This window comes from Emys orbicularis, chromosome 7 (genome assembly GCF_028017835.1).
Source record: "Emys orbicularis isolate rEmyOrb1 chromosome 7, rEmyOrb1.hap1, whole genome shotgun sequence".
In the NCBI taxonomy this organism is placed as follows: Eukaryota; Metazoa; Chordata; order Testudines; family Emydidae; genus Emys; species Emys orbicularis.
In genome coordinates, this window is record NC_088689.1 from 14,243,208 (window position 1) to 14,531,565 (window position 288,358).

Here is a 288,358-nt window from a genome sequence, read left to right on the forward strand (position 1 = left end):
AACTGTGTTGACTTGCGAAATGGCTTGGTCCTCTTGATGTAGAAGGCTAGGGCTCTTCTGTCATCCAGGGAGTGCAACCTATGTTCCTCCTCAGACTTATCAGGCTTTGGGAAGAAGACTGGCAAAAATATGTCCTGACTCATGTGAAATTACGAAACCACCTTGGGTAGGAAAGCCGGATGGGGCCACAGCTGGACCTAGTCTTTGAAGAACACCATATAGGGTGGTTCCGAGGTAAGTGCCCTAATCTTGAAGACCCTTCGGGCAGAAGTTATCACCACCAGGAATGACACCTTCCAGGAGCACAAAACGAGGGAACAGGATGGCAAAGGCTTGAATGGGGCTTTCATGAGCCGCGCGAGCACCAAATTCAGGTCCCACGGAGGGACCGGGACCCAAACCTGGGGGGTAGAGTCACTCCAGACCTTTCAAGAACTGGACCATCATGTTATGAGCGAAGACCGACCTGCCCTGGAGCGGAGGGTGAAAGGTTGATATGGCAGCCAAGTGGACTGTAATTGATGAAAGGGACAAGTCCTGGTGCTTGAGATGCATAAGGTAGTCCATGATCGACTGCAGTGAGGCCTGCTCAGGCCTAACCTCTTGGGCCGAGGCCCAGAACATGAATCATTTCCATTTGGCCAGGTAGGTTGCTCTAGTGGCGGGCTTTCTACTACCCAGTAGGACCTGCTGGATGTGGGCCGAGCACTCCTGCTCTTTAGCAGTTAACCATGCAGCAACCAAGCTGTTAGGAGCAGCACTGCTAGATTCAGGTGCAGGAGACTTCCGTGATTCTGGGACAGGAGATCAGGCCAGAGGGGCAGCTGCATCGGGGTCATCGCCAACAGGTCTGTCAGCGTGCCAAACCAGTTTTGGTGAGGCCAAGCTGGGCTCTCAGGATAACCTTGTCCTTGTCCTGCTTGATCTTCATGAGGACTCTGTGAAGCAACGGCACCAGTGAGAAAGCATACATCAGAGCCCCTGACCACAGGAGTAGGAAGGCGTCCGGCAAGAAGCCTCTGTCGATCCCCTGAAACGAGCAGAACAGGTGACATTTCCTGTTCTGATGAGTTGTGAACAAGTCCACCTGGGGAGATCCCCACTTTTGGAAGATCCCGCTGACCACCTCGGGATGGACTGACCATTCGTGGTGAGACAAGAAGGCTCTGCTGAGGCAATATGTTTACAGATGCGACACTTCTCTTTAATGTGGGATTCCCCCAGGCACTTCAGACAGCTACCATGTGGGTCACTAATAGGTATATGCCTGTTGCAGTCAGAGCAGGGCTTAAAACCCGGAGACCAGGGCATGCCCCGCCTTGGGCATAGTCCCCGCCGGGACCCTAACTAACTAACTACAGTACTTAACAGCTACTTACTAACTAATCTACAATAAACAAAACTATTTACAGCTGGAACACAAAGTCGAAAGGGAGAGAAACCGCTGACCACTTGCAAGGCAAGAGAGAGAGGCGCTCCGACCAACCACCATGGGCGGTAAGAAGGAACCGAGAGGGCATACAGCCGGCGGCGCCTGATATACCATCACATGAGCACGGCACTCCAGAGGGCGCCACAGCCAACCCTATGGATACCGCTAAGGCAAAAGTCTCCGACAACTGTGAACGTAGGCGCACACACCTAGAATGGAATCGACATGAGCCAGCACTCGAAGAAGTAGTCTATGTATATTAGATTTGCCCTATTACCTTTATTATTCAAATTTGTAATTTCATCCATAAAGATATTGTTAGTTTGGCAAGATCTATTTTCCATAAACTTGTGTTGATTGGCATTAATTACTCACCCGTCTTTAATTTGTTATTAATCCAGTTCTGTGTCAGCCATTCCATTATTTTGCCCAGGATCAGCATCTGGTTGATAGGCCTATAATTACCCAGGTCAACCCATTTATCCTGTTAAAGCCATTGGCACAACATTTGCTTTCTTCCAGTCCTCTGAAACTTCCCAGTGGCCCGAGATATATTGGAAAATCATCATTAATGGGCCAGAGAGCTCCTCGGACAGGTCTTTGAAAACAAACAACATAAAGAGCCTTCATTCCATGTCGTCTCTTTGTTATCAATGCAGAAAGGCACCTAAAAAGATTTACCATTTGTTTTAAGACCTGCAAGCTGTGCAGTAGGTGGGTACCATACAAGTTAACAGTGACTCCATCTGGACTCAGTTTATTCTCTTCCTTCAATTGGGTACTCAAGACCATTTGGCTTCTGTGCAACATGGAGTACTTAATTCTGTAATGGGTCTACTCAGATGTGGTCTCCTCATCAAACATATCGCCTATGTGAGTAAACCAGTGTGGGGGTAAGGGGAGCAGTATACCAAGAAGCTGTTATTACTGCAGGGCTAACTTAGCTTTATTTAACATACCCTCCTGATATTTCTGATGTCCTGATTTACCTACCTATTATTATGCTCCTGTAAATTCTTCTTATATTCTGGTCCTCTTCTTAAGGAGGTCTGGTTGTTGCATGTAAAAAGTCAGTTAACCAATAAAAGCCTTAGCCAAATCTGAGATGAGTGTCTGGCATTGGTTTAGTTGTGTCCATGAATAATAGCAAGCTAAGGAAAATCCAACCCAGAATTCAGACATTACTTTTTGGCAATGTGAATTGCTGTGCGGCTTCTCTTCTACATTAGCTCAAAGAGCCTGGCTCATGCTTTTTAACCTTGCTGGTCCAATGCTATAACAATCAAAATAAGGAAAAACAAAAGCTGTGATATTTTCTTCTACCTCCAGTTTAGTAAGCAGTCTTGATGGGTACCTTTTTAGATGAAGGATTGCAGAAGTCACAAGATCCAGAGATGCAACAAGTCTAGAGATGAGACAAAATGACCTGCTTTGTCTTTGTATTGTTTATAAATATGATGAAAAAGGCTATTTCAAATGCTCATTTGTAACTAGTTAATTATTTTCTGGGGATTTTTTTTAAAGCAACATCAGGCAAAATTTACATTGTGAAACAAGCCATCCATACAGTGTGCGTCATAACTAATGTTTAATTTCATACTAGTGAAAAATTATTAAAACTTCACGACTCATTAATAAGTGATCATAATCGCTTAATAGAAAAGGAAACTGAGCTAATGATAGCAGCTCTGATTAACGTTTTTGACCTTAAGACATGAACTCAAGTGACATTAATATCATTGGGTGTTGAATGTGAGGTTATTTTCAAGTGTAGGTGGCCTCTATAATCACAAAAAAATCCAAGTATACAAGTTTTGGGTTCAACAGCGGAAGAATATTGTTTCGGTTTTACTCTTCTATGCTAGTTTGCACCATGTTTAATGAACTCACTGATGTGTTGCAAATGAGTACATGCATGTCTCATTGATAGTCACTATTGGAAAAAAATTAATTATAATTTCCCTTTGGGAACTAATCTCAAAACAATACTTGATGTGCCAGAAAACAGATGCATTTTAAGGACTATAGTATATGTTTCTTTTTTTCCTCCTCTCTCTTTCTCTTCTTTTTAGTAGCGATGAATATTTTGATGTCAAGGTAAAAGATCATCCAAGAGAATAATACAGCACAGAGAGTCTATCTGTAGCCTAATCACATGTCAGATACATAAGCAGCTCCAAAACTGACAGGACAACTGTTCCTGGTGCCAGATGTATACCTGGAAGAGCATCTTCCCTAGATTAGCATCTGGATGCCTCCAATGCCCACCGGGGTTATACCAACTGGTGGCATTTGAAGACAATGAGGAGGAAGAATGAACTGAGCTGATCTTCTGATTGTATAATTTGAGATCTAAAAAATAGGGCAGTATATGTGCTAATGTTAAAATGTTGTTTCATGAAATCAAAGAATGATAAAATAATATTAGGTCTGTTAGGAAAAAAGTCTTCCTATTCACTGTAGAACTTTTTTTTTTTTTTTACATTTTACATGATTGAAGAGACAAATTAATTCTAAAACTGATGTCTCTGTGATAGGATTCTATAGCCCCATGTGCTAATTCTAAGGTTGTTAAAGGGTGAGGGACAAATTAGTCCATATCTTACACCCATGCAGGCCCACTGATGATGAATAAGTGAGCAAACATGACCCTGTGGCTTTAAGAAGCCAACTTTCTTTTCAAAGCATGTGCTTTGAGGGCCAGTGGGCATCAGTACCCAAATTCTGTTCTCCTCACACCCATAGAGCTCTCACTGGGGCCTTCCTGTAGGTAGGGAGATCAGAATACTGAAGTAACAGTGAGGATCTGAGAGGAGACACCTGCCTTCTTTAGAAGTCAATCAGTGTTCATATCTTCATGATAAAGGGTTATGGCAAAATCAATTCCTAATAACCTACTCTAAATTCTTAAGTCATCTAAATTTTTATTAATACTAAAAGCCTAAGGCATTGTGCATTTTTCAACAGTTAAAACATCCAAAAATCAGAGAGCTTGTATGTGCACAAATAATTTTGGACTCAGATGTAAACTAGGTCCTAGTAGTTGATACCGGATTTCAGCATTCAAAAAAGGGGTGATTAGTATAAATCAATTAGGTTAGTAATAGAGTTACAACCAATGACACTAGGAAAAGCTTGCATTAGCTTGGAGACAATAGTTTCCTTTTTCTCACTCTGTGGCATACTTTTCTATCTCACTCTTTTTAGCATTTTTTTAAATTCCCTTCTGAAAGCAAGAGTAAAGTGCTGCACTTGCAAACCTGGGAATAAATATCTCTTGTTTAGCCAACCCCACTTATGGTGGTTTTTATTTATAATAGCTGTTTGGAAGATTGTATCCCAGTTGCTTCAAAAGCAATTGACTACCGGCCTTTATTTCGTAATGGTACAAAGCATAAATGTGTTTTTATGAAAGGTTTTTGAATTATACTTCCACGTCAAACAGAACCTGTAGCATGCTAACACAAAAGAAGCTTTCTTCAATAACATTGGATTCCTCCCCCACTCCTGCCCTATTTTAGTTTATTCCTGATGGGGGCTGTGTAACTTTCTGTAATTAATATAGTTAAAAATTTATGGCCATGCTGGATGGGGTTTTACTTAATTTTCAGGTCCAACTATGCATGCATATTGCCAAAAAACTGGGTTTATTTTTACCAAAAATTGGTTTTGGAAATAGCACTCTTCTCTCTGAGCATGAAACTGAACCAAATATGAAGCAGCCTGTAATGCAGAAAGGCTTTCCTTGCCAAAACCTATGCAAGAGTCAGGACTGATAGATAGCTTAGATTAGGCATTTTGTGTGTGTGGAGGGCGAGGAGGGACACTTTTATACATCCAAGTCACAGGCCTCTAAGAATCCCCTACTGGTTTTGTAGCACATTGGAGACCAAGTCTCCAAGAAACAGAAGAACTCCCTACATCCAAGTTAGAGCATCCTTCCACTTTTTCCCTCTCCATTCTCATATCCTTAACATTATTCTTAGCTGGCAGTATGCAGGCCTCTGTCTTTGCCCAGAAACGTCTAGACTATCTAGATGCCTTCCAAAAAACATCCTCACCAACAGACTGCAAACTCCGCCCCTGCCCATTTATAACTTTCATTTAAATCCCTTCTTGTTTATGAATGTAGGGACCAAGAGATAACTCTCTTTTGAAGTCCTATCTAAAATACTGCCAATAGAGAGATGTTTTTTTTTTAACCAGTTCAGCCTGTCATAATTGGGTACGATTCTACTAAGTGTTGCAACTGGTCCTATGATTCAATGATTTTTTTAGCCTCCGCTGCAAATTTTTTATTTTATTTTAAGACGTGGCTTGTTTTATTTTATTTTAAGATGTTGACATGATAATTTGTCGACTGGTGTTTAACCCCCACCATCAGGGTCAAAAACCCGAGAAAAGATTTGAGAGGGAGGCTATAAGTGGTTTTTAATCTGATCCAGCTGTTCAGTGATCTAAAATAAGTTTGTTTTCACATACCTTTGGAGAGGATGTTGCTCAGCATGCCAGGCACTGAGATGTGCCACTCTTCATCCTTCATTCTTGTTAAGTCCTCTGTGTCCTCTTCCCCTCCAGTGTCTCTGCATCTTTCTATGAAGAAGCCCATCTCTAACCCCGACTGAAATATTCCCATTCCCTCTTCTTTAAAACAAACGTCTTCCAAGTGATCTCTAGCCTCTACTTTTCAAGGACTGACACAAAACAGAGATTGTTGTTGGGGATAATAGGGGGGAAATTAAAACAAAGGCATTAACAGGACAGGTGCTGTTTATGCATTTTTTGTTGCATCCCATTCCCCAGCCTCTGCATCCACAAATTATATGAATTTAGATTTTAAAAACTCTTTGAGATAGAGACTTTGTCCTCTTTTGGGTGAAGTATCTAAGCATTATATGCTTGACAGCACAGGCGAGCGTCAGTTGAGCATTCCCATCACTGATATGAAAGTTCCAGCTCTTCCAGTGTGATGCTGTAGCAAAAATGGCTACTGCAAGTTTTTGATGAATGAACAAGGGAGAAGTGAGTAGATGTAGGGAGGTGATTTTACCTCTGTATATGCAAGTGGTGAAACCAGTACTAGGAAATTTCATACAGTTCTGGTGTCAACATTGGAGAGGTGAGGAAAAGAGCCACAAAAATTATTCAAGGCATAGAGAAAATGTCTTACAATTAGAGACTTAAGCTAAACAGATTGAGCACTTTATGAACAAGAAGACTAAGAGGGAACTTGATTACAGCGTATAAGTACTTTCATGGGGGGGAAAACCCCAGATACCGAAGGGCTCTTTCATCTAGTGGAAAAAGGCAGAACGAGAACCAATAACTGGAAGCTGAAGCCAGATCAATTCAAATTGGAAATTAGGCACAATTTGTAAACAGTGAAGGTGATTAACTATTGAACAAACTACCAAGAGAAGTGGTGGATTCTCCATCTCTTGAGGTCTTCATATCAAGTCAGGTGCCTTTCTGGAAAATAGGATTTAGTCGAACACAAGTTATTGGACTCAATACAAGGATGACCAGGTAAGATTCCAAGGCCTGTGATATACAGGAGGTCTCCCTCAATGATCTAATGGTCCCTTCTGGCCTTAAACTCTGACATTCTGAAATGACCCTTTTGTTTTAACTTGGATACCGGCATGTGCAGATGCAATATAGTGAGGCCTGCAGCACATTTTAAAATTGGTATGTTAAAGCACAGTTTGAAAATGTATGATCGTGGTGATAACGTTGCCGTTTTCTAATTGGGTCACTGATTGTACCTGGAGCGTGTCCAATGTGATGTCCTACAACTTGTTTTCCTCCTTCCTTCGACCCATTCAGGACAAGTCCCGAGTCTCTGAAGACTATCTCCGGGCTTCTACTCGTCTTGTGTCAAAATATCAAATGTCCTTTTTTCTGGCCTAATCCTATCTGTGTGTTTGTGAAAGAGAGACCTCATGGACAGAGGACCACTGTTGCTCCTATCTCTCAACCATTTGCATTTGATGTGCCCTGCTCATTGCATTTTGGTGGGCCACCATATATCAATATCACAGATGACTTCTGAGCCAGGAAATGCACTGACTTTTAAAGGGTAAATCTTTTATTATATTGTCTCCTAGACCATAGTCAAATGTAGAACAAGAGGAATAAAAAAAAAACCCGTAATGCTTTTCTTTTAGAGAGTCAAAATAGTCCCTCTCTGGAGTCAGCCATGCCAAAACAAATGACCCGTACAAAACCACAAAAACAGGCTTTTTTTTAATAAAAAGTGAGACCAATGTTTATTGGGTGGGATTTTCTTTCGCCTATGTACAATCGTCATGCGTGAGCATTATGCTAACAGAAAAATCCAAACATCACGAAGTTACTTCCAAAGTCCAGACAGTCCAAACAGCAATGTCCTTAGCTCAAGTCAACAGGAACAGTGGGGTTGATTTGGTGTTTTTGTTTTTTACACAACAAATTACCTGGTAGAATGACTGTGAGAGGACCTGACACATAATAACCTACAGTGGGACGTACAGAAATCCATAAGACAACATATAGAGAATTTACACAAGATAACAAGGTAAATATTTGTAGAAGGATCTTCTCCAAAAAGGGAAGTATGGATAAATGGATGGTTTTTTTTTGGGGGGGGGGGGGGGGGAAGGGAATGGAAAAAATAACCTGGGCTGTTCTCAATTTATAGACTATATTCACAGTGAAAATCAATCCTTCTAGCTCCGAATGCTGCCAGTTACCTCAGCTTGCATCCCTCCTCCCATCCCCACTCAATCCCTTTATCAGCCTCAAATAATAAAAATACTTTAAATCCAAACTTCATTCTATTTCCCCTCTGCTGTAGTTCTTGTCAACTTGTATTATACAAAAATAAAACAAACTTAGACATACCCTCAGCTACAAGAAACACTCACTCGGCTTCCCAGCATGAGGATTAATCACAGCTAATTATGTCAATACCAAGTTGATGATACACATAACATTGTATAAACGCCATTAAGCAAACTCAGTGGCGATAACCGTGGGGGGGGGGGGGGGAAACAAAGGCAAATTGGCAAACGTTGTCTTCCATGTCATAGTGCTCTGAAGCCATTTCTTCCACTGTTTGGCTTTAGTCTGCTTCCTTCTTAGCCAGAAACAATGCAGTGTCCATGGGAAAGCTAAGACATGTTGTCTATATATGCCTGATTACGACAGAGAACGGTCAGCCTACCAAGAAATGGCAATGTGCTGTTTAGGACCATGGTTTTCATTACTTTGTTACCCATGAAGCTTTTTATGCAGGGCAGGAAGAATGTGATAAACAGACCATAGATCAGATAAAACAAGATTCTAGATCCCTGAAAGATGCACTCATATTCAACTGCATGACGGAATTCATCTCTAGCACGCGGGGTGTGTGTGTGGGGGGGTGTCTTCTCAGATTAGTTTAGTTAGGGATGAGGTGTATAACCTAATATCGTGTAGAGGGAACATAGCACCCTAGCAATCAGATGTGAAAAAAATAATCCCTTTCCCCTCTTTTCATGCCATTGGAAACTGTTGGCTCCCTAGCCACTAACTCCTGCTTGCCATACTCATGGGAGTAATTCCCAAACTGGTCTCAAGGGGCCAGTTGTCTCACTGGGGCTACAGACAAGAGTCAAACAAGCAGGATTTGGGTCTCTTTTTCTACCAGCCTATGGCTTCGGGGTATTAACATTTTTCTTGGCCCCTTACAGTTTGCAGTATTTGTAGTTAAATTAAACATTGTGGTCATCAGCCATCACTTTTGTGTCTTTCTGAGATCTTGCATCAAGGCTTTGAGACTACTCCTCACTCCTTCTCGCTCACTCAGACACCCAGGATAAAAGCCCAACTCTTTGCTTTTGTTCCGAAAATTGCTTTACGGTTTCAGCAGGCTCCTGTGCTTGAAGAAGTCTACATTTCCCTGTGGCTCAGTACATTTATTTTTTAAGGTTCACAATGAAGGGCAAGCGTGACGGGCAAACTAAACATCAGGTTAATAAGCTTGCTCTGTATCATGAGCATAATGGGTGAGTGCCAATGAGCCTGCAAGCTTGGATGGGCTTATTTGTCAGTTTGAATTTTTGGAAAACAGTATGCGAGCATGTTTGTAAGTTAATTTAGGGCTGGCTTGGTAGCTCTGGAGGTTAAAGTCTTTTGTAAAGGCACAGAACAGGTACAGTACAGCACAGGTTGTGGCAATGCTAGTTATCCCACCCTTAGCCTGTTACTGTACTACTACTGCATCTAGGGATGACATGTTAATTCAGGCTCTGTGGCCCATTCAGGTTATAGCTTCTCAAGTGAGACCTCTGACAACTGCCTGTTTATGTAACATGGCCAGATGTCCACTAGGAACTGAACTGATTGAAACCAGCAGCAGAGGTGAACAGCTCTGTATCCCATTATTAAATCCTTTTAAGCCCTTCTTTACCCTCTAACAGATTAGCCAAAAAATCTCAGGCGTCACCCACTAAAAAGAGGTGAAAATTAAGAGTAAACAAAGGATTCAACCAAAACTAATGTACACAATAGGAGCTGAACTACAAGAATAAAATTGGCTATTTATTGTACTTATAACTGCAGATCTTTGAATGACTTCTTCAGCTGTCTAGCATGTTTGATCACAGAGCCATACAGACCTGTGTATCATTAGTGCTCACATTCAAAACAACTGAACACAAGCCAGCAAACATGGACAGTAGTGTAATGCCAAGATACCATCTCTAATTACCTACATTAATCTACCATGTCAGCTCCAAAATCCACCAGCTTGGAGAGGGCCTGAAGATAAATACGGCCTGATTCTGTCAAGTGCTCAGTCCCTTCAACTCCCATTCACTTGTGTAGGAATTGAAGGAGCTCAGCAGGTTGCAGGAGATGCTCAGGGCTTCCCAGAATGCAGGTCTATAGGGAGAAGGGTGGATTAGTGAGACACCTTGGTGGGAGTGACTTGAAGAAATCCAGTTACAGTTAAATACGTGACTCAGTTTCTTCCTAGTTCTGCAAATTCCATTCTAGGAGATTAGAAGGCAATGTAGAAAAATTCAGGTATTTTGGAGTTATTAAGAAAGGGAAAAACTGGACAAAAGCTGTGCTCAAGTGGGTATCAGGTTTGGCTGCTTTATCTAGTCAGTAATTAACACCAAGTGACTCAATGACAAAATTCAGCTACTGAAACCTGGGCAAAGGAAAACAGCAGAAGTTGCAGCTGCTCTGGTCAAATGGGCACAGAGACCTACACTGCAATAAAAAAAAAAAAAACTGTGGCACTGAGCACAATGCAATTGACTTGGGCTAGTGGGGGTTGCGGGCCTAAAAGGAACAGTGTAGAAGTCTGGGCTCAGGCTGGAGCTGAAACCCTGTCGTGGGGTTTCAGAGCCAGGGCTGCAGCCTGAGCCCGAACGTCTACACTGCAATTTTTAGCCACATAGCCTGAGCCCCAAGAGCCTGAGTCAGCTGACATGGACCAGCTATGGCCAGGCCACAGGTCTTTATTGAAGTGTCGACATACCATTAGGAGCTAAGACATTGGCTGAATGGTATCACATTACGCTAGACACCACAATCTATGTTGATAAATGCCATTGAGAAATTGGTTGACCCCCTGCTCTTTTCCCTTTAAGTTACAAACTCTTTTGGCCAAACCTGAGTAGTTCTTTCTAAGGTTTTCATCAATGACATTTTACCCGGGCAAGCTATTAAAAAACACTGCATAAGGATTTGGCCTGATGGTTACCAAGGTCACCACTTTTAATATATAATCTATGAAGAATAAACTTTCCCTAAAGACAAAATATAGCCAAGTAAAGACAGGGAATTAAGTTGGGTGATGGACAGATACTATACTAAGCTGAAGAATGTAGTTAAAACCCCCCCAACCCTTATCCTCAAAACTAGAGCGATGGTTCAAATTTTTCTGATGCAACTTTTGTCATCAGAAAAGGCTGATTTTACAAAATTGAAACATTTCATGGGAATGTATTGATTTTGTAGAAATTTTCTACTGGAAATTATCATAATGTTTCATTTTGATAAGGTCGAAACATTTAATTATAACTGTCGTTTTGACATTTATAGTTAAATAATAGTCAAAATGTTTTGATGACAATATTAAAGTCAAAATGATAAAGTCAAAAATGAAACATTTTGACTTTATCAAAATGGTGGATGAGAGCAACTTTATTGAAATGAAATATTTCTAGACGGTTAAAACAAACTATTTCACTTCCTAAAAATTCCAAAATTTTGACTATTTTCCTAATTCAGGATGAATCCAAATTTTAAAATCTCAAACTTTCCTGCAGGACAGTTTTTATTTTATCTTTTTATTTTAAGATGTTCTACTCAAAATGAACAGTGCCAAGAGGCTTAGACAAACCACTGACTCTTCTGGTAGAGGTGACTGTCTCCCAGGAAGCTAGGGAGAAAAAGTTGAGTGTTCTTGCATGAAGAGGTTCAATAGAGACATGGAACATCTTGCTCCCAAGTTTACATTTCACAAGGAAAAGGATATACTCAAAGAAAATGCTGAGGCAACTCTTTAGAGGAAATCTTTGGATTAATTTTCCTGCCAATTTCATTGGAAGCAAACACATTTCTCTTTGGGCTCATGTGATGCGAAGTGGAGGGTATGCATAAAGCCATTGGAATCTGGGGCACATCACAGAGGATCCTGCTTCAGTTTTTAATTCAGGGCTCTTGTAAGTAAAAGTGTATTATTCAGTGGGTTAGATCCACTAATGTAGTAAAGCAAAATAGTTGCATTTTATGAACAGCCAAATAAAGCGGAACTGTTTGGCTTGGATAGTTTATAATAAAGAAATAATACATGCTAGATTAGCTCCTCTCACTTTCCCAGCTTTTGCTACCCATCTTAAAAGGAGCTATTCCCCAGAATAACAATCCCTGGCTCAATCCACCTACTTTCTAGTGTTCTGCTCTGTCAGCAATAAAGAATTCCAACGGGCAGCATGAGACAGGCCTATCACATGACTGACTTTCCTCAGCAAGTGTTTTAAGCATCATTATTCTCCCTTACTGATTATATCTACCTTTCCTCCCTGGATATGTCACTTTTAATTCAATCAACTCTAGACCTGGTCTGCTGTTACCCCGAGCATGTACTCAAGGCATACTCTATTTCCTGGTGTTTACACTCCATAATATTGGCCGTGTCCCATACAATTTTATGGGCAGTAGGACACACCACAAGTTTGAGGAAAAATAGCAAAACTTCTAAAGAGAAACAGGGAGGGGCAAAGGCAAAATGAGCATGAACTAATGTAATAGTATTTTCCTATCAGGCATGGTGGTTTTTCATAAGAACGGCCGTACTGGGTCAGACCAAAGGTCCATGTAGCCCAGTATCCTGTCTACTGACAGTGGCCAATGCCAGGTGCCCCAGAGGGAGTGCACCTAACAAGTAATGATCAAGTGATCTCTCTCCTGCCATCCATCTCCACCCTCTGACAAACAGTGGCTAGGGACACCATTCCTTACCCATCCTGGCTAATAGCCATTAATGGACTTAACCTCCATGAATTTATCCAGTTCTCTTTTAAACGCTGTTATAGTCCTAGCCTTCACAACCTCCTCAGGCAAGGAGTTCCACAAGTTGACTGTGCACTGTGTGAAGAACTTCCTTTTATTTGTTTTAAACCTGCTGCCCATTAATTTCATTTGGTGGCCCCTAGTTCTTGTATTATGGGAATAAGTAAATAACTTTTCCTTATCTACTTTCTCCACATCACTCATGATTTTATATACCTCTATCATATCCCCACTTAGTCTCCTCTTTTCCAAGCTGAAAAGTCCTAGCCTCTTTAATCTCTCCTCATATGGGACCCGTTCCAAACCCCTAATCATTTTAGTTGCCCTTCTCTGAACCTTTTCTAGTGCCAGTATATCTTTTTTGAGATGAGGAGACCACATCTGTACACAGTATTCAAGAACTTCAGAAAGATCTCACAAAACTAAGTGATTGGGCAATAATATATTCACCGTTTTATTCTCTATCCCCTTTTTAATGATTCCTAACATCCTGTTTGCTTTTTTGACCGCCTCTGCACACTGCGTGGACGTCTTCAGAGAACTATCCACGATGACTCCAAAATCTTTTTCCTGATTTGTTGTAGCTAAATTAGCCCCCATCATATTGTATGTATAGTTGGGGTTATTTTTTCCAGTGTGCATTACTTTACATTTATCCACATTAAATTTCATTTGCCATTTTGTTGCCCAATCACTTAGTTTTGTGAGATCTTTTTGAAGTTCTTCACAGTCTGCTTTGGTCCTAACTATCTTGAGCAGTTTGGTAGCATCTGCAAACTTTGCCACCTCACTGTTTACCCCTTTCTCCAGATCATTTATGAATAAGTTGAATAGGATTGGTCCTAGGACAGCCCCTTGGGGAACACCACTAGTTACCCCTCTCCATTCTGAAAATGTACCATTTATTCCTACCCTTTGTTCCCTGTCTTTTAACCAGTTCTCAATTCATATTCTTAGTTCATTGATTCAGAATGCAACAGTCCTCAAGTTATGAATGGACTCATTTTCAAAAAGGAGGGGTCTTATCAGGATGTCATTGAATAAAAAATTACTGGAAATAATTCTCCAGATAGAGCCTATAAAATGCTTTACAAATTATTAAGATCTCCTGCCTCTTCCTAATGACACAATATCGGTGAATTTTCCTCAAGGGAAGAGGACCCATGCGCCAATGAAGCCTCATGGACACAGTCTTGCAAGGTGCTGAGTGCCCTCCACAATCACTGACTTTAATGGGACTTAAGGGGACCTTGCAGCAATTTTTTAGACCAGACCCTTAGTGTATGACCAAAGCGGTGCAGAGGGCCTTCTGCGGAACCTCTGTACCTGACAGAGTGAAATTTGCCTCCATATATTTTATGTTTTTTTTTAACTAGTAACTGAAAGTATCTACTGCAGCTCATATCCTTGTATCTTTTGTATATTAATAACTTGGGAAAGTCAGACATATGTTAAATAGTGCAAAATGCTGACCATATATCAACACATTGTGCATTAGCTCTTCAACATGCTGGTTTTTTAAAAAAAGAAACAAAAGACTATTGGATATATTTAACATGAAACGTGGAGATGTGTTTCTAATCGTTCTAATGAAACTACCTGTTTCATTACGTTAAATGAAAAAGGATGGCTTGGGTATCTTTATTTTAACTCATGATTTAATTTAAACATATAGCTTACTTAAAAACAACGGAGTTGATTGCATTTCCAATTTAAAGCCTAGCTGTCATCAATAGGTGCATCCTATATTTGGATGGCTGCTTGCACTGCCGCAGATATACTGGTAATAGAAATGCACTGAATGAATGTATGAAATCCAGTCTTCGCGTGTTTGCCTAGCACTCAGTACATGCAATTACAGTAGCTGTAAGGGGAAAGAAAAAAATGAAACGATTTGCTTACTTTAGTACTGTAGCAAATGACTGTGTTGACAAGGTCACCGTCCTAAATTGACATAGTCAGCGCCACATCCAACTGCTAAAAATCCACCAATATTTGCATGGTGATGTCTGTAAGAACCTCTCTGAAGTGTCAGACTCGTCATTTTTTCCTCTGGTTTGTTTAATAAGCAATTTATTTTAAAATTAAGAATCCAGTGTGCTTTCAATTTATCCAGGAAAAAAACAGAGGGCTATTTCTTGCTTGGGGTAGACATGGCCAGCTTTACAAAATGTAGTCTATTTCTTTGTTATACACATGACTCTTGTTAAGCCAGATAACAATTCCTTTTGTTATCAGATGCTAATGAGAGTTGTTGTTTACAGTGTTAAGTGATCAATTGCTTTTACTCTGAATCACACTGGTTCAGAGCTATAATAATCAGTATAATATAGAGATGTTGTCGTAAAAACAAATGTATAAAATCTTCAAAAAATGTATGCACTGTACTATCAGATTATTAAAGCTCCACATATTATTTAACATCTAATGGGCTGAATATAAATGATATTGTAAAGAAAACTTTGTTGATCAAAGAAGGGTTTAGCCATTTTAATGTTTATGGATTTGTTTTGAAAATATTTTTAACTGGGTAATGTCAAACTTTCCAATTTTAATTCTGTATGCATTAGCATTTCAATACTTCCAACTCTTTTTGACATAAAATAATTAATTTTTAAATCTTGGATCTAGTTATCTTTTTTTCTTGTTGCCACTATTTTTCAATAATTTGATTAGCTTTTAGAAGAAAAGCAACAGCAACCACAGGGGATTTTGTAGTAACGATAGACTATATATTTCTTCTCCAAAAGCAGCTCTGATGCCTTTGAAAATAATTTGAAGTTTTTTTATCAGTGCAGAATTAAGGAGTAATGTTGTCTAATTTGCTATGTTTAGTGGAACACAGTACTCTAGATGTTTGTCAGAGAATGCTTTGAATTGTATGGTATGTGACTATAACCAAGACTACAAAAGTGATTTTTAGAATTTTTTGCACTGCTTTTATTAGCTTGGTAAAAAGAAAAATCCCAAATATGGATCAGCCAATAGTTTAACAATTGGTTAGTGAGATGTATATTTTTCACATTGCTAGCAGCACTGAAGTCAATGATCTCTAGTTTGTATTTTTATTGCAAATATCTGATCTGGACATTTCAACCAAACCTGAACACATCATGTAGGTTTCAGTGTAAAACTATAAATTCAGAGTGATGACCTCTACACCTAGCAAAGTGATCGTTTACTTTCAATAAAAACAAAAACAGATTACAGTTGATCATTTAGACATAACTGCTTGTAACAGTCACCAAGCCACTACAGTCAGGTATATAGACAGCCCTTAGGAGACATGCTGCCTATCTGATGACATTTAAAGCTTTAAAAAATCCCTTCTAGATACTGCAGAAAATCATCATGATTCAGCATAGGATGTTGATGTCCAAATGAAAACAAAAGTGTTTAAATCATGTGCACTGGCAATACTGCCATTAAACCATTTATGGGTCCAATCTTGCAAACCCCAGCAGTCCCATGGGCTGGAGTGGGAGTACTAGTGTGAGTAATAACTACTTACATAGATGAGGTTTGCATGACTGTACCCATAACTGAAGCAATGATCCCTTTATGTGTTGATTTTAGCAGTATAAGAAATGATACACAATTTAAATTTCACATTTCTGTTTTATGTCCTACTTTCAGTCTATAATGGTGTGATCAGAGAGCTAAGGCATAAAGCTCCTTTAACTTCTAGAGTTGATATACTATGTAAATATAAGCAGATAATGCTGTTTTAGTAGATGAAATAAATTGTATGTCATTTTTATTAAACCAACAGTAAAATAACTAGACTGTATTATTACAATAGAAGTATAGAAGACCAACAATTGTACAATTGAAACTCTTTAGCAAAATTTGTTTCTATTATGTATATCCTTGTAAATTTAAATAAATTTAGCATTATGAAGTGTTCACAATGATTGCTTCTTGTTAATTTAAGGAATTTTCACCCCTTGTTAAGGCTAAATGTAATTAAAATTTAGAAGTACTGGTAAAAGTAAAAGTTTATCACACTCTGTTTTTTATGAGATTTTAACTAAAAGATGTACGTTACACCTGTTTGTGACTTATAATGGCTTCTCAGCAAGGAATGCAGAACCACTTACATTACATAAACATTTAAAGAGGAGAATGCTAATACATTGAAAGAGTTAAACATCAGTAGCAATCTATCAAATGAAGACATTTCATGAAGTCCACTCTCTGGGAGAACATTCACCATGTGACAAAAGCCTTGCATCCTCGTTAGTCTGATGTTCATTTAATTTTAAAATCAGAATCATTAAATGAGATAAATAGGATCTTAAGAAAACTGACATCTTCCTTCTCAGGTAAAGGCCAGAACTGAAATAATAATAAAAAATCCAACAGATTGCTTTACAGGCAAATTTACATACTGTCTCTTTAAAACACTGCATGCCCAAAAGCCTTTTGGGTTCGGAATGTACCACTGCATCAAGTATCTCACAAAGCCCCTAAATATCACGAGAAGCTTTAAAAAAAAAAAAAAAGAAAGAAAGAAAAATTCCAGTTGAATGAAACTGTTTTAGCAGAGTGCTTCAACTCAGCTCCTAGAACTGGAATTTCAGATAAACAACAGAGGACGGGGAACAGAATTTTTATTTTTAACGTGTCCTTTTGTAATGCAGCTACAAGGTTTCTGATGAATTTAAGAACAAAGAGATTGAGAGTGCAATTGTCATCAATATCAGCAGTGTGCTTAGACTGAAGCTTGTAGGAAGAGCAGATGAATTCTCTGACGATATGTGACTGGTGGAGACTCTGATTGTGTTGTCCTTCCCAATAGCATTCTGCAAGAGACAACACTTTCCTTGGTCACTGTTAAGCATTTTCATTATACTTTAATATATTTAGATGTAAAATTCATCCTGTCAGTTTCTCCCCCTCCAATTTCATGTATTTCACCATTATGAATTTAAGTATATGAGAAGGATAAAACAGGATGTCAAAATGACAGTGGTATTAAAATACAATTTGATTGTAACTATCAAAACACTTGTAAGGGACACCATCAAAGTAATCAGGTGGGGAAAAAAAAGAATAAATAAAAAATGACATACTTTGAGAGCGAACCCAATTGGAAGATCTAACCTTCTAAAATCAAGCAATATTTTAAAGAGATCCGTGTTCAACATGGAAATTCATTTTTAAAAAGCAGATGCAGGACTTGTGTAGCCAACAGCAAGGATTGTTTGAAAACAAAGTATTGTTGGATTCCTATAGGTAAGACTGGAACCATCATCAGAGTAGGCTTATGGGTTGGCCTAGCAACAGGAGCAATGTCCATTTAGTTTCTTTTCCCAGTTGCTGGATTGTTATATGCCCTGTGTTTTCATGCACTAATGCTACATACAATAAACCAGTATCTTATGCAGCTGTACATTACACACAGTAAAATAACAGGATAATATTAGGGGCAGATTGGCAGGTCATGTGCAGGTACACACGGGACAGTACACAAGGAGTATTCTTTAACCCCTGGGCCAGCAGAAAGGTTACAGATTAGTTTGGTTTCCATGAGAGTCAATCTTCCACCTCTAGGGATGGTCCTTATCGGTCAGGTTTGAAGCAGGCTGGTGGAACAGCATAGGGAAAGGTTCCAAGTCTCCAGGGGCTGTCAATCTAGCTCCTAATGTATTATATGACTGTCATTTCATTTATCCTAAATCAGTATTCTGTCAGCCATAAAATGAAATCTGCTGTATTTCTGGGACTTGGTAAATGCCATATGATTACATGTTCCTGCAGACTACTAGCTAATTACACTTCCTAGGTGCAACACTAATTACTATTTGACCTGCAAAATCAGTTCTTGGGAAGCCGAGTGGAAAGAGGTCTCGGAGGGAATCCCAACAACTATGTGGGAATTAAAATGTAATTATCTCACCAATGCATGGTACCAGGGTAGCAAACACTTTGGGCCCAATCCCGAGCTCCTGACTCAGGCAAAACTCCCTTTATTATGATAACTTGGTACCCAGCCATGATGATATTGATGGGAATTTTGTCTGAGGAAAGAGTCCAGGATTGGGTCCTGGATTATTACATTTCAGATTGATATTTGTATTATGAAAAATAAAGTGCTACTGTAATAGGATCCACATTCTTACCTCATTAAGACAGAGTTCTGCGTCTACAGATTCATTGGATTTCCGCTTCTGTGCCTATAGACAAATGCAAAAGTTACACAGTATAGATGTATATTTATACACATAATATGGATATTTCTGTTTGAATAAGCTCTTCTTGATTGTTCTGTTTCATATTAACATGCCTCTATAATAAATGAGTAGGAATGAAGAGCAAATAGTAAAATAACGGTCTTGAAGTAACAATATAATCTCAGGGCTTGTCTTCATAGAGCCTTAGTGGATGGCAAGCTGGGGTGTGACTCTACAGAACGGTAGCTAGCCATTATATTTCAAATGGTAGTTCATCAAAACACACAAAGGAACTTTTAATGTGCAGTAGCTGGGTCCACATAACCAGTTAGTGCGTGGCAAACTAGTGCACTGCAGATTAAGTCCCCGTGTAGACAAGCCCTTTCAGTTTTAATCCCCACTGTGGATTTAAAATACACATTTTGAAAAAGCCAGTAAGAATAAGGGCATAAGGCACTCAGCTATTACTGTGATGAGTGCCATAGAAATGCCTACATATAAATCAAGTCAGTAATCAAGGGTCTATGTAAAAGACACGTATGGTCCTGGTAGGGAAAAATGGAATACGATCATGCTTTCAGTAAATATTAATTAACACTAGTGCATCTTAACTAGAAAATATGGACTTTGACCAGTGTATTCTTAACAGTTAGGAAAATATACACCATATTTCAAAGTGTTTTACTTCTGCTAATAGTTAGAATTTTATCCAGATGTTAAGATGACCAGTACAAATATTTTAAAATAAAAATGTATTAATTTCTGTGTCATGCTACAGCCACAAAGCCTGTTCTGGAAAGTTACCAGATTATGCAAACAGAACAACATTTACTTCCTTTAACGAATGTACCTATAAATCAAACTGAAGTCAGAGGATCAGGGGGACTAGATACCAGGTGCCCCACCTCACAGCCTCCAACCACCAAATTATATAGTCATTCTCTCTCTCTCTCTCTCGTTTCCCTGCCTCAATTTTTTCCCCATTATTTATCTACAGTGGAAAAGCTTCAAAAAGAGAACCTGAGGGGGCACCTCATCAGAATACCCCATGACCCAGTGGTTAGGGCACTCACTTGTGAGGTTGCAGATCCCTGTTCAAATCCCTTTTTCCCCCTCAGGCAGAGGGGGGACTGGAATCAGAGGTCTCCAACATCTCAGGTGTGTATCCTAACCATCAGGCTAAAAGTTATGAGGGATGTCATCCTGCGTCTCATTTTCTGTTAGCTTGTCTGTAGGGGCCCAATTCAGTAGGTGAGTTCTGAGCATGGTTACTGGGTCGGGTCCCACAGGGGAGTTAGGGAGATGATCCCCAGTCCATGCATTGTTCTGGGGCTTAGGTGTGGGGCTGCAGTGCATATATGCAGAGGCAGAAACACAGGCACCTACTGAACTTTTACCTCAAAAATTTCAGTGCTAAGCAAGTTTTGGCACGTACAGGGTTCAGCAGCAGCAGCTGAGGTGTTTGTGAATCCCAGTGGGGCCTGATTCTGGGATTCAGGCACCAAAAGTGGCAGGTAGGCACCTAAGTCCTTTTGTGAGTCTAGCCTCTAGCTGAAAAAATAAAACTCTGGCAGTGAATTTTGAGTGCTATTTGGCCAGATTAGAAATGACTTTCTCTGGTGACAACAATGCTGATTTCACTCCTCATTGGCTTGCCGCAAGGGGAAACATGAAAAGCAAGGAGAAACCAAAGTGGAGCCTAATCCTGCATTTCTTTTTCACCACATCCTTCCACTGAGTCAAATGGGAAAGTGGAGATCCAAAGAACATAGGATGGGATCTTTGGATTTTACAGTACAAATTATAGAAGGCCTTCGTTGAGATTTTCTACCTCCTTGCTATGTGCTAGATACCCAAGTCCTTATACAAGCTTCTGTCTACTGCCCATGTGTATTTCCTAGTAGCTATGCCTGGCTTGGGTTACAGAATACCATTTAGGACACTACTATTTCTAATTAGCTTCCGCTCTATACCAAGGATTAAATTTTATCTTTTCTTAAGACTTAATATAGCTCTCAAAAATGAAGAGAGAAAACAAGGTCATGTTCCTCTTCCACTACATTCATCTCGAAAAGAAACATAACCAGTGCAGCACAGAAAGTATATTTGCATTTTAGAAAAAAGCTGTTTTTAGGGTGAAATCAACAATTATCAGGTAGAATCCCAAATCAACAACAAAAGCTTTTCAATAATTTTAATCATCATTCACTAGCTTTAAATTGGGAAGAGTTACCTATATATTTAATGAGGAGCATTTTAACAACAATCAATACATTTATTCACCTGCTTCAAGTAGAACAGAAGTTCCTTCTTCCTTTGGATTTTAAAAAAGTAATTTTAATAATAAAGTGGCCTTTTCTCCCATCAAAATGTAAGGGATAATGTCTGTAATTCAAAAATAAAACAACACTACACCTTCTTTATTTTTTGTAGTGAGGGAGGGTGGGTTTGCAAGAAAAAAATTAGCTTCCAGGTTTTATCTGCCAAGTTTCAAATTGGAAGAGTAGATTTTTACTGCTGAGTTATAAACCTGAAAAAATGGTTATAATGGAAATGCTGGCATAGGGCTGCACTACTAAAATACAATAGTGTATCACTAAATCACAAGTAATTTTGGGGGTGGAGGGGGCAGGGAAAGAACCTGTAGGCAGAAGAGTACACGATGGGAAGCTTATATCAATAATTACATCCTAAAGGGAAAATCCTTCCTGCCCCACTCCTAGACACAAAGAGAAGAGAACATAGCAAAACAGATGGTGCTGTGCTTCACAGGAAAGGAGTGCTTTACTTGGGGGGCCAAGTCAGGACTCAGACACTCCTGATGGTCTTGACGCACATGCACTCACACACAAAAATGAGAAATGATGTGGCGCCCCATTATCTGTTCATCTATAAAATATCCCAAAATCTTATACACCTCTACCTTGATATAACGCGACCCGATATAACACGAATTCGGATATAATGCAGTAAAGCAGTGCTCCGGGGGGGCGGGGCTGCGCGCTCCGGCGGATCAAAGCAAGTTTGATATAACGCAGTTTCACCTATAACGCGGTAAGATTTTTTGGCTCCCGAGGACAGCGTTATATCGAGGTAGAGGTGTACAAGATAAAGAGGTTTGCATCCCTTGCATGCTGCAGAGTGCAGTTCTGGCAGGGGAAATTCTGCACCTCAAGCTGCAGGAGGCTTTGGGGGAACACAGCTGTGTCTTACACAGGCTACTGTAAATGCCATCCCCAGCCTCAAAGATCTCCTCAGGACAGTGTAATTCCTTGCCTGGTACACAGGAACAGGGTTTGTCCCTAAGGTATTAAGACTTTTCAGTCAGAGTAAAGATAAAATAAAACACACAACTGACTAATAAGACTACAGTAGAACTTCAGAGTTACAAACACCAGAGTTCCGAACTGATCAGTCATCCACACACCCTATTTGGATCAGAAGTACGCAGTCAGGCAGCAGAGACAAAAAAACAACAACCCCAAAACAAAACAGTACAGTGCTGTGTTAAATGTAAACTATTAAAAAATAAATAAAAGGAATGTTTAAAAAAGGATTTGACAAGGTAGGAAACTGTTTCTGTGCTTGTTTTATTTAAATTAAGATGGTTTAAAAGCAGCATTTTTCTTCTGCATAGTAAAGTTTCAAAGCTGTATTAATTCAATGTTCAGTTTGTCAACTTTTGAAAGAACATTTTATGAGTTATGAACATTTCAGAGTTACGAACAACCTCCATTCCCGAGGGGTTTATAACTCTGAGGTTCTCCTGCATATTTCAAAATTAGACTTATTTTCAGGCTTCACATAGGGCCTGAGCCTGCCATAAGAACGTTCAAGAGAATTTTTTTTACTGACTGAAATGAGAGCAGAATTGGGCTTGTAAAAAATCGATGGAAAAGAAGTTTTAAAATAATTCTAAAGAAAAGAGGTCGGATCTGTGTTACTGGCTAAAATCAAATCTGCTAACAATTCATATACTCAGCTGTAATCTACTGCTGAATGTAGAATGAATAGTTACAGGTAATAGACTGACTGACCTAAAAAACCTCCAAATTACTATACACCTTTTCCTTTTGTTACTATAAAAACAAGCAGTAACTTTGTTTAACTACAGTTCTTAAAGCCCATCCAGCAAGGAATGATTAAGAAGGTTTGAGATGGTTGACTGATAACTGTGGCTTTGCAGGAAACTCCTGTTCGGTTGGACTCAGAAATCTGGCCAGTCTTAAGAAGCTGCCTCAGTTTTGTCTTTTGTCATCAGTCTTGTGCTGAGTTACCCTTTTATGTTTTGTAAAACGTGCCCCTCAATTTTGTAAATAACCTAGTTACTATGGTAGAAAAGCAAAGATTCATATTTAAGAATTTGAACAGTCATGAACTCTGATGAAATTTTCATTACACTGCACATCTATCAGGAGTCTTACTTTAGCTTGGGCAGTCTCAGGGTTTTAAAACACTCCCTCCGCCCCCCATAAGGGACCGTGCCCAAGCCAATGTCCTGAGACCAATGTCCTGGCTGGTACAGAAAGCTTCCCAGCCCATTTCGGAAAAGAACCGGTGCCTCAGGCCCAGCAGAGAGCTGACAGATGCTCTTCCTGGAGAGGAAGGAGAACCAGAGCAAGCAGAGCAAATAACTGTTTCCCTGGAAGGCACGCGGTACTGCTACATAGCCTATGTCCACATTACAGCTGGGAGACCTGCGCTAGCTCAGCTTGAGCTAGCACACTGAAAACAATAGTGTGGATGTTGCGGCTTGGGCTCTCAAGCCCACCCAAGCCCATGGGTCTGAGCTTGGGAGGCCACCGGTTTTATGGTTTGTAGTACAGTGATTTTGCTTCACATACAGTGTAATGTTCATATAGGTTATTCAACGTGCGCTAGAGGTCCACTTGTGGACTGTTCCAAACCAAAGTGAGTTTTAATTTGGGAAAAGAAGGGAGCAATGGAGTACTCAGCCTGACGAGTAAGAGGCACAGAACAAGCAGCTGATCCTGCACACCAGAACTTCTCTGATAGTTTGGTCTTCAGGTATCATGAGAGAATATGTACTTTACAGGCCTCATTGCTTAGATACTATGGTGATAAGCAATATAGCTATACCTAAGACAGATACATATATTTCATGCTTGTTTTCAGGTCATTTTAATGGGTGTGGCTTTGCCATCCTTTCAAATTCTTGGCTAGCTATAAGCATATTAACAAGATTTAAAAAAAAAAAAAGAGAAGAAAAAATCTCCCCAAACACCCTCTGGCTGACCCGACTCCTGAAATATTCATAACAAATGACATTATGTGTTCTTTTTGTTCTTTTCTAGTGTTGATTAGAGATTTACTATGCAACCAACCTGTTTTCCTAACAGCAGGACACAAACAATAAACTGAAAAATGCACAGAGTGTAAAAATGCAATCAGTTTAACTCTTCTGCACTCACTAAGTGCTAGCTGCATCTATCACACTTGTCAATAGTATTTCGTTATTAGTACAGTGCTACAACAGAATGCTGCAATATAAATTACTTTTAGCCGGGAAAATAAGCAAAGTGCATGTCAGAGGCAGAGTATACTAAAATAAGGATCTAACTCAGCATACAATAATTCTGAATTCTGTGCCTCACAGCCTGGTGTAATGCTATTTATGCTTTGTAGATTCTCACCATGAAGAAGCCAGACTTTTTTTTTCTGAATCAGCCCCAAAGATGCTACCTTGGAGCATGAATTTGTGTGTGGTCATTTTGCCTAACAGTATCATCCCATTTGGTACAGTAAGTACATTTTAATGGTAGATATTACCAAAACATTTCTGGTATCAGTCTTCAATGCTAGGAACAAAATACATATCTTACAAAATACGTAGTAAGTCTTCTTATACGTGCGTGCATTCCAATGCCAATAGGCAGCTGAAACCTGGCTCATTTCTCTAACCCTCTCTTATCAGGGCACAGAATATTCATAAAGCCCAGGGAAGGCCGATTACCTGCAAAGTTCCCTTTCCCCCTCTGCACAGGGCATCCTGCTGTTTGTTTTTGAGTGAAATTTGTGTGCTCGAGTTTTAGGAGTAAGGCAACTAAGAGCTATGCGACCACATGATAGATATCTGTCTCAGGATTCTGTGGAAAACAAATCCCTCCTGACTATGCATGGCCAGATACACAGATCTTCAAACACCTTTTCAAGCAGTTAGTTTTTGAATGAGCACAGTACAGAATGCAATACACAGATAGTCCGCCAAAGATGACTGACCTAGGATCTTCTGAATATCTAACCTTACATGGTGGTATAGTAACTAGTTCTGGGTTTGCTTTCCTTTTCACTCACTCATTTATTTGAGTTAAATGACTTCATATAGCCCTAGATTCTTGTTTCCTATTTTTAGGGGATATTTTGCAAGGTTCCTAATATTGTCTTTTTATGGATATGCCTCAAGGAAACATTTTTGCATTACGAAAGGCAGAAAGAAAAGAGAATACTAAAAAGCATAGGCAGAATAACTTTTGCTAGCCTAATAACCTAACAATTTAGGCTCCTTGGATTTTTTTCCCCCTCAGCTATAACACTGAACACCATGTAATCCAAAATCTAGTACTTTGGGATTTTATTATTAAAATCCATCTTCCCAGTGATTCTCTACTGCCACCAACCCAGCGACTTATATACCAGTTATAAGTAGCATCTAGATATTGTGCACTGTAATTCAGTTAAAGAAAACAAAAGTGAATATAAAGCGATTAAAGTCCTGTTTAAAAGCCACAGTCCTATTTTAACTTTAAATAAAGAAACTCCACGGTTGAAATCCTGAACCCATGGACTTTACTGGGGGTCAGGATTTCACCCCACATGTCTAAGCACTAGTGATACTCCTGCTTTCAATAAACCCACAAATCCTGTGAGAGGTTACACGTTAAATGCGCTAATCACAAGCAAGTTCCCATTCACATTTATCACAAAATCTCAGCACAGTTTGCCATGATTGTTCACTATTGGGAGTCTCTGCTTACGAAAAGCCTAGGAGTGGCATAGCAGGTCAGGATTCAGCTGCATTGAGAGCTGGGTGGGGAAGCAAGCCAGTTGCCTGCCAAGGCTGGCTATATGATATGTACACAGCCCCACGCTGCCAATGGAGGGGGAACGCAGAGTGGGAAAATGAGGCCACGAGTTGCCTCCACTCTCCAGAAGCAGGACCAGAGGAAAGGCAACTTGCATTTCTGCAACCAAGCAAACTGGCTTGTTTGAACATCTGTCTGTGGACAGACCTGAGCAGCTGTTGTGGTGCTTGTGCAAGACGCTGTTCTCCAGAATGATGCCTGGCTTAAGCAATGGATATTAGTGCTTCTTTCTTGAGCACTACATTCCATCAGAAATGTTAAGGGGAAAAGAATTGTCATAAACATTTGTCTAGAGAACCTACTGACCGAGTCTTTTTTAACAGACTAAATTGTTGAGGATTTTCGCATTTATTAACCATATAGTAAATCTGTGTATATGTGCATGTGTACGTACTGTGAGCATGTGCGCACACACAGAATATAGTGGTCAACTTTAAAAACCTGACAATTCCCTCGAAGAAAACCTTAGATAATTAAATGGAAGCGTTCACGATATTTCCTATAGTAAGTATAGGGAAGTAAATGGGAAAACTGCAGATACTAAGATAAGATTATCTATATAGTAAAATTGGCAACTATGAATGCGTACACACCTGAATGCAAGTATATTTGTTTTGCTACATCTGTACTTATGTGACTATCCCTGTTGGGAAGTTTTATTAAATCACCAACATGATTTAGGGATTGCTTTATAAAAATAATTCAATCTTGAGCAACTATGATTTAGAACAACTGTTGAATTTTGCATTTATGGTCCCAAACAATCCACTCCCATGAGGTGACATAGAAATACTTTTTTTTATTAAAGCTGTATGGAGAAAAAAGTGTTTTAAAGGCCCTAAGTCTGCAATTAGGCACAGACAATTACAGAGTTGGGGCCTTAGTGTACAAGTCGCACTTGCTAGGTACTTAAACTAATTTTTAGCATTAAAAATACCATTCAGAATAAAATCGCTCATTATATAGGAGGAAGGAACATTAACTTTTTAAAGAATGAAATAAAGCTGATGCAGATAAGACTTTAACAGGAATAACCTGCATTTTCTGACAATGAGAAGGCAATAGACATTAAAAGAAATCAGCCAGAAGCAAAAATCCAGCATAGAAAATTTCAGCCCAAACAGGTAAGATTTTAGCAAAGTTATAAGCCATTGAAAACAGGCTCTTATAAATGGGAAGTGTGAGGCTACCAGCTCTACCTGTAATAATTTATTCTTATTTTCATTAGAATAATGCTACCTTCAGTGAATCTTTCCCCGTCATTTTCCGGTGAGGCATTCATACTTACCATTGGTATTCTGGGTTATTAAATTCCTAGATCACTTTAATTCTTGAAAGTAAAACTAATATCATGCTAATACTCCTTGTGAACATTTTATTTTCTATCATATACTCATGTTCCAAAGGATTTAAGTGAGGACAAAAAAAAAAAGTTAAATCAGTCCAATAAGTCCTATCAACTGCCCTCCATTTGTTAAACTGTCCCTTGAGCTGCCCTGTCAGCTTTGTAACAAACTACAAAATGGATGCCTGCAGTATGGAGCTTGTAATTTAATACTAATGCCAGGCAGTGAAGTGGCCTTATATTCATATATATGCATCATCCTACCCCCACTGGAGTCAATAGGACTTTGATGATTTTACTTGAATGGGAGCAGGACTGAGCCCTGAGACAGGGATGAAAACCTGGCCCCACGGAAGTCAATGGCAACACTTCTAGTCACTTCAGTGGGCCAGGATTTCATCCCAAGGACTTGGTCTGTCTCCAGTATTACATAGGAACAATCCTCTCTCATACAAACAGCCTCACTGAAGTCAATGGAGCCATTTGAGTGAGTGGGAAATATCTGTCAGAGTAGGAGTTGGCACAATCATACCCAAATTTTCTATTTCCCATATTCTTTATGAGTTTGATCTTGCACCATGCAAGTCAATAGGAGTTTTTACATTGACTTATATGGGAGCAGGATAAAACCTGTAACTTTCTAACATCTACTTGTATCTGCTATGAATAATTACTCAAATTTGCCATGGGGAAAAAAGTGCTATACAACATAGTTAACTTTTTGCCACAAATAAAATGCTCACTGCACACACACGTGTGTGCATACAAACAAAATGAATGGGCATTTTAAATTTTTAGCAATTATGCATCACATTTTGGAAAATTATGAGTCCATGATAATCAGATTATGCAAATAATTATCAGATTATGCAAAATTATGTTCACAGGAAATAATTCTGTTTTGTTTCATTGCCCAAATCATCCACAGAAATGATGGAAAGCTTATATTCAAGCAGAATAATGTAATGCAGAAAAATGTAACTATTATAAATAGACAAATCCTAATATTTTGCATAGGTTCCATGTATAAAAATGGCACTAATTGTCACCTCTGGCAATGAGTCTCATCAGAGAGGCCAAAGATTTATGAGCATATGATTATAAAATCCCATAGTGTTTGAAATGTTTCTTTCCAGCTTTCTTTCTCGTTGAGATTCGCTGCTCTGGCAAGACAGGAAAGATCTCATGTGCTCAGAGATTTTGTAATTCCTTGGTGGCCTCCAGGAGGTAAATCTTTGAAGGTGCAATACACACCAAATTTTAACATCTTTTGGGCTGGGGGGCCTGCAGAGAAACTATGAGGTTCTACTAGCACATACATGCTGCAGTGGAGACTCGAGTGGACTACCTGAAGAGGACCTTGTCTAAAGGATTGTTGGGGCAAATGTTTTCCTGAATGTGCAGGAGCTACACGAATATTTCTGTATCTTCCAAAAAATTCACTTTAAGGCATTTATTTATGTTTTTTTTAGGTGAATATGCACATGTGTAAAAAGAACAGGAGTACTTGTGGCACCTTAGAGACTAACAAATTTATTAGAGCATAAGCTTTCGTGGGCTACAGCCCACTTCTTCGGATGCTGTGTATGTGCGTGTAAGTGTTTGACTGACAGCTGTGGAGAAAGGCCTGGCTTGACAAAGACCTGGCTGGGATGATTTAGTTGGGGTTGGTCCTGCCTTGAGCAAGGGGTTGGACTAGATGACTACCTGAGGTCTCTTTCAACCCCAATCTTCTATGACTCTTCAATTTAGTCATGAGTCAAGTACATCACAGTCAGCACAACTATCACGATCCAGAGCTGGAGGGAGCAGCTGGTAGTTCAAATCTTTGTACTCTGCTTAGTCCTTGGCCTTTTTGTTGAGACTACCAAAAAAGCACTACTAAGTGTAGCAGTGGTTTTTGTAGTGTGGACACTTGGGCCTGGATCCACAAAGGTACTCAGGTTACTAAATCTGGGGGTGAGGCACCTAAATCCCAGTTTTAAGTGCCACTGCAATCCAGAGAATTCCTGCCTGGCTGCCGGCTACCTCTTTAGGCACCTACATTTACTCAGTGCCTACATTTTTGCAGTAAAAGTTTCCTAACTGTCTATGTTTCTGCCTCTCAGCATGCAAAATGCTGCCTTCCTTTAGGTGCCCATGCACCTATCTCCTACCTAAGACCCAGAGCAATCCATGGACCAGGGAAAGACAGGCATTCGTCTGCCTAATTCGTGGAAGGGACCCAATCCAGTAGGTGTGCTCAGAGGCTGCCTAACTCACACAAAACAACTGTGGGAAAGGAGGACCCTCTTCCTTATAATGTTTAGCCCAATGGTTAGAGCACTCACCCAGCATGTGGGAGACCACTGGCTCAAATCCCCATTCCTCCCGATAAGGTGACGGGATTTCAGCAGGGATCTGCCACCTTCAGGTGAGTGCCCTAATCACTAGTTTATGAAATATTCTGATGGGGGTCTTCCTCAATCTCTCCTAGTCAGAGTGTTTTAATTATATAATTGAATAATTAAATATGAAATGTGCAAGAGAGATGACTATAGCCCAGTGGTTAGGGCACTCAGCTGAGAGGTGACAGAGGCCAGCTCAAATCTCTTTTTCATATCAGGCACAGTAGGGACTCGACCCAGAGGGCTCTGATATTCCAGGTGAGTGCACTAACCATTGGGCTACCGGTTATAAGGGAGGCACTTCCCCAACCATTTTGTGTAGATCTAGGTGGAATCTGAGCATGCCTACTGGATTGGGCACTGCACACAAATTAGGTGGGGGAGTGCCTATCTTCCCCGGCTTCTCCCATTGGCTAGCGTAGGCGGTTTCCTGCCTATTGTGTTGAGTTCGTGGATCCACATTCTCAGGTGCCTCTCTCTCACCATTTAGCATAGAGGGAGCCTACACGCCTAGCCGAGGCTTTGTGGATCGCGGTGTTGTTCTTGTGATTGTCTAGGTGCCTAAAAGTTAGGCATTGGCATACTTAAGAATCCTGGTCTTGACCACAAATTCAGTTGCCAGGGAGCAAAGTTCATCTCTCACAGACCACCCAGCAAACTGCCTTCAGATGCTAATTACCAGTGTAGACTGGATTTTGACCAGCAACCTAAAGGTGAAAGGACCTTTATCAATCCCTGAGCCGTATACTACCCTCATTAAACTCACATTCTGGGTATAGAGTGGAGCTGATTTTAACTGAACCAGTTCACTTGTGTCTATTTATAAATAATGACCTTCATTCCTCATCTGCAATAATCATGACTATATCCTCACATCTAATCACAAACAAAATCTTCATTACAATTATTTATGGGCCAGATGACTCCTGATAAGAACATGATTCTGCAACAGGGATAAGTATACCACAGGCTGATCAGGGTTCATATCTGTATAAAAAAAACGCTAAATTTTCAAAAATGCCCTCTAAATTTGCATCTACAGTTTTGTGCACACAGCTTCTTCCACACACAAACCCCCTGCAAATGTATGCAAAATTGGACAATTAAGGGTGTACATGATTCGAGTGCACAAATAAGATTTTACATTTATATAGAACATTTAATCCCAAAAGACCCAAAAGAAATTAATGTATACACATTCAACTTTTTCAACTTTTTTTTTTATGCCATCACATTTTGGTGGGAGGCAGCCAATAGTAAAGAGTACAATGAACAATTACATTTGTTTAGCATATGATTATTGTAAATTTTTGCATGTATACACAAATTGAAGACACAAATTTAGGGTTAGGTTTTCAGAGTTAGATGCTTGTAACTGTATTGCATTCATCTGTGCATGCTTAGTTTATAAGCCCAATTACTCAACTTGCTTGCACAAATCAGGTATTTGTCATGGCACATGGTCATCTAGGCATCAAACTCACCATATGGACATACCTGAGTCACACATATACATCAAAGATTGGTGTGCTTCAATTAGGCACACACAAATGTATGTGTGCGTAGCTCTGAACCTCTAACTTGGAATTTCTGGCCATTAGCACCAAGTTGAGCCTTCTGAAAAGGTAACAACTCTCTGACAGAAGAAATACACAGTAAAATACAGCACTTAGTAAATTAGTGCCCTGACTACCTCATTCTGTTTTCAAAAACCTATCGGGAAGGATAATCCTATAATTCTTCAGGATATACATGCTGTGTGAACCTATGAAAAAAAAATCCTGCGTTGTGCACAACAGTCTGTTTATTTGTGGCTCACAGAGCAAGCTAAGCACACAGGAGGGTTTAACATGAGGTAGAATGGTTGAGGCCAGTCCACTGATTAGTACCAGGATCCTGTATGAAATATTTAGGATCTTATTCTCCAAAGTAAAGAATAAAATAAACAACACTTCAAACTCCCATTGATTTTGAAGGTGAGGGACTAAAATGGGTGACAGCTTCGTACGTTCCAGAACTGAATAATAGATTGAAAAAAGTGGTTGAGTAGAATGGTTTAAGGGTAGTGCAGAGATCTATTATTCAAGTGGGGCAGCTTATTAGAAGTCATGGGAGAAAAGGTCAGTAGGGAATAACAGAGATTTGATTTATTTCCAGTATTTGATTGTAAATGTGCACTGAAGACTATAGGTAAAATGAGCAGACAGGTTAAAAGCAGAATAAAAACATATTTATGTTCACATCTTTGTTAGCATTAATGCTTTTTATTAAGAGTGTATCTTAGCCAATTTGGTTAAAAAGCTGTGTTTCATTTTCTCTCCTATAAACCTGGCTCAACTACTATGAAAATATAGGCATGTATGAAAGAAGTATGTATTTCGCTCTTCTACCTATGCTACCTTTACAGCTCGTGATACAATAATTTCAATGTATAGTTTAGAATGACTGTTTTTAAGTTTTTATTATATTTTAGTCATTTATGGATTCCACTCTATTTCTTTCATTTACTGCTGGTTGTGGGAAGGAAACTATTCCCATGTTGTTATTGTGTTTAATGAAAGAATTTTCATCTTATCCTTTGTATAATACCAAGGGCTTTTGTTTTCTAAAGTTTATTTTATAATAAGGTAAGTATAGGTGCAATGACCGATAAAAAAATGCCATGTATATAAACAATAACATTCTGTTATAAAGTACACCTGAAGAGAATTTACATCACTGTAATAATGGAGTTAGTCCAAATCTACACCAGTGTAACAGCGCAGGTTTGGACCTACGGGGATTAGTTCTCCAGGCCAGCCTAGCCAGCGCTGGTGTGGAGACCCTTCCTGTGTTACAGAGGCACAGCACTGCTTCCACTCAGCAAGCGACCTGCCCTTACGCACAGCTCCTATTTTGGGGCATGCGTGCAGAGAGCGTTGTACTCAGCCTCAACACTGGAGTGAATTTCTTAACAGTGTGATCTGGCGGATTTCTTAAGTGGATACGCAAAGGTAAAGTAAGAGAGCTGCAAGAAAGGAGAAGAGAGGAACAGAGGAAGAGATAGAAAGATAGAGGATGGGTAGAAAAGGGACTAGTGATTAAAGGGAGTTACGGAATATCTGGGATCGAGAGGTGACGTACATGTCATTGGAAGGAGAGATTAATGGGTAAGCAATGATATCACGTAGACAGAGACAGAATTCATCCAGGTTATTGTTTCTTGAGAGTGTAATTTTCCCCATGACTATTGTCGAGATTTGTTCTGCTTCCATTTTATTCAAAAGGGAGGATCTTTTCAATAGCATAAGAGAGCACTTTAAAAAGGGACATTACTGTTCAGGGCTGGCATTCTAGTACTTGGCACATTGTGGCTGCCAGTATGATGGAGACATTTAGAGCTCCAGAAGATAGATTACAAACTTCGTGCTGGAGGGGGAAATGTGGTCATGGGACCAGGATGTAATATGATAGAGATGCTAAGCACTGTTGAAACTTCCATCACTTTGCAGAATCTGTCAGTTTAGGTAAGAGGACTGTAATCAAAGCCATTAGGATTTGTTTTAGAGTATGTGGAGAACAGGTGATGAAGATGCATGTTTGATATTTGCTGTATCCTAAACCAATTTTCAGTTGAGAAGGTAAGATTAGGTCATTTGTCCCATTTTTCTAGAAAAAAAATTATGAAATACAAAACATCATATACCTGAATGGAGGAATTTTCAACTCAATAATATTCTTAACATTGATTCAGCCAACAACAGAAATAGCCAAATTTGGGTTCTAAAGTTAGACATCAATGGACAGCTCACAGTGCACAAAATTAAGCATGGGCGTAGGTCTTTGCAGGCTTGAGGTCTCAGACTGTAAGTTCTTTGGCAAAGGGTCTCCCTGCGCTATATTTGTACACTGCCTACCACAATGGGGCTGTGGCTTGGAGAAGCTACTACAATATAAACAATAAATATTAATTATAATAATGCAGGGTTCCAAATAAACACTTAATTTGGTTTACTTACAATTTTTTTTGTGATTAATAAGTCAAAATAATTATCAAAATTCTTAATGAAACTATTCGTTTAATAAACAGTCAGCAAACAAAAAACTTTAATAACCATTCTGATAACCCTTGATTTAAAAATAAATTTAAAAAATCACTTTACTTTTCAATAAAAAATGTAATGAAAAATTAGAAAAAGTCAGTTTTTCACATAAAAATCATTTCTTAAAAAAAGGCAGGGTTTTTTTGGTGGAAAAATACTTTGTAAAATTTCAACCAGCTCTAGTAACTACCAAGCTGGTCATTTTCATACTTAAGTCTTAGAGGCGAATGACTCTATATCCAATTACTGTACCAATCTCCAGAGGAATCCACTTTCCTTACTTTGTGTATATGTGTGTGTGTGTTTCTCTCTCTATTTGATATGCTTGCTGTGGGAGTATATTAAATTAACTTAGTTCATTGTGGTAAAATATTATTTATTATGTATGTGGCACTCAAAGTGTGCAAAGTGGTTTATTGAACAAATAATACATAGGGTGAAATCCTAGCCCCATTGAAGTCAACTGGAGTTTACTTAGCTCTTTTGGTGCAAGGACTATCTTTTTGTTCTGTTGGTTACACTGCCCAGCACAATGGGGCCCTCGCCCATGACTTGGGCTCCTGGGCACTACTGTAATACAAATAATAATGACTTCAATGGGACCAGGATTTTATTCAGGGTCCCCATCCCACTAAAACCTAGCTAGATAGTTGTACTCCTTTTGCCTGAACTAGTTTTACATTGATGTAGTAACTCCACTGAGTTCACTGGAATTAGTTCTGATTTACATTGGTGTAAGTGAGTCCGGAATCATGTCCAACACCTTGTAACCAATGTTAAAATATTTAGCAAATAATGTTCTTTATACTAAGATATTAGAATTGCAGTTCGTAGTATAATGACAATATGTCTTCTATTACAGGGTGATACACTAGAATTTTTATTACTTGTAGTTATGCCCTAAAATTAAATTATAATACTGTGCACCATCTTTAAGGCCATTTTTTGCATGTTATAGTAAGTGATCTATTTTAAAGGGGAAGAATATGATGGATTTGAATGTGGAGACAGAAATGAAGTCACCTATTATTAAGAGTAACCCTAATATGATGAACCACCTTATAAAGCAATAGCACTAATTATGCATAGGCACATTTGGCACGATCGGAAATGTTCTGATTTTCTGATCCACAGTTAGTCTTGTGCTTCGTATTTCTGCAATTATTCCTATAAGAAGAGACTTTGTTGTAAAACAGTGAAACAACTGTGGCTTAAGGGAACGCTGCAAATGTTACATCTGTTTTTAGTAGGAGTAATTTGCTTTCTGAGAATAGAAACTATAATCTGTCCATATCTAGCAGTTGGAATTTCAGTATTCTTTAAAGGTGTGCAGTAGATTTTGGTAAAATGGTATTTTTATAAGTCATTAAATTGGTTTTTAGGAACCTCACATTTGAACAATTATTAAACTATAAAACAAAATTGCCTGATTCTTAAAACTGTAATCTGAAGTTTTACAGTCAGCTATAAAAGGCTGTATTATTATAATATACTAAAGATGCTGAGACTATTACAACTTTTAAAAAAAATGAATTGTAAAATCTTTTATTGCTGATGAAATAACTCTGAACTATTATGCACTCCAATAATATATATGTACCATATTTGGGTACAATGAAAAGCATACTATTCACAAAAACGTAATTTAAATTGTGATTGAACCATGCAAAATCGACCATCTCGATTTCTTTCTATAACAGAAGTTCCTTGAACCTGACTTTCAGTATATAATTTAAAATGTTTCATGCATGTTATAACTAATAATTAAATATAGGGGCCAGATTTTCAAAATAGCTCTGTGTGTCTAGGGCACTGATCCTCAGCTGAGGTAAACCAGTGTAGTTCCATTGAAGTCAATGGAGCTGTGCCAGTTTAAACCAGCAAAGGCTCTAGATATATATCTAAATACTGCTGTAAAAATGGTAATGGTATATGTTCATGGGCCCTCTCTTAAAACACAGCAGATTAGTCTGGAGAGGTGAAACTGGGAACAAATTGTGTTTGTCATGTGAGCCCCACCAACTGCCATTATCTCATGATATATAACTCCCAGATAAGAATATACAGCACCATTATTGGCAAAACCAGCACCCCTTTAAATATCATCCTGACATGGACACACAAACATACGTCTATTACATCAATTCCTATGCAGAGTGATATCAAGCTAGATCCTCAGCTGGTGTAAATTGGTCCACTGAAATCAATAGACCGGGGCAAAGTAAATTGCATACTGAGAAATCAATATTTATCCACCAGCCTCATGAGGCCAAATTCATGCATGGATTGATTATGCTGACTTCGACACAGTTATGCTAAGATGGTCTATTTTGTTTACTTCTGAAACCAATTGTGGCTGCTACAGTTAAGAGCAAGTCTACGCTAAACTACCTTCTTTTTTGGAAATCATGATGCATTATTTAGTCTCAAGTATCAATGTACCTGCTTTCACACCTAGGAACATTGTGTCTGATGCAGTATGACAAGGTCCATCTAGTCTAATTTCCTCTTAGCTAGTGGCAAGCACCAGGCACTTCAGAGGAAGACGTCAGACCACTACAGTAAGCAACTGTAAAACTAAATAGGACCTATTTTAACTATTGGGGAAAACTTCTGAGTTCTGATTCTTCTGTTTACACTGAGGTAAACCAGGAGAAACTTCACTGAGGTCAATGGTGTTGGAAGTAGGAAATCAGCCACTTTATTGGGAAAACACAGAATTCAGATCAATACTGTCCAAATTAGAAGACTGATGATGAAATTTTAGATTATCTTTGGCTGTCAGATACTAATATTAAAATGCAAAGCACACAGGGCTTCTTTAGGTAAAATATAATTGCTGCTGAGCCAAATTAAAAGATGCTCCTTTTGAGAAGAAAAGCTGCCAATACGTATTCTATAAATCATTTGTGCCAGCAGGCTGACCCCATTATGTCGGCTAATCCTGGAAATACAGGAGGTAAATTTAAATCTTCTAGTATGAAACATTTAATCGATATTCTAAATGTTTTTCTTACAATTTATTCTGGCAGAGCAATGGGACCATTACCATCCTGTTAATCTTTTGCCACAGTCTAGAACTTTCTGAATGGTTATAATGTCTGGAAGAAGAGAGCCAAAAAAGTGTTTTCTTGAGGGACGGAGCTGGAAGGGCATTTGAACAGACATCCTCACCCCTTGCTTGTTCTTTGCAGAATGGCAAAGAAGCAGAAAAAATAGGAGACCATGTAGAAGGGCTGGAAGGTGAGGGTAGCAGTCAGACAAAGTAGCAAGTACTTCAGCACAGAGGAATAAAGTTCAGTGTGTCTTTATTCAGAGCACAGCCTCAGCATTTGTACTGTTCCCACATCAACAAAACACCTACATGCTCACTGTGCTTCCTATTTATGTTCACCCACCACCCAATTACCAATCCATGAAGCGGCACACCTGTTGCGGCTTGATATTCAGAGCACTACACTATAGCTTTTAACCCTCTACCAATACCTACTTTACAGAAATATTATTTAACATTTATGTACTTGCAAACATTAAATAATTATAGACAGGATTCTGCCTGCAAGCACTGGACAGAAACTGATTGGGGCTGAGCACCTGCAACACTCCGGCCTCTGAGTAAGGAGTATAGTTAAGTGCTTCATTTGCATGATGTAAATTGTGCATTGGCCTCAGTCTCCTCAAACACCGGTGTTGCCAAATCTTGTGATTTTATCACAAGTCTTGCAATATTTGGTGACTTTCTTAAAGCCTCAGCTCCTGGAGTCATGGGAATACATGAAAATCTCAGCTTTCATTTAAAAAAAAAAGTTGCTTGCAGCCCTCATTTGCTGAGGAGAAAAGCTTGAAAATGTGACTCAAGTGTATTTTAAAGACTCAAAAACCAGAAGGCAAATAAAAAAGCACCTCAAATTATTTTTTTTATTTCATTATTTTAAGCAAATATCAGGATGGTTTGTTTCTGACAATCTTTGAACGCTTGAAGTTGACATTACTGAAATATTCCCATTTCCTTCTGCCTTTTTTTAATATGTGCTTTTGAGAGTACAAGAACAAGTGCACAAGGAGCCCCAGAGTTATTTGCCCTCAGTCTGAAGGGCCATGCTTTGTACTGAATTATATTTGCATCCACTGTCCACATTTGTACAGGAGCAGAAAAAACTTACAATCCCTTCAGCATGCTGTACAAGGGCTTGAAGGATCAAGGCCTTTATAATGAATGCCCAAAGGGAAACTGTGCAACTGACTGGTAAGTAGCTGGCGTTTGTTGTGCAAAATTTTGGTGAAAACACAGCAATTTCGGTTAAATTAACACAATCTTCAGTTACAACATATTTACTAAAACATTCCACCTCTCGCCACAAGAGTCATTAATTCTTCTTGTTCTGTATTTACTGATATCATGATCAAATGTATACAATAATTCATATATCATTTAAATATCATATTACTATGACCATTTATTTCTATGTGGTTGTCCTGCCAAACTTCATTATTGGCCTCACCTTGGCCCTCTATACATCCAAAGACACTGGGGAGCGGGATTTAATACTAAATCTTGAGCAGACGCACAGCCAATGGAGACATGCTGGGCTGGAGTGAGAGGTCCATTTTTGGATGGAGTGCTGCTAGGGTGACCAGATGTCCTGACTTTATAGGGACAGTTCCAATATTCTGGGCTTTGTCTTATGTAGGTGCCTATTATTCTTCTGCTCCTGGCCCGATTTTTCACATTTGCTAACTGATCACACCCAGTGCTGGAAACAGGTTATGCAGAAGAACTAGACTAGGTGCCAAAGATGGCAGTGAAAGAGAACTCGTGGAGAAAAGCCACGAGAAAGCTTTTTAAAGTATTATTTGAAAACAGTTCGTCCACACAAGGCTCAAGCTACTAATACTCACATTTTTCTTTTCTCTCCTTTTCATGTGCGTTTTGTACACAATATTTTATGGCCTGATCCCTTGAGTGCTGAGCAGCAATTATAAAGTGCTGAGCATTTTATATAGATCTAGCCACTGGCCACTTTATTTATTTATTTATTTATTTATTTATTTTTGTGTGTGCAGGCATTGGGGAACTTCCCTAGAAGCAGGGTATATTGAAGTGCTTATAAGTATTGTTGAAGTCAGGCGTCCACCTGATAAACATGAAGTACTGAGATAATTTTGGGGCATAATAGAGTATATTATGCTAATAAAGTAATTCACTTGCAAACTAGCAGAAAACCTAAAGCAAAAGCCTCCATCAGAAGTCAACATTTCAGTATTTCAATTTGAAAAAGAAATTACAAGATTATAATTCAAGAACCTGGAGAGTCTCCATAAGTGGTAATTTTACATGAAGAACAATTTTAAAATGATATCACTATAGCAAAAAATGATTTTAAACCTCCAACAAATATTTGAAGTAAATATTGACTTTAGATAAACAGCAAGTATATATTTTGTTTAAACATCCCCAGCATTTCTAGCACCTCGAAAATGTGTGTACACCAGAAATCATACAAACTGATGAAACCATTAATGTCTTTTCCATATGACATTGAAGAAGTCAGAAAAAATGTACCGACAATAGCTCAGCCAGTGTCATTCTTGTTACTAATATGATTGCCAATTATTTCTGACATGGCAGTTTGGCAGGCTACCTAATGCCCTATATTTTACAACCTCAGGAGGTTAGTACTTAGTCATTTCTATGACATTTTATACTAATCAATTCATTCCTCACCCCACCCCCTTTGTGTTGTATAAAAAAAACCAACCTTGTACCTACCATGATCTGAAGACTTAACATCATCTGAATGATCATTTTCATTTTCTCTTAAAATGTAATTGTCTTGTTGTATTGATACTTTTGCCTTTAATTCTTCTTTTCATAATGTTTATGCTGTATTCTCTTTTTTTAAGAGTCTTCGATCTCCAACACTAAGACTATAACAAAGCCCCTTAGAGTGCTCTCAGTAGTGCTAGTGCAGGTTCTGAAAATATTACAAAGGAACACTTCTCATGGGAGGTGATCATACGAACAATACAGCTTGTCGAAATGTCTCCACTAGCTTGGTTCCTTTAGAATATTTTAGAGTTTAACTTTAAGTCTCATATTCAAAGTAGCACCACATGGTCTGACAAATGTATGTTCAATAAAAAACAACAGGGTAACCTCATTCGATTGGTTTAAACTTTCCATTATTAAACGTTTGGTTTCAGTTATGAGGCAAGGAAGGTGCTGATACGGGAATGTACATCTCATAAAAGATAAAGCTATTTGGCTCAGATAACTTCAGGTACTTCTGAAAATGGATATAGCTATATTCTAAACACTAGCAGATCAGTTCTGTAAGGCTGACTGTTCTCCACAGAGACATTTACGCCTATGTCACTCCTGACCTACCCATATCAGTGGTACTTGTAAAGATATTGCCCCAAACAGTGCTGATTGACTGAGATGATAATGTGATTTTTAAAATGCTAGAGGACTGGGGCAGGGAGGGAGGGAAGACAGTGGAGGCTAATTCAGTTACCTGGAAAAATGGCTTGATTTTCAAAGGTGTTGAGCATTCAGAACTCCAACTGAAATCAATGGGATTTGTGATAGTCTGCCATTTCCAATCCAATATTTATTTTGTGTACTTTGGTAGCACTGAGAGGCCCTGATCTGCTAGGGGCAGTACAAACAGGGAATATAGACATGATCCCTGCTCTAAAGAAGAAATACTCATCAATGCAACTTATTAAATATAATATGAAGTGAATTAATGTTTTCGCCATGAATTTTTTGTTTTTAAACACAAGAATTTTTTAATAGTTGTATTTCTTTTTTAACATGAATATTTTTTTCAAATCAAGTGGCTAATGCCTATGTAAATATGTCCCTTGTTAATTAGCAATAACTTACAGAGTTTGACTAATAATGAAAATACAGATATGCAAAATCACAGTTAAAAAAAGAAGAGAAAAGTAATTCTCACCATCATTAACCCCAATATATCTTCCAAGTAAATGACACCAGTGAAATGTATTAGGTTTATATGAAGTTTGCCCACTTGACATGCCAAGTAAAGGGAGAAACTAAAAGGAGTTGGTGATGGGGAAATGGTATAGGAAAAGTGAGGAAGCAGAATAAAGGCTGGGAAAATCTTGAGATATATAAATTGTCCCTGGAAATAAATGTGGACACTGATATTTTCTGACAGTAAGAATACAACAAACAAACATTTTATAAGTAAGAAAAATATAAAAGCTATCTCATAGGGAAACAATGACTGTTAGTTCGTGGATGGTTTAGACACAAATCCTGCATTTTGGCAGCGGGGAAGGGGGGGTAGACTTGATCCTTGCAGTCCCTTCTAACCCTATGATTCATAGTTTGGATGTCCAGTGTAAAACCAAATTCATGTCAGATAGGAACTTTCATAACAAAGCTGAAAGCAGTTCGTTTGTGTCACATGGCTATTGTCCCACTGTGAAGACAAAACTAAAAGTGGGCCAAGCAGATCTGTCCTTGAGCAAAGTCAGTATCTTTAAACAACCAGAAATCTTTATAATACAGGATTTCTAAAATCCTCTGGCCTAGAGATGTTTTCAGTTTAAATTTTCTTTCACCTCATGTTCTCCCCCGCCAAAATTTTGTGGTTCTTTCCTGCCCAAATTCTGTAATCTTCTGATAGCTGCATTTATGGCCTTGGGCAAGTGATTAGCCTCTTTAAAATTCAGAATCAATGCCACACCATGAATTGGCTAACTGAAGCAGGACATTGGGCCCAATTCAGAGGGGAGTATGTGTAATTTATATCGTTTTCCCCTTTCCCATGTCAGTTATACTAATGTACACGCTTAGTCTAAATGAGTCTAAGTCGGTGTAACTAACGTGATGAAGGGCCAAGAAGATGATGCAAGGTATACTAGTTCACACTCAGTGTAACCTTTGAATTTGAATGATTGAGTGCATCATCTCTATTTGGTCTATATTGGCTGGGTAGCAGGAATGCCAATTCCATATTCAAAGCTGTGGTTCCACTAAATAACTATGTCCTGTTCCTGGGTTACTGTACCAGTACAACCTATTCTTCTTTATGTTTCTTATTTAAAATAAGAGCGTCTAACATATTACAAAACATGGGGTAAATAACCTCAACATTAGAATCAACAGAACAGAATACAGATTAATTCAAGTTTATCTGGATATCTGTATACGTATGCAGCAGGCAGGGGTGACAGATTCTATATCAATAACAATTTCCTTTTTTCCATTTTGCACATTTATATTGCTGTCTCAGTGTAGCACTTATGAAGCAATCTTACCTGCAGATTTGCACATGCTGGTAAATCATTGTGGGTGGGTATTTCATTGTTGGTGCTCTCTGAGCCCATGTTTTTAAATCTGGAAGCTGTCGTAGTTGTTGCTGTGGTGGTTTGTACTGGTAGGATTGGCTGCCACACAGTCACATCTGTACCATTGCCGAAGGCCTGAATTGCATTTTCTGTAGAAAACAAATATAGAGAAAATTCTGCATATATACCAATGCCACAAACAGCAGAATTGGCATTAAAAATACCCTGATGCCATAGAACAGAAATAACTCCAAAAATGCTCTCCCAGGCAAAATCTTGTCCTTATTTGTCCAAACTCACGTTTTTATATTGAAAAACTAGTTTAAATGTATTTTGAATACATGCGAGAAATGTGAATTTTGGGGCCACAGGTTTATCTATTGCTAAATTCTCCCTGAAATATTTTCAGCCATTCTTTATGGAAGCTCAAAACCCTAAATCTTCTGTGAGCAAATTAGCATGCCATTCAAAAGCTTCAAAAAACATAACTGGTGAGACTTAAGGTACAATATGAATATTGTGTCCTAATTCTGATAAATTATATTATGCAACAAGCCAAACATAAATAGCAGGCAATATATTGACTTATTTCCACAGCTTGCTTTTAAAACCAATGTGCCCAGAAACAAGGGACTGTTTAACTAAGATGATCTTTCCCTTCCAGTTTCCAAACAAAATCTTCAAAACAAAGTGAGAGACATGTGCTTAAACTAAAAGTTTAGAATATAAAGGTTAAAAAGCTTATCAATTTCATGGGATTAAAGAGTGTGTTTATGGCAAGGGTAAATTGGTTGTGGGTTTTTTATACAAATGAATAGAAAAACAGTTTTTAATCAGGTCTTTGGGGATTCAGCATGGATTTAGGGATTTCTTATTCCACACTGACTGTATAAGAAAGCAAACAATTTCACATGGGACTTGAATGGGGAAGTTATTAACAATACTCTTCACTGGCACCCATCTCACTAATTTACATTTACCCCTCATCTTAGAAAGATGCAGTTTATTCTAGAATTTGATCTTAACGTTCCAACAAACAGAAATTGATTCATAAAAAAGGCATTACAATTGGTTGGACTGATGGGGGGGCAAAGTGAGAACAGTATGAAAGGATTTTCCTGTCCAGCATTCTTTCTTAAACAAGGTAAGCTGCAGTATTTTTCACAGAGTAAATGCCATAGGAGACCAAATAATTATGTAAATGAAATAGTGTGCTGTAGGAGAAGCTACAGGAGAATATGGAGGCATCCTCTAGTTTTTAAAATAAAATTACTCTTATAATTTAAAATAAAATTACCCTTATAACTCTCTCTTTTCTTTTTTCCTCCTTCTGTGTATCTATATTTTGTAACAATGTGCATGAATTTTACAACTATAACACAGCAGACGAACATAATAAGACTAAGATGTCACAGCAAATGCTGAATTGCTCTAGTAGATGGCCGACCGTTTCAATCATCTGTATTAACTCACTTTTGCCCCTGGCTTGCCAGTGCTTCCCCTCTACTCCACCATCTAGTATGTATGCCCAAATCCTCCAAAACACTTACACCCCTGGGTAACTTAAGTCCCATTGAATTCAGTGGGATTATCCAGTGCACAAGTGTATGCAGGATCAAGGCCATAGTGTGCAGAATAAGCAACACCGTGTGTATTATAAGAATATTTAAAATATTACTAAAAATAAAGTTTAATAAAGGACTTTAGGATTTGAAATAGGACAACCTTTTTTAAAAGGTGCCACAGGGAGTTATAACAGAATTAAAGGAACACTGTTTGGGATTTCAAAACGTACTATCATTTAGGCCTTAGAAATTTGGGCTTCTGGCTTTTTAAAGACTGGCCATTTTCATGTAAGGCCCAGATTCTGCAAACACACATGCACTTTACTTAACACATGTGAGTATTTCTTTTTACTTCAGCAGGACTACTCACATTCATACAGTTATGCATGTGTGTTTGAAGGATTGGGACCTATAATTCTTCATTTTCCAACAGCAGAATACAGGTAAATAACCCTATACTTAAAAATTAAAACTGATTTTTTTTTAGTCTCTGTTCTGAAACAAATGTTTTTTTCCCCCATGTTGAAAGGCCATTTATGAAAAGACACGAGAACACTTTTTCTCCCTCTGTGAAATGCTATTAAACCAGGAACACCTTTAATTTTAATTTTTTAATGAAAAAGAGGTTTCCCTGTGAGGGTAAGTATAATTTTTCTCACAGAGACCTTTAATGTTGCTGCTTTATAGTCATTAAACTTTTTATTCCAGCAGAGACAAAGGGATTGGTGTACACTTAAAGTCTAAAAGGAACTTGTAACATGATAGTAATGACTAATGAACACATTTACAAATTAGCAAAATATGAAATGTTATATGTATGAGAGGTAGTTTGGAGAAAGAATGGATGCTATACAGGTCCCCTGTCTCATTTAGAATCCCACTCAGAACTGATTGCTTAACCAATGATCTACATTAACCTTTCCTGTGTAGCAATCCTTCCAAGGCTTTTAACAAATAGGGCTCAATCCTGTCATCGTTCTGCACACAGAACTCCTGATGCTTAATGGAAGTATTGCATGTTGAGAGATTGCTGGGTAGAGGCAAAAGATAAAAATGGTCTTAGGGCAGTCAACAGCTTCGATGGTGTGGAGAGTACTAACATTGCCTGCCCAGCTAGAACAGGTATAAATAACAGCGTATACAATGAGGCACTGCTTAAGTGAGTAGAGTACAGTGCCCTACACATCTGAACACAAGGGTATATATCCTACACAGCTCTTCACATGTTCAAACAGAGCCTCACCTGTCCACACTGCTATTTTTAGCAGTGTAGTGTTCTGCTGCCTTCCCATCTCCAGAGCCTTTCCCCACTGCACTGAAAGAAGCAAGCAGTGGTGAAAGGCTCTGGCAGGGGTAAGACAGGCAGGGAAAGGTTCTGGCAGTGGGGAGCTTTTGGAGCCTTTCACTGCGGCATGTAGCGACACATACCCTACAAACCACTGCAAGATTCTTAGAAACAACATCTTAGAGAAGTGCTGGGTCTTTGATAGCCCAGTGATGGAATTTCACTATAACTCCCCTATCCCCAACTAGAGAATGCGCTACCTCAGACCCACTGCTAATATAACTTTCTGGGTTGTTTTTTTTAAGTGGTGACCAAGTTTGTGTGATGTATGACTCTTCTGACTACCTTAAATGTTGTATTGCCCTACATCAGCAATAAACACTTTCTCTGAAATTCAAATTCTGGTGTATGCTCCCTGTCATTGAGTTATAAGGCTGCTGGCGAAAGAAAGCCTACCAAAACTGACTTCTCAGAGACCCTCAACTGGAAGTAAGTTGGGCTATTAAAACCATAACGTAACAATCTCAATGAAATTGCTGTATCACGATCTCATTGTGAACAAGATAATTTGAGTGAAGTTTGTGACCAAATTTCAAGAATCTGAGAAACTATTGATAATAAAATCCCAATTCATATATATCTATATGAAACCCTTCATACCTATTTCTCACATTATACACAACCCACTTAGATCTTGCAATTTTCTGGTAGAGACCTTCCCTGATGGCCGCCCAAAATATAATCTGTGGGTAAAAGAATTTTTCCACATTATGTACCACTGTTATTTGGAATTATCTCCCACAGTTTCTCACGTTTACAAGCTTAGCCGTGAATGGCACATCAGGTAGATTTGCTCAGCTACTTTTAGTTCTAGTTTCTATACCTACTACATATCCAATCTATCAAAATGCATAGAAGTGGCCTTGAAGTATCACATTGTACTTAAAAACTAGGTGAAACAACCCAATACAGCACATTGCAACATGAACAAATATATGTTTGAAGACATTTTATAATATTGTACTCACTAAGGCATGTATTGTCCTGGAAGAAATTCAGAAATTTCAAGCATTCTTCTATGTCGTTACCGCTGTTGCTGCAGTCACACCATGGGGCAACGCTGAGACTGTTGGAGTCTATGTAGTTTGGTGTCATAACTGTGCCTATTAACAAAGAGCAACACACTGTACCATCAGTAATCTTTGTAATGTCCTACCCTTATACATACTACCCAAAGAAGTGAAAAACAACATCTAGTGGAAGACAGAAATAGGGATGGATTAAGGCATAAACACTATAGGCCTGGTGCCTAAGACACCAGTTCTCAGAGTCATGTGTTGAGTGCAGAATCTCAGCTTTCATTTTTTTTAAAAAAAAGGGTTCGAGCTGTTATGGTTGTGAAGAAATATGTGAAAACTTAACTGTAGTGTAAATGATGCTGAGATGTCCACATGAGTTTGCAGATAGCCTGAAACAATAGCTATGAAAGTTCTGAACTGCCCCATACATCTCAACGGGGTGCTAACACCAGGACTCCACTGTTCTGAAAGGTTCTGCTCACAGTGTGGCAGGAGAGGAACACAGAAACAATAAAATTAATTTCATAACTAGCTAGAATTTATTTCCTGCAGCTTTCAATTTACTAATAACTTTGCTTTTAGTGTCAATGCCATTAATGACTTGGATAACGTAGTGGAGAGTATGTTTATAAAATCTGAGGATGATACCAAACTGGCCGGGGTAGCTAGTACTTTGGACACAGGATCAGAATTCAAAATGACCTTGACAAATTGGAAAATTGGTCTGAAATCAACAAGAGGAAATTCAATAAAAAGACAATTGCAAAGTACTACACATGCATTACCTGTCCTAAAGGAAACACTGAGAATGCCCTCCATTGATCTAGATTATGCAGCCCTCATTCACTTTAGTGAGCACTTAGTCAAATGAGTAGTCTCATCGAAGTCATTCCTAGTCTAAGTAAGCGTTCACAAACTTGAGTAAGGGTTGACCAATCATCCCCTTAATTATTTTTAAATGGCTCATTCTTCAAGTATTTTTCAAAGTTTATATTCCCCTTCTGCTTTTAGTTAACTTGGTATAAATCTGAAATAACTCCATTGATTCCAGCCCAAGAAGTCAATGGAATTAGTCCAGAATTTCACTAATGAGGGCAGCCGTTGGCTAAGTACGTATTTAGGGACCTACATCTCTCACCCAGTAGCCTGGAGATTCAGGGCAAACTTCTCTCTGCTCCACACTAGAGCAAATGTATTGTCAGTGGTAGCTGGGCATGTGGAATGGATGAAGATTCATATTAGAGACCCACAGTGCAGATTGGAGGGGCCAATTGGGTCCATACAGCCTAGAATTTATAATCCTCACAAAAAAGGGGCTGCCAAATACCACATCAACGTGTAGCAATAGAAAATGCTGCACTACGTGAGCACCTTTCAGGCATTGACGGGAATGTTTAAATTGTTTCACGAATGAAATGGAAGACAAAGAAAAACAAACATTATGAGCTGTCTTAAAGAAATGCCGAAAGTTATGCAGAACTGAAGTTAGCTGCAAATGACAAGAATCTCCAAAATTATATATATATATTTTGTTTTGAGATCTTTTTGAAGTAGAGTGCAATCACTTTATCTACTCTCAATTTTTAACTAAAAGTTGTAGTGATAATTACCCAATGTCTACAGAAGAGCAGCATATGTGTAAGAAGAACAGTTCAAATTGTTTATGAAATGCAGGTGGGGAATATAGCAAAATCAGCAAATATCGCTTGTACTATTTATGAAAATATAACAGTAGATAAATAAGAATAGGAATGTTATTAAATTAAAATAAAGCAATGAAAAATATCTACCCATTATTCCTTTGATGATTTCAGCCCACTGTTTCAACTATGTGATATTTATGATCTGGAAAGAAGAAAGTAATGTAGAGAGAAAATGAAAAACCAGAGCTTTTTAATGGAAAGAAAATAGACGAGTATCAGAAAAACTGATGATAAAAATACTTGATAAAGAATTAGAAAGCAATAGGGTATGAAGGAAGCTGGAAGGCCACTAAGGTAAGACTTTCAAGAAGAAGAGGTAATAAGGCCATAAAAGTGGGTCTAAACAGAGGGTGAAAGTGTAAGAGGTGCCATACTGTGGTCAGGGTCAGTGACTATAGGAAAGACAGGATGAGGAAGGTGTACATACAGCACATAAACTGTATACACAGGAAAAAATTGAGCGGCTGAAAGAGCAGCTAGTAGAAAATAAGTCTGTCATTCAAACCTGGGGGCAGATGTGAACCCAAGTAGATTATATATTTGGTTTCCTGGGTGGCTTTCTTTATCCCCTGTGTGTGGAATTTTTTGTTTGTTTTAAGATGGCCTCTTGAAAATTCTGCTGAAGGACATTAACCGAGCAGGGTAATCATGGCAGTTGGGAGTAAAATAGGTCATAATAGCTCTGTTGTGGTCACTATTTCCAAATGCTGTATCATGTTCTTTGGAGCAGGCATCAAAGGCATGCATTAGGCAGAGGCAAAACTGACCTGAACCTCAACACATCTCCCAGCTAGAATCAGAATATCTTTTAAGAATGAAAAAAAGTTTAACTACCGGTAAGTTCCTCCAACCAAGGTGTGATCCTGAACATGTGAAATTTGCCTACAGGAATTGACCCAGGCCTAGGAGAGACTGTTAAAATTACTAAGTACATATGCTTTACAACAGGACTGTCAGCAAGGTAGAAGAAAGAGAAGAAACACAAAGTCAGCAAGAATGCAGAATGACAGGAGTCATTGGGCCCCAGCTTAAAGATCAGCTAATTATAACAAGATCCAGAATTAAGTGCTTGTGACTCTAGGCACCCCTGTATTCACACTCTACACACTACTGCAATAATATCTGCACAAAATATGCCTTGTGAGGGATCATCTGAAAGCTAACAACATGCTGGTTATTAATATCATTGTAAAATGCATGTGTTAACCTTATGTATGAAGTTATAAATTCCCTCTGTAAGATGTTACTAAAACATGTTTAAGACAAGACAGCCTAGCCTAGGTTAAGGTGATACATAGGTCTGCCTGCCCTAGACAATGGAATATGGGTTTAACCTCTTTTTAAATATTAGCAGTAAACAAAGCTATCCAGGTAAACGAGCCGGGGTTATTTATCCTGTTCCTGAACTTGAGAGACAGAGAATTAACATGGCTCCTGCACCCCAGGGAATCACAGGAGACTGAATTCCCAAAAGGGCTTCCTGACGTGTACAACAAAGAAATCCCTTTTGGGATATAAGAAACAGACAGAGGCCCCTTCCCCACCCCCGCTTTGTCCTTCACCTTAAGGAGACAAAGAAACCAAGCGATTTGATTTCTGTGATGGGTCCTGGCCAACCCAGCAAGTGAAAAGCTGGAAAGGAGACTGTGGGTGAGAGAGGCCATCTTGAACAAAGACTGTATCTTGATAGATTAAGTTTTTGACTTTTAAATGCGTGTTTCCACTTTTATTTGCTTGTAACCATCTCTACGCTTAGCTCTTTTACTTGGTATCACGTAATCAATTCTGTTTTGTTAATAAACTTGTTTTAGTTTTACTATAAACCAATTCTGTGCTGTGTTTGAACAGTAGGGTATATTTACCCCAGTAAATGAATAAGCTGTGATATACTGACTTTTTAACAGAGCATCCATCTTAGTATCTTCTGTGAATACACAGTGATAGGGGCCATACACTGCAGAGAAACATCTCTGAGGAGTTTGGGGGCTGGAGTTTACTGAGTAACCTGCTCGGCAAGGCTGGGGCAAGGAGAGCCTTGAGGAGTTTGCTCGTGAGGAAGACAGATTGGTGTGGCAGGAACTGATACAAAGTGCAACTGCCAACAAAACTCATTCTTGCTGAGACAGAAAGCTAGCACAAGTGGCTCATAAGCAGCATGTTACAGTGGTGTAGTTGGCAGGATTTACACACAGTTTATTGGGTAACTGAGATTCACACTTCTAGCACTGAAACCGGTTTTAAGTGATTCATATGTAAGACAGCTAGGAACATGTTGAGAGAGGTAACGGAGTGGCTCATAGCTCTGGGTATCCCTAGCAGTACAGTGTTTGATCCTGCAATCCTAGTTCACTAACACAAAATCCTATGGAATTTCAGGGAGATATAGGGAAATTAAAAGGACAGGATGTGGAAAACAAATAAGGGAAAAAGCTTCAGAAAATTAATGGAAAACATTATATTGAATTCAATAGAGTTACACTTGTATGAAATCAGTGCGGGAGCAGAGATGGGACCAGTGTGCTTAACTTAGGAATGACCAATGTGCTGGGTGTCACATATTTGTATCGCCAACCTTTTTCTACACCAAATAACCATGTCTTTTTTCTTTACAGGTTATCACTTAAAAAAAAAAAAAAAAAAACAACCAAAACCTGTATTCATTGATTTTCATTAGCTCACACACAAAACCAAAAATCCCTTCCTATAAATATACTTTCAAACTGTGTATATCATACCAATCCAATCCAAAACCACCCCTCCGTGCAACCTATTTTCCATTTAACTGGTATAACATCTCACCTACTGCCAATGGGCATGACTCTACTCTCATTTACACCAGTTTTCTTCTACTTCTAATTCCACTGACTTCAGTGGAGTTGCCTCTAGTTTACATCAGTGTATGTGAGAGCAGAGGCAGATCCACTGTCCATTCCTCAGAGAACCTTCATGTTCCCGAAACAAACAGCGCAGAGGTTACAAAATCTTGCTGCCATCTCTTCAGAATTGTATGCAACCTCTTATGAAGTAACTAAATGAAAGAGCATTCTATTTTAATGAACAGTATTTTCTCTTAGCCACGCCAGCTGGAGATGCCTGGTATTTAGATGAATGAACCTGGAATAGCTTGCTACAAAGAGTTAACCAAAATTTTTCTGCTTCCCATATATTTTATAACAGTCAGTAGGATGACTCTGGCCCTGATTCTGGTCTCATCTAGACTGCTGTAAATTTGGAGTTTCTCTCCTGAAGCTAATGAATTTACTCCAGATCTACACTGGTCTGACTGAGCTCAGAATCAGGATCTTCTTGTTCCACAACAAGGAAGGTTTGTCTTAGTACATTCCTTTGTTTATCTGAACTACAGTTGAGAAGTGTAAACTGCTGTAACACTAGTCAGCTCCTATCTTCATGCATGTGTCTGGAGGCTGTTAGGAGAGAAGAAAAATGTTTATTTCCCCTTTCAGAAGTTAGATCTCCTTTTGATTTCACTTCCTTAGGGACCCGTTCCACGTCCCTGGTGTCAGAAAGTGTTTATGCAGTGTTATACTATTTGTGCAATATCATTGCCTATAGGAACACAAAAGCACCTCTCTACATGAACTGGGTCATCCTTAAGGTTAAATTGCAAAATGGATCCAATAAAATCCTCTACAAAAGTCACTAGGCCCAGTAACAATCTGCCAACAGCTCTTATCCAGAGTTATCCATTAGTACAAGAGTTACTCCTTGCCAGCAGCTACCACCCTTAATTTCATTGACTGGATCTGATTTCTTCGCTACTCAGTTCTTTGTTCACGAGTCAAATGAATTTTTATCAGTCACTGCTCCTGTGTCTTGCTTTCTGTATATTATTTTTTCTGTTAAATCTTGGACTGTGGTCTTTAAAACTACCATGTCTTTTCTTAGTAGTCACCATGTATAATTTACCTTATTCATTTTGAGGACTTGCTTTTAATTTCATTTTCCAGCAAGATCAGACCATTCTGTACATGTTTTGTTCTGGATGATATTTCAGAAGACATTTATTTAACAGCAGGATCTGCTTCAGGGGCTCGGCTGGGGCCTTCACTCCTAACAAAAGGGGCTATGAATGCATCATGGCAGGTGCAGGCTGTGAGCTTGAAAAAAAAACACACCCTTACCTAGTGACCATTTTTGTGATTTGTTTGTTTCACGGTCTTAATGCTCCCCTTTTTCTTTATTGTCCAGCCATGACATTTCTGTGGAAAGTTCCCTTCCCCGAGATGAGTTCTCCCAATCAGGAATCAAACAGCATGGGTGGGATATGAAATTTGACTTGCATATAAGCATCCCCTGGTTGAGAGTCAGGCAGGTGGCAGCGAGCAAAATGAATTATTGGAGGAGGAGAGGATTTCAGGAGATAAGTTCACCTCCATGGACAGGCATCTCAGAAAACAGTTTGAAGGGCCATAGGAAGATCATTAAAACTACAGCTGATGGAAGTGAAATGAGACTGATTTGGTCTATTGCGGTCTCATTTTTCCATTCATGGTAAGCGTTCCCTAAATATGTCAATACCACCTGCTTTTCTGATAACAGCAAACACTAGCAAGTTTTAGTGTCACCTACTCTTTTTACTCTATTCACCTTTTACTCAATGGGCCTGTCCAATATCAATCCCTTTGTTTTCAAGCTTTACTTCTACTTGCTTCCATACCGATTTTCTTCACAGTCAAGCCCATTTATTTCCCTCTGCCCTTCTTCTGCTTGCTACTGTACAGCTCAATTTACTCCAGAAGACTCTTAGAGTCAAAACAAAGGGCCATTGATTTAATTGGGAGAATTCTGCCTACAATCTCATGGCGCAATATGGCCCAGAGCATTAACTTTATTTTTTGTTTTCAGCAGGCCTTCAAGATGTCACTCTTTTGTTCCATTTGCAAGCAACACTCAGAGAGCACCCACTCCCCGCAAAGCTCTTACCAATAAGCCCCGAGTAAGCAAGGAGGCAGTCAGCATAGTTTTCCTTCAGACAGCTACTAATAGACCGTGACTCAGGCTGGCAGTTTGTGAAAAAATCTGCAAGGCGAGATCTGCAACATGGTAAGAAAAAAAATGCATATCTTTAAAAATCAAGCCTCCAGGCAGCCTTACCTTTTGCACTCTTCTTTTTTTTTGTCAATATTTCATCTTCTTAAATACATACATAATACACATTTAAACTGGCAAGACTCTCTTTTTAAATACATCCCTGTCTGCTTTTGGAGTGCATATCTGAGAAGTGTTAAGGTATGCAGTCAGCGAAGGACACTGCACTCAGAAATATACACTTTATATCAAAATGAGTGCTCTGCATTTCCCACCAAACACAGGCAAACAAGAGAAGCCATCATTAAAGAGTTCACGTTTTGTGATTCTGAACTCTGATCACAGAGCAGGAGTATGACATCTGGAAGAAAATCTGTATTAAAAGAACAGAATATCTGCTAGAACAAGTGGTTTATTGATTATGCAGAACTAGACATTTGTGCCCAAGGAGTCGCACAAGGGGTTGTCATGTAATGTGATCCCAAGCACTACCAGCCCGGGCCTGCCCCAGTTCTGTATTAGCCCGCAGAACAGGCTGGCTAAACCAGGGGAAGCAGGCCTTACCAGATAGTATAGCATACATAGTCCCCTGGAGCAACAGTACTGGAGAAAACATTTTGACCTTGTAAAATGTGCACTTAGCAGAAGACTACTGGATTGAGCTGAGGGCTTAAAGTAAGGAAACCCGAGTGCAGTTCCTAGACCTGGTACTGAACTACCATGAGACCCTCACTTTGCCATTACTCCATCTCCAAAATGGGAACATTAGTACCTACCCACCTTTGAAAAGTGCGATGAGATCTACGAATGAAAAAGTGCGATATGTATGCAGCCTATTATTATAACTTATTTTAGAGATTCAAGAAAAAGGCTGAGAGCCAGGAACTCCTGAGTTTAATCTCAGCACTTCAAAGGCCTGATACTGCTCCCACTGAGGTCCAAGGCAAAATTCCCATAGACTTTAATGGAGCAGGATCAAGATCCCACCATGGCCCTAGGCAAGTTACACCTTCCAGTCTCCATGTTGGCATTCCCTTACCTACCTTGGCCTGTCCTCATAGTTGTTGTTTTGGTGATTTACTTGAAATTGTAGGGTAATCAGGGCAGGAATATTTTTATTTGCCTATGAACGGACATGCACACCCAAGATGTTATATAAATGAAAACTATTTAACCTCTTTGCCTCAGTTTTCTCATCTGTGAAATGGGGGTAATAGTCCTTTGCTTATAGTCATTCACAGAAACATTTGAGGATTAGTTAAACTTTGCAAAGCACTTTGCAGATGCAAGGAACAGTAAGGGCTAAATATTATTTTCTATCACATTAGGTAGTTTTACAATGTTAAAGGAAACACAGAAGTTAGTAAGAACCAACTGGCTTGGACCGGTTTTACTTTTCTGTATTTGGCAGAATCCTCCAGAGACTGACTAATTTTGTTTGCTATTATTGTTTCACCGGTCTTACTAATTGGATAGAAAGTAGTGATGTGCAAACTTCAAAAGGTTCCCAGACTTAGTTAAAGAAAGCATCCTGCTTATTCAAACTGTATCTGAACTTTCTTTCAATCTATTCCTTGGTTGCTATATAGTTCTAACCCGTATAAATGTCTCACTGACACCAACTTGTTATTTCCCCCCCTTTCTCTCTTCATTCCTCTCCCTCCCCCCACCAAGCTCTGTGGAATCTCTGCCTTCATATTTTTTTTAAAGATCTCTGTGGAGTAATGTAACTGTCTACAGATTTTCAGGTACATCCTATTTAACGATACATGCTCTCTGAATTTTCATTAATTCTTTACTTACTTCATGTCAGAGAATACAGTGTATGCAAGGGCTCAGCAAGTTGGCAAACTGACCCCACAGAGATCTTTTAAATGTGCAGGTTAAGAAGAGAACAATAGCATCATGAAGAAAATTTGGGCAAGCAGTTAGACACTGTGGTGTTTTCCCAATCAATACCTTAGAGACTGAGGGTATGTCTTCACTACCTGCGGATCGGCGGGCAGCGATCAATCCAGCGGGGATCGATTTATCGCGTCTAGTCTAGACGTGATAGATCGACCCCAGAGCGCTCGCCCGTCAACTCCTGTACTCCAGCGCCGCGAGAGGCGCAAGCAGAGTCAACGGAGGAGTGGCAGCAGTCGACTCACCGCAGTGAAGACACCACAGTAAATCGATCTAAGTACGTCGACTTCAGCTACGTTATTCATGTAGCTGAAGTTGCGTAACTTAGATCGATCCCCCCCCCAGTGTAGACCAGGGCTGAGAGAGCATGTTGGGAGATGTGTGGGAAAATGGAATCTGGGAGGGGAAGGATAGTCCATTGGGAGTTTCTTAGATTATTACATATAAGAAGATTTTTATAAATTATGTTTCAGGACATAGACTAAACTCTTGCGTGTAAAGAAAGCATACTGAGTCTGTGTGGCACAAAATCTTCACAATGTGGGCAGGGAACAAAAATTGTTCCATGTGTAGTATCTGGGTGTTAAAATAGCTCCACAGATTTAAATGTCATTATTTATGTAAGTAGGCAAAACCCGCAAACAAAGGCTTTTTTTTGAGCTGCAGGAGCACAGATTAGTGTCTTGAAAATCCTCAATACATTTTTGGCAGGTGCCACAATGTTTAGAATTGTCCCATTTTCCCTTGGACTACAAGGTGCCTGCCTCCAGAACTCACTTAACATGCTCCCTCATTGCCAAATGCTTTTAAGCTCCCATAACTAACCCCCTGGATGTAACAACACTGGTCATTTACTGTACAGCCTGTTTAAAGAATGTATTTGTTGTAGTAAACCATGGAGGAGGCTCAGAAGTGCTCAACTGATCCCTAGTGCATACAGCTTGAATTCTGTGTTAATTTCTGGAGAATATTTGTGGTAATGAAAGTTAACAATCTAGTAGCATCGCACGTCTAAGTTTTCATAGGCCAATTATAGTTCAGACAGCTGTGGTTCAAGCACCACTGCACTAGATTGCCAATAAATGTTCTCCCTGACCTGCAGGATCTTTCTGTCTCTCTCTAGAGACAAAAAGTAATTGAGTTTCCATGCTACCTTAGTTCTTAAACGCTCTTGAACAGACAACTAATTGTATCGAATACGGATGTGGATTACTTTCCAATGGAAACTAAGCTTAGGCCACCAAACTCGTTTTACTTATGATCTTAGCTTTGACACAGATTTAGAGGCTCTAAATTTACAGATTATTTAAACCTGAGTCTACAGTGGAAAGAAAAGTCCTGTGATGTGTGAAATAAAAACAGAAGGTCAGATCCTCAACTAGGGTAAATTATTGTAGCTCCATTAATTTCAGCTGATCAATGCTGATATACACTAAATTGAGGATCTGGCCCAAAATGTTCTGATCACTGTGACACAGCTGACAGCATGGTCACCAACCAGCCCAAACCAGTGATACAGCTCTTTAAATAAACTGGGATACAAAAATAACCTAGTCGGTGATAACCAAAGCCCTGCCTAAAGCATAGTACATGGTATTAAAACTCCTTTAGGCAGAGATGACAACCCTTTTGGAGATGCTGATAATAAGCAGTGGGATAATACAAAAGACGTTTGACAACGGTTACTCTGAATATTATGTTAATTTCATATTCCTTCAATGTGGCAGTTCTAACCAGTTTTTGAGTAGGGACACTATTTGGTTAAGCATCTTGCTAATTCTCTAGTATCTAACTGAGTATTTTGATAATTTGGATAGCGAGTAGCATTTGTAGTGAGTGTTTGTGTTTTAGTTTACATGATTATATTCACGCAGGATGTGTGTGTATATATGTATAGTGTATATAGACAATCACATGTGTAATATAAAATATATAACACAACTATATTCAAAACAATGAATTCATTTCCAGTGTCCAAATCACAAATTCTCCACGTGCATGGCCATAATAATGATTTTTTCCTCTCCTTTGGCGTAAAAAAGGAATTAAGTGTGCCACCAAAAAAAATCACCTTCCAAGGAAGGAAAATAATCTCTCCTTTTTGTGGAAAAAAAAAAAAAGAAATTAAATGGTCCTATTGTAGCCAAATGAAATCTCCTCAAAGTAAACTGCAGATCTTCTGAAAAGTGTACCTTAAATATTTTGCATATTACTAACCAAATAAAATAAAAATGATCCTATTGATAAATCCTATGCAAATCTGCTCAAAACAGGTACCAGTCATTTGAACAAAAAAAATCCCCCAAACGTGGTATAAGTAATAGCACTAGTAAAACTATTTAGAGCAGCCAAAAATACAGAAAGAACACAAGTTCAATTTTTCTTTTATGATCTTGATCTTTCAAATATTCTGAGGGTTAAATGAATAAGTATATAAATGAATAAGCTTTGAAATATTGTTCAAAAAAAAAAAAAAAAAACCCCAAGGATTTTTTTAAAATCAGTCTTGTACATAAAAACAAATTCTGTGACATGGATTCACCTCATATTAGCATGCCCTGTTGCTTTAGGCAATATTAATTACACCTTTATACATTTCTTTCTGGAGTATTTTTAAAAAGCTCTTTGATGTTTTGAAATTATCTGAGGCAGTTGCCACTTCGCCTCTTTTTAAGGCTGGTTAATTGAACTATGGCATTGTTTGCACAGTTGTGGATATGTATGGCATTTATAAAATGAATACTGTACATTTAAAAGCAGTAAGTTTTTCGCAGTATTCAGTGAGTTATGTAAAACTTCTCTGTGTATTTCATTATTTGGAGGCGAACCTCGGCCTACAGGTGAATAGATCACTGATGAAAGAAGGTCCAAGGCACTTGAAATTTGTGGGTTAGAAATACACTTATGGAAATGAACCATTTGAAAAGTTCTTAAAACTCTGTTGATGTGACTACTTAAAATATTCAAAAGGTGTATAGTTGCAGGAAAACCTGATAATCAGAAGCAATACTCTCTGTAATAAAGCAGGGATAGTCATAAGTGGCAGTAAGAAAGAAGTATGGCAATGGGTAGTGGTGGTTAGAGGCACAGCTATTGTCTAGCAGTTTTTAAACTCGGGGGAAAACTCCCATTGACTTCACTGGGGCCAGGATGTCACCCAAAGAGTTTGGAGGAATGATATAGGGGAAAAAAAACCCAGCCGGAATAAACCTGAGGTGAAATTGTGCCCCACTGAAGTTAATGAAAGCTTTTCTGTTGACTTAAATGGGAGCAGAGTTTCATCCCCAAAAGAAGAGAGATTTGGAGAAGAGACCATGAAGTCTCGTGGAAGTAGGAACTAAAGAAAGACATGGCACTAGCTGGTTGCTCAAAGAGATGCACGGAGAGGTTGTGAAGAAAAAGGGAGAGTCTTCGTGACCAAAATGGACTGTTGAAGGCTCTAACCTTGAGTGTATATACGTTCAGATGTGTTTCACACACCGACTTAGAAGATATTAATGTTTTCTCAGTTTTTCCCTTTAGTGTATTATATGGATGAGGAATAAACTTTTTCAATTCTCCATTAACTAACATGATTTTCTATGCTTTTTTGTGGGGGAGGGACATCCTAAAGGAGACCTTTATCTGATTATTTGTGCTTTGACCAAAACAGACATCTGAATAGGAGGAATTGACCAAAATGGGATACTATTAAGTTTCCAAAGGACTTAATTATTAATTATTATTCAGCATTTAGTAAATGTCCATCATGGTGCTTGGTGCTGTATAGTAAAAGAGAGCAAGGAACACTTCCTGGCACTGTAAATTGATCAATTTAGTTTTAATTCTGGTGAATTATTTTCACTTAGCATAGGAAAATTCTTTGTTGCAGCTGATGTATTTCTCCTACAGTAGCGCCTAGAGACCCTAACCCAGACTATAGTCTAATTATGCTAGGCACTGTACATACACAAAGCAAGAGACTGCCCTTCCTCCACAAAGAATTTACTTTTGAAGTAAACAAAACAAAGAGTGGGGAAAGGAAGTATTATCTCATTGTACAGATGCGGAACTGAGAAATTCACTGCCTTGTCTAAAGCCATACACAGTGTCTGTTGCAGAGCAGAGAATTAAACACAGAGCTCCTGAGTCCCAGTCCAGCTTCCAAAACTACAAAACCTTCCTCTCTCATGCTTTAACGCTTACGTCTGTAAATGATAATGTTAGGCATTATCAGGAGTACGTTCACACAAGAAGAAAGCGCATAAACTGTACCAATTGTGATGCTGTTTTAAGGGAAATACTGAGACTTTAAAATGATATGGGATTAAACAGTACAACCCAGACTCTGGTGGCAAATTAGCAGGTCATATCTCCACGAAGAGAGTAATTTATTTGGTACCTGTGAGTACAAAAGATTAGTGTGTACTTTACTAACACACATATTTAGTTGCTATCATCTATTTTCAGTTTCTTCTGTAACTCACTGTATTAAGAAGCTATAGGATATAGGCCCTGATTCAGGAAAGCATCCCTAATTCAGAAGAACACTTAAGAACAGACTTAAAATTAAGTTTAAAGCTAAATAAGTATTAAATGCTTTCCTGAATAAGAGCCATAGATACCTTTTACCTGGTCCTTTCAAAATCTGGTCCTAGGTGCCTAAAGATGCAGATAGGCACCTATTGGGATTTTCAAAAGTATCTGGGGTGGGATCAGCAAATGGATTTAAATATTGCGAGGCTGAATGCCCTACTTTTAGGTGCTTTGGAAAAATCATAGGAACAATTGTCTGTGCTAGCCAATGGAAGATACCAACCAGAGGTTGTGTGTGCTAAGACCTACCTCTTCTCAGAGTTCAGCACCTAAGTCCGGGCTGAAGGGACATGTCTATCTCTGCTTCCGAACCATGAATTGGGGGAAGAGAGGTGTTTGGCTATCTAAATTGTGTGTGGGGCCTGAAACAAAACAGCGGAGAAGGAAGACCTCCCTTATAACCTTTAGCATAGTAGATAGGGTACTCACTCAAGATGTGAGTGACCCCTGGTACAAGTCCCCTCCTCCTGAGGGAGAGAAGAGATTTGAAACCTCTTGTGTGAGTGCCCTAACCACTGGGCTATAGAGTAATTCTAGCTTTTTCACAGGCCCAACTCATATTTAATTATATTTAACTGAAGTGAAACAACTTCAATAAGAGAGATTGAGGCAGACCTACATCAGAATATTCCATAGCCTAGTGGTTAGAGCACTCACCTAAGAGACGGATGATCCCTGTTCAAATCCCTTCTCTCCCTCAGGAGGGGGACCTTGAACCACAGGTCTCCCACATCCTGGATGAGCAATCTACTAGGCTAAGAGTTATAAGGGATGCTGTCCTCCCTGCCCAGCTGTTGTGGTCCAGTAGGCAGCCTATCTGGTCCAGTAGGCAGCCTCTGAGTATGGCTACCAAATCAAGCCCCCACATGTGACTTAAGTGGCTGAATACCTACCATCCCTGGTTTGTGAATTGCTCTAATCCAGGGGTCGGCAACCTTTCAGAAGTGGTGTGCCGAGTCTTCATTTATTCACTCTGATTTAAGGTTTCGCGTGCCAGTAATACATTTAAACGTTTTTAGAAGGTCTCTTTCTATAAGTCTATAATATATAACTAAACTATTGTTGTATGTAAAGTAAATACGGTTTTTTAAATGTTTAAGAAGCTTCATTTAAAATTAAATTAAAATGCAGAGCCCCCCAGACTAGTGGCCAGGACCCGGGCAGTGTGAGTGCCACTGAAAATCAGCTTGCGTGCCGAAGGCGGCACGCGTGCCATAGGTTGCCTACCCCTGCTCTAATGCTTTGGCAGGAGATAGGCACTCAGAGGGAGGCAGCAGTAGGCATGCAGAGAGGCAGAAATATAGGCACCTAGAAAACTTTTATTGCAAAATACTTAGGCACCTGCACACACAGGGTTAGGTGGCAGCCAAGTAGGACTTTTGTGGATTGCTGAGGTACCTAAAAATGGGGCTTTCGTGAACCACACCACAGATGCCTATCTCCACTGAGCGTCTTTCGTTTTGCAAACTGGGAGTGTACCACTGCCCTCCTTTGGACAGAATTTCAAAACTGCTTAAGTGCATGAGACCATGCAGGAGTCTGTGGTGGATCTGAGTGGACACTGCTAAAAACATGATTTATTCACTTGTTACAGCAAGCAGATAATATTTCCCCAAAGTCCATAAGTTTGGTCAGTAAATGAGGTAAAGAGCAATTTCCAGATGTGACAAGCTTAGCAAGGATACTCGATAGGATGCCATTTGGATTCAGCAGAGATACTGCCAATGGATTACGTTTCCATTTTTGTCTCAGTTGCACAAATGTACAGAGTGCACAGACACCAGTCGAGCCATCTGGGTGACTACACTAATTAGTCAAACCTGCTCTAGTGTCTAGACACCAATGGCAGAGACAACACAGTCACTTTAAGGGATGTGCTGCATTAAAATTCAAACAGCAGAATAGCATACCTCAGATACTGGAAAATTTCAGGCTAAGTACATGAACATGTGGATACAGTGATTTCAGTCAAATCAAACCAGAAAAGCCAAGCTGAAATATACCATTCCTCTCTAGTAGGAAGCAAATAAAGTGGCCTCGTCTGTGGCACTGTGCAACATGTAGCCACTTAGTTTATTTGATCATTGAGGTGAGTTATTGTCATGGTGAACTCATATGTTATGTCGTATATAATCAATGTGCGATGAATAGATAGGTAGGATAGGACTATAGGAGTATAAGATTGACAAGTATTTAGGAGCGATGAGTGTGTATTAGGTATATGAGTAAAGAATGGCTGTAATGCAAGACCTACAGGCTGAGGCCTCTAAGATTTCAGCTTAGCCACACTATGCTTAAGGAAGCTAGACATAAATGGGTGACTAAGAATAACCCTGCGTCAGTAAAGTCACAAAATTATGGGAAAGAATGGGCCAATAGGTGATGTTTCAGTAAGTATGTTGTAATGTACCCATCTAGAAAGTCAAGAATGCAAGACACCTGATTGTAACATAACAGCAAGTTCTGTTCTGAACACAGTTTACCTTGGAAACAGGTTGACATAAATGTTAATAAGATGCTAATAAGGAAAAAGGGAACTAAGAGAACAACCAATGAAAATCAGGGCACCCTAAAGTTTATGGGGTGTGGAAGTACAGATAAGGAAAAGGAGGGTTGGAACCCTCATGCATATGCATAAGGTGTTAGATGTGGGGTCAGAACAATATGATAAAAGAGGTCCCCTGATTGGGCTAGAGTGGGAAGACCTCACTGGGAAGGTCCCAGCAGAAACCCTCTATCGATGACCACCTGTTGAGAGATCCACCCAACTATGAAATGTTTGGGTATGTGAGTATGGATATGGCATTGGCCAGTGCACAGTCTCTCAGGTTTTGTATGTGTGTAACTTATAACTAAGGATATGATTTTGTCATGGGGTCACAGATTCTGTGACTTTAAGAGACCTCCGTGACTTCTTCAGCTTCAGCCGCATGCCGGGAGGTGGCGGGGCCCCAGAGCAGTCAGACCCCTCAGGCTTCAGTGCCCCCCACTCCAGTCCAATTGTTTCAGCATCAACAATATTGAGCACATACCCAATTTCAAATAAGAAAAACGGACCGTTACTGTTGCAGTTAGGCTAACACGGGGTCTTTGTTTCAATGATGTAATACAATTCATGAAGACATTTGGCCCCTAGTCTACGATTCCTCCTTTATCGTGTTTTCCCAGTCTCAGTCCCACTGATAAAATTACAGTCTATGAATTACATACTGAGCGCCAACCCACCGATTCAGTCTGGGTTACCCGGGCAGCTCTAGCTTCTCTCTGCAGGGCTGGGTTGACGCTGACTGGTGCTTTACTTGTCAGGGCACAAGACCATACTTTGTGTCTCAAAAATATAGATATTCACACAAATATCTTACTTAATTCTAAGCAATTCTAATTCTTGTTAGAATAACAAGAGTAAGGCAGCAGTCTTTTAGGCAAGTAGCAAACTTCCCTATCCCCTTAACTATAACCCAATGCTAGGTAAAAAAAAATTACTTATTTTCCTTCTTGGGACTAAGGACTTTACAGATACCTTAACATATAACTGCTTCACACCAGTAAGGTCCAATTAACCTGTAAAATGACAGGAAAGTGTATTGAGATCCAACCCACAGATTCATTCTGGGTTACTGCCGGCAGCCTTATCTTCTCCCTACAGGGCTGAGTTGCATCTTCTGACTGGTGCTCAAAATGCCTGCCAGTTTTACACCCCTAATAGAACTCACTATTGACTGGTCAGGGCTTTCAGCTTCGAATCAGGAGCGGCGCCAGGGTTTTTGCCGCCCTAGGCGGCAGCGCTCCTCCTCTGAGCATTCGGCGGCGGGGGTCCTGTCTTCAGGGCACTTCGGTGGCGGGTCCCGGAGCGAGTGAAGGACCCGCCGCCGAAGACCTGGAGTGGAAGGACCCCCCGTCGCCGAATTTCCGCTGAGGACGGCAAAATGCCACCCCCCAAATCCTGCCGCCCTAGGCGACCGCCTAGGGTCACCTAGTGGAAGCGCCGGCCCTGCTTCGAATTAAGGCTGTGTGCACGTGTGCATGCGTTTACAGGAATGATTGCCCTTAAAGACTTCCAAACTAGCTTCAAAACAGCTACTGAACATGGTTAATATCTTCCTGCACTCCCTCTATTCTGCTGAAATAGCAACTACTTATTTACAGTCACTAAAGCCTCTATACTGCCACCTTATCTGGGAATGTTTGCTCAACTCAGAGCAAGTAGAAACAGCAGCTGTAATTATTGCAATGAGGTTTCTGAACACCAGAAAAAAGTGGGGGAGGGAGAAAGAAGGAAAGACAGAAAAGGGGGTTACACTAGCACCGGGGGTTTCTATTTTGACTTGTCTGTGCTGACTTTTTTCCTTCAGTACCTCTAAACTTGCATGCTTTTAACTAGTATCATATTTACTTATTTAAATACACACACTCCTGGGTAGTTGGGCATAACTATGAATTTCAACAGGTCTTAATTAGTTTTTAAAAACTTATGAAATACCTTTATATACATTAATTAACCAGCAGCTCTATTAACTTCACTGAAAAAAATAGTGTTTGGGGGTTTTTGGGGGGGGAGGGGAAGCGGGGGGAAGGCTTCCCTTCAAACATTTACTTGTGTTTTCTTTTTTTGGTGAGGGGAGAAAAGCCCAAAACAGTGAAGATTAAATGAATTTACATTTTCCCTCCCCGAGCTGAGTACAGAATGCTGTTTCTCCACATTAGCTGATGACAGGCAACTTCTGTATATTACTTGCAAGTAACATACAGAACCTTGGACTTCAGGAGTTGATTTTCAACTATTTTCTTATTATTTATTTAATGTATTAAGTATCACACAGATATTCCATTCCTGATTTAATTTATCTTTAAAAAAAAGTTAGTTCACCTTACGTAAAATAAATATCAGTGAAAATGTCAATTAGAACACAAGTATTTCCATAAACAGACATATACACAAAATACACTTTTAAAACTGACAATATCTACATTCAGTTAAGTGTGTTTTTCTGTTTTTGCATAACTACACTTCTTTTCCTAAGTAACAATTAGTCTAAAACAGTTCTCAAACTGTGGGTTGGGACCCCGAAGTGGGTCGGGACCCCCTTTGAATGGATTCGCCAGGGCTGGCTTAGACTTGCTGGGGCCCGGGGCTGAAGCCCGAGCCCCACTACCCAGGGTCGAAGCCAAAGCCCAAGGGCTCCAGCCCTGGGCAGCAGGACTCAGGTTACAGGCCCCCTGCCTGGGGCTGAAGCCCTGGAGCTTCACAGCTTTGGCCTCCCTGCCCGGAGCCGTGGGGCTCAGGCTTTGCCCTCCCCCCTTTCCTCCTCTCCAGGGCAGTGGGGCTTGGGCGGGATCAGGCTTTGGTCCCCCCCTCCTAGGGTCGTGAAGTAATTTTTGTTGTCAGAAGGGGGTTGCGGTGCAATGAAGTTTGAGAACCCCTGGTCTAAAACAATAAATATACTCCCTGTCTCCTGGTATGTTTTGCTACTGCATTTTAAGCAAAGCAAGATAAGCCAAGTCAGCAGTGTAGGAATTTTTCTTTATTTCCTCTTCTCTTGCATGGGTTAATCACTTGGGACACAACATATCCTTATACTCAGTGTCTGGTACAACGAGACAAAAGAACTCACCAGAACTGTAATCCAATGATTGTCAGTGTTAGTTTAAACCCCTGAGTACCATAAGATCATGTATTAGTGCAATTTTAATTTAAGGTAACTATGTCTCCACTGGGTCTTAAGAGAAACTACCACTCTCAGATGCGAGTCTAAATCAATCTGATTTATTTGCAATAGGGTAATATAAATATTTTATACTACTGACCTTTCTGTGTAATAAAACAATTTTCAAAAATATGATGCAAATTATGGACACAGGATAAAGTAATAAAGCATTAGAACAGTAATTTTCTGATACAGTGACACAAAACAGAATTTTCTTTCTGTTTTCAAAAAGTTACCCCAGACCATATTTTCTAGAGGCCTGTTTGAGAGAACATCTGGAAAGCATTCCACAGGAAATCAAACCTATATTAAATATGTGTTGTGGAGTTCTGTTTCCTTGCATTGACTTTAAACACGTATAATGTGTTTCTGTTTCCCCAACTGCAAATGAAACACTTGCTTGAGAATCTTCTACAAAATTATGAGTTGAACTTTAACTATAGGTTGCAAAGGTTATTTTTCTTTCAACTTTATAGTTAAGGCGACAACATATTCATTTCAAAATTGACTGAAGCAAAAGGGTACAACATCTGAAATGAAAGCACTGAAAATAAGCAGCATTCTCAAGTCTCCCACTGCATTCAGGCTATGTTTCCTGACAAAGGGTGCTTGTAAGTTTTATAGCCTGTCTCTGCAACAAAGCTTTCCAATAACATGAACAAATCCACTAGATACCTTTTAATAAAGCAGCTTTTGTATGTTTTCATTTCATTTCTTTATGCTATTTAATTTGTGACTTGTAATATAAATGACTACATCATGTTTAAGGATGTCTACTTTTCAGAGTGTCTCCTGAAAGAATGTTACTTAATAAAAAACTAGCCCATTATGGATGGAGCTGTTCTCACTTTATTAGATGGGCAGCCAGGAGTGTCTTTGAATTACAGGCTGGGAACCTAGGGAAGCCATTGTCTCTTTCAAAAAGTACCCGGGGATATTGATGCAACTGCAGTACTTTGGGTGTACCACTGGACCTTATGTATTTATCTAAGGCTGCATCACAAGTGAGCACTGAATGGATGCAATATCAAAGCACCTGGGAGAGAAGACTGTGGCAATATCATCTGTAAACACTAGAGTCAATTATAATGCAATGCAGCTGACTCACAGGAAACTATTATATGGTTTGGAGACTGTGCAAACCCTCTTAAAACCTATTTATGGTCTCTGTACTTCTGTCTACCAAGAAATCTATTGGTGAAAACATAGTGGGGTAGATCCTCAGCTCTGTTAAGGCTGTTTTGTGCCACTCTGGCGGTGCACAGGCCTTAAAGCTGGCATAACTAGCCAACTAGGGAGGCACTTGCTATATGGAAATCCCTGGTGTCACTGGACTGCCATACATGGTTCTGTCACCCTCTTTTGGCATAGCAGGTGTGACCGGGGAAAAGGGAGAGTGGCCAGAGTGCTCCTGCACTCCAGCTATCCCTGCGGGACTGTGGGAAACTAGTACACCTTGAACTAGTCCTGAAGCTGCTCCAGGATGTTCTTCAGGACTGATCCAACAACTATCAGTCCAAGGATCACAGGGGCATAAAGGTTGCTTACTGTCACCTTTGTGGGTCCCACTTTCCCAGAAGCCAATGGGTGAGCCAAACAGCCAGAACTAAACATCTGTAACTACTAAACTAGCTAACTCAGAACTGCTCTCACTCAAAATGTTTTACTTGCTTTTAACGGATACACAAGTGTTTAATGTGATAAAAGAAATAATAATTGTATTTTGTACCCATATATTATTACAATATACTTCTCGCACCAATGTCGGCATACAGAGCAGAAACCAGTCTCTTCCACCCCTCTCTGTATTTAGCTGTTGCTTCCATCTGCTTTGGACTTGAGATAGATTGTTCTGTCTTCCTGCCAAGGGTGGTTCTTAAGGTTTCTCTTGGGCTCCCTCATTTCCTCAAACCAGTTGGTTTCCACTTGACAGTGTCATGCAGGAGTCTGTGTGTTGGCATCCAGAGTACATGCCCCATATATGCCCGATGCTTCCTTCTAATTCTAGTGGAGACAAGTTGCTGGTTGGCAATTTCTCTGATTGCTTCGTTGGCAATGAAGTATCTCTGTCTAATGCCCAGAATCTTATTGTGACACTCTGAACCTCAAAGGAGCACCCTGAAACCCCCATACTCACCACTGTGATATGATATGTTTTGTACAAAGTATGTCTTGTGAGGTATCATTTTGTAAGTCATGATCTGTTGAACAACAATAACCTGTTGGATCGCACGTACTATTGCTGTATATGAAGTATTGCTGTATGTGTTACTGAAATATGTTATGAAGTTAGGAACACCCACAACCAGCCTTTCAGTTACAACAAAAGAGTAGCCATCAATAGCCAGATGGTTGTTAATGGCTAATCAACACCGAATCCACTATCCCAGAGACTTCTCGAAGAAGGCATGTACACTATGGAGACTGCTTGACCAATAGGGACTGATTGTCCCCCACACCACAGAAAGAATCTTTCTAGCAGTTGGAAGAGGTATAAAAAGAGAGAAAGTGACATCATTTGGTCTCTCTTTTTCTGCAACTCAACACCTGGATGAATGTCTGGAGGACAAAAACTTCGAATTGTGGAAGTTTGGTCCCAGGCTGGAAGCTAGTCCCACCCGGTGTATTGAAGAACTGTAACATGCTTGTACCATCTGTCAGGCTGAGAAAAGCGGTTTGATTCAACTCTGGCTTAGGCTAAAAGTTTAAGATTTAGAATGAGTGTTTACTTTTTATTTTCTTAAGATAACTATCTCTGACCTTTATGTCTACCACTTATATTTACTTAAAATCTTTCTGTAGTTAATAAGCTTATTTTAATGCTTTATGCTTGCCAGTGAGTTTGTCTAAAATACTCGGGAAATCTCAGCTTAGATTAACAAAGGCTGATGCATGTCCACTTTCCTTTGAAGAAGTGGTGAACTAGGTAACGAATTTACACTGGTCAGACGGTTCAGTTCAGGGGTGAAAGATTGAGGAGAGGGGGGGAATTGGCTGGAGCCTCCCTATTGATTAACGAGTGGCTGGGGGATCATTCATACAACTCAGTTGGGTGTGTCCCTGGCTGTGGATGTCTGTGTGAGTGCAGTGCCTGTCAGAGGCTTGTAGCTTGACATCAGCATCACAACAGTGTGAAAGGCAGCCCAGGTTGATGGGTTTGGTGAGCTTAGTGGTCCCACCATCTGTGTTGCACCCCGGGGACCCGTCACACTTACCCAGGCATTTATTTTGTAGGCACTTATTTTTCTAACATTTTAATAGATCTCCAGCTCTCTCAAATGTATGTTAGCACTGAGATTATGTTTGAGTTGAAAATTCTCCATTTTGTTTTGGTTCTCTAGATCATTGATTTCCATACATTGTTGAGCTTAGTGAATGTTGTGGATGCCTTTCCTAACCTTGATGTCACATCTTTCTTGAGGTCTCCATTAGCTAGTTTGGTGCTGCCCAGGTAAAGGAACTGTTCTACTTTTTTGATGTTTTTGCCTTCTAGTATGATGTTACTGTTCAATGTCCAGGTTTCAAGGAAGTTTTGGGATAACTGATTTTGAGCCATACTTGTCCTGCTGTTTTAGCAAAGGTGTCTATCTTTCTAGCTTTGCACGGGTGTTGCTCAATGTCATCAACAAAGTCTAGGTTTCCAGGCATTTGCCATCTATCCATACTATGCTAGTGTTTGTATTATTTCTACCCATTACTATGAGAAAATACTTAAAAGTAGAGATTTGAAAGTACAGCATTTTTACCAAGATCAAAATGTTGATGTGCAAGACTTGCTAATATTTTGTCTCAGCTGAAAATATCCATAATGGCAACTATGGCCAAGAATATATGAATGTAAGATCATATATTAATCCTAGGTAGGGTCACAGTCAGATGGTACAGTAAATCTATACTGAACAGTGAACATACACCATGAAACTTTCTCCACGTCACTTATTTCAGAGCTAGAAGAAAATCAAAGAATCACACTTTAGCTTAAGTCTAACTATGCCTTGTATTCTCTGTAGATATCAGTACCTTACTTCAAATCTGGATTCTATTCAACAGAAGCAGGAACACAAAGATGGCAATATTTAAAATTAATGAAAGCGAAGTTAAAATATCTAAAATTCACAAATATGCAAGTGCATGTCAAAGTGCTCTGATGAGAAAGAGATAATCATCTACTAGTTTCAGTGCTTACCTTGTCATTGAGCTGTTTTAAAATATGAGCTGCAATTAGAAATATTCTCACTGTGGTCTGATGTAGAGTGATATAAATAACCTTTACTAAGTCCAATATAGTGTAATAGTAGAATCAGTTGACATTCTTTTACTTAACACTGCCTGCAGATTTGCCTACATAATGGCCAAATTCACCTTGGGTATAACTCCACTCAGGGGTGAAAGTAGAAATAGGGACTTACCGGTACGGGGGTCGGTTGGGGCCGGGTCTGGCCCCCGGAAGGGGCGGGGCCTCGGGCAGAAGGGGCAGGGATGGGGGGGGGTCAGAGCCAGCCCCGGCCCGCCCTGTACCAGTAAGTGCCCTCCCCCTCTCCCCTGGGGTAGTAGCGGTAGCCAGGGGCTCCGTCAGCAGTTTAAAGGGCCCAGGGCTCGGCGGCTGCTACCGCTCCGGGCCCTTTAATCCACTGCCAGAGCCCCCGGCTGCCGCTGCTACCCCAGGGCTCCAGCAGCAGGGCTCCGGGGGCTATTTAAAGGGCCCGAGGCGGTAAATAGCCGCCGGAGCGGCGGCGGGGCTCTGGCGGCAATTTAAACGGCTGGGGCGGTAGATGCAGGGGAGCCCCGGGCCCTTTAAATAACCCCTGAAGCCCCGCTGCCGCTACCCCAGGGCTCCAGCAGGGGGCTCTGGCAGCAATTTAAAGGGCCTGGGGCTCCAGCCGCTGCTGGGAGCCCCAGGCCCTTTAAATTGCCACCTGGGGAAGCCAAGCCGCCCCGGTACGGCGCACCGGCTCTTGCCGGTACGGCGTACCGGGGTGTACCGGCTTACTTTCACCTCTGACTCCACTGATTTCGTTGGAGTTGCATCAAATTCATCCTTGCTGTAATAGCTGGTGTTGCTTAAAGTTAAGCTTTACAGGTTTAGGGCAGTCGTCTGGTATTTCTGACTAAGCTTGGATAAGCTGATGTCGCAGTATGTAACGTTAAAAAGCAGTTTAATGTTCCTACTGTGATAAGGAAACAAAATAAAATGGGTCAAATTCAAACTGTTGCAACTCCACTTTCTTTAATTAAGATTCTAACCTACAGTCTACATCCCTATTTTACTCCACGTGGAAGTAATAAAAAGGCAGTATTCTTGCATCACCGATTTAAACAAAAAAGTGACCTTTTCAGACACAGTGACATACTAGGGACACCAAGTATAATCTTTTGTATCCCAAATCATTTGATGATCACTGTATGTTTGTCCACTTAGTTCAGTCTCTCCATTTTGTGGGGAACCTTGTAGACAGGTAACAATGAATACTGAATGCTACTGTTAGCTTTTATACTGAAAAATAATCTAAAAGTAATAGCAGAACTTGAGCAGTATCAGAGACATCACCAAAGCTATATCTTACAAAACAGAAGTTGGCAGAAATCGAATAGTTCTTTGGCCATGCTAAGACATATACCTTTTATCTTTTATAATAACGGGAGAGGAGAACTACACTAATTTCCCTTGGTTACTGAGGGTTTCAGGAACCCCTGAAAAGTTCTACTTGACTGAACAGTATTTTGCTCTGAAATTTTCAGAATTGTTTGACAAAAGACCTCAATGAGACGATACTATCTAGTTGCTGCTTCTTAAAGCATGAAACGAATCTGAGAGAAGATCTCCTGGCTACAAAGCAAGGAGTTATATGAAAGTTTTGCCAGCAAGATAGATCTGAGCTATTTCTCTAATTACTGTATTCTTGCTTGCTCCATCACACTAGACTGTCAATCATCCAACAGGCTTCTAATCTTCAAAACCCTCTTGAGCAGAACATAGAAAGCATAAATGAGGAATGGTTAGCCAGATTTTAGCACCTCAAAAACAGTTCTGTGCACTTAGGGAGGGAGGATGTTTTGTTTTGTTTTGCTGGATGTTTTGTTGTTAAATTCCACAGGGATTTCTGGACATGCTTTAGGAAAGGATTGTTTAGGTCTATGTTGAATTATATAAAAATGAGAGAACAACTGAAAATTGGTCGATTAGTTTTGAGGTTTGCAAGAATGATGTTCAAAAGCAAGAAATGTAAAACACACACTGTTTACTAAAAACAAAGTAATTCTAAGCCTATTTTAGGCTGCTCATGAAAGACCTTGCTGTAATGAATACATGCAAGGGGGTAAAATTGACATTATGGTGGTAACCTTACCTCCGACTGTTTCCTGACTTTTTCACTGTTAAATAGCTCAGTCTTAACTTCACATTAATTTAGTGGGTTTTTGCTTATTTTGCAGAACCTGTATTAGCACTTTTTGCCAGGCTAGCAAAAAAATTTTCTGTTAACCAACCTTATTTCCCCCACAAAACATACTAGCTTCTGCTCCCCCCAAAACAATGTGGTTTTTTTTATTTATTAAGTAGGGTAACTGTGTAGGATAATCAGGAATGTCTCTTTTTTCAGGGCTGGTCCCAGACAGTTTTACAAAATCTACTGTAGGGTCCCGGTTTGCAAAACCCAAAGCAGAATAACCACCTAAAACAGCTGCCAGCCAGCTGGGAGTGAAAAATTGATATATATGCATTGCAGAGACCACCCCGGGTCTGTAATACAATAACTAGTAGCTGAACGCCTCTGCTGTCACCCGGGTGTAGTTTGTAAAGCAGCGTGTGTAAAAAAAGCCAAAAATGGCTGAGAACTTCAAAACTGGATGGTAACAGACCACAAAATCCAGTGATGATTCAACCTGGTGATATTCGAAACAAAAAGACCTCTCTAGCCGTGTTAGTGAGCTGTTTCCATTGCTTCACGCTGACTCTGACTTTCTAGACTTCACAGTGACAATCCTGGAATCTTAGATGCTGCTACCTTGTCCTCCATGAAAACTCCCAATGAGCACCCTCGTAAGCCAGCCCTCCCATGCAGAGTTAGATCCATATGGAGTCTGAGACTGTGGGCACTTGGTCAGCCTAGTGAACCAGCTGCACCCACACCAGCCTGGGATACTAGCCCAAATGGGATGCTGGCATCCATGCTTCTGATCTCCTCCCCTGCACTATAAGTGTGGACTGGACTTGGCAGGGTTCTGGGGGAGGGTGAAAAGAAAATACAGGAAATGGCGTGCAGCTGGGGGAGGACTTGAGAGTGAATATGAGAGAATGAATAAGGTGGCAGAGAGATAGCTATGGTGAGATATGTGGCTGCTTAATAGTTATGGGGAAATCTACAAAGAGAAGAGGAAAGAAAAAGCACAGAAAATATGAGGAAAGAATAAGCACCCCTTTCTCCCTCCCCTGAAGCTGTCAAAATCCACCAGAGCACACGTCCCTGATTCTCATTAAAGCTGTACCCTAAGAACTCTCAAGCTGCTAGACTCCATTACCCTGGCAGCAGGAGAATAAAAGGGGCAGGATGGAAGGACCCCCCGCCGCCGAATTGCAGCCGAAGACCCGGAGGGGAAGAAGGACCCTGAAAACTCTTGTGGGGGCCCCTGCAGGGCCCGGGGCAAATTGCCCCACTTGCCCCCCCCCCCGGGCGGCCCTGGGATGGAACAATAGATTCCCTAATAACTTCTACCCACAACATCTCCACAGTGCTTAAGAAGCCACTAGAAGACAATGCAGGCCATATTCATGAGGGGAAATTTCCTAGTTCGCTAAATGTCTGATCCTGCCTTTCATACGCACTGGGATTGCTCAGATTACTGGAATGGGAGTTCTGAATGCCAAGTAATACAGAAACAGACCCTAAATGTAACTTTACATATTAAAGCCCACATTTTCAAAAAGCGCATGCAAAACGCACTTGCAGTTTTGCATGTCTTGTAGAAGCTGGGGTATAGGTGTAGTAGTTCCTTTATTGGGTAAATAATACTTTTAAAGTCTGGAAAAGACTTACAAATAATCATTACAGTTTGTGTTAACTTTTTCAGACTTCTAAGAAATATAACATCTTATTTTTAGTGATTCCAGACTCCATTTTGTGTGCACCGTTCTTTGCATGCAAACGCGCACACAAACACACACTTGCACATCTGCAGTTAAATTTTGTATACTTGTGTGTACAGATCACAGAGCTGTCACATGCAAAATTTAATTTGCATGAATGGGTTGTTGGAACCAAAATGTTAAGACTTATGCTTGTACACCACAGAATCTGTGACCTGCAACTGCAGACATTGGTACACACGTGCAGGTGTGTTCATCTACAACGGGGAAGAGACGGCTGACATCACGCACCATTAATATATGGTGCACCAAATATATGAAAGCTGTAAGGTATTTACTGTGCATGGACATGGTGTAGATATACTGTACATTTAGGAAATATTTCTCTTCTCTGCATGTTTTGTATTGCATATTCTGAAGCTGTTCCACACAGATGAGTTCAGAGAGAAAAAGATTTTCCTATACTGTATGTGAAGGGACCAATCCATAGATATGCAATGGGACATTTTGTTTATAGTCACTAAAACAGTACCACAATATGCAATGAATATTGGGAAAAAATACTGTTTAAATTAGATGCTGCATGGGCACATAAATTACTTGGCTATTTTATTTTTTATAACACCAAATGGTCCTAATCACCACTGAGGTGCTAATTACAATACTGCAAAACCTGATCTTTAAATATGATGTATAATTCATTTATTTTAGCTAAAGGGGGGGGGGGGAAGCATCTAGATTCTGAAACTAGTCAAGTATTATTTTTTGGCCGCTTCCAATTAAAAATCAACCAAACTGCTTTATTTTACCATTTTGAGTATGGTAGCTGTAGAGGATAAGAAACTTACATTCTTTAATTACATTCTTATTTTAACGAGAATTGACTTATTTTGTTCTACTGTATTCCCCATTCTCTTCTGATCTTTATTGGACAGTATGAATGGATTAATAGTGGGCTCCTTTTCTGTTCTTTTAATAAATTATGTGTCCAATTCACTTGTACTCTGCTTAGAACCTTATTAATGAGTTGGGAGGATTTGGAAGGTGCACCTAATCAAAACCTATATTATTCAAAAGGCCCAAGTAACAGAGACAGTTTCATTATATAAAGAAAACAATGTCTTGAGATACTGTAGATTGTAACTGCAATTGAAATGTGGCATACTGTCCTTCAGCTAGACCTAAATAAATTCATGGAGGATAGGTCCATCAATTAGGCTTGCCAACTTTCTAATCACACAAAACCGAACACCCTAGCCCCACCCCCTCCCCGAGGCCCTGCCCCTGTTCACTACATTCCCCCCTCTCTCAGTGGCTCGCTCTCCCCCACCCTCACTCACTTTCACTGGGCTAGGGCAAGGGGCTGGGGTGTGGGAGTGGGTGAGGTCTCTGGGATGGGGCTGGGGTGCAGGAGGGGGTACGGACTCTGGGCTGGGGGTGCGGGCTCTGGGGTGAGGCCGGGGATGAGGGCCCTGTGACGGGTTGGATCATAGAAACCCCCTTGGGAGCTGCCACCTGATGTACCAAGACTACCCCTGCTCCTGTTTTCCCTGCCAGCTCAGGACTCCAGCACCCTGTCTTGCTGAGCCAGACACTCCCGTCTGCTCCAACAAAGACAGGGTGCTGGAGTCCTGAGCTGGCAGGGAAAACAGGAGCAGGGATAGTCTTGGTACATCGGGTGGCAGCTCCCAAGGGGGTTTCTGTGATCCAATCCGTCACAGGCCCCTCACTGAAGGCTTCAGGGTGTGGGAGGGAGCTCTGGGCTGGGTTTTGGGGTGCCGGGGGGGTGAGGGCTCCAGCTGGGGATGCAGGCTCTGGGGTGGGCCAAGGGATGAGGGATTTGGGATGCAGGAGGGGGCTCTGAGATTGGGGGGAGTCAGGGCTGGAGCAGGGGGTTGGGGCGCAGGCTTACCTCGGGCTGCTCCTGATCAGCGGCGCAGCAGGTCTGGGCACAGTGCAGTGCCAGGAGAGGTAGGGATTAGCCTGCTTTAGACCGCAGCACCGTTGACTGCACTTTTAGCTGCCCGGTCGGCAGTGCTGACCGGAGCCACCAGGGTCCCTTTTCAACTGGGTGTTCCAGTTATAAACCGGACACCTGGTAACCCTACCATCAAAGGCTATTAGCCAGGATGGGCAGGGATGGTGTCCCTAGCCTCTGTTTGCCAGAAGCAGGGAATGGGTAACATGGGATGGATCACTTGCTGGTTACCTGTTCTATTCATTTCCTCTGGGGCACCTGGCATTGGCCACTGTCGGACGACAGGATACTGGGCTGGATGAACCCTTGGTCTGACCCAGTATGGTCATTCTTATCTAAAGCAAAACGATGTCCTAAGACATAATAGTTTCAATTTGTGGCTCAAGCAGTCATAAAATGGGGGTCCTTTGATGTTTTAACTATGCCAGGACCACACACTGTTTTAGAGAGCTTCAGACAACATGATGACTCTCTTTAGAAGATTTATCAACATGAATAAGAAGAAATTGCCAATGCTCATTTTTAGCATTAGCATTTTTAATGCATGCCTGAAAGACTGGGTTTCAAACTTGTACATGAGCTGTAGTGCAAGGAGAGGTAGCAGTTAGGTAGGTGATAACAAAAACAAACTATTCAACATCCTGATTAATTTTTTTTTAAGACATCATGGCCATTTACTGAAAATTAGGACTCTTTACATAAACCAGAACTTATTTGCATTTACTGACATTTCTGGTCCCACTTTCCATGGTTCAAAAGTTTATGTTGTCTAGCTGATTATGTACATTTCTGAACAACAAAGAAGAAAATTAAGTTAATTAACCTATCATCTCAGTAATGGGTTGACAGTATCTGTAGTTTGGCCCAGTTGTTTTCCTGTGCTTACCCTGTTTTTATGACAGAATCAGTGTTCTGCATAGCTAGGGTGACATTTTCAAAGATGTCCAAAACTAAACATGTAAATAGATATTTGTGTATAGTAACTAGATATTGTGTGCATCAGTGTTTGCAGGCCCAAACTTTTGTATTCACAAATGGTGTCCATGTAAACAGTATGAGAGCATTTTAAGAGGCCTTTGAGAAAAGTATGCCCCAGTGTCCTGAATAACACTGAAAGTGCTTAAATATGTTTGATATACATGCAAATAACCAACACTTCGCAAATGACGATTTCTCCGTAGTTAAAATATGTGTTTGTAAGTATTACTTCATTTATTTTTTTCTTCTATCTTCAAAATAAAATAAAACAAAAAAAACCTTGGAGTCAGAAAGAAGTGCCTAAAGGCCACAGGTTTAAATTATTTTAATTTAGGCTCTGGTACCACTAAATGGACAGGTTATTTCTGGATCTCAACATTATAGCAGTGGGGAGCTGTTGCCTTTCTTCCCTGTCTCCTTGGAGAGGAAAAAATAGTGAAGGTATTTGAAAAAGCCTACTACTACCACCATGTAAGTAGACTAGGGGACAGTTATGGCTGGCTCTGTATAGAGGGACCAGAGGAGGAGGGATAGAAGAGTACTCTGTGACGTTGTGCAGTCTATATGGTTTTATAAAAATATGATAATAAGTGAATATAATGTAACTGGGATATGCTTCATGCAAAAGATCTCTTGTAAGGTATCATTACAAAGCTTATAATCTACTGAGGGTGATCATCCTATTTGTATAAATGTACCACTCTTGTATCTAAAACTAGAAATATAAAATATAACTCTGAGGGCCTATTATAATTATGCAAAGTGTGGGCCATTAATGGTGGTTTGGAATCTTGATGACTCCCATTAACCAGGACCATTGTCTGCAGATGGCTGTGTTTTATCTGTGAGTCTTCCTGTATATGTGTGTGCTGGCAAGTGAGTGATTATGTCACTTGAACTGAAATCCATCTTTAACCTGGTGCTTTTCCGGGGGGGGGGGGGGGGGGGGGGGAGGGGTGTGGAAACCCAGAGGGACAAAGGGTTCCCGCCTTATGCAAAAGATATATAAAGGGGTGGACGAGGCTTTCTTCCGGCAATTAACAGAAGTTGCTAGAGCGCAGGCCCTGGTTCTCATGGGAGACTTTAATCACCCTGATATCTGCTGGGAGAGCAATACAACAGTGCACAGACAATCCAGGAAGTTTTTGGAAAGTGTAGGGGACAATTTCCTGGTGCAAGTGCTGGAGGAACCAACTAGGGGCAGAGCTTTTCTTGACCTGCTGCTCACAAACAGGGAAGAATTAGTAGGGGAAGCAAAAGTGGATGGGAACCTGGGAGGCAGTGACCATGAGATGGTTGAGTTCAGGATCCTGACACAAGGAAGAAAGGAGAGCAGCAGAATACGGACCCTGGACTTCAGAAAAGCAGACTTTGACTCCCTCAGGGAACAGATGGGCAGGATCCCCTGGGAGAATAACATGAAGGGCAAAGGGGTCCAGCTGGCTGTATTTTAAGGAATCCTTATTGCAGTTGCAGGAACAAACCATCCCGATGTGTAGAAAGAATAGTAAATATGGCAGGTGACCAGCTTGGCTTAACAGTGAAATCCTTGCTGACCTTAAACGCAAAAAAGAAGCTTACAAGAAGTGGAAGATTGGACAAATGACCAGGGAGGAGTATAAAAATATCGCTCAGGCATGCAAGAGTGAAATCAGGAAGGCCAAATCGCACTTGGAGTTGCAGCTAGCAAGAGATGTTAAGAGTAACAAGAAGGGTTTCTTCAGGTACGTTAGCAACAAGAAGAAAGTCAAGGAAAGTGTGGGCCCCTTACTGGATGAGGGAGGCAACCTAGTGACAGAGGATGTGGAAAAAGCTAATGTACTCAATGCTTTTTTTGCCTCTGTCTTCACAAACAAGGTCAGCTCCCAGACTGCTGGACTGGGCAGCACAGTATGGGGAGGAGGTGACCAGCCCTCCGTGGAGAAAAGTGGTTCGGGACGATTTAGAAAAACTGGATGAGCATAAATCCATGGGGCCGGATGCGCATGCTAAAGGAGTTGGCGGATGTGATTGCGGAGCCATTGGCCATCATCTTTGAAAACTCATGGCGATCGGGGGAGGTCCCGGATGACTGGAAAAAGGCTAATGTAGTGCCCATCTTTAAAAAAGGGAAGAAGGAGGATCCAGGGAACTACAGGCCAGTCAGCCTCACCTCAGTCCCTGGAAAAATCATGGAGCAGGTCCTCAAGGAATCAATTATGAAACACTTAGAGGAGAGGAAAGTGATCAGGAACAGTCAGCATGGATTCACCAAGGGGAAGTCGTGCCTGACTAACCTAATTGCCTTCTATGATGAGATAACTGGCTCTGTGGATGAGGGAAAAGCAGTGGATGTGTTATTCCTTGACTTTAGCAAAGCTTTTGATACGGTCTCCCACAGTATTCTTGCCGCCAAGTTAAAGAAGTATGGGCTGGATGAATGGACTGTAAGGTGGATAGAAAGCTGGCTAGATCGTTGGGCTCAACGGGTAGTGATCAATGGCTCCATGTCTAGTTGGCAGCTGGTTTCAAGCGGAGTGCCCCAAGGGTCGGTCCTGGGGCCGGTTTTGTTTAATATCTTTATTAATGATCTGGAGGATGGTGTGGACTGCACTCTCAGGCTTGGTCTACACTTACCCCCAATTCGAACTAAGGTACGCAACTTCAGCTACGTGAATAACGTAGCTGAAGTTCGAAGTACCTTAGTTCGAACTTACCTCGGTCCACACGCGGCAGGCAGGCTCCCCCATCGACGCCGCGGTACTCCTCTCGTCTAGCTGGAGTACCGCAGTCGACGGCGATCACTTCCTGGTTCGACTTATCGCGTCCAGACAAGACGCGATAAGTCGAACCCAGAACTTCGATTCCCAGCCGCCGAACTAGCGGCTGGGTGTAGACATACCCTCAGTAAGTTTGCAGATGACACTAAACTGGGAGGCGTGGTAGATACACTGGAGGGTAGGGATTGGATACAGAGGGACCTAGACAAATTAGAGGATTGGGCCAAAAAAAACCTGATGAGGTTCAACAAGGACAAGTGCAGAGTCCTGCACTTAGGATGGAAGAATCCTATGCACTGTTACAGACTAGGGACCGAATGGCTAGGTAGCAGTTCTGCAGAAAAGGACCTAGGGGTCGCAGTGGACGAGAAGCTGGATATGAGTCAACAGTGTGCTCTTGTTGCCAAGAAGGCTAACGGCATTTGGGGCTGTATAAGGAGGGGCATTGCCAGCAGATCAAGGAACATGATCGTTCCCCTTTATTCGACATTGGTGAGGCCTCATCTGGAATACTGTGTCCAGTTTTGGGCCCCACACTACAAGAAGGATGTGGAAAAATTGGCAAGAGTCCAGCAGAGGGCAACAAAAATGATTAGGGGTCTGGAGCACATGACTTAGGAGGAGAGGCTGCGGGAACTGGGATTGTTTAGTCTCCAGAAAAGAAGAATGAGGGGGGATTTGATAGCTGCTTTCAACTACCTGAAGGGGGGTTCCAAAGCGGATGGAGCTCGGCTGTTCTCAGTAGTGGCAGATGACAGAACAAGGAGCAGTGGTCTCAAGTTGCAGTGGGGGAGGTCTAGGTTGGATATTAGGAAACACTATTTCACTAGGAGGTTGGTGAAGCACTGGAATGCGTTACCTAGGGAGGTGGTGGAATCTCCTTCCTTGGAGGTTTTTAAGGCCCGGCTTGACAAAGCCCTGGCTGGGATGATTTAGTTGGGAATTGGTCCTGCTTTGAGCAGGGGGTTGGACTAGATGACCTCCTGAGGTCCCTTCCAACCCTGATATTCTATGATTCTATGAACAGAACAAAGGAGAGAGGAAAAGAGCCATCATGAAGAATCCCCTAGCTACCACCTAAGCTGGAACAAGAGCTGTACCAGGGGAAGAATTGTGCCCAGGCCTGGAAGGTGTCCAGTCTGAGGAAAAAAACTTACTGAAGCATCTCTAAGGGTGAGATTATCTGTATTCAGTTTGATTAGACATAGATTTGCGGATTTTATTTTATTTTGCTTGGTGACTTACTTTGTTCTGTTAGTTACTACTTGGAACCACTTAAATCCTACTTTCTGTATTTAATAAAATCACTTTTTACTTATTAATTAACTCAGAATATATATTAATACCTGGGGGAGCAAACAAATGTGCATATCTCTCTATCAGTGTTATAGAGGGCGAACAATTTATGAGTTTACCCTGCATAAGCTTTATACAGGGTAAAACGGATTTATTTGGGTTTAGACCCCATTGGGAGTTGGGCATATGAGTGCTAAAAACAAGCACACTTCTGTGAACTGTTTTCAGGTAAACCTGCATCTTTGGGGCAAGTAATTCAGACCCTGGGTCTTTGTTGGAGCAGACAGAAGTGTCTGGCTCAGCAAGACAGGGTGCTGGAGTCCTAAGCTGGCAGGGAAAACAGGAGCAGAGGTAGTCTTGGCACATCGGGTGGCAGCACTCAAGGGGGTTTCTGTGATCCAACCCGTCACATACTCCACCACTTACATATGGAGCAGCCATAAGATTGGGTGTACTCTCCATGAGTACATGGTCAGGGAATGATGCAATGTCAGTATCAGTCTCCACAACCCTTGGGAGGGTGGGTCAAGCATGACTGTCTTCACCAGTTGGTCATCTGCAACTGGGAAGGGAGGAGACATGTTGTACCTCCAGAAATGACATAGAAGTGCTGCTGCACTTTGGTATGCTCCCACAATGCCACCAGGGCACTCCACACTAGTGCTGTACCTCTGCATACCCACACCCACAAAACAGTGGGTCCCTGAGCCAGAAGAGAGCCCAAACTTTCTGAACTGAAGTTTGTAGGAAAAGGAATGCAATAGGAAACGTGCTAAGAAATCAATTTTCATTCTAGTGCTGGTTGTAGCTTTGGGCAATGGTAATTGCAATTTTACCAAGCTGGATTGTGCAGTGATGTAATAGAAAAGGCATAAAATCAGGGCAGATTAATGAAATCTGATGAAATAAAATGCTATTAAACAACGTAGCTGCTGAGACGACATTTGACCAGAGCTGACAACAAACACAGAAGAAGTAATGGCAGCACTTAGGCTGCAGCAGGGTATATTTAGTGTAAGTTAGGGTTACCATTCGTCCGGATTCTCCCGGACATGTCCGGCTTTTTTGAGTTATAAAATAGCGTCCAGGGGGAATTTGTAAATGTCTGGACTTCCCCCCCATGCACAGCGTGCGCGGCTGACAGGGCAGCCGGCCGGATCCTGCCACTCGCATGGGGTTCTGGCAGCCAGAGCCCCTCCTCCGCTTCCCCCTCCTCTCCCCTGCAGCTTGAAATCACTCCCCTCCTCTCTCTCCCTCCTTCCCCCTTCCTGCATTCGCAAATCGCCGGCCGTTCGCATTGGGCCTCCGGCAGTCTGGAGCTCCTCCCCCTGCTCACCCTCCCCTGCTGCCCAGCGCGCCGCTCCGCAGCACTCTGTTCTGAGCAGCACGGTAAGGGGCCAGGGAGGTTCTGGAGGGGGCAGTCAAGAGACAGGGAGCAGGGCTGGATGGGTCAGGAGTTCGGGGGGGGGGGCTTTCTGGGGGGTGTGGATAAGGTTTTGGGCAGTCAGGGTACAGGTAGGGGGTAGGGTCCTAGGGGGGCAGTTAGGGGACAAGGAACAGGGAGGCTTAGGTAGGGGGTGGGGTTCTGGAGGGCAGTTAGGAGCAAGGGTCCCAGGAGGGGGCAGTCAGGGGACAAGGAGCGGGGAGGCTTAGATAGGGGGTGGGGTCCTAGGGGGCAGTTAGTGGCAGGGGTCCCAGGAGGGGGCAGTCAGGGGACAAGGAGCGGGGGGATTGGAGGTTCTGAGGTGGGCAGTCAGGGAGTGGGAAGTGGGAGGGAGTGGATGGGGGCGGGGGGGTGGGGGCAGGGCTAGAGCGGGGCTCCCCCCCCCAATGTCCTCTTTTTTGATTGTGGAAATATGGTAACCCTAGAGTAAGTATTAAGAAAATCTTTATGGGACAAATCCACCCCACAGACACTGAATGTAGTGGAACCTTGGCTGAAAATACTGTGGAAATACCATTGTTCTGCTGGGAGGTATGGCAGGCAGGATGGAACTCTAGAGAAGCCATACACAAGGAGGAAGGGGCTTGGGATTGAAGTAAAGGACAGGAGGCCAGCTGTTTTAGGACTATTTGCATCCACAGGCCTAAACATACAGGATGCACGGAAACTTGTAAGGTATTGACACTGTGCACTGCTACTAGCCACGGGATTGGAGAGAGAACTCTTCCCTGATCCTTTCTGAGATGTTCAGCTCAGGGACTGAGTGTGGGTAGCATTTGGCCCTATAACTGAGAACAGTTTGGGCAGTGGAAGTAGCTGCCAAGAAAGGCTGTGGAATAAATCCCTGGGGATAGGAATCAGATTAAGCCTTGAATCACATTTATCAGGGATGGCTTATGAATAGTAATAAATAATAATAATAAGAAGAAAATCAATCCTGCCTGGCAATATGGCAGGTAGACTAAGTCACCACATTAATCTCATCGAACCCAAATCAATTTATAAGATTGACATTTCATCCTAACAAAAATAATTGTTCTGCTTATCAAAATAGTAAACGCAAAATTAAAAATTAAGAAGTAAAACAGAACATATACAGGCAGTGGAGCAAATTACAAGTGGATGCCAATAAAGACTCAGACCATTTTGAAAGACATTACCATTTCTAGTTTTAGTCTCCTCTAAATGGGTACTGAATGTCACTGAAAACTGTAGAATCAATCAAAAATGGTGGAACTTTTAAAGTGGTTCACTGTATACTTACTCAAGTATGATACTGTCCATTCAACGGTGACAAGAGCTCTAGAAGAAGTCTGTGGATTTGAGTCTCCCATTAATGGGATATGCTAGAGGCCAGTGAAACTTACATTCCCCCCCCCCCCCCGCACACACAATCTTCCACTCCCCTTGCGTATACTGTATTCTAAGTACATATTCTTAGCAGGAAGCAATGTGTTTGTGTGCTGAGGACTGAAAGCCAAGACTCTTGGATTCTATTCCTGGTTCCAATGGTGATTTACTATGTAACCTGGGGCAAGTCATTTAACTGTTCCTTATTTTATCCATCAGTATAATGAGCATAATATAACCCTATTACCCAGGGTTAAAATCAGGGTAAATAATGTTGGAAAAACATTTTGAGAACCTGGTGAAAATGCAAATAGTGATTATAACTAGAATAGAGAACCCTCTCTACTTCTTAGTCCATTAGTCCCTACAGATCATAATTCTCTGAATCAGTGGCCTTGCCCCATTTTTCAGTAGCGGCCAGAACCTCGGCTCCAGTAGCATGGTAGAGGGGCCAAAAGCTACCTTAACAGGCAGCTGGGGATTTTCCTTGCATAGGAACCCTTGGGTGTTGAAAAGCTAATGTAGCTAGCTCTATGCCACTCACTCCCTGCTCCCGTGATGAAGAGTGTGTGCTGCATTCTGGGGACACTGAGCTGCTGGAATGGCCCTTTCGGGAGCATTACAACATAAGAACAGCCATACTTGGCCAGACCAAAAGTCCATCTAGCCCAGTATCCTGTCTTCCGACAGTGGCCAATGCCAGGTGCCCCAGAAAGAATGAACAGAACAGGTAATCATCAAGTGTTCTATCCCCTGTCACCCATTCCCAGCTTCTGGCAAACAGAGGCTAGGGACACCATCCCTGCCCATCCTGGCTAATAGCCATTGATGGACCTATCCTTCACGAATTTAGCTAGTTCTTTTTTGAACCCTGTTATAGTCTTGGCCTTCACAACATCCTCTGGCAAGGAGTTCCACAGGTTGACTGTGTGTTGTGTGAAAAAATACTTCCTTTTGTTTGTTTTAAACCTGCTGCCTATTAATTTGATTTGGTGACCCCTAGTTCTTGTGTTATGAGGAGGAGTAAATAACACTTCCTTATTTATTTTCTCCAAACCAGTCATGATTTTATAGACTTCTATCATATCCCCCCTTCGTCATCTCTTTTCCAAGTGGAAAAGTTCCAGTCTTATTAATCTCTCCTCATATGGTAGCCGTTCCATACCCCTAATAATTTTTGTTGCCCTTTTCTGAACCTTTTCCAAATCCAATATGTCTTTTTTGAGATGGGGCGACCACATCTACAAGCTGTATTCAGGATGTGGGCGTACCATGGATTTATATAGAGGCAATATGATATTTTCGGTCTTATTATCTATCCCTTTCTTAATGATTTCCAAGATTCTGTTAGCTTTTTTGACTGCCGCTGCAAATTGAGTGGATGTTTTCAGAGAACTATCCACAATGACTCCAACTACAATTGACACAACTTAGAGCAGACCATAGGCTATTCCAATCTGGCCCCTGTGCCTCCCCAAGGACAGCGAGGGAAGAAGGCTATTTATGCCCACTCACCTTCTCAGGTGCACAGAGCAGAGCTCAGGCACACTTTAGGATCCAGCCCAAAGGTTTAATAGTAGAATACTATACTGAGGCCTCATAGTCATATTAGTTATTTCTACAAAATATACTCCAGGGCAGTTAAAATTCATATGTAACACTCTCAAATAATTTACTGCAGTATCCTGGACTTCTTAAAATGTTTGTTTTCATTGCTAATTCACAACATTTGGGTAATACACATTGGGATCTACCCACTGGCAATTAATGAGAATCTAGTGTATAGCTTTTTGAATATGGCATTAGTACAATGGCTTTCTGATATAAACATACAGAATGTAACTGGGAGTATGAGGTTTCCTAGAGGCACAGAAGGCCCTGTGTGCAGCAGAACCAGTGCAGGGAGCTTGCTCAAGGCATGAGGACCCCTTCTGCCCTGCAAAGCGATGTCCTCTGGGGGCACCCACTGCCCAGGTACACAGAGGAGGAAGAGGGCTGGGAGCTGGACCAGTGGATCAACAACTACCAATACATCAGTCAAACACAAATATCTGTGGGGATACCGAGGGGGAACAAAACAGTCCCAAGCCGACTGCAGCAGGAACAGATCCACACCCTGAGAGGAAGGATTCCCACCCTGTGCAGAAAAACCCTATGAGTAACCTGCATGCTAGGGCAGTGAATAAGGTCCTGGCTATGTCTGTTATCCACTAACACAGAGGTGGGCAAACTACGGCCCACGGACCGGATCTGGCCCGTCAGGGCTTTGGATGCGGCCCGCGGGATTGCCACCCCCGTGGCCCCGCGCCGCTCCTGGAAGTGGCCGGCACCACGTCCCTGCAGCCCCTGGGAGGGGGGGCGCAGCGGGCTCCGCGCGCTGCCCTCGCCTGCAGGGACCGTCCCCCGCAGCTCCCATTGGCCGGGAATGTGAAACTGCAGCCAATGGGAGCTTCGGGGGAGGTACCTGCAGGTGAGGGCAGCGCACGGAGTCCTCTGCCCCCCACCTTCCCGCAGGGGCCGCAGGGACGTAGTGCTGGCCGCTTCCGAGAGCGGCGCGGCACAGGGCCAGGGCAGGCAGGGAGCCTGTCTGAGCCCCGCTGTGCGCCGCTGCCACCCCGGAGCTGCTCCAGGGAAGCAGCGCCGGGCTGGAGCCAGGACCCCAAGCCCCTGCCCTGAACCCCTGCCGCACCTTGCACCCCCCCCGTGCCCCAGCCCCTTGCCCTGAGTCCTTCCTGCACACTGCACCCTCTCCCAAACCCCGCACTCCCTCCCACACCCCAACCCCCTGCCCCATTCATGGCCCTGCATGCAATTCCCCCATGCAGATGTGGCCCCTCAGGCCAAAAACTTTGCCCACCCCTGCACTAACAGTTACACTACTATTCATAAGCAATGTTAGAGTGTTCAAATATTATTAAAATTTCCCATCATCTCTTGCAGCTTGTCAGTTATGAAAAAATATTCTAAGTCATCATTTCATGAAGACACGTAAAGGAAAGGTTTCCAACAAAATTTTGTAGGAAAGAGATTTCTGTTTTTATATCTTTCCTAGGGGGGTAAAAGATCATTCCATCATGTAGTGAGAAGTTACAGTTTCTGAGAAAACATATACTGTAACCAGATTCAGACTTCTGTTGTTCAGTTGAAGATGTCAAGTCCCCCCCCCCCCCCCCCCCCCCCGCCCCGACTGTCCTGTTCCCTGGTGGAAATTCTGATTCGGAGTCTTGGCAATTTCAGCAGCTCCAAAGGTTCTCCCTGCTACCTCATTAATCACTTCACTGCCATGTGCTAACTTACCTGCAGATGTAATTCTTCTTGCAGGAATCTTGTAAATTCAAGCAGTTTGGTTTCTCCTTGTCTTCATATGAACACACAGGAACAATAGTCTGCCGTCTCCTTTCTGTACAGGCTATGTCTCGACAGGAGCAGAAGAGCATCCCATAGCTGTGCTTTGGGGGAACTTTGTCAAAAAATAGCCGGAGAGCCTTATGACACTTCCGCTTGTTGCAGATTTCATTAGATGTACTGCTGGTGCAGGGGGTTATATAAGCAGATCTGAACCTCTTGCAGGTATCATTTAGGTTACAGGCTTTTGCTGCATCCAAACAATTGTTCCCCTTTGAAAGTGCTGGCTCCACTGTAAAAAATAAGAAATATATTGGGTTTATATTGTGTTACAATGTTTGTATCTATTTCACAGTTAATGAGACTTTGAGCATATATTTGTCAGCTAAGAAATCTTAGCTGCCAGAAAATGTGTCCACCTCTTATGTTTCTTTGGCTCATAATTTAATGAGAGAGAAAGTGCATGAGCATATGTTAAAATTATAATGGTGGAAAATGAAGGATGACTAAAGTCAGTAGCATTGTACTTTATCTTCCTTGTAAAACAAATACAGTAAAGTCATGTTGGGCTAATTAATCCCTGGTGTAACGCCATTAAAATCAATGGAGTTGCAACATGGAAAAAACTGTCCACTGTGAAAGAACACATTAAAACTCAGGTTACTTTTTAGTCATTTCTCCAAAAACTCTATAACTGCCATTCAATAACCACATCAACAACCATACTGCCCAACCCTTAAAAAGTTTATATGCTCATTCTGTAGAATTTACAGACTACATGCTTACTAATACAGAGTTTACAAGGTACATAGTCCACAGAACTTGAAAGGTTAGCATGTGCAGTCAAACGCTTATGAGCTCTGTAAGCCCATCCTACACACCTTGTAAGCTCCATGCTCACCTCTACAGAGCTAGCAAGATAATCTTAAAAGGACCATAGGTGCGCCCTGAACCTTACAAAGTCTGTGGTGATTACAGTCAGTGTTAAAGACACAGGCTAACACAAGGATACAAAGCTATGGAAATGCACAGACTAAAAACTTCAATAAGGTAACTGTGAAAGTTCTAAGGAATTATACATTATGCAAATTTAGTAAAATTCATCTGAATATTAAAGTTTTCAAAAACCCAACCATTCGACAATGAAGAAAATTGGAGTTAAGGGTAGACAAATAATTTTAACTGCCATAAATAGTCAGGACCCACCCAGCACTGTAGATCCAAGAAACACAGTCACAACTCCCCATTATGCATCATTTCAATTGCAAGCATGAACAGCAAAATAATGTGACAAGTTCTTAAATTGTAAGAGGGTCGCTGCCTCCAGAGCATGGGGTGGCCTGCAGCATCTCTGCCTCAGTGTCAGGGCTCCTCAGTAATTCACAAAGGCTTTCTTGTAGGCAATAGCTTGGACTGGTTTATTACCATACATAGTTCCAGAATAAAATACTCAAAAGTTCATATATTCATCCTTTCCTTCTTCATCAAGCCCCTCACACGACCTACTGCTTGGAGTCTTTCAAGCTACTCCGAGATAGAGCTAGCCAAATTCTGGGATTCTGGAATTTACTTTCATTCTACTTTGGAAGAGGAGCCTTCCTGCTCCTGAAGCCCACAGCAGCCTTCTCCAAGCTGCTGCTGAAATCTCTCTTCTCTCAGAGCCTTTTGTACTCCAAATGCATGATTGGGTCACATGACCCTCTTTATTTCCACCCACCGGGGGAGGAGCGTTGACTGTGGCACAAGTGAGGCTGAGACTCATCAGCCTTTATAGGTCCAGTCACTCAGTAGCAGTATGATACAAATAAACAAGACATTACACTACCATTTCCCATAACTACATCTCTGAAGCCTGAGCCAACACAAAAGTAGCAAACACTAGATCTATTTTCAGTCCAGGTATATGTTCTAGTCACAGTAGAATAATTTTACATTGCACATTCCAAGCCTTTCTTCATCCCACTTTCCTGTGTAGTAAATAGATCATCATTGTTTGTGTGTTATCCTCCTCATAAAATGCAAAACCTATACAGATACAACATTCCACTATAAACCAGAGGGACCAATCAGGTCTTACATTCATCCAATGTCTGAAGTTTAAACACTAGATCTAGATGAGAGATAGTATAGTCAAAACATAACACACGATACAGACCACACAGACCAACTTCAGATCTCCCTTACAGTAGTGTAAATCCAGAACTGCAGTGATTTCATTGGAGTTATTCTGGATTTATACCACTGGACTGGAAATTGGCCTTCAGCATCACTAGCCTGATTCTGATCTGACTTACACTCACTGGAAACACAAGAGTGTTGATCTAGTGCAAGTGAGATTAGAATCAGGCCCTATCACTCAAGTCATATTACACCAGACCACATATACTTAGTTTAGAGAGGAAGGGAGGTTTTTTGTTTGATACTGGACTAGGTCTTAGGAGATCTGAAGCTGATTCCCAACTTTCTGACAGACTTACAGTGAGGCCTTGGGCACGTCACCTAAATCTTTTTGTCTCTCACTTCCTCATCTGTAAAATGGGGATAACATAGCTCCCGATCTGACAGATATGTGAAGACAAACTAATGTTTTTAAGGTGCTCAGATACTATGGGGATGAAGCCATACAAGTATATAAATAGCAAGAGCTCAGTTTTTTGAAAAGCTAATTCCATATGCAGATGAAGCAAGTTGTGACAGGTCCATAGACTATATAATATTTTAATTAAAAGGACATAATTTTAATTATTCCAGAATCCTTGGAAGAGATACTAAACCAAAATATGCCAGTATTGCCATTGAGGAGACAGTAGCCAGCACCACGGAGATCAGGTTGCATGTCAAACTATAACAACGATTTTCATCACTTTCAAACGTTTGTTTTTTGGATAATCTTAACATTATAATAATGTTAAAATGTTGTACTACATCAGCATATAATTATAACCTTTACTCTAAACTCAAAGTTTTTTTTCTGTGATACAGCATATAGAATTATATGCTAAATCCAAGTATAATTACCACATAATCTGTAGGGCATATAATTATGCAATATATGCATAGTACATACTAATTACAATGTGATTACAGAGTAATTACATGCTTATTTGTGCCTGGAAGGCAAATGTTATACTGAACTGTTTAAACAAGGATATCCTAGGATAAGCAGTTGGTATGAATCTGTGGATGAGTTCTGAACTGATATATGCCAACACAAACATATAATTCACTACAGTCTAAAGAATTATTTAAAAATAAGCAAGATAAAGATGTGAACATACTGCTCTATTGATCTGGATGATTGTTTACAATCATGTATATTATTTTATTAAGGGTCCAAAACATGATAAATGCTGTTATGGAATTAAAAAGTGCTTTAAAGATTAGCACCTTGGGGGACAAAAAAAAAATCAAAAGTGATATTTTTAATGATTTTCTTAAAGTACATAAGCCAAACGCAGTGATAATAAAACGGTGGTGAAAGTTATGCTAAGTGAAAGTTGCACTGGGTATAAATTGTTCAGAAAACTACTGTGATATTTACACTCACTCATACGCATTATACATTTTATGTCCAACCTGTAACTTACACTACTCTGTGTGTCACCTCTCAATATAGCACAGAGATTTACTTTTTTACTTTAAGGCTGCAACAGCCTGAATTTTGCCACTTGCCTTTTGTCCTTTCTATTTTGCTACTTGTGAACCCAGCTACAGTATATTTATCACAATATTATACATAGTCAACTTTTTTTAAATTAATACTTACATTAGAGTAAAAGTGGTATGCAATCAGAATCAACAGTGTTTGTATTGAATATGAACATATAAATCAAACATGCTCATGAATGCCAGATTTTCCTGAGCCTTTAAATCATGTATATTTAATTTAAAATTTACAAACTGAGTCTACCTATGTTTTATTTTACATTGTGAAAGTATTATGTAATTATCCTTAACTCCTTTGGCAATTACAAACAGTTAGCACAGTACTTACTGTAAAATTTCTTGCAGTTTATTTGCATGGTAGTAACATTTAAGGCCACAATTTCAGCTAGCCTCTGTTTTGTGAAATGCAAATTATGAAGACAAGCAGTAATCTGACTCTTATCAGATATTAACTATGTGTTACATTTTAGGTTCAAAAGACAAATAGTTTACATCTTACTTTCTTTATCATTATTACAGGTATCACAGACTCGGGCCAGAAAATCCTTCCCTTTTCCTATATTGTCAGTCTTTCATCCTTCTTGCATCTAGTTTTCAGTCTGCACCTAGTGAAGCTTTGTGGTTGTCCAGGAAGGTGTTGACTAAAGTCCATTAATTCAGTGATGTGCTGGCAGAGGCGCGCCGTAGATTCTGGGAGCCCCTATTAAAATTTTTGCCACCAAACTCAAAGGACATTTGAGATCGTTTCCCTGCCTTTGATAGATGTGTTTTGCAAAGAACAGATAACCTAAGTGTCAAAATTAATTTTAGAATAAACAAAATGGACACTTAGATATTAATTTTCTTATAGTACATAAACAGCAATTTACAGTGGTTGCCATTAAAATTACAATTGCTCTTTGCAAGTAATTAGCATTATGAGGCTATTCAGTGTACTTAGCACAGGGAATACTGCAATCTTTGCGGTAAATGTTAATTAGGTGAAAGGGAACATTGTGAAATGTTATTGGTGACTACTCTCGGCTTGTATCTGCATAGTAGAGTGGCACAGTGCTGTATGTAAAAGCCAAAGGTTGAAACTGTCTAGCAGGATAAGTAAAGGAGCAGAATCCGATCCTGCGGCAGTCACCAATTCACTCATATTTTGTAGAAGGAATAAGAACAAAGAAGCAAGTGTGAGGGTACATTTGTCAGTGGCATGCAAAGGTTGCAAATAAACCACCATCTATTCAGACATAATGTACTGCCAATCCCAAGTGTACAGAAGTAATGGGTCAAGTCTCCAAAAATCATGAGACTTGCTTTAAAAATCATGAGATATTATAATTTTGGGATTCTATTTGTCTTCTCCTTTCTCAGCCTTTAGATACACACGCAGGTCACATTTTCATGCTTTTTCTACAGCCTTGAGGGCTAGAAACTTACCTTTAAAAAAATTAAGGCTAAGATTCTCACACACTCACTTGTCTCTAGGAGCTGTGCTTTAAGAAAAGCACCAAATGTCACCAGACTCATGTTAAAACTATAAGACTTGGCAACACCGGATATGCCCATACTCTACATAATGCCCCCTTTGTTTTACCCTGCAATCTGGAGAGTAAGGAAGCAGAGGGAACAAGGGTCTGGAGACTTATTACTGCACAATGAAGTTGAATATAGTTTTTAAGTCTGTTTCATGTCTGTGGCCCTGAATAATGAACAAGGCATGAATTTACAATAGCTTTGTAGCCCTGTAAATATGTAAAAGATGTAGCTAGTAGAAAAAAGGGATATAGGATGGTAAGCAATATGTGATAGCTTGCATCTGTGGCTACAATGTAATGCAACACATGAACAGCTCATGATCTAGAATGGGGCTTGGCTACAAAAACTAATGAGCCAATCACAGAGTGCAGGACATGATGTGCAGTCGAAGGCACAGGCAGCATTTTGTTTTAGAATGTGTATATAAGCTGATTAATGATTTTGTACTTTGGACTGGTACCCTGTACTCACCCCCTACACTTGAACCTGATGAACTCAAGTGTAGTTTGACTGTATGTCAATAAAGAATCTCAGCGACGAGTCCAAAGTGGAACTGATTTTTTGGATTACAGAGAACTGGATAAAGTGTTCTCCCAGAACCGGATGAGGTATTCTGGATATGCCAAGTGGAAAAGGCCTAGGGAGGAATCCCAACATAGTGAACGCTTAAAAGTTACCTGTGCTCACTTAGGTCTTGATTGTACTCCCATTAAAGTCAATGCAAAAATTCCCACTATCCGGAATGATTCGGGATCAAGCCCATAAAGCCTTTGTTCATATTTGCATTAGAGCACGATTACCTTTTAGTCCCTGCTATGAACAGAATGAAACATTATGGAAACATAATTCTCCTTGCACTATTGAAGAATACAGGTTTTCCACCAAATTTTGACTTTAGTCACACCAGAGTAAAGCTTGGTTAAATCCGTTAGATTCACTAGAAATTAGTCTGGATTTACAACAGTCTAACTAAAAGAAGAATTTGGCCCATTATTCCTAGTTTTACCTCAGAGAGGAAGAGATACAATGATAAAGGGCAACTCTACACTTAAAACACTGCATCGGTATAGCTGCAGCGCTTTAATGAAGACGCTCTACGCTGATGGGAGAGAGCTCTCCCGTCAGCGTAGTTAAGCCACGTCCACGAAAGGCGGTACCTGTGTAAGTGAGAGAAGCTCTCCTGCCAACATAAAGCTGTGTACACTGGCACTTAGGTCAGTATAACTACATCACTTGGGGTGTGGATTTTTCGCACTCCTCAGCAACGTAGTTACACCAAAGTAATTCTGTAGTGTAGACCTGCCCAGAGTCAGAAGCTGCTAAACAAAGAAACTTGCAGAAGCTGCTAACTGATCCAGTCATGGTTTCTCACATATTGCACCAATGATTTCAACCCTAACCTAGAGGGATTTAGGATGTGAAGTTCCTCCTAGTGTGTAACACAACACTAGCATCTGGAATGAATTATGCATCAGAAGGACCTTATACAAAATAAATCCCTCTGGAGAAGAGATCTCCGGTCATTCCATATACAATTCATGCACTGTACTGAATCGGAGGCTGGTTTTGTGGTGTGGAATGCTCTGACCAAGGCTTCAGCTGAGCTCTTCTAATTAATTTCCCCTGGACTATTCAGAGTGACCTTATGTTATTGCATATGCTGCCCAGCTATTCCATTCACTATATGTTTTGATTTAGTCAGATACTAAGTGGACAGAACTAAGACTGAAATTGTACATGCAGCTATATAGAATAAAATGTGAAAATATTACAACGTCCATCGTCTGCATAAGAGATTTACTGCACACAAAGTTCACAATACACAGTGCGAGACGGGTAACCAAAGCCTTGCCAATTTACAGGGTAACTTTCAGCATTTCTTTTTATTACTGCAGAATTGAATTCACAACTTGTTTCCTCTTTTCCTCAGCCTTGATTAATTACCATGTTAACATAACTACTGTTCTCCCTCTTATAATGGGCTCACTCTAAAGTGCTGCCCCAGCAAAATAAAACAGGAAAAAGCTTCCAGCTCTTTGCTCTAGTATTGCAATCCTTTTTGATCTCACTAGTTTTCAAGTTTATGTTCCATTCTAATAAAGCATGCATGAATATAATAGCAAATCAGATAATACAAGGTTGTGACCCTTGTAATTGATCCTTCAAGCTTCTTTTTGCTTTTTCCAGTGACGTAGTAAAAATTACATTTAAATGTGCTTGTTGATACTTGAGAATTCACTTTGTTGATCATATACACTGTTTCAGAGAGATTATATTACATAATGATGAATTTTCTACTGCCCTTTTTTCTCCCATACCTACAACCCCAGTAAGCATTAAGCTGTAAGTAAACCTCCTCTGGGGAAAAATCGGAAGACTAGAAATATCAAAGAGCCAAATCCTGCAATCCTTTTTCAATCAAAGCTTCCATTCGCTTCAGTGGGAATTTTTTTTGCTGTAAACACTTGAATAGGCTCTTCTATATATGGGGCTAAATCTTTGCTAATACTTTAAAAAAATGAACCCTAATAAAAACGGGTTCCAAAATCAAATATGAACCATACCTATCCTTTCCTGTTACAGGTATGCATTTTAAAAAAACACAGATCATGTTACAGCACTGAAAATTTATATCTATAGTCAATGGTTTCCAAGTCACATGACCACCGATGTGAAGTAATTAATAGTTCTCTCTCAGTAAATGCAATCATTATATTTTTAATTAACCTTTTCAACCTTCTGCACCTTTTACTTTTGTTATACATTAAATCTTTGCAGTTTTTCAGTTATGTTTGATTAGGTTTTAAACAATCACATGAAAAATAATCTTTAGATTTAGTCAAGCAGTCCTTATGGTTACAAATAAGAAGGTATTGTAAATGTTGATGCAATGAGGATTGTTATAAATGAGATATAGGATAGACACTCTGAACTTTGTGGCTATGTTCCCACCTAATTTTTGTTTTGGCAGCTTACTGTTATTTAATGGCTTTGGCTACCAGGAAACTGGCTTTTGAAAATTCTCTCTCAACCTAATTCTAATTACTCTGTATAAATCATACAATGATCAATTATAAAAATCTTAGGTTCATGCATTATTTAAACTTAGCATTTGAATCCTCACGGCAGGAGTGCAGGAAATTCCTAAGCCCTTCTCTTTGCACACTAACAACCGCTTTATATCTGTAGTGGTGCCAATTACTGAAAAGTAGGGGCCAGACCTGCTCTCAGGGTAAATCTGGAATAACTCCATGGACTTCAACTGAGAGCAGAATTTGGCCTCAAATATTTTTTTCTAAACACACTAGCTTAATGTTCACTATATATGAACATCGGGGATCAAATTCTTCTCTCACTTACAGTGGCATAAATCCATACTACTGATCCACTGAGCTCAACTGAGTTTCACCAGCTTTACACCAGTGAAACAGAGTATGTTCTTATTTTATTAAGATGGCATTAATATATTATATATACAAATGTTTATAATTTAAAGGATTATTTTGTAAATTATTTTCTCATGTGATCTTTCAAATGCTAAGAAACATACTTAGTAGTTGATATGAAAAATTAAAATATGTTTTATTTAACATAAGGCTGATTCCAAGATAACTAAGGTCAAATTTGTTTGGAAAAATAAGTCTGATATGAGTGGAGCAGATACTAAAAGGAAATGATCTTTCACAAAGACAAGCAAAATATCCAAACATTTTTCAGTAATGCCATAAAACTATAATTGGATTTCAATTTAGTAATAGACATCTTAAGACAGACCATTCTAATAATCTAATTATGTCTTATGTGACTATGCCAGATACTATCCTACTGTTCTTTGACTTTTTGTATTCAGTTCAGTTTCAGAACCATATTTGCTATAATATGTAACTACAGGGCCAGCTCTGAGCTGTAATATTTTGAAATTTCCAAACAGATATTTTTAATGCTACAATGACATTCCAAGGATGGCTTGTTGGCAAAAGTGACATTTTTTTTTAGTTTTGCTTTGTTTTCATTTTCATTATACAACAAAGCTGTTAACATGTATCAAGAGCTGTGTGAAAAGTTTCACATGGAAAGTGAATGCCTACAAATGTTGGGCAAATATACATAAATAAAAACACTTATTAATTTTCACACAAAAGAAAAAAACTATATTCACATAGTGGAAGCAAAGTGTGCATATCAAAATGGAGGGAGAAGCTGAAGTCCAAAGGATGAATTCTACCTGCTGCAACAGGCAAGGTCTAGAAGTCAGGGCCGGCTCCAGGCACCAGCCCAGCAAGCAAGTGCTTGTGGCGGCCAAGGGGAAGGGGCGGCATGTCGGGCTGTTTGGCGGCGGGTCCCTCTCGGGGGGAAGCACCTGCCGCCGAATTCCCGCCGAAGAAGAAAGCGGCGTGGTGGAGCTGCCACCGGAGTGCCGCCAATCGCAATTGCGATCGCGGCTTTTTTTTTCCCCCCCAGCCGCTTGGGGCGGCAAAAACCCTGGAGCCAGTCCTGCTAGAAGTCCTCCAATTTATACAACAAATGGAGAACACAAGCTCAAACTTTCAAAAACAGGACCCCGACCACATGTTCCTAAGTCCGTATTTGGTGACCAAATTGGGTGGCTTGCTTTTCAAAAACGCTGAGCATCCAGCAGTTCCCACTGATTTCAGGAATTAGATGGTTTTGACAAGAAATTATTAAAGAGATTCATCTTATGTCCCAATGCCAGCTTCTTAGAGATCCCCCGACCTGCTTACTTCATGCTCCAGTAAAGGAGCTACATCTTAAACAGAATGATAACTTTTTTTTTTTATGGTTACCAGCAAGACTTTGTATTGCACTTTATCAAAAATGTGACTTCTCCTCCTGTGGAATTGTACTGTAATAGAATATGGCCTGTCCTTGTAATGGAAAAGCTTTCTCACCAAGTATGTACACAAGAAAAGAGCCAAAAAGAGGATAGCTACTTAGAATTTTGGTCATTTTAGCACTCTCAGGGGAGGAGGGCTCCCCAGCCATCAAGCCCAAATCTTTAGCTAGGTTCTTTGACTATTAACCTGATCCTGAATAAATAATAGTAAGTAATGTATGATGTAGTATGTTAGCATTTTATTGCAACTTTGCCTTAATAAAAAAATATTTATAAATAATTAAATTAAATAAAATGGAAGGGGTACAAAGTCCCCAAGTTACTTCAAAAGTTCCTTTAAAGTTCAAGGGTGGGATTTTCAAAAGTTCCCAACGGAACTTAGGCTCCTAACACGGTTAGGTGCTTTTGAAAATACCTCCCTACGAGCCTAACTTTGGGGTCCTATTTTTTTAATATCTCAAGGTTAAGTGTTAGAATGCAAGTACCTCAACTACACAATAGCTGACGGATTCAGGGAACGGTTGCCTGATAATGAAACAGGGTGGGTAGAAATTGAACCTGGTATGTGGGAAGAAGTGCTGCTTGGGAGCAGAGAAGCGAGCAGTAGAGGTCTAGGAACCTACCACAATGATTGGGAGGCCACTTCTCCCCCCACCCTATCTGATGACTGTGCTGAAGTGAGGAGGAAATGAGCATGAGAGGTGATCAGAGGAGGGCCCCTTACTGACTGAGAGTTCCAGATGTATGCAGTGTAGTTTGAGCCATGTTGGTCACAGGATATTAGAGACACAAGGTGGGTGAGGTAATATCTTTTACTGGACCAACTTCTGTTAGTGAGAGATACAAGCTTTTGAGCCACACAGAGCTCTTCCTCAGGTCTGGGAAAGTACTCTGAGCATCACAGCTAACTACAAATTGGAACAGATTGTTTAGTATAAGTAGTTATGTTCAAAGGGATCATTCAAGGGAATCGCTGCACCATTCAAGGGAGAGTGGCCTGTCTCAGCTCTCTGAGAGCGAGTCTAGACTCATAGAAAGCTGTTGACTGAGATACAGTCTATAAGACATCTGAACTAGACATTCAGTTTCTCCCTAGCTGCCTGCCAATCAATTGTGGATTAACCACCCAATCTCCTATTAGCACTTCAGTATGGCACGGAGTATAATCAGCACTTCCCTAGGGTAATGAGGTGGGTGGACTCACAGGGCCAGATCCCTGGAACTGATCAAACTGCATTCAGTGCAGGACCTGGGATGGAGGTGGAGAGATGGTTTGAAGTCTCCTTTGCACTCTTCTAAATCAGGGACTTAACTTTGTGGTGGTGATGGGGGTGTTGAATTGACATTCAGGCTAAGGGTTGCTCTAAGTTGCTCTAAAGGGTTGGCAGCTAAAATGAGCCTCTTGGGCACCTGCTCACCCAGCCAGGGGTGACCAGAGCACAGCCACCTCCAGCCAAGCCCTGAGTCATAATGCCTCAAACACCTGGAAAAGAGACCACATATTGTTCCTGACTGACCTCTTAGATCAGCTCTCAGTTCCTCTTACACCACCAAAGTGGCACAGAAGGGATGGAGCCAAGGGCCATGATCTGGCCCACAGTCTCCACCAGAGAAGGGAAGGGCTGTTATGCAGTTGCTTCCAAGGAAGAGGAACAGGAAGCAGCCTGTGCAGATCTGGAGTCAGGCAAAATCACGGAACTTCCCTGGGCTCTTCAGCTGTGCGGGAATCTTTAGTGTGAATAAAACCCCAAGAGATCAGCAGCATTTAAATTCATCATTTAGATACAAGGGAAGAAAGTAAAGGATGAAGGGAGAGGGCTTGGTAAGGGCACAGAGGAAACTCAAAAGAAAAGTACTATAAATGGCATTTCTGTTTGATCATTCTCGTTTATTCTCTTGTTTTGAATTGGGCTCGGGATTACACCTGTTGATGGCCAGCCACTGGCGTAGTTATACATGTTATCCTACTGCAGACAGGCAAAACTCAATAAGCCTTGATTTGCACCAGGGAAGATTACCCCAGCTTGACATTGGGGTAAACTGCCACCAGTCCAACAGTGGTTTATAGAAGCTTTGCATGTCCACATTAGGGGTTTGCATCAGTTCACCTATGCCATTGCTCACTGCTGAGATCTCTAACTGGGGCAAATACTCAAAGTAGGAAAGTCTTTAAAAGGAATGCTATTATACTTACTTTGTGCTATTATTCATTTTGGAAGAAAAAAAAAATCAGAGGAAGGAGGCTTGGGGAAGTGAGTGAGAATCAAACCTGACAATAACAGCCAAAGTGATGAAAAAAAGAGAAACATGAAAAATATTAAACATGGAGGAAGAAGAAATCCCCTTTCCCTCACTACCCACAGGAAAGCCCTACCTTCCCAAAAATTCTTCTTCAGTTTGTCAGGTAGAGGAACATGCAGCAGTAGTCATGACAAAAGGAATATCAGTAAAGGGAAGAAGAGAGACTAAAATCGCAATTCTAGCAGCACCAGCGGAGACAGGAGCAGATGCTGTAATCATGACAGCAGCAGTAGAGGTGGGGCTAAGATTGCAATCATGGCAGCAGTGAGAGCAATAGAGTCACGGAAAGCAGCAAATACCATAGCAGCTATAGAGACACTGCATTATCCCCCTTTTCCTATTGCTAATTGTGGCAGTTATCTGTCCTATTTACTGAACAATCAGATTTGCATTCCATTAATCTACCACCAGCTGTTGTTCTTTTCACTGCTAATTTGTCCAATACAATCCTGTTGAATATAAATAAATGCAGTGTAATGTATTGTAAGTTATCCACTGAAGTCAATGATATTGGTTACTTTTGTCTATTCATAGATTTCTCACTGATCAGCTTCAGTGAGCTAGAGTAAGCTTTAGTTACTTTGTATTGGGACTTTAAAAGCTGGTGGTCAAGCAAAAAGGGTGCAATGATGCAGGTGTATTTAGTGGAAGACAGGGAAAGAAGAGACTTTCGAACATAGTAAGTTACTTGAATGATATTGTGCTTATGACTTAGTGTTGAAATAACAATGGCCACTGCTCTATTGTGCACATGCTGAAGATAGAACAGTATAGAATAAAAATATAATTGAAGGGGAGGGAGGGATATATGATGCACATTACCCATCTGTGTATTTTTTTCCTGTTTTTCATTAACCTGCAGTTGCTAAGCTAGTTTCAAATCAATTAAACCATGTGCTTGCCTATCTCTCTGCTCTAGCCTCCTTTCACTCTTCTCTTTGCTCCACAAAAGATGCATGACGACCTGCTCCCTTTGTAGCCTTCTCCAGCTCTCAGCCCTCTTCCCTGCAGCACACGATGCACAAAGACTGCCCTTCCTGACCGCAATCTGGTATGCCATTACCACCTCTCAAAGTCCCTTCTTAAAACATACTTCTCCTAGATTTATAAAACATCGCCCTTCCCTCAGACAATTGTTAACAAAATAGGTGATAGAAACAAACAATCAGGGATCTGACGTGCTAATTTCATACTCAGTAGCTGACTTGGTGTTGTATCCCATCCCTCATGCCTCAGCTGTATGTGTCTATTTAAGGCCTGATCTAAAGTCTATTGCAGACAATACTTTTACTCCCATTGACTTCAGTGGACTTTGGATCAGGGCTTTTGGCCCCAATTCTGCACGTGCTTAAGTCTCATTGAGGGGGGGAAGCTGGGCCCTGGGCCCCCTTCCAGACCACCGGGCCCCAGTAATTTGTACTGGCTTCCCCCCCGTCTCGTCGGCCCTGCTCCTGACCAGAGTCCTTGTCTTCAAGGAACAAGACTAAAGGACCGTCAGTGGTTTATACATAAAAACAGTCATAAAAAAAATAATGGGACATGTTAGGCAACTTTAATATAATAATAAACTGAAGTTAATTACTTTAGTTTACAGGCACTAAATTAAAATAAATATCCGCTTAATTGGTGATGAGTGAAACTCAACAAGTAAAATAACAATAATTTATATATCCTATTTCACACACCACAGAAATGCAGCCACTTTTGGAGTGGAGAATTGCAACTTCACAGCACCAGCAACACTGGCCAAGAGATTTTAGGCGGGGAAGTGAACAATTCGCCAATCTAAACTACAGGAAGAATTTAGTTACCACATTATTATTATTCAATTTGGAATTTTTTTCAGGACCGTGAGCCTACACGCCCATTCAGGTGAAAAGTGCTACTGAGGCTCTAATAATCACAGGTTGCCTGGACTTCAATTATTATGCCTCATCTGAGTGATACCACCACCAACATAGTGCCCATCATGCTGGGGCACTCGGGTTCAGTGCTGATTTAGAGGGACTATTGCAAAACTGGTGAATCCCAAAAATACTTTCTTGAAACAACAAGGCTTTCTCTGGAAGTCCGTTAAAATATTGACCATGCTCAGCTTATGAGAATTCAGCTGAGCTGATATCTACTGTGTCCCAGCTGGGATCCCAGCTGGAGGTATGCTGTTGCTAAATATAAGATTACTAGCTATTTAGGTATGTTTTCCTACTAGTAGAATGTCTAATGACAATAAAAGTTCACTATTATAATGTTTTACAAATATATTACGTCATAGTATTCACATATTCCCCTTGCAAAAGAAATTAAAGTCTGTTCTATCTGTACCTTTCTAAGTGCTAGGCTTCAGTACTGAGAACTTCATTCTTGAATACACATATAATCTTCATATATTTAGTAAAAAAAGAAAAAAAAAACAGCTGCAAATTTAAGGGCTTGGGACCCAAATTAAACCTTGGATTTTAAAATTAGTGTTAGTACTAGAGGTGTAAAAAGTGCACCCTACCAATATACTGAAAAAAAAAATCAAACTGTCCAAATCCATTCTATACCATGGCACAGTATGTGTATTTCCACCATTAATAACACCAACTACTGTTCTACAAGGTCTTGGTAAACCAAAGATGCTTTCCACACATTCTTTAAGTGAAAATCCAATAAAATAGTATGGTTTCACCTGCATTTCAACAGCATGAGGAAAAAGTGAGATTAAGAATGCCATTAAAAGCAAAAAAAGAGACCTTAAACAATATGAATCATGATAATCTATTAAAGCAAAATACTATAGAGAGGAGAGGTTTCCACGGTAGGTCAGTGTGTCAGTAAATACATAAAATATAGAAGTCCCACATATTTGACAACTGAAGAACAAAGTTATCCATCAATGTCTTGGCAAAGATCGATCAAACAGAATGCTACTGCTGAAAAACTAATAGTATGATGGTAATAATGTAGCCATAAAACCTCTAAGTCTATAATTGACTGCTTCCACTTCAAGCTAACATGTCTGAAACAGTGACTAATGTTCACCTAAAGATTTCACTTACATTGAATGACAATGAGTTACACCTCACACTATTTTCAGTAGATTGCTTATGTTGGATAATGGCCAAGGGACAGGAGCCAGAGGGGAAAAATGCCCACTCAAGTATAGACATTCACATGAAGACTGGTATGCCAGTCTCAAATACACTATTTATCCTTTTGAACAAAATATAAGATTTCTCATCTGGCTGAAAATTAAAACAAAAATACTCTGTTTCACACAGCACCTATTTATCCTAAACAGAAATACTCCATTGTAAAAGGACCATGAGCCCCCGAATGTAAGAGTAACAAAAGAAAAACTTAACTTATTGAATCGGGCTCCACAACAAACACTTCTTAAATAACAAAAACGATATAGCGTTTTTGGGAAGAGAAAAACAACAATACATGTGTTGTTGAAGAATCAGTAGTGACTGCACAGTTAGGTCAAGGTGAGTTTTGCACTTAAAGTATGGATTCAACTATTTTGTTACATATGAAAAATATAGTGTACCCTCCCCAAAATTACATCACTTACTTTTTGAATACAGAATAATTTTGTGAGAATTTACAAGTAAATTATATATTATAGGCCAGATTTAACTTTGCTACAGTGGTGTGAATACAGAGTAACTCTGCTGAAGCCAATGGACTTAATGAGAGTGGTATGAAGCCAAAGCACCACTATGTATTTCAGTAGAGTTATTCTATCTTTACAGTTTGCCTGCATAATTGAGAGTAGAATCTGGCCTCTCTCTTTAAACTATTCAGATGATACATTTTTTATGGCTTAAGTTCATCCTGCTTTCCTGAATTAAAGTGTTTATATGTTTTCCTGAATCAGGGCCTCTGTAAGTAAGACAACTAGACTTGTAAATTTCTTGATGCCAAAATAAGGCATTTCAATTTGCTTTGTAAGTTTCACTATTGCTAAAAAAAAAAATTAATTAAAATGTCTGGTACTCTCTAATGGACCACGCACGTACGTCAAATTGCTCTGTGGCCTTTGATATATACTTAAAGGTTATTGGCTAGTCTTACTGATGTATTTTTAAAGAGCTAACTATTGATTAATAATGTTTCAGTATTAATATAACCACTTTGTGTGGATCAAGAAACATCAATAGCAGAAACCCATATTTATCCACAAATTAACTGTAGATAGATCTGTTACTTTAAACCAAATGGGGTGCCCCCATTCACTACAAGAATGATGAAACAACTATAATAGTAAAGATTAAAGCAAAACAGTCCTATTTTTCAGTTGCATACAATGAATGCAATTCATGACTTCATGTCCCAGTGGAGCTGTTGAAGAGATGATGTAAAGCACAAGACCCAACTTGCCTGAATTTTTGACACACTGACATTTTTAAGGCTTTACCCCAGGATAACCTTTCATAATTTGGGACTTTAATTGGTTCAAATGCTGAGCAAAATAAAATGTAAATGATTTTTTTCATATAGGGCAAGATTCTGGGGTACTTCATGCTTTCCATAATAGAAGAGGGGGCTTTGGTTCAGACCCATATATTGGAAATGGATACTAATTTTACAAGTCTAATTGAATTGTAAAAAAAAAATGAACAAACTAGGCTCTGGTCCTGTAAATTGATCTATGAGGGCAGACGTCTGCACACATGCAGAGCACCATAGTCATCAACATGGGTCCATGCAGGTGCAGAGTTCTCACTATGCAGATTAGTTGAAGGATTGGGACTCTTGTTGATAGGTTTTTTTTTTTTTGAGATGTTTGAAAATAATACAGTGATCTGTGTTTGTGTATGATGAACCATCACACAAATAGGTATTGAAAGTGAAAATTTGCCTGCAGCTGAAAAGTTCAAAGTTATTTATCTGAAACTGTAGTTCTCTGAACCGTGTGAACAATATATTCAAAGACTAGATCTCTTAGGAAAGAGCAGCATATAGGAAAGGTAAACCTCATATTAGACCCTGATTCTGCAAAGACTTATGCACATACCCATTTTTATGCACATTATTTGTCCATTTGAAGTCCATGGGACTACTCAGGTGCTTTAAGTTCAGTTTGTGCATACGTGTTTGCAGGATGGGGGCGTTAGAGTTCAAATTTTAAGGATCATGTTTACTACTCACAGAATGAGGCTATTACACTCAAAAAATTACAATAAAATTATTTCTTAAAATATCCATTTTACTATAAATTTGATGCTTTATATTTCTATAGTGTCTTGCATCTGAGGATTTAAAATGCTTTAATAAAGATGCCTAAATATTATGCCCATTTTATAAAAAGGAAGCCAAGGAACAGTTGAGATTAAGAGTAACCCAGGCATGTGTCTCTATTCTTTTAAAACTACAAGACAACACTGCCTTGAAAAAATCCCATTGGAGGGGTAGTAGGTACAGATGTATCTAAATAAAGCATTAGCAAAGATTAAAGTGCCAGCAAAGAATCATCATCTACTTGCCGAACATTTTTGAAGGTTTGCACCAATGTAAATCCTTACATTAGTAGAGACATGGGTTTTAACTGTAACTATTTAACTACATAAATGTACACTGATGTAGTTAAACCTGCGCAAACCCCTAATGTAGATGAGCTGCACTGATGCAGTGAGACCTACATGGGTCTGACTTAATCCAGTAAATTGTATTTGTGTAATTACACCAGCGATAAATCCTTTAACACAGACAGGCCCTATGTCAATCACTCTATGTCAGCACTAGAATATAACATTTTATACAGAACATTTTTAACCCATCAGAAAAAAGACCTAAAATTTAATTTATTTTAAATTCAACAATGTCATGAATTTAAATCTTTAACATTAGATGTTTCATTGTGCCACATCATGTTATATCAAACCATATGCTATGTGCCAAAGGATGATACGACAAGCTGCCATTTGACGAGTTTTGCTGAACATGTTTTGATGACCTTTTTCATCAGAACAGGTTCTTTAAAATTAGCAGTGGGTCTTCTTGTTTGTTTCCAAGAATATGTGAAACCTATTGGTGATGTCATGGCCATCAAGCAATTAATACTCATGGCCTGAAGGGCCAGATTCACTGTAGGCTTTGCTTGCTTTGGTGAGGCACAACCCTAAACCCAGATTAACTAGTCAATTAAACCAGATTTACAGCTACTTTGTGTCACTGGAGTGGTGCAGAGCAGCTGGAGCATTCAGGTAAATCAGGCCCTGAATATACTGGGTTCTGTTTTATGTTTCACCAAACACACAACCAGCCATTCTCCCATGCAAATTAACCAAGGGCACTTAAGGCAACCATAGGGCCTTGTAAAGTCCTCCCATATTTCCAGAAGTTCAGAGCTCCACACTGTGATGAAACTGTCCTTACACACAGAAGACCTCAAGGCCCACCCTTATCGTAGTGTATGACTAACCACCAACCTAACACACCTATCCCATCATTTGTCCCAACCCTGTAGCAAAGGCCCTCTATTATCTGCATGAGGTACCCTCCCACTGAGACCACTGTGTGCTTCTTGTAAATGAAGCAATCTCAGGGGATTCTGAGGTAGCAAGAGGAGAAGGGGGTAGGGGGAAAGAGAATAGGTGATGGCATCCTTGCTTCTGTGCAGCACAGCAAATGGTAACCTACAGCTGAGTTAGGATAGGAGCTTGCATATCCTAGAACTGAAGCCAACAGCACTGAAAGTACTATCATGAGACACCTTAGTTTAAAAATTAGTTCCCTAGACTGTTAGTTCCACAAGAAAGTTTGCCTCTTTGTGAAAGAGCGAAAAGATGACTTTTTCTGATTGTGGTTCACATGTAAAATATTTCTCAAAAGCTCTAGCTTTCATTAGCTGCTGGAATGTCTCTGTAAAAGCTGACACTAACTGTAGAATGTACCCTAGTTGAGATGCATTATGATAATTAAGAACCTTGGTATTTAACCCAACAAAATCTAACTTACCTCATGTTTAATAACGCCACAAGTACAGTGCATTTGTTATCCAAAAATTGTATAGAGCATTATAAAAAATTTTAACAATTTAAATGGATTCATAAGATGCAACTCAGGAACATGCAACTCTAGAAAAGGAAACATTAAACATGCAGAGAAAGCTTTTACCAGGGCAGAGGTAGATAGAGTTACAGGACTAGTGTTGTGTAAAAGGAAATGTCAGGAGCATTTTAATAGCTGTAAATGTATCAGTATTTTTAAAGAGGATTTTTGGCGAGTTGTGAAAGGGAGCAAACTGCATCTAAAAACTACTGTATAGAACTGGACAAATGAATGACCACTGTTTATTATTACAGCCTCTCTGTTTATGACAAAAAAAATTACCACTGACAGGAGAACCACCATCCAGAAAATCTCTCTCATATTTAGAAATATGTTTTCTGAATTTTCTTCTAAATAAGATTCCTCATTGTCATTTTTCAAAAATTACAGCAAATTAAAAAGGATCTCTACCCATGGCTGAAAATAGTTTATATATAACAAAGATGTCATTACTCTTTATCTGCATGAATTCCATGAGAGCAAGAAATAGAAACAATAAAATCTTTCATAACAGTTGATTAGAAAATATGGCCCGCAGAAAGTCTAGCTTTCATTGCACTTTGCACCAAATAGGTTAGTGAAGCTGGGATTTTAACCCCCCACAGCTTTACCACAAAGAAACACATTAATAAGATACAATTTAGATTTGCATTTTTTAATAAGCAAGGGGATCAAAGAAAACTTGAATGCTGAAAGGCATGTTAAACTGTGTGCAAATTCAAACTTCAAGGTATAATACAGAATGAAGACACATTTGTACTAAATAAGACTGAAATTTTATGAGAACTTGCAGTGCAAAATATATTCTTTATTAACTGTTTGAGTGCAGCTGGTACGTTTGGCAGAACGGCAGGTACCTTTTATTTGCTCCTAATGTTTCAGTGATTTACATAATGTTAATGGGTGATGACAACTCAGAGGGCATGGCGGAGGACCAGCAGTGAAAAGATTGATCTTTATAACAGCCCAAGAGTCATCTCATTCAGTATTTTGGTCTGTTTTTACATAGGTATACGAGTATCTTAAGCTATCACATAATTTCAGTGAGACATGAGAATGGTATGTCCCCTTAAGGCAGCCACACAGCTGTAACCTGGTGGGATATCCATCAGTGGTGTATTAACTGTTATGGAGTGCGAAGCCAACTGCTAAAGCTTTGCCATTAAAACAAAAGTTTTGGACCTATTCCTGTGTGCGCCTTGGTTTACTTCCCACAAGACAGTGTGAATGGTTGCGTTGTTTCCTGAGTGATATAATGAAAACCAACACCGTCACTTCTGACATCTGCACATATTTAGAAAATTTGACAGGTACACAAAGGGGTATATAGATGTTGAAAAGGGCACCAAGAAAACAGAAAAAAACAAGAAGCAAATAGCCTCAATGGGCTAATGACAAACATTCTCTTCTGTGTAAATGTTTTAAATTTTTTGAAGAATTGGGTTCAGAAACTAAAGGCGCCTCCAGGCATAACCAGCACTTACTCATCAGATCACCACAGGCCTCACTGACCTTGGCAGTCTTACAAGGATCATATTTTCACATGGATGAACTGTTCCTGAACAATTTCTCCAAACAGGCTTTCTATCAGCATCAAGCATGCTTGTCTTCTCTTGCCATTTATATTTCCTTGATTAAACATGTTTACTGTAGACATTACAAGGAAAAATCAAGTCTCTACTAACGTAAGGATTTAAACAACAAAACAAAACAATGTGAGACTAACGTAATATTTGCATCCCTCACATTGTTCACTCTGCCTGTATGTTCTATCCCTTTCCCCTACCCTGTCGTCTTGTCTATTTGGACTATAAAATAATTGGGGAAGGGTCTGTCTCTTATTCTATGTTTCTACATTGCTGAGCACAAAGGAGTCCGATTTTCTGGTGGCCCCTGTGCACGACTTTTATAAACATGATGAATTCGTGTGTGAACAATCTTCATGTCTCTGAAAAATGAGGTAACAAAACAACTTTAGGAGGAATCATATTAAGTGCTCCAGTGCCATAGAGTAGAAAATGGTTCACGTTTATTGCCGTTGTCTAAAAGTTGTATCAGCTTCTTGGGAAGACATTAAAACTCTCATCACAGCAATCTGAAGATACAGGAGACTAAAGTCTGCTTGCAATTTACCTGGTATAAATCCAGAGTAACTCTACTGCTTTAGTCAAGGAGATCAAAATCTAGCTCATTTAATGCCCTCCTTCCTTCTTCGTATTGGCTCTTCCAGCACAGAACAGGAATTCGATAGCTTTTTAACCATCACATAGAGCAATATTGGGAATGTCTGTATCCACTTTCTGCACACAAATTCCTGTTATCCATGAATCTAAACAGAGGGAGGAGTCCATCCTCCCTAGCTGCCAGAAAGAACCCTCAGGTACTGAGGCTTTGAGCAGGAGTCAGGATTTAGCCTTTAATTACCAATTCCTTTCTTGCTTCCCATCCTTGGCAAAGACAGATTAATTGTGCTAGACACCAGGCAGGACACACACCTACTCTGTCACAATTAAGTTTAATGGGGGTAAAAAGGACTGCAATGTCATCTGAAGCATCTGGTATTGGCCACTCTCAGAGATGGGATAATGGACTAGATGGAATGCTGGCCTGATCCAGTATAACAATTTTATATTCCTATGCTCCAAATGTATGTGTAAGTCTCTAGATGATTAAAAGAACCAGTATTCCGCATTTCAGCATCATATGGATTTTTTTATGTACAGACAAATAAACTTGGATAAATACATAATCAAAGAATGATTCTATGGGTTTCCCCTAACTTTTGTTAGTTTCCTATAACATATTTACTACAGCATGATCTTGGTCACAGAAACGGGATAACAAGTGGGAGAAATCTAGAGCGCCAAAAGCAATATACAAGTTAATTTTTTGGATTCAACAATAGTTCCTCTAATGCCCTATGAAATATTTAAAACCTGGCTGCTTAAATGTAAAATGGTACTGCTATCACGTGGAACAATAATCATGCTGGATACATACTTGAATTACTTACTGGACCAGAGCTATCAAGCTTTATTGAGTTGGTAAAATCTAATGGCTGTAAAAGACCAGCGTTGGTTTATGAATCTGGCCCACAGGAAAAAGAAAAAAAGGGAGAGAAAATGCTTTATTCAAATCAGCTTCCAGCATTATAGCTGAAAACAAACTCTAGACAATAAAAGAAATTAATGTTTGATCTAGATCTATTCAATATATCGAAAATATGTCCTATTATATATTCTCTATTATATATTATCTTATTCAAAAATATGCTCTGTTTAACTATTAATGCAATATAGCATTATATTAACGCCAGATTCTATCAAAGGCATTCCTGGCTCACCTGAAACAAAAAACAGAATTATAATTTTCTGTATAGTGTTGTCACTGGTTAGACTGTGTGGATACTGAATTGTTAACTAACTGCAACAAAAGAATCACCATTCTAATGAGGATAATATATCATGGCAATGTCAATTTGATTAATGTAATGGGGGCACATTTCAGAAGAAGGAAATTACAGGTCATTAGGAGTAAATTCAAATTATGTTACGGGGTTGAATGATTTTCTTCATTTTCTTAAGTATATACTGAATATTTTGTTTTGTATGTTTATGTTTTGTTTTAAAATCTCAAAGCATTCTTCTTTCCAAGTTGACCATGTTTAACACAATTTGGCTGGTAATTCTTTTCTCACCAGCCCAGAATTAAGATGTTTGTATAACCTGGAAAAGTAAGAAAACCTTGGACTCTAGGACAACAAACAACTGATTTTTATGAATAAAATTCACACAAACACACGATATGTTTACACAGCCCTTTACAATCACACGATAAACTAAGTTCCTTGCCCCCCCCCCAAATGAAGTCAGACAAAAAACAAATGCAAGACAAGACATAGCATAACAGTTCAAATAAGGAAGAAGAGAGGTTTCTGGGACAGGCAGCATTGTGGAAAGTAAACAGCAAGGAATAGGAAAATGAGAAAACGAGCAGTAAAGTACATCTATAAGAGCTCTTTTTGGCCAGTACTTTCTGTTTCAGCCTCAGGGACAATAGGATGGCAAAGGGCAAGGACTGTTGTGGTTCCAAGACCAAATCCAAGCACTCATAACCCGTAGCACTGCCAGAAATCTATGAAAGGCTATGTCTACACTTGGAGCTGGGGTGTGATTCTCAGCTTGCACAGATATACTCATGCTAGCTTGACTAAAAACAGTAGAGTAGCTGGGGTAGCATGGGCCATAGGAAGCGGCAGCACAGGACATGCTGAGTACATACCCGTGGGCTTCAAGCGAGTTTGGACATGGGACGACTAGCTTGTGCCGCCTCTTGTTGCGGTCTGTGCTACCCCAGCTACACTACTATTTTTAGTGTGCTCGCTCAATGACAGCTAGTGCAAGTATGTCTATGTGAGACAGGAACCAGACCCCCAGCTTACAAGTGTAGACATATCCTAAATTCAAACTGATTTAGACGGCATTAAAGCTATTTTCCAACTAGTGGTATGCTACCTGACATTTTGCTAGGGAATGCTGCTGCTGAGAGGGCTCTCTCAAGTCCGGCACCCTCTCAGCCCAGCCATGCATTACATGATTGTGGCTCACCAAATGCATACAAATTTCACTGAGAGGCATCAGTGGAGTTGGAAGAAAGGGGAAGAGGCCATTTAGTCTCCACCACTCACTGTCTCCTCCAAACTTTGACCTGTCCCAGCAAGATTCCCGCCCCCAGCCATCCATAGCATTTTATTAGTGCAAAATTAAGCCCTCTCTAACTTATGCTACTGGAGAAGCTCAAAAAGCATGGTGAATTAAAGGTGAGGGTTTCATCTGATTTCTCTTTGATTTGAATCAGACTAACATTATTTAAACATCATTTTTTCATAGTCAGTGCTTGAGTCACTCTTTGTCAAAGTACTTATATGGCCCTTCTCACCACAGTATGAGTGCCTCACAAACACTAATGATTTTAACATGGATCCTCAGAACACCCCACAGAGGTAGAGAAGTATTCTACCTCCATTTTACAGACAGGGAACTCAGGCACAGAGAGATTTGTTTTGACTTGCTCAGGATCACACAGGAAATCTGTGGCAGAGCTGAAGACTGAACAGAGATTTCAAGTCCCAGTCCAGGATCTTGACCACAAAACCATCCTTCCTTACAATATTTTTAAAGGAAGGATGGTTGTAGTCAACAAGTTAAAATTAAAATAAATATTGATATAAATATACTTATAGGACTACATGTTTATTTACTTTAATTGATTTATTCAGTATTTATTTAAGGTCTGATTTTGCAGTCCTTACTAAGATAAAAACTCATCAAAGTCTATGGTAATGAGTTGTTGGAAGTCAGTGATAGTTTTGCTTGAGTATGGATAATGGGATCAGACCCTTACTCCCATATTAGATGTAGCCTTTTCTTCTTACAATGGCAAGAGACAGGATCTTCAGCAAGCTAACTTGAAAAAACTGAACATGGTTCAACAGTCAGTGATAGCACAATGATCCATAAGCAATAAACCAATATACATTATTATATAATATGACAGACTATGTTGTGTTTATTTATTTGTAAATATAACCATTGTCTTTAAAATGTCATGCATTTAGAACACTCCAAAGTGGTAAGGACCACTACACATCCAGCCATAAATAGATAATATCCAAAAATATACCATATTCAATTCTAAACAATTTTAATATGGTCTCCTAAAATACCTAGAGAGCAAAAAGATGCATCGATAGCAATAATGGGCCATCAACTCCTCTGTTATACGATTTTAATTTACTAAACTCGTAAAATGAGTTTGTCTAAATTATGCCCCAAATACTTTACAGAAATTTTAATACTGAGCCTGGCCTGTAGCTGCATTTGTATGATAAACAGAAGTTGTATCTGGCAGTATTTTATTATTAAAATGTGGTTCCCTGTAGTGTAGATTAGAAAAGACAAAAGGAAAATAACAGGGGCGAGAAAGAAAAATTAGACCCAGCCCTCCATTGTATAGTACAGAGGTGGTCAAACAAGTAGAAATACTTGTTAACGTGTAGGCAGAAGCTCAGAAAGAGGGGGACTAGAGGCTCTCCCTCCAAGACAGCAGAAATCCTTCCAAATGAACACCGTGCCGATGGCGCTCTGTGGGTGTTGAGGTATATGTGAGCAGCCAGAGGTGGGTGAACCCAGAACACAGCTTCTGTACTTTGCACTGCCCCAGAGGAAGTTCTGCAGGAATAGGAGCTCTCTTGTGTAGACCGCCAAAAATCAGTGGCTCCAGCACCTAGTCTCCTGACAGTGCACCGACCAAACAGATCTGGCCCAGTGAATTCAGCGAAGGTGCTGGTGCTCAGAGCAAGTAGGTGCTGTAGTGCCTGGGAAAGTGCAACAGATTCTGCAGTGTCTCAGGCCTGGTCTACACTACCCGCCTGAATCGGCGGGTAGAAATCGACCTCTCGGGGATCGATTTATCGCGTCCCGTCAGGACGCGACAATCGATCCCCGAATCGACGCTCTTACTCCACCAGCGAAGGTGGGAGTAAGAGCCGTCGACGGGAAGCCGCGGAGGTCGATTTTGCCGCCGTCCTCACAGCGGGGTAAGTCGGCTGCGATACGTCGAATTCAGCTACGCTATTCGCGTAGCTGAATTTGCGTATCTTAAATCGACCCCCCCCTGTAGTGTAGATGTAGCCTCAGGAAGGCTGCAAGAGGGGTGCATTGGTGCACTGCTGAGACAACAGGATCAAGCTTTGTAAAGTTCATTAACACACTGGGAAACTGTCTCAGGATATTTGGACCCACCAATAGTTCTTCGGAAGTTTGTCAGATTCTCATTTTACATTCTGATATTCCTCACTTGGCACCAAACTTCCTTAGTATGCCTTTCAATCCCTCATATTTGGTCCCATGCACCACTTCTCGCCAAAACTGTTCAAATAAAGCTAACTTGAAGTTTCTCAAATTGTTTTGTAGTTAGGACATGACAAGAAAAAATTTCAAACTTATGATTAAGACCCATTTCTCACATGAAGATCTATCTTTAAGAGGGCTTGTCTGAAGAACCTCTATTTTGATTTAAAAAAAAAAAAATCTGCTAGCCATATACCAAACATACGCCTGAAGCTAAAAGGACTTCTAATGGGTATTTTATTGTTGTTAAGGGTGTATGTGTGTGTGTGTGTGTGAGAGCACACATGCCTCTACACAAAACTGGGTATACATTGGGATGAGAGACTCAACCTTACTATAGATTGGCTGTTGCAGCTCTATAATAAAGTGGCTGTATAAGGTTATTTGTAGTGACTTTACACTGTTCAGTTGCAAAATCAAGTAAATTGATAATGTTGTCCTTACGTTACTTCATTAGAGTGTGAACACCAAAACATTGTGGTCACTAATAATAAGGAGTACATAAAGGGGGATAAGAGACGATGGGGAGGGGAATGCAGAGAATGAGACTAGCAATTTAATACAGTGTATGCTATAAATGAAACTACTGCTAATTTTCCAAGGGATGTGTATACTTAACCTACACATCTGGCACCCAGGTTTAAATATCATTAAGGAGTTTTGCTTCAAAAAAAAAAAGGGGGGGGGGAAATAAACTGAAAAGTGCTCTGAAATCACAATGTAAAATTGTTTACATAGTGGCTGTGGATTTTATCTTGGAAAGAAAATCCAGAATATAGATAACCTGCACGCTGGATGTATATGGCCTCAAGAATCAGTTGCCTCAGACAGAGGAGATGTTCACAAGAACAAAACCAAAGCGAACATCAGCCAAAACTCAAAGAATCAGTATCAGTTCTAGAACTGTTAGTACAATTGCCTATAGTCAGCCAAAGAGTCACTCAAAACACTTCAAAGTATTTCTTTTACAGGCTTCTTATATTGCTAATCATGCCCCATTGTAGTTGTTGATGGTTGATCATGCTCCTGGAAAACAGCAGCAATGGGAGAAGACAGGGGTTGAAATTATATGATGAGTGAAAAGTACTTCACCAATAAAAGACAGCCTTTGCTTTCAAATGTCTTGCAAAATATGCAGTGCCCAATCCTCGGGTCTTTATTCAGAGACAAGTTCCAATGGAGTCATTCAAAGTCAATGGGAGTTTTGACTCAGTGACAAGTATCAGAGGGGTAGCCGTGTTAGTCTGGATCTGTAAAAAGCAACTGAGAGTCCTGTGGCACCTTTAAGACTAACAGATGTATTGGAGCGTAAGCTTTCGTGGGTGAATACCAATACATCTGTTAGTCTTAAAGGTGCCACAGGACTCTCTGTTGCTTTGACTCAGTGAAGCGCTCAAGACTGGGCCCTTTCTGTTCATGTGTGCTCATATGCACTGAAATCTGTTACCTTAAAAAAAAAAAAAAAAACCACACACACACAAAAACAACACCCCACCCGAAACTTAGCTGCCTCTTAGATTGGACCAAATCACTACAGTTTATAACAGTGTTAGTAAAGCATTTTGGATCATCACTGTTATAAACATGAGTATTACAGTAGAGATGAAAAAGAACTGCAGACAATGTACAAACAAATATAGACCTTATTTCTCAACCTGCATAACTGCCTGCATACTGCATGTGCTGTACTGCTTTGGGCTATGTTAGGTCACATTGTGTACTATACATTTTTATTCATTGTAAGATTTAATAGGACACACCTATCAAAACATATTGTGCTCAGTTTTTTTAAAACTGCATGCACAATTAATTGACTGAATTTTGCCAATACCTAAAGCAGCAGCAGGTATTATCATATTTTACTTGCCAACTCAATAGCTGACTGCAATAAAAGAATGGTAGTGGATTCACTTTTTAGAGGGATAGTTAAAATGGTATTCCACTCCAACTATACAAGTCATTTTGTCTGAATATGAAACTCGGGAATTTAGGTTATTTCCTTTAACCTGTAGAGTTATATAGAATACTTCTTTCATCTTTACTTAATTACTGTTCTTTAAAATTACAAAACGGGAGACCAAAGATTAACAGATTGAAGCAAAAAATGATCAGATTCATAACTGTATATAGAACACAGCGGTGAAATATACAGATCACTATTAAAAAAGAAAAATTAATCAGATACTGCACAATGATTTCCTAGGAATGATAGTTATTTCCCCTTACTGGTCATAGGAAAAAAAATCTGTGGTGTCTCAGATGAACGTTGAAAATTACGTCTACTGTAGATACATAATAAAACTGGATAATATACTTCGTATACACATATAGTGATTATCTCTGAGAACTCATGAAGGATGGGAGAGATCCCAGAGGACTGGAAAAGGGAAAATATAGTACCTATCTATAAAAAGGGGAATAAGGACAACCCAGGGAATTATAGACCCATCAACTTAACTTCTGTACCCAGGAAGATAATGGAGTAAATAATCAAAGAATCAATTTGTAAGCACCTCGAAGATAATAGGTGATATGAACAGTCAACATGGATTTATCAAGAACAAATCATGTCAAACCAACCTAATATCCTTCTTTGACAAGGTAACAAGTCTTGTGGATAGAGGGGAAGCAGATGTGATATATCTCAACACTAATAAGGCTTTTGATACTGTCTCACATGACCTTCTCATAAGCAAACTAGGGAAATATAGCTTAGATTAACCTACCATAGGGTAGGTGCACAACTGCTTGGAAAACCATACTCAGAGAATAGTTATCCATGGTTCACAGTAAAGCTGGATGCACATAGTGATGGGATCTTGCAGGGATCTGTCCTGCATCCAGTTCTATTAAATATCTTCATAAATGATTTGGATAATGACAGAGAGAGTACAGTTATAAATAAGGCCCCACTTGACTCATGGGATGATTGTCAAATAATTGCAGCTGAGTTGTGAACAAGACGTGAAAAATTGTAGAAAAATAATAATGGACCTTTGTTAATTGTGGCTGATAGCCAGAGCCCCACCACATACAGGAAATATTTTTTCACACAAGTCACAGTCAACCTGTGGAACTCCTTGCCAGAGGATGTTGTGAAGACCAAGACTATCACAGGGTTCAAAAAAGAACTAGATAAATTAATGGAGGATAGGTCCAACAATGGCTTTTATCCAGGATGGGCAGGGATGGTGTCCCTAGCCGCTGCTTGCCAGAAGCTGGGAATGGCCAACAAGGAATGGTTCACTTGATGATTACCCCTTTCTGTTCATTTCCTCTGGGACACCTGGCATTGGCCACTGTTTGAAGACAGGATACTGGGCTAGGTGGACCTTTGGTCTGATCCAGTATGTTCTTAAGAAGATATACAAACACAACTAAAGAAAAAATACTTTCCTTATCTTCATCTATTTCTACATGAAGCTGTATTAGCTACACTGAATCTAATCTTGTTTCCCCAAGGAGACAGCCTGTGTGTTTCTATTCTGCCCATTTAAGAGTTTGTCCTTCTCTCACTCTGTATTCCTCAGACAGGAGATCCAAACAGGAACTCACTATTCAGGAATCCTACCTTCATCCTTAACTACTACTTCAGTGAACACAGACAACCATTACCATCTCCCTCAGGTGTGGTATCGCACTCTGAACTTCCACCTTTGCCTCTGAGGCCACACAATACATCTATTACCGCGTGGTCTCCAGCCTTTGAGGCGGAGAATGCACTTCCATGTATTGCTGTGCAAAGCTGGGTGGCCATCTTGGAGTCTGAGTTTTCATCCATTCAAGAGCAGAGTTACATGATAGCCATACTTATCACACATTACCTAACCTGTCCAATTTAAATTTTACTTGGCATAGTATTATATTGGATTTTTAATTCTCTATTCATCTGAGGACAAAAGACTATGCTCTTAAATAGATGGCCAAACTATCTGAGTGAAACACAGATTAAAAGGCTAATTGAGGCTGCTCCTAGACAAGCATTGCTTAGATCTTTGGTGATACAAAACAGCAGTTAATGGAAATGTATGCAAGAAATTTTGCTTATTCCGTTCAGTCTATTTTGAGGGGGTTAATTAAAAAATGTTCAAAGGATTTGTTTTCTAAGCATCAAGCTTAAGGATCCCGGTACTGTGTTTAAACAGGTGGATAAGAGGGATAATGAGTGGGAAGATGGAGACCAAAGAGATATTTTTTAAAGGAAATCAATACATTAGGCAACATGAAATTATACGTGTGTGTGTTTGGAAGAAGAGTGTTTGGAACAAGAGCTAATGTAAATTTTGACTTCTTTTGTAATCAACTCTCCTTTCGGGGTTTAAATATCAGTTATCCTACAGCAAGTTGATAAAGGGCCAGATTGTGAGGCGCCCCTGCACGGGCACAGAGGGATATGCAAGAAGCCTCTTCCCTCCTCCATTCCTTACATGGTGGTGTAGGGATCTCTCACAGAGGCACTTCCTACATTCTAGAGGGCATGGGGACTGCTCATTGCTACTAGGAAGCAGAACGCCAAAAGTGTGAAAGGGAGGGTGGACCTATGCGCTCTCACTCACTGGCCCACAGAGCAGACCACACGCCTCCTGTGTGCACACAGCAGCAGCAAAGGTGCTCTCCAATGCTCCTCTGAGATAAGGTGTTTTTATCATCCATATACGGGACTGCAATACAACTGTCACAATCCAGTCCAAACTGGGAAAGGGGCCCATTACATGTTCTTTTTGGATAAATGTCATACCCAGAGATACTGCAGTTGTGAGATGTTAAGGCAGACTGAGGCCTGGTCTACACTAGGAGGTTATGTCGAATTTAGCAGCGTTAACTCGAATTAACCCTGCACCCGTCCACACAACGAAGCTATTTATTTTGACATAGAGGTCTCTTTAAATCGATTTCTGTAATCCTCCCCGACGAGGGGAGTAGCGCTAAATTCGACATGGCCACGTCGAATTAGGGTTAGTGTGGATGTAATTCGACGCTAATAGCTCCGGGAGCTATCCCACAGTGCACCACGGTGTTGGCGCTCTGGACAGCAGTCCGAGCTCGGATGCTCTGACCAGCCACACAGGAAAAGCCCCGGGAAAATTTGAATTCCTTTTCCTGTCTGGCCAGTTTGAATCTCATTTCCTGTTTGGACATCGTGGCGAGCTCAGCAGCACTGGCAACGATGCAGAGCTCTCCAGCAGAGGTGACCATGCAATCGCTGAATAGAAAGAGGGCCCCAGCATGGACTGATCGGGAAGTCTTGGATCTGATCGCTGTGTGGGGCGATGAGTCCGTGCTTTCGGAGCTGCGATCGAAAAAACAGAATACGAAGATCTACGAGAAGATCTCCAAAGCCATGACGGAGAGAGGATACAGACGGGATGCAATGCAGTGCCGCGTGAAAATCAAGGAGCTGAGACAAGGGTACCAGAAGACCAAAGAGTCAAACGGATGCTCCGGATCCCAGCCCCAGACATGCCGTTTCTACGAGGCACTGCATTCCATTCTAGGTGCAGCCGCCACCACTACCCCACCACTGTCCGTGGACTCTGACGATGGGGTATTGTTGACGGCCGCTTCCTCGGAGATGTTCGCGGATGGGGAAGGTGAGGAAGGAGATGAGGAGGACGAGGCAGTCGACAGCGCTTTCAACGCTGATTTCCCCGACAGCCAGGATCTCTTCATCACCCTCACGGAGATCCCCTACCAACCCTCCCAAGGCCGTAACCCAGACCGTGATTCAGGGGAAACATCAGTAGGTAAGTGTTTTAAAGATTTATTTTGAACAGAATAGTAATGTTATCTTAACAATGGGTTTTTCATGAATAGTTTGCCCTAGGCGCTTTATTTTCTAGTCCTTGCCAGTGCAGCTACAGGAAAAGTTGGTCAACATGTCCGGTTTTTCATGATTAGTTTGCCCTAGGCGCTTTAGTTTTTTGTCCTTGCCAGTGCAGCTACTGGAAAATTCTGTCTATATGTACGGGGATAGAGCAGAAATCCTCCTGGGACATCTCCACGAAGGTCTCCTGGAGGTATTGTGAAAGCCTTTGCATCAGGTTCCTGGGGAGAGCGGCCTTATTGCGTCCTCCATGGTAGGAAACTTTTCCGCGCCAGGCTAGCAGCAAGTACTCCGGGATCATAGCCTCGCAAAGCATGGCGGCATACGGCCCTGGTGCTTGCTGGCATTCACGCAGCATGCGGTCTTTCTCTGTCTCTGAAATCCTCATCAGAGTGATATCACTCATGGTGACCTGCTTTGAATTAGGGGAATGTTAGTATTGGGACTGATTGCCTGTTCCTTTACATAACTGTAACTGGCTGTTTACAGCCACGCGGTGGAGGCGTGACAGGGACTGCATTCAGTGATCTTTCCCAGGGACCGCCGCGAGGGGGGTGGGACAGGGGCAGAGTTCATGCTGGCCACATTGCCGGCAGCAGGAACTGGCCAACGCTAGGAGCATTGCTTGGAACGTGAAAGGAGGGCACTGCTATAAATTAAGCTTTAAGCAGCCAAAAGTCTACGGCTTACCATGTCCGCCTGCTAGCCGAATTCCGTTGTCCAGTCCCGCTTGTGTGATCTGTACAGCAAGACCCCAGGCACTCAATGGGAAGGTCGAAAATTCGACCTTGTACTGAGTGTGCATGTGATAGGTAATGTGCATGGTCTTGTTCACAGAGAAAGACTATATTCATTGTTCACAAAACTGTATCTTTCTGAGGAATTCACTCCCTTTTCCCCATCCCACAGCTGCGAGTGTCTCCCGAGCTACCCCGGCATTCCCCTCCCAGAGGCTGGTGCAGATCAGGTGACGAAAGAGAAGGACACGGGACGAGATGTTCTCAGAACTTATGGGCTGCTCCCGAGCCGAGGCGGCACAGCAGACCCAGTGGAGGGAGAACATGTCGCAATACCAGCAATCACACAGCGAACGGGAGGACAGGTGGAGGCAGGAAGACGAGCAGGCGACTCAAACACTGCTTGGACTAATGAGGGAGCAAACGGACATGCTCCGGCGCCTTGGAGATGTTCTGCAGGACCAGAGGCAGGAGGACAGAGCCCCACTGCATTCTCTAACCGCACTCCCCCGCCCCAAAGTCCCATCCCCCCCTCACCCAAAGTCCCAAGAAGGAGGGGCGGCAGGGGCCGTGAAAACAGTCACTCCACCCCTGCAGACTGCTCAAGTAACAGAAGGCTCTCATTCCCAAAGATTTGATAAGTCCTTTCCTTCACTCCAAAAGCACCTCACCCAAGCCCCCGTCCCACTTTCATCCCCTAACTGTGTAGTTGTTAATAAAAAATATGTTTCTGTTAATTACTGTTTCTGTCATGTTCTTTTAGAGGAGAGTGTGTTTGAAGGGGGGGAAGGGGGTTGGTAATTGGAGAGGACAGTCACCTTTACCAGGGTACAGACACGGGGGCAGGTTCAGCAGAAGGTCACACACACTTTGCAGTCACTAGGCACCCTGGTCAGTCTGGGAGGTGGTTTTCATGTTCTGTGTGGGGGGGCTCTGTGAGTTTGTGGCGGGGGAGGGCGGTTACAGATCTTATGCAGCGGTCCTTAGCCTGGATGACAGAGCCACGCAGCAGGGGATCTGTAACCACCCTCCCCCTCCACAAAGTCACATAGCCCCCACACACAGAGTCCCGAAAAGGAGGGGTGGCAGGCTCCGTTGAAACAACCAGTCCACCACTGCGGACCGCTCTAGGAGCAGGAGCCTGTCATTCCTCGAGTTTAGAAGCATCCTTTCCATCACAACACCCGCTCCCCACCACAGTCTGCGTCTCACTTTACCGCGAAATCCTTAATAAAAAAAACAGTGTTAATGAACAAAGTTTCATTTATTTTATTTTTAAAGGTGTGTTGGAGGGGGTGGAAGGGAGTTGGTAACTGGAGAGGATAGTCAACATTAACTGGGTAAAGAAACGGGGGCAGGTTCAGCTTCTGAATAAACAAACTTAATAGTCACAGGTTACCCTGCTCACTGTGGAACCTAGCTTTCAAAGCTTCCCGGATGCACAGCGCGTTCCGCTGTGCTCTTCTGATCGCCCGGCTGTCTGGCTGGGCGTAATCAGCAGCCAGGCGATTTGCCTCAACCTCCCACCCCACCATAAACGTCTCCCCTTTGCTCTCACAGAGATTGTGGAGCACACAGCAAGCTGCAATGACAATGGGGATATTGGTTTCGCTGAGATCAGAGCGAGTCAGTAAGCTTCTCCATCTCCCCTTGAGACGTCCAAAAGCACACTCCACCACCATTCTGCACTTGCTCAGCCGGTAGTTGAAGTGTTCTCTTTCAGTGTCCAGGGTGCCTGTATAGGGCTTCATGAGCCAGGGCATTAGCAAGTAGGCTGGGTCCCCGAGGATGACTATAGGCATCTCCACATCCCCAACAGTTATTTTGTGGTTCGGGAAGTAAATACCTTCCTGCAGCCGTCTAAACAGACCAGAGTTCCTGAAAACACGAGCATCATGAACCTTGTCCGGCCATCCGACGTTGATGTTGGTAAAACGTCCCCTATGGTCCACCAGTGCTTGCAGCACCATTAAAAAGTAGCCCTTTCAGTTAATGTACTGGCTGGCCTGGTGGGCCAGTCCCAGGATAGGGATGTGAGTTCCATCTATAGCCCCACCGCAGTTTGGGAATCCCATCGCAGCGAAGCCATCTATGATTACCTGCACGTTTCTGAAGGTCACTACCTTTGAGAGCAGTAGCTCAACGATTGCGTTGGCTACTTGCATCACAGCAACCCCCACGGTAGATTTGCCCACTCCAAATTGGTTCGCGACTGACCGGTAGCTGTCTGGCGTTGCAAGCTTCCGGAGGGCTATGGCCACTCGCTTCTGGACAGTCAGGGCTGCTCGCATCCGGGTGTCCTTGCGCTTTAGGGCAGGGGACAGCAACTCACATAGTTCCAGGAAAGTTCCCTAATGCATCCGAAAGTTTCGCAGCCACTGTGATTCATCCCAGACCTGCAGCACTATGCGGTCCCACCAGTCCGTGCTTGTTTCCCGGGCCCAGAATCGCCGTTCCACAGCATCAACATGACCCATTGCCACCATGATGTCCACGGCGCGGTGTCCCGTGCTTTGTGAGAGGTGTATGCCCCTCTCAGACTTAATGTCCTCACCGCGCTGCCGTAGCCTCCTCGCCCGATTTCTCAACATCTGCCTCTGAAAAAGGTGGATGATAAGGTGCGAGGTGTTGACAACGGCCATAACTGCAGTGATGATCGCAGCAGGCTCCATGCTCGCAGTGCTGTGGCGTCCGTGCTGTCAATCACCAGAAAAGTGCGCGAACTGATTGCCCGCCGGAGCTTTCACGGAGAGAGGGCGGGAGTGACGGTTGAATGACGACAGTTACCCAAAACCACCCTCGACACATTTTTTGCCCCAGCAGGCATTGGGGGCTCGACCCAGAATTCCAATGGGCAGCGGGGACTGCGGGATAGCTGCCCACAGTGCACCGCTTCCAATGTCGACGCTTGCCCCGTTACTGTGGACTCACAAAGTCGAATTACTGTCCTTAGTGTGGATACACACGTTCGACTTTGTAATATCGGTTCCACAAATTCGCTTTAAGTAAAATCGAACTACTCTCGTAGTGTAGACATACCCTGAGTCATTTGCATTTACCATGATGGAAGCTGTCAGACCATTCTACTTCATTCCTATGTAATGAAAGTCGAGGATGATTTGAGAAAACTTGTTGCAATGTCCATTCTTATGTATTTCGGGACTGATCCAACTTTCATTAAAGTCAATGGAAAGACTCCCACTGACTTTAATGGGAAATGCAGCAAGACCCTGAAGTGTAACCAGCTTGTGTTTTTTATTGTCTCTCTGCTCTGTAAAAAAAATAAAATAAAAAAAAGTCTACTATTGTTTAATGTAAGATGGGAAATATTACTGGCTGGCACTGTTGAAGGAAACAGATCTCAAGGATCAACATCTAAAGCCACAGAAGATTGTGGTCTCCTTCAGAGCAAGCATGACCAAAGGGCCAGAATGTGGGCAAAGGAGTGCAGCGTATGTCTCAGCCTGCCCAGGCCCAAATGTGGGGCACCATGTGTGATAAAGAGCCCCCCGGGGGGGGCGGGAGGGCACAAAATAATTATACATGCAGGAAACTTAAGATGAAGTGGGATTTGTTCCTTTGGTGTAATTAACTCTTTCTACAATCTGTGCTCCATGATTCTATATTTTGATGTAATAATTTTCAACAGTCAGAAGAGAGCAACACCAAATTTATGTAGAATATATGTAACTTTGTGACTAAAAGAGTAATGTCCCTTGAAATAAGGTGCAGAGAAGAGATATGGGAGACAGTGAATGGTGTGTGTAAAAGTATGCAGTATTAATAAGTAGAAGATAATGCACAGGTAATTGGGATAATATTGGGACAAATAAAGCTCTCACTTAAATGCAATTCCAGGGATTTCAATGTGCATTTTGTGTAACAGAGAATAGAAATCAAATAATTATTTGTAGATATATATAGTTAATTCAAAGTAAATGAATAGAAACATGGAAAAACATTTAGAAGAGAAAGTATCACAGGGGTAGCCGTGTTAGTCTGAATCTGTAAAAAGCAACAGAGGGTCCTGTGGCACCTTTAAGATGCATCTGAAGAAGTGAGGTTCTTACCCACGAAAGCTTATGCTCCCAATACTTCTGTTAGTCTTAAAGGTGCCACAGGACCCTCTGTTGCTTTTTAGAAGAGAAAGTGTTCATTTTAATCTAAAAAAAAAAAAAAAAAAAAAAAAAAAAAAAAAAAGCTTGATTTATTGTAAATAACTCAGATAAAGAGAGAAGGCTTGATTCTGAGTTTACTTATACTTGATTTCCACTGCTATCACTCTAAAGACTTGAATGGTGTTATTCCTAATTTACATCAGTGTGCAGCATATGAGGATCAGAATAAGCTCAGAAACTGGTACAAAAGTTACTGTGTCACCCTTACTACAGTCATTGATTTGCAGATTCAAACATCTGTGTTGAAAGAGAAAGAATGACATTTTTCTAAAATGTACCCTACAAGGGTGAATTTCTGGCCCCATTGAAGTCAGAATGGCAAAACTCCCATTGACTTCATTAGGGATAGAAATTCACTCTAATTATTTAGTAAAAAAAGTCTTTATACAATGTGGGCAAATAAGAACCTAAAAGTCAAAGCAGAATCTTAAAAAAATTCAAAATGCTGAGTTCACGTGCAGAATATCAGAACTGTGCTATATGATTCATAAAATGCTCAAATTTAGCAATTTATATGAACAAAAATCTTAAAATATTAACTCTGCTTTTTCTTATTGCCAATATTTATTTATTACTTACATGGTGCACCTGTCACCAATTATAAGGGCACATTTACAATATTTAAAAAACAAACAAGACTAATAAGTACTCCAACAAATCCATTCTGGGATGCTGACTGCTTTCTCGACGAGTGTAAAGGTGAGAGGGAGCCCTCGATTTCTACAGAGTTTAAGCTTTTATTGGGAAACACACACACACACACGTATTATATATAAAGGGTAAAATTTTAAACTTGGCTGTTTAAGGTTAGTCTCCTAAATAGACGTGGTATAATCAGGGCCGGCTCCAGGCACCAGGCAACCAAGCTGGTGCTTGGGGCGGCACCTGGAGGGGGGCGGCGCGGTGCTCGGGCCGCCGGGGAGAGCGGGGCCACAGCCGGGCTCGCCGCCCTCCCCCCGGCGCTTTCCCCCCCCCCCCCGCGCCCTCCCCCCGGTAGGGGCTCGCCGCCCTGCGCTCTGGCCGCCGGGGGGAGAGCCGAGCCCCCGCCGGGGCTCGCCGCCCTCCTCCCAGGGCTCCGGCCGCCCTCCTCTCCGGCGCCCTCCCCCCGGCCGCCGGGGGGAGAGCGGAGCCCCCGCCGGGGCTCGCCACCCTCGCCCCGGGGCTCCAGCTGCCCTCCCCCCAGCGGGAGAGCGGAGCCCCCGCCGGGGCTCGCCGCCCCCCCCCCCCCGGCTCCGCCCCCCCCGCAGGGGGGGGGCGGGGCGGGCGGAGGCTTTTTTGCCTGGGGCGGCAAAAAAGCCAGAGCCGGCCCTGGGTATAATTTTCGGAAATGTTCAGCAATCCTACCTCCTCCTGAAGTCAACAGTAGCAGTGAGTGCTCTGAAAAACCATGCCACTTTGATTTAGGTGCCTACATATTAATTTAGAAGCCTAACTTTAGGCACTCAGGATTGAAAAGTATGTGGACATGGTTTCTAACTCTTATGTTTGCAAAGCTATCCTTTCAAATGTGAACTGAAAGTAAACCAATGGAATATTTATTGCCTTGCTGAGTCTGTAGAAAAACACTTCAGTACCTCATCTGCTGCTCATAGTTTTGCAAAACAATAAAACTGTCAATATTCCAGTCCCTTTCATCGCTGCTATTGAGAACCATGTGGGGCAGCAGTCATACTTCTAAAAAATCATGTCAGTCATGCGGTTGCTATTTTTGAACACTATTAGAAGCAAGCACAGGCAAAGACTGGGTTATTCAGTGGGGATTCACCAGAACATGGAGTTAGGGGAGAAGTAGAATAGCAAAGATCTGTGCTCTCTCTCCTTGCAACGCTCAGGAGGTAAAGTGGAGGCTAATGCTAGGTAGCAGAGGAGACTTTAACCCCTCATTGCAGCCAGAAAGTTCTAGGAGGAATGGTAGAATTAATGTTAGCAGAGACACTTCCCCTTGAAGCTCATAAGATACTTTGGAGAAAAGAGAAAAATATCCTTCTCCCTTCTAGCAGCTAGAGAGAGAAGGGATGGAGCTTCAAAGTTATCATTTACTAGGCTATTACAAAAGACAGTGTCCCAAGATGAGCAAGGGACAGCACCAGCAGCTAAAGGTGGACTGGGCTTCTTCCTAGATGGACTTCAATAGTAGTGTTCTTCTCCCTATCTTCAATTTTACATGTTCTGCCACATGCGAGTAGGCTTCTAGTTATTTTTTCAAATCATAACAAATATAACAGCATCAAAAAAGATATTTGAACATTTCCTAGCACTCCAAAAAGGAAAAAAATGAACCCTATTGACCCCACCCCTTTAGATTCTTGTGCTGCATCTAACACTGTTCTGTTGGAGCACTTTTAGGACTCAGGAAAATCCTGATTAAATAGATGGGCCTTGGACTGAGTCCAAAGGTCAAAAGACTCAGGCTTGGTTAAAAATTACACAGTATTATGTAACAGAAGTTACTCTCTGTGTTATGTCGATCTTAAATTAAAATAAAGACAGAATTGTGCTCTGCTAGCTCCACAGAGATGCAAAGACTTTATTTTTCAAGTATGTTACTCTGATAGTATGAATTCTGTCAAGTGGTCCATAGAATAAATTTGCACACAGTTCAACAAAACATGAGCAGATTAAATAGGATTTGACATTAAAAGACCCAACATTGAATGGAAATCGAAAATAAATGCCCACATTCTCCCCAGAAGACTGTTCCCCCCAAGGCCTAGGCATTAATTTAACTGAATGAGGAAGCCACTAGGGCAGCTGTCGGTAGCTTATTTGATTTGTGAATAAACAATGGCTTCATTTTAAATGCTATTCACTCATACTCTCTACACTAATGTAAAATCAAAAACACAAAAGGAACTAATTATTTTTAAAACACACACTTTAAAAAAAAAGGGTTCATAATTTGAAGTTTTTAGTTTTCACACTGTGGGAAAATCAAATAATAAAAACTTCTCTTGCATTATTAATTTTTAACTGCTACTAATGGTAAGAAGCCCTGAGGTTATATCTTATAGTTCATTGATATTGTGCATTTGGCTGTATATTAATGAGATGTTAGGGTATCATAGGTCATTCCAATAAAATCTTTGGGCTTGTCAGCTTGAATTATGTATCTTTACATCTGTAGAAAACAGTGACAATATGATAATTACAGTAGTTGACACATGTTGTTATAGTTTGCTAGCACAATCAGGTACATCATGTCCAAAGTGCAGATGCCAGTCTACCCTGGCACTAATAATCCATCAAACAGATTATTAATGATGAACAATTTCTACTCAAAGAGAAGCATTTAGCAGTACAATGCATTTTCATAGGGGAGCACACCAATGGCCCCTTGACACTAAACAGCTTTAGCAACATTATACGTCCGGCATCTCACCAACGCTAATAGGGGTGAAAACAAGGGCCTTGATCCTACAAAACCATATGCATGTGTTAAACTTTATGCACGTGTTCTGTATGTGAAGAAAGGTTTGCAGAATTGGTGCTAAAATCTGTAATCTGATAGAAGAAAAAGCATTAGCATTCTCTTGAATGAATAGCTTAATATATACTGGACTCACATTTATATACTTTTAGATTTTACCATATGCAGGATTTGGAGAGTTTGTATTTAAGGAGTCATAGTACTATGGTTTTACTGAAAGAGAGCACAGACACTGAATAATTTAGTTTCCATTTAGTGGAACTCCGCTTGTCCCAATTTGCAGTCAATTCATATTTCCCATTCAGACTTATTGCCCCATGATCAGATGCTTGTTTGAAATACAATAGAAGTGTAGAAGTCCAAAAGAAGAAGGGTAATATGCGAAATGGGATGGATCTGTTCCAAATAGGCAAATTTTATCTGTTTATGAATGCAAAAATTGAAAATAAACCAAACTGAGTGCACAAGTTAAAGATGCCCTGGTGCAACTGGCACTTATACAGCTGAGAACGCAAGATGAAACTGACCTTGAAAACATTATAATGGCAAACTATCTATGGATAAATTGTTCTTGAACAATTTCTCTGATATATTATGCACGAACAGGCTAGTTTTCACATCCAGCATACATTACAGACTCTCTCCCCCGCCCCCCGCCCTGAGTAAACACACTTATTCTGGATAATGCAAAACAAAACAAAAAATTCTAACTCTGTGGGTCACATTCTAATCTCCATCACAAAGAAGGAAGTCTAGAATGATTCCATTGACATCAGCGAAGTTACTCTGGATACTTTAAGCTCAGGATCTAGTCCTGTATGTCTCATTTCCTTTAAGTTTCTTTTACTGAATTTCAAAGTTGCTGATTTTCTTTTTACTTAAGTACAGAGTCACATTGCTTATTCATATATTTTAGCAGGATTTTAAGAGCTATTGAGCAACTGGAACTGTTTAATGACTTTCTATAGCAGTATGTTTATTAACCGTGTGTGTCATTAAGATTGATGTTCTTCATCCTGGCATGTGAAGATCAAGATTGTGGTCTTTGACCCATTGCTCACAGATTGTCAAGTGCCACCAACAGCAGAGATGTACAATCAGCAGGTTTTTGGGTAGGGGTACAGAGGCTAGGGGACAGAAGAGGGTGGAACCTTGGCTCTGCCCCCATAATATGGCACACAGTACAGCAGAACAACATGGAGCGGGGAAGTAAACTGGGCCAGGTATAGGGCTGAGATCACTCTTCTCTTGGAGCATGGGGGTACCAGAGACCAGATAGTGACTCAGAGTCAGAATCTTGTCATTGGTCTGCTCTTGGGGAAGTGCAATTACATGCAGCCTCTTACTCAGGATTTGTTACAATACCACAATTGATGTGTTCAAGTACATGGTTAACCACGTGAATGGGTCAAACCCACATACATATGCATTTTTGAGTACAGTTGAATACTACACTGTATATACCGTGCATAGACTGGGCTTTATAGAAAGAAAAAAGTATGTGGGGGGAGACAGATGGCACAACCCACAGACACATACATTGATATTCCAGACAATACTGATTTTCAGTCAGAGAGCCATGTCCCTGACTCAAACAATCTCTGAAGTAACCAGCAGAGCTGACCAGCTGTGGAAAAAAGAACATTCAGCATTTTAATGGGTGTAGCAGTGGGTACACTTCCCCCCTTGCGTGATGCCTCATTGAACTAATACTCAGGAAATGCAGCTCTATGCTGCCCCCAACATGGGCCAGGACCTAACATCCCTAACTGAATACAGCAGAGTTGAAATACAGTATTACAGGTTATGGATTATACTACCAGTGCTACAGTAAGTGTTAGTGGGATGAACTGATTGAAAAATCTTGCTTTCTAATACTTATTCATCTAATATTTATATCCTGTACTTAGAAAGGGATGGGAAAAGCACAGTGTCTCTTAAAGGTTCATTCCATCTCTACCTTCTAATTTCTATTAATCTAATTCTGGACTCTTCTCTCGTGTATTTTGGTCTCGTGATATCATTGTGTTCTGGTATGAAAAACAACAAAAACAAAAAGCCCAAACTCAAAACACAGATTAATGTGATAAATTCATTTCTTATTAGAAATTAAGACTTTTCTCATCATAACTTAAAAGCCAGGTAATAATTACAGAAACACAAAAGAAAGTCCAGGAGGGAAATTACCATTGTTAATAGGATTATTAAAATAATCTTAAAAAGTATTATTATTTTCAGTTTTAATTCAGAAGTCTTTAACCAAAAGAATTCTTCTTCCTTGTTCCCGAGTGTCTAAATGTAGGGACCAAATCTACATTTAAAAACCCAACTAAATTTGACCTAATTGCCAGTACCATAGGGGCACAGTGGCTGTCAGCCACTGCCTCTCAAGTTTGACTCCTTTTCCTCACCCTCAAATGGCTATTTCTTTTAAAACCCATAACAGAGCCCCAGGCATTTTCTTACATAAAGGAAGAATGCCCAGTTTAGAAAGAAAATCAAGATTTTAGAGCAATACATGTAATGTCTTCACAAAAGGGTGGGGTGGGGGGGAGGAAAACAGACCCTACCCCACTTTCTCAGACACCAGGTCTTTTAATTAATTATCTTCCTAAATATGGTTTCTCAAACAATATGCAAAATTTCATTCAAAATCCAACTATTCGCTGGAGGGAAGAGTGCATTTTATCATTTTCCCTCAAGAACCCTAAAGCCATCTTACTAATATTTATATTCTAATCTTTCCATGCTCACTTTTAAAAGCTGATAATTAGGAAAGCCGCTTTGATGGTCAGAAGCTGCACACTATTTGTGTGTGCATGGTAACAGGATGAATCACTGCCTGCACTAATCCTGTAAGAGTGTTAAAGGTCCCATGTGATGGTTACCGTGAATGCTAAATCTGCCCTATGTTATGCTACTTTCCACTAATCCTAAAAAATTAATGGTAATTTATCATGAAAAGGGGTTAATTATACATTTCTTTCTGATGTAAGCACATTAGACCAAACTCACAAATAATATAGCTTTTTTTTTTTTTTTTTTTATAAAAGGAAGAGGATTCCACTTAAAGCATTTGATCAGAGACTTCACTCAGAAATAACATCTATGAGAGGTGGAGAGTGAGGAAAAGAAAGGCAGAATAATGATAAGATCCAATAGTAATTTTAATTACCGTTATGGTCCAGTTTAAAAGTTTTGGCTTTTGTTCTTAACACAAAATATATAACATCTGTTTTTATCTCCTTTACTTCTTGTTTTCAAAATGACTTTGGATGCCATGTCAGATTCAGAAAACAGATTAAAATATTTGGTTTCCTTTTTGTTACTTAGTAGAGTAATTATGTATAGACAAACTTGTTCCCTTATTAAATACTTTGCTATAATTAAATCAAAAGGTTTTAGTGGACATGAAAAAATGACAAGAAAACCCCACATTTTGAATGATTTATTAATATTAGCAGAATCCAGTCCTTAAGTACACCCTTGGCATTTTACCCAATGTCATGCATTGTTACTTACAGTATGTACTATGGAAACCTACTTTTATAGATTTCTTGCTGTTCAGCATGATCCAGGGAGCCTGCTCTAATATGAAGTGTTTCCGAGTATCTGACAAAGGAAGGATTAAAAGACTGGACACATCTTTTGCAGGACTACTCTGTTCATCAGTCCCAGTAATATCTTAGCTAAACTTGCTCTTGGAGGACTTAACCACCTCCCTCAGTCAAAATTATTCTGATACTCAGTTTCTCTGTTAGGGAATGTATAGTGACCCACAGCCTCAACTTTTTCAAACTTCACTTTTAGGCCACTACTTTTTGTGTATAGAGGTCCCCATAAAAAGGGTCAACATCTGCTAAAAGTTACCTCTCAGATGTATGTCAGATAAGACATTTCTTCATACAAAAATAGGAAGTAATGGTTGTATACCAGATACCAAACTGTTCTACTATTGGCATATATTGTCTTTTTAATGGCAAATCACTGTCAATAAGGAAATGGGATTATTCACATTATATGTTTGAAGTCATTTATATGTTGTGATCATGCACCACATTTTGTATTTTCCTGAGCTGCCTAACCAGTCTCATTTAGGGCCAAATTCACATCTGACATAAACAGGTACAGCTCCACTGACGGAAACGAGTTGCAATTCATTTATCCCAATGATAAATTTGACCCACAGATGTTTATGTTTTATTGTCCAATTCTTGTATCATCTCTTATTTTCTCTAGTTATGTAATGTTTTAAGTGCTGGGATTACAGTTGTTCAAAAATATTCCAGATACACGATGGTTGTTAGAGGGCTGTTTACAGCAGCACTAGGATTTAAGGGGCCCATCCTTTCCTCCAAAAGTGTGTGCATGAGGGTGGGTCTGTACCTCTGGAAGGGAAGTTACATCTTTGTGGAATGTTCCCCTTTCCCTCAGCCCCATGGAAATTCTTCCAACAAGCACTTGGAAGGGGCACTGCTTCCCCCATTGCGCCGTGAAACGGCAGCTCTCAGGAGAGCCTCTAGAAGAATGGCTTGTCCAAGAGCTGGTGGGGCTGCTTGGCAGAGGGGAGGCCAGCAGTATCAGCGTGGATGTACCTCACCTCCTACATGTCTCAGAATTCACCTTTGGGGTGGCAAAACACAGGGGTACCCCACCATATAAAAACTAAGGAAATTCTGCAAGTTGAAATTCCACATAGGGGAGATTGGAACTGTTAGTTTTTACAGGATATATTTCTGAATGTAATTCCCAGAAGAGTACTGCCTGTTTTTTCAAAGCAACAATATTGCACTGCAAACTCATCTTTACTATTGATCCCTGATCTCTCGCTATCTCTGACTTGTTGCTTCCTATAAAACTGCCTTCCAGTGTGTATCTATGTGGTTTACTGCCTCTTTTTACAATTATTAGTATTGAATCCTAACCTCCTGTTTTTATTTCTCCAAGTCATTTAGCCTTTATATTTGTTGTCATTCTGATTTTGGTGTTAATGGAAAACTTGATTAATATCATTTTTGTACTTTTTTCTTTAGACCATAAATGAACATACTAAATATTATAGGTCCTATTCAGGAAATGGACATTGTCAGAGAGAGGATATTGGACTAGACCATAGGTCTGACCCAGATCCCTCATCTGGAATGGGAATTCCTATGTTCTGAGGGGGGAGGGATAGCTCAGTGGTTTGAGCATTGGCCTGCTAAACCCAGGGTTGTGAGTTCAATCCTTGAAGGGGCCACTTGGGGATCTGGGGCAAAATCAGTACTTGGTCCTGCTAGTGAAGGCAGGGGGCTGGACTCGATGACCTTTCAAGGTCCCTTCCAGTTCTAGGAGATGGGATATCTCCATTAATTATTATTATTTTATTATTTATTTGACCATTTGAAATATCTAAAATTATATTCCAGACATATTCCTACTTTTTCTGGTAAACGTTACATCTTAACATGTTATCATTTGTAGTTAAATGTACCATAAAAGAGATAGTATGTGCAAAAGTCTGAATTAGTATTGTTGTAGCAGCACTAACGTTTGTTACTTAGTTTTATTTTAACTGTGTAACCTTAATTTGCAACCAAGGACCTCTTAAACGTCATATACTCTCAAGAAAAAATATAATATCCAATTACGAACAGGCAAAAGCTAGTTAATTTCCTGCATCTTCCGAACAGCCTTTTCAAGCCATTCTTCTCCTTAATATTGGTTAGAAACATTCTTCTCTGTCTGTGATAGCAAAACTGTTGCTGAAAATCAATAGTCTGCTTTTGAGGATGCAATACATTATATATCATAATGTTTTATAAGACTAAAATGAGCTAGAACCGATTAAATTGTAAGATTCTGAACTCAGACTAATAGGTTTTTATTTAAGAAAATATCTGTCACTGTGAATAGGCAAACAAATGAATTAGATTTTTCAGTTTTATTCCTTGGGCCAGAAGTGTTAATCTCTCAGTAGAACACCAACACAGCATAGCACTATAGATTATCAAAAGTGACTAGTCACGGCTGTGAATTATTCCTTTGAAAGGTTATGCCTCAGTGATAATATAAATTATATTTTAAAATATATTCATATAACATTTTAATAAGCTTTTAAAATGATTTCTCTCCCAATGTTTAAAGCTAAAAATAATATTTAATGTCTTTGAGAGAATTATGGATTTATCTTACACGTTCAAAAGTCCTCCAGGGTATTTTATGATATAAGAGAAACCTGAACATTTAAATGCTCACTCTAGATATGTCCTCCTCTAATCAATTTAAAGTGACATGTGCATATTTCTCTCTAAGGACTCTAATCAAGTAATTCCTGCAAAGAATGGGTGACAGTTCATGATGCATTAGAAAAACACTATGATTCAGAGGGAAGCAATATGAGCAAATAGTATATGAACAGGATAACTCTGAGCACAAGCAAACATATACACAAGCAACTTATCATGGAGAAATGCTGTAATAGTTACATTTATGACTTTGGAAGCTTGACCAAGGTTTTCAAAAACAACTATTCATTTTATGTGCTTCAATTTTAAAGGGTTTTCCATTTGACACACACTAAAGGAGGCTGATTTTCAGAAAGTGCTGAACACCTGCCTTCTAAAAATCAGACCCATTTAGGGTGTTTCCAGTTGGGCACCTAGAAATTTAGTCCTAAAGTACCTAGTCACTTTTGAAAATCATGCCCCCTCAATGTCACTAAATGGCATTATAGAACAGTTTGAGTTTGTTTTATTTAAACTGCAACATTGGATGACAGTTATATTTGTTATGTAATGTCTGAGTGTTGATATGCTAATCTAAAATGTTATTTATCTGTTTGTTGATAGCATCAGCTGATATCCCTTTTTTATTCATCTGAAGACAATAAAGTATACATAGTTTGAAGCTGAAGAAGGATTCTAGACATAGGGTCAAAACTACTAAATCTGTAAAGGGAACTGAGACAATGTCTAAGAAGCTGAGAACTGCAACAACAGATATGGTGCTGTGTCCCAGTTTGGCTCCACTAATAATTAAAGGACCTTCTCCTCAAATCTGAAACTGGTATTGGAATTGAATGCATCAGGAGTAAGGTCTGCTACCTTAAAAAAAAAAATACTCCTTTGTCCTAACTTGTCTTTTCAGTTATAGCACACCTTTTTTTCTCCAAACTCCTTCAGCATGCTATTCCTACTACCTCAACTCCAGCTCTCTCCTGAAATCAGTTTCAATCAAGGTTTTGATCCTTACATTCAATTGAAACATTCTTCGTAAAATCAGCATTGCCCTTTTCCTGGAAAAATATAACATCTAATTCTCTGTACTCATCCCATTTAATCACTCTCCTGCATCTGCAACAGGTGATGACTCATTCTTCCTGGCACTGCTGTCCTTCCTAGGATTCAACTAGGTCATTGTTCTCTTCTTGATCTCCATCACTCCTTTGGTGCATAATTTCACCAGCTTCTTCTCCCCAGTTCCACTCTCTGTGAGCTCACTTGCTCTCACGTCATCCAACACCACTTCTATGCTGATGACAAGTCTCAACCAGATCTGAACCCTCGACCTCCTCCCCATGCAATCGCACATCTCTGCCTGCCTGATACCTCATGCTGGTGACCCAAATGCCAAATGAAATTCAATATGCAGAAAATTTCAGCACTAATATAATCTAGAAACTCTAAATTTTAACAGCAAATAATTATTCTGACAATCTGCTTCTCCCATTGTGATATTTGCTTTAATAAAATGTATGATTAGGATACCAGAAGTAAAATGTGGGACTCTGCCGAAACAGGTACAATACCAATTTTACCAAGAAGCATCCATTAGATCAGCAGCTGCATTCTTCAACCTTTAATATAAAACACTATCCTTAGACTTCAAATGACCTATTAACAAAAAACAAACTACATGTCAGCTTCCCAAATTGTTCTTCAATATATATCAGGAAGAATGGCAAAGAAAACCCCCAGCATGCTCCCATCCTCCAGAGAGAGCTTTATGAGAAAAGAAATGTTAGAATGTCATATTACACTAAAGAGCTAGACAGAGACTGTTTGATTTTCTGTTCCTTACTGCCTTTTTCTAGGAAGCTGTATCAGAATTTAAGTGTCTTCTATACTGGGTAGATTGCATTAAGGTGTTTGAGATTTTTCTTTCTGGTATTTTGTATTTGTATTGATGAGATATTCCTGTGCTAACAGCATGGGGATTCATAGGCAGATCTGATTCAGATCAATCCTTAGATAACACACCTCAATATAACTTTTCTTTGCTTATAATGTAAGGACCAGCATACCTGCAAGAGATTCTAATCTAGTCTATATAGCTTCTCATACCTCACTCATCACCAACGTATCTGAGCCACCTTCCAGTAGTTCAATAAGCAACATTACTACACATCCGTCACTGTGATAGCATGTGTAAATTGCAAAGTACATTAAGTAGAGAGTCTACCAGAACTAGTCACATGTACAGTTCCATACAGGGTGGATAAAAATCAATGATTTAAAAACATTTCATAATTTAAATCTGATCTTATTTTAAATTAAATATAATTTTCTTTTATAAGAATTTTATTTTATAAACTTTAAAATAAGTTTAGAACATTTAAAATTAAACTTGAAATTATCACAAAGTATGTTAAGGTCTAAACTTACTATAATCTATTAAAATCACTTAAATAAAATAAAGATCTATATTCAGGCTGTGCATGTTTTCTGCCAAAGTTTTTTTTTTTAAATGAAACCACTGAACTGGTGGAAGTGAAGAAGTGCTAAATCAACTTTTGACAGCAATAGTCTCTTCTGCAGGTGCAGGAAAAATATTTTATTCCTTTCAGTTTATTTAATTAGTTCAGTTCAATAAGTAGTTCAATCAAAGTTGAGAAGCCAATTGGGAGTTGAAAAAAGCAGGCTATGTTTTCCTCTTGCAATCCATTAATCAAAACGAAGTGTGAGAGGATGAAATCTACTAGTTCTAAAATCTTGAAGGATATGATGGCCGAAACTATCAGTTCAACTCACTAAGTACAGATACTACTACCTTTGTTAAAGCAGTTAGTTTTAAATGCAAAACATGTTTTAAAAAACTTACTTTTTATTTCTTAGATATCCTGCACATTTAAGATAATTTTATTTAACTAAAAAAAACAATTTTAAAAAGCTATTTTTGTTTATTTTAATTGAATATTTAATTGAATTTTGTTAATTTAATTGAATGGAGATTAACACAAATCCAAATAAAAATTAATCATCTAGTAGTTAAGAAATTAATCATTCACCATTTTCTAACTTTAAAAAATGTGAAAATTAAAAATATGAATGTGTATGTTAAGCTATATGATTGTTTACATAAATTTGTATAGATGTTTTGCATCTTCCTGGTTAGCAAAAAGAAGTACCAAATTTCATGTACAGGCTATATTTAGTTGCAAGTCAACATGTTTTAATGGTTACCAATCTATGAGAATCAACCTTTCTTTAGGAAAATAACTAAAAAGTACAAATGCAAACCAAGATTAAAATCTATTATTTAAATCAAGGTCTCCTGCTTGTGGATTTACATTATTAAAATTTGTGATTTAAATAACTGATTTCAATCAATCCATCTTAGCCCCATGCACAATATAACACACAATAAAATAATAATAAGCATTTATATAGTGATTGTAGTGAGTCGGTGTGGCTCCCCTCCTGTCCTGAAGAGGGAGCCCCGGCGCAAACACCCAAGTGGGCGGAGCCACCGCCACCTGTCCCCGCCCCCCGGAAGTCAAGGGGCGGGACAGGAAGTATAAAGGCCAGCAGCCAGAGCTCAGTCAGGCGCCGGCCACCGCAGGGAGCAGACGTGCGGTCGGGAGCTCCCCGCCAGGATACCTCGGAAGCCCGAGGTGGATGCCCTAGCTGGCCGGAGCTGCCCCGAGCTCATTACGAAGAGGAGCCGCCGGAGCCCGTCCGCTCCCGTCGCTGGGAGGCGCCCGTGGAACTCCCCCACAGCAACCCTGAAGGGGAGGCCCCGCCAGAATCCCTCCCGCCCTGTTGTTATCCGGAGGAACCGCCCGAGGATCAGTGGCCGGATTTCCCTACAGAGCTACCAGACCTGCCGCCAAGCCCCGGCCGAGAGGAGTCCCCACTGATGGACTGGACCGCAGCCGGTGCCACAGACGAGGTAGGCCCTGAGGGGGATAATGGAAGTAGCCCGGGGGTAGCCGACCCCAGTCAGGCTACAGAGGCCTATGAGCCCATGGCAGTGTGTTTCGGTCAGGATACCCCACTGACCGGCAGCGACACTAATCGCTGCTAGGGCCCCGGGCTGGGACACAGTGGAGTGGGTGGGCCTGTGTCCCCCCCTGCCACCCCTACACACGGGTGGCAGGCTTCCCCCTCACCCAACGCAGGTAGGAACCTGAGCCCCTTACCTGCCTAGGCCAATTGCCTGCTTGTGCTCCGCCCTGACCCAGGGCCAGAGCTCCTAAACTGCCTGTGTGCTCAGCCCCTGCTACAGAGGCCTGAGCTTATTGACTGCTTGTGCTCAGCCCCTGCTGCAGAGGGCCTGAGCTAAATTAACTATTGTGCTCCGCCCTGACACAGGGCCCGAGCTCCTAAACTGCCTGTGTGCTCAGCCCCGGCTACAGAGGCCTGAGCTTATTGACTGCTTGTGCTCAGCCCCTGCTGCAGAGGGCCTGAGCTAAATTAACTATTGGTGCTCCGCCCTGACCCAGGGCCAGAGCTAAGGGACTACTGGTCTGCTCAGCCCCTGCTACAGAGGGCCTGAGCTAAATTGACTATTTGTGCTCCGCCCTGCCTCCAAGGGCCAGAGCTTATAGACTGTGTGTGCTCAGCCCCTGCTGAAAAGGGCCTGAGCTAAATTGACTATCTGTGCTCAGCCCCTGCTCCAGAGGGCCTGAGCTAAATTGACTATCTGTGCTCAGCCCCTGCTCCAGAGGGCCTGAGCTAAATTGACTATCTGTGCTCAGCCCCTGCTCCAGAGGGCCTGAGCTAAATTGACTATCTGTGCTCAGCCCCTGCTCCAGAGGGCCTGAGCTAAATTGGCTATCTGTGCTCCGCCCTGCCTCCAAGGGCCAGAGCTTATAGACTGTGTGTGCTCAGCCCCTGCTGAAAAGGGCCTGAGCTAAATTGACTATCTGTGCTCAGCCCCTGCTCCAGAGGGCCTGAGCTAAATTGACTATCTGTGCTCAGCCCCTGCTCCAGAGGGCCTGAGCTAAATTGACTATCTGTGCTCAGCCCCTGCTCCAGAGGGCCTGAGCTAAATTGGCTATCTGTGCTCCGCCCTGCCTCCAAGGGCCAGAGCTTATTGACTGCTTGTGCTCAGCCCCTGCTACCGAGGGCCTGAGCTAGATTGACTGTTTGTGCTCAGCCCTGACCCAAGGCCAGAGCTAATAGCCTACTTGTGCTCAGCCCCTGCTCCAGAGGACCTGAGCTTATAGACTCGCTCGCCCAGCCCCAGTTACAAAGGGCCCGGGCTTATTGACTGTTTGTGCTCAGCCCTGCATCCAAGGGCCTGAGCTTAGTGACTGCCTGCCTGCCCAGCCCCTGTTCCAGAGGGCCTGGGTTCTTGACTGTGGTTTCCTCAGCCCCCTGGACCAGAGGGGCTGAGTCCTGAGCTAACGGACTGTTTAATTCGTGCAGTAGGGAGTCGGTGTGGCTCCCCTCCTGTCCTGAAGGGTCGAGCCCCGGCGCAAACCCTTTTACAGTGATGTATATGTTCAAAGCACTTTATAAACATTAATTCTTGCAGTTAGGGTGACCAGATGTCCTGATTTTATAGGCACAGTCCTGATTTTTGGGTCTTTTTCTTATATAGGCTCCTATTACCCCCCATCCCCGTCCCGATTTTTCACATTTGCTGTCTGGTCACCCTACTTGCAGTACCCCTGTGATTCAGTTAGATGCGCAAGTAATACTATCCCCATTGTACAGATGGGAAATTGAGACAAAGAGGTAATTAAAAAAAAAAAAGTCAGTGGTACAGCCAGAACCTGAATCCAAGTTTTCTGATGCATAATCCCATGATCTAACCAGCAGATGAGTCTGCCTGTCTGAACAACACAGGCTCTTGGCTACGTATGCATCCAATCTGAGGATTGTCTCTTGTACCTGGCACATCTGGAGGATGCTACAGAGTAGGTGCCATTTCCAAAGAAATGAAGACACACGAAACATATACGTGGACTGCACGATTAGGATTAGGCCCATGACATGAAACTTTAATACTGTATAATATCTGTCTCTCACATGAACCATTAGTTGCTATAATACTGTATTCAGTGCATTCCTTTCGTTGAACAGGAAGGAATGCATATTCATTATCGTAACCCACTGTAGGTATTCAGTAGTTCTTTTAGATCAAACATCTGATCGGTTCAGGCAATAATGTTTTAGCCCAAAGCTTTTAAATCAGTGGGCGGAGGTGAACGTTCAGGAAAAGCAATGGCATTTCCGAAAGAAAACTCACACCGCTCCATTTGCTATATTGTAATAAGACATTTCCAAATACATTCTGGTACACTGGACACAAAAACAAAACAAAACAAAAAACTTATTTGTACAACAAAGGCAAGGAAATAAATAAAAACTAGAAATGTATATTGCCCTTTAAACAGATGTTCTTATTTTGTTATTCCACAGTTCCATAGATATATCCCCCAAAAGTTGTGACATTACAAATATTATAACCCAAACATCTGCATCCTTATCAATGCTCAGTCAAACACTAATGCAAGTAGACAAATAGAATGAAAAGAAAAGCACAATGAAGTGATTATGACTATTAAACATCAACCCTTCATTATTCAGCCACTTTAACAGCGTGTGATAGATTCTTATGAACCTCTGTGGGTTGAATTATAATGCACTAGTATAAGGTTACTAGACTGCATCAGTCAACATTAGAAACAAAGAAATAGAAAGGGACAAATTCAACAAGGTTTCAAACTGGTTTCTGTAGGGTTCACAGCAGAGAAAAATGATTATAGTATTATATTGTTGCCCCTTTGCTAAAGAGTACTAGACATTGGGGGAATGACAGTGGGTCATGTTCCTGCTGGAAGAAAATTTGGTCACACAGACTCAGTATTTTTTCCTATTTTATTCACAAAATATACAAATCTACAATACTAACAACAAATATCCAAATATGCAATGGCAACAACAGCAAAACTACACATCTGAAACTCCACTTTCAATAATCCCAGCTAAGACACTACTGTGTTCAGCCCTATAGGCAAAACAACTCCCTCTCTGATCCATGAAAAGAGTTTTTAATACTGAAAAAAAGCCATCTCATAGCAGAATCTGAGTGTAGACAAGGCAAGAGGTAATTTTACCTCACTACCAGGGCCGGCTCTGGCTTTTTTGCCGCCCCAGGCAAAAAAGCCTCCGGCCGGCCCCCCCAGCGGGGGGGGGGGGGGAGGGCGGCCTCCGCTCTCCCCCCGGCGGCCGGGGTGAGGGCGCCGGGGGGGAGGGCGGCCGGAGCCCCGGGGGGGGGGGGGGCTCCGCTCTCCCACCGGCGGCCGGGGGGAGGGCGCCGGCGGGGAGGGCGGCCAGAGCGCCGGGGGCAGGGCGGCGAGCCCCGGCTGGGGCTCGGCTCTCCCCCGGCGGCCAGAGCGCAGGGTGCCGGGGGGGAGGGCGGCCAGAGCGCCGGGGGGAGGGCAGCGAGCCCGGCCGTGGCCCCGCTCTCACCGGCGGCCGGAGCGCCGCGCCACCCCCCTCCAGGTGCCGCCCCAAGCACAAGCTTGGTGGGCTGGTGCCTGGAGCCGGCCCTGCTCACTACCACTTCCCTTGTCACAGAATCTCAGGGTTAGAAGGGACCTCAGGAGATCATCTAGTCCAACCCCCTGCTCAAAGCAGGACCAATCCCCAGATTTTTACCCCAGTTCCCTAAATGGCCCCCTCAAGGATTGAACTCACAACCCTGGGTTTAGCAGGCCAATGCTCAAACCACTGAGCTATCCCTCCCCCCCAACCCCTTATCTATATCAGGGATTTACAACAACTCACATTAGATAGCTATCATCATAAAAAATGCATTTTTCCTGGTGTCAATATGGCCTTGTGCCAGGGCTGCTTTCAGCTGCTGACACCCGCATGTGATTGACTTGGGTGTTAGGGCAAATCTGCCTCAATTTCCTCTTTGTTTAGCCAATCGCTGTTCAATGCTATGTCTGGTAGTTTGTTCCTGTGACTCCTGGTTTCTGAGCCTCTCTGGCAGCCACCTCTTTCTTCCGCCCTGCAGCCTTTTTATCTTCCCTGCTATTGCAGTACTACCAATCAGCACCCAGCTGAGAAGGCAGTGTGGTTCCCCATTAACCCTTTAGTAGCTGCTACAGCATGGGGTCTGTATGCACTCTTGCACCTTGATTTTTTTTCTCCGTCCTCCTGTCAGCACGACTGTGCTGAGAGTATAGGGATACAAAGGACTAGAATCACACAATACTAATTATTCTCAATAGTGAACATGGACTAGTTCAGGTGAGCCCAGTCATTAACCCCCTTTTACCCTGTAATACAATGGGGTCGTCAGACAGGTTTATCTATCATGAATGCCCACGTGAGCTACTGTCTCTGCAAAGCTATCCAACCACAGTGCTCAACCCGTCCATTGCCCTGAATGGCCATCCAGTTCTGGATGCTCTAGCCAGCCTTTATGGGTTTCACTGGGAGAAGCCTTCTGGGCCAGATCCTCATGTGGCATAGACTGGTATAGCTACACGGACTTCTGTTTTTAACCCTATCAGTGGAAAGCTTTGTCAAGTTCTAATATATATCAATAATTCATAAAATGTGTTTCAACATTACCACTGTTGTAATAATATCTTCTTGCCTGTGTGTCGGAGGTATTTTCATTTCATGTTGAATAGCAAATAGCAGAAGGTGTATTTTCTTACCGCTCACAAATGTTTACTAACTGTGAACAACAGAACCCTGATGCAGCTCTTCTTTACCCCCACTCTCATATTTATGCCTCCAGCTGGAGGAGAAGAAAAATCGCCCGTGAAGATTCCCATGTATGGGAGTGCAAGCCTTGGCACCAAGAGTCCTGGAACCATCCAGGAAGATGGGTCCAAAGCAGTTTATGTCCACACCCTTTCATGCATCCAAACATTCTGAATTAGGTTATATAAAAGAGTCCATGGCATCATCCATATCAGTTCCTTTCCAATCAACAGTGTTGGACCATATCAGGGAATTTTTGTATTAGAACCATAAAGTGTATGTAGAACCATAAAGTGTATGTGTATAACCAGTCTAAGGCCAAGAGAGACAAGGGGTAAGATTGAATTCAATTGAACTCCCCACAGCTTAGGCCTCTTGTTTTTCTGTTTCTGTGTCTTTCCCTCTCCGTAAGAAACATGCAAGGCCAAACTACTAATTGTGTTAACACATCTTGAGACCGAAAGTCTGTTCTCAAAAACAACTGTAATTGTTCTTCCAAACAGAACACAGCTTTTAACCTGTTTGCTATGTATGTTAAAGTTTAAGTAGATTTGCAACATCCTGAGAGTTACTGGAAGTTAAGAAATAGCAAAGTAATAAGTGATAAATGTATGTTAAAATAGAGAATGTATGTGAATGGATGCTTGATTTAGATAAAGGATAAATTAATTTAAATAAAGAATTAATGGTCAGAGAAGTACCAGCCTAAGGATTACAACTTCAGTCTCGATTGGCCGAAGAATGCGCAGACTAGAGATAACCGGATGACCCCCGGAGGACAGGCCGGAATCCATGCAAGTGCCCCCCCGATGGAGGGCTGAAGACTCCGAAGAACAAGATAACACTCAGACATTCAGACATCATGGATGTGCCACCTGCGGATTGATAATCACCTCAAACAAACATCAGCAGGATGAAGCAATTCCCATAGACTTGTATAAGGACAAAATCCTATAAGAACAGACTCTAGAGACTAAAAACTTTGAGTCTGGTTTTGCAACCACCCTCCAGGAGCATCAGGTGCGCATCTGACAAGGACTCGGCTCCACCCTCATGTGTAGACTACCTGGCCAGTACTCTGCCATGAGCAACCTCTAAGCTGGTAACTATAACAACTGCAGAACTTGTATGAATGAGTGTGTGAATGAATAAGGAATGGTAGTGAAATAATATTAAATTGCATATCCTAATTTCTCTCTCTCTGTATTTGCAATAAATGTGGTGTTTTGCCTTGCCCATCTCATAAGCTCCTGTTGGTATTATTTTATTAGTGTAACATCAGAAGCAGCTGCTCTCTGAATTGGGGTTTCAAAATCCCACATGCCTGCTTGCCTGGGGCAAGTAGGAATTTGGAGCAGGTGAAGAGGCTGAATGGGGCTGGGGAGCATAGAAGTGAGGGAAGATTTTTGATCCCTGCTTTGAACTACTGTTTCACTCCAGCACTTCATGTAGAAGAACCATCCTCTTTCCAGTGATAGCAGGTACTTTACATATTAAAACCAAATCTTTCAATGGTAGTTTGTAGCTAGCTGCATTTTTTTCAGTCCCCAGATATTCGAATCTAGGGACTGTCAGCAAAAAGGGCCCCAGGTAACTAAACTTCCATAGCAGTATATGATGAGACATGTCTCCCAAGCAGGGCTTTATAAATCAGTATCAGCAGCTTGAATGGCACATGAGCGAATAGGGAGCCAGTGCACTCTTTGAAGAATTGGTGTAATATACTCCCTGAAGCTAATACCACCAAGGAATGTGAACAGTCACATTCTATACTAGCTGTAGTTTCTAAATAGCCTTTAAGAGTAGCCCATGTACACTACATTGCAATGATAAAATCAGAGGCATAAATAATCCATATCAGAGAGAAATGATCATAATCACCTAATCAGACAGATGAAAAAGGTGCTTCTGGCAACTGATGTCACTTAACAATCCTTAACAATCTGAATGCATTCTTGTATTGAAAAGCATTCCTAAATTGTCCTCTTGTCCTCCCGCCAATGGGAAGGACACTATGCCATTCCCCCAGACAACCCGCATCATCTCTATCAACCTCAATCATCTAATTGTCATTCTAGTTCTGATCTTGGCTAGACACTAGGAAAGCAAAGACACTGCACCATCTGTTTTTGATGGAAGAGTAGAGCTTTATGTCATCTGCATAATGATGATACAGTCTAAGTCTCACTGTCTCACCAGCAGCTTTGTGTCCACGTTGAACAGACTGACGGAATATATCCTTGAGGAACACTGTGAAAGTGAGACAGGGAGAGAATTAACGAGCAATTAGCCAGGATCATCCTCCTGGATCTCTCTTGGAGGAAAGAATGGAAACACTCAGGCACCATCCTGTCTACTTCAACCACAGCCCATGGGCAGGTCATTGATAAAGGGTATGAAGTATGCTGACAGGTTTAAAAGAATCATAGAATCTCAGGGTTGGAAGGGACCTCAGGAGGTCATCTAGTGCAACCCCCTGCTCAAAGCAGGACCAATCCTCAACTAAATCATCCCAGCCAGTGCTTTGTCAAGCCTGACCTTAAAAACCTCTAAGGAAGGAGATTCCACCACCTCCCTAGGTAACCCATTCCAGTGCTTCACCACCCTCCTCGTGAAAAAGTTTTTCCTAATATCCAACCTAAACCTCCCCCACTGCAACTTGAGACCGTTACTCCTTGTTCTGTCATCCGGTGCCACTGAGAACAGTCTAGATCCATCCTCTTTGGAACCCCCTTTCAGGTAGTTGAAAGCAGCTATCAAATCCCCCCTCATTCTTCTCTTCTGCAGACTAAATAATCCCAGTGCCCTCAGCCTCTCCTCATAAATCATGTGCTCCAGCCTCCTAATCATTTTTGTTGCCCTCTGCTGGACTCTTTCCAATTTTTCCACATCCTTCTTGTAGCGTGGGGCCCAAAACTGGACACAGTACTCCAGATGTGTCCCTCGATCTGCTGTCCCTCGATCTGCTGGCAATGCTCCTACTTATACAGCCCAAAATGCTGTTAGCCTTCTTGGCAACAAGGGCACACTGTTGACTCATATCCAGCTTCTCGTCCACTGTAACCCGTAGGTCGTTTTCTGCAGAACTGCTGCCTAGCCACTCGGTCCCTAGTCTGTAGCAGTTCATGGGATTCTTCTGTCCTAAGTGCCGGACTCTGCACTTGTCCTCGTTGAACCCCATCAGGTTTCTTTTGGCCCAATCCTGTAATTTGTCTAGGTCCCTCTGTATCCTATCCCTACCCTCCAGCGTATCTACCGCTCCTCCCAGTTTAGTGTCATCTGCAAACTTGCTGAGGGTGCAGTCCACGCCATCCTCCAGATCATTAATGAAGATATTGAACAAAACTGGCCCCAGGACTGACTCTTGGAGCACTCCGCTTGATACCGGCTGCCAACTAGACATGGAGCCATTGATCACTACCCGTTGAACCCGATGATCTAGCCAGCTTTCTATCCACCTTATAGTCCATTCATCCAGCCCATACTTCTTTAACTTGCCGGCAAGAATACTGTGGGAGACTATCAAAAGCTTTGCTAAAGTCAAGGAATAATACGTCCACTGCTTTGGATGTTGGATTAATGTTGGATTAAATCTCTCCTGGTTAAGAGCCTTTTACATATATAATGGTACTTAAGAGACAGAGTCAACTTCAAAATAAGTGAAAAGTAGATTCAGGTGCTACACTTGGCCCTGAATCACACTGCCAGTGATTTTACAATCACATGCCAATATTTTTATGGAACGTTCTTCTCCCCACTGCTGTGTGAAAGACCCACACAACAAAAGGAGAAACTGACGATAGGGGAAAACAGTGAAAATGACTATGTAAAAATGCTGTCAACAAACGGAAAAACCAAGAGATATTATTTTTCCTCTAATCTCTTTCAATTATAGTTATCTCGGGTGTTACTTGTAACACATTTTCAGAGAGAAGTGTGGTTTTTAAGTTGATAGCACTGCTTTAATCAGAACTTTTGCACTCACTCTTGCTCATACATAGTGGGAGCTGTAGGACTAGAGATCCCTGGGCGAAAATCTGCAAACAATAGCACTAAGGGCCTGGAAATTAAGAACCATCAGTGTTGTTAGAACTTCTTTTCACAATGGTCCTATATTTTCTGAAAATACTGCAAAAACAACAGGTATTAAAATTTGTAGTTTTAGACTTGCACTCCTATCTTCAGTTCTACAGCTTCAACTCTTCTTGAAGAGCTTTTTGTCTCTGATTGATAAGATTCTTCACACCATTTCATGGCTCCAAAAATACATAGTTCATAGTGTGTACTGACGGACTAAAATCCCCCTTTGAATTACGCTAATTTTAGAAAACTGCATACTCACTAGCCTCTGCATGAGATGGTGAATTTAGAAGAAAATGCCATGGTGTTTGGACCTATGAGCTCCATCTAAAAATGCTAACCTAGAGTATAACAGTATCTTAGGTCTCACTTTGCAGCCATTTATGTCATCAGAAAGGGCGAACATATTACCCAGTACTAGTTGTCCACAGAATCATCCCATAAGACATAAGTGACAGACAAAAGCATTGCAACTGCAAGAATCTACTTGGGAATTCCAGCCTCAGAACAATTAAAAAGCCTTATGTCTAATGGTTAATGCACAACACCAGGACTCAGGAGGCCCAAGTTCAAACCGTGGCTCTGCCATGGATTCCATGTGTGACCTTGGGCAAATTGCTTAACCTTTCAGTTCTTTTCATAGATTCAAGGACTGGAAGGGACCTTGAGAGGTCATCGAGTCCAGTCCCCTGCCCGCATGGCAGGACCAAATACTGTCTAGACCATCCCTGATAGACATTTAACTAACCTACTCTTAAATATCTCCAGAGATGGAGATTCCACAACCTCCCTAGGCAATTTATTCCAGTGTTTAACCACCCTGACAGTTAGGAACTTTTTCCTAATGTCCAACCTAGACCTCCCTTGCTGCAGTTTAAGCCCATTGCTTCTTGTTCTAGCCTTAGAGGCCAAGGTGAACAAGTTTTCTCCCTCCTCCTTATGACACCCTTTTAGATACCTGAAAACTGCTATCATGTCCCCTCTCAGTCTTCTCTTTTCCAAACTAAACAAACCCAATTCTCTCAGCCTTCCTTCATAGGTCATGTTCTCAAGACCTTTAATCATTCTTGTTGCTCTTTTCTGGACCCTTTCCAATTTCTCCACATCTTTCTTGAAATGCGGTGCCCAGAACTGGACACAATACTCCAGCTGAGGCCTAACCAGAGCAGAGTAGAGTGGAAGAATGACTTCTCGTGTCTTGCTCACAACACACCTGTTAAAACATCCCAGAATCATGTTTGCTTTTTTTACAACAGCATCACACTGTTGACTTGTATTTAGCTTGTGGTCCACTATAACCCCTAGATCCCTTTCTGCCATACTCCTTCCTAGACAGTCTCTTCCCATTCTGTATGTGTGAAACTGATTTTTTCTTCCTAAGTGGAGCACTTTGCATTTGTCTTTGTTAAACTTCATCCTGTTTAACTCAGACCATTTCTCCAATTTGTCCAGATCATTTTGAATTATGACCCTGTCCTCCAAAGCAGTTGCAATCCCTCCCAGTTTGGTATCATCCGCAAACTTAATAAGCGTACTTTCTATGCCAATATCTAAGTCGTTAATGAAGATATTGAACAGAGCCGGTCCCAAAACAGACCCCTGCGGAACCCCACTTGTTATGCCTTTCCAGCAGGATTGGGAACCATTAATAACAACTCTCTGAGTATGGTTATCCAGCCAGTTATGCACCCACCTTATAGTAGCCCCATCTAAATTGTATTTGCCTAGTTTATCGATAAGAATATCATGCGAGACCGTATCAAATGCCTTACTAAAGTCTAGGTATACCACATCCACAGCTTCTCCCTTATCCACAAGACTCGTTATCCTATCAAAGAAAGCTATCAGATTGGTTTGACATGATTTGTTCCTAACAAATCCATGCTGGCTGTTCCCTATCACCTTACCACCTTCCAAGTGTTTGCAGATGATTTCCTTAATTACTTGCTCCGTTATCTTCCCTGGCACAGAAGTTAAACTAACTGGTCTGTAGTTTCCTGTTGTTTTTATTTCCCTTTTTATAGATGGGCACTATATTTGCCCTTTTCCAGTCTTCTGGAATCTCTCCCGTCTCCCATGATTTTCCAAAGATAATTTCACCTGTGAAATTCAGACAGTACTCCTCTCTTGGGCTGACTTGTCTTTTTCAACTGTAAAATCTTGGGAGAAGGTACAGTCTGTGTTTTGTAAAGTGCCTGGAATCCTGGGGCCTCTAGATGCAGTCGTGATACACAAAATTATTAAAACAAATAATAAGATGGCACCTCTGTTGGCAGTCTACGCAGAAAATTCAAGGAATGGATACCTGCGGAAAATGAGCTACCACTTCAGTTGTACAAATGGTTGTAACGGTTCTCAGGGTTCCCAGGACTGTAGGTTACCTTGTTATTCCCCTGCCTCCAGCGAGAGGAAGACTTGTTATGCAGCATTTCAACCAAGACTGGCTGAGATCCTGTTTTACATAAGAATGGTCATACTGGGTCAGACCAATGGTCATCCATCTAGGCCAGTATCCTGTCTTCCAACAGTAGCCAATGCCAGGGGCTTCACAGGGGATGAACAGAACAAGTAATCATCAAGTGACCCATCCTGTGTCACCCATTCCCAGCTTCTGAAAAACAGAGGCTAAGGACACTTCAGAGCATGGTTTTGCATCCCTGCGCATCCTGGCTAATAGCCATAGATGGACCTATCATCCATGAACTTATCTAGTTCTTTTTTGAACCCTGTTATAGTCTTGGCCTTCACAACATCCTCTGGCAAAGAGTTTCACAGGTTGACTGTGTGTTGTGTGAAGAAATACTTCCTTTTGTTTGTTTTAAACCTGCAGTCTATTAATTTCATTGGGTGATCCCTAGTTCTTGTGTTATGAGAGAGTAAATGGCACTTCCTTATTCACTTTCTCCACACCAGTAAAGATTTTATAGACCTCTATTATATCGCCCGTTAGTCACCTCTTTTCCAAGCTGAGAAGTCCAGTCTTATTAACCTAACCTCATATGGAAGCTGATCTATGCCCCTAATCATTTTTGTTATCCATTTCTGTATCTTTTCCGATTCCAATATATCTTTTTTGAGATGGGGTGACCAGATCATCACACAATATTCAAGATGTGGGTGTACCGTGGATTTATATAGAGGCAATATGACATTTTCTGTCTTATTATCTATCCCTTTCTTAATGATTCCCAACATTGTTAGCTTTTCTGACTGCTGCTGCACACTGAGTGGATGTTTTCAGAGAACTATCCACAATGACTTCAGGATCTCTTTCTTGAGTGGTAACAGCTAATTTAGACCCCATCATTTTATATGTATAGTTGGGGTTATGTTTTCCAATGTGAATTACTTTGCATTGATCAACATTGAATTTCATCTGCCATTTTGTTGCCCAGTCACCCAGTTCTGAGAGATCTTTTTGTAGCTCTTTGCAGTCTGCCTGGGACTTAACTATCTTGAGTAGTTTTGTATCATCTGAAAATTTTGCCACCTCATTGTTTACCCCTTTTTCCAGATCATTTATGAATATGTTGAATAGGACTAGGCCCAGTACAGACCACTAGGGGACACCATTATTTACCTCTCTGCATTCTGAAGACTGATCATTTATTCCTACCCTTCGTTTCTTATCTTTTAACCAGTTACCAATCCATGAGAGGACCTTCCCTCTTATCCCATGACAGCTTACTTTGCTTAAGAGCCTTTGGTGAGGGATGTTGTCAGACTTTCTGAACATCTAAGTACACTATTTCCACTGGATCACCCTTGCCCACATGCTTGTTGACCCCTTCAAAGATTTCTAGTAGATCGGTGAGGCATGATTTCCCTTTACAAAAACCATGTTGACTCTTCCCCAACATGAATGTAAATGCACTGTCCATTTACTGTCTCAGGGGCAGGATCAAGCAGTGTGTTTTTGCACTCTCCTTATAGTTTACACAAAGTTGATTGTTTGCCCCCAGAGACAGGACAATCCTGTGTGTTTGAACCTCTGGTGTCTTGTCTCCCTGTTGACTTCATATATAAATGCGGCTTCCCATTGTGTTGGCTTACAATGCTTAATTTACTTTTGATCTGAGACAGACAGGTAAATATACATCCTTTGGCAGCAACATGTTTGTCGACCCTGGATTGATTCAGACTTTAGGAACATATTTTCATCACACAAATATGATTTTTAGATATATATGTAGATATATTTCACAACAATATTAACTGTCAGTGTGATCCTGGCTTTTATTTAAGACCTTACATGAAAACATTTATGGCTAAATACCATGAAAGCGGGGTGCTAGTGAGATTGTCGGGCCTGTTATGAGCTGCTGTCAGAACAGTGAACCCTTTGCCAGCTGGCACCAGTAGGCCTCTGTGTCACAGAGGTGACACATAAACAGGACACTGGGAGGGAGGCTTATATTGCCAATGTCCATACTGTATCTTATCTGTGGATAACTTCAGTTTCTAGCAGAGGCTCTCTAGTGCCTTTTATTATGATCACTGAATTTATTTGCCCCCTTATTTTTGTTAAAGTAAATAATATGTTAAATTAATCTTCATCGCATTAAGTTATTCCTTCCAATGACCCACAAAAAATGAATGTATTAATTGTTTGAGTAGAAAGATGCACAAGCCAGCCACGCTGTATGTCAGCTTGATCTCTAATAATTAAACCATCTTGATGAATGATGTGTAATATGGTTCTGTTGTGAAGGTGGATGCTGATAACAATTAACTTATCCTAGTTACTTCATTTGCAGCTAGGGACACAATCCAGCAGCTGAGCTCCATGACTTGCTGCCTCATTCTTATCTGAAACTTCCCATAAAAGGTTATTTGTAACAAGGTAGTCTTTCAGTTGTGCTATGATGATCTGCCAAGAAAAGGATATTAAAATAGGATGATATAACAACATTTTCTGCTCTGTTTGTTTCTGTGCTGGGAGTGGTTTGGTGCTTTCTGGAGGCTTAGCCATTGACTGGCACAACTGCAACTTGCTCCTCATTGCCAGACTAATGGGTGAAAGCTATGAGCTTGGAAAGACTTGTTTGCTAAATTCACTGGTGAACAGCTTGCTGAGGCTCTTCTAACAGGGTAATATGCATAAATATATTGTTTAGAATGAGATAATCCCTTTCTCGTGCTTCTAAAATGTATATTCTCAATTGTGTAGTAACCGTACGTATATTCATTTCAGATTACACAGTATAAAGTACTCTGTGCAATGCAAAAAATTACCTTAGGGTGAACAACCCCTCATATTTGCCTACTGTGTAAAAATACATTTTCATAATTACAACCTTAAAATTTCTAGAGTTACTTTCTGATGTTTAAAAAATGGTCTATAGCCATCTTGATGTGTCCAAATATGTTTGTACTACACTACAGATGAAATGTGATATGTGATTTTTTTCCCCAAGGAACAAAATAGCAAGAGAGAAAAAAGTGTTATTTCATATATAGACAGTGACAGTTTCTAGTTATTGATGCATCACTAAGTAAGGCTTTGCTAACAGCCAAATGAGCTATTGCACTTACAAAATGAGGGCATGTGGCATATCTGATTAGTTTTACTCATGAGTCTATGATATTATATAATTCTAGAAGGCTGATATCTATTTTTTGGGAAATGTGCCACTTTTTAAAAAAAAAAAAGATGCATTGAATGCCATATTGTTTCCTCTCCAATTATCTTTTGTATTCAGCATGCAAATGGAAAAATATTCATTGTAAGTGCCATATATCCTCATCTTAATTAATTGTAAGCAAACTTCTATTAGCATTTTCACTCATATATAGAGTCTAAAACAAAGTAAGTATTTCTGGCAAATGAAGGTACAGTATTCTAAGAAATCTGCTTTTTGCAAACTAATGAAACGATTTATAACCAATTTATTACAAGCACCTGTGAGCTCCCACCAAGCAGCAGCAACAGACATGTTTCTGCTTATATTGCTCAGTTCCAAGCTAATGTCCCTTAAAGCTGTTAGGCTAAAAGCCAGCATGAGATATATCCACAAAGAGACCTGACCCTTCTCCCTGCAACTAATAAAGCCTCTTGGAAGTTTTAAGTTAATAGTCTATGTGAAATTCTTATTGTTGTAACTTTGCCTTGTTTCCCAGCCATACTTGGCTAACTATGCCCTACAGAGGATAGAAATAATGCATAGGAACTGAACATGAAGATTAGTCTGTTTCATATAAAGGGGGAAAATTAGTGAAACTCTTCAAACAACACTACTATTTTGTTATATATAGGAGCCAAAAAGTCTAACTCTAGAAACGTAATTTTCTCCTATTTACATTAAGAAATACTTCCCTTCTTTTGTGTCATAAATCTCTGTTATAAGGTTACCTTTGAAGAGTTTGGCTGCCCATAAAATCTCTTAGGCCTGGATCCACAAAGGGACTTTGGCATTGCAATGCTCAGTGTCATGGTGACTAACTTTTAGATGCCCAAAAAACCCACAGGAACAACACTGGGATCCACAAAGCTTGAGTTGGGTGCCTAGCTTCCCTATACCATAAATGGGAAGAGACAGGCACCTAAGAATGTGAGCCCCAAAAGTCAGCATACTAGGTGGGGACCCACCTAAGTTAGCCAATGGGAGATGCCAATGACAGCAGTGTGTCCTAAGCCCCATCCCTCTCACGGAATTTGGCACCTAACTCCAGGCTGTAAGGAGACGCCTAGCTCTGCTTGTGATCCACAACCAGGAACCTCTCTCCTGGAGTCAGACGGGTTAGGTTCCCAAGCCATTGCTTGCCACCTGCTTTATTCAAAACAAAACAGTTGAGGAGAAGGCGGTGCCCATCTTATAACTTTTAGCCCAGTGAGTAGCTCACACATCTGGGATGTGGGAAACCGAGGTTCAATTTCCCCACCTCTATCTGAGGGGGAGGGAAAAGGATTTGAATAGGGGGTCTCCCACTTCTCAGCAGAGTGTCTAAGCACTGAGATATGGGATACTGTGGTGTGGGGCTCCCTTAATCTCCCTGCTGAAGCTGTTCCACTTTGGATAAAAGCTGAAAGGGTCAGTGGGGTGTGAGAGAGAGAGAACGCATGCATGCGAGTGAGTGACTGAGTGAGAAAGTGAGAATAATTCTATAGCTTGGTGCTAAAGGCACTCACCTGGGAGGTGGGGGACCCAAGTCCAGTTCTCCTGCTCCAATAGCTCTTTAAAAATAACAGCAGCTCATATGTAGCACTTTTAATCTAGGTAATTTAAATCACATACCAGGTTAGTGGCAGTGCTTGGAACACAATCCAGGTTTCTTGATTCCCAGTCCAGTGTCCTATCCACTGGACAACATTGCCTCCCAAAACTCATTGACGGTAGAAGGGAAGGCTTGAAATCAGGCTGCCTGAGAGTAGGTGAAGCAACATGGCAATAGTTTGAAACAACTAATTCTTAAGCTAAAACATTATTTTCATGTCTGAGGACCACCATTTAAACCACAACATAAATAATACTTCAAAATCCATGGAAAGGCAAATTCTCCCATTTGCTGTTAATTTCAGAGAAGACTTGCACAAACAAAGAAAATTAATTCACTGGGGCACTGACCAGGCAGCTGGCTTTCTGTAAAAAAAGATATATCTAGCATTACTTGTCTTCAAATACCTTGCATAGGGCAGAATTTGTGGATATTTGTGAACAGTGCTTAGATTTTTGACTCCTGCAAGTTTTCAAAGAATTTACAATTTCACTTTCATTACGTGAGGACAGAAAATGAACGTCAAGTACTATGTATTTCTAAATATGTCCGTTACTACACACTACATATATAAAGCCAATCTTCAAAATACTGAGCACAATGTATAATGATGAAAAAAGGAAGGTTACAGAATCTAGTCAAATAGTCTCATTATATGATTTAAAAAAGCTTTTCTACTTAGTAAAAAAAGAAAAAGTACAATTGTACTTAGAAATTGGCTAAAATGGGATCCTCAATTCCAAAATTCTTTTGATTTCTTGGGGTTTGGGTTCCAAGTTGGATCTAAATTTGTAATGAACTGGTTTTCCATTTCCCTTTTAAACGTGCTCTAAATGACACTAAAAGCTTGTGATATTTTAGTGACAGCAAGTCTGAACCCAAATTTATTTCTGAGTTGGCCTTGACCCCGAAATATAGCTTAAATGTAATACGGCTCCAAACCCTACATCCTTGAGTCATTTCTACTTAACTTTTTTAAAAGCTTCATACCCTTCAGTGATATAGTAACAGATGTTAACTGAATGCATTTATTAAGTAACAAACATAAGAGTTTTTATAGCAGTCACCACACAATCACTTGAAATCCACCCAATACAGTTTAAACATGGCTTTTAAATCAAACATATTTAAATTAAACATACAACTTAAATATTACAAAGTACAGTTTATTTGTGTAATACTCAAACTCTGAAACTAACTGTAACTAGTGGAGATTTTCAAAGGAACAAATGGAAGCAGGGCATCTAACTCCCATTTGTTCCTTTCAAAATTTCTCCCTACACAATCAAATTAAAATAATCCCTAAAGTTACGAGAAAGGGATCTGGTTAGTGTTTGACCGATTTTTATGTTCCAGCAAGCATGGAGCAAAAACAGATGAAAAAAAATCTTGCAACAAAAACAATTGGAGGGAAGAAAGGTAAACCTTAAAGTTCATTCTGTTCCCATACAGTCAGTAAAAGGGCAAGTGCTTGGTGCAAAGCAGTTTGGTATAAATGTAATAATTTCTGGATAGCTGCCAGTACTAAGGTTGAAAAGCAATATTACAAGGCTTCTATGATGACAGCCTACTGGGAGACATTTGTTGAAAATTGCTTTGCCTATCATTTAGTCAGCAAAAAACCCACACAGTGCTAGTTACGTTAGAACTGTGTTGAGTGTGCATCTATAAATGATTCAAATTGTAAGCTTATAAAGCCCCCATATAGGTGCAATCACCATAAAAGCCTAGTGTTCCTGTTCTATTCTTTTGCATTGGAAAGCCTTATATATTTTCACCATATGCTGTTCAAATAAGTATGTATAATGATAAAGGAAGCATACTCTCACATTTAGATTCAAGTTTCAAAAATTAAATTAAAATGACTTTTTGACAACACGCAATAAAGTTTTCAATGGTTACACTGTGAACAAGCAGAAGTCTTAAATCTTGCAACATCAAATAAACAATGTATTTTTAACTATAACCTTTTTCTCTGTGGGAAATGGTAACTTATACAAGTGCTAAATTGTAGTGTTTTAACTACACAATTTCTGTCTTCTGAAGTCCTCCAAATACATGAAAACATTTTAAAGTAATTGGAAGGAAACAAGCAGAAGAAAGGACTACCTCAAATTTTCAAAGCACTCCCTATAGATTTTAGCCATGTGGCTCCCATTCAAGATAATGGCAGTCATTTAGCTACTTCTGAGAACTGTTTCAAGAATTGAGGAGTAAATGTCCAGCAGTTCACTGATTTTAAAAAAAATATGGTTAATAAATAAATTAATTGCTACATATTCTGCAATTACTTTGGTTTGTGTAATGATTTCATTTACATTAAAGTCATTTTGTTTTTGCTACCGCACCAGAGAACTATTATGATTTATGAATTAGATAAGTAGCCCTCATTTTCATGAAAGCTAATAATTACTACATTTTGACATCATTAGTGGTTGGGAAAAAATGCCTAAATGTTTTGCTTTTGTATTTAAGAGTTAGGTTTAGAACTTCTAGATCTCCAAGTGAAACTAGTTTGAAGGGATTCCACCTGGGGGTCAGAGATGGTTGAGTTTACACATACATTTTTCAATATGGTGCATCGTGCGGCTACTTTTCTCCTTTAAGGAATACCCTGCTTTTGTTTTGGCATATGTTTTGCAGGGATTCAAAATCCATTTACCTGCTTCTTAAGCATGTGTAGGAAGCCTTCCAAGGCAAATACCATCAGTTATTATGGAATTAAAGCTTCATTAAAAAAAAAACCCACCACCAGAGATTCTAACCCTTATTCCGGCAAATATTCTCTTCCAAAGAGAACCAAGTGTAAACCAATGCTGTGCTGTTTTCCTAAATCTACAGACTCTCCCATCATGTGTGTCTCTTCTTTAACGATTCAAAGGATAAACAGTGCTGAGATTTCAGTACATGAGCCAGTAAAAGCTGTTCTTTGGTTTCAGTACAGGATTAATTTACATTAGTTTGATTATTCCTAGTCACTACTGATAAAGGCCCAATCCAATTCAGATTAAAATAAACGGCAGGCAGGAATCCTAGTAATTTAAAAGGGATTTGCATTGGGCCCTAAAGTTAAAACAAATTACAGCTCCCAATCTCTCACACTCATGTTCCATGGAGAGGGAAGAGACAAATCAGAGAAAGGCAAAAAGTCACTGCCTGATACTGAATCAGAGCCAGACCTGCTAGAGTAGAATTAGAGGTTTTCTTGAGTGTAGTGGCTGTTTTATTAGAAGCTATAAGCATATCTGTAACTGACAGTGAAAGATTCTCCTTTAACACTACTGATAAAGGTCTATGCTTTTAGAGATGAACATGAAGTCTATTTCTATATCAAATGTATGGAACAGAGCTGATGGCTGTCATCCAAGGATACTCCACTTTTGGGTGCTTGAGAAGTTTTTCATAAAGAACTGTTTTCTGAGATTTCTGGAACATTCTACTTCTAGTTGGACCAGGTTTATGACAAGAAGAGACTTTTTGTTGTATTAGTAATCTGACAAAAAGCTATTTCAACTTTTTTGCACTTGAACTGAACCCACATTAATATTTTTTGCAAGTCAGTTCTTTTTTCAGTCAAACCAATTTCCTTCATCTCTACTCAGAAGTCATCCATCCAGACTTCCAAGGCCCAAATTCAGCCCTTTCCTGTACAGCTGTATATTCAATGAAGTTTGACCCATCTATAAAAGAACTAATTTTGGCCCTAAATCTGACCTCTCATATCCTGTCAATCAGCCAGTCACTATGACCATCATCTAGATCCAGAAAAGAAAAGAAAAAAGAAAAAACATCAAATGTATGTCCTTGTCCTCTGAGAGGACTGAAATAGATACAGATGTGGAGGCAGAGATGCCAGCTGACACTCACCAGCATATAGCCTTCTGTGTAAAAAACCCCAACAAAATTAGATTTCTGTGGATAAGCACTGATTTGACATGAAATCAGACAAATCCATCCATAGCAAGTGACATATAGCTACAACATTCCAGACAAAATGGTACATTTTTAGAAAAATTGAGAAATCCTCCTCCCGAATCAAGTATGACACAAACATAACTAAAATCATTCTCTTGAGACCTTGAAATAATTGTTTCTATCATTTTAGTCTGTCGTTCGCCACTATATGAAGACATCATCATCACTTCCCATTGACCACATAGGTATGTGCTTTGCCACAGGGTTGTATTTTGGACAACTCCCCTGGAATGGATTCTGCACCCTCCCCCCCCCCCCTTCCTCTTCAACAGAACCATGTCAGTTAGGTTGTTTTACAGGCTTTCAGTGCCTCCACACGAGGGGAAGGAAGAACTGGATTTGCCTCAAAGAGAATGTTACATCTGTAAGTAATGCAAAAGTCTTGCAATCATCATTATGTTTTACTTTGACCTGTATTATAAACCTGACAGTGAAAGATACTTACATACATATCTACTTGGAAATATGAATTCAATACCCACTGATTACTGCATATTAGGTGCTTATCTGGTCTTTTTTTGATTATATGCTGATTGCTAGGTTATCTTAATGCAAATACAGTTTTGGATGAACACAGACTTTGGTCATGATATATGCACCCAAGTCAAGCATCCTGGCAATTTAGGGTATTTATTACAACCACCTTTCTGTAATATAGGAAATTGCCCCCAAATGGTCATACAGTCATGTATTACTCAAGGTCCTAAATAGAGACTATGGGACAGTGGGTAAAAGTGTTCAACATGTGATACCACTTGCTCAATAAGCATAAAATGGCACCTGTATGGAGTATATCAGTTTCTAAATTATGATCCATGGACTGCCAGTAGTCCACAGAATGAAACATTTGAGAAACATCACTGGTGATTTTGAGAGGGAAAGCTGATGGAAGAATTTTAAATTGCAGAACCTCTAGATTATTATTGTTTATATTCATGCATCACAGAAGCTGCTGGAGGTATTTACATAAACACAGTTAAATATGAAAGCCACACTGATTGCCTACTACTGAATGGAATAATGGAGAAACATCTCTGGCATGGTCAAAACAGATGCTTTGGCATCATGAAAAGGGGAATTCACATTTACATTTTCTAAGTAAACTAATACCAAACTTTCAATAAAAAAAAATCATCATGAGGGGTGAGGAGCTCCTGTGAGAACAGAAACCACCTTCTTCCACCAGACAGATCTTGCAGTCCCTGTGTAATCAGAGCTTTTATGCACTCCAAACTAGATTCCTCTGCAATGAGAAGAGTAAGAAGCAGAGCAGAGAAATCCATGTAATCTGGGAGCTGCCAGATTGAAAGCAAAAAAATCCATGAAATCTCAGATTTCCACGCAAGCTGAGAACTCTGCCTACAGCTGTGACTAAAATCTCAATAAAGCAATACCAAATATTACTCGGTGTTTTGCTTTGCTAGCAGTATGAAGTATAAAACACAGAGCCAAATTCTTTCTTTTTGTAGCTCTACTGACTTCAGTGGAGTTACATCAGCAATGAATCTGGCCCACAGAGAGCGTCTTTGTTGGATCACTGGGCTCCAGAACGAGCAGGGAACTCTGGGTCAGTGGGTACCAGGTGGTACAAGCTTGCTAGCTTGAGAGTTGGGAAGTGGATGCCAAACATCTCTGCATGTGTCCTGTCTGTTGGCTGATTGGGAGGCATTACCAGCAGCCGCAGAAACAGCATATTCCACACACTGGCTAGAGGGGGATTACTGAGCTGGCGATGGCAGCTGGGAAGGGGTGTATGTGTAAGGGAAATAAAACTGTGGAAACATGGAAGGATTATCCCTAGCCAAAAGTGATAAACACACACACACCAATAGCAATCAATGCGGCTTCATAATTTGTCATAAATAGCACAAACGGATTTCTAGATGATTCTGTCATGTTCCTAACAACCAGTAATATCTCATGAAAAGTTTAATTTCATCTTTTTTAAAGCTTAAATATTTAATGGGAGAGAACTACAGAGCACATACTTAAAGACTAACAAAAGACCCATGAATATGTTTCCACTGAGATTTGAATGAGAAGACGACCTGGACTAACCAGGACATGTTGGATCATAAACCCTTAATATAGAGAGCCCAATTTCTATCATTTTTTAAATTAACACTGAATCTGCACCTTCATGTTTTACAAAAGTACCATGGAAATGTTGGATCATTACATGATCAGTGTGCACAAGCACTTCCACCTAACCATTAAGGGCTAGATTGTGGAGCTAGCCTGAACTTTAAGTAAAAAAGGCAGTGCAACTACACAGCAGACTCAGAAAGGCACAATTTAGTCTCTGGTTTCCTCTTCCTCCAGTGGAGGAGGCGACTGCATCAGCCTTTACCTGGCTGGCACAATTTACTTTCCCCACAACAGGAGCTCAATTTCAGTCGCGTTGCAACATTGCTATGTTGGGAGAAGGGTGGAAGTAAGACTCCAGCCCCCGCTCCATCCTTGCTTGCCCACCCCTGGCCCGGTGTGAAAGGGGAAGTAGTAGCCCTGAGTTGCTATGGCTATTCTTCCCACCTACACTGTGACCTGTAATGCAAGTAGTCTGCTTATGTCCTCATACTCTTCTGTGCTGGGACATACTGCATGTCATAAATTTGGCCTTCTAAATTACTAAAAGAAATCCTTTGTCTTCAATTTCTCATAGGTGGCATCTTGCTTCAGGATTCCCCCCGCCCCCCCATGGAGTCTAATATAAATCTGACAGACATTGGGGAAATAAAAAGTTAAAAAAAAAAAAAAAAAAAAAAGGAGAGGTTTTGCACTTTTGGAGAAGTCCCAAATAAAAACTTACGACAAAATTAAGGCATTAAATATGTATCAGTTACTCAAAGAAAACTTGTTAAAAATTATGTAGTTATTAAAACACAACTTGACACAAAAATTCTAAGAATAAAGTTTAAAGATAAACTAAAAAGTTACAACATTCACAGGTAAATTTCCACCAAAATTCTGACCCTGTTTCAAAGACCATCTTCACCATCCATACTATCTGCAAACTGCCTCTCACTCATTGTATGTGGGAAACCAACCCAAACAAACATTCCTCGACCTCAGCTTCCCATGTGTTGATAGTAAGAATCACTAAGAACTCTTCTCTTATCCTCCATATACACTTCAGAAAAAATAATATTTCAGGTCCACCATTCCACTATGAATTAAGACATCATCAGTCTTTCCTGAAAGGACAATCTCAGGTGGCAAGTGGATAGATCATCCTCTATGGCCATTCAGTCTTTGGCTTCTCTGCTGAGACTGCCAACAAAGATTCCAGTTAATGCCAAATGGGGTTTTTGTGACACTGTGTGTAATTTGGAATACATGCCTGTCCACTGAAACAGTAAATGGGAACCACTGAGATTAATGTTTTCTGTTCATACTGATACCAGCAGAATGCTTGGGAATACAACTTTCAGAAAGTTATTCTTCTGGCAATAATGTAAGAAAATGGTGGCCCCTTAAGATTTGAAGCTGGGTAGGATAAGATAGCTTTAAGCAATCATGTGGGCCAGTTCTTTCTAAGTGCTTCTTTACAGAGCTGGGGAAAAGGAAGAGGAGGAAGATGATTACAGTGACATGTCCAGCTACTACAGTGTCTCTCTCAGTGATAAGAGAACTCCATACAGTGCTCTGAGTCAGGGAGAGCACAATGCCATCTTCAATTTACCTTCAGCTTGAGAGCTACTGTAGAAAAGGTCACTAATGAAAAAATGAGTTTGCACATCATAGTATGTTTATCTGGCCTTCACATACCTTTTTGACACTACTGTCTAATTGAAGGTTTTTTAGTTGCACTGAGAGCTCACCTCTATAATTGATTCCCTTCTCCGATTCATTTTAAAGGACAAATCTAGTCACCAGATCTCTACAGACACAGAGCTCTCACCAGAACAGACTCAGTGACTAAAAAGGTCAGTGGATGCCTTGTCTCTTTAAAAAAAAAAAAAAAAAAAAAAAAAAAAAAGTGGTTTTGTAGATTTTGTAGCTGAAGTTGTGTGTGCTCAGACCTGTTATTTTTATCACTGTCCAGTAGAGCTGGATGAACTTTTCTTCCAGTCAAACAAAACAGTTCGCAAATTCATGTCAAATTTACCAAACTGTTCTGCTGTTTAAAACACACACACACACACACACACACACACAAAACACCCACCTGAATTTCCAAAACAACCAAATGACTTTTCATTTTGAAATGTACTTCCATTTCATAAAAGAAGGTTAATCATAGGACTGGAAGGGACCTCAAGAGGTCATCTAGCCCAGTGGTTCTCAAAGCCGGTCCGCCGCATGTTCAGGGAAAGCCCCTGGTGGGCCGGGCCGGTTTGTTTACCTGCCATGTCTGCAGGATTGGCCGATCGCGGCTCCCACTGGCCGCGGTTCGCCGCTCCAGGCCAATGGGGGCTGCGGGAAGGGCAGCCAGCATATCTCTTGGCCCGCGCCGCTTCCCGCAGCCCCCATTGGCCTGGAGCAGCGAACCGCGGCCAGTGGGAGCCGCGATCGGCCGAACCTGCAGATGCGGCAGGTAAACAAACCGGCAGGGCCCACCAGGGGCAATCCCCGAACAAGCAGCGGACCGACTTTGAGAACCACTGATCTAGTCCAGTCCCCTGCACTCATGGCAGGACTAAGTATTATCTAGTCCATTCCTGACAGATGTCTGTCTAACCTGCTCTTAAAAATCTCCACAACTTCCCTGGGCAATTTATTCCAGTGCTTAACCACCCTGAAAGTTAGCAAGTTTTTCCTAATGTCCAACCTAAACCTTGCTGCAATTTAAGCCCATTGCTTCTTGTCCTATCATCAGAAGTTAATAACAACAATTTTTCTCCCTCCTCCCTGTAACCTTTTATGTATTTGAAAACTTATCATATTTCCTCTCATTCTTCTCTTTTCCAGACTAAACAAACCCATTTTTTTCCAATCTTCCCTCATAGGTCATGTTTTCTAGACCTTAAATAATTTTTGTTGCTCTTCTCTGGACTTTCTCCAATTTGTCCACATCTTTCCTGAAATGTGGCACCCAGAACTGGACACAATACTCAAGCTGAGGCCTAATCAGCACAGAGTAGAGCGGAAGTATTACTTCTCGTGTCTTGCTTACAACACTCCTGCTAATACATCCCAGAATGATGATCGCTTTTTTTGCAACATTGTTACACTGTTGTTGAAAAAGGTTGAAAATAAAAATGAAATGTTTCATTTCAACTCAAATGAAATTTTTAGTTAACTACAAACTGAAGTATTTTCAACTTTTTGGTTGTATAAAAAAAAAATTTCATTTTGTTTTGGGTCATCCCAAAACTATTTTATTTCCCAATTCTTTGATGCAGCCAATGAACCGAAAAATCTCATCCCCCAAAGAGAGTTTTCAGATGACCTTCAAACTGCAGCTCTCCTAGGCTGATCAATGAGAGATTTTAGACTGTATCAGTGAGAGATGCAATCATACAAAAATAACAAAAAACCTACCACGTCTGTCTGTCTGTAACAGCAGAACCTACTGCATTGCAAACAAAACAAAATGATGGGTCAACTTTCTACAGTCTCCAGTTGTATTTTGGTGGACTTTTTCACACTCCACTTGCACAGCTTGGCATCAGTGGCACAGCTTGGCTCATTGAGGTCGAACCTGATCACCACTGTTGAAGGGAATTTAGGGTGCTTTTCACAGCACCACATAATTCTAATACTTAATATAAAGATCCATCACTACACCATAAAGTTCACACATACTGTGAGCTTGGGTTGGTATATCAGCTCCATTTCAGCATTGATGCTGCACAAGTTCCCTGTGCTCTGGGAGACTTCAGTCCCTACACCATTATTTCATAACCTTTAGATGGACTTTACTACTTCATTAGTGATGGTGGGGCTTTGACCACAAATAAATTTTTTCAAGAAACTCATCAAGACAGTAAAAGAAAAAAATACCATGGAAAGAGGTGCTGGATGCCAAAGAACTCTGCTACAAACTAGAACAGATACTCAGATACTATGGTGATGGGGGGGGGCACATAAATACATAGATTAGGTAGATGCGGATAGGCACAGACAATTTGCGAAACACTGATGGTCCCCAGGAAGTCCTCCTCTGTACATGTTGGAAAGGCACTGACCTTGAACTGCAGAAGGCCATCTCATGTCACCAAGTCAAGAGTACACAAGATGCTCCTATGAGCATCCTAAGATTCAAACTTTGAAACTATAGAAGTCCCTGAGCATTCAAGTTTGAGGAATTTATTGAGATAGGAATCTCTCTGGAGAATTGCACAGTACATATGAATAAATAGGACTATAACAACTTATCCACACAAATATATATATATATATATACACACACACACACACACACACACACACACACACACACACACACACAGGTTTTTTTGCCAGTTTTACAGAAACATGAAAATTCAGGCTTTTTACCAGAAAACGAAAACAATATTTATTGGATATACAAAAAAAAAAAAAAAAAAAAAAAAAAAATCACACTCTAGCTAGCAAATAAGTCATATTTCACATCTATGATAACATCAGAGGGATATGTTTTATGGCTAGGAGGTCATAACTGTGAAATACATTATGACTTTCCTAAAGTATCAGAAAAGACAATATTAGAACATTTTAACTTATGAGAATGAAATATGCAAACTAACTGCAACCAACTGTTTGACAATTGGTTGATTTACTTCAGATGTTAAAATCATAGCTTAAAGTGGTCTAGAAACTAAACAATGCCATGTAAAATTTATGCAGCATAACTGTATATGCTATACAACTTGAAATAATGGAATAGTACACAAACTGAAATTCTAACTGTACATCAGAGTGATACTTCAAGAGAAGGAGTAGGAGTTCCAAGATAATCATCTCTGAGTCTTATCTGCACATACAAATAGCAGTATTTGAAGTGGTGGAATTTGGGTGGTCCATATGGCATACAGAGGTAAAACACATTTCTATTTTTTTCCCTTTGTCTTCTTTGAGAAAGATTCTGAATTAAGCCCTTATTAGTTAAACTGATTGGAGTTTAGGTGAGAATTAATATAAAATATTGCAAATATTTTCATTTTACAATATGCTGGCATTCCACCAGGAGCTACTGGTTATGGTAGCCTTGATACCATATGTGCTAAATACAGATATTCTTTGTTTGATTTTTAATATTGCAAGCAAAGACTGAATCTATACAATTAATTCAGTTAAGCTACACGAATTGATATCAGCTGTGGATCTAGCCCAGTAATTTTACCTTATACCCAGAAGCAGAAGAGTGAGACTGTGACCAGACAGTTTCAGGCATTATTACACAGTACCTGTCTGTGTAAACATCATGTTACATAACAGCAGAGTAAATAATTTATAAACATATTTTAACTTTCTTTAGAGTTCATAATCCTGATATCTCCCAATAAGAAAATTGTCATCATATAATAATGTGTGACAATTGACTGCTTGCTGATTCAGTCTTTAAAATATACTATTAAGTTTCTGATAGCCAGGGATTTTAAGATGATTACACTTATTCAGCATATCATTGTTACTAACTGGCAAATCCCATCAATACAACAGCATATCTCACAAAGTGTGGCAAGCTATTAGTAATAGCTGTAATAAACCTAAATCTATTCTTTGTACTCAGATAGTGCTTGCAAAAATCAGATAAATTTTAAGTGCTTTATCATCTCAAATGATAAATCTGTCATGTGATTTGCACACAAAGATTGTTTCACAATACGAATTTATACCACGTTAACATAAAAATATAATCTATATTCTTGGTAGTAGTTACTGCTGATTTATAGAATATATTACACCTAAAGCCATCTAGATGCCTTACATCAACTAGAAAGGTTCCCTAAAGAAATACATCACCACAAAAGCTCTTTCATTAAAGGAACAATCTCAGCAACTTTTCTCTTTTGCTCATTTGTTTGACTTCAGCTAAATGTAACTTATAGCACGTTGGAATGTATGCCTTACAAAGCAAGTCTGTGGAGGAAACAATGGCATTACGGGTGCTAATAGAAAAATTAATAGATAGCTGACAGACAATAAATATCTCCTTTCTCTACTATACGCCAACAAAATCATTGAAATTTTCTTCTGTTCAAAAGAAAGATGCACAAGTTTTCAAGTGAATGAACAATTTTAAAATGCATTATTACTGATGGATATTTTAATTAAAAATGTATTCATTGTCTGATTTGTGTAATTAACGCAGAAGCTTCCCAGATCTTTGTGACTCCACCTGCATGACTCAAACTTAGGTAACACTATGGAATAATCTCATGAGAATGTCAGAAATGGATATCATGGTTCCATAGGATCAGGATGAGACAGTGAAATCCAGGTCAGTAGTATGGCCAACCAGTTCTTCATGCCCTGGCATCTCTCTTTCCATAGAAAGGCTTACAAAACAAAGTAAATCAGCAATAGGAAGAGAAACATGAATGCCTCTACTTCAAGTCAATGCTACAGAGAGTGTAGATTTCTCCTGTACCCTTTTTCCATAATGCCCTTGGAAATCAGAATTTAACACATTTGGGCTTGATTCTCCATGGCCTTGCAACTTGTGTATTCTGTTCAGATTTGATAGTGTTTTATACTCATTTTAAAAAGATGTAATGACTACAGAAAGTGTAAGACAGCAGAGAATACGGCCCATTTGTTTTTAATCCAAGACTCAATTCTTCTCCTATTGATGTATATAGAAAAATTCCCATTGCCTTCAATCTGAGAAGAATTGAGCCTTTAATGTAATTTATTGTTTGAATATACAGCAGTATCATCATTATAGCATTATGAGAGCTATGCATCAAATCCAGCAGTCTTTATTCAGGCAAAACTCCATTTTGGTTTGTTTCTTTTTACAGGTTACAGAATGATCCAATATAAATGTATTCTGAAATACTATTGTTTGCTCTGTGCTACACCTGTGTTTGGTAGAAGCACTAGTATGAAGGTAAGCAGTGCCATTGACCAGTTCATTCAGTGTAACAGGAATTCTGCCAGAGTAGAGCAGGATTCCAAAAAGTAAGTCTGGAAATACACTACACAACACATTCGGGGGGCTGAACGTGACTCTATTTCAACAAGGTATGCTTCCTTCCTTTTAGCCAGGCATATCCTCCAGCGGACTGTTCTGTGCAATACGGGAATTCTACCCGACTAAATTCACGAGTGCAGAAGTGGAAGAGGGTCCTTTTGTTTTTCCCTCCCCTTTCACACCAGCAAGGTGTATACCAAATGTTGTCATTGATTATAATCTCCTACAAATATATAAAATCAACCATTTATTTCACAAAACTTGAGTTTTTGAGCACAATCACCACTCACACTGCAGAAATACCATATAGTTTAAGTATGCTAGAGGAGCTATCAACTAAGGCCAAAAAAAGAGGAGGAACTTGAATAAGAACAAACTAAAAATAGTGTCTTCTTTGTACTCTACTATAAGTAGGCACTTTATAAACTCCAGTCCATATGCTTCACTTTGTTCTTATATAAAGTACTATATCAATCTCAATCAAGCAAATCATTTAGGATTATGTTGTCCAAAGAATGGTCATTAACAATAAAACTGGTCCAATATAAAAAAAGAAAGTAACTCAGTGCAAAGATCAGGTTTTGGAATATTAGTCAAGGCTTTGCGTTTACAATCCCTTAAAATGAATGATGAATTTGAAAGTATTAGTGGCATTGCAAGCTTTCCACATACTGTCGTATCAATGAGATGAAACCTAGACCTGTAGAGACATGGTCTCTCTGCAGATGTTGCCAATAAGCATGGCAATCCTTAGAGACTCTTTTGAGGTTGCCAAACAAGGTAGAATTTAGTACCAAATGTGGACATGATGTTTAAGAACTATGTATGTACATTTCTGGTATGTCAGTGGGTGGTTGTAATGTATGTGTAATATACATCGATAAAGCCTACTGTAGAATATTAAAAAAAAATTGCATGCCCCTGTATTTTCTCAGTTTGTCTGGGGCAAGGACTGGAAATATGAGAAATATCAGAAGCTTTTGCACAGATAAAATCAAGACAAATTGGCAATCTCTCAAGAAAGGCTGTTCTAGTGAGTTTTTATATTTTATTGAACAACCAGTGATCCACAATGGAAAGCTCTAATTATGTAGCGAAAACCGGGCTATCTCAGACTAGAAGCCATAATGCGTCTCGGCCTTTTTGTGAGGTCAAATACGATAGATATATTTCAAGGAAGTATTAAAACATACTCTCTCACTCTAGAAACAGGGATTTGAGGCAGGAGGACAAGTTTACTCTATCCCAGAGGTCGGCAACCTTTCAGAAGTGGTGTGCCGAGTCTTCATTTAGTCACTCTAATTTAAGGTTTCGCATGCCAGTAATACATTTTAACATTTTTAGAAGGTCTCTTTCTATAAGCCTATAATATATAACTAAACTATTGTTGTATGTAAAGTAAATAAGGTTTTTAAAATGTTTAAGAAGCTTCATTTAAAATTAAATTAAAATGCAGAGCCCCCTGGACCGGTGGCTAGGACCTGGGCAGTGTGAGTGCCACTGAAAATCAGCTTGCTTGCCGCCTTCGGCATGCATGCCATAGGTTGCCTACCCCTGCTCTATCCCTATTCCTATTTTCTTGCCAAAAATGTTCAGGTAAACTTCAGATAAATTTCCAGTCTTCTATATCATTTTCAAAGTTCCCCCTTTTAATACTTATCCCAATAAGTGAACTAAGTATTTTGCTAGTTATGTATAAAAATATCAACAAATGTGATGTTCATCAAAACAATAATGGGTAAAATCTGCCCACAGAGAGATGCACTCCACTAGGTGTCCCATCTGCATATCTCTAAGTAGAATTAGACTCCTATGCCAATATGATTTAATCTGTTCTGCACAGCCATGAACCCCTGTCCTGTGTTTAAATTAATAATTAGCATACTGTACAAGCCACATAGGTTAAATGTGCCTGCTCCTCTTCATTTGTCTACTGCTTTGTTTCATTAGATAACAGTGAAAAGATACGGACTACTCAATCTGACTGCATTTGAAATCCATGTGTAATAGTTTACTATCTCAGTCCATAACCACATTGTATTAGTCTACACAGTATTGTTCTAGTACTTGAGTTTCTGGATAATAATATAGCTATATAGTACAGTACTAAAGATGTCAGTAAATCAGCACGTGGCACTAGTAAACTCTAAGGGCTGGTCTACACTGGGGGGGGGGGATCGATCTAAGATACGCAACTTCAACTATGTGAATAGCGTAGCTGAAGTTGAAGTACCTTAGATCAATTACCTCGGGTCCTCACGGCGCGGGATCGACGGCTGTGGCTCCCCCGTCGACTCCGCTACTGCCTCTCGCTTTGGTGGAGTTCCGGAGTCAACAGGGAGCGCGTTCGGGGATCGATTTATCGCGTCTAGATGAGACGCGATAAATCGATCCCCGATAGATCGATTACTACCCGCCAATCCGGCAGGTAGTGAAGACATACCCTCCGAGGATGCAGCTAGTAGTTTATAAGCAATGTAGTCACATTTTTCCTCCCATTCTAGCTCCTTTAATATAACAAGAAGCCTTTCCTGCAAATATTTACTGTTTGGTGTAGTGTTTACCACAATGAATAATATGGCTTCAAAGAACTCAGTGAACAGTGAACCCAAGAGGGATAAAACTGTCTTATTAATGGGGTTCAAGCAAGTCCCATTAAAGCAAACATTTGACTTTTCCTTAGACTAGTTCTCACTTGTTGACAAAGCCACCTAACAAACTTCTGTCTTTTGCAAATGCCAAAATTTCCACAGACCATTGGATGCTCTAGGGATACCCTCACGCTTTTCTGAGATGCAGAACTGTTGATTTCTAGGGGTGAAATTCTGATCCCATTGAAGTTAATGGCAAAACTCCCATTGACTTGAATAGGGTGAGGATTTCGTCCTAGATCACCAGCTAAAGTGTAGGTCAGGTGAGTAATGACTGAAAGTTATGATTATGAGGTTTTATATATCAATGGTTTATGTGAACACACTTCTTACTCCAGTTCCTACTGGGCAAATACTCACTTCCCTTCACAACCCACTAGTTGGCCCCCGGCAGAGCTTTCACCCGGCTTCAAACAAGTTACACTCACAAAGTGAAAATATATCCCCTCTTCTAGGGTCTGGCTTTATTCCTCAGGACATGGAGTTGTACGAGACACTGGGGGCTTGTCTACATACACCAGAGGGGTGTAAACTCAAGTGTACAATTGTGTGTCGCACAGTAACTGGCCTGATTGGACCCTGCTGGCATGCACTAAAAGTTCCCTAGTGCATATTAACATTGTACTGTTTGAAACAGGACTACATAAACATGCACTAGGAAACTTTTAGTGTGGCCAGTAAGGTCCACCTGGTCCAGTTAATGCGCAACACACTAGTGCGCACTAGAATTTACACCTCTCTGGTGCAGACTAATGCACTGTGTAGTCAAGGCCTGGAATGGATTTTAAGTGTTAAAGTAATACTGGGTAGGGACAGTATATGCCCACCTATCTCACATACCAGACATTTAATTGGGTCCGGTGCATGGTTGGACTACTGCCTCTTGGGGAGGTGGATTACCTACACCAACAGGAGAACCCCTCCTTTTGGCATAGGTAGTGTCTACATGGAAGTGCTACAGCAGCGCAGATAAGTGTAGACCAGGGGTCGGCAACGTTCGGCACGCGGCTTGCCAGGGTAAGCACCCTAGCGGGTCAGGCCAGTTTATTTACCTGCTGACGCGGCAGGTTCGGCCGATCGCGGCCCCCACTCGCCGCGGTTTGCCATCCCCGGCCAATGGGGGCAGCGGGAAGTGGCGTGGGCCGAGGGATGTGCTGGCCGCGGCTTCCCGCCGCCCCCATTGGCCAGGGACGGCGAACCGTGGCGAGTGGGGGCCGCGATCGGCCGAACCTGCTGCGTCAGCAGGTAAATAAACTGGCCCGGCCCACTAGGGTGCTTACCCTGGCGAGCCGCGTGCCTAATGTTGCTGACCCCTCGTGTAAACAAACCCCTAGCTTTCTCTACCATAGGTCTATTCCCACTTTTATTCACAGTGGAGTCTACTGCATCACACCTGCCTAGTGAGTTACCATTATTTGTTACATCTGTGTGTTATTCTAACACTTCCTAACAGAAGAATCCTGCCACCCTATTTATAGTCCCAGTAGAAAGGCCAAAGACTGAATTAGTATGGAAACTGCACCCCCTTCTCATTCTTACAAGCTATGTCTTGATCAGGGAGGATGTTTCTACTGATCTCTGGATGGATAGAAACACATTCTCAAATTCAGTAAATTAAGCACCATGTGCCACAAGTAAATTCACTTTTTAAAAGACGGGTGGGGTTGGGGGGAGAATGCTAAAAAATGATTGCTTTGATTAGAGAAATCATTAAGGGAACAAAATAACTCTATGAACATATCATAAAAAATAAAGTATCAGAGGGGTAGCCGTGTTAATCTGGATCTGTAAAAAGCAACAAAGAGTCCCGTGGCACCTTATAGACTAACAGACGTATTGGAGCATAAGCTTTCGTGGGTGAATACCCACTTCGTCAGACGAATGTAGTGGAAATTTCCAGAGGCAGGTAGGAAATTTCCAGTGTGAAATTTCCACTACATTCATCTGACAAAGTGGATATTCACCCACGAAAGCTTATGTTCCAATACGTCTGTTAGTCTATAAGGTGCCACAGGACTCTTTGTTGCTTTTTATAAAAAATAAACTGTGTTCCTTAACATGTTCATTCAAATAGCCCACCTAACACGGGGTTTAGTCATATCATGCATTGCTAGAATATTAAAGCTACAAGTCAAGGTAAGAATAAATAAATAAAGACACCACTTTTGGTGTCTGGCTTTATTAGCAAAAAGGGAATTCCAAAATAATAGTATATGAGCCCAAGCCTAATGCATATCATACATTGGAATATTTTGCAGTATCTGGGAATCTTAGTGAGAAAATTAGTGTAGTCTATAAAACTTGTTTACAGGGAGGCACACAGAATCTACATATTCTGAAAAATTCATGCAATTGATGATGTTTTTTTCATTTGAAAGTTCAACCATTTTCACAGTAATCCTCTCAAAGAAGATCGTTGCCCAATTTCTGTTTAAAAAAAATACGTGATCCCAAAGAGACAGATACTGTGCTGTTAATTTTATCAGCACAAACCTAAGACAAATTAAATGGAAAGTTGTTGAAATACAATAGACTATAACCTAGAAAAAAGGTCCTCTGCAGCTGCAGTCCCGTTGTACAAAGAAACTCATTTCTGTGCTTCCTACAACGAGCTAGTCCCATTAAAAGGGAGTCATTGAAAGTTACCTAATTTAAAGAAGAGAAAAAAGGGCTATGAAGGAAAGAAAGGAAAGAATAATTTCACACATGTAGCATCCAGGGTGCAGTGCTGTTGAACCTCACCTCACAATTACAGAAGAAAAGGAACTGGCAGTTTGAGGTTATGATCCAGAGTCTCAAATCCACTCTGTGATGCCCTCACTTCCCCCTATAGTCTGAAAGGCAGCAGAACAAGTAGCTGCTCTGCAAAACTAAGGCAATATTCACACACAAGTCATGAGAGAGGCAGGGTCTGTAGCCCTGTACACCATTGGCTGTGCCTTGCAGAGCATCTGCAGAAGCCCAGAGAAGGTTTGTCAGCAAAGCAGGGGCAGATGACCTGCAAATTAAGTGCAAGTGTAACCCAACTCCCCCCCCTCCCCCCCCACACACACACCCCACCCCACCCCAACGGAGGTGCTCTAACACCTGCTTCACAGGCAGTTCAATCAGTACTTGCAACCTGGAAAGAGAATTCTGTCCACCCATCCCAATCTTTGCAGAGAACCCCAGCACAAAGACACTGCTTTCTCACAGAAGGTTTCCACCGAGAGGCCAATACATTTTAGGATTTGAAAAAATGTTTAGAAATCAAGCTTCAAAATTCTTCAACCCCACTGTGGATCTGCCTTTATGGAAAGAAATTTTAAGTGTCTATTGTTCTTTTAGCACTGAGGTATCTAGAGGAAAGTATTTTATGGAAATATTTTAATATACCTCCTTGTACAAAAAAATCTTTTAAACTAAGAATGGGTGAACAATTAACAACTTCCTGGCCCAAAGCCCTCCCCCTCCCTAATTTAGATTGCCTGTGCCTAACCAGGAATAAAGATTTCTGTGCATCCGAAGAAGTGGGTTGTAGCCCACGAAAGCTTATGCTCTAATAAATTTGTTAGTCTCTAAGGTGCCACAAGTACTCCTGTTATTTTTGCGGATACAGACTAACACGGCTGCTACTCTGAAAGATTTCTGTGTATCCTTGAACCCTAGCCAATGAGAAAGTGTCTTTCAAAGCATTAAAAACTCTACTATTTATCTACAATTAAGCTTGATTCAGCAGAAAATTACAGTTTGGTCAGACTGGTCCCCATATAGGTTACAGTGCACAAGCCTTAAAAACAAACTGCTACTAAATATGTGGGTGGCTCTTCTGGAGCCAGACTGGCTCACATATTGTGGGAAGTAGAAGTAGGCAGTACAATTTTAAGGCTACCTCCTTCAAAGTTACTTCCCAGAAAGCTTGAAAAGCTTGGTTCTCTCTCCAGCCCTGCTTGTGGCCAAACTACTCATATTGCTTAGAGAGAAGAGCAGATTGCCTCCAGGGACAGAAGCATGACACAGCAACTTGACAGACCTGGCAGCTAAACAGCAGGTAACATTTTGGAGAAGAGGGACCTCAGACAAATCTGAAAAGATTTGACTTTAATTCCTAGTGGAAGGAAACAGAGATCACTCTCCTTTTCCCTCCCAGCCCCTCTTCCTCCATTTTATTTTTTACACCTCCCTTTCCATTCCTTGGCTTTTTTGTTGGTCTTTGCCCTCCCTGTTATTGGGGGGGGAGGGGGAATGAAATAAAAGACATGTTTAAACAAGATATGAACTGGAATATTTGACTGTAGGATTGGAGGGGATTATTTCATTTTTAAAAACAAATTCATCATGCTCAATCGCCCCCCTACAGCACTATCACTGCTGCAGAAAGAGAATCATAGAATCATAGACTAAGGTCAGAAGGGACCATTATGATCATCTAGTCTGACCTCCTGCACAACGCAGGCCACAGAATCTCACCCACCCACTCCTGTATCAAACCTATGTCTGAGCCACTGAAGTCCTCAAATCATGGTTTAAAGACTTCAAGGTGCAGAGAATCTTCCAGCAAGTGACCTGTGCCCCACGCTGCAGAGGAAGGCAAAAAAGCCCCAGGGCCTCTGCCAATCTGCCCTGGAGGAAAATTCCTTCCCGACCCCAAATATGGCAATCAGCTAAACCCTGAGCATGTGGGCTTTGCTTTTCATCTGGGGATCTCAAAGAGCTTTTACAAAGGGTTAACCCTTATATCCACATGATACCGTTTGGGAAACTGAGGCAACGAGGCTGTATGACCTCTTCATGTGTATATAATAAGTGAGTGGCAAAGTCAGGTACTTCCCTACCACATCTGGGTAAGGCTTAATTAATACTCATAGAATATGAAAGTATTTAAGATAAAAGGTGCTACAGAAGTGCGAACCATAACCCCAGGCGTGACATTGAACAAGACAGAACCCAGGATTGATTTTTTTTAAACGAAATAAAACCAGTCAGCTTTCTGCTTACTGGGTTGCTTGGTTACAATCCCAGTATTTGTGACTTTCCATGTTTTCGAAAGTAGTTTTTTTCTGAGAGGCCTGTTCATCTTGGTAATGTTAAAAATTCTGGGCAGAAAAGTACAACTTCCCTAGGTCTTCAAGTCTCCTTTTTTTCTTTTCTGTCTTATGGAAACCAATTATGACAGTATTCTTCTACTTTCGCTTCACTGAATTCTCTTGTTTTTGATACATGCTGTGTAAAGCTTTGCCATTTCTTCTACTTTTGGTCTCCCTTCACTTTTTATGATTAGGAACAAGCCTCTACTTGCCATTTTCTTTACTTCTGTACTTATTCTGCCTCCTAGTAGTATGTACAATTGAAGATTTTTTTCACCATCTCAATCTGATATTGTCATGAATCATTTTCTAGACATTTTGCTAGCATCACTCCCAATTTGTGTTTTTCCGAACATCAACTCCCAATCATTTCTTGTTTTCATTACAGTACAAAAATGCAGAGCCAGTCTGCCAGGACTCTATGCTTTCCTCTTTCAAATCTTTAAAATACAGCTCTTCTGAAGGCCTGCAAATGCTAGCCTCTCTGCGCTTCAAAGAAATGTTGACAAAATACATCACAAAGAACAGAAAAAAGTCAAACTAACAAGATACATGCGAATCACATTTTAAATTTTATGTGTTTCAAATCTTTGATTGTCAATAGATTAGAGACATAAATAAAAAAAAATGATACAGCTCTAAGCAGTAAGTTTTTAAAAAGGCACAATTGTTTCATTGGTATAGTTCAGATGAAACTTTACAGACAATCAATTAACCACTAAAATGTTTTAAAAATACATATATTTAGATATAGTGCTTTTTTTTGTTCATACCCTGTAGAACATGAAACCTCAATTTGGAATTTGAAGTACTATGTTAACACTACATTTTATATCCATTTAAAACTTTTTAAATTGAATTGCTTTTAAAGCAGTTATAAGTTTAATTCAAGCATAACAAATTCAAGTACAAATACTTTAGGCTGTATTATTAAAATCTCCAGAATATAAAAATATATTAAATTCACTCCCTCTTAACAACCACTGATGACTTATCTTAGTTTAGCAAAGCAACATTGATTACTTTCTCTGAAGTCCCTTCTAAGGTCATATTGAAAGTTGAATTGTAAACTACCTAACTATATTACTGCAGCGGTTTACACACTTTTTTCATGTTGTGCCCATGAGAGAATTGGTCCACATTACTCAGCTTTCCCTTCCAACATCACAATCCTGATTATAGTTGCAATAGTTTGAATTGTTTGCTTACATAAAAAGATATATTGGGATAGAATTAAGATGACAGTCTCTTTGATCAGGTCCTCCCATTTTAATATCTGTGCTGTTTATTTCTTTGCCCTGGATATGTACAATTTTACATTTACTAGAATCTAATCTCCTTTTGTTTCTTGCAGCTTCACGATTCTAATCTCTTGAAGTCACTGAAGCTTGGCCTGGCTACAAGACCATTCTCTGCCCATGCATTTTTGTGTCACCCACAAATTTAATCGTTGAAATTACATCAAAGAAACAGGCATACGGTGCTTTTTTTTAGTTTAGTTCTGAAACAAGCTCTAAGGACACCAACCAGCAGAAAGGGTGGTCGGTCATTGCTTGAAGTCTGACAGGTGTTATACTAGTGTAACAGATTGATGCAGCGCCACAGACTACCTGGGAGTGTTCTGCAGACTACCAGTGGTCCAAACAACAGGCAAGTCTGGTGACTAAACTATCTCCCAGCATACACACTACTATACTAAGTTTATTTTATTGAGTATCAAACTACATTGAGCATTTCATTAGATCATACATCCAGGAGTGTGACAGCCCTCAACAAAATGCATTTAATAAAAACATTTATCTTCACAATATGCAGCCTCCTCCTTACCCCACCCCCCCACTCCTATCCACACACACAATAAGAAATGGACATTCCAAAGTATGTTCAAAATCTATTGTCTGTAGGGAAGTATTTTCCCAGTATAGCAGTTATGTCTCAAATCACCTCTAGGGTGAAACTGCCTACTTTGCAAATTCTTTTTTTGTTTTTCAAACTTCAAGAGAAATGCTCTATCAGTTGTATTTATGAGTCAACTGGTTAATTTAAATCACATCTATATATTCCCTATGGAAAGCCCATGAGGTATATCAAAGATGCTAGTTAATGTTTACAGCTAGTAAGCCTAAATTCAAATCGTATGTCTACTTATACTCACTGCACAGAGTATCTTGCTCCTGGTTAGTTTTTTATTTTGATGTGCAATTTTAAAAATATAAAAGAATGTCAATGAGCACTATTAATGATGGCTTGGCACAAAAGTACTGTCTAGTCAGAGTCTCTGGGGGTCAAAGGCAATTAAAGTTTAAATACCGAGACACAGTTCCTAGGATCCTGCAGTACTGTCTGGACTGATTCTGCAGCAAATTCATTTTGACATGTACCAGCCCTAAATAGCCTCCAAAAAGTAGCTTTATCAATAAAATTGATCATTATACTGATAATGATCTTACCTTTATATTGCACATTTCATCCAGAATGATCCCGAAGCGTTTTACCACAGATTTACAAACGATATATGGCAATCACTTCATTTGTCACTGAAGTGATCAAGTGAAGAGAATTGGGTACCAAATATACATTTGCTTTAATTTGTATACATGTCACATTTGATTGTGTTAGGAGTATTTGTAATGTTCCTCAAAAGTTATTATTAAATGTGAATACACAGCAGTCATGAGGCAAGGCCAATTAAGCATTGCACTCCCATGGGCTCCTCCATGGCACATGACCCTAAGATCCCCTCAATGGCAAGTGGTTCACTGTTCTGTGACAGCGACTCCTAACAGGCCGGACAAACTCACTACACCTAGCATCTCACTATCATGATATTTATCCATAAATGATATCATGTAAGATCTTAAATGAAAGTCAGAATCATGCTGATTATTAATATTGTTGTGAAAGGTATATACAGATATTATGTAAAAAGTTATATATGTATAATTAAAATATGTTCCTAAAGTCTGAATCAAGATAGGGTTGACAAATAGGTTTCTGCTGGACAAAGGATACCTGTCTGGCCCAGTCCACATGTAAATTAAGCATTGTAAGCTGACACAATGGAAGCTCCATTTGCATACCAAGTCAACATGCAGACAGCACACCAAGGAATAAACCACAGAGGGGTCATCCTAACTCGAGGGCCCAACCATGAGTTTTGAGGATAAGGGAAGGCAAAAGGACACCTCTTTATCCTGAACCTGAGGAAGTAATTGACAGGGATTACATTCATGAAAATGGGTTCCCAACCTGCCCTACAGTGCTTCTAGCTAGAGAAGGCTTTGGTGAGAACAGACTGCTTTAGACAGAATGTTAGCCTATTAAGTTATGATGCTTTCTAGACATTAAACTTGTTATGATTTTGTTTTATATGTAGCCTTTCTGATTCCATTATTATCTTTGCTCGCGGTCTCTTAAATCTTAAGTTTATTATCAAAGGTTATGATTGTTTTCACAATAAATACTTCTCCGTGCTGCGATGTTATATAGCTGATCCTCCCTTGAATCAAGCAAGCTAGTATATATAGCAAACCTGGTATTTCTGTGAGGAGCCAGTAATGGGCTGGACATCACAGGGGAATGCTCGAAAGGGGTTGGGGAACTAGGTGTGACGTTACTGACATAAACTGGGACCACATAGATCATTGTTGCAACCAAGGTCCTGTAGTGGCACCCAAATCTTGTAAAAGGGGGGTCAAATGGGGTGTCTAAGACAAGGTTATGGTTTACTGGTTATGATTATGCTGTCTATATGTGTGTATCAGTTTTGTAGTTGAAGTTATGAATATTGGCTCTATACTGTCTGTATGGCAAATTTATGCTATGCTTCTGGGTGACATCCCAGACAAGCTGGGATTAGCTGTGCCTAGCCCGCTTGATGGCCCATTAAAGACCATCAGCTATACAATGGACCCATTGAGAGAAGGCAAATATGCCTTCTGACTCAGCAAAGTATGCAGGAACTGGCCCATGTGACTCCAGACTCCATTTTGCTGTAATTTTCCACAGTAAGAACAAAGAGGTGTTCTTACACCTGGAAAAGACTATATAAGGCTGATGCCTCATCTCCATTTTGTCTTCAATCCTGCTTTATACCTCTGGAAGGACTTTGCTACAAGCTGAAGCTTTGAACAAAGGACTGAGGACCCATCCCAGCGGGGGATGTACTCCAGAGACTTGATTGGAACCTGCAGTTTATTCTATCGCTGCTGCAAGCCTGAACCAAGAACTTTGCCATTGCTGGATGTAATTGATTCCATTTAACCAATTCTAACTCTCTTCTCTATCTTTTTTCTTTTATCAATAAACCTTTAGATTTTAGATTCTAAGGGATTGGCAACAGCGTGATTTGTGGGTAAGATCTGATTTGTATATTGACCTGGGTCTGGGGCTTCGTCCTTTGGGATCGGGAGAACCTATTTTTCTTTTATTGGGGTATTGGTTTTCATAACCATTTGTCCCCATAACGAGTGGCACTGGTGGTGATACTGGGAAACTGGAGTGTCTAGGAAATTGCTTGTGAGACTTGTGGTTAGCCAGTGGGGTGAGACCGAAGTCCTCTTAGTCTGGCTGGTTTGGTTTGCCTTACAGGTGGAAAAACCCCAGGCTTGGGCTGTAACTGCCCTGTTTAAGCAATTTGTCCTGAGTTGGCACTCTCAGTTGGGTCCCGCCAGAACCGCTTTGTTACACTAGGGTACACCTATTTTTAATCTTCGCAGCAAACTGAGGCTAGCATTGCCGAGAGGAGAACGTTTGGGGTAGCTCAGGCTGGAGGTGTTAGGGAAATTACACCTAGCTAAGCATCAGCAAGTCAGTCTCTCTCACTGGAGGCAAGGGGTAACAATATGACTCAGTCCTGGGCACCCCAAGAAAGTCACACAGAACTCATAAAATTTCACCATAATAATTATGGATTCCAGTTTGGAGATACACTAGTTAAATCTGATGAGGAGACAAACTTGACATTAGTCAATACAAGGGCAGACAATGAGGAACTTCAAAAAAATCCTAAACAAGCTAAATAACTGAGCATCACCGGGTTCAATGAAATTCAGTGCCTCCAGGGCAGGGACCATGTGTTACTATATGTCTGTACATCATCTAGCACAACTGGATGCCAAACATGATTGGTACCTCTAGGCACTACCGTAGTACAAATAATAATAATATTCATGTAGACAAATACCATGCACACTGGAAGGAACAGTTTAAAATACTTGTAACACTTTGATGGGATATGAATTAGTATTAAACCCTTGGGGGAAGATCTAGCCATCACCTTGGATGGCTCTTTGAAGATGTCTGCTTAATATGTAGCAGATGTCAAAATAGCAAATAAAATGTGAATTAAGAAGGGGACAGAGAATACTAAGGATAATATTTTAGATATAAAGCAAACCCTCAAACTGTACAGTTTTGGATCCAAGTCTTGTCCAAGCAGTTTGTATCCCCACTTCTTAAATCAGGTCCCATATTTTTCCTTCCCCTTGTACTGCTACCTGCCCAAACAGGTTCACTACACCCTCCCTACCCTTGAAGATCTATCATTGCTGCAGCAGGATTTCTTCTGGGACAAGGAGGTGACTGCTTCACAGATCTCAGAAGTTTTTTTGCTATTGGTACTAAGAAGGTGGTTGTCTCCAAACAGTGTCTTTTGATGGGAGTTGTAGAGCTTGCTTCCCTTCTTTTTCATAGCTCTTCTTCAGGGAAAGAGGTATCGGGTGGCTCAATTCACGTCCTCTGATGGCAGCAGGTAAGCAGAAAGATTCAAAAACCTTCCCCTTCACTGGGGTCCTACCACTGTGGATTTATATACTATTCCTTTCTTTCCTAGTATTTATATCCTAGAGCACACTATGCTTCTGAAACCCTAGAAACTAGAATATCTAAAGACAATGCATTTATAAAATACCCTTCCCGCATGGATCAGTTCTGGTTCTGTTCAAGATCTCCATTGCTGATTTAGATAATGGCATAGAGAGTATACTTATAAAGATTGTGGATGATACCAAGATGGGAGTTTGGGGGATAGGATTAAAATTCAAAATGATCTGGACATTTGAAGAAATGGTCTGAAGTAAATAGGATGAAATTCAATAAGGACAAATGCAAAGTCCTCTACTTAGGAGGGAACAATCAATTTCACACATACAAAATGAATGCCTAGGAAGGAGTACTGCAGAAAGGGATCTGGGGGTTATAGTGGATCACAAGCTAAATATGAGTCAACAGTATAACACTGTTGCAAAAAACAAACAAACAAACAAAAACCCACACACCATTCTGGATGTATTAGTGGGAGTGTTGTAAGCAAGACACGAGAAGTAATTCTTCCGCTCTACGCCACGCTGATTAGGCCTCAACTGAAGTATTGTGTCCAGTTCTGGGTGCCATATTTCAGATGTGGACCAATTGGACAAAGTCCAGAGAAGAGCAACAAAAAATGTTTAAAGATATAGAAAACATGGCCTATGAGGGAAGATTGAAAAAACTGGGCTTGTTAGTCTGAAGAAGAGAAGACTGAGGAAGGGCATTACCTTTTATGTACTTGAAAACTGTTACAAGGAGAGAGAGAAATTGTTCTCTTTAACCTCTGAAGATAGGACAAGAAGCAATGGGCTTGAACTGCAGCAAGGGTGGTTTAGGTTGGACATTAGAAAAAACTTCCTAACCGTCAGGGTAATTAAGCACTGGAATAAACTGCCTAAGGAGCTTGTAGAATCTCCATCACTGGAGATTTTTAAGAGCAAGTTAGACAAAAGCCTGTCGGGGTTGTCTAGAGATAATACTTAGTCCTGCCTTGAAAGCAGGGGTCTGAACTGAAAGACCTTGAGCTCCCTTCCAGTCCTACACATATATGATTCTCTTTCAGAGAGGCTCTTGTACATTATAATAATAAATACCACCATCATAAAACTTCAGACAGAAAGAAAAATTGAGAGGTTCTGACATTGGAAATAAGAAGAGAGGGATAGTAAGGGGAACACAACTGAATTGTGTACCCTTGCTTTGCCCTTTCTTTTTCCCCTGTGTCAAAACATGCCTTTTTAGGGGTAAGTTGCATCACACAATACATTGCAAACTCCTGCCTCACTAATTTAAAGAGATGGACATTTTTGTCAAAGTCATTTGAAAGTAAATAATTAAACACTGCCATTTTATAAATCTTTAAGGGCATTCTTTATTGTTGAAAGCAATATATTTTCCACGTCACCTTCTTACACATTATGCTTCTGAATATACTTGATTTGTCCACAGCAGTCACATTTCATGACTATTTGGCAAGATGGAATATAATGTACTCGACACAACAATCAAGTCAACTGTCTTGGAAAAGTTAATTTTTTCTCAAAGTAGGGCTAAAAGAAACCAAAAAGCAACAAAAGATACTTTTGAAGCATTGTGTTTTTAAACACAATGAGACCGAGTCAATGTTTATTGCTTAAGAATGTTTTGGTATTTAAAGAGAAGATGGAAATACATGAGAGTATTACAAATCTGGTGCAACTCTATAGCAACGATTACATAGGCCCTATGAAAGAGTTGTGTATGGGCTTATTTATTAAAATACAATTGGCATTGTGCTGCTTTATTCAGGTTTCAAAATTTAACCTGGACTCACATGGAGATAGCATAAGAAACCTCAACTGATTGGCACAATTAACAGGGGGAAACATTTTTAAAAAAAAAATCAATGAAGGAAACTAAAGCAAGTTCCAGTTTTCCCACAAAAGGTCCACTTGTGCTTGGAAAATTTGGACACTTGATACTCACCCAAATGCAACTAGAGTCACTAGAGGGATTGAAGATTTCAAAAATAAGAATCAGTGGGGAAAAATGATTCACTGGATACTGTGTAAAGTACTCTGGATATCTCCCTTTCTGCTTCATAAGGAGAATTACTCCACCTTGGTTCAAAGCTTCATTCAGAAAAGGACTTGAACCCATGCTCTGAGGTATTCTTTGGTTCCCCAATGAATCAACTTGGACTCAGAATGGGGATCAAATCAGTGCAGTTATTCATCAGTGTAGTATTGCTCCCTGCAATATACTTTCTAGTAAGTTTTCCAGCATAGTTTTAAAATTTCTCAAGCAATGATGCTTCCATCACTTCACTTAGAGAAGAACCATGTCTTTTTGCTTAATGTCTATACAGTGATCCATAGTCATGTATACATTTATTACTCTTGTCATATCACTTAGATACACTTTCCCCCAACTTATGACTCAAATATAACTGCTGATCATAATTCCAGTTATATGTTTATATGCCACTAAAATTTCTTTCATCCCCAATTTTTTCTGGAGAATTATTTTATTTAGACTCTAAATGGTAATTAACTTAGAAGTACACTCAGCAGTTATTAAAATTCATGCTGTTCTGCTCTTGTAGAGGTACAAGAGGTCCCTCGTTTGCAGTACTATTCTGATTGATTCCTATGGTTAGAGCTGCTGATTCTCTGCATGAGCTTTCCCAGATAACACATGGCCATTTAAATATTGGTGGATTGGGTATTTATAAAGCATGCATGTTCTAGACATAAGCAGGGTCCAGAAAGCTTATTGAAAGATACTTCAAAGTTATCAAAGCTTTATAGCAATTATTTTTAAAAAGTGATGAAAAACAAGTTTTACAATGATAAAAATGATAAGTATCAAAGAAAAAATATTTTAAACATGTAACTTGAATCTTTATGCACAGTTTGGGGTAATGTAATGAGTTGTACATTAGTGATAGTTATTTAGTTAAGGGTTATATTTGTTTACCCATACATACACACATACACACATACTCTACTGCCAATGGACTATATTTTTTGCACTCCTTACTCAGGCAAAGCTCAATTCTGATCCAAGTAGTATTGCCTGAATAAGGACTACAAAATCCGGTCCAGTGAAATTAACAGGAATTATATATGCATGTGTGACCTGACAACTCTTATGGAAGTAAATTGGAGTCTTTCCATTCACTTAATGGGAGTCGAAGTCCTACAGAGCACATAAGAGACCCTCTTTAAGGATGGGAGATAAGTTCTATACATTCTTTTCTGTAGCTAAGTATAAAACCCAAACTCAGATCTATGTCCTTTTAGTCCATAACAAAGATTTTGTCACGATGTAGTGCTGTAAATTCCAATTCCCTAGATAAAAGGATTGTTGTTGTTTCCAGGAGCAATTTATAAGGCCAGAGTGGCACTACATTTGATTTTCTTGCAGTGTTTCCACCATTCAAGAACTGAAATACAGTTAAAGACCAGATCTCACAAAAGATTTTCTGGACTTCACTCAAGCATTTAAAAAAAGCCTTGTAAACATATACACACTTTAAAAACAAGACTTGATACATAAATACAAATACTTGAACCCACACCTCTCCTCCCCCACAACTCTTTCTGTCTGCTTGGCAAAGCTACAGATTTAACTTGCAAGTCATCATTTGTTTTCCTCTGCTTCAGGTGTCCTTAAGAACTAATATTTTCCTTAGAAAAATGGTTATTGCAACTACACTGAGGTTAGATATGTAACCCTTTGGGACAAGGGTATATTTAATTTTTCCATTGATGGGCAGTTTAGAATAAAGCATAGTCTGGGCTATTAGAGCTGGGCAAATAATGGATTTTTCAGTTCGGTGGCCAAACTGACGTAACTCCAAGAAACAAAAACACAAAACTGGACGTACATGATGATAAATCAAAGATGCATCCAGTGCTTGGAAAGTATCCCTGGAACTGCAAGGTCCACAACATGTACCTAGTCATTATCTACTAAAAAAAATAGAACAACTCCCAAGGTGACCATTAAGAACTTTTCTTTGGCCAGATATTAATTCAGTTCCCTGAGTTCTAGGATAGCTAAGAGCCTTCCCTTCTTTTCTGCAGTGTTCTTGTAGCTGTGTCAGTCCCAGGATATTAGAGACAAAAGGTGGGTGAGGTAATATCGTTTGTTGGACAAACTTCTGTTGGTGAAAGAGACAAGCTTGTGAGCTACACAGAGCTTTTCTTCAGGTCTGAGAAACTTACTCAGGCCTGGTCTACATTACAGAGTTACATCAACGTAACTCTGAAAGCATCTACACTACAATGTTGTTCCCACCAAATGTAATAACTCCACCGCTGTGATAGGCGTAGCGCTTCGGTCAATGTAGTTAGGTCAAGGCAGTGTCAGTGCAGACACTGCACTGACTATTCCAGCTGTCAGACCATGGCAGCTGACAGTGTGGGGCATTGTGGGGTGCTGTCAGCCTGGAGCTGTCAGCTAAATCAGTAGACTGCTCCTGGTGAGGACGCACACTGCTGAGAAAAGAAGGGTAGTGTGGACATGAAAAATTGATTTAATTACTGCAGTGGCTGTACGTCAACATAACTTAAGTAGACTTAATTTTGGAGCGTAGACTTGCCCTCAGTGTCACAGCTAAAGAAACTATTCATGGTAAAGTGGCCCATTAACACCTCTTCAGTCAGAGCAAAAAAAAGGGGGCTAGTAGGTTACAAATTGCTGTAATAAGCCATAAATCAAATATCTTTGCTAGACACTAAAAATCATGGTCTTAATAACGTTATAAATTTAAGCTCCCAGGCTCATCTTTTGAAGGTGTTGTGCAGGTTTCCTTTGAGGACAAGGAAGTTATGGAGTGATCATTTTGTGAGAAGTGTTCAACCGCAGGTGATAAGGTGTTTTTGTCTTACTTTTCTGAGAGTTCATTCGAGAGCATAGTGATTGCCTGGTTTCACTCACAGAGTTATTATTGGGGCATTTAGTGCACTGGATGAGGTATACCGCATGTTGTGATAGGCATATGTAGGACCCATGGATATTGAAAGGTGTGGTGTAGGGGGTATTGATCATTGTAGCAGTGGAGATATGTCTACAGGTTTTGCATCTGTTATTATGGCAAGGTCTGGAGCTGCTTTGAGTTGGTATTTCTAGTCAATGGGGAGCTCATTTTGATGATGAGCTTAACAAAGTTAGGTTGGGTGCGGGGTTGTTTGAAGGCCAGAAGGGGCTTAGGAAAGATTTCTTTCAGGATGTAGTCCCATTGAGTATGATTTGTAATTGTTTAATGATACTCCATATGGATTCTAGTGTGAGGTGTTAGGTGACGAAGTCAGAGGTGGTTCCGCCCCACCCCCCCATTCTCACTCCCCGTACTGAAGCAGATTCTCTTGGGGTCTTTGGGTAGCTTGTTCCATGATGAGATCTACTTCTCTGGTGGAGTGTCCTTGTTTGATGAAGGCCGTTTTAAGTTAACAACCTCCTACAGAACACTATCCTTGCCACCATGGCTTGGGCATGTAGGGAGCGATGTAAGGTACATACTGCTGTGTCTTTACTGTACTCACCTAAGCAGTGCCTCACTGTCTACAATTCTGTTTATACCCCAGCTAGGGAGGCATGCAGTGTATGTACCCTCCATACAGCCATACATATAGACAGCTTCAGGGTGGGAGTTTCTGCCTTTAAACAAAAAACAAAAAACACCCAAACCCTCTCTGACTTTGCAGAGCGATCTTCCCCTGTAAAATGCATGAGAGAGGGAGTCTCTCAAAGCCAGTACTGCAGATTTCACAGGAGCCTCATAGAGGCCCAGGAATAAAAAGGGCTATACCCTGACCAATCCAAATAGACAAAGTCCTAACAAAAAATAGAAAAAGCTAACTACAAGCTTCCTATTAGAGAAATACTTTAAGCTAAAACATAGCCCTAAATATCTTAACACAAAGCTCAACACAGGAAGCAGATTGGGTTCCACATCCACTGGTGCTTGTGGAAATGAAGGAACTGAAGGAAGAGAGAACTAGTTCTAAACTCTGCAACAACTAACCTTTGAAACTGGTTCCACTGTGACTTGATGGGAAAATCAGCAGAATCAATGTCATGAAGCAGAACGTGATTTTGTTTGTAACGTGATTTTGGTTTTGGACCAGTTACAGTACATTGTTTTGAGAACATTTGTCCTTACAGGGGTACAAATGTCTTCATAAAAATGTGTTGACCAAAAATAATACAGTATAAACTACACTTACTGCACTATATTATATATTGGATGACTTGGCTCTTTACTATTAAAAAAACTACTTTGAAATATAAATATGACCAAGCTAGCTACGAAAAGAATATCTGTTGTTCTAGTTGCATATGTACACATGTAACTTGTCTACATGGTCATTCCTGAAAACATTATGGGCCAAATTCATGACCCTGTTTATGAAGCTATAAAGGATTCAAAAGCCTTTGTTAGCCACAGCAGTACAGCCTTCACCAGGATAACCAATCGTGAATATAGTCAGGCCTGGCGTGCAGAGGCGTCAGAAGGTAACCATATCTGCTCGACTGGAGCAGAACACAGAACTACTTGGGAAGAAAGGAAGTTAGAGCCCTGCCAATCTCTTACTGAAACCTTCAAACAATTAAGGGCAAAGCTGTCAAAAGAATGACCTCAAGTCATAATTTATACAAACCAGTACAACTTTTTGTGCTAATTTTAGAAGCACAGAAAAACTGCCTTGAAGAAATACTAACAATACTAATTTCTGCATAAAAAACGTGAAATGGAAAAGTACTGTACTTCTCCTATCAAATAAAAATGCTGTGTATCCCCCAATGCAAGGAAGCTGGCTGCATCTGCGTCCAATGCCAGCGCACATTGAGCCCTTAATGCAAATTGGAACTCAAATACTTAAAACAAACAAATTAAAGATATTCCAAACTACTCAGAAGTAATGTGAACAGCAGGAGTCCCACAGTGGTAAAAAATCCTCAGAGAGCTCGCCTCCTCTAGTTAAATATATACTACATGGTCTTATTTGGCAGCTGGCCAAGACCCTTTTTTCAGTAGCTGCAGGAAGATTCAGAGAGATGTGTATTTTAAATACTTTTGCTACTCTAAAAACAAACAGTTTAAATACATGTGTTTACTGTACACTAGTAAGAGACATTTAAGAAGTCACCACATTTAAACACAACCCCCCCCCCCCCACACACACACACACAACTGAGTTTCTTTTTCACATTTTGTGATAAAGGATTCCTAATATAAATAGTAATTTTTAGAACTAAAACATGGAAATTATCTATTTTTAATAGCATCTCACACAACAAAGCTGTAATGAAAAATTAGACCATTGCAATTAGCGAGGATTTAGGGAACGGATGATTTGTAAAATAAATTTCAAATACCAAAAATTTCTGAGTTAAAACATATTTTAAATATGAAAAATCCTTTAAAAATGTAGAAAGTCACCAGGAAGGATAAGTAACAACCCTTCTTTTCTGTAAGACATGCTCTGTGAGTCTCTGATGTTGCTCAACATGCAGCATGTACTCTGAGGAACATTATGAATTGTCGCCTTCATCTATCAGTGACACCCTTTGCCACAAAAGAAGTGTAACCCGTTATGCAGAGACTGTAGCTATCCGTTACAAAGCGTTCTTCCCATGGCAGCTATCAGAATAGGAAATGTTTAAAGTAGCTCCTTTTGGTGAACTTTAAGCCCATTATAGATATTTCTTTTTCTGGTTACAGACTGAAACTAGTCACTTAAAGCAGTCTACATGCTTCAGTACTAATTCTTATAAAGCAATCCTGAGCCCTTCAATTAGCACAAATAGCTGTTAACGGGGACAATGCCGTTTGTCCTGTTTTATACATTTGTGGAATAAAATATTTCTGTATTTTGTAAATAACAGTTTTAATTCAGCATTTTAATTCACTTCAGTTTACTATACCAAGGCCAGATAATGTTTTCACCCCATACTGCTTGCATTACAGGAAGGTGCGATTGTTTTCTGAAGATCCCAGTGAGTACAGCTTTGGAGAAAAGATTGCCATTTACCGTATCAATTTCTTTTGCCTCAAGTCACTGTCCTAGGTATAGTCACTTATTGATTACCTTTTAGATGTGGCTTTTGTTTTGTTCTGTCCAGGGTTAAATACACGTGCTTAAATCTCCCAAATTCATTTTAAAAAACTGAATTGTAACTACTTACAGCTGCAACACTACAAATTTAATTCTGAAACAAGGAAAAGTGGAGTAATAGTTAATTTTTGTTTTGTTGGCTTTGGACACATATTGATTTATACAAGATTTTTATGCTGACATTTTCCTTTGAAGTATTACCATAATCTATCAAGTTTAAGATCTAAAACAAAAGAAAAAGGAATACTCTCCTATTGATAGCATAGGAAATTTACAAGCTTAATCCCAATCATCATTAATGAAAGTTACCTACATACTATAAATCTGCCACAGCACAATGGAAAGAAACCCAAAAATTGACAATTTCACAACTGTAAACATCTCCTGGTTTGTTATAGATGAACATAATTAGTGACATACAGCTTCGCCCCCCCACCCCCACCCTAACAGTTACCACTGTAACATAAATGATCACATAACACACGTTTTGTAAATAAATGAAAAAGATGTATCAGAATTATGCATTGTTCATGGCACTGGATTGCTCAAAGAATGAACAATGAATCATGAAAGATATGAAGCCTTTCACCTCTAAGTCACTGGTTCAAATAGAGTCAAAGTAGGCAGTAACCAAAAATAATCATCATATAGAAGTGTAGTAATCTACGTGGAATCAGTCGGTGGTTATCATTGCTTAGAGCAGGGGTAGGCAGCCTAGGGCATGTGTGCCAAAGGTGGCACGTGAGCTGATTTTCAGTGGCACTCACATTGCCCGGGTCCTGACCACCAGTCCGGAGGGCTCTGCATTTTAATTTAATTTTAAATGAAGCTTCCTAAACATTTTAAAAAACTTATTTACTTTACATACAACTATAGTTTAGTTATATATTATAGACTTATAGAAGGAGGCCTTCTAAAAATGTTAAAATGTATTACTGGCACGCAAAACCTTAAATTAGAGTGAATAAATGACGACTCGGCACACCACTTCTGAAAGGTTGCCGACCCCTGGCTTAGAGGGTGGGTATCCATGCTTCAGAAATCATTATTATGACTAGTACCCATGTTGTCAGTCCCAACAAAGCAGCCAAGGACCATATAGACATGGAGACTGAACTACCCTTCCATTCCTAAGGGTTATGCCTTGAGGTCTGTAATGAGACATGTTGGCAGGGCAATGCTGTAGTTTTACTCAGCTCTGTTTATGCCATACCTGTTCTATAAAGAAATAGCTTAATAGTGTTTCCAGGGTTGGCAAGAGACTTTTCTTGACCACATTTTTCCTTAAAAATGCAAAAAAACAAATTAAATAAATGATAACATTAATTCTAGAAGGATAAGTTAAGAAATCTGAGGAGAAGGCATTTCCTCCCATTTATGCTTCTGCTCACAGCCATTGTTCTTGTAGTGTTCCAAGACTTAAGGTCATGGTGGACTGGAAATAAAGTTATATTTTGTTTATAGTAGAAAGGGACTAAAAAACAGGAACAAAAGCTAAATGACTCCCCAAATCAGAATTGCAATCAGTCCACATTTCCAACATTTTGAAAACATTGTTTTTCCTTCTGCCTAGGCATAATTGTATATAGATCTTCACCTACTAATTGCACTGCAATGCTGTCAAACTAGACTGCTTTTTAAAATTGCATAAAAGACCCAAGCCTCCAACAATTTTAACATCAAATTATAGAGAAGATTAAGTACATTTTAACATGCTGGGCTTCTTTGCAGTGTCCCCTTTAATTTTCTGCTGTGAAGGTGGGAAATTTGGAAACCAGGAAGAGACATCTCATTCATTATCAGTCTTGGGGAATGCTTGCTTAGAAACACACACAATTTGACCTCTCAAAATATCGAAGTAGCTTACTTCATCAGGTCTTAAGCATCATCAGAACATCGCAAGTTTTCCAGTCTCCATTTCACTCTTTAGAAAACTAAAATTAAGTGAAGTGACTGTGAGTGAAAGAAGTGACACATTTTTTCCATCTATATGAATTTATGTATAAACCCCCATAATTTTCATAAGGGAATAATGCATGCAGCCCTTACCTATGCAGACCTTTAAAGAATTTGACAGGTAGATTTATCAATTTATAATAGAATTTTTTATAATAGGGACACTTTGCCCTCTTCTGTCATGTCTTATTTTCGCTAGTGTGGGCAAATAATAAGCCTTTTGGGGGAAAGAACTTGTCTGTTTGGATCCCAATGTACATATAAATGATCATCAATAATAATGACAATTTGATGTTGTAGTCAGGCTCAGATCCTGCAGCACTTAGGCCTGTGAGTAGCACCACAATAGGAATGTGAATAAGGCCCACAGGATTGGGTTTCTGATCAGGTATTTATTTTACAAAAGCTTTTGTGGTTAAGATTTAATTGCTTTTAATTTGCTCAATAAAGTAATCTCCATTGTTATTAACAACCAAGACTTGTGTTCCTATACTGCACTAAACAATATTAACAGACATTTTAATCTGCTTTTTAAACGATAATGCCAAGCTATTCCTCTGCAGAATAGATTCCTAATCCATTTGCATGGTCTAACTGGTGATCTCCATATATTTAAACAATACATTGGGATTACTAGTAAAACAGCAAGTAAAATCTTTCATAACTTGGCTTTCAAAATTTCTTTAATATCAAAAATTATAAAAATCTCAAAGTTATCCTTCTCTCCTAAAAATATTCTTCCAAAACAATGTATCTAGAAAAGAAGATCCCCCTACTAGATGAAATGGGGTTAGCAAATACTAGTTTGCTACTTATAATATTTATGTTTTATAAATAATTTTACATCTTCTGGATTTTTTTTTTATTTTCTAAATCCAAATGCATAATCTTTATGCTCACTAATCTAAATAACTAAATTGTTTCCCCCTCTCTGTAATCCATTAAAATATATTGGAATCCTGTGACACTCAAGTCCCTAGCATAACACTTAACTACAAACTGTACTTTGTTATCTATACATTTTAAATCTGTTGCATTTTTATTTAACACCCAAAAGGGCTAGGTGGTTTACAGACACAGAATAGGACAGGCCATGCACCAAAGAAGGCAGATTATAATGCCCCAATCCTGCAAATACCAAGGTACATGTTTAACTCTTCAAGTGGGAGTACTCATGTGTACAAAGTCAAGCAGGTGCATAAGTCTTTGCAGAATCAAGGCCTATATGAACACCAAACACACTCCCGAAATCCATTCACGTAGCTGCCTTCCACGAACATTGTCATCTGTCCCAAAAATTCACTTCTTTATTTTGTGTATAAGGAATGATGGAGAAAGTGCGACAACACCAAAAATAAATAGCTGTCAGAATGGCCATATGCCTGAGTAACCACATGGCTTGATTGTTTGTACCTTTTCATTTTCTGTCCTCTTCCCCCTTGTCTCCATGTGTCTGTTTATGACTCTCTATGGTGGTGTCATATTGAGTTTAAAGTTTATGCTCTGTGACGGGGCAAGGCCAGATGGCTATAGTAAAGTAGTGAGGAACAGGTATGTTAGCCCCAGGCTAAACAAATCCCTGGTACCATGGTAACCAAATGGCAGTTGCTCCAGGTTAATCAAGACACCTGGGGCCAATTAAGATCCTTCTAGAAAGCAGTGGACATAGCTAGGTTGATTGGGACACCTGAAGCCAATCAAGGGCTGGCTGGAAATAGTTAAAAGCCTTCCAGTTAGTCAGTGAGGCACACAGGTCAGAAGCTATAGGAGGAAGCTGCGCTGTTGGAGGAACTAAGCAGTACAAATCCATATCAGGCGCAAGGAAGGAGGCCTTGAGGTAATGGTGGAGATATTGAGTGGGGGCTGCTGTGGGTAAGTGGCCCAGGGAATCGTATGTGTCCTATTTTGAAAAAGTCAGCTACAATAGCTGCTACTATTAGGGTCCCTGGGTTGGACCCAGGAGTAGAGGGTGGGCCCGGGCTCCCCCCTCCCCGATTAATTACTGAGACTGTGAGACAACAGAGACTGTGCAAGGGAGGGTTGCTTCTCCTCACCTCCCTTGCTGGCTTATGATGAAAACGGCGCAGTAAACTGTGACCCTTGTCTCTAGAGAGAGAATGGCTACGTGGAGGGTCACAGTGAGCCTCTGAGGCTAGCAAAATCCTTCAGGAAACATGGGACGCACGGAGACAAGGACAGAACTTTGTCACAACTGGTGTTAGCAGTGGGATTATCATTCACAGCATAGCGGAAGAAAGAGGTTAAAAAAAAAGTGCACTGGGGTTTTGGATATTGTTTTGTTTGTTTGCTTTGTACCACAATGGAGGAAGTGGTAAGAGCTCTGGTACAAGCCACTGCAGCCCAGCAGGAGGCCACCTGGGTTCAGGCAATGGCACAACAGGAATTTATGCGCCTACAGCAGGAAACCAATCAATTATTAATGGACCAGGCGACCCAAGATCATGCCCTCTTGTGAGAGGAAGTGGACCAGCTAAAGATCCTCACCACCCAGGCCTGAGGGTCCGACGGGAGGCGAACCTTGAGGGCCACTGGTTGTCTGCCAAAGATTATGTCAGAAGATGACATAGAGGCATATCTCCTCTCATTCGAAAGGAGTGCTCAGCATGAGACATGGCCCCAGGAGCAGTGGGCCAGCATTCTCGCCCCATTTTTGTGCGGAGAGGCCCAGAAGGCCTACTTTGACTTGCCTGCCACGGACGCCACTGACTATACCCAGCTGAAGGCAGAGATCCTAGAACGATCAGGGGTGACGGCAGCGGTATGGGCCCAGAGGTTCAATGAGTGGAAGTACCAGGAGAATAAACTGCCGAGGTCCCAGCTATTCGACCTCGTACACCTCGCACGGAAGTGGTTGCAGCCCGGAGGAGATTTTGGAGACCCTGGTCATGGACCATTACATACGAGGACTGCCACCACATCTCCACAAATGGGTAGGCCAGAATGATCCATCCACCTATGATGAGATGATCACGCTGGTAGAAAGACGCATGACAGCCAGGGAATTGACCCGATGGCCCTTCCTTGGGTAGTCGGGTCAATTCCCCTTTCGAAGCAAGCACCCGACCCCAACCCTGGAAGGTTGGGCATCCAAACTCCTGGGGAGTCCTGGGTGGAACGGGGGGGGGGGGGGCTGAAAACCAACGAGGACCCCAGAAGGAAGGGATTGGCCTGAATGGGGGGAACCCTGGGACTAAACCCCCTAACCTCCGTGATAGGGGAATGATTAGAAACAATTATAGATGTTATACATGTGGGGAGTGGGGACCAGGGCTGGTGCAACCCATTAGGCGACCTAGGTGGTCGCCTAGGGCACTAGCATTTGGGGGGCAACATTTTCTTTGGCGGCGACCACGGCAGCCGGATCTTTGGCCGCCCCGGTCGTCGGCGGCATTTCAGCAGAGGGAGCTGGGGCAGGGGGGGCGCGGAGAGGGCCGCCTGCAGCAAGTAAGGGGGGGGGGGCAGCACGCAGGGGAACTCCCCGCCCCAGCTCACCTCTGCTCCGCCTCCTTCCCTGAGCACGCCGCCCCGCTCTGCTTCTCTCCCTCCCAGGCTTGCGGCGCCAAACAGCTGTTTGGCGCCGCAAGCCTGGGAGGCGGGAGAAGTGGAGTAGCGACGGCATGCTCGGGGAGGGGGCGGAGCAGAGGTGAGCTGGGGTGGGGAGCTGCTGCACGGCTCCCCGGGCCAGGGGGTGTGGGGAGCTGCCGCGGGGGGGGGGGGGCGCCTCAGGGTGGAGGTGGGGAGCTGCCGTGGGGGGGGCACCTCAGGGCGGGGAGCTGCCGCAGGGCTCGGGGAGGGGGGAGGACCCTAGATAGAATAACATCAGGAAAGAGGTGGCTGAGATAGATGGGATACCCGTGGATGGGGAGGTCCGGGGTCCAGGACCTTACTTTATAGTGAAAAAAGATCTCCTGTACCACGTAGTGCAAATGCAGGAGCAAGAGATGCATCAACTTCTGGTGCCATGAAAACATCAAAAAGCCCTACTGAGCCTCGCCCACAGTCACCTATTTGGAGGACACCTAGGTGTAGAGAAAACCCAGGCATGGATCCTGCGGAGGTTTTTTTGGCCAGGAGTACACGAAGATGTCCGGCGATACTGCACCTCTTGTCTGGAGTGTCAGCTACATAGCCCTCACTCACACTTGCGGGCCCCTTTGATACCTCTTCCAATAATAGAGGTACCATTTGAATGCATAGCCATGGATCTGGTTGGGCCCCTAGAGAAGACAGCGAGGGGCCACCAACATGTGCTTGTTGTACTAGACTATGCAACCCGATACCCGGAAGCTGTCCCCCTACGCAACACAGCTTCCAAGACAATAGCTAAGGAGTTAGTACAGATCTTTGCCCGGGTTGGGCTACCCAAGGAGATATTGACTGATCAAGGGACACCTTTCATGTCCAAGTTGATGAAAGATCTCTGTGTCCTCACTTGTCTCATTTTACTGAGTCCTCACTTGTTTTTTGAGATCTCTAGCATATTTTTGTGTTTGATTTAAAAAAAAAAAAGAATAGTAACAACATACAAAAAATGGGAAAAGAACGCATACAACAGGTACAAGAGAGAGAGCGTTGAAGGAAGGAATGAGTTATGGGATTGCTTGGGTAGAACTGTACACATCACATTTGCTTTGTTTTTTAATTGCATTTGAAACTGCTCATAGAGAATCACTTGAAGGTTCTGAAAACAGTAGAGTTGAGGAAAGCTTTGAAGAAAGAAAGGAAGGGTTGGCTGGCACAGTGTATTGGACAAGAAAGGATATGCCAGGTGCAGGGGCAGCATATAAGAAGGGAAAGAGTCAAACAGAAGAGTTGTGTGGGACCAGTAATAAGAAAGAAAGGGCAGAGTTGTGCAGAGCCTTGAAAGGGAAAAGAAACAAACAAAAAGGGATAGAGAGTGAACATGGAACCAGCAAAGGGTCACAGAAAATAGAGGTGGGATGTTCAGAGACGACACCTCGTTGATAGCAAGGAGGAAGCACAATTTAAAGGTTCAGGGGAGGGGGCACGTGACCACCACAGAGAGGTTTTCAAATTGCGGAGCGCAACCCAAAGGGGCATGGAGGAACATTCAGTGGGGTGAGCGACAACACCAGCCCCGCAGGTCACCCAGCCTGTCTGGGTTGGGGGCAGTGCAACCAAAAATATCTGGGGGGCATGTGATCCCCCATGGCCCTCCATGCATCGCCTCGGTTCAGAGTCATACACAAGAAAGAAAATTATGGCAGAGGCATTTTGGATATATCAAAGGGGAGCAAGATGAGCGTCAGGAAGACCTGAGAGAAGGATATTAATGAAGTCAAAGGAGTTTACCAATACATGGACATGAGATCTGGACCAGGGATGGAAAGGAAGGAATAGGTTTTGGATATTTTGTAAAAGAAGAAGGGATAGTATTACAAAATTTAGCAGTAGCCTGAATGATAGGAATAAAGGAGAAAGAGGCATCAAGAAAGACATGAAAGTTCTGAACCTGGCGAAAAGGCAAAATCGTGGAATTATCTATTGGGATGGAAGAGGAGAGGAGAAATGAGAAGTTCTGTTTTTGCCATCCTGAGTTTTAGTACTGGGCCCTATGATATAGAATTTAAAAAGAAGAGTGTGTGGAAGCATGAACACTTTTGAACCTCATCAGCTGCATGACAAGACTTTAATGGAAAAATGTACTTTACGGACACCAGACACATATAGCCAGCGAATGTGGAAATTCATCTTTATTTATGGGCTCTATTCAAATTGTTTGATATCTCCAACTCTCTTTACAACGCATCATTTCTTCAAATTTCTATATAGGATGAGCTATCTCTGTGCCATTAAACTGTGCGATGTATCTCTCATGTTACATTTGTAGTTCGACTACACATTGTACAGGACAATAGCTTGAAAGGTGTAAAAATTGCTTTATGCACTACATGTCATAACTAGAGAACTATTGAGAAAATACAACAAAATTTGTTAATGAGCTATGTCAGCAGCAATGATTTAAGTTATTGCATGAGTTTCATCCATAGAAAATGACAGAATATGCCAAAATAAGTGTTTTTATAAAAGTTAGCAACATACTAATGTAAAAATATATTACCAAGTTTACACTGGCAAATTTCTTTATTTTATAAACAAAAACATAATTTTAAAAGTAAATACTGTAACCACATTCTTTCCTGAAACTTAACTGAGATGAATCCCCAACATACATTATCTTATCCTATGACAAATAAGTTCTGTCTTACAATATGAGAATTCTTATTTGTCTTCATTAAACCACAAGCACTTTACCATCAGAATTTTTAACTTACTGTCAACAGCTGACAGATACTGCTAGTACTGTCAAAGTAATTCCTAAGAGTCACATTTAAAAACAGTGCTCTAGAATGAATTTTATAATGATTTTAACATTAAAGACAGAACTAGAAACACCTGCTGTAAATTTCACCTCACTGTGCCACTCAGAGCGACAACACTCCAGGGTGCTGCTCCTATTGCCCATTCTTTCTTTGTGGTTCCATCAAGGGACGAAGCTTAAAGTCAGCCAGGGCACCACAGTAGTCCTGTGGTGGAGGCTGCCACAGGAATACGCCTAATCAGTGCACCCTCATTTTTATACCACCCTCATCCCCCTGTTATCTGAGTGCTTTACAGTAGTCAATTAAGCATTGTGACTAAAATCTGTCAGATGTGGTTTGTTCTCTCATTCCTCCTCTCCCCTTCCTGACCTTGCCACACTTGCCATGTCCTGTCCACAACCACCAGCACTGCCTGCTTTTGGCGCTTCAGTGACTGCTTGCCTGTCCTCACAACAGAGCACAGCCTGCAGACACCTTGTGCCACACCATCCTTCTTGCTGAGGTCTTTGCTGCTAGAAGCCCTGTGCCAATCTAAAACTGCTTCTGTGAGCAAAGACCTTGGGATGACGGTCTCACTCACTCCTCTAGTCTCTTCCTCTGTCTCACTCTCCAAATAATCCCATTGAAATCAGTGGGACTACTTGTGGAGGAAGGTACTATTCAACATGAATAAAAGTGAAAGAATCACCGCAGTGCACTTTAAGCAGGATCTTTGGGGGTGGAGGGTCATCTGGCTGGCCAGCTAGGAGAAGAGGGCAATGCTTTCTGGCTTCGGGGCAGGAGAGGAGACATAAAACTGCTGGAAAAGCAGTCAGCATGGTGGATGACTCACCACCTAGGAATGAGGGGTTTAAAAAGGTCAGCCTGGGCCTGGCCCCTCCTCTCATCACTTGGAACAGGTTGGGCAGCACCCACTCTCCCTCCCTATTTAGGTCAGAAATATGCCGGGTGTTTAGCTATATCTGCTGTGGGCATTACGCTAGCCGTCCCATTAAGGGGGGCTGGGAAGGAATTTTTCCCTTACCACCATAGGCGCCAACTCCATGGGTGCTCCAGGGCTGGAGCACCCACGGGGAAAAATTGGTGGGTGCTCTGCACCCACTGGCAGCTCCCCGACCCGTCCCCCTGCCCCAGCTCACCTCCGCCTCCTCCCCTGAGCGCGCCGCCGCGTCTTGCTTCCCCCTCTCCCTCCCAGCACTTGCGCCGTGAAACAACTGTTTCGCGCAGCAAGTGCTGGGAGGGAAGGGGAGGAGGAGGAACGTGGCAGGGGCTTGGGGAAGAGGCGGGGTTGGGGTGGGGATTTGGGGAGTGGTCCAATGGGGCAGGGAGGGGGCAGAGTCAGGGCAGAGGTGGGGGAGCGCGAGCACCCACGGGCGCCAAGGAAAGTTGGCACCTGTGCTTACCACCATATTGGCCAGGTGCAGTTGGGGTTTTTTTTCACCTTCCTCGCAGCAGGTTCAGGTGGGCTCTGTTTATGCATAGCATGACGGGTGGTAGGCCATATGTCGCAACTCTTTATTTAAGTGTATAGCGAATGTTCAGTGCAGGTACTCCACAAATTAAGGCACAAAAGAACGGATTAATGGCTTGGAAAAGGAATTAAGGAGTGGTGCTTGAGCCAACCCCCCGTCATTATAATCCACCTTAACCCCAATGAGGGAGGATGGTTGGTAAGGTCCCAGCAAGGCAATTGTTGGAGGACATAGAATATCAGGGTTGGAAAGGACCTCAGGAGGTCATCTAGTCTAACCCCCTGCTCAAAGCAGGACCAATCCCTAGATAGATCTTTGCCCCAGATCCCTAAATAGCCCCCTCAAGGATTGAACTCATAACCCTGGGTATAGCAGGCCAATGCACAAACCAGTGAGCTATCCCTCCCCCACATGGATGAAGAGGAGGGGGAGCTGGTGGAAGCCTCCCAAAATTAGCTAGAATTGGAGTTTCCCGGCAGTGAATCTGCTGAAGGGACATGAACGGAAAGGTGGCGGGGGGGGGGGAGGAGAACTAGTAAAAGCACTCACCCCCTCTCCCTGGTTAATTGTGGGGGTTTCACCTGCACTACACATTTTATCCGCTGGGTTAGTCCCAGACATCTAATAATAAAGTTGCAGCCTGATTAAACCCATATCTAATATCTCCTGTCGTTCTTTCAGCAAAGCCAGACAATCCAGCCCTTAACCAAAAAAAGGGTGTAAAAAGTGTATGAAGAATTCTCAGTTGGAATTGGGCTGACAAGAATAATTTAGAGTACGAATTTTCCAATATAATTTAAAACATACCAGTAAGAGACACTTTATGATTATAAAATAGACATTTCAATTTAGAAACTATTTGATAATCTTTTGGGCAAAAGAGAATACTGACTAACATGTTAGAGTGATGCCTTGTCCACCATACAAAGGCTGAGTAAACAAGCTTTTCTTGGAAGATTTATGTGAAGCATTAAGGGGACAGAAGAAGTTTTGTAAGGCCCAATGCTTCTATGAAGCCAGCAAACAGCTACTATACCTGGGTATGGAAAAGAGAGGATGTGGCACTTTGCAAGGATTTCCACCTTGTACGCAGAACCTCTGGCTATGTTTGTCTCTCAACTGGCCCTCCCAAAATGTTCTCCTTAGAGGCCCCATAAAAATAGTCCCTGCAAAACATTTCTCCTCAGCATACATAAAGATGCTGGCTCTACCTGCACAGACTCTCTGCTATGTTGCCGGAGGTTCCCTCTCCTTATTAATGGCCTTTGTGTTACCTCCTGTGGTGTATTAGGTTCATGAAGCTGTTAGGCTGGACTCTTGGTAGGGAGAAGAATCTACCTGCCCCATAAGCACTGGGGGAGTAATAACTGGGAAAGACTGCCCCTTCTGCTTCTACGGAGATCAATGGGAATAGGAGTAGACCCTATGTTGGCCAGTCTGCCACTTCAGAAGAGTACTTAATTCCCCTGTCAGAGTCAGATTCATCCTATGAGGAAAACACAAAATAGGAAACTCAAAGAGCTTCAGAGCGTCAACAATCACCAACATGATTTTCTTTTATATATGGTCCAATCTGATTACAGAAAGGAGAAGAAAGATTCAGCAACTAGTATTTATGCACCCTCGATACCTTGCAATCTCACTGGAATCAAACCTTGTCTCTGCAAAGCAAATGTGCAGACAGAAATGACATTGTATATTTTCATATTAGCTTTTTTTCCCTAAACTATTTTTCCTGTGTTAAATGCCACTAAAATAGATTCCTGCTTTTTTCTTGGACAGGGAAAACAGCCACAAAACTTCACTGGAGACAAAAGTGTTAGTTCAGATTTATACCAGTATAACCAACATCACACTGGCTCAGGGACTATTACTCTGATTAATACAAAAATCATCGCACACATAAAAATACAATTATGTATTGTGATCATACAAGTACAATCATAATTAATAATGCATTCTTATTTTTATGGTGCTCAAAACCTAAAAGACCTCTATGCACATCAAAAAAAAAAAAAAATAGGACTCAGGCCAAAAAAATTACAATAGGAAACATAATCAATTAAAAAATTATGATGTACTATGCCTGTTCCCTCAGAAATAAATTGCAAGACTCCTATTAACCTAATAAGATTTGATCCACTGTATCTGAAACTGGGTGAAAGTAACTAATATGAAATGCCTCATCTTTTAAAATAAAAAAAAGCAACAGTATAAAAGACAACAGGTGTACTTTAAGCTGTCAAGAGAAATCAATAAACTTAATTATTAATATTTACCATACCAACAAATAAAAATTTACCATAAACATACTTCTTTTTAAAATACAATGAATCTCAAATATTCTTATAGAGATTTCTCAAAAAGACCAGGTAATGTTAAATAAGAGAAAGTATATAATATTTAATGTGTGTACACATACATACACATTTAGAAATGGACCCAGGATTAAAGGCCCTAGGCTGTAGGATTTGGGTATGTCATACAATATTAAGTCACTAGGAAAAGCCGTTAATTCATACACCACAACCCAAAAGGAGAAAGCGTCACATTGGCTAGGGTACAAAAACTAACTCATCTTTTTTGACAAAAAAGAAGAAAGATGCAATGTGGGGCTTATATAAAAGGAAAGAAGATTGCCTAGTAGAGAAAGAGTGTAAAACACAGGGCCGTAGTAACAAAGAACGTGGCCCCCTCCGAACGGTGGCCCCCTCCGAACATATGTCCGGGCGGGGCCCCTTACAATGCAGAAACTGGAATGCGGTATTTATTTTGCCACTTTTAGGGGCCCCCTTCCTTGCGGGGCCCCCTCCGGTCAGAGGGTACGGAGGGCGCTCGCTACGCCTCTGGTAAAACAATAATGATTACAAGTAAGATGCATCTTCTTCCTTCGATGGATACACTTAACTTACATTGTTACAAGAATTACACCCATGAAACGTGGGGTCAGGGAGAATGGACTCAAACATATTAAAATGTTGGGGGGAGGGGAGGAAGAAATCAGTCATGATTGTGAAAATTGGGGAAAGCAATGCTGGACTTTCCATGGCGTTCACCTGATGGCACTTCCTCTCAATTCTCCCATCTGTAGGCTGGCAATCCTGATCTTACAGAGGGAGAAAGGGCGAGATATAGAAACCCTATGAAGCTTTAAACTTGTTTCCTTTTGTGTTTAATACACCAGGAAATTCATATGAAGATCCACTCTGCTCTTCCTTTGATGGAAGCAGGTCTTCTAAGGAAGCCACATAGCTTCAGACCCTTTTCTACCACGTGTTCTACTGCACCTCTGAGAAGGGTAAAAATATATGGGGAGAAGAGTATGGGTCTGTCTGTTATTGTTGTTAATGTGTGCAGTGTGTAGCCATGTTGGTCCCAGGATATTAGAGAGACAAGGTGGGTGAGTAATATCTTTTACTGGACCAACTTCTGTTGGTGAGAGAGACAATCTTTCGAGCTGCACAGAGCTCTTCTTCAGGTCAGGGAAAGGCACTAAAGGTGTCACAGCTAAACAGCAGTTAGCACAAATTCTAAGGGACCATTCAAGGGGAAGTGGCCTGTTAACACCCCTGTAGTACCTTTCTCAGACATGAAGAAAAGCTCTGCGTAGCTGGAAAGCTTGTGTCTCTCACCATCGGAAGTTGGTTCAATAAGAAACTTTATTAAGATGATGTTAAAAAAAAAGTGAACGGTACAGAGTTTAAGCATAGAAGTTTCTGGTTATCAGGGAATAACGTACAGATTATCGAGGGTGCAAAATTTGGTTTAAGATTGGGTGGCATGAGGAATACATAATCTGCAATATCCCCGATTGGGGGTAAAAGGTTGATGGGTCAAAGTACAGACATGAGATATGAGGGTATGAAGTTCATAAAGTGGCTACGTTTGGGTGTGGAGTATAATGAGTGGATATGATGATGAGGATGGATTGACCCTCATTTGGTGAGATTTAATGTTCAGGGAGTTTATGGTTCCAGTTCATATGATCCAACGGAGAAAGTCTCTTACTACCTCACCCACCTTGTCTCTTTATTGCTGTTAATACTCATAGCAGCATTAACTCGTGTGTGGATTTCCTGAGGGAATTCCACCAGGTCCGGAGGGAAATGTATTGCAGTGTGTTTTCTCGTCTCTCATCACTGACATACTAACCTGGGAATCCCAGCCACAGGGCCGGCTCCAGGCACCAGCCGACCAAGCACGTGCTTGGGGCGGCACCTTGGAGCGGGGCGGCGCTAGGATTTTTATTTATTTATTTATTTATTTTGGTTCGGCGGCGGGGTGCTCGGGGGGGCGGGGGCTTGGCACGGCGCTCGGAGGGGGGGCAGGGTCTTGGCACGGCGTGTCGCTCGGAGGGGGGGCGGGGGCGCGGCGCTCAGAGGGGGGCGGGGGCTTCGGGCGGCGCGGCGCTTGAAGGGGCGGGGCCTTGGGCGGCGCGGCGCTGGGGGGGCGGGGGCTTGCGCGGCGCACGGGGGGTGGGGCTTTGGGCGGCACGGTGCTCGGAGGGGCGGGGGCTTGGCGTGGCACTGGGCGGGTGGGGGCTTGGTGCGGCGCTTGGAGGGGGGGCAGGGGCACGGCGCTCGGAGGGGCGCGGGGGCTTCGGGCGGCGCGGCGCTTGGAAGGGCGCGGGGCTCCAAGCGGCGCGGCGCTGGGGGGGCGGGGGCTTGCGCGGCGCTTGGGGGGTGGGGCTTCGGGCAGCACGGCGCTCGGAGGGGCGGGGGCTTGGCGCGGCGCTCGGAGGGGGGGGCGGGGGCTTGGCACGGCGCGGCGCTCGGAGGGGGGGGGCGCGGCGCGGCGCTTGGAGGGGGCAGGGCTTCGGGCGGTGCAGCGCTGGGGGGCGGGGGTACGGCTGTACGTCGCTCGCGGGGGGGGGTACGGCGGGGCGGCGCTCTTCTTTTTTGCCTAGGGCGGCAAAAAAGTTAGAGCCGGCCCTGCCCAGCCACACACTATATCTTGAAAGGGGCTTCTGAAGCTCATGGGATTGGAGGGAGAATTTCCCCCAACCCACTCTCTCTTCTCTGCTCAACACCCCAGTCCCTCCTGTGTTTGATTCCCTATGCTACCATCAGGGGGAAGGAGAGCCAGAGTCTAACCTACCACTATAAAATACTTAAACATTCTCAAGTTACAAGTGTACATGAGATGGTTATTAAACTATCTCACTGATGTGCATAAATTAATGCGATAACTCCAGTACTTCCCATTTTTATAACCCTATGCTTCTTAATACATTAGATGACCATCTCTTACTGAAAATAATTTGCTTTATTTGTACTTACAGCTTATTCACTATGCAAATCAAACATGTAAACTTTACATGCTATGTTGATGATATAGAACTTAAGGATTCTTATTGGAGCATAATGTGCTGTCTCCTAAATTCCACTTTTATAAATCTATAAGTTTATGTAAAAAATACTATAATAAATTATAAAAAACACCATGTTTGTCAAAGTACAAACTTTGAGACATATTTTACAACAGAAAGTTCTCAAACCTTTACACAGTGTGTCCCATGTCTTATAAAAGATCGCTGCATTAGAGGGAAGGTGTCTATGAATCAGTTCTCAAACTGTGGGTTGGGACCCAAAAGTGAGTCGCAACCCCATTTCAATGGGGTCACCAGGGATGGTGTTAGACTTGCTGGGGCCCCTGGGCCAAAGCTGAAGCCCAAGATTTTCAGTCCTGGGAAGCTGGACTCAGGTTACAGGCACCCCACCCAGAGGTGAAGCCCTGGGGCTTCAACTTTAACCGGCTCGCCCACCCAGGGCAGTGGAGCTCGGGCTTTGGCCCCCCTACTTGGGTGGGCTCAGGCTTCAGTGCCTCCTCCAGGGGTCACGTAGTAATTTTTGTTGTCAGAAGGGGGTCGCGGGTGCAATGAAGTTTGAGAACCACTGCTCTAATGTATGTTGTAACTTCTGTAACATCCATGTTGCAACTACAGCAATCAGTTACATGAAAAAGCAACATTAGGAAAGTATTTATTTATTTTTAGGGGTCTTTGAATGTGATTTAACAAATGGAAACAATAAGGAGCCAGAAGAATGTGACCAACCAATTCTCCACAAGCCACCAGCAAATTCTCCCTGGACCATGAATGGTTTAAGAACCACTGTTGTAGAATGTGCCTCATGCAGCGAATCAGTATATGTTTCCAAAAGTAATGGATAAATGAGAAAGAATATACAAATATTAACAAAGTAATGAGTTTGTGATTAATCATTCAACTCACGAGTCGAGTTTAATATTGTGTGTATAACATTAGGTCATCTGAAGGAGTAGAATTAAATATTCTTCTATTTGCCACTATGTATTCTGTTTACACCACTTCACAGAAATGGCCCTAGGTGTTTTGTTCTGCTTCAATGGCGCTCTATTTTGTGCTGAAGTGAATGATGCATTTCAGAAATCATCTCTTTTGTAAATATTTCTTCAACTATACGTAGTTATGCTTTTATGAATACAAAAATTATAATATTTACTTCTGAGTTTATATTTCCAGTTGTAAGGAACAATATCAAATGCCATTTTAAGGGGTGGGTTACTCATCATCACATGTTGAAGGCCAAATTGTTCTGTGTTGATGATGAAATCGCTGAATTTTAAATAAGTTAAACATTTGAGATACTAATGAAAGATCACACTTGAAGCATGGAGGTTAATGGATTTAAAGCTAATCTCCAAAAACCTAATCAATTGATTTGTATATTCACTATAGTTGTAATGGAGATAAATGTCCCAAAAGGTGTTGTCTCTCAAAAGCAGTTATGGTTTTGCCAAAAAACAGGGATTTTAATGAAACCCTTAAATTAACTACATGCTATTATCTGAAAAAGGCACCCAGGTCTTAGGCTAATTTACAGAGTTGCGTCTTAGCTACGGTGGCCACCTTTTCAAAATACAAAACAGAGACACATGCAGTAGCCCCACCTCCTGCCCCTCCTCTTCCCCCAGCCCCACCCCCTGTAAGCCAGAGCCAGGCAGTGGTAAGAGCCACCCAGGCTCGGGCCACTGTGCAGAGAGCCCTGGACCCTCCATCTGCCCTGGGCAGCAGGCTGGGATGCCCAAGAGCAGCCCTGACCCATGTCCCCATTTCCCGGGGAGCAGTACCCAGGGCAGGTGGAGAGTCCAGGGCTCCCCGCAGTGGCCTGGGCTCTCTGGGTGGCTCTTACTACTGCCAGGCTTTTGGCCTAGCATAGAGGCCTCATGGCCAGGGGGCCAAGGCCCACCTGAGTGCCTCCCCCCCCCCCCCAAACACACACACCAGTAAGAGGCTAGCACTGCCCCTGAGCCTCATACAGGCACACAGGGAATCCAGGACAAATGCTGTCCCGGAGTCATTCAACCCACGACTGGGACTGGAAATGTACATTTCAGGACTGTCCCATCCAATTAGGGACAGGTGGTCACCCTAATCTTAGCATGCATTTCACAACTGAAATAGAGAAGCTGCAGAACTGGATACGATTACTAAAACAAACCTACATGGATCCCAACACCAAGGCTCAGGTTCTGCTGCATGCTCACATTGTGACAACAATGGCTGACAAATCTGAGGTCTGGCTCTATAAAGGTCAGATGGTCCTGGCCTTAAATTGCGAGGAGAGTCACAGGCCTGGAGTTAGGAGGATGGTGTGTCATAGGCTCCCTTTTAAGGAAGGGACTTGTGGGGAAAAAAGTTAATTTAATTCAACTGCAACTAACACTGAGCCCACTTCTCCACTTTACCCTTTTTATTTTTGAAGAATGCAGGCCTTCTTTGCAGGTTTATTAGAGGTACAAATGAAAAATTTAGTTGTCGTGGATTTCATCTCAATGAGAGACCCATCCATAAACAAATAAATGGATTACTAAAAAATAATTGGGATTTTTTAGTTTTTTACATTGGTGACATTTTTCAGACTGAATATTATTCATACAGTAACTAAACCAAGTGTAACAAACCCTACTAAAAGAAGTTCTTCATTTTACTTTAATATTTTAATGTTTGACAACACCATGTGGTTTAGAGAACACAACACTATGAAAATTGCCTACCGAAAACAAAATACAGAATGGACAAATTAAAATCATTCCTGGGTTATGTAATATGAGACTAATACTGACAATTAGGTTAAGTGCTTAAAAAAAAAAAAACAACCCTCACTTCCATTTCTTAGGCATGCATATGCTGGATAAAGTGTATTGACCATTCATTTTCAACCAAACTTTTGTTTATTGTCCATGTCTTGTAAAATAGAAATAATGTATAAAGTCATCATAATTTTTTTCTGATAAGTGACTAAAAAGCTTGTTCTGAACTGTACACTAAGTAAAAAGCACATGTAGTAACACACAAAAATAAGTTATAAAAGCTACAGGGCCAAACTTCTGCCTTCAATTGATAGCCACATAAACCTGATGAAGGTGAATATGAACCTAATTATATTTCACATAAAAACTGACCAGGTTTGGCAGAAGACGAGATATGAAAACCTTGCTTACAGGCAACTCTGCTAATACAAATCAGAAAAAAAGAAAACAATCAAGATCTGAGAATCCTGTATAAATTCTATTAGCCTGGTTAAATGCAGACATATGAAAAAAGTTATATAAGGCTTCAAAAAGGTATAATATACAATAGAAATCATAATCTTAACAATACAAATATTTCCTTAAACATTTACTAAATATTGGCATTTTTCCTCTATATGTAATGAAATAGAAGACAATGCAACTCAAATTTTGTTTACTTCTCTGGATCTAATTTTGCAATCCTTACACACCCAAAAGCTTCCACTGGAGACAATAGGAATTTTAAGTACACAAGGATTCAGACTCAGCCTATGCACCACGATCATAAATGGTGGCTGTAGGAATCATTACAGCTGTTGGGACAGTGTATATAATTTGTTGTTGCAGAACAGCTGAGGAATCTAACACATTTTTAAAAACTACCTTGGCAAAGAAACGGTGTATCGAAAAAAGAAAAATTGTAACAAAAGACATTTCCGTTCAGATCAGAAGAATTTCAAGGTAGATCAAAATTTGGTCTTAAGTAGATCAACCATAAGCTTTAAGAGCAGAGTTTAGGTGGTTTGCTGCCAGAACGCCAAAATGAAATGGCTTTGTATTTCTTGTCTCCTGTCCCTACTGTCTCTCCTACTACTAGCTTTCTACACCAAGAACAATCTTTTTCAAAAGCATCTAAGTGATTTAGACACCTGATCACATTTTCAAAAGTAACTTAGGACTAGACTTTTAAATATATTTAGGTACCTAAATCTGAATTTAGACACCTAATGGGATTTTCAAAAGTGTGTAGGTACGTATCTGCATCTTTAGGCACCTAAATATCTTTAAAATTCTGGCCCTTAGACACTTAAGAACCTAAAATCCACTCACTTTCATTGAGACTTGGGCTCCTAACTTACTTAAACACTGCTGAAAATTTTATTCTTCCCAAGTCACCTTTGAAAATGGGACTTAGGCTCTTTCAAAATATCACCCCAAGTTTCTTGTTGCTCTGGTTCCTTAGACCTTTTCTCTTTCAAAGTGTGATTAACAAAGATGTTTTCCTTAACAATGCAGTTAACTGCAAGATTAACTGTTTACACTGTATATAAATTATGATATGTGATACTGTACTATATTCAATGAGCTGACATCATATCACTATATAATTGAAGGTATTTTATACAGACCACATCCTTACAGGACATTTTGGAAACTAGAAACAAGTAAAATGACTTCTTTCTGTAACACATCTCACTGTCTAAAATCCACTGTTCCAATAAATTATATTAGTTTGGGACCAAAAATATTTTAAGTCTGAAAACACAAACAGTATAGTCTGAATGGTACAAGAAAATGCTCGAGGTAACTACACAGCAGTTTTTTTCCAAAGCAAAACCACTATGAAAGGCTCTTTAAAAACTAAGACAGTTAATTCAACCAAAAGAGACCATTCTTAATCCTAAAACATCTTCTTTAAACACAAAGGTATAAAATAATAAGACATTCTCACCATCTCCCTTAATGTGAATGGGAGGTAACTTACATAGCCACATTTCCAACAAGGCACTGCATTGTAAATTACAAACACAGGGAATCAGATTGCCACCTACAGGTAAATTAGTCAATTTCTGAAAACAAGAGCTAAAACAAAGGGGGTGGGGGGAATTACCCTCTTCAATTTTAGTGTTTTTCCAAATACTTTGGAACCGTAACCATATCTTGACTTGCCCAGATCCAGAAAGCAATCACATTGCTCTGTAGTTACAGAAGAGGATTACTCCATAAACTAAGAAAACTCACGTAGACCAAACTTGACAGAACTGGCTTGTAGTCACGTTTCAGTTAAAGAATTTTAAATCTGCTTACCTGATACGATTGGTGCTAGCCTAAATATGTCTGATAATCTGCTGTTAACTGGTTCATAGGGGGAATCTTCAAGCAAGTCATTTCCTAAAGACAACAAAAGATTTGGGTTTCTTTTACACATTATTTTGGGGTAAGGTTTTGTTACTTCACACGATGGCATTATTTTTATTCTAAAAATAATTAGATTGGGTTAAAAAGAAAACGACTAATATTACAAGGTGCTTCCCATTTATTGTTCATGCTAATTTCTCTCCCCAAGGGAGAGGATGGAAACACTTGAAAGAAAGAAATATTTCTTGCCATTAACTCCCTCCCCTCCTCCAGCATGGAATGAAGTCACAAATCAGAAGAGGCAGTCTGTGACATCACAAGTACTGCCTATCTTTAGGTGTCAGAGGGAAAAGAGATGGGGGGAGGGGAAAAGGAAGTTTCTTACTCACATCAACTCATTATTGGAAGAGAAAGAGCAGAAGTGTTTTTTTTAATAAAAAACAGTTGGGAAGGAAACTGATTTATAATGTAGCAACTGTACTTTATTATGAAAGTTGGAGCAAAGAGACATATTAATCCATTAAAATATTCCAACTGACATTTTCATTGGCTAATGCATACATACTGTATGGCTTCCAGGGAGCAATAGAATGCTGGAAGCACCTTCAGAATGGATGTTTGAGACAAACTGTATTTTTTGTGGGCCTAAACTTCCACTGAATTCAGCAGGCATTTGGGGTTCTTCAGCAATGCAAAATCCGGGCCGGTGATGCATAGCAATATTACCTAAGGACCTGATTCTGTTCCAAGTAGACTCAATGGGACAAGGACTTTAATGGGTATAAAGTCAACCTTATCATTTAACACTGGCATGCCATTTGCAACTCTCTCCTCTGCATGCTATGAAAGTACCAAATCCTCTTTCACATAGCTGTATCCTGTTGGTAAATAGAACGGGCCTTTTTAAAAATAAACACTACTTTTATCTTACACCCAGGAGCTAATTAATTAGTTCCCCACCGTGTCCCTGTGAAGTGAGATCTAGTTAACAAGTGTTTAAACTCCCCAGTTAGGGTCACAAATTGATTGTTCCTGAGCTTTGGCACTTGCTAATGCCCTAATCTTTTGACTTTGGTTTAGAAAGGTCAACATGGGTCCTCTGGCGGAAACCCTTATTGTGGATTGCCCAACAACGGGAGACTGCAGCAGCAGCTGTTCCTGAGTCGGATGAAAGATCCTCGGTTTGCAGCTGAAGAGCACAATGTGAATTATGAGGTCAGACCCTCCGTTTAGTCTGCGCGGTGGTGGCTAGCTGCGGCTGAGAGGGGCGGGGAAACCACCCTGCGTTTGGGGAGTGGAATGTTTCTGGGTTTCGCAACGTACCCTGTAAGCTTTGGTACATGCTCCAGTAAATGCGCAGGCAGTTTTTCTCCTTCTTCATGCCCCTCTTGCAGCGGCAGTTGTAAAGAGATTTCTGCTTGAGCGCCTCCATGGCGCTTTTGCACTCGTCTTTCGCCTCCAGGCCTGTCGCCCGGCTGAAGTTGCTCTCTTTGCCGGCTACACACTGCCTCAGTGTCCTGTATTTAGTACTACAGCTCTGCTCCTTGAGACACTGATCGCTGGCTCGCACGCAGTCCAGACGGTCCCCGCCAGGCAGCCCGCTCACTTCTGCGGACAAAAGTACATCTAGAGAGAAACAAACCAACAAAAAAACTCTTTTTGAGACACTGGGCTCCGAGCCAGCCCAACCTGGGGAGAGGAACCCACCTCCTTACAAAAGGAACGCACGACCCCTTTCCCAAGGCAAGCCAGGAGCTTGTTCTGAATGTTTGGGAAGATAAATGAGGTTTCAAGGGGAAGGCTCGCCTTCAAATGTCTTTACGGGAAGTCCACAGAAAGGACAGAGGGTTAATGTGCATGGTAAAATAGTCACTGTTCCTCACATCAGCCTTCATTTAATTAATAACCCTTCCCATGTTCCACTGAGGGGTTAAATATCCGCCCTGGCTTCCCATAAGGGTTTTGCTGTGATTTCAATTACATTCATGCGTAACCCGAGAGCGGAGAAGTCTCCTCGCCGACTGATACTAGCTCTTTTTACTGGAGTCATTTTTTAAAGGCTGTTTGTTATGTTTTTCCCCCTTGTTCCCATATTTCTCGACACGTAGGATGCTTTTTTGGAGAAGGAAACAGCGAACGATATGAGCCACCCTTCTCCACTCCCCAACACCAGTAAAATCCTTCCCTTCCTCACTACACACACACACACACACACACACACCCCATGTATTGTTACAATATTTGCCACCAAGCAGGAAGGCACGTTCAGGTAAGCGATGCAATCAATCATTCTTCTCACTGATGACACCCCCCTCCCCACCCCGACCCACAGTGTTATTAAGATGAAAAGCGACTATTGAAAAGTTTTCCTCTAACTCACTAGAGCCCAATTTAACAACGGGCTATCCAGGCAGTAGCTAAATCTCACAGAGCTTTAAATGTGGTCTGTGCTCATTCAAATCCGTCAAAACTACTGGCAACTTCCCCGTTCACCTTAAACCAGACATCAGACATCGGATCCCATTCACGCAACGTTCTGCTTTACGAAACCCTGTAAAGAGAGCCAATGTAAACGCCGGCAACTTACCCATTAAGGGTAAAACGAAGTATAAGGTAGCAAGAAACATCTTGTTCTCTTCGGATGGGTCACCCCGATGAGCTGATGCGCCACCCCAAAGAGGCTCAGCATGTAGATATTCCCAAACAACGGCGGTCCAGAGACTCTGATTTCAGATCCATCGAATTGAAAGAAACCCCCCTCTCCTCCTCTTCACCAATAACATCACCAGCTGCAGCAGCTGGGCGAACGCTGAGATTATTCGCTTAGATTTCAGGTCCGAGCAACCTGAAAACACAAGCAGTCACTTCAAGGAGAGAGCGAGACACTCGCGCGGTGCGTGTGAGACAGACAGAGGCAGAGTAGGAGATACGGTTGCCTCCTTGGGTGGGCAGCACTTTTTTCCCAGGGAGGGACTCGGAAGCAGGGAGGGGAGAAAAAAATCCAGGCGATTTTTCCCCCCAGTCCCGCAGCCTGGCTTCCATCAAAGATTGCTCCGGACTGAACACAAAATAAATGATTTTCCACTTACACAGAGAGCCTCAGCCGCCTCCAAGTCATGGTGTCTACACAGCTCCTGGCTACCCTGAGTGGGAGTCTCTCCCCCCGGAATCTACCTCCACCCCCAAAATCCGCAAGCTGTGAGTGTTTGTCTCTCCCTTGCCAGAGGGAGCGGTGTGAGGGGACCCGGCTGGGGAGCCTTCAGAGGTGACGCGCTGGGTATCTGGGCTTTAGGATGCGCTCACAACGGGCCCCCTCTATTGAATAAGGCGGCGCAGGCAGCAGACGGAGTTATTGATCACTCACACGGCGCTGGGTGTGATAATATCCGGGCAGGTGCAGCTGCCGGGCGGCTCCATCAGAGGCGTTAGGCAAACCCGTGCATGGCCTGGAGGGGACTCTGCAGAAAGTTTGGCTGGGTGGAGGGTTGTTCCCTCTCCCCCCCCCCCCCCCCAAGATGATCAAAGCACCCGGGGACAGCTGCTCCGGCCCTGACCTCAGCAAGTCTGTCACTACCAGCGCTCCTCGCCTCCCGAGACACACGGAAAGGTGCCAGCCAGGCGCTGTGCCCCAGGGGTTGGTTTTGTATCGCCCGAGAGACGGTAAATCCGGAGGAGTTCGGAACACGGAGCCGCCGGGACAATTTCCGCTCCGGATCCCCTCCGGCTGACTTGTAATGAATTACTGACAGCAAGGTGGGAGTTCCTCGGTGAACCCTGACTGCGCTTTGATGAGAAGAAACCTCCTCCCCCACCCCCAGGCAGCCTCTTCCTCCTACTCCTTCCCCTCCGCCCCATCCCACCCCCCAAAAGGGGGGGAGGGGTGGTTGCGGAAAGGTGCCTCCTCCTTCTGCACACACACGAATCAGCCCCCCCCCCCACCCCCCCGCTGTCTGAAAAAGAAACTTTTGGACGTGACTCCAGCGTGGAGTCCGGACTTGGGTTAGCGCCTTTAAGTGCGGCGCACACCCTCTTCCCTTCCACAGGCTGCGGGAAGAAGCAAACAACAAGGACTCATGCAGCAAGGAGAAGACCTACTTAAACAAGCATCTGCTACGATCTCAAATACATGCTCCCACCCTGGCCACTTCAAAAGTTAAAACGTGCAACTTATTTTCCACACCACTGTTCAGGAGGAAAACTCCCCCCTGCAGTCAGCCTCGGGTGCCCTGGGCTCTGGGGGAATGAGAAATAGGTTGCCAAAGGAAAGCAAGACGTGCTTGAGTAGGTACCTCATACCTTCCCATATGAAAGCCATGATTGTTCTTATAGCCCAGTCTTATTTTTGCAGTCTCCAACTGCAAATGAAGGGATTAAAGCATAGGGGGAGACCAGAGAGACGCCCAGAAGGCCCTCTACTAAATATTTCATTACAAAATACAAAAACGTAACATAAGAACGGCCATGCTGGCTCAGACCAAAGGTCCATCTAGCCGAGTATCCTATCTTTAGACAGTGGTGATGCCAGGTGTTTTGGAGGGAATGAAGAGAACAGGCAATCATCAAGTGATCAAAATGCACTTTTCTTCTTTATAGTACAAAGGCTACTTAGAGGAGCAGAGTGCTTAGTTCCGTTTTATATTGGGGTCCTCCTACATTCAGATACAACTCAGATACTTACAGAATGGAAAGACACCCACCCAGGGGCAGCTCCAGGCACCAGCACATCAAGCGCATGCCTGAGGCCGCAAGCCGTGGGAGGTGGCAATTTGGCGGTGAAGGCACGGGACCGGCGGACCTCCCGCAAGCATCCCGCCGAAGGCTTCCTGACTGCCGTGCTTGGGGCGGCAAAATACATAGAGCTGCCCCTGCACCCACCACCTTCCCCTTGTATATAATGTGCTTAGTTTGGTTATAGCACAGTATGTAAACAATCAGCAGCACTTTCAATGAACTGCAAATTACTAGCAAACTTCATAGATCTACAGATATTTGTGTGTACACAGGTTTATTAGATGGGTCCATATATACCACCATTTGGACAGAATTCTAGTTCAGTGTATCAATTTACACTTGGCTCCTGAATAAACAAAGCAAACATATGTCACATATTCATGACAGATGGTTCAAACAGAGAGCTATTTAGTGGTTTCCCCACAGTTGCTACTACATGGAGTTCCCCAGAAACCCAACAAAAATGTAATTAAGCTAAAATACCGCTAGCTTCCAGATTTTCTCAAGTTTTTATATACAGCAAAACCTGATTCAACTGTTTATATTTCTCCACTTTTATACATTGTTTGGAATTGAGATAAAAAAACACCACCACCACCACCACCAAGTATACTTCTCTACGTATTTTTGACAACAAGCTTTGTTTCCCATGTGGCTAAAGAATATTCTTTTCTTTAAGGTGAATTTTGTTGATTTCTTTTTATAAGAGATTGAGCCAAGCTGACCATTTTATAACAATTTTGTAGGATACTTTTTGACATTAAGCTCAGAATCACTGGCATATGTTGGGAAATATAGAAAATATAACAGAGGCAGAATTATTTTTAAATAGGAAATTTTACCATTTTTTTCTTCCATCACTCTTTTTTAAACAGGCAAATCTGCATGAAAAGGGAATCTTGATTCCCTAGAATCTCATCCATCCCTGCTGCTTATTCCATAGATGAATTCATAATCTTTGTGATGTCACAATGCAACTAATTGTTATGTCACAAAGGATTAACATTTCAGAGGTGAGAAATGTATATTATTCCAAGGTGAGGGAAAAAAATCTATGAACTTCTGCATAATTTACAAAGGTATATTAATAATATGATACTGAACAAATGGTCATAACATATGATTTTTTTAAATCTCAGCCCTTCGTATTTTAATTTATCGCTAAATCTCAGAGTCCTTAAAATATTTAAAGTGCACTAACTTAGCAATGACATTTACAGTATCATATTCAGCAAATGATTGTTTCTAGCTTTTGAAACAGTTGATAATTGAAACAGTTGATAATTAAAACAGTGGAGCAAGTTGGCCTTGCAAATGTTTCAGTACAAATTGGACTGGATGATGAGGTTTATTCTTTTCATTTCCAAATTTGACATTATCACACGACATAATATGTATAAATATCTTACGACATAGTGGGCATGATTCACCTATCACTTATGTTGGCATATATCAAGAATAACTTCAATAAAGAGATTTTACACCAGAGTAAAATAAGTGCAGGTGAGAAGAAAATCAGGCTCACTATTTGCAAAACCACCACAAAAATGTAATAACTTGATACTATATTACTGTTATGTAGTATATTTAACAGTATTACATGGTGTATATATAAGAAATAACGTAACAGAGCTCTTCTGAGCTAATGACCGCTTACCTTGGATGGTGTTCTAAACCATGAAGCTACAGGCTGAGGCCCAGATCTTCAAAGGTCTTTAGACACCTAATTCCCATTGATTTCAATGTTAGTTAAGTGCCTAAATGCCTTTGTGGATATGGGTCTAACTTAACCACATAAGAGGAGCAATGATCCTCCGGGGAATACTTTTCTAGAGGGTCTTGCTGAAATTGAATTTATATTTGACAATAATGTTAAAAGTCAGATATAGGATGTCATTGACATGGTTATGAAACCCCCAAAAGCCAGTTAGAAATTTGTGCATTCAAAGTTTTATAGATATTCTGTAAGTACTGTTCTTTTCTTTCACATCTTTTTGGTGAACACTGAAAAACTAGCATCCCATGAAAGGTGAAAAAGATTAAAATTCCATTACTTCAAACAGATTTAACAGCCCAACTCTATGTTTTGAAAACAAAGCCAAGCCAGAAGCCACAGTGCTAAATAATTTTTTTCTGAATATCTAACCGCTCCCCTTCACATGGACTCTTTGATAGGACAGTGGATATGAGAAAATTAGTTGCAAATTACAAGGATTTCTGCACTGTAACAGAAATGATTAAATCTTTTTTGAATTCTTGCTACACCTAGAGTTCTTATTTACCATTGTTGACTTAATTTTGTCCTTAGTAAATCTCTGGGTATCACTTCCCCCCTTAGTTTTAAACTAATTTTCATTTCTTATTAGCTATCAGGCAGTGCAGGTATTATAGAACCTTTGTAGGAGAGTATTGTATTTCTTGGATACCTAAAGTCACTTGCGCATTGGCCTCGTGCCTCAGAAGGCACTCACGGTATGCAGCCCTACTGAAATGAAGTGTCTGTCATGTCTTATTAGTATTGTTTAAATATACGCTGCCACAAATCATGTTTTCAAGTCACCTTATTCCCCCTCCCCCCCAGTGCTTAGGTACCAGAATGAAAACACTAGAAACTGATGTCCCATTATCTACAGAACAGGAATAGCATGGGCAGTCAAAGCACAAGGCTCTCCTAACATGCCTAAAATATTGCTCTGGAGAGACTGCCTCTAGAAATGAGGGGAAAATTCAATCCTCTGGTTACATTCTGCTCCCAGTTATACTGGTGACTTCAGTAGGCTTACTCCCAATTTACACTGGTGTACCAGAATCCAGTCCAATATGTCAATTCAGTAATTAGCCAGACTCCACATTTATTCTGTCTCTGCGGAGACTGACAAAAACGCTGCCAATTATAATGCTGGTTTTTAAGATGTGAATAGGTGTCCCCTTAGAAACAAGGCAGACACCAAGCTCACTGTGGACTTCAGCCTCCATGATGATGGCCCCACTGCCTCTCAGTCCTCAAGGATGGTCGATTGTTTCCAGAGCTGTAACTAGGCATTTTAGTGCCTGGGGTGAGCAAGCATATTTGTGGGGTTTTTTTAGTCATTTTTTCGCCCAGAGGCGACATGTGTAGGAGGGGGGAGGGGTGGGTGGTGCAAGGTCACATTCCCCCCCCCCGATTTTTTGGCTGCCCCCCACAACCCAAACAGACTGGGTGCCCTGCTGAGGTGAGTCAGGGGGTGTGGCCTCTGTTTCCGTCCCATTTTCCCACCCCCACAGCTTTGTGCCCTGGGCAGCTGCCCCACTCGCTCCACCCTGATTGCAGCCCTGATGGTTGGCATTGCTGTTGGTACTTCACTTATTAAGGGTTTCTTTTAAAGCTATATCTGTGATGGCTGATATCATTTTAACAAAGTGAAGCTTTTCATTCAGTTTGCTAACTTTCAAATCTATGTCAATCTAAAAAAAAATTAATCCAAGCACCTATATTTCATAGACATTTTCTATTTTCATCAAAAGGATAGTTTTCTTTTCTTTTTCTATAAAGAAAGAACAATAACTATCACTAAGATAAAACGTAGTGATGATAAGGGGACTATTTGACATACTAAACCAACTGTAAAAGGGAATCTTCAGAAAACTTTCTTTCAAAGTGAGTCTAGGCAAAGAGACCCTTCAAAATTTAATAGCTCTCTAGTTTTCAGGTTAGACTCACCTTATTGCATGAAACTGGATGCACTCAGTAGGCGAGAGGTATCAAACTCATTCTGTGCTGAGGGCCAAATGACATTTTCAAATGGAATCCACGGGCCAGTGTTACAAACGGCACGTTCTGTACTTGTTCCATGCGGAATCCTAATGGCTTTCCTTCTGCATACCCATCCGTATGTAAGTGAATGGTCACTCTACACCAAACACGTAAAAAGGGGTCATCTGCAAAATTAAACTGACTAAAATACTAGTCAGTTTTGCTTTTACAGCCAGATTCCATGTGCAAAAGCTATAGTGCTGGAGCACTGTGTCAATTGCTATTGCTGGCAGCAGTCCACGATGACAATGGAATGGTAAATTGACGTGAGGGCTGAATTAATACATTGACTGGGCTGCATCCAGCCTGCAGGCCATATGTTTGTCATCCCTGCCATAGACTCATTTCACGGAGTGAACTTGAATGAAAATACTGAAGTCAAAGCCATTGAGCCATGAGAAATATAAATTTTATTAAGTGTGTATCTGCTGGAGCTGCTGAGCGGAAGTATGTTGGGGAAAAGAACAATGCCATGAACTTCTAAATGTAATTCTTTTGGGAAAGAACAGGTGGAGTGAATCTGAGTCCGAACTAATGAGTGACACAGAGTGAGAGAGAACAAGAGACTAGTGGGAAAGGAAAGGATCCAGAAAACAGTACTTTTAGGGGCTCTTTTCTTCCAAGAGTGTGAAAGAGAAGGAGAGAGAAGATGCAGAAATCATTACGGGGAGGGAGTTTAGTTTGCTTTACTTGTCCTGAATTTACCTTCATTCCATGAAGTCAATACAAGTAGTTGCTTGAATAAGTCATAAAGATTTGGCCCAAGGCATTTAGCCTTTGTAAAGTCCAAATTAAGTAACAATGCTGTCCATCCTTCAAACAACAAAAACCTGCACAATCCCCCCAAAAATCAATTTTGAGGAGTTTATGGAGCCTTGTGGCTTTTGTGGCCTGGAAACAAGATGGAGTTTTACTGAACCTGTCATTTAAGTGGGTTTAGTGCTTTCAACAAGTGTCAGAGAACAAAAGGAGCACAAAGACAGGAAGACTGATTCAAAGTATTACCATTAAGTGCCATACCCTTCCCCCCACACTCCTCAAACCTTCAGAGTGTATGAGAAGGGAAGATTAAGCTTCTGGATCCTCCATTTCAGTGCTTTTTTCCTCCATAGGCTTTAATCGAGCCTGCACTGTTTATTAATTCACAGAATAATTCTTTTAAGTGACTTGTTCACCCAATACTTTTTCCAAGTTCACAGTTGCCAGCTACAATCATCAGAAATGCTGTGCTTTAAATATTATCTGGCCAATTAACTACAAAAGTTGCTGTGTTCTTCAGTGATCTTATACATGACAGAATAGACCCCATTAGTATGCATCAGCTGGTTTTGAATTTCAACAAGATATGGGATAAATATACTGAAACAGAATTCAGAAATATGGAGTAGTAAAAATCAGAAGAAAATATAAAACTACTAGCATTTACTTTGACGGAGAAATTAAAAAATGTGAAAAAATCCTAGCCATTTATAAAGGCATGTATCTTAAAAACATACTATTTTAGCTGCACTATTTTTAGCTAGTATATACAGTACATTAATATATAGGCTAAAAAGTATGTTTTAGACAGACTGAGTCTACCTCTACCATACTATTCATTATTATCTCAAAAGGTGGACTGATAGAGCCCCCTAGCGGCTACTGGAAGTAATTCATGCTCCTACAATAAAACAATACATGAAAATGAATAATGCAAACAGTGATAGTAAGCAAACAAAAACTTGCTGTAAAGCAATTAAACATACAAGAGGAACAATATAGATGATGACATGTTAAATATTGACTCATATGTAAATGAAACTTACAGGCAAGGGAATCAACGTATTTATCTCAGATACAGAGAACATTTGAGCAGTTATAGTTGGGTATCTCCTAAACTGCAAATTTGAGACTTTATTCCTAATGTGCACAGATAGTTTAATCTCTTGAAGTACCTGTTGACAACCTAGCTATTTTAAAAGAATCATGATGCAAACACAAATGAAAATCTGCCTACTTTACTGTTAGTAATAAAGGGTTATTCGTAAAGCAAATATGGGATATCAAAGCTAGCAAGGATCAAAACCACTTTTTTGTACATTTTAAGAAGGTACAATGTTAAAATAGGTTAAAAGCTAAAATGGAAATGATTATCTAACAATAATGGACAAGGTCCTCAGCTGGTGCAAATCAGCGTGGCTCACTTGAGGATTATCTGTTCTGTTCATTCCCTCTGAAGCACTTGGCATTGGCCACTGTCGGAAGACAGGATACTGGACTAGATGGACCTTTGGTGTGAGCCAGTCTGGCCGTTCTTATGTTCTATGGTCTTTGACTCAGCAGCTTTACTGTTTTGGAATCAATGGAGCTTTGCCAATTTACACCATTTCTGCCTTTGCTTCAGGATGGCTAATTCATTCACATGAAGAATATCAATTTGTACAGCTTCCTGGGTAACTCTGTAATCACTTCCGGGCAAAGAAACTCAACAAAAAACAGTTTTCACTGAATTTTTTTTTGAAAGTCATGAAAATATTTATGTCAGTATTAGGCTTTCTTAAAGACTTTCATCTTACAAAACCTAAACGTTGGGCCCAAATTATGTGACAGTGACCCTTTAATTAAAATAAGTACATTTTGTTTCTATTTGTTAATTTTATACTGCAGAAAGAGCCTTCTCATATACAAACAAGATCACATTTCTGCACCCGATTTCTGATTAATCATTTTAGATTTAGTTAGTTACCAATGGAAATGAGAGAACCAGGGTCTGATTTTCAGTACACCAACTTAAATCATTGGGAACATCTCTGAAAAACCGTCCCGTTTTCTCCCCTAAATTATTGGCCAATAATTTGTTTTCTCTGCCATTACTTATGGAAGACTTGTATTCCTTCTGACGACACAAGATCTGACTGGCCCCATCTACACTACAGAAATGGATTTTAAACATGGTGGACCAAATTTAGAGGTGAGTGTAAGTCTAGAATGAGTCAAAATTGATGTACGTTACATTTTCCATCCTCCCTGCCAATATGTACTTTACACAGCTAAGGCCTTCTCTACATTACAAAGTTTTTTCTGGTTTAGCCATATCAGTATAGTTAAACCAGCAAAACTCTCCTAGTGTGGATGCATAGAAATAACCATATAAAAATAACTGCATCCACACTAGGGCTTATGCTAGAATAACTAACTTGGTTTAAAAAAAAAAAAATCAAATTGCACCTCTAACCACCACAGCTGTAGTGGTGTAACTTTTAAGTGTAGATCAAGCCTGAGACTCCCTCTTTTCTTAAGGTAGTTTTATACCAAATTACCACCATGCAATATACACCCGCACATTCCCATGCATATAATCTCTGAACTTCGCCCAGTGAATCTAACTGAATGTAAGAGAGTTTGTAATTTACACACCCAGTAGTCAAAATAAAGGAGCACAGAAAGAAGCAACTGATTGGAGCATTTAAGAAAGCATAAGATAAAATAGGCACACTCTTTTATTTAAATTTACACCTTCTTTTGACTCCTGTTTGTGTAAATTATACCAACTGAGATTTCTTTACACATGGGTAATGGCTTTAAATCTAGTCTAATAAGGGTGTCTGAGTCTACATTTATACCACATGACCCATCACCTCTGATTCTGAACAATTGTTTAATATACAGCTAACATACTTGTACTAACAGACTACAAGCTCTTCAGGGTAGGGACTGTGTATTTTTTGGTGTTTGTAGAGCACCTAACACAACAGGGCCCTGATCCTGACTGGGGCCTCTGGGCACTACTATACTATGAATGTTAAATAAGAATAATAATCAAGGTTCACAACCACATTACCAAGCCTTGAAAATTAATTTTCTGTCTCTTCCAAACTGGAACCCCACATGTATTTTTTTAAAGACCATGTTTCAGAACACAACAAGTTCTGTAGTGTAGACAGGGCCAATTGGGCTGCATTGTTTATAGTTGCATAAAGGTTAGGAATCTACTAGCTCCAAGTGAGAAAGAACAGGAAGTCTCTAGCAGGGCTGGCTCTACTGTTTTTGCCGCCCCCAACAGCACGCCGAATTGCCGCCGTGGGCAGCTGAACATAGAAGCTGCCGCCGAATTGCCGCCGCCGCGGAAACGTGCGTGCCGCCCTAACGGCACACAGACTGCCCCCGCCGTCCACGGCGGCAATTCGGCGTGCTGCTTGGGGCGGCAAAAACACACGGACTGCCGCCCCTTGCAGATTGCCGCCCCAAGCATCTGCTTGGAATGTTGGTGCCTGGAGCCGGCCCTGGTCTCTAGTAAGTTGTAACTAGGGTGACCAGACAGCAAATGTGAAAAATCGGGACAGGTGGTGGGGGGTAATAGGAGCCCATATAAGAAAAAGACCCCAAAATCGGGACTGTCCCTATAAAATCGGGACATCTGGTCACCCAAGTTGTAACATTCCAGAATTTCAGACAATAACTGCGATCACGAAGAAAGCACAAGAAACTATGGCTGATGAGACAAAAGGAAAAACAAATATCAAGATAAAATATAGATTTTCATATTAAATTTAAAGCTGCAGCAAAGTACTCACCACTCTGAAGTACAGGCCTCTCCAAGTTTGACTTGGCTAACTATCTGATTGGTCACCATTCATAGCAAGTTGGAGCAAACCTTAAAAAAAAAAAAAAAAAAAAAAAGTCAACTCCTGATAGATACCTAGCAGGGAATGCAAGCAGGAGAGCCCACAAAGCTGCTAACATATAAAGTAATTTGAACAATATCTCTTTCTGAACATGGTTATTTTGTAATCTGTGTAATCTTGGGCAAGATTGGTCAGACTGACTGAAGCAAAGTAAGGGGTATTATCAAGTATCAAAACACCACATTTAAGTAGTTTTTTTCTTCCTCAAAAAGTGTCTAAGAAACAGAAAAAAGAAAAAACAGACAGGAACAGTCAGGCTTGAGCCTCCAAACAGACAACCAAAATGGCTTATACAAAACTCTGTCTTAGCTTCTGTTGTCCAAAAGGAGCTTTTCAAAATACAGTATTGGAGGAGTTTGCCTTTTTCTACTGGACTCCTTGTATTTAAATCACCATGGATTAGGTTCCCCCTTTGTAAATCGGAGATATTACTGCTTTCTTTCTCCTATTATTTGTCTGTCTTGCTCATTTCAATTGTAAGCCCTTTGAGGCAGTTAATTTCTCTTACTATATGCATGCACAGTGCCTAACATAGGAAGGCCATGATCTTGGTTGGAGCTTGTAGGTGTTACTTTAATATTAAAATAAAATGATAATAAATGGTTTATAAGGAAGAAACACTGATAGACTTATTTTTCATCTTAGGTATCCTATGAAATGACATACAAGGCTCTCTGAAAGACCAATAGGATGCAGATTCCAGCATCTTTTGGTTGCTATTAACTAAAAGGAAGGAATCAGTAGGAGATAAGACACTATTGAGGAAAATGTTCCATTGTGGTGGGAATGTGTTTGAAGACCTGGGATGCAGGGGGAAAAAAGAAAGAAAAGTGTGGCAAATGTGTCTATTAGAGTGCACTATCACAGCCATATCTGAAAGTGAACACATATACCGTACTTTTTTGGTGGAATGTGTAACTAAGCCTATAATGTTAAGCCTATAAGCTCAAGATTCCCCAAGTATTTTCATTCTAATTCTATTAAATTTCTATATTAATTCAAATTTTTTCCGTTTCCAGATGCTTAAACTTTTTCAAACTTTTACTTTTGGGGCTGAAATTTGGCATATTTGTGCTCGGTCTGAAGCCATTTTTTAAAAAGTGTGACCAAAAATGGTTCAGCCATTTTCAAGTTCAGAAAGTGAAAAGGGATTTAAAAAATCAGTATTTTGTGCATGCACAGTTAGTTTCTGTTGATAAACTAAAGCTCTCCCAACATTCCGTTAGCACTATATATATTAAGTTGAGTGGAATTTTCAACAGACAACATCAACATTCTAGTGAAGCTGTGCACAGACATAAGAAAGTTGACTAAACTTTGTCTTTAATGTGTAGGTGCATGTGGAATATGATCTGCAAGCAAGATTCCAATGCAAAAGACTTTTCCTATGGGGACATATATCACCCAGAATGCAGCTTCCTATTTCTTTCTAGTCAATAGTTGCACAAGATAGGAATTTATGTGCAATACCCTTTTCAACCTCACAACAGTGACACTGACAGCAATGTTACAATGATTTACCATTCCATTTATCCTTGTCAAAACATCTGCAAAGGGTATTTTAGTTTATTAATTACAGATTTTATAATTTCTCTTAAAATATTTAACAGGAACATGCTTTTTGTGCAACTGTGATAATTTTCTATAGTTGCAAATCGCTATCAAAATATTGTCATCGACTGATATTTTGAATACATTTACAATTTGTACAAAACAATCAATAAGTACAATTAATACTGAAAATAAATGTCAACATGATATACTTGCCACTATATAAATGAACATTGTTTCACACATAAATGTGCTTTGTGGCAATGGTTCAAAACTCTTTTTATTCTACAGTAAGCAGATAGAATTAAATAAAAAATGATGTGCCAAATCCTAAAGGATTTAAATGGCACAAATTTCAAGCTATTGATTACTGACTGTGCTTACAGACATCAAACAATACTTTTTCAGACAGCTGTAATAGCCCACTACAATACAGACATGATTATACTAGTGAAAAGTTGAAACTGTGACTGTTTGAAAGGTTAACGGTCATTTTAAATTATTGAGAGGGTTTTTTAAAAATCAAAATAAAACTAACTATTCAATCCTTATACTCTGTGGACGGGGGGAGTTATAACTCTTCTACAGAGGAAGAGTCTCTGCCTTTTAGACAGAACAAGGAACTTCCACCTGGGATGTACCTGTTATGTGAATGTCACAGCTGACGAATGTTTACTAACAAAATCTGAACAAATCACAGGCAGATAAAAGGCTCCCTCAAGTATCTTCTACTTCTTTGGAATTAGTCCTAATTAACCATTTTAATTTGTGACTGTCAGAAGTAAATCCTAGAGCAGAGGGCAATGGAATGTCAAAAAGAGGTCAATAATAGAAAATCAGACATTCACCTCTAGGATGCAAGTCTGAAGCCAGCTCAGGCTTTTGGTAGCCAAAAGGTTTTCCATTTGATGGCCGTTTGGTTATGTCATATATAAGTGTTGGTAATCTCAGTGTAGTACCAACTGTAAAACATCACTGGCATTAACTGACAATCTTGGTGGTTTTAGCACAGAGGCCAAGAATAGGTTTGTCACAGAGACTTGCCACAACCCTCTCATAGTTGGTGCTGCTAAATGAAGGGTGTGGCACATTTGTGGAGCAGTATGTAGAAACTTGTGCTATCATTGTCTGTCTTGTACCTATTCTGTGGACAGAGGAGTCTCAGCACAGCAACTTTCAAGAGCACTGAATTCCACAAAGTTTGAAAAAAGGAAAGTCAGATGACAGGTTCACATCTAATATAAATGGTTTCTAGTTACTTCTTCTAAAATATGACACTCTGTAGCTCAATTGAAGTTTGAACAAATACAACCTACAGTCTCATAGAAAAGCAATGTTAAATCTAAGGACTAGAGAACATGAAAGAGAGGAAACAAAATATAGGGTTTTACCTTTTCTCTCTCCCTTAGGTGGCTCCACTTCTTGGCTGCAAAGCTATGATACCCAAGGAACTGGTACTGTGTGATAGGAAGTGGGATCTGGCAGTTCTGAGTAAGGTGATAAGCAGCAGATGGAGGGGATTTGCTGCCTAGCACCTTCTCTTTCAGGAAGAGGATCCAGTCTTTGGCGAGGCCAGGGACCAAAGAGCAGTGGAGCAGGAGCTCAGTGAGACTAGTGAAGGGAAACTACTCAACTGGGAGGTTCTGTGGGAGGTTCCATGTATCCAAAGGGGCAGAAGGAAGTGGAAGGAGGGAGCCGAGTTAGAAACAATTTACTGGAAAAACACTAGTTCTGTTCCTTTCCTTCCCAGCCTTCTAACAACTGCCTCATGGGCTGCCTGGTGTACTTCCAGCCCTGCTGTTTTATTTCCCTACCTAGGTCCTGTTGAGCTTCTGCTCCCCACTCAGAAACTTCTCTGCTCAGCAACTTTCCCTCTTAATCAGAATGCTTTTTAGGAGCCTTCGCTCCAATCCTTTCTCCTCTCCACCTCCACCATACAAATAGAGTAGAACCTCAAAGTTGCGAACACCAGAGTTACAAACTGACTGGTCAATCACAGATATCATTTGGAACTGCAAACACGCCATCAGGCAGCAACAGAGACAAAAAAACCCAAATATTGCACTGTACAGTGTTAAACGTAAACTACTAAAAATGAAGGAAAATGTAAAAAAAAGATTTGACAAGGTAAGGAAACTTTCTGTGCTTGTTTCACTTAAATTAAGATAGTTAAAAGACAGTATTTTTCTTCTGCATAGTAAAGTTTCAAAGCTGTATTAAGTCAATGTTCAGTTGTAAACTTTTGAAAGAACAACCATAACATTTTGTTCAGCGTTACATACATTTCACAATTATGATGAACAACCTAACTCTGAGGTTCTACTGTAGGGGTGCTCTGCCAGGAACTACCTGGCCTGAACCATTCTCAACAATCATCCTCCTTGCAGTAGCTCAGCAGTCACACCAGAGACTTGATCCCATTTCCCTACTAGGGGGCATCTGGCAGCAGATTCCCTGCAACTGTTGCTGATTGCATTGCTCTGTGGGTGCCAGATGCCAGTTGATGGCAAACAAGCCTGCAGTTAGGTAGCGGAGCCACCTAGAGAAAGAGACAGAGAAAGTGTTAATTTTTCACCTTATGTTTTCAAATTAAAAAAAAAAACTATTATCCTACTGCCCAGACACGTTCAAAGTTTGAAAAGTTTCACTAGAGTTACGAGAACTAACCACATGTTAATTAAGAAATGTATATTCAGACTAATGAGCTTTTGGTACTGAATTGATTTCCTGCAAAGAACTAATAAACACATTAATGTGAAATGGAAAAACATGCCAAAACTCTGAAAGACAAATCAGTCTCCTGAACACTAAACAGGCACTCTGTGCCTCATTTTTTATAGTTCATCGCTTAAAAAACTATTATATATCTTTATCTACAGGGCAAAAACTCACCCCAGTGTTACTTCAGTCTTTGGAGTTACACCAAGAATGAATCTCGCTTATAGTGAGTAAAGTTCAGCATACTTCAGATACAAAAGTGAAATACAAATGTAAAATCAACTGCTGAGTGGCATGTACAGGAAGTTGTTCTCTTGCAAATGTGCATACATATCTATCATTCATATTTCCTACATAATGGAAGGAAAGTCTGTAGCACTATATGTGTTGGACATCTGAGTAAAAACATAAGTGGAACATTGTTGTATCTGTGCCCACAGATCATCTTGCATTCTGTAAACTGGTTGGTTACACAGAAAAGGAATCTTTTGTAACACTAGCAAGAAATTCAAGTTTTATTAGAGCTCACAAAACCAAACTAAATATATGTTCTTCACATTTACCAGTACATAGACATGTTTTTTAAAAAGATTGTGATTTTAAGTGCTCTGAGTAGCACAGATCATCAATGATACCTCAGAAGGAAGGAAATATAAAAATATGATTCAAACAAAACAACTCCTTAACTTGTATAAAAAGGGATTACTTACCAACAGTAACTCATGTTCTGTCTCAACAAAGGTCGGCTGTAGAATTAGCATTGGAACCTTCTTAAGCAGTAGTTGGTAGTTACAGTACATATAAAATCCCCTCAAGCCTTGTGGTCCACAAACAAATGGCATAAATATCCCACTGCTCCCTGCCTCCCAAATCTACTTACAGCTGGGATCAGAAGTAGAGAGGAGGAAGGGAGGGTCATTGTGATACTGTGGAGACAATATATTCCGAAGCGGAATCCACTTTGACAGCTCTTTATAGGGATTCTTTACAAGAGGATGAACCCCTTCATCCTGGGATTTCGCATCATACTTTGTAACCAAGAGTCTTGGCAGCCATACTACATATGCCTGAAGTTACCCTTTTTAGGAGATCTCCCAGACTCTTGAGCTACAATAGCATTTTGCAGGAGGTGATTATAAAACAGTCTTCTGGAGCCTTTTGGGCTCTTTGTGAGAATACCTTGCAGACATGACTGCCTTCATTTGGTGGGTCTTCCTCTTCCTCTCTCCCTTCAGTGGATGTCCCCAAAGGTTCAGTCTTTGGCCCTCTGCTCTTCTTTCTCTACACTGTATCTCTAAGTCCTCTTATCCAAGACTTCAAATGTCATTTTTGTACTGACAATTTTGAAAATCTCTCTCTAGTGAAGACCTGCCGTCCTCCATCCATTTCCACATCTTAGCCTATCTTTCGGACCTCTCTTTCTGAATGTCCAGCTGACAACTTAAGCTCAATACATCCAGAACTGAACTTTTAATCTCCCCCGCCATGCCTTCCCCTCTTCTCAATTTCTCAACCACCATCATCCTCCCAATCACACAGGCCCATAATCTGGGTATAATCATCAACTCAGCCCTCTCTAGAAGTACACACCTAGGCCATGTCTACCCCCATATTTCAAAAATTCAGCCTTTTCTGTCTGTCCAGACAACCAAAGCTCTTTTTCAGACCCTCATCATCTTATACCTTAACTAGAATAATCTCTGTGGAAAATTTTTTCAAAAGTACTCAAGTGCCTTAGGACCCGAAGCCCACTTACTTTCAATGGGACTTCAGCTTCTGAATCACTTACCTAACATTTTTTTACTCCTCCTCTCTGCCTTGATGCCAAACACATTGCAACCTCATCTCTACCCCCTTAAATCCTCCTGCCAGGATCATCTTCCTGACTTGTCACTCTGACAACGTCACATCCCTCTTTGTATCCCTCCACGGGCTGTATCCACCACTGCACCAAACACAAATTTCTTGTTTTTGCCTTTGAAGCCTTACCATTTAGCTTCACCAGCTTTCTGAGACATCAGATGGCCTTCACTTTGCCAACGATGTCAGCCCTGATTGCCCACTTGGCCACTTCTCTGCACTGTCCCCCATGCTGCCACTCCATGCACATGAAAACCTCCTAGTCAAAATCCCTAAGGCTACCACCTTACCCTCCTTCAAGTCCCTTTGCAAAACTGATCTCTTCTATAATGCATACAGTAAACTACAACTTGATAACAGGTAGGGAGGTGGCAAGCTGTAATTACTGCTTTTTACTGGCTACGAATTGCCTACCCTCTATTTTTGTCACTCTTACCCACCCTAAACTCGTTTGTTTTATTGACCTACTGTATACTGTCTTTTTACTCTTTGGGAGGAGGGACTGTCATTTTCTATGTCTGTATAGCGCTTAGCACAATGGTGCCCCAACTTGGCACTACAGAAATATAATTGTTCATAATAAATAATAAAGCTGAGTTCCCTCACCCCAAGACACAAAGGGTACTTTTCATGCCTATATGAACTGAAGAACATCATGGGGAAAGAGAGTCAACTTCTACATTCCCCAAACGTATTTTAAAAAATCATTAAAGTAAAATAATAAATCAGAAACTTTTCAGCCTAAACTTAATGAAACTTTTAAAAAGCAACTTACTGTGAGACTTGTGCATCTAATATGATGGTAGGAAAGAGATATGTTTGTTCCATTACTACTCCAGATGACAAACAAAGGAATTCAGTAGTTGCATAGGACGGGGGTTTCACAACGTCCATCTATGGGACGTAGGGCTCTAGGAAGTTACGTACACCACATAATTGACAATTATTGCTTTAAAAGTTTCCATGGCTAGGCATGTTGGACTATGTGGAGGCAACATCATGAAGAAAAAAGAAATATTGACAGAGCACTATTACTGTTAGTATCAGTAGCTGATTAGTTAGCCCAAAACAAATATGACCTGAGGATTTATTGAGGACTTGCAGGTTTGGAGAATCTCTCATTTTCTATGTATAATTTAGGGCATCTTTTCACTGCAAAACCAGTGATCTGAATGTGGCAAGACAGGACCGGAGGAAACATATACAGAGTAAATCTGACCTGATTTATTAATCTGCTATTTAATTTCTCTGACAAGACATTTTAGGAGAAAACAGGCTGAACAGTAATATATTATCATGCAGTAATACATGCTTCAGGAATGACCTTAGAACTCCATCTTCCCAAATTGCGAGAGAAAAGGCATATCCTCAAACTGACATGCTTGGTACTGCTATCTAGCCTGGGAGGAAATAAGCTGCCCCATTTCTAAGACCACCTGCTGGAGAATTGAAGAAGCAATATAGAAATAAGTTGAGGCTGTGTATCTTGATTTCATTAATGGCCAGGGTGACAGCTACAAGAGGAGAGTAGATGGCCAATATTCAGTTACCCAGTGAGTCATCCAAAAATAAAAAAGAAAGACTTTTGTTTTGAGCCCCAGGATCAGAAATAATATTTTTATATACGTGACCCAAGAGTTTCTTACTGCCAATTGACAACAGCGTGTGGTGGGGTTACAGGAATTTCCTGATTCTGGTTCACCAAAGAATGTCATGTGAGGTCTCAAATGAAAGCTGCTGTCACACTCATCATCAATATCATTGTGAAATATACAGATACTATATAAGGAGTCATGTATCTATACTAAAAAAATATGTTCTTAAGCATGTAAAGTGAAAACAGGTCACCAAAAGGTGACATGTCTCAGACTGGTTCCTCCAGACAGGAGTTAAGAAACATGTATCTCTCTATTGAGATGTAAATTAAGCATTGTAAGCTAACACAATTGATGTCCATTTACATATGAAGTAAAAGTTGAAGAGATATGAAGTCAACAGGAAGAGCACACAGGAAAAAACAAGCCACGGGGGTTATCCTGTCCATGAGTAAAGATAATGAACTTTGGAGGTATTTCTAGAAGAAGACACCCTGTTATCCTGTACCTACAAAATAAAGGACAGCATGTTTGCATTCATGAAAGTGGGGTCTCAGCCAGCCTTGGTTGAAAATTCTGCAGAGAACTTTGGGTGAGATAAACTTCTTTTGGCAGGAGGTTAACCTGATAGTTAAGGTTAGTCTCCAGAAAGTGTGTTATGATTTTGTTTTATATGTTTATATGTAACCATTTGTTTCCAATATTCTTACTCACTATTTCTTGAATCTTAACTCTTTTATAGTGAAAACAAGAATAGATATTTACATGCTATGATGTTAAGCGAAGTGCTGATCCTGAGCTGAAACTTACATGCTGATGTGTACTTTCCTTTGGGACCCACAGGATAAGGGGCAAGATACTACAAATAATGCTCCAAGGACTTGAGGATTGGTGTGTGCCTAGCACCACCTACACAGAGAGATTGAGACCTGCAGAGGCCTGGCAGCTAGTGCTTGTGCTACCAGAAGCTGTTGATTTCAGGGAGCTGACCCACAGCAAACACAGAAAAGACTCCTTCAGGCTAAGGGCAGGTAGTGGTGAAGTGCCTCACAAATTTGGGGAGCACCACAAAGTAATCTTTAAATCACAGACTAGAAACTGTGTGTTACTGGTCCTCTTCTGGGATTTTAGGAGTCTGCATTATCTATTTGGAGTATAGTACACTCCCCTGCCATACATAAACACTCTTCTTTGCTGGTACTGCTACAGGCAATTAACACCTGCCAGTGACAAAGTATTAGCTGCTGGTAGTCCATATAGTCATCATGTGCTAGGCCAGTGATACAGCTTTAATGTAGATCAGTCCTCAGTCTGAGTAAGTCGACCTATGTTACGCTACCTCACTTACATAAGTTACGTAGGTGAAGTTAATGTAACTTAGGTTGACTTACAGCGGTATCTACACCACACTGTCGATGGGAGATGCTCTCCTGCCGACTTACCTTATGCTTCTTGGGGAGGTGGAGTACAGAAGTTGGCGGGAGAGCACTCTGCCATTGACTTAGCTTGTTTTCACCAGACCCGCTAAATCGATACCACTGCATCTATCGCAGCAGTGCCGATTTAGCCGTAAGTATAGACAAGCCCTGAGGCTTGCAAATGTGGCTCTTTAAGGTGTCTCCTGTGACTCTTTGCAGCACATGACATTAAAACACTGTGATTTAATTATTAACCAATCAGAATGCGTTTACTATGTTATTAACCAATTGTAGTTGATAAAATAATAATACCTGGTCAGTTATTTTGCTGTGAGAATAATTCATATATATAAAAATAGAAAATGAAACACTGAATTCACACTACTGTGGCTCTTCTGGGTAATGTTGGTCACTAATTTGGCTCCTGAACCATTGAGGTCTGAGTATCACTGTGCTAGGCACAGAATTAGACTATGTCACAGCAGATTTTTCTGTTACAAGAGAGCATGTTAACCCACATATGTCACCAGAGAGAATCACAACCTCCTTGGCTAAGTTGAGGTAAATTAGAATCACTTTCTACACTTTTCTTTTTGGGTAGGAGTCAAAAAACCAAGAGCTGGGCAAATCCCAATATGCTTTTAACTGCTGTAAAATGGATTTTATAAAGGCTGAAGAATCTGAGTCACTTGGTAATAAGATCAGGTATCATTAAATGTGTTACTGGAATTCCTCAGCAGTTGCAGCTCTCTTGGGCTGCATTTTGTCTGAATGAATTGTCCTTCTGCTGAGCAAATCCACCTGAACATTGCTTTTTTTTCAGTTAGTAACATACTGGTAGACTTAGAAAATGTCATTCTGAGCAACTTAGCATTATTCTTGATTTTTCTCTCTGGTTTCCTTCTTTCTGTCCCTCAATCTACTGCTGAAGTATTTAACCATCAATTAAAGTTTTTTGAGTTTTTACTGTTCTGCTCTTGCTTGATGTGCTACTTGAGAGGTGACAATGTTTCAAAACTTTCTACCATCAGTTCTAAAATTATAAACCACTACCTTAGATGCTCTGAAAGACTGATGATGTTTAATTGATTAAAGACTGAGATATGACTCCAAGCACCAACTATCAGATTTCAATGGTTAAAGTTTTGACCTACAGATTCTGGTGCTGCTTTTTTATTTGTATTATTGTATCACCTAGGAGCCCCAACCATGGATCAAGATCTAATTGTGCTAAGCACTGTACAAACAAAACAAACCAGAACAATCCTTGGCACAAACACAATCTAAGTACAAGACAAGAGGTGACAACAGATGGATTCAGATTGATGGGGGAGTACAGGAAAACAATGAGACAATATCGGGCAGCATAATAGGCCCTGGCTGCTTCTGTGTTTGAATTTTCCATGATGTTTTCAAAATGCTGTAAGTGAGCAGTCAAAATGGACATTGTTTGACTAAATGGCTGCAGACAGACTTGAGCTTTGTGGGAAGGAATCGTCATGCTGCCTGGAACAGTCATGGGCTTTGAGAATCACCTAATTTAGATTGTGATGATGGGTCAGTTGGAAGATGCCATTGTAAAGGTTTTGCACTTAAAGCAGAGGTTCTCAGAAAATTTAATCAGGACTCAAAGTGCTATTTTTGAAGAAAAATAGAGTATATGTTATACTGAATAATCTTTGAGAATTTCCAGGTAAATTCATTGGTTTTATATATACTCTCAACCTTAACTCCATTTTAACATAGGTTTTGTCGGGAAGTTTTACTAAATGGAATGAAGTTCAAACAGTTAGAACTTTCTATGTTTTCTGGATTAAGAAATGAGGGAGACATTGTCCAAAATGCAGTGGAATAGGAGGTAATAAGTACATTCCCATTAATCTATGTTTTCCATCTAGTCCAAGGGTTGGCAAACTTTTTGGCCCGAGGGCCACATTGGTGTTGCGAAACTGTATGGAGGGCTGGGTAGGGAAGGCTGTGCCTCCCCAAAAAGCCTGGCCCCAGTCCCCTCCCACTTCCCGCCCCCTGACTGCCCCCCTCAGAACCCTCCACACATCCATCCCTCCTGCTCCTTGTCCCCTGACCGCCCCCTCCCAGGACCTCCCGCCCCTAACCGCTCCCCTGGGACCCCACCCCCTATCCAACCCCCCACTGCTCCCTGTCCCCTGACTGCCCAAACCCTATCCACACCCCCACCCCCTGACAGGCCCCCCAGGACTCCCATGCCTATCCAACCCCCCTGGTCCCCATCCCCTGACGGCCCCCCCACAGAACCTTCGCCCCATCCAACCGCCCCCTGCTCCCTGTCCCCTGACCGCCCCCTCCCGGGACCCCCTGCCCCTTATCCAACCCCCTGCTCCCCACCCCCTTACCATGCCGCTCAGAGCAGCATGTCTGGCAGCCGCACCGCACAGCGGCATGATTAAAGAAGGCTGTTAAGGCTTCCCATATAATATTCATTACTGTCTCAAATTTTACTTAAATCAAAACATTGGTGAATATATCCTGGAAGGTACTTTTGAAACTTTAGGTCTGCCAACAAATAAGCAGGGAATCTCTGCAGGCATTGCCCAGAGATTCCTACATCCATCTCACATGACAGTACGTGTTCAGATATAGAAGTAACTCCTATTGGACCTGCCAAACTGCTAACTAATGATTTTGCCAGAATATAAATTCTACAGAGAATTGACAACAGTCAAGCTGGGGAGGTTATGCACTTTATTAACCTCCCTACCCAAAAAGTGCTGAGATGCCATAAACACTCTCATCCAGGGGAGTACGGACAGTCCAGACATTGCATTTGATCACAGGCACAAATACCGAGACGAATATATAACATTCCGGTCAGTTACTGGGGAAGGGGAAGCTTCTTGTGCACTAAGGCTGGAATTACCTTGAAGAGCAATGGTATAATTCTGCACAGATTGTCCCATCCAAACTCTTTGTAACCTGGCACGTTCAGCATAATCAAGCCATGTCTCTAATTAGACTACTCACATACGTAAAGTTAATCATGTGCACGTATGCAGGATTTGCCCTTTCGTTCTGATGTCTCTCTAGAAAGGGACAGAGTTTTTTTGTTTGTTTTTTATTTGTACAGTTCTGGGAAACCCAATGGCATTTAACACACAACAGTTGCCTTTAAATTTAAAGTGCAGTCTTATTAATCATTTCATCAACTCGTTGCAAAAACAGTTATCACAGAAACGTGACTGACTAAAATAAAAGAATTTAGATGATCTGATTAAAAAATCATTGACATAAAACTTCTATGAAAATAATGTGTATATCTACTTTATAATACAGAGATAATAAAGTTGAGGTATAAAAAAAAGACAGAGAGAGAATATGAAACTGTGTGATTTAACTTTCAGATAGAGAGAGGTGTAATGATTTCACAAGAAAGCAATATATTTGCTTTGCTATTCATTAAAATTCACTTTCTGTTACTTTCTTTCAATAATCTTTAAAAAGATAAACCAGAAAAATTATTTACACACACTTCACACAAACAGAGAGTGGACATGCTGAAGCTTCTGAAAAGCAGCAGTTGGGACACAAAGTAAGTAATTGTTTATGTATCCAGAACATTTTATAATTCCAGTTTATTCTCGCTGTGATATTTTGCTCAAAATGAATTTTTTTTATTGCTTTGCCTTTGCATTGTGCCCCAGATGGAGCATGCAAAAAGTTATTTGTGCCCATGCAAGCCTTTGAAAATTGCATCATAAAAAAAGGAGTAATCCCTTAGAAGAATAGGTGGGATATATGTTTGGGTACAGCTTGCAGGCTCTCTTTTAATTGCAATCACTTGTTTTAAACAGATGGAATCACAGAAACAGTATCTCCATCAATAGACAGGGAGATTTTGATAGCATGAGTGACCACTGCCAAATCTGGGTCTCCCGCACCCGAAAAGGAGCCATATCAAAAGGGAAAGGGCACTATTTATGTAGACTTCAGGATTATCCTGTTGTTTCCCGGATTAGCTTTTGCAATTAACAGATAGGAAAGGCCTTAACCATCTTCCTCAGGAAGGCTAGATAAGTTTTCTAAGAGCTATTCAGATTCTTTTTAAGGGAGCTGGGGGGAAAGAACAGCTCCTAGACAAATAACTCAGATCCTTTGTATTAAGCTACTAGGTCTTCCATAGAGGAAAGACATATTACTAAATTCAGAGGTTGACTCATCCATTGCCATTAAAAAACGTGCCTGTTTTACCTTAGTTGACCATTAAACATTATCTTAGTTCTACAGTATTTGTGCTTTTCTACACTTATAGAAAGAAATATATTGAATGCTGTAAATATTGAAGTAAAATTTGTTACTTAAGAAGTTACAAATCAATTGGCAAGTTTTTACCGGGGAATATGGCATACTAGGATATGAGATTAATTTGATGAAAGCCTTCAGTACTGACACAAATATTATTATAAAAAAATAGGAAACTCTTGGTTTTTGCATTCAAGTTGTTTTCATCATGCCAACTAACTCCTTTCGCTTGAATGGAAATTATGGGAAGGGTTTAAAAAATAACTAAATTAGTTCTGAATACCACTTCTGTTATGACTGTGAAAATTAAGTTGTTTTATTTATTTTCTTTAACCATCTAATATGTATCATATTGTTGGTTCATTTGCAGTATTAGAAAGAAGTTGGGCTTTATGAACTATGATAAAACATTTGAAAATCTTCTGAAATACCTTAAAGCAGAGGTTCTCAAACTGTGGTCTGTGAACCACCCGTGGTCCACAAGCTCCATTCAGGTGGTCCGCAGATAGTTCCCTCTAATGTGCACGCCTTGGTGGCCGCACATGAGAGAATGAAGGGCCACCCACCTAATTAGTGGAGCCGCGCAGGCATGGCTCCACTAATTAGGTGCCTGGACTCTGGAGAAGACGCACATGTAAGGTGAGGTGGTGGCCTTGGGGGGGAATAGGGAGTAGGTGGGAGGGGGCAGTGGGGTGAGAAGAGGGAGTGGGGAGAATTTGGGATGTGCAGAGCTGTGGCGGCTAGAGAAAGAGGCGACTTTCCCCAGCTCCAGGGCTGCGGCTGCCGGGGAGAGACCCCCTCCTTCCCAGCCCCAGCTCTGTGGCTGCTGTGGTGGGGGAAGAGACCTCCTCCTTCCCAGCCCCAGCTCGGGGGTTGTCGCAGCAGGAGAGAGAGGGCACATCCATCGCATTAGCAAGTAAGACTACTGATATTAAAATATGAGTTGTGTGCTTTTATTTGTAGAACAAAAAACATTAATTATTATTAAGGTTTTTTTATATAGTGCTTTTATCCAAAGCGCTTTACAATAGTTAGCTAACGGTACAAACAACATTTGGAAAGATCATTAAGTGGTCCGCCGAGACCCTCAGCAATTTTCAATTGGTCCACACACAAAAAAGTTTAAGAACCACTGCCTTAGAGAAGACAATGACAGATACTGATCTAGTAATATTCTATAAAAGCTACTGTCAATTTAAATACTGAAAGCATAAAATGATTTTTATCTTGATGAATTAACTTTAAATACATATTTCGAGACCCACCAGGATTTATATTTTATATAAAGTAAGGCGGGTTTATATAACCAATAGGTGCTGAAAAAGGAGCTAGGCTTCTGGGGGAAAAAACAGAGTAACATGCAACAGACAGGTAAAGAGGGATCAAAGAAATGGAATGGGGTTATAAAGGATATGGTAAAATATTTAAAGTTGCTCAATTTGAGTCATTAAACAAAATGAATATTTTCCTTAGGTCTATTTTAATGCAAGCTTACACCTCATAACAAAGGGCCCAATCCTGTAAAGTGCCGAGTATCCTTAACTCCCATTGATTTAAATGGGATTTAAGAGCTCTCAGTATCTTACAGGGGCAGACCCCACAATAATAGTATCTATGCTAATAAAAAACAAACCACAAAACAAGTGGTGTACCCACCTCTTTATGACTACCATAAACTACAAAGAACTTAAGTTTCAAAATGGTACACTTCAGCTTTCTGGGTGCTTTCTTCTCTAGCCCTGAGGATAAGAACAGCCATACAGGGTCTCACCAATGGTCCATCTAGCTCCGTATCCTATCTCTGACAGCAGATAGTACCAGAACTTAAGGGGGAGTGTACAAAACAGGGCAATTCTTTAGAGATCCACCCCGTCTTCCTCTCCTGGCTACTGGCAGTCAGCAGTTTAGGCTGCCCCGAGTATGAGATTACATCCCTGACCATTTTGGCTAACAGCCCTTGATAGACTTATCCTCCATGAATCTAATCTAGTTCTTTTTCGAAACCAGTTATAACTTTGGCCTTCACAACATCCCATGGCTATGTGTTCCACATGTTAATATTGTGTTGTGTGCAAGAAATACTTCCTCTTGTTTGCATTAAACCTGCTGACTATAAATTTCATTGGGTCACCCCTGGTTTTTGTATTGTGGGAAAGGGTAAACACCACTTCTCCATTCACTTTTTCCATAACATTAATGATTGTATATAGAACTCTATCATATCTTCCTTAACTGAGTCTTTTCTAAGATGAATAGTCCTCATCTTTTTAGTCTGTCCTTGTATGGTAATTGTTCCATACCCTTGCTCATCTTTGTTGCCCTTCTATGAAATTTTTCCAGTTCCACTATATTTTTTTGAGGTAGAATAACCAGAACTGGACACAATATTCAAGATCTGGGTGCACAATGGATTTATATAGTGGCATTATATTTTCTGGCCCTTTCTTAATAGTTCCTAACATTCTTTAGCCTTTTTGACTGCTGCTGTGCATTGAGTTGAAGTTTTCAGAGAACTATCCATGACGACTCCACGATCTCTTTCTTAAGCAGTAACAGCTAATTTAGAACCCATCATTGGTTAAATTGGAAAAGATGGGGATCGATATGAAATTCCAGAGGTGGATAAAGAACTGGTTAAAGGGGAGACTGCAGCGGGTAGTACTGAAAGGTGAACTGTCGGGTTGGACGGAGGTCACCAGTGGGGTTCCTCAAGGTTCGGTTTTGGGTCCGATTTTATTCAATCTATTCGTTACTGACCTCGGAACCGAATGTAGGAGTGGGCTGATAAAGTTTGCGGATGACACAAAGTTGGGAGGTATTGCCAATTCGGAGAAGGATCGGGATATTCTGCAGGGAGACTTGGATGACCTTGTAAATTGGAGTAAAAATAATAGGATGAGATTTAATAGTGAGAAGTGTAAGGTGATGCATTTAGGGATGACTAATAAGAATTTTAGTTATAAGTTAGGGACGCATAGGTTGGAAGTGACTGAGGAGGAGAAGGACCTCGGAGTCCTGGTTGATCGCAGGATGACTATGAGTCGGCAATGTGACGTGGCTGTGAAAAAAGCTAATGCGATTTTGGGATGCATTAGGCGAGGTATTTCTAGTAGGGACAGGGAGGTGCTGCTTCCGTTATACAAGGCGCTGGTGAGACCTCATTTGGAGTACTGTGTGCAGTTCTGGTCTCCTATGTTTAAAAAGGATGAACTCAAACTGGAACGGGTACAGAGAAGGGCCACTAGGATGATCCGAGGAATGGAAAACCTTTCCTATGAAAGGAGACTCGAGGAGCTCGGTTTGTTTAGCCTAACCAAAAGAAGGCTGAGGGGGGATATGATTGCTCTCTTTAAATATATCAAAGGGATTAATACCAAGGAGGGAGAGGAATTATTTCAGCTCAGTAGTAATGTGGACACGAGAACGAATGGATATAAACTGGCCGTGGGGAAGTTTAGGCTTGAAATTAGAAGAAGGTTTCTAACCGTCAGAGGGGTGAAATTTTGGAACAGCCTTCCGAGGGAAACGGTGGGGGCGAAAGACCTTTCTGGCTTCAAGATTAGGCTTGATAAGTTTATGGAGGGAATGGTTTGAAGGGATAACGTGGTCTTAGTCAATTAGGCATTAACGTGCCATCGCGGGTAAAATGAGGGTCCGGCTGTAGAATCTTGCCTGTATGCTCGGGGTACTGCTGATCGCCATATTTGGGGTCGGGAAGGAATTTTCCTCCAGGGTAGATTGGCAGAGGCCCTGGAGGTTTTTCGCCTTCCTCCGCAGCATAGGGCAGGGGTCGCAGGCTGGAAGATTCTGTTGTGGGTGGGTCAGCTTTTGTGGCCTGCATCATGCGGGAGGTCAGACTAGATGACCATATTGGTCCCTTCTGACCTTAAAGTCTATGAGTCTATTATAGCGGTGTGTGTGCGGGGGTGGGTGTTGAATTTCATCTGCCATTTTGTCGCCCTTTCATGCAGTTTTGTGAGAGCCCCCTCTAACTCTTTGCAGTCAGTTCTGGATTTAACTATCTTAAATAATTTTGTATCATCCACTTCACTGTTCACTCTCTTTTCCAGATCATTAATAAATATGTTGAACAGCACAGCTCCCAGTGCAGCTTCTTAGGGGATGGGGACCCCACTGTTTACCTCTCTCCATTGTGAAAATGGACAGCTGATCGCTTCCTCAAACAACTGAGTCCTATCTGCTTTGTACTAAAACCAAACTGTAGTCTTCCAGACTAACAACTAATCAAGTTCGGTTTAGTGTTGCAGCAAAGTAGTTTTTGTTTTGCTAGTTTTTTACTACATGACAGATTAGTCATATTTTTCCTTCATTACATATGTTACTATAGTCATGCCAAAAAAATTTAGAGCTCTGATAAATGTTTCAAAAGGAAGGCCTCAGTTGTCAAATATCCAAATTATTAGGAAGGTTAGATTTAAAAAGTTTTAAGGGAAAAGTCTAGCAAAGAAGACAGGCGAGCTACCTTTTAAATTACAAAAGCATTGCAGACATACAGTGTAAAGACCTTTTACACAGCACAATTACCAATCAGCAAATAAAGCAGGTGCTGTATGATTATGACTAAAAGACAATAGAAGGCTTAGATTTTTTTTTTAAAAATCTTAACTTTATAACCCCTAAGGATGGGATCCAATGAAGACTTTCCAGATGGAATTACACAAAATCTTGGATGTGAGACTCAAACAGAGATATCACAATGCTAATAGCTGGCTTCCTTTATAAGGGACATCTGTTGAAAAGTTGTTTACATTCCTAACAAAATGCAAAAGGCTATAACTAATCCTCCAGTGAAGCTAACATTGTCTGGGGGTAAGAAAGTCATTTCCTAGTGCTATTATTTAATATTAACCTGCTTGCTTAAATTCAGAGATCTACTGTAGATTTTTGTTTGTCTGCAATAACTAACAATTTATTAGATAGTGATGTCATTTTATTTACTTCAGTTTTGAAATAGTGAACACTTTCAGTCTGGAAAAACAATGAGCCAAGTTCTTCACTGACACTTACATAAATCACTGAGATTACACAGGATATAAATCTGCACAATAATCTGGTCCAATTACTTCAAAGTAAAATCACAAAATGTTACGGGGAGTATAAATATTTTTCACTCTTAACAACCGCAGTAGCAATAGTTGAATTAACCAATCATTTGGACAAAACATTATTTTGCTGATTTGGCAGCACTATTTTAAACATTAAAAACAAACATGTGGGTGTTGGGCAAAAAGAGCATCCTGAAATTACCATTCACAGCCACAAGATGGAGTCTGATATGACTCTATTTATTTCCACAGAATTTACCATGGGCCCAATCCTGCTTCTATTCAAGAAAATGGGGGTGAGGGAAGTTGGGGAAATAACTGACGTGAATGCAAGCAGAATCAGTCCTGTATTTGTATTTGACAGTGGTACTGAACTGGCTGCTCAATCAATGGATTTGTTTGGAAGAAAATGATTTTAAAATTGTACTTCTAACTTTTCTAAGACAAAGCTAAATGAAGAACACCAGTATTTCATGTTTGTAAGGTATTTCTGCAGATGTAGGATATGCTGCATACAAGTTGTGCCTAAGCTTTTCACCCTGCAGTCCAAACATAATATTAAAATAGGTCCCTGGGCAACAGTTAAAACCTTGGGGCAGATTTTCTGCCATGTTCTAGTCCTTTTCCCTGCTCAGACAACACAAAGAAAGCAGAACCTACTTGCAAGGTCCCTGCTGGGGATCATCCAAGAGAAGGGGAACCTCCAATGGGTTTAAAGCTGGAGCACTGACTCCTACGCATCCCACCTTGCAGCCCATAGTATAGGGGATGAAGAGGGGCATATGATTAGACCATGCTTTAACCTGTGCTGCAGCAGAAAATCAGGGAGCCAATGCAGGTTGTGGTTCTCATCTGTGCTGCTGCTGGCGGCGGCGCTGCCTTCAGAGCTGGGTGCCCAGCCAGCAGCTGCTGCTCTCTGCTCTGCCTTGCGAACTGAGCGGTGGCTGCTGGCCAGGTGCCTGGGGGAAGGGATGCGTAAACTACTAGACACAAAGAAGGGTGGCGCAATCAAATACGTTTGAGAATCACTGCCCTACAGCACCCACTTTCAGCAGGCTGCAGCACAACAAGTGCACCTGCCTCAGTTTGCTCCAACTCCCCAGTAACTCTATGCCAGGTCCTCCAGTCCCCTGGTCTCCAGCAGCTCCCACCTGATTCTCACACAGACAGTTCTGCTTCATCAGGTCTCTCTCTCTCTGACTCCCTGATCCTTCATAGCCCCAAGTGGTGCCCTGCACTCTTAATTGCCCAAAGTGGGAACACCGGTTCTGGCACAGGGAAACTGGACCTATGTCATTTGCTGGGGCCGGAAACCCTGTGATGTATCTATTTTAGTCAATCATCCTTTTATAGGCCATCACCATTGATGAGAGATCTGTTTTACTATCTGATGCTTGTTGTGTTGTAACAATGCAGTCATAAGTGTAACTTAGTTGATGTTCCTATTTAGAATGGCTAAGTGTAAAATTCATTTGAATTTTTGTTTTTGTTTTTTAATTTTCGTTTCATTTATGCCAAAACACTGAGTTTGATCTCACAATGGTGCAAATCAGAAATGATTACACTGAAGTCATGGAGTTAGTTATGCCAGGTTAAAATTTAGTTAAGTGAGATCAGAATCAGGCCCTCCTTGTTCAAAACCACAATTTTTATAATGTCACACTTGAGCACTAACTCCTAGCAGTGTACAGCTGGGACTTCATCACTGAAAACAAACACAAAATAAAGTAAGTGGAATTACCACAAAGAAGAATTTGACCTATTCTGTTAAATGGGAGGGGAAGAGTGAAGGTGGAGGTAGACACAAAGTAGTAGTCAGCATGGGATTGAAGAGAGGCAGTTCAGGGGGAGAGAAGTGCTGGAATAAAAACTGTCCTCTGCCCCCACAATGCCAAGCACTTATTTCAGCCACTTTAATGCACTTTGGTTTCATATTGAAATTATTCAGTATTCTGTTTCTTTCAAAAGTGTTTTGAGAGCATTAGTTGTGCCTTTGATATCGTTGAACAGACAGCTGGACTTGATGGGTAATCAAGAAGAGGGACAGGCAGTCCACATGCTACAGGTAAACAAGAGAAAAATGGCTAGGAAAAAACAAACATTAAATGTATTCAAAATAGGAGAAGAAATGTATTTATAAACTATTTCCTGCTTCTGTATTTTCTATCTTTCTACTGTTATTTTTAGAAGAAGGCCATATTCCCTAACCTAGTTCTACTACAGCCTTATTTTCCTTTTACTCCCACCAAAAATAGTTTTCTACAAAGGTTATTTCTCTTAAAATCACTCTTAACAACAGTTCATGCCTCACAAGGCACTAGAGGCATCACAAGGCTACCAATGTGCACCTTCTTGTAGCTTTTTCCTATACCAAAATATGTAGCACACTATTCTACTGTGCATATGAAGTCTCTGCATTTACCCACTAAACCAGATTAATAGCTCAGGAGAAGCCATTTTGGTTTAAATGACTGATTAATGAGTAAATGTCTACATAAATCTTAACACAAAAGAATCTGTTGACTGTATGAGTTGTATCCAGCCATTCAGCTGACTGTTGACTTTTAACCAATAGTACCTCTGTGGTCTGGGTTATGCAGCTACAGACATTGCTCCTGATTCTGAGAGGGAGTCTTCCTCTTGTTAGTGACTGTGTAGTGTTTTTTTTTTCTTTTGGTCCCAATCTCCCTGTGCCCAGGAGGTATCCCATTGCCTTCAGTGGGACTCCTCTCATAGGTGAAAGTCCATGCTACTGTGTGCAAATACAGGATTGGTGCCTTAGACATTTCACAGCTGCCTACGGCCACCTTCTTCCCAGAGGTGAACTCTGTCCAATCAGACTGTCATAAAACAATCAAGACAGGGAGAATGACCCACATTCTGTGTCCCACAGCATCTTAGCATGAAAGGCAAGGCATTTCTCATGTGACATTTGGTTGGATAGAGAATATTTTTAAAGGCCAAAGACTATGGCATCTCTGTGTGGCTGTGTTCGAGACTTCTGTTACAAAGAAAAAGAGGGTGTTCACAGCATGGAAGATTGAGAAAAACAAAAATCCCAACCCATCCTCCCCCCCCTTTTTTAAAGTTATGCACATGCTTAAATATACACAAGATCAGTACCTAATTTTAGACATGCTGCGGCGAATAAGAGCAATAAACAAGGGAGAAGAGAATAAGAGCATGTAGCTACTCAGAGTTCATGTACATCCTGAAGGTTCCATTTTTTTAAAATTTATAAATATTTCTAAATAGTTAGAGGATTGGGGGGGGGGTTGGGGTTTCGAATTTACATTTCAGGCTATCAAAATTATATTGTTTTTGAAAAAATCGGACACTTTACATTTAAAAATACATGCATTTAAATTGACAAGTGTTTTTAAGCTTAGCTCCATTTAGTAACAAAATCTTTCCCCCCCCCTTTCCTACACAAATTAGAGTTTGTAGAGGAAACTTTATTACTTTCACAGAACCTTGATTACAAAAGGCAATTACTAATTCTGAAGTACATTAAAAAGACATGACCTGATTAGGGCATGATGATTAAGATACAGATACAGATTAAGATTAGGATGCACTGATATGACCTACAAAATAAAATTAAAACCACCTTTGGGAAAAGCCAAAAGGTCTTATTCTTTGCATGGCTCTAGTTAAACAGGAATGCATTTTACTTTTATTCCATAACATTTAGTTTTGACCCTGCAAGCATTTACAAAGATGTTTAACTTTGCACACGAGTAGTCCCACTGAACTCAGTGAGACTACTATGTGTAGTTAAGCATGTGCGTCTTTGCAGAACTGAGGTCCAAGTCACAGCTACCAAGCTGAACTCTAAAGACTATTTCACTTCCCCCATCCTGAATTTCAAGACTTCTTTAACATAGCTGTAAAAGGGCTTACTGGGCATTCTGGGACATTGAGAAATGCACTATTGTTGGATTCTGGCTTCCTCTCTTATGAAGAACAATTCCTTTCCCATAATTTGAGACTCTGGAGCCCCGCCACAAAGAGCAGCTCTTCTAATATGTGACACGGAACACCATCCTGGCATACAGCAGCTTTCTCACAGTTTGAAACATGAAAGCCCCTGTTGCAACCATAGCAGTAAAGTCTTGAAAACTTCAAAGAATGGTTTTCATTTTATTTTCGCCTTGATCCCAGGATATTGTAGTTCTTTTTCTTGAATTTTTATAAAATGACTTGTTCACTCACAGGCTCTGGTAAAAAATAGCTATCTGAATTGTCAAAAGTTCCCCATTTCACTCAGTTTCCATTTTTCCTTTGGCCTTTGGGTAGGAAGTTTCACTACTAAAACACTTTCCTAAATTCATCTTTGTGAACTGTTCCCTCTGTTTCACTTTGTGCCAATTTAAAAATAAAATCATTTCAGTTTTATATAAGAGGGGTCAGTTTCATGTTTTCAAGTTTCATCAGAGCTTATTTTGTTTAACAGTAGCTTGACTATAATATAACATTTTGCTGAAGTTCTGTTTCATCCCGTTAACTTTGAAAAGTTGTATAACCAAGACTACCACCCCTCCCTCTCTGTGTTAAGATTACCCTGTGCCCCAGCCCAATCCAATCTTCTCCACCAGCAGACCCCCCGCTACCTCCCATGCTCTCTCCATCCAATCCCTGTTCCCTCGGCTGTCCCCCAAAACCACCAGCCTCCTCTACTGCTGGGCTTCTCTTTTCCCACCTCTCAACCCAGCTTCCTTCCTCTGCTCTAAGCTCAGGCTTCCCCGCCTGATGGGATGGTTCTGGGGCTTCTCCTTGGCTGCACAAACCCCTCTGGAGGTTTGTGTAGCCCCCCCTGTTCCTCCAGCCACCGGTCGGGAGGTAGAGAGGCAGGAACTGAGGTGGTCAGGCAGGAGGGGGGGTAGATGTGAGGGGCTGAGCACAAGGCTGCTGCTAAAGGGGGAGGAGTCAGGCTCAGTGAAGAGCTCCCTACCCCCCCTGTGAGGGGCCTCTGAAGTGGTGAATAAGCCTCCCAGGGACGGGGAAATAACCCCAAGTCCTGCCCTCCAAGGAGACAGAAATGAGCCTGGACTCCCTGTTCCAGCAAATTCTCCTCACGGAGCAGCAAGCGGAGAAGAAACGGCGCCTCATGCACGCAGGTCAGCCACACGGCCACCATCTTGTGCCTGGTGCAGCGAGGATGGCCAGGGGTGCCTGTGGTCACACAACTCCACGGTTCCCCGAGAGCCCTGAATCGCAGTGAGGTTTTTCCTCCATCTTGGGGTGGGGGTGGTGTTTTCAAGCAAGGTCAGTAAATGCTGACTGAGCCTTTCCCCTGGAGTATATCGACTCCTAGATTATAAGGCCGGAAGGGACCTTCAGAGTCTCTAGTCTCACCTGTATAACACAGGCCACAGCCTTACCCTATCACCCCTGTATTGAGCCCAATAACCGAGTTCCTACCTCCCTCACCACCTTCAGTTTCAATAGTTCTAGTGAATTCCATAGGGACTCAGGGCAGCCCTGCAATAGACACGTGGGCTGGCTTTGAAAGAGCCTGTCTCCCTTCTCCTGGGTTTGAATACAGCAAGGTCAGGCTTGTATCATCCTCACGCACAGCCTTGCCAACATATAATTTTTTATCATGAGATTCATGATATTTGTTGTTATTCCTAAAGCCCCAATTCCTAGAATCATGTTATTACAAGCGAATCTCAGTGCTCGCTCGCTCTTTTTTTTTTTTTTTTTAAAGAGTACATTTCTACCCTCCCGATGGTGGAGGAAAGATGAAAAACAAACCCAAAGGCTTAAAACCAGAAGGCAAATAAAAAGGATCTGCTTTTTTTTTTTTAATCTCATGATTTTTAAGCTGACCTCATAATATTGGGGGCGGGGGGGAGGCTAAGTCATGATTTTTTGAATGCTTGGGTCTGGCAATACTGCAGTCTAGACCTGTAGTTTGAACTCTACAAAATCTGCTTTCAGGAAATGTAATTGCCTGGAGTGCAGTGGGAACTTTAGGAAGTTTGTCCAAGATTACACAGAAAACTGCCAGCAGACTTAGAAACAGAACCCCTGTATCTTCTCTCCCTGCCTGTTGTTTTAATCACTTGGTCATGGCGTAGCAGAGTATCAACAAGGTACTTTACTATACAGTAAAACAGGTGACCCTTACTTTAAATCAAATTTCCAAAGCTAGCTACCTGAATTATCTATGCAAATGTCATGTTTGTCCACACTAAAGTAGTAATTAGGTACTTGTTCGTTCACAACTGAATGTCGATTTCCACTTCTAGTAACTGATGACAGTGACAGTAGCTGTTATAGGAAAACCAATGTGATTAGAAGTCTAGCAATTATATGTCTCTACTGAAGTCATCTTTCTACCCCACTCTATCTTGCAAGCCGCAAATTGTTAAAAGAATCTCACTTTCACCAATTGATTTCATGTGTTTAAAGGTTCATTTTGTATTGCAGTTAAATTAGACATAAACAGAAGTCATGAAAAAATTAAGCAAATAACAGAAGAGCTGAATGAAGCAAAAATAAAATTAGAAACTAAGGTAGAGTAGTAATACTTATAGTATGTTAATTATTGTTATAGGTAAATGGGCTGTAATTTTAATATATTGTTCATGAACACTTTGAAGCAGTATACTTCATGTAGTGTTTATATGAATTATCATAGTGTTTGCTTTATGTATGTATTTGTATGCGTTTCTATAGTGCTCATCGCCATAGTATCTGAACACTTCACAAGAGAATCAGCCTGCCATTTTGATCCCAGTCCTATAAGACTCACCATTCAGACTGACCCCTGAGATTGCATGGAGCCCCAGGGGCCTAAGTAGGATTCCATATGGGCTCAGGGGTATACCAATCTGGTTCTTTTTACAAGCCTGGGGTCTTGATGTAGAAGGTAGAACACTCCTTCCTTCTCCTTCATTAACATTCTAAGATACATGGAGTTTGTTCACATATGGGCTTCACTGCCCACTTCCATTCAATAACGGCCCTACCTAATGTGCACTGAAGTAAATTAAGAGAGTCCCATAATTGACTTTAGTGAGCCTTGGATCAGGCCTTAAGAGTTCCCACCTCATCCACACATCAGCAATTCTATTTGTGTTACTCGCCGTCTAGCATGTACAAAGAGTGCACTTATAGTTTGGCTAGTGCCATTGTAGACAGAACCACCTTTCTAGCCAGACCAGTTAGTGTTCAGCCACTCACTCTTTTACATTTTCTAATCCCTTTGTCCATATAGTAGATGTGGAGCCTTGTTTTGAGACATGAACTCCCTTTTTATACTCTCAGTTTTGTCAGTACTAATAATTGTGGGTGAAACTGATGTTAGAAACCCACTTGTTTGTGCCTGCAAATGAGGTCTAAACGATGTCACCTGTGCTCTTAAATATCTGCACCCACAAAATTGTAGGTGCATAGTAAGCAGGCAGACAGAGGCTCCTTTTAGAGTCAGGCCTATGTTATCTCTAGTATTTTACCTATAAAATAACAGAAATATGTTAGCGATATCATGTTAGAGATAAATCTTGCAATCTTCTGGATTGTGCTTTGTGCCCCTTTTGATTTTTACTGCCAGACTCCTAATTTTACCAACACTTATTATACTACTAATTCATTTGGTGAGGTGAATGAATGGTTTGGTGGCAATACCGATCTCTCCAAAAATATAGGCTGTTGTGTGGTTTGCCACACAATGCTACTGTGACAGGTGCTATAAAAACCTCTAAAATAGATTAAGATATGTTAGGGGGGGGAAGAATCCACATAATTGTTTAGAAATGTTTACTAGTTACAAATTTAGACCTTGATTCTGCAAACAGTTACACGTATGCATGTCAACAGCCCCATTGACTTCAATGGAACTAATGGCATAACTGTTTCAAAGATCAGAACCCAATATGGATCTACAATAGGAACTGGTCTTTAATCAATACAAGGTTGGAATGTTTGATATTTGCTAGGTAACCAACCCCCTGTAGTCCTGCTTATAAAATTAATTTCTGAGAATCACAATTTTATTTGTATACCCCTAATTTGTTATTGATTCATTCTGGTTTATAATTGTGGTTTGTATGGTAGGTATCAGAGGACTCAAAAGTAAAACAATTGGTGTACATGACTAGTGGAGAAAGGTGAAGATGCATTCTTAATTGATTCCAGTGTCTTTTATACATTAATTAATTATATGTAAAATAGTAGATTTTATTTGCTTGTTTAGTTTGAAATTAATTCATTTATCAAAAGGAAATGATGCAGGCAATAAAGGAAATGCCAAAATTTCAATCAAATAATATTTCAATACAAATAAATTGACTAGTGAGATTACTTACATTATCAATTATTTTTCAATATCTAAAATTTAGCTTATTCTACAAATTCTCACTGTATCTACTGCAATTAATATAATCAAAGTAATAATATAATACTAAAGGCCTCCTCCAAATAACTGTATGTCATTTCTTCCCTCTCCCCCCGCCCCATCCCAACCCAGGCCTGAATAAGTAGATGAGCCTTAGAGTTCAAAAATGTTTTGACATCTATATCACAGAGACTGCTTGTGGTCAAGAGAACGCTCCTAGGAAATATTATTTTTTTTTCTGTTCTGTAAAACCAGCTAGCATGTAATTAGAACTTGATTTATAGCATTTTGCCTTTCATGGCTCAATGATTTCTTTAAAAAAAATTATTGCAAAGTAATAGATTATGAAGGCACTTTGGGGCCGGAGAAACTACAATACGCCTGGTTATATTCAGTAATATAAATACAGAAGCACAATATTAGTAACTTGCTTTGAATCAGTATGTAACAATAAATTATCCCAAAGCTCTTGGTATTGGAGGAACAAACTCCCTGACACCGTCACTAAAATATGGTTGGTATGTGAGGAGAAAATCTGGCCCATTGTTTTCTTTTCCAAATTCTCCTAATTTTGCCCAAGCTTCATTACTATTGATACTATCACCATTCTCTCTGTTATTCAGGCATATCAACTTGACTGTACCCTCTCTCAACTTGCATATGTAGACAGTTTCCAAATCTTGTTACTTCTTCCTCCATAATATCTCTAATAATTGGCCTTTTCTTGCCATCCACATCACTAAAACTACCATATAGACTCTCCCTGTATTTCCTCTTGACTACTGCAATCTCATCCTCTGTGGGCTTCCTGACAGCCGCTTTGCTCCCTTGTCATCAGTTCAAAAGGCTAAGCTCACTTTCCTTAACCAGTGTTTTGACCATTTGAGCCCTCTCTTTGAGTCCCTTCATTGGTTCCCACTCACCATCACATCAGATACAAGCTTCTGGTGCTTGCCTTTAAAATCCTTCAATAACTTAGTTGCTCCCTACTTATCTGCTCTTGTATCTTATATTCTGTCCCCCTACACTTGCTTAGTTTTAAACCTCCAACCAGGGTTGTGCTGCAAAATCTGGAAGAATTCTCCTTAAGTGGTATGCACAAATTAGTTGAGCAGCCTACCTCATCAGTTGAAGTACTGTTTAAAAAAATTAAATCTGAAAATACAAATGTGTACACAAGGAAGGTTTTTAGTTTATTTGGCGTTTTATAGTAGAACTGTCTTCAGCCCAAAGCTTGGTCCCTTCATTACTCTTCCCTGGCTGTTAGTTCTCACAGTCATACTGGGAAAATTTATGAGACCATCAATCCCTACTTCATCGTCTATAGTAGAAGAGGCATCGCATAAATAGCTCTCTATGGCTAACCACCAACATTCAGAGAAAAGCACAATAACTTTGGATTTTTGTCCCTTTGAAGTTAATCTATGCCTGACTTGATGATATCTGGTTAGATGGAGAAAAACTCACCCCTGTGTTAAGCTATCTAAAAGACTGTATGCTCTGTTGAGTCTCTCTGCTTTCCAGATGAAAAATTTTCTGGCTAAAAATGAGAGTTAAGGACTTCATTCTCTATATTGGGAACAGCACTGAGCTTAGCCTCTGAAGAGGGGATACTACTGTGTGGGGATGTAAAGTTTCATGAGAGGGTAAGGGTCACGATGGGACACTTGCCTGGCAATAAATCATGGCCTTATGTAAGGCCCCCTGGTGGTTATATAAGATGAGGCCTTATGTAAGGCCCCCTGGTGGTTATATAAGATGAGGCCTTATGTAGGGCCCCCTGACGGTTATATAAGATGGGGCCTTATGTAAGGCCCCCTGGTGGTTATATAAGATGAGGCCTTATGTAAGGAACAATTGAACCAATCGGTGTGGGGCTATACATGTGATAAACACATGATTCTCCTTCTTGTCCAATCGGTAGATGTGTAATTATAGCCTAATTGTGTTATGTAATGTTAAGAAAGACTATAAAAGAAAGCTTGTAATAAACAGAGTTGGAGTCAGCTTGAGTCAGCTTGCAACCACATTGGTCATGTGCTTTATCCGCGCCGAATGGAACCCCACACTACTGCAAAGAATTGTGATCAGATTGCAAGCTAATGAGAAAAGGAGACCCATTAAGCTTCCATGGTCCAGCAGCTATGCAGACTATTTTTTTTCTGGTTAGGGCTCTTTATGTGCAAGACCTATACATCATGTGTACTTATTTTTATCACCAATAATCTTTTGTTCTCTTTGAAGGTTCAGCAGCTGTCTGAAAAGCTCTTCTACTTACAGCTTTTGAAGAAACGTGAAGACATCTTAGAGAAAAAGAAAGTTGAATTTATGAATCAAAGAAGTATTTTTCTCAAAATCTTTGTATGTTTCCAGGCATACTATTTAGGAGAGTTCGGTTTTACAAAATACAGTATGACTACAGTCAGTTTTATATTTAGAAAAAAATTGGACACTAATTAATTATGAAAATCTGAATGATTAAAATTTGTTTTGGGTCTAACAAATTAAAACACAAAGAAATTCAGAATCTCACTCCAAAATTTAATCCATGATTTTAGATAATCTACCTCCTGGATTACCTTTAAAAACTTTTCAGTTGTCTTTATAATTTAGTAGTATTATTGCAGTGTCTAGCATATTCCCCTTCCTACATATAGGACAGAATAAGGAATACTGTAAATATTATACTAATGCTACTTAGCTATAAAGGCAAAATTGCTGTCCTCTGATGGAATGTGAATTTGCTATCAACTGTATCCAGTGAGATTTGATGCACGGGTTATCTCTTCCCTTGTTTACAAGGGAATTCACTTTTTATTTAAATCAGTATTCAGATAAGAGCTTTGAATGGAATTTAATCTTGTCATTGACTTTATGAATGTATTTTTCTATAAATGGAAGTTTTTCTTATAAAAACAAATACTTTAAATTTGGGACCTACTTCTAAAAGGCACCGAGAAACCCCATATTCCAGACTCCCTAACAGGGTCAGCTCTTTTAGGCTATATTTTGGGAGCTTAAATAGTGCAGTGGCCTTGTCCTGAACTATAGCAAAGGGGTGAATTTCACCCTTAATGAGCAATTTAAAGAACCAAAAAGAATGGCCATTTTGTGCCATTGATTTTAAGCAGAAGTCTCTATTGATTTCAACACATGCTTAAAAATTGATAGCATAATGTGGCCTCTAACACTAATGATACAGCACTATTATTATAGAACACGCTGCTTTCATTTTGTCACAAGAGCAAAACAGTAAGATTAATGCAACAGAAGTAATGATGGAGATCTAGACCATTTCCCTGTTTTTCCAGGTTACAAAATAGAATACATACCGATTTTACATAGTTATAAGGGGGTAAAACTGTATTTCAGCTCGATTATTTTAACAAGGATTCTATTTTCCTCTGTGTATTTTCTTTCCACCTTTCTAGTCAGATACAAAGAGGAAAATGATTGAAGAAGAGGAGAATTTTATGAAGGAAATCACAGATTTTAACAATGAGTATGGACTAACATGTAACAGAGAGCTTTTGATTAGAAAAAAAGCCAAGACTGAAATATGTGACTTAGAAACTAAGGCAAATATTTTGAAAAATGGTACGTTTTATGTTAAACTATTTTATCTTGGATTGCTAGAGAATACAAATGACTAAAACTTAACTGAGTAAAGCAATACTTTTAAACTGATTGCCTTCCTAGCTGGATATTTCTCTTAGGGCTAGATTGTGAGATCATGATCTGACCTCAATAAGGGGCAGTGGGTTGGTGTGGCTGTATTGCCTAGTACACTCTCTCCCACTCATTTCTGCTATGCGGGGAATTACAAGCTCTGCGGTCCCTGCATCTACTCCTGCACAGCTGTTCAGGAGGTCATAGCCAACAGAGAGGTATGGGGGGGGGGGGGGTGCACATTGCATTACCACCTTAAATGGACCACAATTAAGCCCTCAATGATTATTGACCACCAGCTTTGAGTCCTACAAGCCCTCCTAAATTCAGTGGGAGTTATATGCACAGGTACCTCATGGGATTGGTCCTTTATAGTTATTGTCTGAAACAGGATCCTATGACCCTTTGAGCTAAAATACAGAATATAAGATTATCATAGCAGGTAGTCTAACCATGGCATTTCTTGTTCCTCTTCCTTGCTGACTGGGCAGTCATTCTTTGTGCTAGCCACAGACCACACTAGTAACAAAGGCAATGGCTACTTGGACCGTTTCAGTTGCTATTTCTCCAGGTGAACCCAACTCATCCATCTGGCGATAAAGTCCAGAGTTCCAGCGACATGAATAGCCAACAGGGGTAAAAAATTTCTCTCTGCAAACAGCTTGACTTGACAGACTTAATTCATCATGCACCTGTTCCTTGTATTCCCTGTTTGTAGATACAGATAATTCTAATAGAGTTGTCCATATGTAATTTCTTGTACATCAGGTTTTATAAGTCTAATTGTATTTTTAGCCTAATGTCCTTTTAGAATATCCAAAGATGGTTAGAAGTAATTAAAGAGTATTTAAGATTATACCATGAAGATTAAAACTGTAATACATTTTAACTTAAAATATATTTCTTCTTAGAAATGGAGTCAATGGAACGTGAAAATGTTCAGTTAAATGCACTCCAGCTGCAGAAGAATGAATTAAAGCAGGATTTATTTACTCTCCAGAGCAAACTCAAAGGTATTTAATGTGTTGGATAGTCACTTATTATGATAATCATTTGTGATTTGACAAACACATTTGACAAATAGTTCCCCTCAGATATTTTTCACAGAAGTAAGATTGTCCCAATGACTATTCATGGTCTTAATGAAAGATATGAATTGTTACTTAGAATGACAATGGATAGTCACTGGGACAGGGAAAGAGAGTTAGAATGGATGTATAGCTTGGTATTTAGGGACTCACCTGGGGGGTGGGATACCCAAGTCCCTGCTCCAGTGATAATTTTTTAAAAGTAGAACACAGCTTCAAGAGAAGAGATTGAAAAAGTCGCATACTAGAATATCCATAGCCCGGTGATAGTAGTGCACTACTCTTCTGAAATGTGGGAGACCCCAACTAACATCTCTTCTCCACATCAGGCAGTGGGAAGAATTGAACCTAGGTCTCCCACATCCCAGGTGAGCGCCCTTATCACTGGGGTAAAACCCACACATTTATAACAATTTTCAAACTTAGATTCACCAAACAATTTTTTTAAATGCAGTTTTTGGTTTGACCGAAAACTTTTTCTTGAAAACCAAAAAAAGCCATTGTCCATCTAGCTTTAATGATAAGCTGTTTATCCTGCTAATCTTTTCATATATAATACAGCATTGATTTAGAATGAGGACATGAGAAATATATATATATATATGTATGTGACTTGATTTACGAAAGAACCAACAAAAGGTAACAAAGTAAACGTTTTTGTCAGTGTGCTGGTGGTGCATATCTGCAATAAAATAAAGCAGGAGCATCGGATAACTCAGGATAATCTGGGGTCTGAACCTGCTCTCACGGAAGTCAAAACAGTAGGCGTTACCATTGTCTTCTGTGGAAGCAGGATAGGAACCATAAAAGACAAAGATACTTATAAATTTGAACCAGTAGTGTCACTCTCTTCCAGACTATTTTTTTATCATTTATGGATAGATTGATAGTAATATAGTTATCTACCCTCTCCCTCATTTCCTTTCACTTCCTGCCTCCATCATTCCTTTCTCCAACCTCACCTTCCTTTTCACCTCTTCTCTCTTTATAACACTGAAACAATCTCTCTCTGAAATACTTTGGTGTTTGAAATACAGCTCTGATCCATGTATACTGTAACACCTCTCGATATAGCCTGTCATCTAGATTATTATATACAAGGATGTAGTAATAAAATGGGTTTATTTGTGTGACACTTCAAATAGTCCAGAGTTCACTGGGTCCAACTTTTGTCCCATTTTGTTTAACACTGCAATCCATTCACCATCATAATTATTTACTGTACTATGGTAGTGCCTAGGAGAGCTAGTCATAGACTAGGAGGCCACTGTGGTAAGTGCTGTGCAAATTCAGAACAAAGAGATGATGTCTGTCCCAAAGAACTTACAATGTAAGAGTATTTGTATTCTGCCATGGGGAAGTGTGATTGAAGCATATACAGACAGATATGAAATCAAAGCTAGCTTGAGTAACAGCAGCAGCATTGGTGTCTGCACAGGCTACTCCTGCCTGCCAGAACCCTGCATACATACTCGAGCAGTCACCGACCATGCTGCTGCAGCTTCACTACTACTGTTGCTCAAGCTATCTTTGTTGAGTTTTAAGGAGGGTTTTGGAGGAAGATAATGATGTAGATTTGCAAATGGTAGATTTGCCCCTCCCAACTGCGAGGAACTGCATGTAATAAGGAATGAAGGGCTTGTTTAAAAATTGTACAAGTGGGTGATGGCATCATGGGCCGACTGGAGGTGGGAGTCAACATCTCAGTACTGAATGAGAGATAACTAGGGTGGAGATAGGCCATGAAGGGCCTTGAAAGTGAAGACAGGCATCTTATGTTTCATGTAATAGAGAAGGGGGAGCCAGAGGAGGGATGCAAAGACAGGAGTGATGGGGTCAAAGTGACAGGACAGAAAAATGATCTTGGCAGCAGCATTTGGAATGGATACAAGCAGGGCAAGACTACATTTCTCAAGGCTAGAGAAAAATCTGAAAGAATCAGCAAGATTTAGTCAGCCTGGACGTGAGGACCTACAAAGAGGGCCAAGTCAAAGATTATGCCCATGACATGGGTCTGAGTGACAGGCAGGATGGCAGTGTTGTCCACAGTGATTGAGAAAATAGGTATTGAGGAAGGCTTGGGGGAACAGGCAGGAGATAAGAAGCTGAGTTTTAGCCATGTTGATCTTGAGCTAATGACTAGACATCTGTGAGCAGATGTCAGAGAGACAGGCCAAGATTTTAGTTTGGACAAAGGGAGATAGGCCTGGAGCCAAAAGATAGATCTGAGAGTCATCAACATAGAGATGGTTGAATTTGTGTTTACAGATGAGATTAATGTGTAGGTGTAGGTGAAATAAGGTGTAGACAGAGAAGAGAAGGTGACCAAGAACAGAGCCCTGTGACACCCCCACTGAAAGCTGAAGGGGTGAGGAGGAGGATCCTCTGAAGGAGCATAGAGTAGGAGGAAAATCAGGAGAGAAGAGAGTCATGGAAAGAAAAAGAGGACAAGATTTCAAGAAAAAAAACAACAGTTGACTGCGTCAAAGGCAGCTGACATGTCAAGGAGGATGAGGATGAAGTACTGATTCTGAGATTTGGCTAAAATAGTATAATAAAGCCAATCTTTTATTTTTATTAAATCTACAAAGCTTTGGGTATAAAATAGAAATAACCAGAATGTATATATATTGTTTAAATAATACATACATAATAGTAGTTGAACTAGGAAAGATATCCATAAATTGTTCTTTATGAGGTTAAAATTTTAATGTACAGATACTATAAGCATCCTGCAGATTTTGCAATTGCTTGAAAGATTACAATTGTATGGTAACTACAACTGTACAATATTTTAATTTTATGTACTGTGACCTAATATTTTCACCTTCATAGCAGTTTCCACAATAATTAGAATGTGTGAACTTCTAAAATGCAGGCTGTATGTGAATACAGATGATTTATATATATTAGTAAGGACATTGTTATTTTACTTTTAGATACTGAAGAACAACTACGTGAAGCTGAAGACATTACAAAATGTTTAGAAGCAGAAAAAGTCAAAGTTAGTGAAAAGCCTCAGACTGACATTGAATGTTTAAGGTAATGATCATCAGTTATGTACTTTAGTTTTCAAACTTAAACTTTGCCTTTACCATTTTGGACCATTCCTGTAACGTCATGGTAGCTACACTGGGCCTAATTTTAGCTTTTTATGCATAGTATTCCCTTTGAAGTCTGAAGAAATAATTAGTGTGTGTTACAGAACAAATCCTGTTGCCCTTACTTATGACATCCAGTTAAGTCAAAGACTTTGCTCCTTGTTGTCCGGCTATACCAAAAGAAGGACAGGAGACACTTGATATGGATTTAATCAGGCTGCAACTTTATTATTAGATGTCCGGGACTACCCAGCAGATAAAAGTGTACAGTGCAGGTAACCCCGTTTATTCCGTAATAACCCGGGGAGCTTCCACCAGTTCCCCCTCTTTTTCCAGCCAGGTCCCTCCAGCACATCCTTTGCCAGGACCATACCATCCACCCCTCCCCCCTCACAGGAGGGTTGAGGTGGGCTATAAGAAAAGGGGGTTGGCTCCCTGCTGTTCCAACCATAGGAGCTCCAAACTCCCTGCCCCGTTCCGTTCCTTTAACCAGCACTTCCTTTTTATGTCCTTTACCAGGCCATTTATCTGGTCACTGGATGCCTTCCCTATCGAGTACCCGCACTGGACATCCACCCCACACTTACAAAATAAGTTGCGACATACAGCCTACCACCTTTTCTACTCACCATAATAGGCCTTCCCTGACACCCCGCTGTGGGGAAGGCGAAAACCCCCCACTCCACTGAAGCCAATATAGTGGTGAGGGAAAAATTCCTTCCCAGCCCCCCTAAAAAGGAGCGACTAGCTCAATGCCCACAGCAGCTTCAAACTCCACCTGATCATCATACTTCAAGGGGAGGAAGGATGGGTGCTGCCTTGCCTGCTGTGCTGTTTCAGCCTACAGAATGAAATGGTGATCCTAGTCCCTCTGCACCAGTTGTGCAGTGCTCTGAGGACACTGGATTCACATACATTTAGATTTGATCTGCTTTTCCTGATCACTCCCACCCTCCCCAAGTGCGATTGTCTTCGAATGAAGCTACTGTGGAGTCACTCCTCTGGTGCATAAAAGGTGCATCAGCATCCCCGTATGGCTGGTTCTCTCATGGACGTAAGTAAAATGGAGGACCATGTACTCATTCTCTGCTCTATGTGAGTACTTGATCTTCCATCTTACTCACTTTCTGAAATGGAAGGGAAAAAAGAAAAAAAAAAAAAAAAAAAGGACTTCCCAGTCCTGGAAATTGACATCTATCTTAGTTTGCCTAAATGTGACATTTCCCCTTCTATACAAATGTAAATTCTGAAATATCTTTCAAGGAGAATCCGTAACTTTTCAATACAAAAATATTGAAGACATGTTAATATAATGTTTTCTGAGCTTGGTGAAATTAAAGAAATTAAAGAAATTGTAAGAACTCTTTAACCAAGCCAGGGCCGGCTCCAGGCACCAGTGAGGAAAGCAGGTGCCTGGGGTGGCCAATAGAAAGGTGTGGCGCTCCGTCTGGTATTGGGGCAGCACCTCGGCTTCGGTGGCAATTCGGCAGCGGGTCCTTCACTCTGTCTCTTCTTCTTTGGCGGCAATTCTGCGGGAGCTTGGGGCGGCAAAAAAGCTGGAGCCGGCCTTGAACCGAGCAAAGGAAAGGACTTCTTCGTAGAAGTTTTCTTTTCCCCGTAAAATTTTTTGATGAAAATGAAGTAACATTTGTCATCATCAAAATCTTCCATGGAAATTTCACTTTTCAGCTGAAAACTGAAAGATTGCAGCTATATTCTTTCAATTAAAAAAGTTTCCAGGAAAATTTTGCTTCTCAAAAACCCAATTTTCTGTTGAAAAACAGTTTTCATAGAAAATCAACCACCAACCCTATTTCCTAACCCTTTCAATCCTTTATACAGAGCTGAAGCCTGGCCAAAATTCCCTCCAAATGAGAATTAATTAATTTGGAAATCTGCATACAGGGGTAAAAGACTTTTGTACAACATGTACACACAAGATACAATGTAAATAATAATAGTAGCTGCTGGTCCATAAGGGAATGTGTTAGAATTCATTCTTTTACATTATTAATTCCATGGTGATGCATTAGCTTTTCTGATGTATGAGGTTGTCATCTTCCTTCTAAATAATACACTTCTCAGAGTAATTTAGTGCTGTAACATCACTTAATAGTCAACCTGGCATAATTAGTTTTCTTGGAAAGACTGTCTGCGTAGAAAGTAGGGAACCACCAAGAATTAGGATTATTTTCAATCCCCAGATCTGCCACTGAGTCACTGAAAGACATTGTGCAAATCATTTAACCTGTGCCTCAGTTTCCCCATTTGTAAATAATGATAAGCAAGTGAGGGGTCTTCTGAGGTTCAATCATGTTTGTAAAGTGTTCTAAGAACTTTGGATGGAAGGCACAATAGAAGATAAAATATATTTAATAGTCATGACAACTAATCAATGAAGCATCCTACAGAAATCAAATCAACACGAAATATGAGGAGATTTGCTGATTAATTGATCATAGATTTTTATTTTATGTTGCAATAAGTTTATATTAATTAGCTACTGGCAGCATAGTGTTTAGAAGATATACACCTCTACCCCGATATAACGCTGTCCTCGGGAGCCAAAAAATCTTACTGTGTTATAGGTGAAACCGCGTTATATCGAACTTGCTTTGATCCGCCGGAGTGCGCAGCCCCGTCCCCTCGGAGCACTGCTTTACCGCGTTATATCCGAATTCATGTTATATCGGGTCGCGTTATATTGGGGTAGAGGTGTATAAAGTGCTACTACTACTACTAAAATAGTAAACATTTGCTTTTCTATGACATAGGAAATCCTTTAAAAAACCTACTACATTCACATAAAATCTGTTTTAGCATTTCACACTTTGGGCCAAATTCAGAGCGGGGTTTAAGTAAGTCCAAAGTTGTTTAAGATAGTTTGGCTTACACCCAGGGCCGCCGACAGCGGGTTCGGGCCCCGGTGAAAATTTTTTTTCAGCCCCCCAGCAAGGGCGGACCGGCTAAACTGGGCTGACGAGAGGGGGGGAAGCCGGGGAAACTGGGCCCGGAATTTTTTCGGGCTCCCCAGGAAGGGCGGACTGGCTAAAGAGGACCGACGAGAGGGGGGGGAAGCCGGGCCCCGGTAATTTGTACCAGCTTGCCCACCCTCTTGTCGGCCCTGCTTACACCTTCATCTTGGCTCTTTAGCATGTAAGTTGCAACAACTTAGACTCAGACTCATACACCTTTACCAGTGTGTTTCTTACAACCCTGACATATTACAACTTAATTGGGCCAACTGAGCTAAGATAGAAAGGGAATCAAAGATGGTTTAATTTACAGTCTATTAATATAAATATGGAGCCATAAGAGAGCAGTGTTGAAAGAAAAGCAACTAACAGGAGGGTGTAAAAGAGTAAATTACTTTAGCTTACGCTGTCTTGGATTCACCCACTCACCTCTGCATTTGGGCCTCTAAGAGGAAATACGGAAGGAGAAAAAAGAGTGGATGTTATAGCTCAAGTTATGAATTATTGGCTAAGTTGCTAATTATTAAGCTACCCTTGATTACTTGCTTTCTGTTCTATAGTTGCATGTTAAGAATGAACATGGCTCTGGCTCTTCCTTCAAAATAAATAAGCTATTTTAGATTAACAACTCTTAACACTGAATGAAGGAAGCATAATTTCAATACACCTGACACAAAGCTGACTCAGCAAGAAAATAAACGCACTTCCACATTAGCTGATGGACTGACTAAAACCTGACATTTTGTTGTCATTGTGCAATTTACAACAAAAATACTAACTAAAAACTTCTTGTCTTGGAAATAATTTACTATAAAGGCTTAGAAAACGATTAACAAACTAAATGACTATTATATTTCTTAGTTCATTATTGAAATGTAACTTGTATATTCCTTGTGGAAGACTTCAAATGTTGCTTCAGACAAAATCTGTTAAGTGTCATTCTGACACAGCTGTACTCTTTATAGGAGGTAGACTATTTTTTCCCCCAAACACAGGCAGTCAAAAATTTCTGACTACAGGTATTGATTCTGTATCATTTTCAAATGAAATATTTTATAAAGAGGTCATTGTCTTGCTAAAGTCAATCCTACAACTCCCAGGCAGGCATGCCCTTGCACCTGCATGGAACCCTACTGACGTCAAATGCCCAGAAAGTGTGTTTTTCAGTCACGTTAGTTCAGCCAAGTGAGCTTAACATGACTGAAAAGCCCTGTTAAGATACTAACATTTCTGAAGCAGTGTTATTTGGCTTCAAACGTGCTAGTCCACATCTTAGAGATTTTCAGTAATGTTAAGCTAATGTGATTTAACTAACATGATTGCGAAAAAACCCCACACTTTTTTGGCCTTCAAGATAGGGCTAATAGGGTTATGCTTGAAAACAGGGTGCTGCCTATGCAGAATCCATTGTAGGAATGGAGCCTTTGTTTCTAAATAGTATTTAGAAACAATTTTTAGTATACAAAGGATGATATTTTGACAAGAATCATGGATAACATACATAGATTTGCCCACAAAATTAAAGAATCAAAACATTTTTGTTTACCTTTTACAGACAGTAAAACCACACTACCCTGTAAATGGTAAAAATACAGATGTTTTTAGTGCCTCATTAGAAAAGAAAAGAAAAAAAAAAGGAGACACAGACGGCATCAATAAACCTGATATATGTAGCTCCCAGTCTGCCCTCTAAGTCTGTTATTGTATCACATACTTAGGCCCTGGTCAAAAATCAATATTAAAAGTAGCTGGCAAAGGAAGAATCTTCATTACAATTAAGTATATATCTTAAAGTATATTGCATTTCAGCTGAAAAGGCTGAAAAGTATAGCAAGGTAATTCAAATTACAGTGACTCATCTTGGAGCTGAGCAAAATGCTCTGTAACATGTCTACGGTTTAATAAAATCTCTCCAAAATCCCTCCAATTATCACACACGGTCAGGAAAAAAACCCACTCATTGGTGATTCAAACAGCTGATGGAGCTGCTGTAGATGAGCAAATGCTCCGCAACATGCCCCAGATATAGGAACCAGCCACACGCAATTTAAATAAAACGCACTGATGTAGTTATAGCTAAATAGTAGCTTCCAACACTTACAAGTTTTCCCCAAAAAGGCTGGAATTTCTCATGCTCAAAGATAAATTTGGGGAAAATTTGTTAAAATTTCTTTTGGCTTTTTCTGAGATATAGGAACACTGAAACAAAATAGTGTTCTCCAAATGCAGTATTTTCATGGATCCTCACCCATGGGTCCGTGCCTCGAAGAAATGCCTCTGACTCAGAATTCAAAAATCATTAATACACACTGGGGGCAGGATTAGATACAATTACCAGATTTGCCAACAAAAGTCTTTTCACTGTGCACCACCGATGGTAGCAGGTCTGTTGCCAGATGCTGCTGCTGCTACAGTCTGCTTACTGATAATCTCCAATAAATAATATTTTTTTCTGAGCCTTCAGAAACTGAAGCATGTATCATGTACGTGCGTTAAATTGCTTCTATCGTACACCTCAATCACCTCGCCTGCACTCTGCCCATCAATTAACCTCCACAGGAACTACTGTGAACATTCAAAACCCTTCAGCAGCTTCTGGTGGACAAGCAATTAACAGGCTTCAAGAAATGGCTCAAGTGTTGCTGGAAGATCTAGCTCACTGACTGGCAACACTCTTGGCCTAATGTGCCTCAGAGTAAGAATTGGCTGAAATTTCTTAACTGAAATTTTCCTGCTGAAAAACAGTGTTTCATCACAAATGAAGTTTTTTGTGGCAAAATATCTTTTGATTAAATATTTCATTTTTTCTATGTGAAATTTCAAAATGAAATTAAACAATTGTTTTTTCTTTAATTGAATTTTAGATTTGTTTAATTTTTTTCAAAATCTAATAATTTTCAGTATTTTCAGTTATTGCCTTTCCCATTTTCTCTCCCTTTTTTGCTACTGGAGGCAACAGAATGAACAAGTTTAGGGTTTTGGTTTGGGTTTTTTTTCTTCCACAATTTTTAAAAAATGAATCCTTTTTCCATTCTAAACTTTCCAAAATGTCCTCCACTTTGGAAAATTACATGCAGCAAAACGAAAAATGACATATTTACGTTGCTACTTAGTAACTTTTTCAAAGTTGAAGTTTTGAAGAGTCGCAGAGTGGAAAAAGGAAAGTGAATGAGTGTGAGAAGACAAATCTGGACACTATTCCTGGTACTGCACTCAGCGGCAAAAAGAAGAAAAAGAGAAAATAAATGAAAATTCAAAAGTTTTGAAAATTTTTAATTTTTTTTACAAAAAACTGTGGTAACGTGAAAAATTTTTCCATTTGAAAACTTTGCAAATTGGTAACAACTTCAAAATTTGAAATTTTGGTAACTGGCTTTCCAGTGAGCCATGACTCAGCTGGCTTCAAAGATCTTCTCCAGAATGTCATCCCAAATTGTTACCATGCTAGGGTGAATGCTTCACATGCCTGTCAGCTTCCCTGGAGTCTTTCAATGACTCTGATGCAAAATTGGCCTGATGGTCTTTAAGTAGACATCTTCATGACAAAAAGTCTAAAGTGACTGAAAATTGCTACAAACAATTTCAAAATGATTTTCATTCCAAGGGTTTAGAAAGAAAACCTTTTAGTTTTCTGGAAAAAAAATTACCAAAAAATTTCAAAATGATTTTAAGTTTTTGGTTTTCATTTTAATTTTATTTATCCTCTTTCATTTTTATTCCCCTCCCCACACGCACACACTTTCTCCCCCTTTTCCCATTTTGCCACTGAAAAAAGGAAAAAGTTAACAAAAGAGGGAAAAGCTAACAAAAATCGTTTTTATCAAAAAGACTGAAAATTTCAAAACAAGAATATTTTTATTAAAAAAAATGAGAAATCAACATTTTGTTGAAAAATATTTTACATGAAAAATTTTAAGCAACTACTACAGAATACCAATAGGAATTCTGCATGAGTACTGTCAGTTTCATAGGAGCTTTAACAAGGTAGGTAGGTAGGTAGTAAAGTATGCCTTCAAAGACATATTCTGGCTTAGAAACAATACTGTAGTCACTCCAATAACTTCCTGGTGTCACTCACAGATCATTACAACTAGTATGTTGCATGCCTCATAGAGTGACCACTATTCTGCTGGATATATCATCAGGTAAAAAACCAAGTCTGCCTTTGCTCCTACCCAAAAAATTACTTACAACTCATACACAGAAATCTCTCTCTTTCTCTCCGAAGTGCCTTCTCTGCTTCAAAGCAGCCTCAAAAAAATCAAAAAAATAACAGGAGTACTTGTGGCACCTTAGAGACTAACAAATTTATTAGAGCATAAGCTTTCGTGGGCTACAACCCACTTCTTCGGATGTAGCCCACGAAAGCTTATGCTCTAATAAATTTGTTAGTCTCTAAGGTGCCACAAGTACTCCTGTTATTTTTGCGGATACAGACTAACACGGCTGCTACTCTGAAACCTGTCAAAAAAATCAACAGTCTCAGTGAATTGGATGCATATTCAAGGCAGCAGCTAGAGTAAAACGGAGCTTTTTCAAAGGGGAGTTGCCTTTAAATCATGAGATACCCATTTAATCACCCATTCTAGGTATCTGCTACCTAAAGTTTGTATTTAACTCTCAGATGCCAAATACTCTGCTCCTCTCGTTTCTCAAACATGAAATCCTAACTCAGAGTTAAGTAGAGGGGGGCCTCTAACTGGTACTAATGAATTCTTGAGTACGGTGTTTGCCTCTGTTATATTCTATTTAATTATTTATCATGGTAAATATTATTTAACTTGTTTTACACTTTCACTTTAGAACTATGTGTTGCCACACATCAAACAGGCTAAAAGGATTTTTAATTAAAAAGTGATTCTGAGAAGGCTGGGGCAGTTTCTAATTGAAACCAGTCCATAATACAAGAGAATTTAGAGGATAAATTGTGTCTTAGAAGCTTGAAATTCCATACTATTTAAGAAGCCTGGAAACAGAAACGAAATGCACAGTCAGTTTACATTATTTAATAGTTTGGGTCTTTGTTTACTTGCCTAATTATAAAAGAACTAGTATTGCTTCTTATGCTTCATATTACAGGAAAAGAAACCTCATTACTGAAACCATAAAGGAGAAAATGATGCCTTCTTTCACATAAATCATACAAGAAATATGTCCACTAGAGCTGAACAAATGCTTCATATTAATAGTGGATTGCCTAAGGCCTGATTCTGGTGGTTTTGAGAAAATATTTGCAATTAAATTTTATGTTAAATTTTATAAGCAGGAAATATCAATCTCTGGAGTAATATGTGATGCAAAATGGGTTTCTTTAATGAAAATCTGCTCATTGATTTCCTAACACTTTTTATAGCACTGCCCAGTAACACTATTATAGTTAGAATTGTGTCATGGTTTCAATTATGAACCCCAATTTCTGGGGTTTATAATTCAGATATAAAATTTGCTCTAGGGTAAATGTTGACATCTAAAGTCTGCTTGGGAGCAATTTTCTTTATGCAAGTAGAACATAGGAAATTTGGAGTGAAACAACCATTGGTTCATTTATGATTTCCTCTGCCTTTCAGCAGGTATAACCAGAAATGCTATCAGTCCCCAGATACTTATACATTTCAGCTTTGAAGTCTGAGTCTTGTAGCTTTAACCACTCCCTTGCCAGTCTCTTCCTTAAAAACAGACCCCAATGGGAGTTATGAAGGGTTATTTAGGTATTGTGAAGAAATGTGCCCCTCACATAGGCAGCAAATTAACTGAAATTAAACATTTGTTAAATACTGTGTTAGTATGTGACAAACTCGTTCACCTAGCCCAGAGTTTAACCACTGGTATATTAAATTACAGTACAAATACAAGATTATTAATGTAATTCTTAACTCTGTGATTGTTTCTATTTGTGCAGTGCCTTAAGTACATTGGCTGGGAGCTTTATAAATACTATGGGCCAAATCCTGGGTAGGTGTAATCCGTTATAGCTCCATTAAAGTCAACTACTCAACAAGCCTTGGAGAGGAAAAGCCCATCCTGCAAACTTCTGCTTAATTGATCTCCATGAGTTAGACTATTATCCTGCAATGAAAAAAGTTATTTTGTTTATGGTCATATTCACCAGCATGCTAAGGGCCAGCACAAATGTCAAAAGCCAAAATGTCATTTAAGATCCACTTAAGACACTCAAATTACCTGGGATGTAAGTGGTGCTTAGGTCTTCTGCAGGCTCTGTGAACAGCGGTGAATTTCACCCTTGTCTGACCACTGAATATTTACCTTTCAAACGCTTTTTCCCTAATGTAATATTTCTTAAAATTTTTGTCAGAGGGTATTCCAGTCATACCTAAATTACATTTTGTAACCATTCTCCAGATATTTTCTAAGAATTTAATATATTTTAAAGATAATTGGATGGATACTGCTCACATATTCTGTCCTAATTAGTGCTTTATATACAATGGAACCAGCACTTAGATTCTCAAGTGACAGGCATGTAACCTATTTAATCTTACGTAAGGTATTTCTGTCTCTTTTGATTTACATCTAATTCCCATAGTTAGGCATCCTAGTGTTATATTTACTTTTGTTACTGTTGATAGAACCCTGTGTTTCATCTTCATATAATTTACTATCACTCCCAGATCACTTTTTAAATTTGTTCGCTCTAATTCTATTCCATCACACGTGTTTTTTAATTTATTTGTTCAACCTATGGACATGGCTTTACATTTTGTGATCCTGAATTTCATTTAGGACTCATTCGCCTTCATCCCCAGTCAAATTATAATATCCTGCAATTTATTGACTTCAACTGTATCAACAGCATTCTCTATCTTGGCGTCATCAGCAAATTGTGAACAGCCAGCACCTCACTACCGTAGCTTTAGGATCATCTAAATAAATTTGGTTCCAGCATTGAACCTTGTAGGACTCCATACATTATCTCCATTTTGGCTTGAAACCATGAACCAGAACCCTGTCTTACTCTTTCCTTCAGACAGTTTTCAACCCAATCTTAAATCCTTCATTAATACTACTGCTTTCGGATTAGTCACCGGTGTGACAGTTTAATAAGTGAGAAAAATCCAGGTAGATCTCCTCAGCTACTTTCCTCTCAGATTTTGGGATACTCTTTTAGAGAACTGTCAAGGCTGGTCTCATAAGCTAGATTTTTTTGTAAACCCATGGTCTGTATCCACCGCATCTCTGTTATCTTCCAAGCTGATAGAATCCATTATAAGGAATAAAATGGCTAACAATTTTCTGGTGTAAATTAGACATAAAAAGAAGGTCAAAAGCAAACAAAAGGCAAGGGATGGGGGAGAAAAGAAGTGGAAAACATTCTACTAGCATCAACAAAGCCTCAATTTTTTTCCAACAATGTAAAAGAGCAAATGGCAGCAATTGCAATAAATTTAACAGCAGCTGAGTGATTTCCTTCCTTCCTCCCATTTATTAGAAAAAAGAAATAAAACAGATAATCATTCTGACTTCTGAACAAAAAGTTCTTTGCTACAGTCCACATATGCTCACTCTTAGAATGCAAGCTTTGGCCACAAGATCCTTGCTCCAATAATGTGGATGAGTATTCAGAGAATTCCATTTACTGGTAACTTCATTTTCTTTGCATTTCAGTTCAATGCCACCAGTTTCTATTGAATTGACACCTATTTTTCCAATATACAGCTGTATTGCAAGAAGGAAGTGTATGAACCATGAAGGTCAATGATATTTAATAACTTCAGCTGCAACCCCCCCCCCACACACACACTAATTGGGGATAATAGAGGGGGATAATAGAGCTTTATATAAATATTGGCTTATTTGGAAAGTAAGTGGTTAACCTAATAATTCTCTGAATACTCATCCACATTATTGGAGCAAGAATCTTGTGGCCCAACTTTGTATTTTCTTTTCTTTGTTTTTAAAGAACTGTTGTCACTATGCTGGGGGAGCGGGAAATGTCCTATTATGCCTTGTTCTGGTGAGAAGTACGCCTTACTCCATTTCTAAAAGTGACTGAGAATTATGTCAGGATAATATATTTCCATAGATTTGCCCATCTAATTTGACAGTGAATAGATTGGTATGAAGGTCCTTCTGATCTGATTACTAAAATGAGAAAGCTAAATCTACTTCCAGGTTAAGCATTATTTTGAATATTTCCATTGTCTCTGCATTCTTTCTGGTAAAACTTCATCATTTATTCACTAACTCAGGCGTCTCCACAGCATTGATTGTGTAGCCTATAACCTAACAGACATCTCCTGTTTTGTAAGTATAATATTCCTGGCACATACTGTAATTACTTAGTTTCTAAATAAGAAAGAAGGACGACTTGAAAGTAGAATCAATTGATTAATGTAAAATTAACCTCTCCGTTTGAATGAGAATGACTTACCACTGTCCCCCAAACGCTGAGAAATGTAAATGTCTCCACCTGACTATTTAAAAGTTTTAGAAAAACTTTTAAAATAAAATGCATAAATAATTATTTAATTAGCACATGACAGTTTCAAAGCACTTCACAGATAGCAATTAGTTAATTCTCAGAATAGCTCCGAGAGGCAGATAAGCAAATATGAGTGAAATTATTGCTTGAGTCTCAGTTATTTTACCCTCAGTACTGGTGCCACAAAGTGAGTTGGGACTCCTCACATGAATCACGGCCATGGTATCATTTGTAGCTCAAGACCCGCAACCAGAACTATCAGACACATCAATTTCATCTGACTCCAGAAGACAAGAGCAGCAATGTTCACTTTGAAAGCAATCAGTGTCTGCCTATTTCCATATTAAATAAGCTATGCTTTTGTTTTTCTTAAACAAATTAGGCTTTTAATATCAAGCTAACAGAGGAAAATACAGAAAGTAATAAATTAGGAGCAAAGACAATGAAGTTACTCTGATTTAAATCAATGTAACCAAGATCAGAATCTGAGGCTTAGACCTTTAAGTGTACCACTCCTCCCTTCTAAAGGATCTGTGAGCTATACATTAACTTTATTACAGTGCAGTGCATATTACCTCTTAGAGCAATGCCTCCCAAACTGTGAGCCTTGGCTCTTGAAAGGAGCTTTGAAGGATTCACGGGGGAGCCATGAGTGTTTATGGGGGGTTGGAGGAATAGGAGATATGCCCATTTTATTTTCTAATTAAGAGACTATTCAACTGAGCTTAAAAATTTCCTGTACCTTATCTATGGTTCTGCAGCTTATGCTGCTGCTCCCACTGAGGCTGGGAGCTTCTGTGCCCTCCGTTCCTTCAGGAGGCCTTCAGCAGAGAGCCTTCCTCCTGAGGGAAGCGTTCAGCAGGAAGTCTCTGCTGAAGGCCTCTTGCTGGAGTGGTAGGCAAAGAGACTTCCAGTGCCAGCAGCAGCACCAGCACTACCAGATAGTGGAAGAGGGCTGAGGGAGAACCCAACCAACTTCCAAGGGGAGGAAAAGGGTGGTAGTGGTCGGGGACTTCCTCCTAAGGGGACAGAGTCATCCATCTGCCATCCAGACTGGGAATCCTGAGAAGTGTGCTGCTTGCCTGAAGCTAGAATTCAGGATGTGACTGAAAGTCTGCCAAGACTCATCAAGCACTGGGACCTCTACCCCTTCCTGCTTATCAAATGGGCACCAACAATAATGCCAAGAATGACCTGGAGCAGATCACTGCAGACTATGTGGGCTCTGGGAAGAAGGATAAAAGAATTTGGAGTGCAAGTTGTGTTCTCGTTCCTCCTCCCTATTAAAGGGAAAGGCCCGGGCAAGGATAGTCGAATTGTGGAAGTAAATGCTTGGCTATGCAGGTGGTGTCGGCAAGAGGGCTTTAGCTTCTTTGACAACAAGCTGATATTCCAGGAAAGAGGATTACCCTGCTGGGATGGGCTCCATCTATCAAATACTGGAAGAGCATCTTTGGACATTGTCTGGCTAACCTGATAAGGAGAGCTTTAAACTAGGTCCTATGGGGGATGGTGACCAAAATCTGTCCAATATGCATCTAGGCAAAGCACAGGGGAAGGGGATAATTTCTGGACAAGGGACTAGAAATCACAACTGCATTAAATAGGCAAAAAGAAAAGCAACAAGGCAGTCTGCAAAATATCTTTGATGCCTATATACAAATACAAGGAGTATGGGGAACATGGTATATGAAGAAGACTATGAGTTAATTGGCATTACAGACACTGTGGGGACAACTCCCTTGATTGGAGTACCAGCATTGAAGGAGACAGCTTGTTCCAAAAGGATAGGTTTGGGAATAAAAGGAGTATGTGTTGCACTGTACATCAAGAACATATACACTTGCTCCAAGGTCCAAGGGGAAGTGAGAGGCAGAGCTACAGAAAGTCTCTGGGTGAAGATAACAAGGGGAAAGAACAGTAGCGACATTATGGTGGGGGTCTATTATAGGCCACAAAGTCAGGTGGATGAGTCATTCTACAAGCAGGTAACAAGATTAACTAATACGCATGAGCTAGTATTAATGGGGGATTTTAACTTCCCTGAGATCTGTTGGAAGACTATTACAGCGAAACATTATACGTCCTGCAAATTCTTACCGTGTGTAGAGGACAGTTTTCTGATTCAGAAAGTTGAGGAAACAACTAGGGGGGTCAACCATTTTGGATCTGGTTTTGACAAACTGGGATGAATTAGTTGCAAACATGAAGGTGGTCAGGAACTTGGGAGGAAGTGATCATGATCTGATAGAATTCAAGATCCTATGGAAAGGAGGACATGAGAACAACAAAACAAGGACACTGGACTTCAGAAAGGCAGATTTCAACTGACTCAGAGAAACAGAAGGCAAGGCCCAATTAGGAAGAAAAGGAGTCAAAGGGGGCTGTCTCAACACCAAGCTATTCTGATGCAGAGGAAGGATAAAAAGAGCCAAAGGCTGCACAAGGAGCTCTTTAGCTATCTAAACACCAAAAGAGATACATACAGGAAATGGAAGGAAGGAGGGGCAAGTCACCAAGGAAGTATACATGGGAATAGCTTGAGCACATAGGGACAAAATCAGGAAAGCTAAGGCAAAGAATGAGTCACAGCTGGCAAGAAATGTTAGAGACAACAAGAAGGGGTTCTTAAAATATGCCAGGCAAAAAAGAAAGACCAAGCACAGTGTGGGTCCGCTACTCAATGAAGAAGGTGAGCTGGTAACGGAAGATGATAGGAAGGCATAGCTGCTCAATGCCTACTTTGCTTCAGTCTTCTCACAAAAAATAACACGTGACCGGATGACAAGTGAAGTTACCATAGACAAAAAGGAAGGGATGCAGATTGAGATAAGTAAAGAGATCTTCTGACCAATCTGAATGAATTCAAATCATTGGGGCAGGATGCTATTCACTGAGGGTACTGAAGGAATTAGCTGAAGAAATCTCAGACCCACTGGCAATAATATTTACAAACTCATGGGTGATAGCAGAGGTCCTGGAAGACTGGAGAAGGGCTAATGTAATGCCCCATCTTTAAAAGGGCGATAAAAGAGGAGCTGGGGAACTATAGACCAGTCAGTCTGACTTCAATATCTACGAAGCTACTTGAGCAATATATAAAATATTCAATTTGCGAATATGTGGAAGCAGGGCCGGCTCTGGCTTTTTTGCCTGGGGCGGCAAAAAAGCCTCTCGCCGCCCCCCAGCGGGGAGCGCGGCAGGAGAGGGCGCCGAGCCCAGCCGCAGCCCAGCTCCCCCCGGCCGGCCGGAGCACCGGGAGGAGGGCGGTGAGCCCGGCCGGGGCCCCGCTCTCCCCGGCCGGCCGGAGCGCCGGGAGGAGGGCGGCAAGCCCGCCGCGGCTCCGCTCTCCCCGGCGGCAGGAGTGCCGGGGGGAGGGCGGTGAGCCCGCCGCGGGCCCTGCTCTCCCCGACCGGCCGGAGCACCGGGAGGAGGGCGGCGAGCCCACCGCGGCTCCGCTCTCCCCGGCGGCAGGAGCGCTGGGGGGAAGGCGGCCCCGCTCTCCCCGGCCGGCCGGAGCGCCGGGGGAGGGCGGCGAGCCCGCTGCGGCTCCACTCTCCCCGGCAGCCGGAGCGCTGCGGGGAGGGCGGCGAGCCCAGTCGCGGCCCTGCTCTCGGGCCTGAGTGCCGCCCCCCTCCAGGTGCCGCCCCAAGCACGTGCTTGGTAGGCTGGTGCCTGGAGCCAGCCCTGTGTGGAAGATGAAGCAGCAGTCAGCATGAATCACTAGCAGATAGCATGAATTTACCAAGAACAAATCATGCCAAACCAGGTTGATTTCCTTCTTTGACAGGCTAACTGACTTGGTGGATGGGGGGAAATGCGGTGGACATAATATACCTGGACTTCAGCAAGTCTTTTGACAGGGTCCCACATGACATTCTGATAAGTAAGCTGGAGAAATGCAGGCTCGGTGGAACTACCATTAAATGAATACATAATTGGTTAAACAACGACAAACAAAGAGAAACTATTACTGGAATTATGTCAGATTGGAGGAACGTCTCAAGTGGGGTTCCACAGGGATCTGTTCTGGGTCCGGTGTTGTTTAACATCTTTATTAGTGACCTGGATGTAGGTAGAGAGAGCATACTGATCAAGTTTGCAGATGACATAAAACTAGAGGGGATCTTGATAAACTGGGCTATAGACAACAAAATGAAATTCAAGAAAGACAAATGTAAAGTGCTACACATAGGGAAGAAAAAACAAAGGCACAAAACCAGAACGATGGATAACCGGTTTGGTAGCAGCACTGCTGAGAAGGATCTGGGAGTTGTGGTGGATCACAACCTCACATGAGTCAGTAGTGTGATGCTGTTGCAAAAAAAAGCAAATGCAAGTTTAAGTTGCATTAACAGAGGCATAGCATGCAAGTCACCGGAGGTGATAGTATCACTCTACGCGCTGCTGGTTAGGCCTCAGCTCTGGTCACCAATATATGTGGAAAGGATGTAGAGAAACTGGAAAGGATCCAGAGGCGAGCAACAAAGATGATCAGAGAGATGGAATGAAAGCCATATGAGCAAAGGCTGAAGGAACTGGGTATGTTTAGTTTGGAAAAGAGGAGACTTGGTGGGATAAGATAGTGGTCTTCAGATACTTGAAAAATTGCCATAAAATAGATTGAGAAAAGTTGTTGTCTCTTGCCATAAAGGGCAGGACAAGAGGCAATGGGTTCAATCTACAGCATTGCAAATTTAGATTAAATCTCAGGAAAAACTTCCTAACTGTAAGAGCAGTAGGACAAAAGGAACAGACTTCCTCAGGAGGTTGTGGAAGCTTATTCACTGGAGATTTTCAAAGGAGGCTGGATAGCCATCTGTCTTGGATGGTTTAGACACAAATCCTGCATTCTGGGAGGCGGTTAGACTAGATGACCTTTGCGGTCCTTTCTAACCCTATGGTTCTATAATTCAAGTGCATCTTATCTTTATAATGGAATGATTTTTATCAAGTGTTAAGCCTACATGTAGCAAATGTTTGGCTGAAGATGATGATGACTTTAATAAATTTAAACTGAAAAAGGAAGAAAAGTAGATAATACGATGACAGTTACATTATGTTTGGATTTTTGTGTCTTGATATTACTGTGGAGAGTCCACAGTCACAATGTATCATTTGTTTTCAAGTGTTAATAAATGAAAATCTGAGGCCAGAGAAAATACAGAGACATTTAGAAAATAGAACAGGAGTACTCGTGGCACCTTAGAGACTAACAAATTTATTTGAGCATAAGCTTTCATGGGCTACAGCCCACTTCTTCGGATGCTGTAGCCCACGAAAGCTTATGCTCAAATAAATTTGTTAGTCTCTAAGGTGCCACAAGTACTCCTGTTCTTTTTGCGGATACAGACTAACACGGCTCCTACTCTGAAACCTGTCATTTAGAAAATAAATACCTGGAATTTGTACACGAGAGCCAAAAAAATTTCTTTCGGAAACAAGAACAATGAAAGCATAAAAAAAAAAAAAAAAAAAAAAAAAAAAAGAATTGTGCCTAAAGAAGCTTCCTCAAAAAGCCTTAGAAGCGAATTGCAAAATGCAAACACTGTTGGCAAGAGCCTTTTTCTTCCAGCAGCCATAGATGTGTAGAATTATGATTGGAGAACAAACAGCAATGGCATTGAAAATCATTCCGATGTCAAATAATTCTATCCCTTGGCACACTGATGATCTTGCAGAAAACGGCCAGGACCAGTTGTAAGTACAAGTTAAGAAGCGTAAATGTTTTACACCGAAGCTTGATGAATCCACAGACATAGCCAACATAGTTCAGCTTCTACGTTATATGAAATTTGTCACAGCAGATACAATAGTTGGATTTTTATTTTACAAAAAAGCCCAACTCGAACAACAAGTGAGAAAATACTCAAGATCCTTGCTAAATTCATAGTGGATGAAGGTCTTAACTGGGCTGTGTGCGGAGGAGACTGTGTGGGGAGGGGGCTGCAGCCATGACTGGAAAGAACAGGGACGTTGCAGCACGATTAAAGAAAGTGACACCAGCATCAATTTGGAAACTGTATGATTCATCACCAAGCTTTGGCATTGAAGAATTTGCAACCTGAAGTATATAAAACTCTCAACATTGTTATTAAAAGTGTTAATTTTATAAAATCCTGGGCAGTGATCACCAGGGATCCTAGACATCCATCTACCATGGAAAAACATGGAATTTGCATTTTTACAGGGAATCTTCAGTTTTTACATTTTGTGAAAAAATAAAAACATATACAGTAGTACCCCATTTAGCCGAGTCTCCATTATCCGGCTCTCCATATTAAACACCCTGGGGCTGATGGTAGGAGCCCTGCCATCCCGGGGCTCCGCTGTTAGCCTGAGTTTGGTTAATATGGAGAGCCAGATAATGGAGGCTCGGACAAACAGGGTTCTACTGTATCAATAACATTGTGTTCAACTGATACCTATATATATTGTGGCTAGGGAAACTGAAATTCAACATTTAATTTTAATCACAGAAAAACATGGTTTTTTATGTTTCTTATAGGAGAATTTTTTTAAATCACAGAAAACTAGGATCCTTGGTGATTACACACTCTTTTAGTACGTTATGTGAACAAATGGGCACTGACCGCATTCAAGTTTTGTTTCACAGCAAAGGCAGGTGGTTTTGAATTGTGTGATGAAATCAGAATTTTCCTCCTTGTGGAAAACAGACCTTGCAGATTACATATGTAAGTGGACTTCTTTACTACATTGGGTTAATCAGTGGACATATTAGCAAATGGAATGCACTGAACCTAACACTTCAAGGTTGGAATGCAAATATACTAGATTTAAAAGAGAAAATCAGGGGATTAATGAAGAAAGTTTGTCTTTGAAGATGCCACATTGAAAAGGGAGTTACCAAGATGTTTCCAATATTATCAGACTTTTAAAAAGAACAAAGTGAAAGTAATCAAAATGGAATTAACGACCCAATATTCACTCATTTGTCTGGATTGTATTCCCACTTTGATGAATATTTTCCTGAAATTGAACATAAATCTCCAGATCGATTGCATTTGAAAGACATTCTTGGTAACAGCTGACTCAGTTCCAACCTTAGGTATCTCAGCTCAAGAAAATCAATTGTCAAGTGATCACATGCTAAAAACTCACCAAATTTTCAAATATGACAAATCAGGAATTCTGGATTTCTGTTAGGGGAGAGTACAAAGAACTCAGTGATGAAGCTATGAAGGTTCTGCTTCCATTTAGTTTTAGTTATTTCGGTGTGTCTGCATTTTCAGCAATTGTTTCCAGGAAAACTAAACACAGAAATCATTTAAACTTGGAAAACAAGTAATATCCGGCACTATCAGAGATACAACCAAACATTGCTCAACCATGCAGTTCAGAACAGGCCCATTCTTTTCACTAAAATTTTAGGCTCTTTCCAAAGACACCAAGCCCCTCCCCCACTCCCCACTCCCTGAAAACCCTATAGTTTCAAATTATAGTTTTAAAAACCCAGATTAGATCAGATTTTATAATTAAACAAACTAGATACAGTTAAAGTCACAAAAACCATCCAAACTCTAGAGTCCATCTTGATTCTAGTATCCTGCGTCGTTAAAAAAAAAAAAGGCATTTAGTATGGGGAGCCACCAAATTTTAAAATATCTGTAAGGGAACTGCAGTACTAAAAAGTTGGTGGACCACACTGTAGACCATCTTTAAAACTTTATTTAAAATCTTCCTTCTTTGTCAGAACACATGTATGTATGCAGTTTGTTTCCAAAGAAATGCTTCTTTAAGCTTCTGTAACCCTTCTCTAAACAGAGTGACCTCACACATCATATACAGCTCTAACTTATCCCTTTCTGCCGTTTGCCTTTTTTGGTACCTTAATGGGAAAAAAATGAAACAAACGTCAGTCTCTGTTATTAAATACATCCATTCTAACTCTGTGTCCCAAATAAGCTAATTCTATCAAATCAAGGTTACACTTTTTCTTTCATGGTTAGCAAAGCCATTTTTATGAGAAGCATCACTGCCCCATGTGGAAGAGATGCTCTGCCCATGTTAGGCTGACTAAAGAAATGTCATCTATATATACATACTAGGTTAACTCACTAGTATCCTCTAACACCCAATATATGAAACACTTAAAGGTTGTCAGTTTCTCTCTCAACATCAGCAGTGTGCAGGGCTACTGCTGTAAGGGAACGGCTGGCATATTTCACTAGCACCAGGATATACCTCTTCCCTTTTTGTCTGCCTATATAGCAGGCCCAAAATATCCAGCGTGACCCTTTGAAATTGTTCTTCTGTTATAGGAAGTGGACTTAACCTAACTTTGCAGTTCTCTTCTGTTTCTCTACCTGTTAGCACCTATGACAGGGCTCACCATATAATTTTACTGCTTGATATACTTCAGGCCACTAAAAGTTTGGGGTTAGCTTTTCTCTTGGTCCATTAAATGTCTAGCTAAGTAAATATAATGGGTGATGCACAGTAATTTGGACTGGTACCTTTGACAGCACTAATTGCCTGCTTCTTTCCTAAGCTTTAATATTCCGCATGGGAACCCGCCCCCTTTAGAGAGGATTATTCATTTGTGAATAGCTCTCTTTGCTTCTGTGAGAGTTGCACAGACTCTAGTTATCTGATGAACAGGGCATCTGTTGTTCTGGTCATGGCCTTTGAGGCCACTCTGGAGACAGTATTAGGTAAATCAATCCCTCTCAATGGCTCTATCCAGTCTCCAGTAACATTTGGAGGGGACATTTCCTCTGTCTCAGGATCTGCCACAATTCAGAATTTTGTTGACAAGAAGCTGCTGTATTAACTGCTTCCGTGCCAGAAGTTAACTCAGTCACTGTGTTTGTAGGGGCTGCTTTTTGAGCTTGGTGCCGAGTGACAATTAGACAGTTTTGTCCTTGTGACCAATTTCATTCTCCATAACATCCCTCCTGGAAACTCAATGTGAAGACCTCGGGCCCTTCAGTTTAAGAAAGATTTAACACGGAGGTTCCCAGACTCTGAACCATTGTTGGCTTGCAGAGCACTTTCTGGTGGTCCACACAGTGAGGTGGCTGGTCACAAGGTGCTGGCACCTCCTTATTTCCAGCTGCTAATGCATATGCCAATTTAGCTACAAACACTTTTAAAAATTAAAGATACTTTTAATACTACTATTTTTCCAGGTAAGCAATTGCTGCAGTTGCCATAGGGCTGTCATGTGACATTGAATGGAAGGAGAAATGGGGCACAGCATGGTGAACAGGAGGGGAGGTATAATCAGAGAATCACTCTATTGAAATTGATCCACGCTGTGGAGAAGGTTGAGAACCCCCGACATAGGCTGTTGGTATTGCAAAGGAGAGGACAGCAACAGCATGGAACAAACATAACAGCAGTGGAAAGACAGCAGCGATAACTATGGAGGCAACAGTAGTGGGAGCATGTGGAGGGCCTGGATCAGTGATTCAAATCCATGTATTAAAAGAAAGGCAAATTTTGAATTATGAGGTTATAATCCTCTCATAGTTTATGATATCACCACAACCCAGCAATAGAATTATAGCCCTATAATTCACATTTGTCTGTTACAGCACTTATTCTAGATATATTTTCTTCAAACCCAGAGATTGTCATTTTCTAAAGTTCTCCTCGTCACTACCACAACTGCCAGTGATGAATAATCTCAAGGAGTTACGTGGTGTTGAACATACAGGTCTGTCATAACTGCAAATCTGGCTCTTGATCATGCAATCAGATCTGTGCAGGTAGGATATCAGGGTCTGCCCACACTGATCAGATTGCAGGCTTGGACCAAATTTGAATGAAACAATAATTCAATTGACTAGCCTTGGATATGACTTTTTTTTTTTAATTGAAACAGGATTAAAAAAGAACTGGAAATTTACAAAGGAGATGACTTGGAGAATGTTTGTGAAGCTCTTCAAACAGAAATTGAATTTCTGCAGATGGTATGCTCTTTTTATTGAGCGCTCCTAATTTCCATTAATTTTAGGCCCACCATTTGCAAACTGCCTAGAGCCCCATTCTTCACTGAAAGGGGAAAATCAGAAAAACATTACCTGTTAAGACTGAGAAATTTTCAGCAAAAGATGCAGGGATTTAGTTGTAGGGCCACCATTAATATTAGCCTCTTGAATGCTGAACCGCTTGAATGCAGATCTTGCAGCAGGAGCTACATTGATCCTAGAGAGCAACCTTTATTGAAATAGACATGTAGCAATTGGGCCACAGGGGAGTACAACTCTCACGTATTTATTGAATGTTGTAAACTCATAGGGTTCTTTATGGAAACTGACTAGAGAAGACTGCATATTTTCTGCAAAATATTAACCTTTTCTTCAATTTTCATAACTGTTAGTCTGTGTCACATTAGCTTTATTTATTCAACACTTGTGAATTTATGAATTTTACTGCTCTTAATATTAATTTTTAAAAAGGAGGGGGCAAACACATTGCAGGTAAAAACTTTAAGGGTCTCATTTTCAGGAGTGAAGGGTTTCTGTTGATGTTTTGGAGTCTCTGGTCTAGCTACTGTTTGATGATACAACTGCCACTAGGGAAAAAAATGTGGCATCAGTGACAGGATATGACTTATTTGGATTTATGTACATTGGTTTCAATGCACAGTTAAAATGTTTGTGGCAGAGTAATTTATTGCATAACCCTTTATTTGGAGGGATGATAACCTTGAACCTCATTCATTAACTTTATCACGAGCAAGTAAAACAAAGTTTTGCAAAATGCAAACTTCTACTTTTTTGATTTCTCAGAGGTCTAAAACATATCTAAAATGTACACGCTCAAGCAAGGCCGGGAATAATAATGCTGGGAGATGCTCATATACTATGAGGACAGGGGCTATATAAATACACAGAGTGAGATTAAAGTCCCCAAATGAGATGCCTAATGGAAATGCTCAACTTTAAATATAGCAATGTAGCTATACTGATCTTAAAGCTGATTGAGGTGGTTTGGGAACGTTACATACGTCACTATGTACAGGATGTTGTATATGATGTGTAAACAAAATAAATTTCATTTGGTATACTGATACATTACATACATTTAAAATTTATTGTAAAAACAGTATAAGTACAAAGAAATTCAGTCTTCTTAAAATGCAAGGGCTAGATTTTGGCATTAAGCCACTGTGGGTATGTCAACATTGAAGTTAAACATCCCTGGCTGTCCCGTGTCAGCTGACTTCGGCTTGGGCTACAGAGCTGTTTAATTACAGTGTATATGTTAGGCTTGGGTTGGACCCTTGACTCTGGGACTCCATTAGGGGGCATCCTTATGGTTCCCCGTAGCCCAAGCCAGTTGACACAGGACAGCCACAGGTGTTTAATTGCAGTGTAGATATACTCATGTGTTGGGGAAAAGGGAGCAGGAGCTGTGCAAAGACAATAGTTCCCAAAGGTAATATACCCAAGACAGGCACATTGTTTTTGACTCCTGTGAAGGAGTACACACAGCAACAATATCTAACATACCTCTTTAAAGAGAGTGGTGAATACTCCTGGCCACATACTAGCCCAAGTCAGCTGACATATGGTGGAGATTGTGACCATGTCATTGCCCTTTTAAGTTCTTTATAAAGAATAGTCTCACAATAAGGATTTGTTTCATATATTTCAAATTAACATGCATGTATCTTTCTTTTTTGCAGAAATTATCACAAAAGTCTTCAGGCAAATAAATAATATACAGAAGATTGATTTAAGTGTCACAGAAATCAGTCTTTGCAGTACTTTAACTACACACATTTTAGTAAGCCTTTGTTGTTAAGCTATCATCCTTCATATTTCTTGGGAAAACAAAGATTCTGTTTCTCAGTAAATTTTGTAACTTCTCCTTTTGCTGTTTATTAATGTGGGCATTTGGTTACTTCAAAAATAATATTTTTGCTGTTTTGGCAGTGATCCCATTCCCATATTCAACAGGCATCCCTGCCTAGGCTGTTCCTTTACCATCTCTGAATATGGTACACAAGCCAGTACAGATACAATAGAGTCTATAACTAACTCCATTCTGAGTGTACCATTTTCCCTGTGTATCCACTTTCATCATAATCCTCCTCTTACTAGGAAAGGTAATAGCATGGGTCTCCTCTGAGACAGACACCTATGCTGCCAGCAGGAGATATTTCCATGCCATATGGTTATTTATACCTTAAAAGCTCAATTGTGCAAGCTTCATAAAGCAGACCATAACCCAGAAGTACAAAAGTGAAAGTCCAGAATAACTTCTATGGAGTAGCAGCAACCACAAAGCCACTCTGCTAGTTAGTACACGATTTCTAATTACACCCCCGCTGACAAAAAAAAAATCACTATCTTAATTCTCATCAGTTAACATTACAGACTAAATCCTATTCTCAGTGCATAGTACAAGTAACTGGGCTATTTGATGAGGATTTCCTTGGGGTTTAGATTTAAGGAATCCTCCCCCACTCAATTCTGTATGATCCATGACTGCCACTTCAGCCTCAGGGCTGCAGGTCCATTGCCCAGGGTACTCCACAGGTGTGGAGGAAGATGGGGGGGAAGGAGGTGTGGATCTATGTGTTCCCAGTGAAATACTGTATCAAAGCTCCACAACGCATATTTTCTTACAGTTTTTGGAAACTGACCACCCCCTTGTATCTGAGATGGAGGGAGAGAGTTTATCCCTGTAAGGAGCTAATTCTGCAGTTCAAAAATCCAGCAAATTCTCATTGACTTTAATAGCAGTTTTGTCCATGTATGGATTGAAGAGTTGGTCCCAAAGCATACTCTAAAACCACCTAGTCATTATAAAGTAGGAATTATTACCATTACCAATAACTATTGCTGTTAAAGTTGATGATGACAGTTGACTTCATAATTAATATTAAAGTGTTTTTTCATGGGAGTTCTTTTAGGCCTTGATTCAGCACAGCACTTAAGCATAAGCTTAACTTTAAGCATATCAGTAGTCCCAGTGACTTCCATAATACTAGTTGCCTACTTAAAGTTACACGAGTGCTCAAGTCCTTTGCTGAATTGAGTCAAATTCTGAGGTGGTGTATAAGGAGATACAAGTTATGTCAGAGAAACCTCAAGGTGGCTAAACTGGTATAATTTACATGCTATGCAACTGGAAGAGAGTGAAAATTACATAAATCTGGGCCTTCTCTGTACTGGGATTAGGATTTTCCTGCCTTGTTTATTCAGATAATGTCATTGACATTGATTGTCCTAGCCATGAGAATCAACTGACTAGGATTTGACTCCTAATCTGGTGAAAACCTGTTATTAATATTCATTCGCCATATGCATGTGTTTAAATTGTTAATTTACAAGTCTTCTTTGTGTCTCTTTTCCAATAGTATTAGTTATGGGTAGCTATGCAGCCCAAACATATAAAGTATACATGTAATAGATGTTAAATATAAACAGTATTTGAATAGTGTATGTATAAAATTCAAATGAGTGATATGAGCAATATTATCCAATTAAAAATATTAGCAAAAAGTTGGATTTTTTTGTCTATATGACCCTCAGGCGAACATGGTCAGGCATTTCGTGCCAGTGCTAACTAAAGAAAAGCTGGAGTGAGGATTTCCTAGTTTGAGAGCAAGGTCTAACATGAGAAATAATTTTGCTGTTAGTTCAGCTAAAGACAATTAGAGATACAGACAACTATTCTACAGCCTTTAGTCAGGCAAAACACTTCAGGGTGTTTTCCCTTAGAAACGACTGTAGGATTACACACTTAAAAGACATTTAGTATCCCCATTTCCATCAGATGACAATGGAATAAACAAAACAAAAAAAATCACAGCCAAAAAAAAGAGTCAACAACAGAGGCTCTCCATCTTGTGCCCATTAAAGTGGATGGTGATACAGTATTATAATTGACTACATTGAGTGCAGGATCAGGTAGAAGGTCTAATCATTCATGGCAAGTGTGAAGGGGTACAGTCACCACAGGTAGCACCTCCTTATGGCTACATTTGGAGATCAGCTTTTACCCACTCTGGCCTCCCCCTTCTGTCGGTTATTCATGCTGTGACTCCCCCCCCCCCCCAACTCGGAATGCTCCCTCTTCCTGACTCAGCCCTCTGGCCAGGCCACTATGAGTATGTCTACACAGTAATTACAAACCCACGGCTGGCCCTGTAGATCTTCGGGCTTGGGCTGGAGCCCAGGCTCTAGAACCCTGAGAGATGGTAGGGCCCCAGAGCTAAGGCTGCAGCCTGAGCCCAAACACCTACACTACAATTAAACAACCCCACAGCCCAACCCCCATGAGCCTGAGCCAGCTGGCTCAGGCCAGCTGCGGGTGTCTAACTGCAGTGTAGACATACACTGGAAGGGGAGGACTATTGAGGGTAACAAAGTCCCTCTGGACCAGCTGGTGTTTCCAACAATCCTGTGCCACTTCCCAGTGGCTGGTAAGGGAATCCAGGCTTATAAAACAAAGATTATACACACCAGGAGTGTTCTTTAGCAAATTTGACTAACTTTTTCATAGTCAAATGATTTCACTTAAATAACCTCTTGCCTGGATTATCTACAGACATTCCCAAAGGAATGGCTGCAAAGAAACCAAGATTTTTTCTTTTAACATTTATACATAGTTTCACTGCTTAATTCCCTCCAATAACTACAGAGTTAACTTCTCACTTTCTTTCTTTCAACTTCCTCAAACTGCGGTTGCCTGCTTGTTTGGGCCCGATCCTTTTTTCTTTGCTGCATTATTTCTTTCCATGGGCACAGGCATTGTTTCACTACCAATTTAGCAAGGAGGGTGGGCTTTTAGGCTAACCCCCCTTTTATCTATTTACATACACACATTACATCTAGATGCATCTTATTTAATAATAACCTTTTCTCTATGTCCAGACTTAATACAATCTTTTCTTGAGGCGGTAACAACCCCTCAGCATCGGTACATTATAGGAAAGGATAATAGCAGGGTTAGGGACAACGGGAAAAATAGGGAAAACAGCCTCATTAACAGCACTATAAAATGGGGGAGTTACACTCACTGACCATAGGAATAATGACTCCTTGCTGAATGCAGGAGATAACAACAGATTGGATTTTTCCTTGGCCTGTTTTGATAGAGGATACTGCTGCACCTTGGGAAGGGGTCTTGCTGGATTTAGGCGAATCTTAACAGGTTGGGCAGACCCAATGCACCCGACCTGGTTGGCATGGTCGGCTCACAAGGCTCACAGGGAGAGACCTTAGCCAGCAGTTCCTGTTGCAACGAGGAAGGGCTGGGGTCGGTCTCCTCCTTTGGAGCGTCAATGTACAATTTAATGTACATAGCAAGTCTCTTCCCAAAAGGTAACCGGCGAACAAGGACAGAGGACCAAAAAAAAACGGTCAGAGGTGAAGAGATGGGGTGAAACCCCTACTGCATTTACTATCTCAGAATAAAAAGGGAGAGAATGGAAGTCACTGGCACGAAGAATAGATCGCGATGCGCCAGTATCTAGCAGACAAGTGGTGGGCTTGCCATCAATAATACAGATTACATATGGCCCAGCCTGATTCAAGGGAATAAGCGGAGCGATGACTTAAAGGGTAGAGAGATATCTGCTGGCCAGCAGGGGCTTGTAAAAAACTCAATTTCTCCTTTGTCTACTTTAATTGTGTTTTAAGTTTCTCCTGGGAGTCCTTGAGACTCCTCCTTTGAGATTCACTGCAATGTTTTTCTGTTTCTCCATACCAATCAAAATATGCATCAAACTTTGGCCAGCAGTGCGCCTCTGAGGTGCACAATCTTGTCAAGGTCAAAACTTTCCCTCTAGGGGAGACCATAATTTTAAATCATCTCTGGTATACCAATTCCATTTTTTCAAAAAACTTGCAAGTAGAAAGACTATAATTTTTATACATATAAAACGCTGGTATGCCTTTTGGAGGGATGGTAATTCCCTTCGATCCACCGGCCCCCATAACTCACAGACAATATATACACAAACAGATACAGACAGACAGAAACAAACTGAACCAGAACCAGAACCCCTATTGGCGAGACAGTGATCCCACACCGCCCCCCTTGTTTACAGCTTTCCCGGTGAGACGAAGATCAATTTGGATCCTTCGGCCCTCCAGTATCCTGACTTTCCTGACGTGATGGCGCTCCCTTCGAGCCCATCCTCCCCAGGACCCAATACATTCACTCAGGTCTTTCACACAGGAAAGGTTTGTTTAGGAGCGTCCACGACTGCCTACACCCCCGTCCAGCAAAGAGCGTCGGCTAGTCTCAAAGAGAACAGCGCTGCTTACTCTGTTGCTTCTGGTGGGGCGTTTGGACCAGTCAGTGGCCCTACAGACTGCCTTTTACCGGCAGAGGAGGGGAACCAGAGGGAAAGAGGGTGAGGAAACCAGACCGTTTACAGACGGTAAGGGATGGGGACATGCATACTCCTAGGCCTGGATAGGCCCTTCGCCGGTCATGCCATGCAGAAGGTCCATATCCTGGTCAGGGTCCTTATGACCCACTAAAGGGGCCGCAGGGCTTCCGTTCGAGATATCCCTGGTCACGAGCCCCTCAGGGCTTCGCAGGGGTCTCGGGGCGTCTTCCTGTGACCCTCACTCACACCTGTCTTGCGACCTTCACTTTTACACTGGCACACAAAAACAGAGGTCTATCTGCGACCTACCTAGCCACTCAGTGGCTCTTCCCGGGGAACCAGAACCAGAATCAGACAAAACAAACAGGACAAGACAAAACAGAAGGGCGTCAGGCATGTCTATTAGCAAAAGGTTCAGATCCAGCCTGCAACTCACCCAACCCTGAGCCTACGGGCAAATCCTTCACCAGAAACCCACGATAAAGATTTCAAAAGATCTCTTACCTTTCAGATGGGCCCTGGGTTTGGTGGGAGATTGCCCGCGGTCCTCCGGTCTGGGGAAGTCTTCTGTGGATCCCGGACGAGCCCCCAACTTGTTGTGGAAAATTGACCACACGGTTGATTTTGGATCAGACAGCCTGAGGCTCCTTTATTGATCAATCAAACATGCATGCATGGGGGAGTCAGCCAAGGCAGCCAAACACCCACCCGACAGATAAAATACAGGAGCTTATATAGGACAAAACCAAAATTAGTAATACATACTTTCTTATCAACATTATTGCCATAAATGGAATACAATATCCATAAAAGGGAATATAGCATAGCAAGCTTTCCTGTTATTCTTAGTTTGCCCTTTGCAGTTTCTTGCTCTGTCACCTGACATCTATTAATCATAGTCTGTTACAAAGGTTAAGTCTACTTTTATAATTTCTACAGTTAGTTCTGCTTTTATGATTTCTGTCTTCCCTTCTCCTTTTTACCTCCCCGCCCCTTTTCTCCTTCCTCCAGGCCACACATACAGTTCACCTGACCATACATACAGTTCACTTGACCAAAGTTTAGGCCTTAGTCCATTTTTCCTCCACAAGGCCATCTTCTACACTGGGTTCTAGCCCAGGGACCCTATAACAAGCAGCTAAGTTCTGCTCAGTCCTACTTCTTGCTGCTGTTTCCCTGGGCTTCTTCCTACTCAGCGCTCTCAGGCTCTCTTTCCCCCACAATTCTTCTGGGATTGATCCTTCTTCCAAGGCTTATTCTCCCTTGTGGATTTTTTCCTCCCTACCTCTCTGCTCCCAGGGAATGACCACAGACTCTCCCTGCAGCCTCCTTCTGCTCTAAATTTCCTGGCTTTATACTAACGAGCCTGCTCCTACCCAGATGGGCTTCATGTTCAGTTAAGCCTGGTTCTCCCTCCAGGTGCAGCCAGATAACATAATTGACCTCTCAAGCCCACATTAACCCTTTCAGGGCCTGTGTGGGGTGCACACCCCCATCACAGCATGTTTAGCAATAATATAAATAGCAGTAGTTCTACTTTCTGTGATCCGCACGCTCTAGCATTGTGCCCGCAAGGGGGGCCGTGATACCGGTGAAAGAATGACACTCAGTCCTGAGAGTAAAAAGCAAGGCTTTACTGCAGGAAGAACTTACACTCCAAGCTGCGTGGGGAGTCCCAGGGCACGTGGAGGGGCTGCAGCGAACTCTGACCATCCGGGACAGCTGGCCAGGCAGGACTCCACTGAAGGGAGTCCGCTGCAATGCTATATCCCGCCGCACTTATCTCAAGGTTACATGGGGTCAACAGCTGGCTACATTCATTGCATTCATAAATCATACATATTATATAAGCTGACTTGTTTACAGACAAAAACATTCTGAACTATACTAAACTACATTTTGGCAGGATCTGCCGGACAAGTTTCATTGCACGGCCTTCAACTGCACAGCCTGCATCTTCCGCTCACATTCAGTCACATACTCGGTCCGCCACTTAGCTCCTCGCCAATCTTCCGCAACCTTTCCCCTACAAGCATATTCTCAGTTAAAATACAAATGGCAGCTGGTCAGCTAACCAAATTCCTATAAATCTCATCGCATTAGCTGGGGATTTGTCAGCCTCTTGTTAGTGGGATATTATACATTGCATTTTTGTTTGTTTTTTTCTAAATTGCCAATTCCTTTTTTATTTTAGATGTAAGGCCAAGGCAAATAGCCTTCTCTGTGGCAATATGTGCAATATATCATACACAGAAAAACAATTAAGATTAACACCATCTTCTGCTATCAAAAGGTAACTGGTCACCTGGCCCAGAAATAAAAGTTCTGAGGCCCAAATAGTCAAAAGTAGCCACTGATTCTTGGTGCCCCAGTTTTGGAGTTGCTAACTTGAGATGCCTTGGGTCTGATTCTCAGAGATGCTGAACCACCACATTTGCATCCATTGATTTCAACTGGAATGATGGGTCCTACTTTTACACATGAGCTAGCAATGCTACTTTCATCAATAAAGTGGGCATTGTCAAAAACAATAAAATTTCACTTCTGTTCTGTTTAAAAGGTATTAAATGCATCACATTTCATTAATTTTCATTTTTTTAAAATATCAAACAGGTTCAGGGGAATATTTACAACCTACACTCACTTACGATTTTTCATCCATTCCTGTAAATTGATTACCAGTTACCAGCAGTCTCCACTGTTGCTATAATCTCACCTATAGGGCAAACCTGTCACTCACTCATGCTTCAAAAGTAGGCTGGGTTGTTCAAACTTTATTTAAAAACCTGATGTGGGAGCTGCTTCATTTCTTCCAATTCATCGTCTTAAGTGTTTAAAGACTTAAGCAACTTACTTGGAAAAGGATGTTATAATAGTGCTCTGTGTGTTTATCTATGTAAAACATAATAGAAAAAATTCTAGAAGATGATATTTAAAAATTTTGTTACTGGGTTTTGCAGAATCAATAAATCTTCTTGATGTTGGGCACTGCAGATGGGTTCCACTGTGCAGCTCTTTACATCATCTCTTAACAGAGGACAAGGAGGCTGCAGGCTTTGCTTGCCTTTACAGTTCAAAAATCCTGTAATTTACTTAACAAAGATTAGTAAAAAATAGGAGAACAGAGTAGATCAAAGCACACTAATAAACTGTAGTGCGCTTCAGTAGTGTCCACACGGACAGTCAGTTGGTAGCAGGGTGGTACAGGATAGATTTACACCCCAGTTTCCTGAAAACTAAATGTTTGGGTAAACAGGCCCACAGCTTCCAAACAGGATAGAATGTAAAAAGATATTTCAGACAAATCATAAACTAAATACAGTAAACAGACACACTGAAAATGAGGCTTGTTCTTGTTTGAGATCAGGATTTTATAGCCACTAAATTCTTCTTTCTATGGTTCATAAATTCTTGTTAGTCTAGAGTAGAAAATGTGGGCAATCCTGGCTATCATTCACAATAGGAGGTTTTGTAAAAGGAATACTTTAGTGCCATCTGCTGGGCTGTACCCTACAACACAACTTTAAACAGGATATCAAATAGGTTTAATTTTTTATTATATTTTTTCATTTAATATAAAATGTTTTCTCTCTATCTCTTGTACAATCACTTTCATTTCATCAGTTTTAATCAGATACCTCATATTAAAACTTGTACATCTTTAATTTCCTTTTCTAAATTTTACAGGCACTGATATTATATGTATTTCCTGGAATAATGTAAAACAGTATATAGTAGGTGTGTTCTAGCAACACTCTGTCCTTATGAAGAATGGGCTTTAGTATTTTATAAGAAAATTATCACAACCTATATGAAGATTAAGTTCATATCAACCATATTCCAAAATATATCACACTGCATTCATGATTTTTCACTGTACAATGAAACAAAGCCAAGGGACATGCTGAATAGGGTGTGGGCAGCCTAATGACATCTCTTGAGCTAACGGTTCCATTCCAGAGACCCAACAGGGCAATGAAGGGGACTCATCAGGACAAAAAAAAAAAAATCACCCTCCATGTCTTCCCCCAAAACTAAACAGAGAGCCTCCCTCACCTAAATCGCAGTGGGTCCTGCGTAACTGCAGATCATTTTTTAAGCCGGTTCAGACTTGTCCATTCCTCTGTATTCAACTGGGAATGGGAAAGATTCCAGTCTTTGATCCATAATAAGATCCCTGGCAGTGAATGAAAACTAGTCATGGCTAGGAATGTGAGGAATTCAGTTATAAGAACTTTGCTCCTCACTTCAAGTGGCTTTGAAGCTCTCTGGTGCAAAGAGTTACGTTTCTTTTTTGTGACCTGCAGAAGGCTGACTTTCCTCCTGAAAAATCTTACTGCGAAGCCTGGCCTTCATGGGCTTGTGATGCTCAGAAAGACAGACTGAGCGCTTCTGATTTATCAGCACAGTTTGATGTTTCCATTAGTGAAAAAAGCCTCTCTTTATGCACAGGAAGTAGTATTTCAAATAAATCTTTAAAAATCAGATCACAGTAATGAACACTAAAATGTTGCTCTTGAAAAAAAAAAAAAAGTAGATTTTTCTTGAAATTCATTTTCCTGTAAAGATTCTTTCCATGTTTAAGCCAATATGAGACCATTTTGACTCTGTATGTGATGAGAGAGATTACACAAACTATTTGCAGTTTTTTCCATTTACTGCTAC

General features: G+C 40.7%; 2 protein-coding genes across 2 annotated transcripts; one reads left to right on the forward strand and one right to left on the reverse strand.

The window, feature by feature from the left end:
- Positions 1-17,625: 17,625 nt before the first annotated feature.
- On the reverse strand, positions 17,626-210,705 carry GFRA1 (GDNF family receptor alpha 1). Its single transcript, XM_065408101.1, has 9 exons — positions 210,666-210,705; positions 209,402-209,704; positions 208,028-208,111; positions 86,455-86,794; positions 52,980-53,089; positions 46,282-46,416; positions 42,374-42,552; positions 19,108-19,161; positions 17,626-17,787 (listed from the first exon to the last, which is right to left on the reverse strand). The coding sequence occupies exons 1-9, from the start codon at positions 210,703-210,705 to the stop codon at positions 17,626-17,628; spliced, it is 1,407 nt and encodes a 468-aa protein (XP_065264173.1).
- Positions 210,706-244,790: 34,085 nt separating this feature from the next.
- Positions 244,791-279,058, forward strand: CCDC172 (coiled-coil domain containing 172). Its single transcript, XM_065407570.1, has 8 exons — positions 244,791-244,869; positions 246,188-246,273; positions 250,341-250,457; positions 251,528-251,693; positions 252,677-252,778; positions 255,793-255,895; positions 277,220-277,307; positions 279,029-279,058. Exons 1-8 carry the CDS (start codon positions 244,791-244,793, stop codon positions 279,056-279,058), a joined length of 771 nt encoding a protein of 256 aa, XP_065263642.1.
- The last annotated feature ends 9,300 nt before the right edge of the window (positions 279,059-288,358 follow it).

Bases quoted from the DNA above. Each gene is read 5' to 3' on its own strand.
- CCDC172 (XM_065407570.1), top strand. From the start codon at position 244,791: ATGAGCCTGGACTCCCTGTTCCAGCAAATTCTCCTCACGGAGCAGCAA. The intron at 250,458-251,527 runs GTATGTTTCCAG...CCACCTTTCTAG, and splicing joins GTATTTTTCTCAAAATCTTT to TCAGATACAAAGAGGAAAAT. The intron at 251,694-252,676 runs GTACGTTTTATG...ATTTCTTCTTAG, and splicing joins GGCAAATATTTTGAAAAATG to AAATGGAGTCAATGGAACGT.
- GFRA1 (XM_065408101.1), bottom strand. From the start codon at position 210,705: ATGTTTCTTGCTACCTTATACTTCGTTTTACCCTTAATGG. The intron at 86,795-208,027 runs GTAAGCAGATTT...TATTTTTTACAG, and splicing joins GCTAGCACCAATCGTATCAG to TGGAGCCAGCACTTTCAAAG. The intron at 46,417-52,979 runs GTAAGAGCTTTG...CTTTGTTAATAG, and splicing joins TGCTTACTCGGGGCTTATTG to GCACAGTTATGACACCAAAC.